Below are 246,356 nucleotides of genomic sequence, written 5' to 3'. Positions count from 1 at the left end.
CTGATTGTGATTTTGCCCATTTTCCCAAAAATATTTGTGAAAGATTTGTACCTCAAATGTCTTGTTTATCGCTGTGTTGAATGACTACAGAATTTGCCCCTATATATATATATATATATATATATATATACCTAGACCTAGCCAGGCTAAGTACAGCCTCCACACGGCGGGGTTAGTTTTCCCACACTGGCTGATTCTCAGTCTGCGATCTTGTCTGTACTTGAAACGTCATCAGTTGCATCCAAAGTTCATCAGGACGTGACTTGAGTGGACTTGGCACAGCCAAATATCCCAGAATGCATTATGCACCACGCTGCTGTTCCAAATAATATTAGACTATAATAATATAATAATAATAATAAAAAATAATTATAATATAATATATTTTGTCATGTATTTCTAACATTAAACACATAATTAAACTGTCATTTAAAAAGCCATCTTTCAAAATGGCTTAAACAAAATATACATATATATATATGTATGTATATATACATATACATTGCACTTTAAAAGTGATTTACCTCAATACTAATTGGCAGCGGCTAAACCTTACCTAAATTAATGGGACTCTTTCACAAATTTCTAGCACAAAGGTCAAATCAGAAGGCACAAAAAATATTTATTTACTGTGGAGTTTTGTTTTCCCAAGGATAACGCTGTGTAATTTGGCTCAAGAAGGGGTGGATCAAATTCACAGCATTTCAAGTTTCTAAACTGACCCAGGCTTGTAATCCACATGTGAATACAGCTACTTCAGTGAGTGAAGTGAAATAAGAGATGAGGAAGTCATTCATTCAGAAATAGTCCTTTCATCTCCTTATACGTCGCCTGTAATCATATCCCTCTTGAGCTATCCAGTGATGGGTTATGGCTTGTTTATCTGAACATAAGTAATGAAATCCCTGGTAAAAGTCCCATTTCATAGAGTTATTCTCAACCATTAGGTAAAATCAAATTAAGTGCGTTCATTTCTGCCAGGTAGTTCCAGGTAGCGCTGCTGTGAGGACATTAGTATTCACATTGTTTGTGAATTGCTATCTGGAGCATGTTGTATTTTTTACTTGCAGAATGGTCTGACTACTGTCGTCCCAGTGTGCAGCTTCCTATATTTGTTGGCTCACACTTTGCAGTTTTAATAAGGCACTAAGGTCTTCAGTGAATGTCACAGAGTTGCTGCAGGCTGATGGTTAAAACCAAATGTGTGTCTGCCTGTGTGCTCAGGGCTTTTTAAGGGACTGCTTAGGGTGTGTGTGTGTGTGATCATGCATAATACATTCAGAGTGCCTAGGCAAGGGGTACTAACAACCACTCACTGAATTGCCAGGCCTTCGTTCATGTTTTAACCATGTTCCTATGCCCAAATCAAATGAAATTATTTAACGTTCCCAAATGTTCACAGACCCTTTTCTATTAAAGTTACATTGCCACTGATTCCAGAGAAAGCTGTGATAAATGTGTAACCAGGAGAAGAAGACAGATCTTTTAGGCTCTAATCTAAAGTCTAAGGCTGTATTTTGTGTGGTCCAAAATAAGAGGACTACCTGTCTGTCTTTATGTCTGTCTATCTATCTATCTATCTATCTATATCTATATATATATGTCTGTCTGTATGTCTGTCTATCAATCTATTTATCTATCTATTTATATATATATATATGTCTATCTATATCTATCTATCTATCTATCTATCTATCTGTATATCTGTCTGTCTGTATGTCTGTCTATCTATCTATCTATGTATATATCTATGTCTATCTATATCTGTCTATCTGTCTGTCTATCTATAGCTATATATCTGTCTGTCTGTCTGTCTGTATGTCTGTCTATCTATCTATCTATGTATATATCTATGTCTATCTATATCTGTCTATCTGTCTGTCTATCTATATCTGTCTGTCTGTCTGTCTATCTATCTATCTATCTATGTATATATCTATGTCTATCTATATCTGTCTATCTGTCTGTCTATCTATCTATCTATCTGCTTATAGGTCTATCTATATCTGTCTATCTGTCTATCTATAGCTATATATCTGTCTGTATGTCTATCTGTCTGTCTGTCTATATCTTTATATCTGTCTATATCTATATATCTGTCTATCTATCTATCTATGTATATATCTATGTCTATCTATATCTGTCTATCTGTCTGTCTATCTATATCTGTCTGTCTGTCTGTCTGTCTGTCTATCTATCTATCTATCTATCTATATCTGTATATCTGTCTGTCTGTATGTCTGTCTATCTATCTATCTATCTATGTATATATCTATGTCTATCTATATCTGTCTATCTGTCTGTCTATCTATCTATCTATCTGTTTATAGGTCTATCTATATCTGTCTATCTGTCTATCTATAGCTATATATCTGTCTGTATGTCTATCTGTCTGTCTGTCTATATCTATATATCTGTCTATATCTATCTATCTATCTATCTATCTATCTATCTATCTATCTATCTATCGGTCGGTCTGTCTGTCTGTATCTGTATATCTATCTGTCTGTCTGTCCATATGTCTATGAGTATATTCATCTATCTATTTATCTATCGATCTACTTACCTACCTATCTATCTATAGTTGTTATATACTATATATATAGAGAGAGATATGTGTGTGTGTGTGTCTATCTGTCTATGTATATCTATATATCTGTCTCTCTGTCTGTATCTATTTATCAGTCTTTCTGTCTATCTATCTATCTATCTATCTATCTATCTATCTATCTATCTATTTATAATGTATGTATGTGTGTATGTATGTTTAATCATGAGGCACAGTCTACCTTTTGATATAGCAGATCAATCTACAATACATATACTAGTATGCATATACTAGTGCATCCTAAAAAAAATATAATTTTGTAATATTTTGTATTCATTTAAAAACATATTCCAAGCCTTTTTCAGATCAGTAGGAATTACTGATACTCAGAATCAGAAATGTAGTCAGTGGTTGTGGATAAGAAGAGCTGAGGTGGAGTGAGGAAGGGTAGTAGTATGGTGGGAGATACATGCTGTGTGCATAATCTGATGGTGTAGCGTTATCAAAGTTGTAAGAAATCTGGCAAAATCCTGCGAAGTGAGTTTTGGAGAGGAGTGTTTCAGGGATGCCAGACTTCACTGTTGAGCATTCCGGAAGTGTCAATGGCTTAATTTAGCAAAACCCTGACAAAGGGAGGTGCCTACCTGAAAACCCCTGTGAGGAGCTTGCAGCACAGTGGGTGGTGAGCATACGGATGAAGGGGATGGGTTGTATTTGGTGTATTTGGTGTGTTTTTTTTGTTTTTTTTGTTCTGTTCTGGTAATGTTTCATTACAGTAGTGTTTCATTTATTCATAGGTCTGATGGAGGCAGTCAGTGTTTGGCACTGTTCAGATGTTACTGAAGCCCAGGTTGCTTTAATAGTAGCCTTCAGCTTGTCTGTATTGCTGGGTCAGGTGTTTCTCATCTTCCTCTCGACAATACTCCATAGATTCTCTATGGGGTTCAGGTGTGAAGAGTTGGCTGGTCAATCAAGCACAGAAATATCATGGTCAGCAAACTGTTTGGTAGTAGTTTTGGCACTGTGGGCAGGTGCCAGGTTCTGATGGAAAATGAAATCGGCCTCTCCATTAAGCTTGTCAGAAGATGGAAGAATGAAGTGCTCTAAAACCTCCTGGTTTTCTTTGCCTCTACACTCTTCCAAATTAAATTCAACAAGTAGTTCCTCTGAAAGGAGGCCTTTTTGAACCACTGAGCAACAACCCAGTTCTTGCTCTCCTTAGCCAAGGTCGGATACTTCTGAAGCTGTCTCTGGTTCAGGAGTGGCTTGATATTAGGAATGCAGCAGTTGTAGCTCCTTTTCTTGGAGATTGTGGCTATTGATGTGCTGACACTAGCCTCAGTCCAAGTTCTTAAATCAACTCTTCTTGCCAATCCTTTTAGAGCCGTGGTCATCCCAGTTACTTGTGCCACTTTTCCTACCACATTTTATCTCCCAGGCAACTCTCCATTAATATACCCTCAACAAAAAAAAAACACTCTGCGAACAGCAATGACCTTCAGTGGCTTGGTCATGGACAACTGTCAAGTCAGCAGTTTTTCCCGAATGATTGTGGCTGTATGTGATAAACTAGACTAAAGGGATTTGCGGTTTAATTCCAAATGAAATATTCTAATAATCAGACATACTGGATTTCTAATTTATACTGGTCAAGGTTTACAAAGGTCACGTTTACCTTTTTGTATTTTACATCCATTTTTGTCCGTTTTTAGTTTTCTCCATCTTTTGAACCTTCTAGCTGCCCCATACCTTGTGTAAATGCTCCAAACGGACTTGGAATAAAATCTTTCTACATTGACTTCCATTAAAAGTTGAAAAGCTTTTTTCCTCCTCCTCTAAAGTTGTTGTTTTGGAAATGCATGTTTTTCATTGGACAGTGACAATTCAGCTTAAAACAGCTTAACCCCACCAACTTATGCTGAATTCATAAGTAGTGTTTCAGCTCGGACAGAGATCATTTATACAAATCGGTCTTAAAGGCACAGTCAAAAACACAGACCAGACTTTAATCCCAATAAATAAACAGGTATTGGAAATCCATTGAAGTCTATGAGGCCTTTAACAGGTGGCAAGAGTGTTCCCGCCTTTTCTATAAAGTTATACTTTCAAAGATGTACGACTTTCTTACAGTGGAGCCAGGATGCTTGAGAGGGAGACATATGGGGATCTTTTTTGATGACAAGTGGTTGCTTTTGAATGCAGTTCGTCGTTCACGCAAGCACCTTATCATCAGCGTCAAGGGCCTCCTCTGTGGACAGTGACCTTTCAGGATCCCATCACACAATGGCACATGCTCTCCATGAGGGCGGAGATGGTGTGATGGCATAATCTGCCTCATGGGTTATAGCTTTAGGGATTACCCTTTCATTCTCAGCTTTCTAATAAATAGCACAGACCCATGTGGAATTTGCTCTGCCGCCGCCGCTTTGCTATTTTGGTTCAGGGCTCGGAAGATGCTTGCCAGTGCCCTGAACTCACTGCTGATATGGAAATGTGCACGCACTGCAACTGCTGGCAAATGTGGCCAAATGACCACCATTAGTGTTACACAGACGTGTGCTGAGGAAATAAATAAATAAATAAACATCAATCCGATATGTAGCTTTTGAGGAACGCACGCTGAGCTGAATGCTCCTTGGATTATGTGTCATTGTCCAAATTGGTTCTTTAAGTGCACCTGAGCCATTTTTGCTATTGTGCTACGTTCGGTAGTGGCAGCCAAGGCGTCTTTGTGCGATACAACCAGTGCCAGTTTCTCTGGTTGCCAAGCAGCCGATAAAGAGAAGTCTCCAAGGTAAGGCATTAAACTGAGGCGAAACACTATGTAGCACATGTCACGCAGCAAACTGCAGCGCAGTGTATTTTGCATTACAGAGATCTAGCCTGTTCAAGGCTGGATGGGGTTTGGATGGCATATTGTCTCTACGTTCAGCAAATACCGCTGGCAGACAACCGATAAAGCGCCATTTAAACCTCATCAAAGGCTCTCCTTCGGTTTATTCAAAGCAAATTCAATTTCAATTCAATTTTTCAACATGGCAGCAAGGCCACTACAGCCTCCCACAAAGGCAACAAACAGAGTCCACTGTTTCCTCAAGGCCAATTCAATGAATGATGCAACATTACAGCTCCAGGTAATGCATCTCAAGTCCCGCTGAGGTGGAGAGGTCCGGCTGCCAGTTGGAATGGTCCCAGTGCTCGGTGGTCTCAATAAGACTTGACTAGTAGAGGCATGGGCTTCATTTGTGGTGAGGGGACAGTAAGCATCATTTTGGAGACATTTGACCTTCTAAAACATGTTTACTGTCTGACCTTTGATTTATCCATTTTGCACTGGAGTTACAAGGCTAATGTAGCTAACAAGCTTATAGGCTAGGATGACCATATTTTGTTTTTTTGTTTTTTTTAAATGAGAACACTGGGGACACACAGGCGTCCAATGTGGTTAGGCCGCTGTGGCTGTGGTCTACAAGTAATCATAAGTTTGGTAGGATCATGGCAATGTGTGTCTAAGGGTGGGATACAAGTTAAATACATCTAAATACATCTAAATCCATGCGACTGTCATGGCGTGCTAGGCCAGAGACAGAGGGATGAACACTCACAGAGATGGAATCAAAGCAAGCTGTTTATTAACAAAAACCAAGGTAACAACGGGGCCAATGAGGCAAAAGAAGCAGCAACTACTACAAATGTAAACACAAAACAAACATGACAAACTAGAGGGGACTGAATCGCCCCGGGGGAGGGCGCGATACTGCGGGGTTGACAGCAACCGCGTAAATGAATATTTAATATACACTTTAAATAATCTACTTTAAAGGTACAAATGATGTTTTCGATGATGATTATGTTAAATGGCTGGTGTGTGAAAAGTTATAGCTTTCAGAATAATTGGTCCACTTGATTCCACCGAGATGAAACCACAACATTGTTTCACAGCACTGAATTTTTTAAGGCTGTGGTCAATTGGCTGTGGTGGGAAAGAGTTTCACACATGGTTGATGTAGATGCAGGGGGACTTTCCCTACTAGCAGGTTGACCCTCCTCCGCTCACAGCATGTAGAGCAGTAGTGGTGACGAGAAGGCGAGCGCAAAATCCCAGGTGTTTTACATCATTTTGAAATTTCGCCAGACACATTTTTTCCATCCCAAAACGAAGAAAGATCCAAGAAAAAGACAATGCTTGGTCAGCATCATATAGCCACAAGTTTAACATCTTGCATACTGCATGCCTTATTCATCACAGGTCCAAGCTATAGTGAGTACACCCTAACGTCATGTAAATGCTCCACTGACTGTAATAGAGAGAATGGCGTCTCTGTCATTGCCACTCTGGGCTGGAATGCTACTAACTGCACTATGGAACTTTGGTGGAACTGCACTAGACTTATGACCCAAGTCATATTTGTGTGAAATCCTGTAAAACGACTCTCTTATGTCACTCCACATGCTTCTTTCACTTTCACTTTGTATTCACAGCGGTAGTGTAAAAGTGCAATACACTCCACACCTGTAAAGGGAGCCCAGCAGCAAAAAATACCAATTCTCTCTTTAGTTGGTCTCATATAAGCTCACTTATGTGGTTTCTGACACTGTATGAAACACTTATTTATACAATTGGACAAAAGTACAGACAAAATTCAGGAGTGGGTGGTGAGGCCTAAATAACTCAATGCCAGGGATGCAAATGCCTATTCTGGAGGGATTAGGATGTGAGTTCTCAGTGCTGTTGTCAGTTTTTTTGTGTCACAAACAACAATATTGAGCAGGAAAACACAATGACAGATACATACTGCACCCTCCAGTAACCTTTATTTAAAAAATAAATGATATAAATCACATGTATTCATTTGTGCTCTCACAACGATCTGAAGTACAATCTGAATGTGTGCTTTCTCGATTTGAACCTACCACAGTGCATCCAACTGTAAAGGAGGCTTCTGTCCTACAGTGAATGACTACAGTAGTGGCTCGTGAAATGCTACATTTACTCTGTAGTGTCCAGTCTTACTCAGAACTGCCCGGTGTGGCTGCAGGGTTTCATTCCTCAATCAAGCCAGTGCACATCTGATTCCACTTGTTTAATCAGTTGTTCTTAGTCTTAGCTAGTAAACAGCTGTCAAGTGTGCTTCTGCAGCCACACGGGGGCTATTCCCCCCAGGATTTTTAAAACTGGGTGGCACTGAGGCAATCAGTCAGGGTGGGCCAAGGGGATGTTTTCCCCATCACAACCCAGAATGACATTGTCTTGCAACACAAACGTAACAACGTACACAGATTCTACAGCTTTAAATAATTGTTCCAGATGTGTTCCAGTGCGTTGTGGGATAATGGTTTTAAAACTACATGTGTGTCTTTGTATCTGAGCATCCTCACTGTTGACACTTTTCTCAATACTACATCCTTCACAATTAAAACTAGCTAGTATTACAAGTAGGACACATTTAGGACGCAGCCCAGTCTTAAGTCTTGGGGTGTGAGTCAGAGTCTTTAGTAGAGAATTCAGGTTTAGTCCCAGCTTCAGTCTGAAGAACTGCACCACATGTTAGCACTAGCATTGTAGCACATCTAGCTGACGTAGCATGCCTCCACTACTTGGAGGGCAGCTATAACAGCCACAAAGCCAAAGGTAAGAAGGGGTTGTAAAAGGGTAGGAGAGAGAAGGGGCTTGGATACACAAGGACGCAGAGAGAAAGGCAGTGGGAGAAATAGGGGATGCGTACAGCAGTTCAAAGTACAGCTTCACCTCCACATTCACCTATCTTACTTTCTACCTGCATGGAGAGACAGCGTAGTGCCTCAGCGAGGGCTGGCTGGGGGACTGTCAGGAGACTAGCCCTGCAGAGACAGGTGTGCCACAGCTTTTCATGTGCAGGTGGCCTGCTGCTCCACCGGCTGCCGCTCTCTAATTACACACACACACACGTGAAACACTCAACATATTAAGCTTGATCACAAGCAGAAAGGCTGGAACGAATCTCTGGATTATCAAATGTTGTGGTTCAGAGAAGCCACAGTTGGCGGAATATTCAGGATGGATGGCACCATCATATCACGCCGCTTTCTGCGATTTCAATAACGCCGCTTTGAGACAGAGTCCCATGTCGTGCCCTGAAGATGTTCCATATGGTTTCACAGTGGTGGGCTGCTGGGTACGAGGGTTTCATGGCACGGCAGAGCGACTTTCTGCTGGGAAATCTCTTCAGGGAGGAGAGGAGGAGGGGGACGAAGAGGGAGATAAAACAAAAGAGGCTTTGAGGGATTTTTTTTTGTGTGTGTGTGTGTGTGTTTTGTTTTGATGCATGAGGCTGCGGTCATGCAAGTGCACATACTGGTACAAGCTAGTCAAGTGCGAGATTAGAGATATAAACCCAGCCATTGCTCTCTCTATCACTCGCTCCCTGCTGAGATGCTTAAAGCGAGGGTTCAGACAACAAGCCATTTTCCTCTTACCCCAAATGTAGCTGATCAGATAAGACATGTTTGGCTATGAAAGTAAATGAAGCCAAGGAATTATAGACCCCTGAAGTTGTGTTGGCATTCTGTAGTGGGTGTCAGACTCTTATTAGGGACTATGAATGACACATATCAGTGGGATTTATAAAAATTATCATAAATGAATAGAAATATGAAGGTTTCTACGTAGAAGCTAAGAGAGCTTCTACATTAATCTGACATTACTAGACTAAACAAACTCGGGGTAAACCAGCAAGCTTTGTACAATGAGGTCAGTAATAATTGGGTGGTCAGTAGGGGTGAAATGGAGAATTCATGCTATTAAGGTAAATATGGTCATTTCCCAGGCGTGCACTGCAAACCATAAGATTTGCATGGTGTTGTTGGGGCTGTAGTGGTTTAGGGGAATTGCTATGATAACTGTAGTCTTGTTTGCCCCCCCTCGCCCCTCCCTCCTGCTTCTCTCAGGCCGATTCTCAGTCTGCAATCTTGTCTGTACTTGTGTTCCTGTGTTCTTGTGGAACTTCATCAGTTGCAGCCCAAGTTCTGCTCCATTCAGAAGTTCACATTTAGCCTAGTACGGTCCGAACGCCCGGATGTGGTCTTGTTCCACCCATGTTATCGAGGATGCATCAGGGCTTGACTTGAGTGGACTCAGCACAGCCAAATATACCAGAATTCAGTACGCACCCACGCTGCTTGCCAAGTCAAAACTACTAAGTATGCCAGTCCCAACTTGATGTACTTTGTATGAAGAATCCCTTTAACAGGATGAACTCAATGTTGAGTGGATGAGGACGATGTGTCTGTGTTTCTTGGGTATGTGTGAGGGGAAACACATTGAACATGTTTGAAACAATGTTTACACTTTACTGCTAATTAACATTCTACAGGCTGTACTGACTACATCAGGGGGGGCTACATGGCACTAGATGGAACAGACTGGAACTTACACTTGATCGTCTGATCAGACTAATTAAAAAGAAACTTGGGTTAGTCTTATGCTGTTTTGTTTTGTACCATACTCTGTAATGAATGGTGAGGTTTAAACTTACATTCAGGCAATGTCAATTCAATGTGCAGGAGTGTTAGTCTGCTTATAAAAACGGCTTTTATAGTCACTGTAACCTTGTATTCTGAGAATTCAAGGAATTGGGTTGCATAATTACTACTCGCCTCAGTCCGCGTCGAGATGGTAATCCATTTAAAGTATGTTTTAAAAAAAAACAATTCTGTATTGCATACAGTTATCTATAAACATGGGCAAAAGTACCCCAGAACTATCCCAGATGGTTGCTATGGTGTTGCTAGGCGGTTGCTAAGTGGTTGCTGTGGTATCCTACGTGGTTGTTATGGTATCGTAGGTGGTAGCAACGGTGTAAGTAGGTGGTTACCAGGTTGTTGTTATGGTGTTGCTAAGTGCTTGTTATGGTTTCCCTGGTGGTTGCTATGGTGTTGCTAGGCAGTTGCTAAGTGGTTGCTATGGTATCCTAGGTGGTAGCGATGGTGTTGCTAGGCAGTTGCTAAGTGGTTGTTGTGGTATCCTAGGTGGTTGCTATGGTGTTGCTAGGTGGCTGCTATGGTATCCTAGGTGGTAGCGACGGTGTAAGTAGGTGGCTACCATGTTGTTGCTATGGTGTTGCTAAGACCTTGTTATGGTTTCCCTGGTGGTTGCTACGGTGTTGCTAGGCAGTTGCTAAGTGGTTGCTATGGTAACCTAGGTGGTAGCGACGGTGTTAGTAAGTAGTTTCTATGGTATACCCGGTGGTTGCTATGGTTTTGCTAGGCGGGTTCTAAGTGGTTGCTATGGTATCCTAGGTGGTAGCGATGGTGTTTAGTAAGTAAGTGGTTACCAGGTTGTTGCTACAGTGTTGCTAAGTGCTTGTTATGGTTTCCCTGGTGGTTACTATGGTGTTGCTATGCAGTTGCTAAGAGGTTACTGTGGTATCCTAGGTGGTAGCGACAGTGTTAGTAAGTGGTTACTATGTGGTTGCTTTGGTGGTACTAAGTGGACGCTGGATGGGTGTTACGATGTTGCAAGGTGATTCAGGCATTTGCCATTACGTTGCTTTGTGGTTGCCAGAGTGTTTCTAGCAGTTGCTATGGTATCCCAGGTGTGGCTGCTCAGATGTTGCCAGTGGGTTGCTGTGGTACTCAATGTTCATGATTATGTGTATTACGTGTATTTGTGTCATTGTTACATTTGAAGGGTGCCAAAACTGCAGTGAGCAACCATAATGCTGGCTAGTGGGCAGTTGCTGCTACTGGCAACACACTTTTGTCCATTTCTATAGACGACACTATCGTCCAGCATCAGAAACCACACAAGTACATGAGCCCGTCTAAGATACCGAAACTCATATCTGAAGACGATGCTACCTGACATTAGCCTTGTAGCTTCTGTGCAGAAGTCTCGATGGCAGCGTAGGCCACAGCGAGAGACTGTTAGAAAAGAAAAGAATGAACTGTCGAAAAAGAAATAGGCAATTTATTCAACCAAACATGTCTTGATCAGTGTTTGCCTTGAGGGGAAACTTGTGTAAATGTGAGACTCGGTCAAACAGTAGCTTTAACAGTGCTAACAGCCCAGGCCCTGGCTCATTCTTCTCTCCCTTCCAGACAGATTTCCAAAGCAGCTGTGCTACGTGCCAAAGTGGCGTTCAATCAGGGTCATAAAGCAGCGAGTCCCTGAGAAACGAGGCCGCACTGCAGCGCTTTCTGATTTATCCTTCCAGCAGCCAACAGAGCGAGGGCCAGCCCATTAGTAAATGAGCCCTAACTCACACTGACATTCCTCTTCCCCTCTCGCTCTCTCTCTCTCTCTCTCACACACACACACATTCTCAGCTCTATGTTTTTATTTTTTGTTTTTTTCTCCCCCAAACAGCTTGTCCCCGGATGGGCCAATGCAGATGGGCGGCTCGCTCAAAAATGAGTGGGCACAGCGCTCTTTCATGGCCGAGTCTATTTCTGGGTTACTCTTGCTGGCTGTTTCAGGGGGCAGGTGGCTGAAGAGGCTGCAGCGTGTTGTCTTTGTGTGGGTGCTGAAGTGAGGTAATTGAAGTTTAGTGGGCGCCATGGCAGATGCTGATTCACTCCCTCTTTGGCCTTTTTATCTCCGAGCCTTTATTTGCCAGAGCCAATCTTCACCATTTCTTCTCGTTTTCCTTTTAGGAAACAAATGGTTCCGGTTCTGAGATCTGAAATCAGCTGAGCCATGCCTAAAGCCAGCGTGAAACTAATTTCTAAATGCGGTGTCATTGTGGGAATTTTTATACACAGAGTATAATAATATTAATAATAATAATGCAACGATTTCTGGCTTTCAGTTCTGGCTCAATGCCGATATCCAGTATTTTTTCATGCACAAATCTGCAGATGCTGATATACAGTACAAACATAGAATAATAAGTACAAGAAATGGAATCTATCAGGATTATAGAAACAAATCATTTAAAGGCTAACAATGCAAGGAAATACAGATCTGACCATTTTTTGTCATCAGCAGCCAGAGCCAGAGTAAGCACAATTGGCCATGCCCTCTGCAGGTGGGTAGATGGCGCTTTCTCCCCTCATCATTCTTAAGCAATGTTGGCAATGCATTGCTAGTGCTAGGGGGAGCTACAAGTGGGTGGGATAATTGGCAGTACCAAATTGGAAGGAAAAAAGGGAAAATGTATATAGAAATCTAAAAAAATCTAAACATCTGACCTCAATTTAATAGCACTGGCTTCCCACAATGAGACTGTTAGACATTCTTTTAAGGTGAGTCTTCATTCTTAGTAAGAAACTACAAGGCTTAAACTACTAGGAGAAACATTGCAAGGGTCATCGCATTGCAGAAGAACAACATAATGTAAAGGTGTAAATTAACGTGTAGGTTTAGGTGTAGATTAACGTGTAGGTTCAGGGTAGCTTTAGGTGCAAATTCACGTGTAGGTTTATATGTAGATTAACGTTTAGGTTTAGGTGTAGATTAACGTGTAGGTTAAGGTGTAGATTAACGTGTAGGTTTAGGTGTAGATTAACGTGTAGGTTAAGGTGTAGATTAACGTGTAGGTTTAGGTGTAGATTAACGTGTAGGTTTAGGTTAGGTTTAGGTGTAGATTAACGTATAGGTTAAGGTGTAGATTAACGTGTAGGTTTAGATATAGATTAATGTGTAGGTTTAGGTGTAGATTAACATGTAGGTTTAGGTTAGGTTTAGGTGTAGATTAAAGTGTAGGTTTAGGTTAGGTTTAGGTGTAGATTAAAGTGTAGGTTTAGTTTAGGTTTAGGTGTAGATTAAAGTGTAGGTTTAGGTGTAGATTAAAGTGTAGATTTAGGTGTAGATTAAAGTGTAGGTTTAGGTTAGGTTTAGGTGTAGATTACTGTGTAGGTTTAGGTGTTGATTAAAGTGTAGTTGTAGATGTAGATTAATGTGTAGGTTTAGGTTAGGTTTAGGTTTAGATTAACATGTAGGTTTAGGTATAGATTAACATATAGGTTTAGGTGTAGATCAACGTGTAGGTTTAGATGTAGATTAACATATAGGTTAAGGTGTAGATTAATGTGTAGGTTTAGGTTTAGATTAACATATAGGTTTAGGTTAGGTTTAGGTGTAAATTAAAGTGTAGGTTTAGGTGTAGATTAACGTGTAGGTTTACCCATGGTTTACGCAGTACCTTCCCTATGGCCTACATCACACATACCCAGTACCTTCCCTATGGCCTACATCACACATACCCAGTACCTTCCCTATGGCCTAGACCACGCATACCCAGTACCTTCCCTATGGCCTACATCACACATGCCCAGGTATGAGGTTGGTAGAGATGGGTGTGAGGGAATAGGAAGGAGAGGGAGAGGATGTGCCAGAAAAATGGAAAACAGCATTAATATTAATGTAGCCAAAAAAAACTGTACTCCAAACCTCACAGTAAAATAAACATGCACGTTGCAGCTCACATCTGCACTGCATCTCATTTTACTTTAATAATTCAGAGGCTCCAGATCCTCCTCATGCGCAACACTGCCTTCACCATATTAATGAATAATATCACGGGCATGCGAGCAGGAGGTATTCAGGCATTTCTAGTAGATGTACAGTACAGAGGTGGTGACTGAGATCCCATCATTCAAATAATAAAATCACTGTCCGAGTGTTACTTTCTTTGCCCCACAGGAAGATATGGAAAAATATTTTTCTAGCCCAAGTTACACATTAGTGGGTCATGCATATTCAGTATTAAATGATGTGTCAAGGCTTGTTGGAGTGGGGTGTTTTCTTATATTTTGTGTCTCTTTAAATAGTCATATCATAATGATCATTATTCACCCACACCACAAAACTACAGATCAGTATATAAACAGTATATCACTGGTGCCAACTGTAACCGTGACAGCTAACGTGGCAGCAAGTGGCAGCCTCTGTCTGAACCTCAAAGCATTTGTTCATGGCATGCGTGATGGCCGAGTTCATAAAATATGGCTTTACTGTCAGACAAGGCTGTGATGTGATGTTGAGCATTTCGTCACTTTCCACAACAGACGGTCATCACAAGTTCATTCTTTACCCGGAGTAACATTAAGATATTCAAAAGCACAGCTGCTGCTCCTAACACCAGCACTGCTGCAGTGCAATGAGCTGCAGTGATCCTAATAGGTGGATAAAAATCTTTCTTCATTCTGGCTTAATATATCGTCCTTTCTTCATGTCCTTCCCTGGTTTGACTGGTATAATGACATGAACCCATTGCAAAAAGCAACACTTTGCTGGTACAATGTATATACCATAGACAGTTTTCATATTTCTGGACACAAGAACCATTGGTTGGTGGCCTGGGTGGCCTGTGCAAATTTTTCATTTTTCTACCTCTGGGGGAAAAAAACATTATTTTGTTCAGGCAGTGTCAAAGCCTTCATTTTCCCAAATGGTCAGTCGAATATTTGCAGAAGTGACAAAAATTATAAATTACAAAAATTATAAGAACTGTAGGTCCAACTCAGATAAGGTGAGCCTTCATTATTCCACCATTAGAAGACACCGGACAAAACTGGTATCCATTAGAGAACAAGCAGTGGGGCAACACTACTGTTAAACAAGAGAAACATAAAGGCATGTCTCACATTTGCCAAAAACATTAAGGTGACCCCCAGTCCTCTTTTGATTAGTCAAAGTAGAACTATGAGAGCACTGCATATCAAGAGCCTCATATCAACTGTCAAACATGATGGTGGTAGTGTAATGGTGTGGGGATGCTTTGCTGCTTCAGGGCCTGGGCAACTTGCCATAACTGATGGGCGTAATTCTTTAAATTGGTGGATGAATTTCACTTTGTTAATCAAGCTATCCAATTATTAACTTACATATGTGCTATTATCAGAAATTTCAGAATGTTTAGCACTATTCATTTGCTATTTGTTTTACTACAGTGTGAAGTGTATAACAATTTGTCTGGTGTTGGATTAAGTCTGATTTAGTTTGGCTGAGATTAGATTTAGGTTGTGAAAGTCTTAAGATAAAGACCGGCTACCACTGGAGTTCCAGCAAACTGACTCAATAATCCCTTAAATAAAACTTCACCAAATATACAGAGTCTTGGCGGGTCAGTCTGAGTGAGAGCATTAGTGAAAGCGCTGATGGCCATCATAGATATCAAATTCCACTCTCTACTACATGCCATTCCAGACAGACTGGACGCCACAACAGCTGCTCTAGAGACAACACTGTCGGGAAATAGGATGACCTCAGATGACATCATCTCACTGTGAGCAATCATCAGGATATTACACCATGTAGTTGTGATCAAACACTGCAGTTCATTCATCAGTTCTCAGTGATGAGGTTACTAGCTGGGAGAAAATGTCACTCAAAGCACCTAATAATGAATAAAATATTATATATCAGTTGATACATGGAATGATCTTCATAAGTTCCTCAATATAGAACAATGACAAGTTTGAGCATTTGAGCCTGTTCTTTAATGAACCTGGGGAAATATTTATATATAGGACCAAAAAGGCTTCCATTATTGTTTTAGTTTTATTTTATTTTAATTTAATTTTTAATAACTTTCTTTCTTTATTTATTATTATTATTATTATTATTATTATTATTATTATTATTATTTAGTACTGTTATTTAGTGTGTGCAGTGTAAACATGTACTCATTATAGCTCATTTGTTGGCAGATTTAATTCTTCACCAATTCATTTCCCATCTACTGACAGAATGGCCACTAGGGGGCCTATAGAAAAAGCCCTTTTTTCTATAGTCCCCCTAGTGGTCATTCTGTCATATTCTATCATATTATATTGCTTTCAAAAATGCTAACCAGGTTAGATTTTATTTACAATTTGCCGACCACATTTCTGATTAGTCCTGGCTCGTTTCTGAAGGAAATGCCATTAACGTTTAAAATAACGTTAATTTAACGTTCCTCTATGCTAGCTCAGTAAACAACGCTATACCTTTTCTATTGTCCTAAACAAAACTGCCTAATGTAATGTAATGCTACAAGGCTAACATAATGCAAGTTTATATGTGCTAATGGTTAGCTGCATTAGCCTCGTAGCTTCAGCTTTTTCCTACATCTGGAGAAAGGTGGGGGGGGTTTAGTAAACCACTCCTTTTGGCCTGACCTTAAAGTTGAAGCCTGACCTGACAGTTTTAAACAGCTGGGGAAACAGGGGAAACTCAGGCCAGCCTGCTCAGGTTTGGGGTAATTACACGGCTGTTATTTGGAAGCATGATCAGCCGTGGCTGGGAGAGCCTTTGCAGAGTGGATACTTCTGCTCATCATCACGATTAGGCGCTGCTTGCCCAGCCAGCGCAGACATGCCGTGTTAGTGGATTAGTTTTGGAATATCTGGGTTCACAGCAGCATTCACGAGGCCACGCATCATTGTTCCACACATTATCTTTCAGAACTGAACCATCCTGACTTTTAGACTTTGAAATGTAATGTTTTTTTTACATGGAATTAGGGCTGATGTACTTAAAACGGTACTTGGATTTGACCTCACCAGAGCGTGGTTTGCCTTTAGAGCTCTGACTGTATGATTAAGGCTAGTCTCCCACAGAAGCCATTCTCACAGCCGCTTATTTCCTGAGGCGAAAGTGAGAGAGAGAGAGAGAGTGCCAGTATCACGTCAATCACTCTCCAACAGAGACCCCATCAATCATTAAAAATCACCACACCAGCACATTCTCAGAGGGACACAGACAGCCTGGAATGGCCTAAAAGCAGGGCATGCTGGAGAGAGGGGGTGGGACTTTCCTGGTTTCAGTTCAGCGTGATTTCAAAAGAAAGATGACAAATTGATAACTTGCGCATCACCCACAAGAGACATTTCAGAGCACATTTAAGAGAAAATACTTAAAATTTACATAACATAATCATGATAGAAAAAGGAGAACCACATGGGCTTGTTCCCTTTGGCCAAATACCAACACCATGGATTAGGCTAAGGCTATGTGGACAAAGTCCATATTGGGACACCTGCTCATTCCTGGTTTTCTTCTAACCATGTCTCCACTAACCAGGGAAGACTTACTACTAGATTTTTTTTCAAGCACTGCTGTGAGGATTTGATTGCATTCAGTGACAAGAGCATTAGGGAGGTCAGGAAGTTAAATGATCGTCCCCCCACCTCATGCCCAACTCTCCAACCATCGGTCCAGAGAACCCACTTCCACGGCTCCACAGCTCAATGCTGGGGGGCTTCATACCCCTCTAGCCTACGGCGGGCATCAATCCTGGTGCCAATAGGTTCATGTTTGTCTGCTCCGGAGAGATCTATTCTGTTAGCACTACTTCTTTACAAAGGCTAGACAAGCTGTCTGTGAACGTGTCAGCAGTGGTAGCACAGACATTAGAAGGGGTGTCCGCAAACATTTGGACATATAGTGTATGTTCATCAATGCCTGCAGAATCTATAGATGGCTAGATAGATATAATTCTATCATATAATGTGGATGGAAGCATATATTCATCTTTTTCATTCATATCTGGTGACAAAGTCTAGCTCAAGACCAGCTTTTGCTGGTAGCTGGTTTCAGACAGTCTAAGCTGGTATTTCATGGTCAAGGTTGTTGGGAAAAGCTGGTCATCCAAGGGAAAACATATCCTATGCTGGTCATCTGGCTGGTCGACCAGCTTGGTCTTACCAGTGGTCTAGCCTGCGTCAGGTGAGATCTCTCCAGCACCAAACAGGAGGCACCTTACTGTCCCAGTTCATTTTAATGGGGTCATGTCCAGAGCAAACTACTGCACACAAGGGCAGCTGTGCCCAAAAGAAGCTTCTTCAAGATTGGAAGTAATCTCAGATATTGACCCTGCAAGATTCTCAGTCTCAGTAATGACAAATTGTCAGTAGATGTGAGAGAGCCTTTTCAGAAAGTCTTCTTGTGGATAGTTAGCATAAGCTTTTTAAACAGACCTTTGCCTTTTTGTGTATCAGATAATGTTTAATTATGGCTTTGCCGGCACAAAGAGACACCTGGAAAGTTTCAAAACTCTCAAGCCCAGACTTTTGATGCTTCCGTGACATTCCTCAACACTGGATTAAAATTTGCTGATTTGCTGTTTCCTTCATTCCCTTTCAAAATAAACGAAGCATTAAACAAACAACTCATTAAAACTTATAACAACTTTCATTAAAATGTAAGAATTTAAGACCTGTTACCCAGCACTCTGCAGCCAAACAAGCACTACTGTACCGTGCATCCATTTTTTCCTACTTGAGGTTACATAAATGCTATAATGTATCAAACAGAAGATTCCGAGAGGTAAAATTTCCAGCTTCCACTTGTCATGAATGCAGCATTCCTCTAGTATGGCAGGCCAACATGGAGTTTACGATTTACGTTTATGACTCCAGTGTCCTCATGGTAAACCTAGAAAATTCACAACTTCAAAAGCACCATCCAAATGTGTTATAGAATTATAGAGCTGTGAAAATGTATTTAATTAACCTCTAAAAAGCAGATTATAACTTAATAACTTAATAACCAAAATGTGCTATTACAGACTTCTATTATCAACAAATAGCTCCCACCAGTCCCTGTAGTTACTGAATAATATGCCTTATATATTCCGGCGCATTAAGCTAGTTCTAACACCGGCTCAGAGCACCATTCAGCCCAGTCAGTAAAACACGAATGCTGCCGAGCTCAAGGAAGAACGTTCCTTTGCTGACTTTTCCTCGACTCCTTAGAAAAGCGATGTTACTTTTAGCGGTCAGTTTAATGGTCAGAAATGCATCCTCTCCTTCTCTCTACAGTTAGCTACTGTAGGGGGACAAAATAGTCATGTAGTGATTATACACAGAGTTTGGCCAAGACTGGCTAAGAAACACGTGAAACCTTATGTACCTTTTTTCGTCAGCCATTTGACTTTTGCAGAGGGTTACTTACACCGTGCACTTCACGGGATGTTTCATATTTATGATTTACCACTTACCCCAGATCAGCCAATATATGTTAAGTGTCTGATGGGATTCTTTAATTGCTAACTAACTTAGACTTGGACCTCATTCACATTAGCAGGCTGAAGTGAATCTGATTTTTTGGCCTTGATCTGGACTGTGTGGACATGTCAAATCTAATCTTTTCTAATCAGATTCGAGTCAATTTAATATGTGGTACTAGATACTAGATCTGATCTGTCAGGTTTAATGCGTCTTTTTGCCTGTACGCATGTGTTTAGTGCACCAGCGCGGCAAAACAACAGAGGAGACATGCATAAACATATCAATGAGCGCCATTTCGGGGACGAAAATTCGTTCACATTACAGGCAGATTCGTCAAGATGGCCAAATCCAACCTGAGCAAAAAATCTGAATTGATTAATGAGGCTTGTAATGTGAACGTAGCCTTGGACGGTCACTGATCTCATCTCTATAAACACATGCCCAAATTGTTTCTTAACCCATTTAAGGTGCATCCAGTTCTTCATTTTCTTGGTGCAGGCACATCAGTGTGGTTGAGAACTAGGGTTGGGCAGTAGCAGTAATATTATATACCACAGTATGTTAAAATTACGATGTGTCTGATGTGTCGAATTTCTGTTCCGTGTCCATGTCGTAATACATGACTAAATGCCAGCATTCCCCCATGTGCGTTGAAGAGAGCCACAGGGTGGGGGTCCTGTGAGAGCTCACTGATTAATGATGTCATGCTCTGAAAGCAGGGTGGAAAAAAACAAGCCCACCATATTTGCGAGTTAAACAACATGCTCAGGCCGATTAAATCTTTACGCTCCCAGCTATGCGGCTTTATCCTCCAAACGTATGTGATCTGGAATGCAGACTCTGCTGTGGTGTTTAGCATGCTAGCTAACATATCTAGCTAACTTAGCTAGCGCTAGATCTCCTTTTTGACGGTCCTAACACAAGTGGCTTGATTTCGCTTTTTCGTTTTTATTGGCAATGCCTGTGTCGGGAGCTCAGCAGCACAGCAGTCGCTCGATTCATTCTTGTCTAATCAAGTGGGTTTTCTATCAGCCAGACTTGACTTTGTTCTGTGGTGAGCGGACTGTTATCCTGCTAACTAAGCTAATGCTAACCAGCTTCTCTTTCCGGATTCAGAGCAGTTTTTAACACCTAACACTTTTTAAATGATTAATTCAGTAAACTGAACTTTGCAATGGATCTTTGTTCAGTTTTAAAGGCAATTTTAATGCAGGATGAGATTGTAAGGAAGCAACATAAATATAGAACCATCACCGCTGCTTGTGCGGCTTACGCTACTCCACACTGTATACTGTATATATCATATAGTGGCTGGTATAAAAAAGTGGATACCACCCAACCATGTTTTTTTATTTAGGGGTGCACCAATACCACATTTTCCTTCCCGATACAGATACCAGATTGTCAAGTATGTGCTGATACCGAGTACCGATACCAATCTGACTTAGGTAGCTATAAATCCTGATATTTATAGTCTTCCACTTTTAAGAGGTGGTACTTTTTAATATCTCATCCCAAATAAAATTATATAATAAGCTTGAATAAACAGTATTTACTGGTTGAGCAACTGCACATTAAAAAAATGTCAGAGCTATGAAAAAAAGCCAGTTTAGAAACAGAAAGTGCTTATTCAGCAATTTCACATTCAGGTTCACGCCTCTGTGTGAAAAGCTACTAAACTTCAGTGTGTGGACTTTAAACAAGCTGCTAAAACTACAAAAATGTCTGTTTAATGGTAAGAACTATTTATGACTGGCTTTTATTAACTGTTTAAACAACGTAAGCAAAAAAAATGTTCTATGTAAAAAGAAAAAGCTTCATGGTATCGGTTTCTTTCTATTGCCGATACCGATATTGTGTGTAAGTGCCAGTATTGGCGCAGACATCGATACGGTACAGGTACAACACTAGTTTTATTAGATTACAGAGCTTTGAACAGATTTCTAAGCAAATAATATAACATTTTTCGGCATATTTACAGAGGCGAAATTGGTCGTTAATAAAAAAAAAGCTAGTACCAGTACAAAATCTCATTAGTTTCTATCAGCTAATATTTAAAAAACAGCCTTTTTTCTTCCAGACCATGCAGAGGTTGAAGTTGTGCCTGGTGTAAAAGTGCTGTACGCATCACTCCATCACTCTGCCTGCCCTGTATCTAATCCATCTTTGCTGTTCACTTTAACGCAGGGAGATTTGTTTCTGCTGCTGGTGCCGCTAATGCAGCTCACGTTCCTTCACGACCATCCCGGCCTCCCTCCTCCTCCTCCCTCCCTCCCTCCTCCGCCACACACGGCATGTAAAGATTAAAGAGCAATTAAGAGCCACTCTACAAATTACAGATTAGGAGGAGGGAAAGTCGATGTGGCGCTGACCTACTTCTGCCCCATCAGTGCGCTGGAGCAGCGGGATGAGATCTGATATACAGAAAGAGGCCCGATTTCTAGGACGAGATAGTGCCGGCTGCCTGACGCTCATTTCAGCAACTTTCCAAAAAGTGAGCCACTGACAGGAATAGGGTATTAGCACAACATGCACATTTGTACAGTGCACAGAACTGTTACCAGGAGTGTAAACTGGGAGTGTCCAGCAGTTTGATGTCATTGTGATTCTTTTAAGAAATTAATCAGTGAATCATGAAATCTCAAAATTTGACCATGATTCAGTTTGATGGAATTTTTAAAGCTTTTAATCTGATTATTTACACACGTGGACAAAATTGTTGGTGCCTCTCAGTTAATGAAAGTAAAACCCACAGTGGTCCTTCGCTTCCTCTGGTCCATGTTGAGTGTGGTACACACCATGTCACCAAACAGCACAGTGACTACCTGTAGCCCTAAATATAGGCCCACTGACTGATTACAAGATTGTAGACACCTGTGATGCTAATTAGTGGACACACCTTGATTTAACATGTCCCTTTGGTCCCATTATTTTCAGGGGTACCATCATTTTTGTCCAGGCCTGTTTAATGAGTTTACTTTTTAAAATAATTCTGTTGAATCATGGTCGATGAATTGATGAATCAATGTCGGATTTTCATTTGTTGATTTTCATTGAATTTCTATTTATTATTACCTTTGTCAGATTCAAGTTATTTCTGTGACCATTGTGAGTTTTTCTTTCATTAACCGAGGGGTACCAACAATTTTTTGAGATCACTGAGAAACTATTACCGAACTCTATAAAACAATAGATTTTGATTTTCCACATATTATTATAGAATAATATTTTGACCACAAAAATGGGTACATGCTGTGTTGAGTGTTGTTAAAAGTGGGATGCACAATAATTATAATCAGATACATATTGGGAAATAAAAAAAAATCTGGATCGGATAGATGCTTAGATTGGACTAATGTATCAAACTGATATTTACTGATATATTTATTGAGCCCCAGAAGAGCAGAACATTTGGATTTCTACTTGAAAATTTCAATCAAATCAAATAAACATGAATTTTAACTAAACCCAAATGCAGTGAATCGACCAAGACATGTATGGTATCTGGCATGTGCTTCTTCTTTAACTGTCACCAATCTGGTGAATACACACTTAAAAATGTCAATCGGTTCACACACCCAGATTCCAATTTTAGCTTAATTAAATGGTTAAAATAATGATTTATTTTTACTTAATTACAAAGCAGGAGATGCTAGGCTAACTATGCTAACAATTACTGAATATGGACTGTCACCAATTTCATTAGTCAATGCATGCCAGAATCTGAATTTATTTTCTTAAAAATCTGTCAAATACACAGATTTTTAAGAAAATAAATTCAGATTCTGGCATGACTCACCTACTCATTTGGTAGATCCACCCCCTTCTCCCAGACTCAGAAGTGTGTCTCAGGCCACCTTGATTGCACTTACAGCGCAGAAGCGAAGTGGATTTTCCCCTGGATTCCCAGTTTGTCCGGTAAGTGTAAAGTTTCATCAGTAAACAGAAACAGAAAGAACACGATGAAGGTCCTGCAGACGATCTCTCTTACTGTCAACTTGGTGTTGCTGTGCCCAAAAAGAAGCTGTATTTTATTCTGCATTTTAAAAAATGTAATCCTGAAAAAACACTTCTCCAAAAATTCTAATGGATCAGGTGGATTTGAGGTTTATTCGGATTGGATTCAGTTTATCAGTGGGGCATCTTCCTTTTAATCAGTTTGCAAGATTTGGCTTTTCTAATTGACTTGATTTTCCTTCTCCTACTGATGATGCTCCCCCAGTATGAAGAGGACAGAGAGTTCTAGCACCCACACCAAATCAGTGTTTGAGGGACCCATCGCACCAGTGGTTTTTGCAATTTGTGAAGTGTTTAATGTAGAAGATAGGAGGAGGGACAAAAACATGTGGTGGATCCAGACGAAAATAAAATAATGCCCATAACTTACCACAGGACCCCATGTGCATCAGTCCCCCCCAGTGTGGGGCTGTGTTTCAATTTCTACATGTTCTAAATGTTTATCAGCTACAGCATGATAAAATATAAGATATCAGAATTGGCACTGCACTGTAAAACGTTACAGCATAAAATGTAATCCAGTGTCTTGACCATTTTGGGGGGGGTTTCATAGTTCATTTAATTAGTGTAAATAAGTTATGAGTGGACACAAAGGGAAAAGGTGGAAGAGGAGGGGTGATGTGAGGATATACCAGGAAATACAGTGAGGTCGGCACCATTTCAACTGTGATACCATTTAAGCATGGCGCTAACCAATTGTCCACAAAGGAAAACTTAATATTCCAGCTAAAATATTGACACTTAGCAGACTGCTTCCAGTGGCGGAGGGACATGCCTAACCACAGACTATGTTTTTTTTAATTACATTTAAATATTTACCATATTTACTATTTAATTAAATCATACCGTGCCCTACATAATGTTTGGACAAAGGCTTTATTCTATTTGCCTTCTCTGATTTTAATAAGGAGTAAATAGTAATGAAAATAAGTGTGTGTATTTCATTTAGCTACTGCTATCGGTGGTAACATCATTAGTGAAGCTATTAGTGGAGCTGTTACTTGTGGAGGCCATACATACCCAGGCCCTAACACCCCCTCCACCATGTTTAACAGATGAAGTAGCATGCTTTGGATCAGGGTAATTCCTATTTTCATCCATGTTTTGCTCTTGCTATTACTTTGATTAATCTTGGTTTGGATTTGGATTAATCTCTTTTATATCATGCACCCAAAGCTAGTGCTAGGAGAAAATTGGGAGAAAAAGGCCAAATATTCGCCAAACTAAAGGAAAATAAAATGTTTGTAGACCACTAATTGCTGCTTCTTTTTTGGTAGCCTGTTGTGTTAAAATCATATAATGTGGACTATGAGGGTTACAGATAAGACACTTTACAAATCTTGATAGACCATTACGATATTATGGTGTTAGTATCTCCATAATAAATAAATAAAATCCATATCTTGTATATGCCCCATATATGCTGCTTAAAATGTCCGCACCACAGCTTAACACGCCTTCACACATCTATGTTTAATAATACCCAAAGCTCTACCTGAGAGAGCCCAGTATTTACAGTTCCCATCTAGGGCTGGGTGATATGGTAAAAAATATTATAACCCAAACAAAATGCATCAGAAGCGGCAGAATCTTAAAAATTACTGTTCCAATACTCTTCCATACTTAATACAGTGATTTTTATTCAAATGTGCTGCACTTCATCCAGATAACCAGCACTAATTACACTCTCTGTAATGAAATGTGCAGTGAAATGTGGATCTGTGTTCTTTAAGCACGGAGGTATCGTCAGTATGCTGTAGTATATTGTGTATAACAATAACAAAATGTATCACAATGCAAAAAATATCATGTTGCCCTGCCATATTCCCTTGTAACAACGTTTTAGTAGCTTTACTGACAAACCCCTGCTGCATTGTGTTTTTGAGGCCTAAACTCTACTAACTGCATAGAGAAATGGTTTTAAGCCATTTCTATGGCCACCTACTGCTCAGTAATGTATGGTTTTCATAACTTGGCACATTAATACAGAATTCAGTTCTTTTGTGAGATGATGTAGGTGTTTATATTGAGTTTTACAACTGCTTCAAACATGGCCTAGCCAATCAGAGTGAAGAATCAGACGTATATATGATGTATATATGACATACTGCAGTCTTTTACTCAGTTATAGTTAATACAGAGTTATTTTTGTTATTGGACTGTTAATAGGCCTCAGGTTTAGGGTAAATATGTGAGATGTTTGGTTTGGCGCCCCTTGTAGCCTCCACACACACACATACACACACACACACACACACACACACTGAGAACTAAGGTAGGCCTGTAGTTTGTATTGTTTATCCTGTATACCCTGTCCCTCTACTGCCTCTTCCAGGCCTGCCACATGTTTTTCATGGGTCGTTATACCCATATAACACTGTGATCAGCTCTGTTTCTCGGTGGAATTTGCAGAAGACAAGCTGTGATCTGTGTTGACAACACACACACACACACACACTCGCAGCTCCACTGGCCTCCATCATGAATCACTCTGCACACAACACCTACAGCAAACACAGTCATCAATAATACATTCTGGACTGAAGGAAAGTGCATCGTCAGCGACTAGTAAATAAAAGTCAGCAAAGTCTGGGCAGTCGGAAGAGGACTTTACACTCAGGGTCAGTTCTATTACCCTCCAAACGGTCCAATTAGGATTCTGACACATCTGTCATGCCATGATATACGTCTTTAAACTGCCAATGATGAGGACATATGAGACAGCTTTGAGGTCATCTGCACAATAGGTCGTAGAGCCTTCAATGTAGACAGTCATGCAGAGTTATGCAGGAAATTCGTGTAGGACTGGTAAATGAGCTCTGCTGTTCTGTATTGAACCTCATTCAGAAAGCACTGAGAGGTGGAACGTTCCTGAGAACTGCAGTATGAATGGGTGGGGCTAACCTGCTGTAGGCTGATTAGGTGGAGATATGTTAATGAGTTGGATGTTGTGACATCAGAGAAAGAGTGATTTTTGAATGGGCTGTTTTTGTAGTTTTCTTATCTTTTCTTATGTTCACCATTAGTGTTGGACTTTGAAATTTGGCCTCCACCTTTAACCCTGCACCCATTTGCGCAGTGAACACACACACACTAGTGGACAAACACACACAGTGACCATGAGCACACGTGCCCGGAGCTCTGGGCAACTATCACTGCAGTGCCCAAGATGGGTAAAGGGCCTTGCTCAAGGACCAAACAAGGGCAGCTTGCTGAGCCAGGCTATTGAACCCACAGCCCTGTCATCAATAGCCTGGTGCTCTAACCACTGAGCCACCACTAGGGAGTCAATGGAAACTCAATGGAAAAGGTTTTCCATGATCGAGGCGTGAAAGAAGTGAAAAGCCAATAAAAATATAAGTAATATGTATTGAGATATTGAGAAATCTTTAAAGCCTGTTCACTTTCCCCACATAAAGTTTAAAACTGACACTTAATTTACTTTGTATGTTGCAGCTGTCAATCTTTCAGTAAAGCCTAATGTTAACTGAATATAACTGTATATAAGTAGCCTGTTAGCCGACTGCTTTGCATCGGAAACCGTGTATACATATTCAAACAATTTGTAAGAGCTAGCATTTAATTTGACATAAAATTGTTATTATACTATACTATAAACATGCAGGTTTAATACACTGATGGTGTGGGTTTCCTCTTTTTCAGTGATGATCACAGAAGTGAGTTGAGTGCTAGTAGCTCCCCCTTGTAGAGGAGGTTTAGACTGCTGAACACATTTATATGATGACCTGCAGACCTGCTATGTAGCACATGGGATATTGACAGGCATTGCTCACGAAGCTGGCATACGAGCCACAAACTCAACCCACCCTTCAAAATAGTTTTCTGTAATCCCCACTTCATCATCCATCACAAAAACAGCTTCAGCTCTTCCTTCTGTTATTCAGCATACAGATCTGGAGCGGCACGGCTTTGGCCCGCATCCACCACACTGCTATTATAAATTACAGAGGTTACGCAGCATGAAATGGAATCCCCACTGCTTTTTAATGTTGCAGGGCATCAATGCTTACCCGCCTGTATAATGTAGTTTTAAAGCTGACTGCAGTTTAAGGCACATCTCTGTTGAGTGGCTTTAAAAGAAAAAGGTTCTTCGAGGGTTGTTTGGTAAAGATATGGGTTCTGTATAGGAGCCATTTGGATGCTTATGTTGATCTCTGCCATGTTAAAGCGTTCTTTGCATTGGTGGGAAAAACATTAGATGGTGGTTCTCAGTTCTCAATAGCATCCAAAAGGTTCCACGATCATTACAATTCAAATAACCCTTTACAGGACTATCTAGAACCCTTTTTAAATTGTAGCTAAAATGATACTACAGCAGTATTAGAAAGGGGTTAAAAACATGTCATTGTCATGCTGCTAGCCATCGGCAGCTGGAGCCCGAGAGAGCAGAACTGGCCCTGCTCTTTTCAGGGGGGGTAGATGGCACTTTCTCTCCACATCACTTCAGTGCTGTGCTGGTTCGTAGCTTTCCTTGGTTGCATGGTGACATTGCATCTGCGGCAGTTTGGAAAAAGTGTGTCTATCTTTACCATCCCAGTGTCTGAAACATTGCATGTGATAGGGGATATGTATGGGTTCGGTTATTGGAGAGAAAATGGGTAAAAAAAGAACCTCAGAACAATAATTCAATAATAATAATTTAACGTGAGCAACCAGTTCATCTGTCCTAGACATAAAAATGGAAACTCTGTTTCTGGCACCCACAGTTTATGACTTATTTAGCTAAAGCTTGATTAAAAAGGGTAAATGTGTGGCCTAAAAGAGGTGTTATAATATCCTTTGTCAGTAATTGCAGACACAAGCCTTAAACGCCTGCTGAAATAATGTAATATTTACCATTACCATATTTCAGTAAGTGCGCTTCCTGTCCTTGTTGTAGTTTCAGAGAGTCTATTGGTTTTAGCCAGAGTAGAATTAACCCCCATGGTAGGAAAGTATTTATTAACACTGGTATTCCTTCACAGCAATTTTACTGCATCTTTAAACCCTGTGCCCCATAAACTAGCGCAGTACAGACTGCCCTGTGTGCAGTGACTAGCTAATAGAATGCTAATTTTCAATGCAATGTGAACACATTTTGCACTGCCTTGCACTCGTACAGACATCTGGCCCTGTGTCTCCGTGGCAGTTCATCTCTAAAGAGAAAAAAAAGCTTAACCAAACGTATGATCTAAATTATATGCATAATTATAAATTTTTTATCATTATAATGCATATAATATATGATTATATGCATAATTGCCAGTTAATACATGCCTTAATATTAATCTTCCAGTTGCATTGCAGTTACTTAAAGCAATAACCGCTAATTCATTTACTGATGTTTATAGTTCATCTGTAAGTGTGTATGTGTGCCTCATCACTGGTCATTCCATGCTTACTGTGTAACTGTGAAAAATCCCAAAAGGAGGGGCGGGGGCTGGGGTCAAAGGTGTGTTAGTGACCTCCCTCACTAGTCTCCTTCTTGCACGGTCGCTCAGTTTGTGAGGATGATCTGCTCAACAAAGACTGGCCCTTCCAGACAGGTGCCTTTATACTACAATTACTGGAGACACATACACTGCACTCAGGTGATCTCCATATCCCTAATTGTGAGACTACTAGCACACAATTGTCTAGACTTGTTGAATTAGGCCAGCCACTTTAATGGGAGTGTATGTTTATGCAATCACTTATTTTTTTAATGACCATATTTCTGTTTAATTGACATTACTTTGTAGAAATCTGTTTTCACTTTGTCATTAAAGAGTTTCTTTGTAAATTCTTATACAAAAGAAGCCAAATTATATTAATTCAATAAAGCAATAAAATGGAAAAACGTCCAAGGGGGTGAATACTGTTTATGGGACATTTTTAAAGGCACATTTCCAGTAAACACATTTTTCTTTTCTTTCCGGTCGGACGAAACCACCACATTGCACCAAAGTCCTTGGGCAATAGTCCTAATGCTACATTCTCCTACCTGTGCATCCTGATTTTAATGGACGTTGCTGTGGATAAAAGCCTCAGACAAATGCTGTCAATGTACTGAGAAGTTCCATTGCAGTTCTGTAGGTTAGAATTTTTGTTTTTTCTACAGAAGCTTCTCTTTGCCAGGCTCCATTCACTTCTACTTATACAGTCCTTATTACACTGAATAGGGTATAGGCTACTCTGCCCTCATCTGGTTGCAGCCCACTGGGATCAATATGAGCCCATCTCTCCTTTTACTTTGAGCAACTGATATTCATGAGCCAGAACACATCTGCAAAATCTATCAGATTAATAATTCCCAAAGTATTTATACCCAAAAGCACCAAGTCAATGGGTAACTAAGCACCGCATCCTGGTGTGTAAATCAGGGTAATTGAAGTCTGACTGCTCGTAGCCTGAGGCTGTGTCTGCATGTCTAGCCTCTTCGGCCTCCATCTCCCTCTCATAAAGGTTCTTAATCGGAGTCTGCTGCTCATGTCTGACTCCCAGCAGACTCTTTCAGAATAAAGAGCACGCAGACAAGGCCTACAATGTTTCAAGCTGTCTGTCCTTACAGTAATGCTCCTTCCTTTCATGTTTGATACCCTGTCTAAGACAGAAATGGTGGCACTGTCGTGATGAGAACTGATTTTTTGAACTGTACATTTTAATGAATCAAGCGTCCAACTCAACAATTCATTTTATTCAAAGGCTACAAAGATACAATCCATGAACTCTCTTGTATTGATGATGATGTTTGCTTGAGTTTATGTACCAAAAAAACAGACATCATTCATTTTTACACAGTCATTATCTATTTATTCTATGCATTTCTTTGAATTAACGGGCTTTGTGTTACTGTGTCTTTAAGACTGATACAGGTAAATGATTTCTGTTCTGACTGGATGTCTCAATAAAAAAAAATAGCCAAAGCTGGAACGCTCCTTTGAAATGGGCAAAAATTCTGCTTATGTTTAAAGTTGAATTATTAACATTATTAAAGTTTATACAATTGGATTTTTTTCATTGTATGATCTGATTATCTGTGTGAATGGTTTATAAGTTTATAACTTTATTAAATGGTAATAATTCAACTTTAAACATAAAAAATACCACATATTAAAGGAATACTTACAAAATAAATATTTTGTATGTTTAAAGTGGAATTATTAACATTATTAAAGTTCATAAATTCACCATCCATTCAGATCATCAGACATATAAATAAATCCAATTCTATAAACTTTAATAATGTTAATAATTCAACTTCCAACATACAAAATACCACATTAGGGTTTTATATTATTTTTTTATTTAATTTATTTATATATTTGTATATATTTATATATTTTTTTTATTTTTTATTTTTATTTTTTATGATAAATATGTGGTATTTTGTACAGGGATTTTAAGAGGTCAAATTGTGTAATATTATTTGAATTCATTGGTGAACCATACCCTTCACTATAATAAATAAATATAACTATATTAGGAAAAAAACTCCCCTTTGGGACTGTGGCGGTATGTGAGCGCTAAGGTAACAGCAATGGAAAATTGGAACTGCAACATTTTTGGCCATTCTAGATTAAAGGTTGACATCTGAAGCTTGTACATTAACATTCTGTATATTTTACCTTCTTATGTGTTGCAGTTTAAGAGAGACTCTTTCAGTAACGGGTTCTAGCACAGAGCAGCTGCTGCTGTTTTCCATTTCAAACAACCGACTGAATCCTGGTGGGGCTTCCAAAAGGCCAAGTTGATTTTTCTCTCATGAAACTCACCCCTCCACAACTGGTTGATTCCAAATAATGTTTGTGGCTAATCTAACACCTTAGGACACTTCCAGATTTCAAGCATCAAACCTCCTTTGTGCTGGCGATGCCTCTTGCACAGTATACAATCTACGTGGAACATGTACTAGTGATGCCGCTTAACTAGTACCACTCAACGTGGCGATATGTGCACACATGTTCATTTCAACTGTGATTCCTCAGGTTAAATCAGGTGGTCTCTGATACTTCATATATATTGACAATGAGCTGCTCCTGGTTGGTAGGAACACATACAGCCACTGCCATCAAGGCAGCATACATGCTTCTTTCTCATAGTTTTATAAAATGTGTTGATCGAGAGGTAGATGTTTGTAAGTGTCTTGTCCAATCAGGTAAAAAACGTTTCCACCCTCCTAATTGTCTTGTAGATTCTTGTTACTTGTCCAAAGTCTTTTTGTTCAGAATATTCTATATTGAATGAGACACTGATTGTAATGCAGTGGGTATATAATATGATTATCAACAGGCCTCAAAACGCTTGGACAGCTACATTTGAACAGCTGTGGAGACGAGTCATGGTGACCATATTTTGTTTTTTTTAAGGATGACTGTGGCAGTGTGTGTGTGTGAGGGTGGGAGGTGTTAAGGCAGCATTTTTTGACAATTAGTATTTCTTACTCCTGGCCTCCCCCTACAGTTAGAAGGTGTCACTGTTGTGCATATGAGCCACCACTAAAGCAGGGCACATTTACATGCATTTCTGGACAGGCTGAAAGATGCCAGTCACTGAAAGGGACATAAGCATATATACTGATAAGGAGATGCAAATGTGTTACACAGCATTACGCTGTTGTTAAATATGGACACCATTTTCCTTTAAAAAAGCTACATTATGTTGCTTTTAATAATTCTTGAACCATGCATGATGTGACAATAAACATTAATACATAAACATTTACTAAGAGTTATAAATAGCCCTAATCGCCTATATTGTATAATAGGTCAAATAATCTACTTTCATGTGTCTCACAAGTAAATAAAAAAAAAATGAAAAAGGAAAAACCTTTTTACATTCAATTTTTGCTTTAAATATTTTTGTAGCAAATTGTAGCCATAAAAATACAAAATAAAAGTTTGAGTGCTTTAAGATATTTCAGATCCCCTTGTTAATAAGCATTAATAAGCAAATTCTGACCTGAAATCAGGGGAAATCCAAATTTAGAAATTCTAGACACATTTTACATCCCAAAAAAGAGGCCATGTCCAGGATAAACAAGACTAGGGTCACCCTAAATTAATTAATTTGTGGTTAATTAATGAAGTATGGGAACTCACCAGGCCCTGAGGTAGAGCGCCGTCCTGACCGTGTGCTCTCAGCTCCCCCTGCTGACCAATCAGCGCAGCGCAGCGCAGCGCAGCGCAGCGGAGCAGCGCGCATGAGCATCACGTGCACAAACATTGTGTCACTTCCTCCTGGCTAAGATTTTTGTTTGACTGTGTGTGGGCTCTCTGTGTGTGTTTGGGGTCCTAAACGTGTGAACGTTTGTCTCTCGAAAGTAAAAGTGTGTCTCACGTTTGCACAATTCTTGCAAAATGCAGCTGTTAGCCTCACTTGCGGTCAGCTAGTAGCTCGTGTGATTGGGCCGCTGCTGACTGTGTGCGCACCGCTGCCGCTGCGGTCATGGGGGAAAACGACGACGACGGCGAAATCATCGAGCATCACGACGACGAAGAGATGGAGAAGAGAAACACGCCGAGAAACGACTCGAATTCCTTTCTGGAGAGTCTGACACCTTCAGAAAGAGACGGGCAGAGGAGCACCCAGCCTTCCCACCGCCTGCTGGCGTACAGCGATGCCCTCATCTCCATCATAGCCACCGTCATGGTAGGACCGACAGCGGCGGAGCGCTGGCCTACAGCGGGTCTGAGCTCTGTAGCACATCATTATTCATAAACGTGTAAAAACTTCAGTACATAAGAATTAAGCACATATGCATTGACAAGAATTTCTCACTTTGAAGAAAGTAGTTGGTAATTAACCATTCATTTGTTGAATGAGATCTATAATTAATACTAGACTCCTATGAGGAGAGGTTTTTAATGAACAGTGAAGTAAAACCACTATTTTTATTATTAGGAGTGTTTTTTTCTTTAACACTTGTTGTCCGGCATTTTTAAGTAATGTCTTTGGGTGTCTAGACCCTTACACTGTCCTGGAAATGCTCCATTTAAAGGAGGAACAGGTTGGGTAATTAACCATAACATGAAAGCTTTTTTTTTTTGTGAATATATGTTCATATTTTATATAAAATAAGAGCGAGAATAAACCCATTGATGCCCCACAATGAGTTTGAGAAAATAAAAAATAAAATAAATAAATAAAATAAAGAAAGAAAAAATGGGGGCAAGGCGAGGGGCTAACTACAAATGCAATGGCACATTAAGAGTAAGCTATATAGAGGTTGCCTAAGTATATAATATATATACATATAAAAGGGGCATTAATTGCAATACAGCTTTGCACTACACAGAGCTTTTTGATTTGATTAGACAAATCTCTAACAAAGTTAGAACAGTAATTTACCACGTCATCACTCTGATAAAAAAAACTCCTAGTCCTAATCAGTGACTGCTAAAATCTCAAACTGTGAAAAGATGACCATAGTCAAAGTTTAAAAAGTGCAATCAGGAAGATTTCTGTCAGCTTTTGAGTTTAAATAGTTTTTAATAATGAAAATAGGAAAATGAGTAGAATTAGTGTAATATTATAACCACTAAACTCATCAGCTTCAACATTCCTCCTTAACAGGCCTTTAAACGTCAGGTCTACCCTTTTGCATAGTTGCAGTCCAGGCCCACCATGCAGCAACAAGCAAGTCAAGTGAATAAAAATGAATTAATAAAATTACACAATTAACATAACCGTACATAATAAGACATAACCGTGTTACGTATTGTACCTCTAAATTTAAAAGATTAAAATTGACTTCTTTTATTATTACGGAGATATAAAAATAACATACAGTACATTTCTATAAGCAGGTCAACACATTCACCACCCAGAGAAACGCCAGAGCCGCTATACCTCTATGTAAATTATATGTAAATCAAAAGCATTGAATACATGACACGAGGGTATCTACGATTGATCATTAAACTTATCAAAACTCATACTAATGATGATTGGATTGGGTCTATCAGTAAAACTGTGTCTGCTCTGTAGCCCTGAATAACCAGTCCTCATCCCCAGAATCCTTGAGCGCCTTGATATCGGCTCTCATCAGAATATCTCAGAACGTCTCCGGAAAAACGTAATCAGCTCCAAACAACCCCCAAAGACCTTGTGCCCGTGTCATTGCGACAGAGCTAAAGAGAGTTCATAATGATTCAATTCAATTCTATTCAAATTAATCTTTATGCTGCTTTTCACAGCAAATGTCACAAAGCAGCTGTGCAGACATCCGGGTCCGAGCCTCTTTCGAACGAGCTAGTGGCAACAGTGGCAAGGAAAAACTCCCTCAGATTGAGGGAACCTAGACCCCAAAGGGGAGCCCATCCTCCTCTGGTCGACACCAGATAATTACAATAAAAAGCAGTAAAACAAAACTGAATTCTGAAAATATGGCAATATGGTAAAGTCCATGCAGTGAGGTGAGGATGAATCAATAAAGACCATGTGTCCTTATTAATTATAATGAAGTATATAATATGCTAATTCACTTGTTTTACAGCAGTTATTACCGGGGTTTCGGTTTTACTGGGAGGAGTTTTGGTTGTAGGATGCATCTTGGAGATCTGCTAAGATGGGAGTGATGAGTGATGGGATTTTTATCTGGTATAAATGAGTCTTGGCCTTCAGGCACTGTCTGGTTAATGTTTGAGGGTATGTCTAACTTACATATGTCAGAAAAATCACAATGGCTGTCCTTATATTTGTGTCTAAGCCACTAATGAATGTCTTTGTTCACAGATATTACCTGTTGCTCACACGAAATTCCAAAACAACGAGGTAAGACATTGCTTCTACAGCCATCTTCTTCTGGTTATAATCAGTTTGGGAAATGTGCTGCGTATTCTTAGGCCTCCACATTTAGCCAACATTTAGAAGCATTTTCAGTGAGAAACAGATTTAATCTAATTGATTTCATTTTGAGAATTAAAGGATTTCTCCCAGGCAGAGAAAGAGGCCTGCAGCATGACTCAGTCATTCCACATGCATTGCATTGGTTTCAATTTGTAAACCATTGCTGCTTCTGCTGTGAACATGCCTAATGATATCTGACTGCTGTATTTCGGTACAGCTAGAGCAGTGATCCCCAGCTGTCCTCCTGAAGAGCTAGCTTCCTGCAGGGTCCAACCCAGAACAGACCTCACTCAGCCAGTCAAGGACTTCTGAAGGCAATACGAATTAGTAATTAGTTTGGATTAGGGGGGTGAGTTAGGGTTGGATCCAAATATGGTAACAGGGTTGAAGACCACTGCCCTAGGGCAAGATTTTACTGGTTTAAAGACAGGGAAACCTCTGATGAAGTCTTGGAAGATGGGGGGCGGGGGCTTTTTATTCACTTACTGGTTAACGCAGACAGAAGCCAAACTGGTAACATTGATGAATACTAGGTCTGTGTTTATTAGCCTCTACAACTACAATACATTTTTAAGGCACGAAATCTATTCCTTTATCTGTCCACTTCTTGGCCACATCATCTTGGTCAGGGTGGTTTTCCTCTGGGTTTTCTCCCACCTTCCAAAAACATGCATGAATTAGCCATGCTTAATTGACCCTAGGTGTAAGTTAATGGGTGTATGTATTCTGTAACGGCTCACCCAGAGAGGGAATCGAACTTTGGAAGTGTTGTGATCAACACGACCTCCTAACTAGGGGAGCTTACTACTTAATAGGACCCAAAATCAGAGCTGAAAGGGCCAAACGGGGGGGGGGGGGTAAATAAATAAATTAATGAATTAAAAAACTAACTTAACTTGGGCCACCGCGTTGCTAGACAAGCGCTCTACCAAGTAAGACCTGAAAACAAGTGGGAAAAAATGTAAATAAAATAAAATAAAATAGCCACAGTCTACCGAGTAGGGAAAAAATTATGGGAAAAGAACAAATGCTTAAAGAACCAAAAAACGCTTGCCAGCTCAAGATATAGGGAAAAATAGAACAAAGAGAGAATGAAAAGTAGGGAGGATGCTGGTCCAGGGAAAACTAAAAGAGGGAAAAAGGGGTAGGAGACTGATTTCTGCCCCACATGAGAAAATACACTGGAGAACTTTTAGGGGGGAAAGACTTTAGTCTCGAGAGGAGTAAAAGCTGTAATCTTATAGCCCGAACTAGAGTCAAGGACAAAGTCATATGTGTCCGTGTCTTTCCCCTTTTACAACCCTTCGCCCAGGTGTTGGGCATTGGGCTTGATTGGGACAAGAAGCCACCCGTCACCTCCCTCTGGTGGCCAGAGATGGCCTAGTCCCAGAGCCAGCCCTTACACCTTTTAATATACAGACACCTTTACGTCCAATGATTCTGGGTAGGATCTGGATGTTTAACATTAATTGTTAATTACTTTTAAGCAAGTGTGTGCTAAAAGAAAGAAGGGTATTATGCTAGTGAATCTGTTTCTGATACAAATCTTAATTGAAATGTCTGTTGTTGTTTTGTGTATAGGAGCTGAAGGACAGCATTCAGTTACTCCTCACCACTAAGATTGCTGTGTACTTGATGACCTTTTTAATAGTCACTGTTGCTTGGGCAGCCCATATAAGGTGAGCGTGGATGAACTTTGTGTGGACTATTAACAGACCACACACTGTGACACTGAGCTTAATGTTTCATTTATTTAGCTTCTTCATGTTTACAGGTTGTTTCAGGTCATTGAGAGCATCGACGACACCCTTGCACTTCTTAATCTGGTGAGTTCACAAAGACACACGTGGTAATGACCTGGAACAAGTTACTTCTTGTTTTCTTAGGGTTATGTTGGTAGCAAGAGCCATGATAGGAAATAAAAACAGTGATCTGCTAGAGAAGCTTTGTTTATCTGGCCAAAATGAAAGCTCTGTATAATCATTTTTAACATTTGTAACAGATGAAATATTGAAACTCTCATTGAATCATGATGTCAGAAATTAAAAGTATGCCCACTGTACACATTGGGGCAGTGTATAGAGTGTATGCACTGACGTCCCCTTTTTTAGACTGACTGACTAAGTGGCAAAACATTCTGCGCGGCTACGTTTATTAGGGAAAAACACACTTGCGTACTGTTGGCTTGTGTTTTCTCCACCTGTCTCCACCAGTTTCACCAAACAGTGAGCATACCATTAGTTTCTCTTCTCTTCTGTAAAAGGGATAGCTTTGCATTTCTGCTGAATCTGTGTGTACAGTCAAGCTGTCCATGTATCTGTCTATCTATCTGTCTGTATATCTATCTACATGTCTGTTTGTATATCTGTCTATCTGTGTATATTTCTGCATCTGTCTATCTAAAATCTGAGTACAAGAAGAGTTTACCGTTTATGCAGTCAGAACAGTGGGATCTAAAGACCGAGTACAGCTGCTATTCTGCTGTCAGACCAACACAAAATCAACCAGTCCACCTATATCTGTATGTAAACTGTTCATTAGAAATATATACAGTGTTTTTGAGAATAGTTGCAGTATCGCAAAACACAATATCCTCAATATATCAGTACGCATGCATGTAAGCTGTGCTCCTGGTGCAAACCACAGGGCACATCTTCTGGGACTCCCTATTGCCGCTACCTGTTGTATTGAAAACGAACAGCATCGAGACGCCACTGTATCATGTTGAATTGTGTTTTTCCTGTCTCGGGTTCTTTATGCAGACCTTTCACTTCCATTTTTTTTAAACTTATTGCAGGCCTGCATGATGCTGATAACGTTTCTGCCTTACACAGTGAGTAATGCTTTTTTGAGGAAATGGATACTAAAAAGCACAAGCACTACTTGTGTTACTATGCCACAGTGTGTCATGTGTCCTTTCACCATACAGCCACAGTCATGCAATATTTCTCTCACACACTGACCTACAGATTCAGGTTAAAATGTGCATTAGTCAATATTTAACACAATCTCTAGTGGTTAAATAGGTCAACACAACAACACTGGAATATTTGTTCTCACTCTTTAGATCCACCTTCCATTCCTGGCCATGAACACAAAGCACTCCTCTTTTTTTAGAGAGAGACTTGAATCATGCTACCCAATAACTCTACAAGCTCTTCTTGGTAGAGCAGTGAGTGGGTTTTATCCAGACTGGGCTCCATGTCTGAGGGGTGTGATGGTGCTTGTGTTTTACTCTATAATGTGGTAATCTATAATGTGCCCACTACAAAATTGAGCTTCTTGATTTTAGCTTGAAATTATAAATCTATAAACACTCAGAATTTGACTTGTAAGTATTTTCTGTAAGTGTATTTCTTTGTAATGAACTACCACGAGTTTATCAGTCACTACCTGTGTTAGCTGGGTTTGTATTAGCTGCTGCAGACCAGTATTATATATATTTCTCAGAAGGAGAAAGCTCACTCAAAGCTTTACTCTACTCCGCTCTCTAAGTTCTCTAAAGATTTATCTACTGTAAAGTCAGTTACTCAATCAGTTCAACACATTATACAAATTTACAGTGTCTACATACCATAACGTCATTCCCTTCACGTATAACTCTGCATATACGAGGGCATGTTTTTAGCATGCAGTGTATGTACCTAGCAATGTCACTTTCCTGATTCCTCCATGTTTTTGTAGTGAGAAAGACAAAGTTGGGGGTTAAGCATTGAGGAGATGGGGGGTGAAGTAACGTGGTATTGAGGAGATGGAAGTGGAGCAATGGGGTGTTAAGGAGGAGATAAGGGGTGGAGTAATGGACCGTTGAGGAGATAAGGGGGTGGAGTGTTGGAGCGTTGCAGAGATGGGGTGGAGAATCTGGTCCAGAGACCATTTTTTAAAACAGGTTTTCTTCTAAAACAGATGCTCTGTTCTACAGGGAGGGAGGGATGGGAAGAAAACATTGACTAATGAACGTTAATGCAAAATCTCTGGAGTCACTTATGATTTTATTTATTGATCTATTTTCAACCTTTTTCCAGTTTTCACTGATGGCAACATTCCCAAATAACATTCTTGGTATTCTACTCTTCTGTGCCTGTGTCATTGTGATAGGCCTCATTCAGGTAAGAAAGCAAAACTGCATGAATTGAACAGTCCCCCTCCCTATTTTATTTTCCTATATTCTTTATATTTTACCCCTTAATATAGTTCAGATATGTATATGAATTATTTTGAAGTGGTTAATGAGGGCACAGTGTGTACTATTCCAGAATGAAAACGAATTCTTTAATCCAAAACTCTCAGTATTAAATAAAAATGATCATTATTACATATTTTCAACAACATAAGTTCACCCACCTTGAAGGCCTTTTTTGTTTATTAGAGTCTACTGGAACTAAGACAAGCAGCAAGAGATTACTGCTCCTCTTCTCTCCATAGCGGCCTCGTTTATTCTCACTGAAATTCTGAAATTCACGTTCTTATCAACAGGCGGTAATTGTGGTTTATGGATTCAGCCGTCCTTTCCTTCTTAATAAGCACATTCAGACATCGGGGAATCAAGCCTACTACAGACGCCACATCCTTGAAGTTATTATGAGGGTTCCTATAATGTGCTTCTTCGCTGCCATCCTTTCATTCATCTTTTTCCAGCTGGTTAGTATTGTCTGCTTATAAGGTAGTATTACATAATTATACACCTTTACTTCTCTATTAGAGCAACCTCGTAGCTGTTTACTTAACAAGAGTTGATCCTGCCTTGCTTGGAGTAAGTGTCTCTACTCTCCAGGGATGACCTTCTACTAGATTTTGAAGCATTGCTGTAAGGATTTGATTGCGTTCAGTGAAAAAACTTACTTAGTGAGGTCAGGGTGTTGAATGATCACCACCCCAATTCATTCATCATTCCAGAGAACACAGTTCCACTGCTCCACAGGTCAATGCTGGGGGGCTTTATACCCCTCTAGCCCACGTCTGAAATTAGGCATGGTGCCAATAGGTTCATGTTTTTTTGGCCCTAGAGAGTCCTAATCTATTAGCAGTAATTCCCTTCAGGGACTAGACTGTGGGTATATGTGCATTTGCATATCTGTGTCAGCTGAATGCACTTATTAGAAGGCGTGTCCACAAACATAGTGTACATGTGATATATATCTATAAATCTGAATGTTCCTGAAGTGTTGTTCTGAATCTCGTTGTTTTACAGTCTTATGTCCTGTTGGCCGTTATCATCTTCATGCCCTATATTTCTCAGTCTTTAAAATGGATTCGGGATCGAGCCATCGGTGGTAAGTCCTGATGCCCTTAGTCTGTTTCGGAGGTAGCAAAGTAAATATGCATTGTTTTCGTGTTTGTAACTCAGCTTTATGTGAATTTAGTCTTTGGTGGACTTTCCTCAGGTCAGTTGGATGACACTCCAGACTCGATGCTGTTCTACTCGTACCACCCGAGCGAACCCCTGAGCAAAGAGCGAGTAGAGGCTTTCAGCGATGGCGTGTATGCCATCGTAGCCACCCTTCTCATCTTAGACATTTGGTTTGTATCTAAGTTATGATGCTGTGATTAATGAAATGTGCTGTGACGTGAAACGCAGCCTGTAGCAGAAAACGACGCCCTGTATATCAGAAATGAGCATAGCTGTGCTAACCTGTGCCATATGTGTGTGAATATGGTTTGTCCATTTTGCAGAGAGAATAAGAGTTAAGCTATGACTTGACAGGGGTGTCCAAACCATTTTCAACCCGCTCTGTGAATTCTGAGAGGATTTTGTGAGCTGGTATATTCAGTTTTCAGTATCTAAGTGGCTGTAAACAATACAGTCTACAACGTGCAGCTAATAAATCGGCTGATGAGACTGCTCAGACTGCGAGACAACCAACCAAAATTTCAGACCTGTCAGAAATCCATTCGGTCGGTTGACTGCTCACTCTGACTGCTCTTATGCTGCGCTCACCTGCTATTGAAATTTCTGTAAATACGAGTTTCTGACTCCAAACGTAGAGTTTCCCACTACAAATTACAACTTGAGGGGGTGTTCATGTGCAACCTCTGAGATAACTTTGATAGTTGATGTTACCTTTAACCTTTTAAGATGGCGAAAGTAGCCAAATGTATTGGATGCTACATAAAAATGATTTATTTTTAACAGTGCAGCTGCTGATAATGGTTGTATTTGCCCATTATTTTAATCTGATATCAGTAATCTTAAACACAATGTGTTGGTATTTTCTGTTTTACAAGTGCAAAGTAGGATCTTCCGACTAGCATGTGAATGCAGCATTAATCGGGCACCGCTCCCACTGCACATCAACATCTTGATGCTAAAATTCAGGCTGATCCCAAAATTTAGACGGCTACAACCAAATTGGGCAAAAAAGGGGCTGAAATCACACAGCGAGTGCCTGGCTTAACCCAACACTCCATTGTCATCACATAGAGCTGAATCTGTGCCTTCTGTAGTAACATTTGAAGGTTCTGGAAGTGGGTCTTAGTATTATGTTTAAACCTAATCATTTTAATTTACATAATTCTCATTCATACACATTTTTCCTTTACTATTATATTTTAAAATACTCATTTTAGGTCTGTCTTTAGCTCTCGGTACTCCTCCACATCACTGGATCTGTTAAATATGTGATTTCTGGTGCAATGAACAGTAGAGGCTCCTGTAGTGAATTGCCGTCTAGCAGTATGTAAACATTGTAGAGCATGTTTGCTCTGTAAGTGTACGATGCATCAGGTTTCTTTCATAATCAGTGAGGTTGAAGGGTAAACATCTGAGCAGTAGTTGTTGATCGTTGCACTGATGCTGACTGTAACAATATCCGATTACTATCGCTTTCAGTGAGGACAACGTTCCAGACCCTTCCCTGGTGGAGAAGGAGTTTGATGGCAGCCTCATCATGGCTCTTCAGGCGTACGGCCCAGAGTACCTGGCCTACTTCGGCTCCTTTGCCACCGTGGGCCTGCTGTGGTTTGTCCACCACTCGCTCTTCCTGCACGTGACCCGGGCCACCCGCCTGATGGGCCTCTTCAACACCTTCTCCTTAGCCTTCATAGGTGGTCTGCCGTTGGCCTACCAGCTAACCCACGAGTTCCCCCCCGGGTCCCGCAACGAGCTGGAGGCCATCCAGATCAGCTGCGTCATCATTTTCTTTGCGGGGCTTTTCCAGCTGGCCATGTGGGTCACTGCGCTCTTCTCAGAGCGTGAGACGCTGCACCCGTACGTGCGCTACGGAGGCCGGGAGCACGCCTTCATGTTCGCCAAACTCTCGCTCTACCCCTGTGTAGCTTTAGGAACCTTCTTCTTCACCTGCATCCTCAGCCGCTTCAGTGCGTTTATCTTCCACCTGATGCAGATTGCCGTCCCCTTCGCTTTCCTGCTGCTCAGGCTGCTGGTGCGGGTGACACTGGCTGTGCTCAGATGGCTCTTCTGTCCCGCTAGACCCGATGTGGGAAACACCCCTGCGGAAGAGGACGACTCACGTCTGCCCTTTAATGATATAGTCACCTAGCAGGTGGTGGTCAGCGCTGGGTTAAGTCCAGCAGGTACTGGGCCTGTATTCACAAAGAATTACACAATTCCTCTACAAGTGCTTGAAAGTGAAGTGCTGTTTCAGAAGTCTTATAGGCTTATGGATATTTATTTGTCCTTAGTTGTCCTTGTGGTGTAAGATGTTACTTAGAAGAGTTATTTGTTTACTTTATATCTCAGGTTATTTAAGTCATTGTCACACATTCTGAGAAAACCAAACTTTTTTTTAGGCACCGACATAATTTCAAAATGGAGAAATAGCATTTGTTGAGATGTGAGGTCATCATACTTAAACATATGGTTGCCCTACTCTTAGGTTACTAGCATGGCACTTGTGACTTGCCTTTGTTGTGGTCTGAGGCAACATTTGTTTGATAGCAGTCATCTCAGCCCCACAAATACAACTGACCACTACAGCCCTTTCAGATTAAAGCCCTCGGACAGAGCTTATACTGTGAAGCATGTGAACACTGTAGACGCTCTATATCTCAGAGTCGTAGGTATGTTACATTATACTTAAGAGCTGACACACACAGATTCCTGCCCATCTTGATATTCTACTATTTATTATAATATTATTTCTTATTTTTTCTATTTATTATGAAGGTTGTTCTAAGGTTGTTCTTACTTTGTTATCTTGGGGAAACCATTTGTTATGTTGTGACAATGACAGATAACTTGAGATTTTGAGAAAACAGAGTGTACTCATTACTATATCAATGAAATATTCACATCCATGGCAGTTTAGGGCTTCTGTGTTCAGCCAGTTTGGAGGTGTTTAGCTAATGTTAGTCTAATGCTCTGTAGCTGGGATAAGGAAGTGAGTGAGTGTTCTAGTCTTGTTCAAGTTTTAAGACAAATTATGGCCAAAAAGGGAAAGAATTACTTTTATTTAACTCTCAACAGGTGGCGAGTCCTAGACGGTCTTGTGAGTAACTGCACTGAAAATAAAAATGTTCTGAAATACTACTGCTGTAACTAGAACACTAGCTAACAAACTACATCGTCCAACCAACAGCAGTAATTACTATACTGATTCAATTCAGCCTAACTGAGTAAACTCTAATCCGATTAAGGCTGCAGTCATCATATGTGGACTGTGGGCAAGCTATTCTCAATCTGGAGGGTCTCTGCAGTATGGCAGCTTGTGAATACAGGCCCTGATGTTGGATAACCCAATCTCTAGAGTGAGAACTTTGAAAATGATGTCTGCTAAAGCCACCTTTAATCATTCCTAACTTTTCATACAGAATAATTGACATAAATCTGCGTCATGAGATCCAGTCTTGATCCCTTTCCATCAAACACTACTGTATTGAGGTTGTTCTATGACAGCACTTCAGATGAATGTAAGCAAAGTGAAAGGTAGCAAAACTTCACACTAATTTATCATTTGAGTCCATGATATCTCTCCCATTCAGACCATTCAGTATGATCTTATTGGAAAAAAATAAATCGTAGGTCAGAACCTCATATGATCAGGAGTAATTAGCAAACCAGGAATTTGTCTGGATTTAATTCATACAAAATTATCTGAATATTTTTATGTTAAATGTGTTCTGAAATCTTAAATCGTGTAGTGGTTTATTTTAAAAAGCTATTATCTTTGGGATCTTTTCTGTTTGTATGTTTTTTTCTTCTTCTACTCAAAGATGTCAGTTTTGTAGAACTGTAATGGGTATTTTTTTAGGACTCCGATTCAACCAAACATATCCAAAAATGAAGACTGTGCTGAGATTCACAATGTGTTTGATTTCCAGCAACTTACACTTTTCTCTGACCGCTCAGCTGACACTGAGGTTCTAAAATGAACTCCGGTACCCTTAAAACACACCTGTCTCTTTAACAAAATAGTTTTTTGCACTTCAGTTGATGAGGATGATGAAAGCACCTTGAATGATCTAGAGATGATCTCCTTGCACTTTACCTAAGATCCTGAATTCAGGGTTGATTTCTGTTCATTCTAAAAAAAAAAAGAAAAAATGTGGATGTCCGATCTAAGCCACTCTCATACGCATGTTCTTGTATCGTCTTAAATGTTGTTTCAATTTTCGTCTCCATGTTGATGGTGGAGTTTCTTTTTGACTGCCGTGTGTGATTACTGTACCTGCCACAAGGAGCTGCTGTTGCATATCTGTTCAACATTCAATAACTGTTGTTAAAAATGTTGCTGTCTTGTTTTAACCATTGATTCACACTATTTTGCACTTCAGCATGCTTTCCTCCTCAGTCTGAAAAATAAATGTCACAGGGGACGTAAATATATCACTCAGAACTAAAACCTACACATCAGTGCTGGAATATGTTTGAGTTGTTTTGTGTGTCATGTGATCTTGGAAGAAAAAGAAGCGAGATTTAAAGAAAAAAAAATACAAGATTTTATTCACCTCAATAATAATAATAATAATAATAATAATATCAGGTTCATACATAATCAGATTTCTTTGAATTGCCCCTTACACAACATATTTTTGTTTGTGTATTCATGGTAAAACCGTTAAATATTTCCCCACAAACATTAGATTTTATGTTAGAAAAAAAATCTGTAAATCATGGTCATAAATAATTATTAAAACACCCCCCCCTCCCCCCAAAAAATAAAATAAATAAAAAATAAACAAAAAAAAAAGAGAGAAAGAAGAAGAGAGATCCCAAACTGTTTGAAACAATGCATAACATCTGACACTGGTGAGTAAATAAGCTGAACCGCATTTGCTGTTAAGCTACTGAACGGTATATTCTTGTACAATATTATATCTTGGATAGCATCAGAACATAAACCGTGCAACAACTCAGAAGTTGAAAACGTTACAATTGTGGTAGCCTCGTAACAAACTACAGACACCTGGTGTTTTCTCTTTTTGGTCTGACAGGGTTTCGTCTACTAGACATGCAACATTCATACGTGGCTACAAGAGCAAGTTGAGCCATGACTTAAACAAAGCCTAGGAAACAGCAGAGCAGACGAGAAGGAAAAAGAAAGACAGACAGACAGATGAATGGGGTAAGGTGGTGGGCCACAGGATAAGGTAGGGGGATGCACAAATCACCACATAGTCACTGGTTTAAAAAGAATTACAGTACAAACATCTGGTCCCAAACATCTCTACTAGATCTACAGAGTAACGGTCGCTGGACAGGGGAAGTCTATCAAGTCCATTTAGGGGAAGATTATTTCCCTAGGGACTTGGAAAAGTGCTAAAATGCTAAGAGTGAAACTGTCAACAGTCTACCAGGTCTATAGGTGCACGTTTATCTGTTACAAGTGTTTCAGTATGTCATTTTGTTAAATGTAGGATATCCAAGCAAAAATGCCAATTGATTAATTCCTTCAACTATCTGGGACAGTTTCAGGATTGGCGCTTTTGGTATGAACTAGTTAGTGTGGGGTTTTATACAGCAAAAAAGACAGTGCTTTGGTAAATAATGAGGAAGGACTTCTGCTAATTGGATCAACTAGAAAATCCAATCCCACATTTCTTGTATCTGTATATTTTGAACAGTTCTTGCAACACAATATTGCTAACAGATGATTTAGCTCAAGCACATATTGGATCCACTTCACTCCAGATTTCAGACAATCTTATCGAAAGATAGTCCAACCTGTGAATATCCTGAATACGAGACTTCAGTGTTAGATATTAAAACCTGCAGAGTATTATAATTTTTTTTACACAGCTACAGCGAGTCCTTCACCTCACCCATCTAGCTAACTAAGCCTGGTCGATGGGGTAGTGGAAGCATAGCCACGTGTTTTTGTTTTTGTTTTTTTTTCTGTTCAAGTCTTATTCTTTCCCCAAACTTTCCTCCCTGGAGAGGTTTGATCATGCTAAAGTTCGGGGAATGTCTAGTTAATTTGCATATATTTTCCTCATACCTCCAAAATGTCTAGAATTTAGTCACACAAGTATACTTTATATATTATACTGTAAATCTTTTAATATAATCTCTATCTATTTACATTAATACATAAGAGATATGTACATGAGTCTGCCCTACAGCGTTAATGCTAAGGAAGTCCTGCGCTACTACAGTTCTATATTGAGAAGAGGCAAAGCGAGAAAGAGAAAAATGGCTATTATCGCAGTAGAAGTAATGGTTAGAAACATGCCTTTTTTGTTTTTTTACTTGTGTGCTGCCAGTAAGATCATAATGATCAATTAATGATGCACTTCTTAACATGCTAATCATGACTATTAGCATCTCAAAACTCACTGTAAGTCTAGAATTATTGCTGCCACAAAGTGAGCGATTTCTGCTCTGAGAAAAAAATAAAAATAAAATCACACTAATAAAATACACTAGAATCAGGTTCAGAATCAGTGCATCGCTCTCACTCCACATAAAAACTATTATCAAACGTTTCAGCCCTCTACATTCACTTACCATGTGCTTCCGTTTCTCTTCTGTTAGTTGGAAGACAGTTCGCTATAGTGCGCCCCTGCTCCCACCCTCCCCTCCCCTGGTGGGCAAGTCTGCTGCCGCCACCTTTATTTTGTTGTAGTGCAGTGAGCTGCTCGTGCAGTGGAAGCGTGAGGTAAAGACAGCTGCAGTGTGTTCACCTTGTTGTAAGGAATCTCCAGAGTTGTTGGAGAGCGTGTTGAGTGGTGTGTTTTTGTGCATCCACAGTCATGTGTGAATATCTATCGAGATCAACTGTTACTGTTTGTTTTTTTAACTGCAGTACTGATGGGCTGACCGTTCCCTCATTGCTCCAGCACAGCAGGGGGCAGCATGCCTTTCTCTCTCAGGTGGTTGCGCAGGGTGTTGAAAATGTTGAGCTGCTGCTCAGGCTGCAGGACCAGCAGCTGCTGTAACACCTTGCTGGGGTTCGGACCCCTAAAAGACAAAAAGGAAAGTCAGGTTTACTTGTTGGAAATGTTTAGGATGTTGTTTTAAGCCCGTCAGAGCAGGGGAAGTACTATTTCAAATATACACTACTGAACAGAATAGGCAATTTGAAGGTGCTACAGGAGGAGCTATATTGGGGAAATGTCATTCAGTGTTTTTTTGAGCTGTATAGGTGCATTTAAGGCAAGACTGTAGAAGCACGAGTGAGCACTAGGATTACTGCACAGGATGATTATTTATTTATTTATTTATTTATTTATTTCTGTATGCCAACCAAGAAAAACAGAAATAAAGACACTGAGACACTGGTGGCATGCAAAAGCTTGGGCATCCTTGTCTCATCCAAGAAGCAGGCTATGAATTATGGTAAATAAAATAATTGATGCCCACAAAGACCCCAAGATAGCTATATGCTTTCAGGTAGCAGCTTCCTCAGTCTGTGACGTAATTAAGGAAGACCAACAAAACCTTCAGGGACAATCGCTTGTTGGATTGCTATAAAGGCAAAGAACTTCATGAAGATTTATCACATGCTGGAGGGGTGGAGCACTGTTCTACTGTTCAGCAACACCTGCACAAATACGGCCTTCACACAACTAAATCCAGTGGCAGACGTTTTCAGAGGAACATCTAAACAAAGTTGCTCTTGTGCCTCCATGCTTTCAAAAACTGCAAGAGCATCTATCAAACAGGATATGACTGTACTAACCAACATGTCAGTCTACACTGACCTGACATAACCGGAGGTCACTTCTGCAGTTCGTTTTATATTAGAGACACACACAATAGGAGACTAGTTAAGAAGCGTGACTAATTCGGATGGGACTGAAATTACAGGGGTACTCTGGTAACAAGCGCATTACTGATCCACGCCATGCAACGCTAATGCTATGCAAATAGTGCCCAAGATACAATTCATGAACTTAGGGTAGGGTGGAGCATGTGTTGCTGAAGAGGCTTATCTTTTTGGTGTGAAAGTGAAAGTGGAAGCTGCAGACAACAAGCGCTTGTTCCACATCCCTTCTGGTAGTCTAATTGATGAGGTCTGCTGTAAATGTGGCAGAAACGCATCCTTACCTGATAAAGCTGGCTATGTAAACATGAACAAATGTTGCCATCAGGTACTGACAGTCGAAACGATCCATGATGCCACCATGTCCAGGGATGGTGTCTGCAAAGTCCTAGGGAATTACAGTTTATTTAGCATTTTCTCAGTGGAACTGATGGGACAAAACAGAGGAGCAGTACTGCTTTTACTGGAGACAGTAAGTGACCGGAAGTAAGGCTTACTTTGATTTTGAAAGCTCGCTTGAATCCACTGGCAAAGAATCCACCGAAAGGTCCAATCAGTGAAGCGAATGAGGAGAGAGCAATGCTGTGAATCTGAAAAGGGTACAGGTTCACCGTTTTCTGTAGATAAAGAGCAGGTGGGGAACAGAGTTGAGCTCATGATGCCGGTCAACCAAGCCAGGTCATCAGATAATCCAGTGACCACTAACCAGTTGTGCAAGTTTAAGAGGTAATCTGCTCCAACACAGCTAGCTCAGCTCATTCTGGGGTCATAAGTGAAGCTCATAGGCTGCATGACCACTGATGTATTGTTATAAGCCCTTTCTATGTTAAACTAGGTATGTCAGAGCAGGGGGAGGTACTATATCAAATAGATACTACTAAACAGAATAGGGAATATGAAAGAAATACAGGAGGGGCTTTATTGAGGATTTTTTTTATTTGGACACTGAAGCTCATAGGCTGCATGACCATGATGAGTATGCATTAGAACCATTTATATGAACAGAAAGGCTAACGCATGGATTTCGACTGTTACCACTATGCCTCAGTAGGTCAATTACATTTGAATAACTTGCTTTCCGTTCCGAATAAAGAATGATGAAGATTTGGGTTTTGAAATAGCTTAGTCCTAAACATAATCCTTGCACTCTGGCTTTCCAGAAATATTGATTAACTGAAACACATTTGTGGGGAGAATCAGTCCGAATTCCTCCTCAACATTATGCAAATCCGATGTGCAACTGCAGGAAATGTTTTATAGATGTGCTAAAGGTGGATCTGCAGGTTATAAAATTTGATGGCTCACTTACTTTTTCTAGCCTGCACTGTGGATGTTTAAAGACATGAACTGAGCAACTGTGCACAATGTTAGTTCAGATCTATAATGGTGATATAGGTAACTATCAGACCACATGTTATTCATAATCAATGCAGTTGGTATCATCAAGTTCCCCCACAAAACTGCTTCTCCATTTCTGTGCACAAGTACTGGCTCAATGTATGCAGCACTTCCTTACCCATCTGAGAATATTCTGTGCCATTGCAGGCAGAGTGTATTCCTGCATCACGAACAGGTCTGAAGGCTCACATTCCACTGCAAATCGGTTAGTCTCGCTGTTGTACTCTACTGGACACACAAAGTACTGGTACTGGGACAGCAGGTAGGCAAACTGGAAAGTAAACAAAATAATATTAGTAAAGACGTGGAGGAACATGGCATCATTCTCTTGGTTGGTAAAAAAAATTGAGCTTTTGAGTTTGAGACTGTGAGCTTACAATGAAACCGAAAACAACCGTGGAGAAGAAGCCTCCAATGAAGCCTTCCCAGGTCTTCTTCGGCGAGAGCTGAGGGGAAACTTAACAGTTTTATTATACAAGTCTCTTAAGAAATGTTGCTGGGTTTTGTTTATGAGCAAGATCTTAACCATGCAGAGCGGTTTACCTTGATCAGAGGTGTTCTTCCAAAGAAGAAGCCAAACAGGTAAGCCATTATGTCATTACAGATGACGATTGATATTGGGACAATGAACCTGTAGGATGGCAGGTTTCGTTATTTGTGAAAAATACAGAGAAAAGAAACAATACAGAACACCCCGTGCTTAAATGTTGGGAGATTCAATGACTTGACCAGTGGTCAAAACTATTCCATTTGATGAAAACCCCTCACTTATCGCCATCCTAACAAAACCTCGGTTCTATAAAATGATATTCCAATTTTAAACCATTTCTATTGATCTGTTTTTTTAGACATTTTTAGGGTCTAGTGACATTTTCAAATAATGTACAAAACAAATTGAACTAAAACAGGAGTTAGGAGGTTTTGATATGACAGCAGCTCCACACATTGGGAGCTGTAGATGCTGGCAATGTCCGCTCTCCCAGCAGACAGCTAACAACATTAGTTTATGGAAAATCAGCAAAGAAAACGCATGCAGTGAAGGAGTGGGTTAACCACGAGGAAGAAGCCCCCCAAGGTAGGATGCACCTCCCCCAGATCTAGTATAGTAGGTCATAAACATTTATCAATGCCATGGGAAATTCCATTGCAGCTCCTTTAAAAGGTTACTATTATAAACCGTTATAATTTGGGCTGTGCTAAATGGACTCAAGACAGAAATTACTAATATACACTGATCAGCCATAACATTAGTACCACTGACAGGTGAAGTGAAAAACAATGAGTATCTTCATGTACAGTGGCACCTGTTAAGTGGTCATGAAGGGGAGTCCTGTTTAAAGCAGGACAAATGGGCAAGCTTAAGAATCTGAGACACTTTAACAAGAGCCACATTGTGATGACTAGACGACTGGGTCAGAACATCTTCAATATACAAAGCAGGTCCTGTGGGTGTCTCTGGTATGCAGTGATCAGTACCCACCAAAAGTGCTCCAACCCACATCAGGGCACTAAGGTCCCGCCCAGTCCCATTGCTGTCGTGTGGACGGGGGACAAACGAAACTTTATGAAAATGCTGACTTGACATAGTGAACTACATAAGTCATAAAACTACACCATGCACACACATAGCACTAGATTCCAGATTTCCACACATGAATAAATGTAAATACTGATCTAATATAGATATATTTCGCTCTATTTCATCACTTGCATAGTACCCTACTTAGGGAGTAGTGTGTAATTTGGGGTTTAGCCTCTGTGTTTTCTGCCAATGCAAGCATCTTTGTCTCTTGTGTGGACAGAAATCTTTTCAAAAGCGGGGAGGAAAAAATAAAAACAACAACAATATATCGGACTACATGTGGACAGGGCCTAAAGCTCATCGATTGCTCATGGAGGTTCCATGTCACAACTTACAGGACTTAAAGGATCTGCTGCTTGAGGTCAGAGGTGTTGTGTCCATAACTGTTTTTAATAGGGGGAAATACTGTACAGATTCTGTAAGAGCTAGAAGTTAAATTGATGCATGATTCACCAGGGGGCTTCCTACCTCATGTATGAGTCCTAGCAGAGCAAGATGCCCCCTTTAACTTAGATGTCCCATCTAACTATGTGAGTCTTTATGTTTCATCACCATGCACATGCTATCTTCGTGCATGGATATGGCTTAGCTTTACAGTAAAATGGACAGTGTTCTTGTTTTTCTATTAGTTTGACGTTTTGAGGCAGTGCTGCAGTCAGAGTGGCAGAAGCTGGAGACAGGTCTGTCAGGTTTGAGTGAAGTTCCTGCTTACCAGATCATTCCTTCAAACAGGTTCTGAATGACCAGGTGAGATTGAGTTACCACAATCAACAGGGTCACATGGGTCCAAGCAAACTGGAATGGCAAACACACACACACACACACACACACACACACACACACACACACACACACACACACACACACACAGAGAGAGAGAGAGAGAGAGAGAGAGAGAGAGACAAACGTACACACAAACACACCATCAACGGAACAGTGAGGATGACTTTTGGCCACTGAGGAGGAGAGTGATGATGCAGAGCACAGCACGGTTACAGCACAGTTACAGCACAGCTCAGTCAAAATATCAAAGCAAACTTTTACTCTCTCCACCACAAACACCCAGTGATGTGTCTATACAGCGTACGCTAGTGTGGGGTTGTGAAGTCGGAGCAGTGTTAACTGGTAGGCGGCAACAAGCATAGTATAGATAGATGTGGAGATGAATGATCAACAGATAGAACTGCACAGTAACTGGGACTTCAAGTTTGAGGGAACAAACCCAGATCAGTTGTGTTTACTTTTGCTAGTTTACAACTTATTATTGTGCAAACTGTCACACAAACCAATGCTAATGCCTTCAGGAAACCTACAGATGAACAGAGACATACTGTAGGATACATTACCTACACTATGAACATGCTAATGAGCAATTTCCACTAATCTGACTGTGCTCACTGGCTGGTTCAACTGTGTAAACTGTGTATAAATAATGCTCATTAACTTATTTCAACAGAATTCAACAGAACAGTCGCGGTCTAGCAAAAACCTGGAGTCTTCAGAACTGTAACTTTGCAGGAGAAGGAAAACACCTTCTTGGAAAGTAAAATGGAGAAGTCATTTTGCAGCATTTCTATCGGTCCGTTCATTATGAAATTATGGCCCAACTACCAGATTTGCATTATGAGAGCAGTGTCGGGGTGGAGTTTAACACTCCTGGTTATGGTGGCGGAGAGGAGGACATTGAACAAAATGCTCTTCATCATGAATGACGTGGGCCATTCACTGTTCAGTGGCAGGTTACGGTCACAGAGCTGCTCAACAGACAGGCTGAGGAGATCTTTTGTCCCTCAAGCTATTAGGCTCTTCAGTTTTCAGAGTGGGGACATTTGGTATCAGTTACAGTTATCAGTGACTAGAAGTTCATTTTAATGCTGTACTGAATGGCATGTTATCTGTCTTATGACAAAAAAAAGAAAAAGGAAAAATGTAGATACAAGGTTTTTGCTAGACCGCGAAGAGGCACTAATTATAATGATGTAATGTTGCACTGTAAATACACCATGCACATGCTAATGTGTCATTTCAACTATTTCAAATTGCCCGCACTAACAACAGGGATTAAGCCATCACACTGCCGCTGAACTCAGCAGAGTGTGCAGTCATTTTCAGCTTACGCCAGCTGTTAATGATACTGTCCTGCTGCACAATCCTGGGCCTACATGTGCGCTGTCCAAAACACAGTCAGAGCTGAACTAGGATCAGCTACCCCCCCAGTTCTATTATTAGTGTGTATTATTGCCTGGTTTATTTGTGATTATCTTAAACATGTCTTAACAATTGGTGTCAATGTAAATGAAACTTATGCTGGTGAGTGACACATACACAGCACACAGACTTTACATTTCCACAGACTGTTCTTCATGCATAGGATAGTTTCATGGATGTACACCTTACAGTATAGCCTCTAAAATGTCCCAGTTCTACAGCCATGATGTGAACGTGAAGAGCCATGTTGAGTTAGTGCTTGCACACTAATCCCTGGTACACACCATATAAAACTGCAGGCGGTAATGTTTCTTCACTAAGCTCAGAACAAACATGCAGAAACCTGTGAAAAGCAAATAACATGCGGTCAGTTTTACCCAGACAACCGGGAAAATGTTTAATACACAGTAAAGAAATGCCTTATATAATATACAATATAATTTTATAGTGAAACAATCTACAGGTAGATATTGAGATGAGTTTGGTTAATATGAGAATCAAAGTTTATGGATTTTCATCTGAATGTAAGAAAAAAAAAAAAATCAACTATACCTATATCAATGTGAAGGAATCATAGGGTTGACTATACTTATATTTACAATATTAACTGGGAATGCATCTATGAGAGATTTCTGGGCCACAATTACTGTGTATTTACTTGTGTCCATGTGCAAATGCCCTTATTTAGAGTGGATGAATTGTCAGGATCTCAACTATGATACTAACTTCCAATTAGTAAGCATTGATCTTTTTGCTTGGATAGGGAATGGAATTAACCATCCTCTGTGTGCAGTGACTGTGGGGTTGTCCACTTCGCCACCCGTCTAAGCCCTGTTAATTATGGTCCGCCCACAAATGCATTGTTTAAAGACATTACAGAATTTTTGTATCCAAGCTTTTTACTCCCAATTTGGTGGCTCCTCCTAGCACTAGCAATGTCCAGACACCAGGAGGGTAAGGAGTTAATACATGTCTCCACCGATACACGCAAAGCTCGCAGACACCTGCAGCTGACAGCCAACCAGCTAACAGAAGCCTGTGCTGGCCAACGTCGCTTCAATAGCGAGTGGCATGGCTTGGGATTCAAACTTGCGACCCTCATTTTCCTCATTGGCATACCAGTAGACTGCTGAGCCACTCTGAGCAGGTTACAAGGTGAAATAAACACAAGGTACACTATATGTCCAAATGTTTGTGGACACCCCTTCTAATGTATGCAGCCAGCTATTTTTAAGTTGTGTGCATTTCTGAAACAGGTGTGCAAATGAACACACACAGCTGGTTTAGTCTCTGTGACTATACGATGGGCAATAGAATAGGACTTTCTGGAGCAGATAAATATGACCATGCCATCGTCACCATGCCTAAAGCCAGGTGTGGGCTAGAGGAATATAAAGCCCCCCTTACATTGAGCTGTGGAGCAGTGTTTCTCTGGAATGATGGACAGTGTTTTATCCAGTTCTTTTGAGAAGAGTAGAAAGCCTTTCATGGACAGTTGAGACTGTTACTCCAACCAAAATAAGATAAACTCTTTGTTACAGAACAGTCAGGGAGCAGACCCAAGACCAGAGACCTGAGGACTGGTCTTAAATGATGATGATGATGATGATCTGGCAGAGGAGATCCAACACCCAACCACTGAAAGCACAGGTAAGGAGTGGAATTGCATCCCTTAAATAATAAAATGAAAAAAGGCGGGAAAACCAAACAAAGGAGACACCAAGATGGCGTAGCTCAGACTAAGGACAGTTAGCAGTAAGAGAAAGGGGAACTGATTGATGCAGCTCTTTAAACAAAAGCTTCCTTTACCATAACTGTAGCTACTGTTCATTCAGCTTATTGACTCCTTCTACTGTGGAGCTATTTGAGTGTTGAGCTGAGATCTCTTCAGCTCTTTTCTTTCACAGCTCTGTTCCTTCTCAACCCCCCCTCTCTTCTTCTTTCAAACTTCTCACTTTCTTTCACTTCTGTGTACCATACCGGTCACCCCTCTACAAAGGTGTGACAGAGAAGGGCCTTTTGTCACAGTCTTAAATGCTGTGACCACCAGGTGTGTCTGGTTAGCACTGATTACCCCAAAGGGGTTTTGGGAACTGGAGTTCCCTTGGGTAACAGTGCCTCTGTTCTTCAGAAAGAAATAAATAAATAAGCAGGTGTCCCAATACTTTTGTATTGTACTATGTCGTGTAGACTGAGCTTATTTATTTTGTTTTATAATGAAGCGATCATTAGCATAGTAACAAGATGTACAATACAAAAAAATCTAAAGCCCCAATTTGTTTTGCCAATGCTTGTCCAGACTCTATAAAAGAATAAAAGATATAAAAGAATGCATTTGTGGGTAGATCATTCCGGTGAGTGATTCATTTGTCTAAGAATCTATTTGACATAAATAAATTATTCTTTAATAGTATAAATTCTAATATTTATTCGTGAGCAGCATCCTATGGTATATTGTGCACTCTCTGATTGATCTAGTTGGATATTACAGTCAGTTCTGAGAAAACTGAGAGTGCTGTAAGCATGCGTTCATATTTTGTTGAGGAATGCTGGTCCTAATTCAACAAATCTGTCACGCTTAAAGTTAAAAAAGGCCCCACTGTCATTTCTATACAGAAAGAATAATTCATTACCATGGATCCGAATTCTTCATGAGCACAAGCCTTTCACTGTGTGTGATCAGCCAGTAAAAGAGCCCTTATTTTTGTATATTTGTGAAAGAATGGTGTTGAAAAACAGCCCACAATCTGATCCTTGCTATGCTAAGCTACAGCACATAGCCCTCTCTCCTGCTCACAGATCTTAGGGCTTACAGGTCTTCTGCCTGACCTGTTAAACTCACCTGCCAAGTACAATGCGAAGGAAATGAAGCGATGATAGCGCACAAGGAATTGCAAGGGCTCCTCCCTTTGGACGAGTGCACCAAAATAGTCAGCTACTGTCTCGCCATAAAAGAAGTAGTTCACACAAATCAAGAAGTACCTGAAATGCAGGAAACATGTTTTTATTAGAATCCATTCAGAAACTGATTGTGTTTTCAAGCAGCAGTCACCCAGGTGTGTTAGCACGTTCTGTTTGGATAAAGTCGCTCAGGTGCGTGTACTTTATGCACGGCTCCAACTTGGAAGTGCACTTTGCTCAAGTCCGGTTAATGACTAGTTTATCTATGAGCAGAGGTGAGTTGTGGAGGGAGGAAAGGCATGTTTGTGGTTCACAGACACTGAACGAGAGAGAAATGTGATGCCAAAAACGTCACACTGCACTTACCAGCTGAGTGTTCTGAACCACGGCAGGTGATAGGAATGGTAAACTCTGTAGCCAATAGTTATGATTTCTTGGAAACATTTAATCTGAACACCCATAACCTGCAGAAAAACATAATGCATGCATTTGAATACAGTTACTCATCAATTTAAGCCAGTGTTTATATGCCAGTGCCTATTCAGCTTTTATTTGGAGCTTTCAGGCTTAACGCAAGGCAAAATTCAAGTGTGGTGTCCAAAATGAGCTTCATTTTTGCACTGGGGCTATGAGGCTAATGTAGCTAATGTAAAGTAAACAGACCTGCTTATGTCTATAATCCTGTTATCTATGGATCTAGATTTTGTTTTTATGAAGCCTGAATTTTATCAGCACTTTATCGGCAACTTTCATAGAAAACAGGATGTCATACACTGTCAGAATCCATTTAAACAAGACAAGTCTATTTGACATGGTCTAATTCCTTAATGCAGTTTGAGGCAAGTGTTTTCATTTGTAATAGGTTTCCATTCTGTGTTAGCTACGTTAGCCATGTAGCTCCAGACGTGTTTTAAGACTTAAGGCTAGACTCGGCCTCAAGACCATAAATGAGTGGCCTCGGTCTCAACCTTATTTGGACTTGGTCACTTGGTAAAGTGTCTGTCTGGTTATTAGAAACTGAACTTTGTTTATTGAAAAATAGTCACATTTAAGAGTGTACAAATCCACAGTTTACTGTCTCCGTTAAAGCCAGCGTACACAGGGTAGGGCACACACTGCACAGTGCCGCTTAGCATCATGTAGCATAGCATAACTGATATAGAACAAGGCAGGCCTATACTGCACAGAGAAGGTTGCAGGTTCAAGCGGACACTCATTTCTTACTACCCTTCTGAAGCTCTCTGTGTTCAAGGTGTAAAAAGACCAGGCTACTAAATTTTACTACAGAACTTCAGCACTTGCTTGTTTAACACTGAGCTCTATTTCTGCCATCTTTAGACGAGCCGTCAAATTAGGTTTTAGGTTGATGTTAAGTTGAGTTAAGCAGTTAAGATAAGCATCTGCTAAGCATCTACAGTGGCCTATCCAAATAAAGTGTTAAGAATTATTTCGCTGACTCATGCTGATCCTCTGAGAAAACGTCCCCCTGAGAAATTCTATATTAAGTGCCTGCAAGTCATCCAAGAGACTCCCCTGCCTGACTCGTGACCTTCAATGACCCGATGAAAGACCACTTTAAAAATACATCGACCAGCATGATATCAGACACTTCAAAGCCAGGGTTTAGAGGAGACAAAAGTGCTGCTTTAGAGGTGTTTGGTTTGGGAGTCAGCTATAACTGACCATGTGTTACTGTGATACAGACTGACTGCATACTTACAACAAATATAAGCATAATGGGTCCCAAATAGATGATGAGGAAGAAGCCTACGATCATCGTCAGTGACAAAATCCCCCGTATCCACCAGTTCTTCCATCTGTAAGAATAACAAAACAACAAATATTCCTTTACACTGCCAATAGTTTGGTGAAATATCTCATTTACACGTTGTCCTTGTCCCAAAAGAGGTCACTGAGCCTGGACATGTTTGATGTCTGACGTTTGCTTCTTTAGTTTTACAGAAGAACTATAAAGCTAACATAGCTAACAGGTAAAGAAGGCTTAAACGCCACCAATTAGCACAGTACAGCATGCTAAATTCTCAACTGCCTTGAAACTAAGGTATGTTAGCATCATAGCAAACAAATTCGTCCTGTTAACAGTTTGATCAGGCATATTATGGCATGTTGGGTCATACATTAGAGTTGACAGCATTCTCTAGCTAGCATTCAGCTTAAATGTTGCCTTATCAGGTCTGACACATTTGCCATGTTCCCTGGTAGCTACTTTGGGCAGTTGCTATTAGAATTAAGGGAAACAGCAGGTGGGTGTCGTCATTCTGTGGATTCATGGACTATAATAATAAACTATTATTAATAACGGGTCTAAGCGTGATTTCTGAATGGCAGAATCTTTCATCTTCAGTACATTTTTCTCCAGAACGTCACTGGATTCTCAGAGAGTAGGGAGTTCCTCATTACCCTACCGCCCTGAACACCATTCTTCGTTCAGTGTTTGCCCATAAAATTGGGACTAGTAGGACCAACTTTGGAACATTTGCTCAATGCAAGAGTGGCCTGTAGGTCCTCAGATGTTCCCCTGGGGTTCTTTGTAATATTTGTCCCATTATATTATGGTGCTGAATTTCTTCGACATGCCTAATCATCTGCCTCAGTAGATTGGTGCAGGCCAAACTCTTACCTTGTCCAACCTGATCAGACTTTGATCGTGAAGACCCAAGTTTATGTTCTTGAAAGGAGTTCCTACTTAACGTACACCTGATTGTCATCATCTCGATTAAACACAACTTCTATTACCTTCACCAACAAATATATTTTATTATTTTGCTCAATAAAGCAAAATCTTAACTAAAACGGGGTTCACTTTATGAAGTTTCAGGTATTAGATTAATATCTGATCATTTTTAGTCAAATTGATTACAAATCATCTAAAAGGGGTGTGGTTTGGGTACCACTTTAAAATAAGACAACCCCTTTAAAGATTTTTTTTAAAGGTTTAATATTTGGTCATTTTTATTTGGTCATAGTTTAGTTATAGTTTATAGTTATAGTAATTAGGTTAGGTTAGAAACTACAAATTATTAATAAATACAAATAAAGAGCAACGAAGTGAACTGTCAAATAGTGATCCCAAATTAAAACTTATCGCCTGTTAAAACTCAGATCTCGCTGGTTCCTTTCCTCACTGTCTTTTCTTCAGCAGTGTTAAAGTTAAAAGTGTTAAAGCTCTCAGCTTTGGCAGATATCGGTCAATAGCTTACCACTGTTTAACCCTAACCAGGATGTCTGTTTAGTCAGAAATGATTATGCATCTTAGATGCATCTCGATGCGGACATGGACGAATCTCAGCGGTGCTGAAAACAAAAGGTGGAAGTGCAGCTCCGAACAATCTGTAGCGTACACATAACAGAGACACAAGATGAATGAGCGAGAAATCTGATGGAAGCACATGGAAGAAGCTTATGGAAGCACAACAACTGCCATTGCTGCCAATTAAAGAACCAGGCGAGAGCAGGTGATGTCAAAGCTTCCACCCAACTGGGAAAGAGCGAAGCGAATTACAAACTCTAGCACAACTTCTATTGCCAAGGACCTGCATTGATATACAGTCGAGAACCAGGGCTTTCGTGCTATGTAGTGCACTCTGGAGCTGAGATGCAGCAGCAGCAGCGCCCCGCCTCGAAGCTATTTTACTGACACAGTGATCCCCAAACTCCGAAGTCATGGAATTACTGAAGAAAATAGGTAGGATAACTGTTACTCCCACTGCCACAGAATTTTATGTCACAATACCTTTGCAGTTTATTACCGATGAGTGGCAGCTAGCGCCTCATGTGCTTTATACAAGAGCAGTGAAGGAGTGCCAGACGGGTGCAGATACGGCTGAGCTGTTAAAGAAGGTAGAAGAGGAACAGCAGATCACTGAGACAGGTTTAGTTGTAGTGAGCGGTAGCGCTCCAACATGGCTGCTGCTGCTGCTGGACTGGGTAGATTCCTACATGTGAAATGCTACGCCCACAAGCTAAACCTGGCCTCTCAGTGAGCGCTCAGGTTTTGCCCACTGTGTCAAGGCTACTAGAGAGGGCAAGTTTTAATACTGTGTTGTTCCACCGCAGTCAGTTTTATTAATAAACGAGTCACACTGTGAGAAAACGAGAGGTAATCAGTTTAGAATCGCGTCACAGCCTGGAGATTCCCACCCCTAGTTTTGACAAATATTTGCTGAATCTGATACTGATGGAGAAGTCACAGTATGATCAATAACCAGCAACTTTACAGTATGGATGACCTTTGGCTCACTATTTGGAAAGCAACAGGCCAGCCTTAATTTACTGAATTAAAATTTATTCAACTTTTCATACAGGAAATCTTGTTATAAAGCAGTACAGAATGAGGAAATCTAAGGCCAAGCTGAAATCAGAGCACTTCTGAACGAGGAGTGTTTAACGAACTGTCTGAAATCACATCCCTTTTGTAGTTCCAGCACTGCTACTCACTAGCTGCATGACTGCCAACCCCTGAAGAAACTCCTGACCTTTAAAACACGCCTTGTGCTCCTCCTCAACCTCTTACCCACTATGTGACACTCTCCTTTCAATCACGCCACCAGAGCTATGACAACAGTGTACCACCTTAGAGACATCTAAACCTTCAGCCTGAATATTATGGGTCTACAGGGCATCTGGATTATGTCTAACCAGTCCTACCCTAATGAAACGGCTTGAGTATAAGAATGAGACTGCAAAAATGCTGTCTGTGTGGAGGTTGACTAGACTCGAAGGCACTCTAGACCATTATGAATTCAGTGTAAGCAGGCATTCCAACTCCATAACAAACTGCTCTTATAACGGTCTGTGATACGGCCTGCAAATCAGTTTGCAGCTAACAGGAAGGTCAGTACAATATACTGCTCTGTTGATTTCCTGGAATATGTGTGTGTGTGTGTGTGTCTGCATGGAGTCACACATCTTACATCACTGCAAGCACCCATTCATTCACAGTGTAGTGATAGTGTTCATAAAGGGAACAAAGGCAGTTCCATAAAAAGGTATGAGTTATTGGACAGCGCCATAAAGCATTCGACCGCTCGGAACAGGACAGAGGACAGGTGCCACAACTCATACAGAAAATCAGCGAGAGGAGGAGGAGGGTGTGTGTGTGTGTGTGTGTGTGTGAGAGAGAGACAGAGAGACAGAGAGATAGTGCTGAGTCATCAGAACTGTTGAGGGAAGCAGCTGCCTCCATTCAGGCGTTTCACACTGTGGCTCTGCTGTGTGTTTGTTTTTAGACATTGTCAGGACAAAAAATATGAGAAACCAAAGTGTGTTTTTTAACAAAAGCTCAATATTTCAATAAGTCATTTTGGAGCATTTCTATTGGTCCATTCATCAAGCCTGTGTGTATTTGTGAGGTGGAGGCTGCAGAAAATTCCCTGCAGGAAAAAGCCAAGCAGGATCAGCTCGACCACCCCCCCCCCTCCCCCCCAGTGGAGATCCCACCATTAATCCTCTTTGGGTCCTGCTGCCCAATTGAATCCCTCAATTATTTCACCCTCATTAGCATATCAAATGCCAGTTCTGTTGTCCTGGTGATTTAAATTAAAAAAAAAGGTGGACACACCTGCTCCAAACTGTCCAGGATATGGTCAGGAGACTATGGTTGTTAAAAATACAGTAATTAAATGTGATCAACCCGTACTGAGAAGACCATAAACAGTGTACAGTACATGTCAAAGCCATTAGGACGCCTGTGTGCGACACGCTGAGCCCACTGGTTTCAGCTTTTCCGGTCATCAGTAGATTGAACAGATGAAACCTGTCCACAAAGAATCTCATTTCAGTTCAGGTGAATCCAAGCTGGCTGTGTATTTTAGCATCCACGGCATATCTGATGCTTGATTTCCTGTCGTTTCTCAAGGTAGCCATAGTGGTTTATGTAGCTGTACTATTTTTCAGCTATAATTCTAAGTAAGTGCAGGTTCGAGATGCGAGTTCTCACTGTTCCACCACCTCCACCAGCCTGGACCGTTGGCACAAAGTGGATTCATGCTGTTGGTGCCAAATTCTGACCCTTCCATCAGTGTGAAATCAATATTCATCAGACCTGGCTTCGTTTCTCCAGTCTTCAGCTTTCCAGTTTTGGTGCGTCTGTGTCCACTGCAGCCTCAGCTTCTCGTTCTTGGCTGACAAATGTGCAACCTGATGTACTTTTCTGCTGTTGTAGCACATCCGCATCAAGGTTGGATGAGTTGTGCATTCTGAGATGCTTCTCCGCTGCTCTCCGCAGTTGTACAGAGCTGTTATCTGAGTTACTGTAGCCTTTCTTTCAGCTCAACCAGTCTGACCATTATCTGCTGAACTCTCGCATCAACGTGGATTTTACATCTGCAGAGCCTCCACTCACTTTTGAGACTGCTGGGCTGAAAATTCCAGCAGATCAGCAGTTCTGAAAATACTCAAACCAGCCCATCTGACACCAACAGTCATGCCACACATGCACTGCTGTCACACAATTGGCTGATTAGATAATTGCATGAATGAGAAGCTGTACAGATCTTCCTAATAAAGTGCTCAGTGAGTGTGAAGACATAATTATTTACAAAAATGGAGCCTTATTGATCAAAGTAATTCATACATACTGCAAGCTTCTAAAGTACTGAACATGGTAAATACACCATGTCCACCAAAGAGGCTGTTTACCTTATATATTAACACACATTTCCTGTCCGGAACATATCTGGAAATACTTGCTCCATCAGCAAGTTTCTCAAAAATGCGGCCCCCAGAATGACCAGATGAGATCTGACTGTACATCCTGTGTGTGCAAATCCAAAAGTGATCTGATCACTTGATGCATACCGTAAACAGCCTCCAAAGAATTGCTCAGATGTGTAGATACCACACATTTCGTAACTGTTTGGAATGTGTTTGATGGAATCAAAAAAGGAGGTTCTGAGTTCAATTCATGGTCAGGAGGCTAAAAGCATAACTGGCCCCGCTCTCGATGGGTGGGTACAACGGGCCACCCCTCCCCTCTTCAGTTAGCATGATGCTAGCCTTAGCATATGGTCAAATTTCAGAAAAAGTCATTGCATAAAAAACGCCATCATGAACAGCTAGTAATGCTATCTAGCTACTGCTATCTAGCGGTCAGGGTGTAAACGGAACATTGTCTACAACCAATCCTAACATCTAAATTAGGGCTACAGCAAATGTATCGATTACTGAAACAAATAACTGATTATTTGGATTATAAATAGTTCAATTATCAATTAACTTATGTAGCTATCAGCTTTTAAATGTAGCTTGAGGTTGTGTTACCGATTTGTTTGTATTAGTGACTTTTATTATACCACAATATGATCAACACTCTTCCGTTCATAACCAGGAAGCTGATTGGCTCTTTTTGTTGAAGGGTGGGACTTTGTCTGTAAACAGACGCCATGTTGAGCGTTACGAGAACTCCTATTCATATGTCAACCAGTGACCGGTCTCCTCATTTAGAACGTCTTTGGGTGACTTAGTTGAAGAGTTCTCCTTTTTTACACTTAGTCCATGTCCATATGAGACTCCCACGCCTCACACTTATAGAACTCTGCTCTCCTCTCACACCTCCCACACCAGAGTGACGTCATTGTCGATGTGAGGTCGTGTTGCCTTTTGGTTTTTGTAACCACACGCTCTGTTCATGTGACAGACAGCTGCTCAGTCTGTATGTTTTCATTGCAGCTCTGCGTCCTGCTCGTCCTTCATGTTATTTCTTCTTTCTTCTCTGTCCTTAATTAAGTACTAATTATGTAAAGCTGCTTTGTGACGAAAACAGTTGTAAAAAGCGCTATACAAATAAATTGGACTTGACTTGACTTGACCAGCAATGTAAAATATTAATTAAAAATGTATGCTGTGTTTTTGAGGATCGGTTCAGCATTGCAAAATATAATATCATAATATATCAATATTTTCTTACACCCTTATTAGCAAATAACAGTCTAATGGGTGGACCGTGTAAACTGCATGCCCAAATTATTTAAACATGTCCTGACTGATCGACTTCAGTTAAGACAAAGACAAAATGGTGTAAATGAGTTGGTTGGATAAGGGGGGCTTTCTAGGAAACGTGTCCTTTAGTGGAGTGTGTGAGGATCACCTGGATGACAGGCCCTCCAGGGCTTTGTTGAGACACTGTGGAGTGTTGTCAGTGGACGGCGGTGCGTCTGGAGTGTCTGCTTTAGAGTCGCCCTCCAAGTCTCCTTCCCCTTCACTGGGAAGCCCCAGCCTGTCCTCTCCATCTGCTTCCTATAGACACGCACACAAACGAGAAAGACAGTGACACACATACGGGTCAGCCGTATTCGTTTTTAGCTGTATAGGCAAGCTGCCAAATGGCAGTATCAGCGCAGGACTTAACCTAGGTCACTGTGCCACTACGCAGCAACAGTACTACGTAGAAGAAATGTGATGGGTGTGGAAAGACTTTCCTGTCTTATTGTTCGGTAACTGTTGTGGCATGAGCCTTTGCAGGAGCCTGTAACCAATCACTAAATGCTACATAGATGTATACTGGGTATATGGATGAATGCAGGCCTTAACCATGCCACATCCTAGCTTAACTAATGTGTTTTCCTCCCCATAGCTGGAGGTAGACACCTTGGGAGGAACCAGGAGTCACAGGGGGACCCATCCTCCTCTTGTCAGGACTATTTATAAATTATTGATAAAAGTCACTGAACCACCACATAATAATCATAATTATCATAATATATTATAACTAATCTAATCATAGTAGTGAGGGTAAGAGCAATGAGAGTAATGATGGTTAATGGTGCTAATAATAATAATAATAATAGTAATAATAGTAGGAAAATTAACATGGGCATTGGCACTGGAAGTGGAATGAGGGTGGGCAGCTAGTCTGACACAGGTGGCATGGGAGCCTGGTGGTGAGATTAAACCATAGCATGTACAGTCAGCCCTACCCAGAATACTAACTATTGCCTTAATTACTCAAAATAATCTAATCACACCTTTCCATTATGAGTGTATCAATGCATAACATTCAGAATCCCGTTAGATATGTTGCAGTTGTGCCTCAATTCAGTACATTACAGTTCAGCAAGATAAGGACTGCTAGGAAATCTGCCCCATTCTAACATGTTAACATTCAGTATAAGTTTCCATTTCCATTTAGTATTTATCAGGCGTTCTTCTCCAGAGCAGCTTACTACAGTGCTAATCTCTTGCTAGTGTGAAGGTTTTCATTACCTCCATCAAACAGGAAGGCAGCTACAGGAAGCAAGTGAAATAAAAGCTAGGAGGACACTATATGGACAAAGGTACTGGGACACCAGTTTATCCTACTGTAAGTGTCTCTACTGTCCTGGGACAGTACTGTCAGGCTGTCTACTAGATTCTGGAACATTGTTGTGAGGATTAGATTCAGCATTCACTCAGCGACAAGAGTCATGAGGTCAGAATTTTGGATCACCAGCACCCCATCTCACCCTCAACTACCCAACTCATCCCAAAAGTATTGGATGCAGCACCAGCCATCATCCTAGAGAACACAGTTCTTCCACGGCTCCACAGCTCAATGCTGTTGGACTTTATACCCCTCTAGTCCATGGCTGGCGTTAGGCATGCTGTCAATAGGCTCATGTTTATCTGCTCCAGAGTTTCCTGTTCTATTGGCAGGACTTCTCTACAGGAACTAGACAAGCATGTGTTTGTCTGTACATCTGTGTCAGCAATGGGTGCATTCATATTAGGGGTGTCTGGTTAATGGTATATGGTTAAACTTAAATTTAACATCATAAAAGTCATCATAAATGTTTTAATAGAATAATGGACAGCACTTTACATAACGCTCACACAAGCATGTCTGTCATGCCTGTCATGGGCTATTACAACAGGCGTGGCCAGATTCATAAAGCTCAGCAGTAATGGCGCTACACTATGCAAAATTAAAATCCTGTATTAAAATCCTATTTATAGTCTACAGAATTTTTTATACGTAATCATAATTCATGTGTGGCAAAACATGCCTGGAAACATCACTGAAAAGATAATTAAATGTATTCAGGCTTCCTACTGAGAAATGTTCTACCAGGTTCATTGAGGCGGGACTTTTTTGCACAACAGTATTCAGTTCTGAATTCCCAGCGAAAAAGGAGCCAACATGCTTCTGCAACACTATTTGCTTTTAGCATTACAGCACATTTGACGGCATGTTTTATAAATCTGTATCAATGTGTAATGTGCAACAGTACAGTGTAAAATAACAGTGTCATGTTACCACTATTAAGTAATTGCCATGAAAAATACTGTAATGTTTGATGTGACAACTTTAAATTAGCATGTGACATAAACTGCCATGACGTCACACGTTTTAGTATAGGGATGTCATGGCAGATCCAGGCATATGGTAATGGATCAAGCATCTGTTATTTCAATCCAGATCCAGTTCAGAGTCTTTGTTTTAACCACAGTGATCTGGTATTCTTAAGGTGCCATTAATGGACATTATTGTCCAGCCGGCAGCAGTGCGGACGTTCTCAAAAGGTATATAAGCGACTTTAGAGTCTGCAGTGTAGAGCTATTTTACAGTGGAACATGAAAACAGACCATAATATCTGAACCTTTATAAAACTATCACTGAAACGCTCTGTTTTACCAGCGGGAGAACCGCTCACCCTTATTTGTTTACCAGCACTGAAGAGCCCATTCAGAACCATGTGGAGGCTAATGTTAATGCTAACACACACACCCGATGACAGCACATTCACCCACTATAAACCAGCTATTTCCGTCAGTAAAGCAACAACAACAGATATCAGTCCAGAGTGTGTACCACATTCACACACTTGTGAAGTGACTTGACAGCAGTGTTATAAAGGAACTAGGAGCCGATTGGTGTTATTATAATACAAATATAATATTAATTAAGATGACCAGCTTTCTACTACAGCCTTTATTACTTCTACCACAGCAGTACAGGGCCTGTATGGAAATCCCAATTGGCAATGAATTTACCTGTCAATGAGTCACAGCCAAAGCAATAGAGCTGGACATTAGAGTGAAACTGGCTTGCAAATAGCAGGCAAATTCAGGCCAGACCGAAAAATCACTCCCATCTGAAAGTGCAATACATAAGCTGGCGCAGTACAGTAGGGCGAAGTTCAGGCCCAGATTTGGGCTGGATTGAGGAGTGGTCCTCTACTCCTGTTTCAAAAGAGCCAACGAACAGAACAGAATGTGGTGAAACACCAGTGTGGATGGGGCGGTAAGTGACTAGCCAGAACCACGCTGGAGGTGCTTTTAATGAGGGGTGGAGTTGAGGAATTGAATAGACTGTAGAGACGTCCTGGCCTAATCAATAGATCTGTATTGGTGCTGGTCCAGGCATATTTGAATGGATCAGTATTGGCTTTATTAGGCCCGATTAAACTCCAGTAACCTCAGTAAATGTCCCTCTCTGCTGCAGACTGTGAATAATGGCAGTTTCTAATGCTTCTAAAGCAGAAGCATAGCAGTAAAACGCAGCGTAACCAGCAAGCTAATTGGCTCTTTTTGGCTGAAGGGTGCAAAGTTATGCAGAAACTCCCATTTATATTACAACCAGTGACCAGTCTCCTTTGTTTGAATGGTTATTTCCCAATATGACACAGACAGTTGTTCGAGTTGCACATGCACACCTTGTTCAATCGCCATAGAAAAGCACTGCCAATATAACAGGACAAAGTCACCATGCCCAACGCCATCTGATAGATAGAGCCCCGCAGCACTGTGCTCTTGATTGCTGGAGCTTCAGCCCAGCCATTTTTGATCTCTGACTAAATCATCTATTATCAGTACCTGACCTCACTAATGCTCTTGTGGCCAAATGCGATCAAATCCTCACAGCAATATTGCGCAATCCATTGTAAGGCCTTTGCAAAGGTGTAGAGGTTGTTACTGCAGCAAAGGGAACTAAAACCCCCTGTTAGCATCCCTGATTTCAAAAGCAACAGTGGGGCCAGTGTCTACAAACTTCTGGACATAGTGTATTCATGTGTTCATACTGACTGATTGATTGATTTGATTATGTTCAAATTATTTATGATTGAGTGTAAAGAACAGTATACTGAGTGAAAAAGGACACAGGTGGGTCTTGGCATGGACAGGTTTGAAACTGTAATCTGTTAGAAAGTTAGCAACATGCCATGCTAAGCTTAGCTCAAGCTGATTGGTGTCTGAAATAAAAGCCTTGTGCATTTGGGGATGATATGGGTACCATATCATACCTACATTATATGTCTCTTTAACCCCTGAACCCACAAAGACTGGATCAGTATCAGCCGATACGTTTAGCATTAAGCTACTCTGATTGGACATTCTAAGATCAATAGAAAATAGAACAGAGACAGGACTGGGCCAAAAACCCCTGGCCACTGTGAAATAGCCCTATAGTTACATTTCACTTGCTTGCCAAGAACATGGAGACCAGACATGGAAAGAAAAATATTACAAAACAAAAGCAATCCCAGTGTTTTCATCACAGAATCATCTGCACGGCTGATTGTTTACCGACATCGTCACCATGGGTATGGCTGGTGGGATGTCTGCGCACTGTGGCAATGCTAAAATGCGGCTAATTTGTAATCCCTCACCATGAAACTGGAGGTCGTGGATCACGTCATATGAAGTTAAGACTGTAACTGTCCCATTAATCTGCAATAAATCTGTAATCTGGATTTAGACCTCTGGCAGACATTCTACCACTGTGGCCTGTCCAGTCGACGCCGCCCCAAGAGCCCCAAGCTGTTCACACTAAATGAAGAAGCAAGACATTAGGCTTGAGAGCACATGTGCAAGCTATTAAAGTTTGTAGTTTAAATGCTTTGGAAAACCTTCTCCATCTTGCTCAATACAGGATTACACATATCATAAAACCTGGCAGTCACAGCAAACAAACCAGACTACACCCTGATAAGTGCAAAGTCACTTGTCTTGAGGGTGGCGTTTCACTAGTATACTTGGTTTGGCAATCCCCAAGACGAGAGAAATGTCTTATAAAGAACTGAAGAAGCTGACTTGCTGAATTTTCCATCTGCAGTATGTTACGTCGCACGGCCTGTCAGGTCAAGTGAGAAAGAGGCAGATTAAAACAACCAGTTCAGCAGATTTTACACACATGTTTCAGTCAGCTTACAATTGAATCATGCCTCCTCCCAGAATGCACTCAATGTCAAACTACGTCAAAATATGATGATCAGTACAGTCGAAAACACTCAACAACTACATGCATCATAAAAACTGTTATTTATATAAAGACTGTAAATAACAGCAACCAGTACACAGTAACTCCTTAAACAGCATACGTTTCTGCTAATAGTGAGTCACCAGTTCTTTCAGGCATCAATGGATCGTGGGGCATCACTCAATGTGCGAGAAGTACACCTTCACGACGACGGCTCTAGAACATCCCACAAAGTTAGTGGTTTCCGAGATGCTACAGCCATTGGGCTGTCCAATATGTTATTATGCTATTCTTTTCTTAAATGGGAAATCTAGTATATCTGATACTGTTTATATACTAATATACAAACAACTAAAGTGTGGTTCAATATCACGTACCAAGTTGCACCCTGACCAGACACTTTTAGTTGCCGTCTTCAAGTTTCTGAGAGAATTCCAATTGGATATTTGACCACTCATCTTGGCAGAACTGGTTCAGTTAAACTGAATTTGTTAGTTTCCTGGCACAGACTCAACTTTGAAGCACAATCCACAGATTTTCATAAGTTTGACACTTGAGAAGGCCATTCCAAAAGCTTCACGTTAGCCTGTTTACACATTCAGCAAACATCTTTGATGTGTGTTTGGGGTCACTGTCCTGTTGCAACACCCAACTCAAACTCCCTGATATTTCACCTTCGTTATTCCATTCAGTCTTTGCATTGTACCAGTTTCACAGACAACGAAACAGCCCAGAGCCATATTCACCATGTGTTCATTGTGGCCAAAACAACATCAATTCAAGAAGTGCTGTCAAACAAACACTTTCTTTGTGGGCAGAGATAAGCTACAGAGATAAGCTACCAGCTGTAGTCAACCATGATCACTAACAGGAAGGTAAGAGGCTTTGGAGTCTTTCAGCAGTACTGGGTTAATAATCCAAGGGAGTGTATGTATATTTCTGACACTGTGTGTACTTTGTTCCTGGGTGTTTAATTCCAATGGCCGCTGGGAGGCACTCAATGTGTGGCACTCTAAGTCCATTCTCGATATACCTTCACCACGACAGCTCTAAAACATCCCACACAATTAGCGGTTTCAGAGATGCTGCCATCTTTTGCCTATGAAAATCGTTTCACACTCTGCTACAACTGACTGGTGTGCTCGCTTATTTATAAATGCAGCAAACTCTGTCATATGACTGTAATAGGACTGTATATCAAATTAAGGTTTTCAAGTATTGTGATACTTTTTACTATATCACCCACCCTTGCCTTGTCATTTCCACCAGAATCATACATACGCCTTCCCTCTTTGGCCCTGAATTTTGGCTATTAAATGAAGGAATAGTTACCACCATCCAAAACAACATCAAGCAGTCAAGGCTTTTTTGTGTGGACTGTTTTTGAAACCCCTGCCATTGTTCTGAGCCAAGCACTGGTTTGGTTTTTCTCCACTTTACGCCTGGAAACACTCATACAGTTTTCTGGGATCATTACTGTCCTTTCTTTGAACCGCTCAAAGAAATGTATGCTAAATATGGGCATAAGCGAACAAGACCTAAATGATTTAAAATTAGCAACTGAGACGAAGCCTTCCATCTATGACTCTAATGAGTGGACTGTGAAGAGATAATTGGGAGCAAGTTCAGTTGAGAAGAGGGGTCACCAAGGTCTGAAACATCAGATTAATGCTGGTAAGAGAAGCCCTTTCTGCTGACTTTTTAATGAGGGGACGCTAATGCCTACAGACAGCTTTAGTGGAAACCAGTACTGAACCTGGGTACAGTGTCCTTTAAACACACTGACTATAAGGTCACTTCAGCAGGCCATTTATAACTGTAAGAAGGGAGGGACATGTCTGAAGGAACTGAATCAGTAACTTCTCCTCTTTCATAATATAGAGGGCAGGAGATGAAGCAGCTAATAGCTAATTCAGCAGAAGTTCTATTCCTACTGCAGATACAAGTCAGCAGCCTCAGGTGAGGTGATCCCAGTGATTTTAAATGTGCCAGGATTGTTGGTGCCAAACAAGCTGGTTTGAGGATGGTTAACAGAGAATGGCCAAAGTGATTTGAGCTAACAGAAAGGCTACAGTAACTCAGATGACCACTCTGTACAGTTGTGCTGAGCAGAAAAGCATGGGCTACAACAACAGAAGACCACGCTCGGTTCCACTTCAGTCAGCCAAGAACAGAAAGCTGAGGCTGCAGTCGGTACAGGCTCACCAAAACCGAACAGTTGAAGTCTACAAAAATGAAGTCTGGTCTGGTGAAGTTGGATTTCAGCATGATTCAGCATGAATCCATGGACCCAACCTGCCTTGTGTCGACACTCCAGGTTGGTGGATGCGGTAGGCCTCAGACTGCTTAAGTACCAAGGCAACAATTTACCCATCTTCTAATTCCAGCATGATGATGCACCACCAAGTCCTCTCAAACTGGTTTCATGAACATGACAATGAGCTCTGTTCTTCAGCGGTCTTCCCAGTCACTGGATATAAATCCAATAAAACGGAAGTAAAGCTGGGCAATATGACAATATTTTATCATATTGTGATATTTTGACATTTTTTTATCATGACACACAATATGCTTTTCTAAGCATATTGAGGATATGTTTCATTACAAACAGTGTTACTAGACTGGTTTAACTGGATAAAGTGTAGCACATTTCCATTAAAATGACTACTAAATATGGGTGAGTGTTTGGATGGTAGTTTTTTTTTTTTTTTTAAATCATCACTACTGATGCATTTTGTCTGCGCTCATGTCTATCCTTTTACCATATCACCCACTGAACTGTATTGAGAGCTAAAGGAAGCCCTACCCAGTGTCTAGAAAACATTTTGTAGTTAGTTCTGTACAGAATCTCTTATAAATGGCTTTATCAGTACAATATACAACCTGTGTGTAGTGATCATGATGAAAAAAAAGAATTGTCCAGTACCTGAGTGGACGGTTATCAAGTCTTGTTTCACTGAGGAATATCTGACTGAATTCTGATGCTTAAAAAAACGATCTGCTGTGGACTGATTCATATCCCAGTCTCAGCTCAGGGCCTTAATTGGAACATATAAAGCTGCTACTGTTGGAGTAACAGTAATCAGTATGCGGTATGTCCATTGAAACAGCATTAAGCATGGCTCCTGAGCAAAGGCGTGTAAAACCTCACTGAACTGGACTACTGTTGCAAAAGGAGGCACTTAATAAACATCACACTAGTGTTACAATGACTTCATGCCCTGTTCAATCTGCCTCGTTGGCGTGTTTCCACTGGCTAATAATTGCTACTCTATAAATATCTGTGCGAATGTCAGGATTTAGCATCTCCAGGATAAAATGTGTCAAAGTGCAAAGAACTTCGCTGCTCAGACCTCGCCCTCATTGCCCGCAAGTCTGCACCAGTCTTATCATCTGCCACCCTGTGAATGAGGCCAATAAGCAGGCTAGGCCTCTGATCAGCTGCTCCAGAAATGAGACTACACTAATCCCCAGGCAGAAGGGGAATAACCCCGGCCAAGCCTGACCCCTTGGCCTTGCGCTGCGCAAACAAACTTAACCCAGAGACAACACGCCCACTCGCTCACTCGATACAGTCTCCTGCTCGTTCTGTTTGTCCACCTAAGCCGCTGCAGGTTGATGCTGACGTTGTGGGCTGGAGAAGAGGCAGTAAAAAAAAAAACAGACCAGCGCGTCTGAAGAGAAAATGTGGGCTCAGGGTTACAGCGTGGTTCAATATGATACTCACTTGGTGAGCTACAGCTTGGCCCTTTAAATACTTAGAAAAAATAATCGGAGGCTGATTAGGAATTCGTACATGTGCTCTAAATACCAAAACAGACTCGCTCGCTGCTGGCAAGGGCGGAAGTTAATGCGGCAGAATCTACCACACAATATTAGCCTACATTACAGTGAAACACAGAGTAAAAATTATATACTGCACTTGTATTTACCAGAGAAACCAGAGATTCTTTTCCAATCTGATTTTTTCTTAAAATTTAAAAGCTTTTAAACTACACACTTTCAATATTAGCGTGCTAACAGCTTTACTATGAAAAGTAGACTCTTTATTCTACTGTAAATTCAATAAAAAAAGGGCTCTGGAAGCATAGATCTTAAAAATGAGTTACTTATGCTCAGTCATGGGACTGTCCAGTACATCTATATCAAGCAGTTTTACTGTCAGGTCAGACTTTTTCAGATTTTCTCCTCAAAATACTTCTAAAAGACTGGTGCTGGTTCAAATTTTTAAAAGTAATTACATCCTCAAGACAGTTTTTTTTTATTTTTATGAAGAGCTTAAAACTGCATTAGTCTCATTCAAATCTGATACCGTCTGTTTAAAATGGTCAGCACCACGGTTGAGGCCACATTATGCAAATCAGTCAATCATACCACCACCTGATGACGACGCTCACCTTCAGCTGCACAGAACTAGTATGAGAGAACACTGCTGTAATTAACTCTCCTACCTCTTTCAGTACAGATTAGCTGTGTGAGAAACCGCTAGAGCAAAGATCTAAAAAATAAGGCACCAGAACTGGCCTGGCCTGTGGGGCTTTAAGAGTTTGGTTGGCCTCAAGCTAACAATGGTAGACAGTACCTTTCCCACACTGGGTTTTAATAATACTTAGCTTAGACATAGCATGACTTTGGAGATCTGTACGCTCGCAGTTCTGCTCACCCGTCCACAAGTTCTGCCTCAGCACGCTAATGGTACAATTTGGCTGCCTGTCCTCTGGCAGTCAAATCACTGCGTCCACAAATCTCTGATGTAGCGATACAGCATTAACTGTATATGCGATGTATATACGAACTGAACCATTCTAAATGCAGCTCCAGATGGCACATGTCATCCACCTTAACCCACCCTTATCTCCTGAGACAATCACAACAGCCCATGCAGTAAGTCCAGGCAGCTGGACAGCTGAACAGACCCCAAACCAAACAGTTTGTCGGCCCATTATGCCATTATGTCTTCTTTTCACAGCCTTTTACAGTCTTCAGATGGCTGAGCTGTTTCCACTACACTACACAACCTGTTGTCGTGTCATCAGGAATCATTAAATGGTAATGGTTTGCACACTACAGGACTACAGGATCTTTCACCAGAAGGAATTCCCAGCAAGTCTGTCTGGACTCCAGTTAACATCGTGACCTGAAACCACACACAACAATTGACACATACTTTGTACATGAAGCCATATCTGTACAGCCTGTACAACTCCTCCAGACCAGGCCACAACATTTTTCACACTACTGGATTTAGACTCCCCGACAGGTCCAGATATTTAGCCTGCACTTGCAAGCGCTCAGATTGCATCTTTAAACAGTCCTCACATAGTGATCGAGCCAGCGCAGAGTGAACGCTGATTTACCTGATCTGGGGCTTTTGTCTGCAATCTCCCACATCTGTCAGGGCTACAATCATGTAGTGTGAACTTAGCATTAGAAAATACTTTCTTACTCCTAAATCAGTCACGACATCTTAACAATCAAAACCAGCCACATGTGTAGAGTAATCAATGAAGTGGGGGGCTGTGTCTGTGTGCAGGAGAGATGAGACCCCTCACTAGGTAAAAGAAAAGGAGCTAATACCACTTTCTTAGTTTGCTTTCTTCATGGTGCCGCCGCCTTTCCCTCCCAAACTGTTCAAAGTGCCCATCCCATTTCTGAGCATTTTTTAAAGTAGGACTAGGGGTGGAGTTCTCCAACTGCGAGGTGTCATTACTCTTTAACAAGGTAATGCCAATCATACAGCAGTCTCCAACAGAGGCAGGTAGTAATTCTTAGAGACAGCACAAGATCACCTCTTCTTCAATACCAAGTCAAGTCAAGTCAATGCTGAAATGCTGCGTATCGGCCAATACAGACTGATTTTTCAATAAATGTTAAGCTAAAGGAATTCACTTAAGATGAGCCTCTAAAGGTAGCCACAGAACAGGCTACATTTCTCTGCAGAAAAATCCAGCTCAAGACCAGCTTTTCATTGTACTTTGTTTCAGATGGTGGAGAGGGTTGAAGCATGCAGCATGTCCTACTTCACCAAGCTGGTTGACAAGCTGATCATACTGGTCAACCAACCGGTCAACCAGCATGACCATACTAATCATGCTGGTCAACCAGCAACAAGCTTGGTCATACTGGTCATGTTGATCATGCTAATCAACCAGCAAAGTCAGGCTGGTCATGCTAGTCAATCAGCTTGGCCATACTAATCATGCTGGTCAACCAGCAACAAGCTTGGTCATACTGGTCATGCTGATCATGCTAATCAACCAGCAAAGTCAGGCTGGTCATGCTAGTCAACCAGCCTGGCCATACTAATCATGCTGGTCAACCAGCAACAAGCTTGGTCATACTGACCAACCAGCATGGTCATGGTGGTCATGCTAGCCAACCAGTAAAGTCAGGCTGGTCATGCTAGTCAATCAGCTTGGCCATACTAATCATGCTGGTCAACCAGCAACAAGCTTGGTCATACTGGTCATGCTGATCAACCAGATCAAAAACATTTGCTGTGCTGGTCAACCAGCTTAACCAGCTTGACCCGAATAAACTAACCAGATTTGATTCATTTTTCCCCTCTGATATCCGATCCAGCACTTTCTCCTGATGGGTTCTGCACTGAAAAGCCATACTTTATTGTGCTAATACAAAAACAGTGCCGTGCAGTGTATTATAGTACAGTACTGTACTACTCTGAGTCACTAAATAACGCAAAAGCATTAACAACACACACATCATGATGATAACTGAGTCATCACCTCTCGCTGAGCTTGCCTTTCCAGTTTAATGCTCACTCTCTCCTTTGTGAATGAGCGTTTGATGGCATGAGGCCCCGCAAAACCTGTTTTCTGAAGAACACTGAAAAAGCAGGATAAGCCATGAGGGGAGAGTCAGAGTAGGCTGTGAAGTTGCAGTCTGTTGGTCACAGAGGGCACGACATAGGGTGTAAGCTGCACTTTCCCATGAATTCTGTTCAGTGCTGAAATCACTTTTGTTCATCACCAGTAAATAGTATTACTGCCCTTAATATTGTAAATCAACTCACATTATGAACCTACAGTGGTATGCATACGTTTGGGCAACCCAGGGTCAAAATATGGGTTTATGTCAATAGCTGTGAAAGCGAGGAAATCTGGACCTGATTTATGGTAAAGATGAAACATCTCATATGCAAACGTTTGGGCATCCTGTATGGTCAGTACTCAGTAAGACCCTGTTTCTTCCCATTCCTATTTGGGGTATTTTTACCCATTCTTCCTTGCAGAGGGCTTCTATTCTGTGTGATTCTTCATGCACTCCTCTATTGAGTCTATTGTCGATTTTCCACAATGTTTAGGTCAGGGGACTGTGAGGGCCATTGCCAAAACTTCAGCTTACACCTTCTAAGGCAGTCCCTTGTGGATTTTGAGGTGTGTTTAGGATCATTATCCTGCTGTAGAAGCAGTCCTCTTTTCATCTTCAGCGTTTTCTTTTGTTCCAGATGGTATGATGTGCACTACCACTCCAGTTCTGTATCTCTCAGCTTGTCCAGAAATGCATGTGTAAAGCGTGTCTTTTCATGGTGGCTTAAACCTTGGATTACACTTTCCTTAACCATAGCATGCTAAGCATATGGTGTGACATATTTCCAAGTACGACACACTATCAGGAAGGGCCTTCAAGAGTTACAGGAGTACAAGATCTGAATTTTGTCCTTTAGATGATATGATATAGATGGGTAATCTCACAATTAGTTATTGTTAATGTGATCTATCATCACAGAATGCTTCTACATATACACTGCCAAACACTCTAACAGCACTTGCTGCTTTGCGGGCGTCAGTTATTTAAATTTTCAGTTTCAGAGTGCTCGGCAGTTGCTTAGAGGAGTGCATGGCTGCTGATTGTTTGGCAAGGTTTGAGGAGTCTTAATGGTGACTTAATGGTGACTGGGGTCAAGCTATAGTTATAACAAGCTTATTAAGGCTTGAGATTTTGGTCAATTGTTTCTGACCCTAAATCTCTACAATTGCACAAAACAGACTAATCTTACTCCTAATGTTTACAAAAAATATTTAATTTTATGCCTTTCGGACACTTAGTAACAAAGATTTTGACCAAACAAAGACCGTACACTCCAAGTGAATTAGGAAAAGACTGGTCCTCAGTGGCCAAAAAAATGCATGGTCACTGTATTACAGAACGAGGAGCCATTTCAAAATCTGTCAGAGACATCCAACACTGGGCCTGTCTGGCGTTTGTGTGTGGCCGACACGAGCAGGTCATCATCCTGCACTGGGCTCAGAGGGGCAGTAAACTGAGCAGACCGCCGTGTGCTAATGCTCTGCTGCCTCAACGGCTCACCAGAGACAGGCTACTGTCTCAAAAGGACAGCGTCGGGCTACAGCCATCAGCGTGTCTCCATTTGAGGTCATGACACCGGGCGCAAGCTACCATCATGTCCTATCTCAGTGTAAAAAAAAAAGAGAGAGAATGGACTCTGCTAACAGAAGGATGAGGCTGACCTTGGGAAGCTGCATCTCGCTGCAAAGACCTGGAAGTAGTTGAGTAGTAGAGCATTATAGCCTATAACAGCCTCACAATCATGCTGCTACTCAAATGACCTGTAATAGAGCTGCACTTTTGACTGTTCTGTATCTCTCAGCTTGTCCAGAAAAGCATGTGTAAAGCATGTCCTTTCAGGGTGGCTTAAGCCTTGGATTACACTTTCCTTAACCTTAGCATGCTAAGCATATTCTGCAACGTATTTCCAAGTACGACACAGTATCAGGAAGGGCCTCTGAGCTGGCTGTGTGTTTCAAGAGTTACAGGAGTACAAGATCTGAATTTTGTCCTTTAAATTATATGATATGGATGGGTAATCTCACAATATTTTATTGTTAATGCTTCTACATATACACTGCCCACCTAGAGCTGGGCAATATGACGATCGCATCGTGATAAATTTTGTTATTGTGATAACAGTATGCTTTTCTACGGATATCGAGGATACTGTTAGTGCTTAATAAACACTGATCAGCTGCAGTTGTCATTACTAACAGTGTAATTAGACTGGTTTCAGTAGATGTTTAATAAAAATCACTGTGTTCAGTACGGGAGAGCCTCTGAGTAGTGGTTTATAAGAATCTGTTGCCACTGATGTTTTTAGTCTGTGATTACATGTATCATGGAAAACGTTGTGATATAGTATTTTTACCATATCGCCCAGCCATATGCCCAACCCTTATGGTACATGATATGATCATCTGTGCTTAATCTGAATATGATGTAAAGGACATGAACCAACAACATAAACAATCATTTCTCATGTAAACTTTTCAAATGAAATTAAATGGTGGCTACTACTGAGCTACATTTTCAATATTAGCCCATAGCCAATGGCCAATATTAGCATGTCAACTCTACTGCTAATGAAATGGGAAACAGCTCTAAAGACTTGAACTTGTCTTAACTGTCAGACATGTGACTGTCAGGTTCATATGTGTTAAACGGTTCAGCTGAGCTCTCTGCTTAACATACCCATTTCAGAAAGCTTATTGACAGGCTTTAGGCCATCATGCCAAAACCAAAAACAGGTTTTCAGGCTTAAAATCAGAGCCTGAAAATCATAAAGAAACATTTTCTTCTAGCCCATCCTGGAATCCAGAAGTGACTTACTCTCATTTGTTTGCGGTTTGTTATTCCATTGTTATTACATTACAGTGCGTACAGTCTCAGACCTTCTCTCCAAGACGAAGGCCTGTGCAGTAATGGGTCAGATTTGAACAAGTTAATGGGTAGCTGTCCCCTACACATGGGAGTTTTTGTACGTTAATCTCAGTATAACTGTATTCATTAGTAACCTACCCTGAGTCTAATGTTAATCAAGCTGTTGGTGTGGATCAGTACTTTTTTTAATGTCTGCACCCTTACTGTCATTTCTAGTTGTACAATGCAAGACAATTCCCATTTCCCCATCCTAGACAGGCAGGGTCTGTGTGTCAGCCATGCTACCCCTGGAACAGAGAAGGCTTAGTGCAATAGTGGCAGATGGGGCAGCAAAACCTGGGTATTGAACCCACAAGCATGTTATCTATAACCCAGAGCTCTAACCACACTCAGAGTCTCCACTGCTGTGTTGTTTCCCAACTGCACAGACCTCATTTCCTGTGTTGGTCAATTCTGGATGTAGTAAGAGGTTCCACTGCACTGTTTTCTTCCCTTACTCAATTACTCAGGTTGTTTATGTATGTATATATCCCTGCTTGAGTCTTACATATGCTTTCAGGACAACCACTCTCACTATACCTAAACAGAGATTAAGGCCCATTAAGGTCCATAGATTTCAATATAAATTAAAGGGAAATCTTGATCATTTTCCAAAATTACTGCATAATTACATGGTTACGATGTAAACAAAAGCTCAGGAGTGGTTCGGTGTGAAACCCGGTGACAGATTTCTTCATAGAGGTGGTGAAACGTTCAAGACTACTAAAAATCGATATGTCAGACCCCACGTAGACCTTATTTACCACCACCAATATTACATATACACAGTATACAGTGGACCATTCATTCAGAGATCATGGGTAGCAACCATGGGCTGATCTCATAAACTACCCTAGGTGGTAGCTAGATGAGCTGCAGCTGATTCTAGACACGTGTTGGTTCTCCAACACGGTCCTACTGCTCCACTGCTCTAATGGATCTGTTTCCAGCAGAGAACAAGCCAGATATGAAGGCCATGGAGCTCCAGATCTGCGTCAGCTTACCCTGAATGAACTAGCTATAGCTAGCACTAGCACTAACTGACAGCCCCTGTAGGCTGCTCTGGATCCCCACCCCCTTGCGTCTGACTGCACCTGCATTAGCAAGCAAATCTGGGGCTAGCCGGTCTACTGACACCTGCCTCAGTATGACCGCACAGGCATGTAGGTTAGTCCTGCCCTGGCATGTAAGGTCAGACGGTGTTTGTAAAGAGGCACGACTAACTAAGCTAGCTAACTCTAGCTAGCTAGCTACCAACTCCAGTGTCCACAGCGCTAGTGGAGTTGCGGCTGGGTGCTGAGACTCAGCGGTGAAGTTGATAGCTAGGACAATACGATACTAAACGTCTGTAAAACGTTTAAAAAAGTGAAGTATTTAGCTGCAGATACGCTGAAGCATCTGCTCGCCCGAAATAAACAGTGCGCCATAAAACAAGCCTGCGACAAGGGTCGTTTTATGAGCTAACATTAGCTAGCAGTTTACCTAATAAGCCAGTGGTGGCGAATCCAGGTCCCGGAAAGTACAAATCCGCTCCAGGATTTTGTTCGAACTGCGCTGCGCGGAGCCATCCAGCCAGTTCGAACAAAATCCTGGAGCGGATTTGTACTTTCCGGGACCTGGATTCGCCGCTTTTCAGAATAGCTGACCAACGCGGATATTAGGTCGCACCAGTAGGTCAGCTAGTTAGCTCTCTTAGTCGGACTGCAAAAAAAGGACAACCTGACAAATCCGGCTGCCTTCAGTGAGCGTTATAGTCAGCTAGCTCGCTACCTTATCGCTGATGTTTTCGGCGCTGTCCGGGTCTCCGCCTCCAGCTCCTCGCCTTCTCAGCTCCGTCATTATGTCCTCCCGTCGTTAGCGTCTTGCGTGTCGCTCACAGGTGCATAGACGGTGTCGACGGAGCAGAAACGGGGTATTAAAAAGGGTGTAATCCGTTTTAACTGCACCTACAGCCGACCATCAGAGTCGGAGACAGACAGGCTTTACGGGACCGTGGAAATGTCGGAGACCCTCTCGGCGCCAGGCACGGCGATCAGATGCCTGCATTTGTTTTCTGTCCGCAGGTGTGCAGCTTGTTTGTGTTGTCGGTGCGCTGTGGTGGCTTACCAGACCAGCCTGTCCCCTTGTTACCCCCCTCTCTCTCTCTCTCTCTCTCTCTCTCTCTCTCTCTCTCTCTCTCTCTCTTTAACACACACACACACACACACACACACCCCTCACTGACTCAACACGAGTGAACACTGCTCCACTCTGCGGCTGGAGCCGGGCACTGACAGCCGACACACACACACACACACACACACACACACACTCACTCTCTCTCTCTCTCTCTAAAACTGTGTGAACGTCCCAGTCCCAGTTCCTCCAGTTTGACCAGTGCAGGTGTGTCTGTACGGCCCACTTCCGCCAGTTTGACGGACAGTGTGCTCGCGCAGCCAAGCAGCGCTTCTGCAGGTCGGCGCTGCAGGGCTGTCGGGTCACCATGGCAACGCTCACGACGCTTCGGAGCGTCACCAGGAGACGATTCCGAGATTTCGATAGTTCGATATCTCGCGATACTTTGTGCTTCAGGTTAAGTATAGCTTCGTTTAGATGACTTATGAAATAACATCTAATTAAATAATTTAAATATTTAAATCTCTTACAATGTGTCAAATTACTCAGAAATGGCCTGGAATAAAGTCTTTGTATATTATCCTTCATTGAAAGCAAAATGTAAATGCTGTATAATGAAGATATGCTATAATTTAGAAATGCTATAATATATTAGATATGCCATGATCTACTAGATATGCTGTAAATTAGATATACTGTGCTATAAATTAGACTCTAATTTACATATGCTGTAAATATGATGCTATACATGATTTAGATGTGCTACAATTTAGATATGCTATCATTGAAATGTGCTGTATTTTAGATGTGCTATAATATAAATGTGCACATTTTGATATTCTGTCATGTAAATGCACTATAATTCAGATATACTATAATTTAGAAATGCCATAATGAAGATGTGCTATGATTTAGATGTGCATTCATTTGGCTGTATCATTTAGAAATGCTGTTTTAAATGTATGGTGGATAGAAGGTTTTTGAGTGACAGCAATGGTATGCTGTGATGGAGGTATGCTAGAATTTAGAAATGCTATAATTCAGATGTGCTATAAATTAGATATGCTATACTTTAGAGATTCTATTATTCAAATATGATTGTGTAAATATGCTATAATTAAGACATGCTAGTTTTGCTATAGTATATCTGCATTTGCAATAATGTAACTAGTATAATGTAAAATTAGAAATAATGTCAAATGTAGATATACTTTAAAGTAAATGTGCGGTAATTGAAATATTCTGTAATGTAGGCATGCTATAACCGAGATAGATTATTTTATGTCACTGTAGTAACATATCGCTAACTGGTCAACTGGTGCTTTATAAATAGAAGTCAGGTCTTTAGGTTTATAAGGTGTGCAATTGTAAGTATTTAGTTGAAATGTATAAAGTTTTCAAAACTAACTGCAAAACGTATTATTTGACGATACTAGTAAAGCCCTTTTCTACTCTATAGAACCATCTATAAAAAGTTTTCCACCATCTTTCAACTTTAGAAGTCTTTAAATAGGCAAAAGACAGTGGATGGTTCTTAAAAGTGCAGCCTTAGTTCCATTAAAACTGTCAAACTGTACATTTATGACATTTACTTGCATTTGAATCACGTTGCACAGGTAACTGTTCTATGGTTTTGTTATGTGTTGGAGTTACATTAGGGTCAAAAGTCACTTCAGTTCTTACAGTCTTATAATGTGTTAATACTTCAGTATTTGGGAAGATTTGAAATGTTGCTAAAAAATTCTTTGCTGTTTACAGATATTTTAGATTTAGCTTTTGTATGATATCAGTAATATCAGTATTTCAGATATTACTACCCAACTTTACGTTTTAATGTTTTGTTTTTGATATTTTGAATGTTGCTATATTATTACTAATAAAATATTAGCTAATAAAGTTAGTAATTTTCAAAGTAAAATGATTGTTCCCTATCATTTTGGAGCATTTCTATTGATCCATTCATCATGAAATTATAACACAATACAAACAGCTGCCAGAGTCACATTATTTCAAATGTTTTTTGGTACTTGAAACAGTTAGATCTAGTTGTAGGATCATTTTAGAGTGTTTAGGTGGACTGAAATGATTCTGATAATTTCAGAAATGTTTAATATTGGGAATAGGAATAGGAAATGCAATGTGTCAGATCTGTAGCATTTCACCACGGTCACCCAAAACCCCTGTATGTCTTCATTACTACAGTTTTCCCCTTTTTGACATAATTTGAAATTGGCAGTTGTTCTAACACAAAATATTTTACACTGGCTTCCATTGAAAGTTGAGAAGGTCATTTCCTTTTTCTGTAAAGTTCCCATTTGAGATACAAGGTTATTGCATGACAGCAACAATATGCAAGTACTGCTACTGTTAAAGACAGAAAACCCAGAGTCTAAAGCTCTAAAGTCTGCGGTTAAGGAATCTAATAAATATTCCACCAGACAGAAACGTACATTTCTCAAAAGCATATTTCATCATGTAAAGCCAATTATAGTTTTATAGGACTTGACCAAACTATGCAGACATTTGGGTTTCTCATCTTTCTTTACTGATTGTGGGAATCATGTCATTATCATCATCACGCTTAAGTTACATAATCTTTGTGCGTAATTCATTGTACATTCATTTCTCATCCTTGGCTGCATGGGATAGCGTATAAATCCTGAAATGAGATCTGAAAAATAACAACAGACAAGGAGAATTGGACACTGCTGGTGGTAAACAGCAAAGATTTAATTGAAATTAAATTAAAAATGAGTACCAGATCTATTGCATTATAGTAACAGTACAGTTCAGGGTTACTCTACGAGGAAGGAGGAGGGCATGTAGTTGTACTTGAACACAAATGCACAATGAACATTCAGCTACCACAGATTGCACACCAGATACCGTAGCAATGCAGTCTAACACAAGACCACCAAAAAAAGAGAATCCTTTTGTTTGTGTTTTTTATATATAGTTTTTTTTTCTGTGTGTGAGAGAGATCAGTCCTTAATTTTCATACATAGAGTACAAAAAAAAAGAAAAGAGAGAGAGAGAAAAAAAAAAAAAAAAAAAAAGTCAACCCGACCCGGAGATTTTGGGGGCACACCTTTAAGCGTAGCTGGCTGCTCTGTACACAACTCTCTGGGCTTTGGAACTCATTCAATAATGCCATAGAAATGAAGAAACCCTAAACAAACAAAAACGAAGAAGAAACAAGGATGATAATAATAATAATAATGCCAAACATGTACAATGCACTGACACAGAAAGTCAGCTGTGTTAGACATGCAACAAGTTAACCAAACTTGCTGGAGGAAAAAAAAAAAAAAAAAAGTACAATAATCAATCATAAAAAAAGGAAACATTATAATTGCATAAATACTTTGTACATTTCGTCTCGCTGTAAAGGAACGCACCCCTTTAAAATGATATCCCACAACATAAAAACCTTGTGATCCTTTAACGTCTTTTTCCTGAAGGTGCGTAAATAAAGTGGGATTGATAAAACCGCCCGGCCTTTAAGCTGATTGCACGCTAAATTACAGTACATGAATGCATTCTAATAACCACGGCCGTGATCGGAGCGGGTGCATATCAGGCTGTGTGGCGAACGATGGGGAAATGTATGAAGACGGTGAAGAGACTTCACTACTGCACGTGTGGAGCATTCTGTCCTTTAAAAGTGATTTATGTGTTTAATGTTTTAATAATAATAATAATAAAAAAATAAAAAATAAAAGTCGTTTCTTACTAATGACCAAAGCAGCACTTTTTAAAATGCAGTGTTGCCCACAGTACCAACAGATAAAATAAAATAAAATAAAAAAAAAATAAATAATAAAAAAAAAAGTCTCATTTCGTCTCTGCCTTAAACCGTGATTCCAGTTGTTCAACAGCACTCACGACACGAGATCCCATACCACGACGGTGACACACTTAAATAGAAGAAAAGCTGACGCTGATATTTGATGCCGGAGGTTCTACAGAGAGATGGATTAGCATTGTTTATTTAGTCCGTTTTACTGTGACAAGATCACAAGCTATTTATCTCAATATCACACCATTGTAGCGGTCTGCCCTTAGTGGCTGGAGTCAGAATTACAACTTGATGTGCCTGTAACTGGAGGGACAATGGTTATAAGGCATGAATATAACTTTCTCAAGATAAGGGGATATATATATTTCCCATATCGGATGGGAAAACTTTAAAAGAAATGAACCTGTTATCTCGAGAAACCTTTCTAAAGTTGGGATACTGAAACATACAAAATAAAAATAATTTTTAAAAAATATTGCGATACATAACTCGAGATCTTGAGGGAAAAACAAAGAAACAAATAATATGACTGTAAAAAAAAAAAAAAAAAAGGGCTTTAAATCTTCTGCATTTGACCACATATTGGCCTTGGCCTTATTCCCCCCCACGAGAAAACAGCAGTTAGTATTAGAGGAAAAACTACGTAAGATCACTTTTTTTTACTAGGATTGGGGTTTGGGGGGTTGGGAGTCCCTTGTTAGCCTAAATGTACAAACTACACTAGTGACCACTTGCTATATTCAGTCAGTTAGGCCGTCAGCTTAATGGATACATTATATATTATTTTTCAGAACCAATGGTTTCTATAGGAAGAGCCCTGATATGCTGTGTAAAGACATTACGTTAAATAGCAGTAAACATTGAAAACATTAAGCTTTATAAGGGCTGTTCTGTTGTTTATAAATATGCTTTAAAAAACAAAAACAAAAAATGTACATCAAGGCAGTTTGGCCACGGAGCGTAAAACCATCCCAGCCATTTCCATCAGCTACTGGCGAAACTGTTCTGATACTGTGGGCAACACGCCGAAGTTAACACACTGTAAACAAAACAATGGAGTATTTGCATAACTAGAAATGGTGATGACCCATCAACCCACAAACATTTATTATTAACATTCATAGTCCACGATTTCATACCCGCTGGGATGCTGTGACTAGTGACATCGACTACACACAACCGTTTTAGTTTCTCTGCTTTTTACGTCAGGAGTGGTACGTTATAATGCTATGTTACAGGCAATGCTCCTTGTCTTTCTCTCGTAATCATGACTCGTTTTTCCTTGTTCTAGTTAAAAAGGCCATCAGAACTATTTACAATATAAACACATGTCGCCAGATTTCATGAAGGAGGGTTTTTTTTGTTGTTTTTATGCGCAGGTTTCTAAAATCTAACAGTTCATGGAGAAATGCTTACGTGGGCACGATCGAGTGTAACATGAAGGAAAGCAAAAGTGAAAAATGCTCCGCCTCCATCCGTGAAACAACGGACATTTTAGTTTACGTCACGGCTTTACAAACAATGGCTCTCTGGCGCAGGGGTGGTGGTAGTGGCGAGGACCTTTCTAAAGGGAGGTGGGGGAGTCAGGGGGCAGAAGAGCGTGTGTTGCGATAAGGGAGGACAGGGAGTGAACGGAGGTCTAGTTTCTGGGGCCTTCTTCTGAGGCCCGCTCATGCTGCAGGTTGTAGTAACAGTTCTGACACACGCGGACGGGGGAGGAGATCTTCAGCCGCTTGATCTCTGACTGGAAGCGACTGCACCTACGAGAGAAGAAGAAAAAGAAGGAGGAGGAGGAGGAGTTACCAATCATTCCCAGTCTATATATGGAAATTCATTTTGGGGTGTCCAAATGTTTGCGGACACCCCTACTAACGAATGCATTCAGCTACCTTAAGTCGGCCTTGCTGACATAGATGTGTAAATGCGCACAGGCTTGTCTAGAACGTGTAGAGAAGTACTGCCAATAGAATAGGACTCCCTGAAGCAGGTAAACATGGAAGCTTTTGGTACCATATCTAATGCCAGGAGTGAGCTAGAGAGGGTATAAAGCCCCCAGCACTAAGCTGTGAAGCAATGTGACTGGGTTCTCTGGAATGATGGATGGTGCTCCATCCAGTACTTGGGGATTTGGGGATGAGGTGGGCTGGTGGTGATCCAAAATTCTGACCTCACTAACGCTCCTGTCACTAAATACAATCAAATTTCTAAAGCCATGCTCCAGAATCTAGCAGAAAGCCTTCTCTAGTAGAGACTCAGGATATATTAAACTTTAATATATATATAAAAAAATGTGTGCCAATACTTTGTGCCCACCTAAACCCACCTAAATCTGCATTACACAGAAATGCAAGGTTAACTGCTGTAGGGTTACAAATGCCAGAAAATTTTAACACTGTGTGTTTGGAGCTGCACTGGAGCAAAAGAGTTCTCTTCGGTTCTTACTTTTGGCAGAAGAGCTGTCCGCAGTTCCTGCAGTGGTGGCGTCTCTCAGTGAGGGAGAATCTCACAGCGCAGCCTGAACAGCTGTCCACCTGTTCGTCCTTCACCCAGTGGTCAGCTGCCGAGCGGCCCGGCTGCTCGCTAACTGACCAGCTGAAGACACGGCCGCGACCGTCGCCCACCAGGATCTTACTGTGGTCCCTGAACAGAGAAGTGACAGTTTAGGATGCATCTGTTAAAGGATGTCCAGTTCCATGCCAGGTCAGACTCAGCCAGGTCAGACTCAGCCAGGTCAGACTCAGCCAGGTCAGACTCAGCCAGGTCAGACTCAGCCAGGTCAGACTCGGTTTTATACCAGCAAGACACTTTTGGCAGGACCCCTAAGGGGAAATTCACAGATCCCTGTAAAGCTACATTCAAATGATGGAGAGTCTTCTACTCAGCATTGCACCCTATGGACCAGCATTGCACCCTTTGGAAAGATGTGGTATCAAGCCGCCTCAGATTTCAGAGAAAAATGTTCAACTTCGGTGGATATTAGTCACTCATGTGTCACTTTCTTTTTCATGGCTAAATCTTATATAGGGGTGTGTTTGGAGCTATGGTAGGACATGCCTGATCTAAGAAAAACGTCACAAAGTGGAAACTAAAGATTTCTGAGCACAATGCTGCTCACAATGCTACTGATAACAATACGGATCATACATTTCTTCTACTACTAACCTTTAAACCAAGTGTTTTTTAATCAAAGCATTTCCCTTAAGATGACCATCTAAACGCAGACTCTAGTACTCCTACTGATAGGGCATCTCTTCTGGAAACATTTGGACCATACTATGTTGCCAAAGTGTTAAGAGCAAGAAATGGAAACCCCCTTTTGGAGCTCGGGGGTCAGGAAAAGTTTTTAAACAGTGATCAGTTGTGGCATATGATCATGTGATGACCACTCTTTTCAGTATTTCAGTGGGAGTTTCTTCCGCTGTGGTTCCCTCTCCCTCACTTTTTTTGGCATCTGGCATCAGAAACAATCAAGGCATTTGTTGAAGCAAATTCCAATTCTTCCTTAAAGCTATTTTATCTCATTGCTGTTCACACCAGTTGACGGAAAGGTAACCTACACTAATCAGCCGTAACATTCAAACAATGTGCCTACTATCATGTAGGTCCCCCTCATGCCATGTGAGGCATAAACTCCACATGATCTCTGAAGGCGCCCCGTGGTATCTGCCAAAGAGACGTTAGCAGTCCTTTAAGCTGTAAGGTGAGGCCTCCATGATGCCTTGAGTGCCCACAAGTGACCCTGTCGCCAGTTCACCGGTTGTCCGTTCCTAGACCCTTTTAGGTACTGACCACTGCATATCGCGGACACACAAGCCCACAAGACTTGCTGATGACCCAGTCGTCAAGCCATCAGCTTGCAGCCTAATACAGTGGGGAAAAAAGTATTTAGTCAGTCACCAATTGTGCAAGTTCTCCCACTTAAAAAGATGAGAGAGGCCTGTAATTGACATCATAGGTAGACTCAACTATGAGAGACAAAATAAGAAAAAAAGAAATTCAGAAAATCACATTGTCTGATTTTTAAAGAATTTATTTGCAAATAATGGTGGAAAATAAGTATTTGGTCAATAACAAAAGTTCATCTCAATACTTTGTTATATATCCTTTGTTGGCAATGACAGAGGTCAAACGTTTTCTGTAAGTCTTCACAAGGTTGGCACACACCGTTGCTGGTATGTTGGCCCATTCCTCCATGCAGATCTCCTCTAGAACAGTGACGTTTTGGGGCTGTCGGCGGGCAACACAGACTTTCGACTCCCTCCAAAGGTTTTCTATGGGGTTGAGATCTGGAGACTGGCCAGGCCACTCCAGGACCTTGAAATGCTTCTTACGTTACAGGTCTGTGACAGCCAGAAATCTTGCTTGTTTGTAGGTGACCACATACTTATTTTCCACCATTATTTGCAAGTAAATTCTTTAAAAATCAGACAATGTGATTTTCAGAATTTTTTTTCTCATTTTGTCTCTCATAGTTGAGGTCTACCTATGATGTCAATTACATCATCTTTTTAAGTGGGAGAACTTGCACAATTGGTGACTGACTAAATACTTTTTTCCCCACTGTATGTAGATCCCACCTCCTTGATAGGTGCCACTTTACCGGTCAGTCAATGTTATAGCTGTTGCCTGAAGTAAATGGACATTACCCCCAGCATGTGGCAAAAGCAATTCCAGAACAGGTAACTTATGTATGTGCACTGCACATATCTGATTGTTCAACATTAATGTGAAACCTACGAAGTGTGCAATACTCGATATAAAAAAAAAATTTAAAAAAAGGATCAGGGCATCCCTAGTTTTTTCCACTTTCAACTACAGCCTTAGCTCTCCATTCAAACACGCTTACAGAGACACACAAAACCACAAAGAGTGCTTACTTTGAGATGGCCAGCGCTGTGATTTCTGCCGGCTGAGCGTTGTCCTTGCGGTCGAAGGCGGTGTGCATGGTGAGTTTGCTCCGGAACACCAGCTGTCTCTCCCATCTGTAGCCTGTTTCGGGGAGACAGCAACAGCAACACAGAGCTCAGAACTGCCAGCCGCTCACGCCCACAACTCTGTGAGGTGACTTGCTTGCAATATGTGCTGACCTCCGTGGAGAAGGATGAATGCCAGCTTGGAGCGAACAACAAATGAAGGCACCTGATGGTGCAGAGGCTCTGAATCTGCTAAGTATTGTGTAATTAAATTTAATGAGCCACCTTGTAGCGGTTATTACATAGCTATAAGGGGTTTGTACTGTTGAGCTGCACGATTCAGATCATAGAACAGGTCAGGTTTGCTATTTGGGGTATGCTGCAAGTGTAGCGGAAATTTGATTAGATGAATCCGGGGTGTGACACTTAATAAAGTAATAATTGTTCAATAATGTAATCTCACTTAATACTTAACTCGGTCAAAAAATGAATAAATCCAAAGTTAACAACCTGAAAATCTCAAATTCCCCATGATGCTACCCAGTATTACATTATTGGTATTGTACAACAGTAAAAGTCAGGAACCTGTATTACATTATTCAGTTTTATATTTATGACATATATGACCAAGTTCAGTGCAAAATGATCAATGAATCACATTTCTGGCTATTATTAGATTACTGGAAACTGATTACAGTATCAAGTGAGGAGTTCAGAAAGAATTAAGCCCAGCTTATTGTGGGGAACTGTTCTCAACAATGTGTGTGAACACTCTGTTTGCATAAAAGAAGCTACAGCACTTTAAAACTGTAAAGAGTTTTAAAAAATTAGGTGTTAATAAATGTGTTTTAATGACCTTGTGTTGTTTCGGATACTTTATTTACTAGTTGCTTCTATATTGGTAGTATAAACCAAGTTCTTAGCAGTAGTTTCATAGTAATTAATAGCGTGATGATACTGTTGGCTTTAAATGACTGATACCTGTCAGGAGTATGAAATTACACTACAACAGTGCTGTATTTAAACAGTACATTACTGCAAAACCATAGAGTTAATTTCAGGCTTGACTGCAAAAATAAACACTAACTGTCAGCTCTTTCTCCACTATATTGTAATTACTGTATTTTTAGAGGGGGGAAAAAAATCACTTACATTAAATCAATTAATTTCTCCCTTTGTTTTGTCAGTAGTCCAATGAGAGAATGTGACACTAACTATACTATGATAAATCATAACAATCTATGCTCAAGTAAGTTCAGAAAACATCTTTAGAATATACATTTTAGACTGCAGATGTATGTACCATGCTATTAACTATGCTGTTAACTACCTGCTCTTAGCCTGTTGTAGGGTCTGGCCTCCATGGTGCTGGGCTGCAGTGGCTGTGGGACGGCTCCATGTGGGGGTGCAGAATGCGGTGGGTGCGGGTTGGCGTGTTGGGGTGGCCCGGGCCTACCCTGACCCTGACCCTCCGAGTAATTCACAAACACGAAGCCATCCTTCTCATCGATGCTGAGCGTGTCAGACCAGCGGCGCGAGTCATCCGAGCTGCTGTCCACTGACCACGAAGCCCCAGTACGGGGCTTTGGCCTGTGGACGGCGCTGCCAGGCTGGCTGCTGGGGCCGCGGGGTTTGGGCTCCTGACTTAGGCTGGTCTCCTCACCTTCCGACTCGCTGCTGTCATCGTCTGGAGCTTCACGCCCATCTGCGAGATAGGATATTGAGTAAACTGGTATTTTGAGAAAGAAACCGTAGTAGCAACCTATCCTGACGCCGGAATCTGCCCTGTACTTTTGATCATTTATCAGATAAGCACCACGTAAAGAAGTCTATGATGATCTAGAGCTTGCTAAATGGTGTCCATACAGTTTCTGCTGCTAGGATTAGCTACACTAGCCTTGTAGCTCCAGCTCACAGTGCAAGAAAACTACAGAAACCGGGAACTTCATCGCTCTAGTGTTTTCTTTTGTATGGTAAGGGTACTGTATGGAGCTTTTGCTGAATTCTCACTTATACAAGGCACTGAAAAAGCACAGCGTGTGGCAGAATAAGGAGGACAAATTATAGATGCATTACCTATTTTTTCCTCTCCACAGCAGTCTGGTACATCTGGAGGCTCCACTGGCTCTGGTGCAGGGGTTTCTGGGACTTGTAGGAACTCCATTCTCCAGAACTACAGTAAAAAACTCACTCAGTTAGTGTATCTTTAACCCGGATTCTCTATTATAATCTATTATATGACATTACATTCTGATACAGCCTATTTAAAGCAGCATTATGCAAAAATGTGTATTTCTTGTTCCAGGGCTCCCCCAACAGCCATTAGCCAGCATTAAGGATTAAGGTTTTTCACAAGCTTTTCTGAACAAGCTGAAGTAGTAGATATCACATGAATTTGACTTGGGTCATGCAGCGCTACGCAGTCGTACGTGCCTGCCATTGTCCCACTGCAGTTTCTGTAGTGCAGAGCCCAAAGTAGCACTGATAGAGGCTGATATATCATGGTAAAAATGCTACATAACGATACATAACAGATACAATGAACAAGCTGAATTCTGATTACCCTGACAACGCCGTCCGAGTGTCCGGTCACAATGACGTTCTGGGTGTCCCACTCGTTCATCTCGGACACGCAGCAGCACAGGATCTGCTGGCTGCGGCCGGTGAATGTGTTGGCGCTGGCGATGGGGTTGCCGTTAATGCTCCACACATGGATGTACGTGCCAGCGCTGGACACAACGTCTCCCTGTGTAACAAAGAAAACAACATCTGACCGACAGTTCTTAATGGAAAGTTTTGGGATCTGGCACTGATTCACTGACACTGAGACCAGAGCCTACTGTACTTAAGAGAATGGAAGACTCACAGTGAGCTCATTGATGCAGAGAGCTGAGACCGGAGCACGGTGGCCTCTTAACTGCGTGACAAAGGACAGCTTATTCAGGTCCCAGATGATACAGGTACGGTCCCGAGAGCCGCTCACAATGATATGGTAAGCCGAGGACGCAGTCAAGCATGTCACAGCGTCCGTGTGTCCAAGCAGAGCCTATAAACAGGGAACAAGACGACGACATTTCACTGCACAGAAACAGAATTTCGACTGCAGAATGGCTGAACATGACAAATCACCAATAAAATGGCATCATCATGTCTAAGATCTAGTGGATATACACTTAACGAGCCCTTTGGGATGTGGTGGTGGGGGGGGGGGGGGGGGGTGTTAAATGTGGCGCAGAAAAATCTGTGGGAACTGTGAGTCATGTCCATGTCAACGTGAGCCAGTGATTATATTTAGAAAAGCCCTTAACCTTCTCTGCTCCCCAGGTGCCACAGTGATGGCTGCCCACTGCTCTGGGCATGTGTGCTCACCATATCACAGAGTGTGTTTTGCGCGTCTGTGTGTGTGTGTGTGTCCGCTGCACAGATGGGTTAAAGGCAGAGGCCAATTTCTATCAGTGTCTAACACTAATAGTGAATATGGTTGTCTTTGTCTTTAATGTCTTTAATTAGTAAAGCATAAAATTATATTATTTAATATGACTTATTTGACCTTTTCCCCATGTATAAAGTAACTGCATCTAGTGAAATTTTCAATTTGATTGAAAATCTAAATCATCTAACAAGCCAAACTACCTGCTAATAGAGCTAGTTGTCTAGATACAGTGACCTAAAACCAATGTCTATAAATAATCCAAGTTGAACAAGCCTATATTATACTTACAACAATCTCATTATGAGAAATATTACATAAATAGACTGCATTTATGCCATTTTCACTTTCATCATTTTTTCCATGGTGATGGCTATGAACCGCTTAAATTTGACCACTACAATGGAATTCTTACCTTTACTTCACCTTTAGTGTCATTTAACACTAGTCACATTTACTAGCCACTAACAGGCTACTGTTTTACCTGTTTAAGTGTGAGAGTCTTGGCCTTCTCTTTGGATGTACTCGTTTCCCACACACAGATAGCTGTGCTGGTGCCCCCAGTAATCACCAGTTTCGGGTTAGGACAGATGGCACACAGGATCTGACCCCATTCGGACAAACATTCATACACAATCACAGCCTGCAGAAAGAGAAAAGTAGTCAGTTAGACAAAATCAACAGCAGCATAAACTATTTAGAACATGAGTCATCCACCACAAACTAAACCCCACCTATACATTAACACTAGGGGGCACTGTTACCCCTTCAGTGAAATGCACAGTGTCTAGGACAAGGATTTTATTTATTTAAAGAAAAAAAAATAGCCGGAGGACAGAAGGTGGAAACTGCTCACGTGTTTGGGGAAACCTTGAGAAGTGCTGAAGTGCTGTGGATGTTTCTACGTATTTATTCGGTCTTATTTTATATTTCTGTGTAGTTACACATTAACAATCCTACACATTACTCATTTATCTAAAATTCTGTTACAGCTGCATTACAGTAACACAGCATATAGTCAGTCAAAACCTTGCATCTCTATTTTCACCATTTTCTATTTTTTTAAAATTTTTTATATATAATGGAAATCTGTCAGTTGATCGTTTCATTGTGTCATGATGAATGGAGCAATAGAAATACTCCAAAATGACTTAAAATCTTTTAGATCTTTTTAAAAACGTTTAGTACTTGCATATGCATCCATACTGTATTGTACTCTTTAACTTTCTTTTCTTTAGAGTTTTTCTATTACTAAGCATTAATTAGTGTACTTAGTGTGTATATATATATATCTATATCTTTTTTTTAATCTGTTTCTCTTTTTATATTAATATATATACAATTATGTTGGTAAATGGAGGGACTGCAAAGTAAGAATTTCATTGTACAGTGTAACTACTTGTTTCTGCTGTGCACATGACAATAATCTCTTGAATCTTGAACATTTTTTTTGTATTATTTTCCCCAGTAAAGTTTGAAGATATGAGGTTTTTGCCTGACAGCGACAACACGTAAATACACTAATAAATCAACAATGAGTTTTAAGTTTCTCTAATACACAGCTGTAACAGAATAGTCTCTCTAATGCAATTAGAAATGTGTAACCAGTAGAGGGTCATTGTTTTTATATGAACTGTTTTTCCGATTACAACTATTTAGATACGCTGAGCGAAAACTCCAACCAGTCTATTTAAAGTCCAACCAGGCGTCGTTTAAATGCCAGTCTATCTGAGTACTGTTGCTGATTATTTGCATCTCTTCATGGCCACAATCTACCAATCTTCCAATCTACAACCATTTTCAGAATCAGAGTCGCTCGCTGTCTTCAAACGCAGACTGAAGACCCAGCTCTTTCGAGAGTAGTGTTGAGTATTGTGGTCTCCATACTGACTTATGTGTTTAGTAGTATCTAAGCATAGAGGTATCTTTTATATCCTAATCTGTACAAAACAGCTAAGGCAATGTTCTGTTAATTTGAATAACTTTATGATAAATTATTTACTGAAGATTGAAGTATTTTTTGTTCTTGTTTTGTGTTCTGTTGCTCTTGTATGAGAGCAAGAAGCCATAAGTGACTGTGTTAGTAATTTCACAGTTAGGATGGTTTAAAACCCACCGTGGGTAACACCACTGTGTACTGTGGTAGACAAGCATGACCTCCTGTGGCTTATTACTACTTTCTCTGTACTTATTGCTTTCTGTACACCAAGGTGTTTGCGGTTGCACAGCGCAGCGCAGTCGTGTAGATGCTGACCTTGTCGGACTCGTAGTTGGCCAGCCTGCAGCTGAGGTCCGCATAGCCCCAGGCAAAGGTCTTATTCCATGCAGGAGGCACCAGCACTTTGTTCTGCTCCACGGCCAGAATGCCCTTATCAGTGCACACTATCTGACCCACAGGCTCCTTCAGCTCTGCAACACACGAACACACACATGGACAGCTGATTGAAATGCTCTTCCAGAATCATGCTGGCTGTACTCATTTTAAGGTCAGGGCCACACACACACACACACACACACACACACACACACACACACACACACACACACACACACACACACACACACACACACACACACACACACCCTTGAATAAACCTTTCTGACTAACTAGACTGACAAGTCTCAATCCAGGAAAGCTTAAGACGGCTGTCTGGGGTCTGACAGAGGAACTCTCTGACAAAGTACTAACACTGCAAACAAGGAATGAATGACAACACGGGTCAGTTGGCAATATGCAAATGAGCTTATCCTTACAGGTTAGCTCCCCCACTAGCTTTTATGCTAAGTTCCAGAGAAACTATTCATACAACACCACATGCAATTAGAATGAGCATCAGTGAGTTCTCAGCCGATACCTCTTACAGAAGCGGCACCGTACCTTTAACAGGAGCGAGGGAAGGCCGCAGGTTGTCCAGATGGTGGAAGAAGATCTTGTCAGCATTGGAGCTGATGGAGGCAGGCATGCCAGGGATTTCTCCATTCAGCTTGCTGCGCACTCGCTTAGGAGGATGGGGCTTTTTAAACAGCTGCAATGAAAAAAAAATGAAATAAAAAACACAGACATGCAGAGCTGATGACTTTAGTTACTGACATCTCACATCTGCTCAAAGCATGTTTGGTGTAACCTGAAAGTCATATAGTAGGGCTGAACGATATTAGGATTAGGATTGTGGCACATTGGAGAAAGTGTGGAAATAGTGTGTTTAAATGGGGGAATTCTTTTTTTTTATTATTAAATTAATTAATAAATGTTGGTTTCCTGTGGTAAATGTTTAAACTAGGGGCAGCCACAGCTTAAATATTAGAAGAGCTGAACCGGAAGGTCACTAGTTCAAACCCCTGTACCGGAAGGGTTTGGTGTTTCAGGCCAACCCTGAGTGTAATGTAGTAGTGCATACTGGTCATCGACCAGCTGATGACTTTGAATTCTTCCCCCTATGCCTTAAATGATGCAGCAGCTACATTCTGGTGCTAGTACATGTCAGATTCTGAAGCACCATTGAAGGTGGAACAGAAATTCGTATAAGAAGCCAACATCTGCCTCGTACGTGGAGTAGTCTCCAATCCCCATGCTAACTCCCTCTTTCCACCCACAGCCTCACCCAGCGCAAATGGTGGGCCGAATCTGCGTGTCTTAGGTGTTTTGGGACATGTTTTGGGTTCGGTTCAGCAACAGGTTGAATTTGTGGAATGTACGATCCCTAGCCGTTTAGTGTGTGATGGCCATTTTTCCCCCTAATTACCAAAAAAAAATATATATATATCAGGAAAGCTCAAGACAAGAAGTGTGAGATACCCAGTCTTTTATAATCTGCTACAACTTTAAAAATTGTGTAGTGTATCCAAATAGGGCACAGTCATAATTGAAGTAACTAAAGCCCAAGTTAAGGGTGACGCCTTAGTGACAGTGTTTGTAAGGTCGTTTTTCCATTACATAATAATAAAAAGACTGAACAGATCTGATGTACTGAGGCTTCTCCTTAGACCAAAACCTGTTCGCTCAATCACCTGTTTGGGGATCTGGCCGAAGTTGTTGATGAAGCCGATGGTGGCGGTTTCTTTCAGAGGGTCGTTGATGTTGTAGATGTCCACCTGGCCCTCGTAGAAGAGGTGGTGAAACACGTTGACGGCCTCTACCGCCGGAGGGCCTTGCTGTTTGAAGCCGAAGATGAGGTCGATCCATTCGTGCAGGTGGGCGCTGACATAGTCACACTCCAGCGCCTGGCGATACACAGAGGAACAGAGTATTAAGACGCAGCACTGACTTCATCCTGTGCTATTCAACTCTGTGCTACTTTCCTCTTTAACAGATCGGTGGGAGTTTGGAAGGGAGGGGGGGGGGGGGGGTGAGGACTGGATAAGGATCAGCACTTTGAAGTAACCTCAGTCTGAATTCTGACACGGTAATGGTGGGGGGTAAAAGGCAACTGTAATTTAAACAGTGACGGAAATCACATCCGCAAGTCTATTTTAAATCACATCAAATCGCAACAGGGTTTGAAAAACAAGTGTGTGATTGTGTTTGACGTGTGTTAACCCTCTGGAGTCTGCGAACACGCTGGCGTGTCAAATTTGATGTTTCTAGATGTTTCTATTAATATCTTTGCTATAATAACACACAAAAATCTGGCTCAAACCTTTCCTGAATTAGTGTAAATCTGAATAGAACAAAAAACTATATAAAATTTATATACTATTTTATTCATACACTGCACAGCTTTGGTGAAGCCAAGATTCTGGTAAACCAATTTCAAGCACCAAAACTAATTCACAGCAAATATAAAGGAAAAATATAAAGAATGTCCTCAATTGTTCAGGTTTAGGGCCAGAGTCTCTCTTCATACAGTGCTCTAGGTCACATGGGATCTCATTATAGAGAGAGCTGAGATTGTTCTGAACATCTGGATATAAAACATGTGAAACATCTTATATTCAAGTGCCTCCAGAGGGTTAATTAATGCTACTATTAGCTTCCCTTATGGTTTAAATAACAGTATTAATTAAAATAAAAAGGAGATATTTGATAATAAATTGTAAACATAACTATTACTGCACTTCCATCATCACTGAACATTAAACAAGGTCTTTTTCTGAGGTGTTTAAAGCAGGTCTGCTGCTTTAGGCAACAGTTCTCATATTTTGCCCTGTGTGATTGACGATGCATGCTAGATTCAGTACAAGGCAACTGTAGTGAGCTCACTAACTCACAGCTGGTCAGCATGTTACCCTGATATCAGTATATCTCTGGCCGTTCACTGGGTAAAGACAACTAAGTGAGGTCCTCTCAGTTAGTTACTTTGCGTGCTTGCTTAACTGATCCCACCGCCATCGTTGCACTTATCAAGCAATACGAATTTAAACAGTACTCTGCATAATCTTTCTCTGTGGTATTACAATAAGTGGAACAGGTGGGATGGTCCTCACCTGTCTGTGGACCCTGATAAACTCTCTTGGATCTCCTTTGGCCCAGGGAGGCAGGATCACATCTCCGAGCCGGGTGCCGTTCTGTTTACTCCCTAAATAGCCACAAGAAGAAGCCATCAAGACCAGACAATAGCCCGGAGCTCTTACCGCTGAGCCACCACTGCCCATCACAGGCCACATTAACCTTCTGCTGGAAGGGGAACTTTAATAGCAAGTGGACAGATTTTCCTCACCCAAGTCAAAGTTATTGGAGTTCAGCAGGAACTCTGGGAGGTAGAAGAACTCCGGGATAAGCTCCTTGACGTCGGCCATGTTGTGCTTGGAGGCAGAGAGCCAGGCTTCGCGCACGCTGTGGAACATCCGGTCGGCCAGATCAAAGTGGCCCCCCTGCAGACACAAAGACGACAGACTTCATAAACAAAGCAAAAGCGCTGTTCGCTAACTGAGCAGAGCTGCTGATGATAAGCCCCTCATGCAGGCTTCCCTCTCCACAAAAAATCTGCCTAAAAGCCTGAAGACATCCTGATTTATGGGTGTTTACGTTTCAGAAATAGCAAGACTGGGAGAAAAACAATGCCGAATGCAAATATTTCCAGAGAGCAAAGAAAGATGCTATTATTGCTCAGACAGCTGGTCTCAAACCTGTTCCTGGTATTGTGGAGGAGAAGCAGAGTTTGGATAACGAGAGCAGTTTATAGAAACTTTGCTTAGACTATTTTTATTTATTTATTTTTTTTACAGTCCTGGAGGCTAACGCAACTTCAGATTTCAGTTTAACTCCTCAACTGGGTCAATTCTGCGGCTTATTACAGTTCAGACTATGCCCAAGAGTATCCAGACACAGCTGCTTTATGGTGGACTGACACCAGCATTTAACTGTGCTCGCTCAGCTGGTAAAATCTCCCATGGAAAAGCAAACCCAATGGAATGGGATGTTTTGCAAAAGATACACATGGCCTACAGGGTCCCCGTGCTCAATGCAAAGTGTCGGCTACAGGGGGTATAAAGCCTCAGCGTTGGGCCGTGGAGCTGCGGAACCGTGTTCTCTGAAGTGACAGAGCTCCAACCAACAACTCTGGGATGAGTTGTAGTGGCACATTAAGTGGTGTAGAGCTACATTATATGGACAAAAGTGTTGGGACACCAGGTCATTCATGGTTTCTCTCAAAATTAACAAAAAAAAACCTGTCTCTACTGTCCAGGGAAGGCTTACTACTAAATACTGGAGCATTGCTTTGAGGATTTGATTGCATTCAGCATTATATATGGAGGTCAGAATGAACACCACTCCACCTCTTCCCCCAACTCCTTGCATAAGGCACCATCATTCCTGATGACACAGTAGTTCCACTGTTCCACAGCTCAATGCTAGGGGACTTTATAGCCCTCTAACCAACAACTGGTTTTAGGCATGGTGCCACAATGGCCTATTGGTGGTACATATGGGTCAGCAACAGGTGCAACTTACAGTAGCTGAACGCATTCAGTACAAAGGGGTGTCCACAAACGTTTGGACATAGTGTGATCGTCCAACATCAGTAATCAATCTTGCCAATGCTCTTGTGGCTTACCACAATCCCATCCTCACAGCAATTTCAGCATCTACTATAAAGCCCCCTCCCCCCTCTCCCCAAATACGGTAAAGGCTGTTACTGCAGCAAAGGTAAAAGCCTTGATCTCAGAAGAAATATCAGCCAGGAAATGTTTGACAGGACTTGGACATTTTCACAATAGATGTCACAATATTTCATTCTAAGCTGTGACGAGAGCGAGCGAGCATGCATAATGCAGCAGAAGTACCACATTTTATTAACACAATGACTTTTCATCTGATGAAACCCTATTTAACGATACAGCAGTTGTTCAGTGTACTATGATGTGCTCCACAAAGCTTACGGTGACATAATTCATCATGATGATGCCACCCATCTCTAACGTGTACATGAGGACACTGAATCATGCAGATGGGCAACATGCAGACATTAAAACTCATGAAAAAGGTGTCAAGTTCAGAAACCAAACTCCTGAAGAGGGCTCAGGGCGCACTGATCCAATGAAACAACTTGGTTAAGATTCTGATGCATTTCGGAGCACTCTGACATTAGGAACTGGAGTGATTGCTGTAAGTATGCTGTACGTTATTGGAGCATCTGAGTAAAAATCCATTAAAAAAATATATCAAAATAGATTAGTTTAATTTGTAATTAATTTGTCATTTGAAAATTGCATGATCAACTCAAATAAGTGTGTCCTACAGCATTTTCAGGTTAGAAACTAATTATTAGCTGCTTGGTTTGGTGGCTAGCAATCAGAATTTTCAAAAATAAACCTTTTTTTACACACCCTTATACAGCTATTGAAAATCAGAAAAGAAAAACCTCAATTCTAATGAATTTCATATTTCTGATTAATTTCTGAATTTAAAATGAAATACTATATCTATAGGTTGGCTAAAAGTGTGCCGTTTCTATACCATCTTTGCAGGAGATAAGAGATCTCTACCGTCAGAATTTTCTGCTTGTAGCAGACTCCACCCTTCTTGTCTTACCAATTTAAACAATGATTTAAAATCACGTGAAGTTTAAGATGAATTTTATAAGAAACATGAAATGGAATTTGCAGGTAGTTTGAATGCATGATAATAACAATATGATAAAAAATGAGCATAATTCTGAAGAACCTTTATGAACCATGTAATAAAGATTACTCCGTCATCTGGTCTCACTCACCTGTAGCCTAAGGAAGATCTGGGTGAAAGGCTCCATTCTCACCAAGTAGGACGCCACAATCATGGCAGAGGAGTAATGAGTTCCATAATGATATGCTGGGGTCTCACCTAACAAAGAACACACACCACCCCAAAGAATAACTCAGACTGAGCGCAGTTAATCTGTTAAAGCCTTTAAATTCACACTGAAAGCATTTGTGTGTCTTTCTCATGCGCCTGAGGAAATGGATAGCGGCTCCCCCAAAGCTTCCCAATCCGGTCGAGACTCACCATTGGGATCCTCCCAGTCTTTGAATCTCTTTTTGTACTGGATCAGTCGGTCATCGGTCTGAGCGCCCATTGGCTTGGAGAGGTTCCGGAAAGTCTTGGGATTATTCAGGTCCAGTTCCTGAGGACACAATTCCACACACCACCTCTGATTAAATTCCTGCCACAGGGTTTTTCTTGCTCTCACACAACGTGCACAGGCATGCAGATTTTTACACATTGCTTATTTCTTGTAGTACATTCCATCACCCAACATCTGCATGGCTCAGGCTGCGCTGTACTGCTGCAGTAATTAGTCTCCGTGGACGGCTAGAACAGAAGCGTACCTCACAGTCGTAGTCTGCGAGGATCCAGGGGAAGACTGGATACTGCATTAAGTCGTTGTAGGACCTGCCGGCCAGCGTGTTCAGGTGCATCAGATACTGAAAGTTGCTGATCTCTCCTCTCTGGCAACACAGAAACGCACATGTTAGAAAACCTGTCCAAGTCAAGAAGGCCAAGCCAAATGCAGTTAATCAGCTAAATCTACCTTTGTTCCTGTAAATTTGCACAGTAGGAATACTGGAAGCGATCAGACACCAAACCGTGGTGGTGATCTGTTCTCAAACTGACTTGTCTGAGTGATGTCGGACGCTGTATAGCTGCCTGCCTTAGGAACTGTAATATATCTGTTACATCAGGTTACAGATACAACCATAAAATAGGGTGACTAGAAGGACAGCCCACATCTTTGTGAAATGTTGTGGGAGCAGTCAAACCATTTACCAACCTCTCTTTATACGTTAGAATTAAACAAGTTGTTTTTATTACTGTGCTGTTAAGACTGGTAATTAGTAAATGACCTCAGTTCTGATTGGCTGATTGCCCCGCATTGACAAAAACTGAAAATTCAATATGGCCTCTTTTTGCAGGTTAGCCTTAATGGAGTTTCACCCCTTTTACAGTCTGGTTCGGAGTTTTAGGCCTTTTGGGTGTAATGTTACAATATTTAAAAAATATAATTTTTTTCAAGACAAAATTGAGATTTAATCAAATGTCTAAAATTAGTGCATGTAAATGATGAAAAACACCAAAAGCCTGGATTTTACATATATTTTGGTGTACGGGTTTGTAGTTTGTAGACGGTTTTACATATTTTACATAAACTGGGTAGTGTTGCATTAACAGAAAGGTGAGTTCTCAGGTGTTTGGATTTTCAGATGCCAGTCCTTGCAGGCTAAACCACTGCAGACTTCAGCAACCCCCTCTTTTAATGCACATTTCCTAAATAGCCACGCCTTTTCTCTGTACCTTTGAAAAATAAATACATGGCATGGTTCACATCCTTTGCCTGCTGAACCACAGATGTTGATGTTTGTCAGAATTATTACAGTACTACATATCATAGACCCTTCATACCCAGTATTGGCACCCATGGTAATGATCGTGTTCATCCCAACAAACTAAACCTTCATTTTGCAAGTAGCCCTAAGCCTGGTCACACATCCTGACTGGTAAAATGTGTAGATGGTAGTAAAAGTCTAGCCTGCTGTTCATTAAAGCAAACTTATTTCTGTACAGCAATTATTTACCTCCCATCGTTGTGTTACAGATTTCTCTCCAACCAAAGTGCTGAGAAGCCCAGACCTAGATAAAAAAACAAATGGAGCAAGTCAGTGAGTCATGCTAAGCTCTGGTGTTGGATTATTTAGCACAGCTGTGCTTGAGGGACGTACCCTTGCTCTACGCTGGTGTTGGGCCGCTGTCCTGAGACGGATTCTGAGCTGTCTGCAAGGGAGGGGACAACTGCCAGGAACCTAGAAATAGAAAAGTCAAGCTCCATCAGTCCAGAGATCTCATCACCAGCAAATGTAAGGGATATCCCCCCACCCCCCTAGTAGCCACAGCTTCTCTACACATTTTACCTCTGATAGACTTTGTTTCGTACACCCTTCTGGAAAGCCAGGAGGTAATTTCGCCCGTCGCCTGAAAACACCTCCACTGCCATTGGCTATAATTTGGGAAACAGTGCAAAGAGAATCAGTGAACACCATGGTTAACCATTGACACAGCTTGGATTATCATTAAACAGCAGCGAACTGTGTGTTTTGGAGTGGGTGGCACTGAAACAGCAGTTCCTGTCCTCACCTGCAGCAGATAGCGGCGCTTGTGCACCTCTTTGATGTCCTCGTAGGCGAAGATGCTGCAGGTTCTCTTCAGCTGACTCTGGCTTTGTCGGGCCCCTCTGGGAATGATCGGCTCGTGCATGCTGGGGCAGTCAGAAATATTGTTTAGCACACGCTTCCCCAGTGAGGGAATGTATCTTCCAAAAAACCTTGCCTCATGAACTCCCACCGTTATGTGAACTTAAATTATAACCGAATATTCCTAACCTTGTCATGGCCTCACGCTAGTCCTAGGCTTCGTCTACACTTCGTCTAGGTCTATTTTTGAAATATAGCTTTTTTTGGACTCCACATGAACAAGGTGACTAAAAATGTTGGGATTTGAAATCGCAATATTTTAGAGATTTTCATGCAGATGGGTAAAGCTTTTTGAAAACACTGACCTCCAAATGCTAACCTGTGCATGGTTTACTTTATTACACTGTGATGGAACATACTGTGCGTACAAAGTTATCTCTGCCTAATTAGGAGTGTATGGGTGATTCAGACAAGTTTTTTAGAAAATTTTTCTCTAACCTAGTCTTTAACCTGCAGAACTGTTCACAGCTTTTCTCTTATAATGATGGATCCCATTGTCCTTGTGAATTGAACAAATCCCAAATAAGAAAACACTGGAGAACGCCAGAGTCTTCATGAAAACTGCACGTCAGCTTTAAGAAGAAAATCCTTCTTAAGAACTGTGACTTTCAGCTTTTCTGAATTCGACCGCCAAAACTTTTATTTTTGGAGTAGTTTTACCATATCGCCCATTCCTTCTAAGTGTGACTCACAAAGACTTTCTGACTCACTTTGCAGGCAGCGTCTCAATGTCCCTGATCTCTCTGGTGACCGTCATGGTGAAGCCGTCGATCACGTAGAAGTGTTCTTTCCCGAAAAGCAGCAGCCCCTCACTGGTGTCCAGCCCTTGGACTCGAGCACAGCGGTACATGTGCTGAATCTATATGCAAGAAGATCATAGATGTATGTCCATTAATCAGGAAAACAACAGCATTATGAATAATTAACGTCTAAATTATGAGCCTTTTTTCCCCCTTGTCATCTCTATTCAAATTAAGTAAAACAGGGGAGTAAGGCAGGTTTGTTTTTCCAGGGATTTCTGCAATATCCGGACTTTTATCTGAGTAAGCATGCGTGTAGGTTGCTGATCACAGACCTTCTCTCCCTCCTCCAGCAGACGGAGCAGGGTGGTGTTGTCAGTTTTCTGCTCTTCATCCATGGCTCCAGACTCCAGGAGTTCCTGCAGCTGCTCCTGGCTATCTTCATCACCACCGTCTGCTGTGGAGCGGGAGCGCTTCAGGGGAGCTTTGACTAAACCTGCATATGGAAACACACGCACACACGCACACACGCACCATTGTCAAACCACCACACACGTCACATTTAAAACTAACCTCTCACATTAAAAGTGCAGACTAAGCATGAAATCATGGTTATTTTAAACTTTACCGCTGGCATCCACAGCCACTATGAATTTAGCACTTTTCTTTAGCTACAGTTTATAAGATGCTTGACTCATATAGAGCACCAACAGCAACTTTCCTTGAATTAATAACAAAAGATAAAAGGTTAAAAGCAATGCTAAATGAAATTAGTGCAGTTATTATGAAGTTCTAATTAACTTCATTTACAGTAACTTCAAAGTTTAGCATTATCCACTGTTTAAACAGACTATTAGTGGACAACACAGTGTCACTGAGGCAAAGCACCACTCCAAGTGCTAAAGTCACCCATCTCTATATCTCTCTCTCTCTCTCTCTCTCAAAGTCAAATCGAATGCCCCCCCCCCCTTACCTTTAACCCTTGCGATGGTGTCCTCCCCATGCTCAGGCTCCTGCTGAGTGGTCTCTCCCTCAGTGCTCTGCTGGATGGAGTGCTGGTACATGCCTGGATTTCCAGACAGCAAGCGCATGTAGTACTCCTTGCTGTCGTAACTGATGGCTCTCCGATAACGCACAGGCTTCTAAGCAGCAGAGCAGGACAGAGGTAAGCTGATTATTATTTTATTATTTTTTGTAACAAATATTTTACTCAAAATGCCAGCGAGTCAAGTCGCTAAAGATACCTAGCCTAGACAATTTAGCAATTTAGTAATTTTCCTTACATAATAGCAACCAGTCTTTACCAGCTTGGATTCATTATTAGTCTTACAGTTGCAAGATAAGGTAAAATAATCCTTTGGATTCGCACGGCTTTCTGAATTGATCAAAAACAAAATGCGGTGTTTCGACGGTTGTCGAAGTCACAGTTCTAGACAAACACAATCGATCTAAACTAGCAAAACATACATCTTTACTTACATCAGTCTTTTACGGGGCACAACACGTAAAACATCCGCAGTGCAGGCTAGAAAAAGTAAGTGAACCTCCGCAGTAATTACTTTAAGAAGCTAATGATGACATTGAAAGTGTGAGTTTCACAGAAAAGACACAAAAAGCCAAAAGGTTACTGACTACCCTGTTTTTGTCAAAAAAGACTGATTAGTTTGAACCATGCTTTGATGCAAACTTTTGGAAGGCGTTACAGATACTCATAAATGTCAGAAAAGACCCAGGGTTAAACATTTAGTCTACAAAACATTCAGGGCTGTTGCTGTATTCCATACACACACATTCAAATATATATATATATATATAAGGAAGTCAGTGTAAAAGATTTATGCAAAGAGTTTATTCCAAGTAATTCAGATCAATTCTATTGGTCTATTTCTCCAGAATTCTTTACAAAGTGTACAGAGCAGCTTCCCACAATGCATCTGATAAAAACAATCACAGCTGTAAAGTACGATGGAGAAAGCATCATGGTTTGGGGCTACTTTGCTGCCTGGACATCTTGAATGTGATGATCAGCTATGCATGCAAGGCATCCCAGAAATTTTAATGAACTGAAACATTTGCAGAGGAAAAATGGTCCAAAATTCCTCCTGCTTCAAGTACATAGAGGTGACTGCTGCTAAAGGTGAGGTCTACAGGTCATTAAAATCAAGTGTTCGCCTGCACTGTGGAGAGTTCTTTATTGTGCTCAACATTTTGTTATTAGTTTAGTTAAGATTGTGTTTGCCTATAATTGTGACTTAGACAACACTCCAAAGGGTTCACATTTTTTTTCTTTTTCTTTTTTTTTTTTTGATAAACACAAATAACAATTAAAAGCACTTGCAGGTAAGTGACAAGCACAGGAAACCAGTTGTGGAAATGCATGTCAGCCTCCTTGGCTCAGGACAGTGAATCAGCCTTGTGCAACAATACATCATGTAAGTTCATACTGGGCTCAAAGAAGAGAACACATAACTGATGTGCAGGCAAAAGCCAGTGAAAAGGCACCTGGATATACCTGGCTTAGGCTTGAGGTGTTTGAGATAGGCCCAGGCAACATTTAAAGGCTTCAGAGCTATAAGCCATTCGTTAGCATCATGCAACTGTTTGTGTGAAGAGGATAAAGTCATTGCTGAGTCACTCTTAAGCCAGCTTGTACCTGGATTGGGACGCAGCCCGCTGCCCCCAGCAAGGGCACTGGAGGAGGATTCTGACAGGAGGGAAAGTGAGTAAGGTACAATTGGAATATATAAAGAAGGCACTCCAAAAGACTGCTCTTCACCTTTCGGTTCCTCTGTGCTAACATCACCCACATCATGTGCCTAACATTGCTGATTTGAGCAAGAGAGGCCACAAAAGAGCCATTCACCGCAGATTAACAGCCTGTTAGCACTGAACTCTCACCGGCTTTCGCAATCGGCAGGCATGGCTTTCCAGCATAAATCATGGGTTGCTAACTCTTAACATGGAACAAAATAGTTGAGAAATGCAGCTGCTGGCTTTTTCCAGATTAGAGTAGTGAGTGAGCAAAAAAGAGGGACGGGAACACTGTAAACAAGGGAAAATCCCTTAACTCAAACGAGCCTAACTGAAAAATACAAACTGGATTAAGAAAACATGGCTAGAAAAAAGACCATGCAAGTACAATACCTGAGAGCTGTTGTTGGGCTCGAAGTCAGGCACGTAGGGGTAGTGGATATAAAACATGTCGTTGCGAACCATCTTCTTTCTCATTCGACAGGGTCCCTCCGTCATGTCCAGCTGGAACTTATCCAGGTGCGAGCCAATAGGAGGGCCCCAGAGGCCTCTCTCGCGCAGTAACTCGTACTCGATGCCCGCCCATTCATCAGTAACATACTTCAGTGCGTTCTGCTGCCTCTGTAACAAAGAAGAAGAATGCATTAAGAAGTATTAAGACTGCTCAGAATTGATTACATGAATGTAAACAACTAAAAATGACTTTAGTTAAAGCAGCAGTATGTAAAAATTTGTATATCTTGCTCTTGGGCTCCACCTAAAGACGAGAAGTGGAATTCACACTTTGAGCACATGCACATGCATTTCTGGACAGCCTGAGAGATACAGAATCATCAATAAAAGTTGTAGGAACATGTGAACTGAGGCAGTAGAATAATATTACAGGATTTTACACCTGCCTTCTGATTTTACAGAGTGCTGAGCCCAGGGTGGGAACGATGCACACGGCAATTTCTATATTACAACCCTGTGGAGCATCAACATGATTTTGAAGCGGTTGCTTCAAAATGCTGCTTCATAATGCTGCTTTAACGTTCCTCAGTGTTGTAAAAAAGGGAATGAGGACCATGTGTTTTGCACAGTGGTCACTGTGTTGACTAATCAAAAACAGACTGATCAAAAAGTGTGATGTCAACCATCCCGACTGTTTATGAGGTCCAGAAAGGGCACGGGTGGAATCCGAACTGCAAATGCGGTAAGCCTCGAACAAAAGCCTGCTATTTTGGCTATATTGGAAATGCGAGCTGAATCGGTGTCCATCAAATCGATATCGCTTCACTCAAATTTCAGGGGTCAGCCTTCGTTGCTGCTATCGGTGACAGTTAGGTTAAATGTGAAATACACAGAACTAAAAAGTGTGTGTGTGTGTGTGTGTGTATTAGTTGTACTGTTTGGCGGTGTGAGCTGACCTCCTGATATTCTTTGTACTGCATGGCCACCAGGTCCCGCACCACTGCAATATGAGTGAACATCCACTGGAAGGTCTCCTGGACAAAACAATAAAGAAGTCCACGTTAGACTGGATTCTGCACAACAACACAATAGATATGAATATAGGAATACCAGACACTGCTCATTAAAAGTTTGGTGACCCTTTTAAGCTTAACCATGTTTAAATATCTTTGACAAATGTATTTGTCAATAGAGCTGAATTGGAAGCTGTAAAGGAGGGTGTAGGATTTCCTACATTTTATGCATCCACATAAATGAATCAAATATTGCCACTTAATTAAATTGGATACATTCACATGAAATGCTTTTCGGCTGGTGCTCCTGTCAGGTAGCTGCAAGAAAGTTGAACAGTCTTGCCCAAGTACTCTTACTGGTGTAGCAGTAGGCAGTGCTACCCACTATACTACAACCAACCAACACTACATGAAACGCTTTAAATCTGTACTGTAATCACTGTCCACAGTAACACACAGGAACGTTTGTGAATATGGCAAGGATGATGTACTGCCATATTGCCAGAATTGTCTTTTTTCCAGATTTTTTTTAAATGTTGATTACTCTTCAGAACATTTGACGCCAGAAGAACGCCAGCTGTCCCAAACCTAAAGGAGCAGTGTGACAACAGGAGAAGCAGACGTGACGGCACCACTTTGAGCACCTGTGCAGACAGGTTGTTTTTGTTCATGCCGCTCTCCCTCTTGCTGCGTCTGGCTCCCGTGAGCTTGGACAGGCCAAAGCCACTGCTGACCCGCGAGAGCTTGGACTGGGTCGCTGGGACAATGGTCTCACCCCTGCTGATACACTTCTTCTCATGAGCTGAATGGGACACCAAAAAGCAAATTGAGGCTTTTGTAACATACAAAACATACAAGACACAGATTTACAACATTCAGAAAGTGATAATCGTGCTCTGCTGCTGTAATACACACTTCCATTACAGTTCCGCTGCTCAGGATAGAGCAGCTAAGAAAGAGAACTGCAGTGTTTTAGTGAGTGTGTACACACTCGGTCAACTTAGCATACCGCATACAAGAGTGAGCAAGAGACGGTCCATTTCCCTCACCAAGATGGTTCTGCCAGCTCTTGGCGGCCGGCTCCTCCAGCCCAGGCCGGGCGGTGGCGATGTCCACATGTCCTCGGTCATTAACTGGCAAAGAGACTTTAAAGATGTCCTCCAGCATCTGTCTCTTGCTGTGCATCAGCTCCGTCCACACCCGGTTCACTGCTTTCAGGAGCAGCTGGCGGCCTACATGCATTTAACACAGGTTAGTTCACGCGGGTTCTTTCATTATGTTAGTAATGTTAGTATATCTACTGCTGAGTTTTACTGCTGCTCTGATCAGATCAACCTGATTCTCTCATTCAGAGGCCCATGATGGCTTAAAGAACAAAAGCAGGTGTGATAAATTGGAAGTTTGTAAAGAATTTAAGGAATAAGGCGCTGTCACTATGACCAGAGGATGCCGGTCTGGTCTTAACAGGCCTGTGTCCAGCACGGTTTGGTGATTTCCCTGTTCAAACACACCTGGTTTTGACTCGTCAGTGAAATATCAGCTTTAGTAGGTGTGTCCAAGCAGAGAAACCAACAAATTGTTGTTGGCATCGGCAGGTCAGCGCTGGAATTGATGATTCTAGGACAACTCTGAGACAAAGCTAGAGTAACAGTACAGCAAACTCAGGAAATATGTATTTAAACTTCTGTGCTAGTTGCTGGCAAATTGACTTGGTAGTAAAATAAAGGACTTTTAATGATCTGAGATGACACTGGCTGTATTTAAGCAGCTCTGGAACAGCAGCAGTAGAGAAAGTAAACATCTCACAGCCATGACGTTCTTGTGTGTTCAACGTTCAGGCTGTGGCTTCATTTAAGGTTACACGTACTGAAGTGATACTACATTTAAAAGGAACATGAAAAACTCTAAGAGCCTGGCTGTGAGATGTGTTGGGGGGCCGAGATGTACCCTCGCTGACGTCCTGGCTGTGAGGAGTGTCAGCCTCGTTCTCTGACGGGATCATCACGTGCCAGGTGGTCATGCGGGCCTCCGCCTCGAGTCCAAACCCCTCCACGTTACTGCAACACATACAAAAAAGTGAGGTCACTGGCCTGTAACACAGCCAGCAATTCAAAAACCTAAAAAACCTGACTACTAAAGCTTGTACATTTCTGACGAGGCTTTTTAAAGCTCTTCAATTACTTGAATTAGACATGCAGTCGTTTAGTCGGCGGACTGTTCGCTTCATCGCTGTTCAATCATTTCATTATTCACGTTTGATCATTCCAACTGTTCTTTACATCGTGTCAATATTTCATTTCAGAACTACTCCAAAACTACTTCTACAGAAGTGCTTGTCTTGTAAAGTGACAATTTCTGAGAAAAGGTTTTGTTCCGACAATGATGGCTCATAATTATTATTAACTAAACTAAAGAAGCAAACTTTGGACATAAACATGTCTGGTCTGGGCTGACCGTGGTTGTGATTAGGGGAGAATTGTGTAAGAGATGAAATACAAGCAAACAATACTAGGCAAAGTGACGTGAAAGGTTGTGAAAGCCTATTTTCTGGCTAATGACACGTAATGGTCTTTATTAAATAAATACATCGGGACAAGCCGAAACACTCATCCATACAGTATTTACTAGCATCACTGATGGCAATAAGTATTTAGTGTAGCTGCTAACAGATAACGATTCACTAAAAATCAAATCACAGTAATTGATTTTTCTGTGTCAGCAATCGAAGCCCAGACGGATTGTATAGCACCCTAATGCAATTTTACTGTCCTCACAGAGTTTGTGATCAGGATTGCGAGTGTTTTCGCTCCACTAAGAGCTCATTTCCCAGTCTATCTGAAGGCAGAGTTCTGAGTCAGCCTAGTTACAGAGTCTTTGACAACACAAGCCTCTGCGACGGGCCCTTCTGGGCCAGTGTGAGTCACACACACACACACACACACTTGCATACTCGCAGAAAAACAAGAGATATGAGACAAAAGGCACACAGCAGCGAAAGACCAGAGCCAACTCGTCACTACTGCTTAAGTATAACCTCAGACGGCCCACGTTTTTCTCCACCAATTGAGACTGAAAACACCCAATCCGCGGTCAGCACCAGACTAGTACAGCCCGACCTATACAGACATTTTATGGCCAATACCAATTTTAAGCGATCACGTCAGACAATGTTATTTTATGTGGTCCAAAAGTTCAGATAGATGGTATATTATTTGTTGTTATCAACTGTGAACGGTCTGCTATGAGTGTCCTAATTATGTCCAGATTAAGCAGACAGTACAGCACTGCCGTGCAATGAGAAAGGCCATGCTCTAAATTTGAATCCCCTTGTTTGGTGTGAAAAAAACAAAACACACACTTTCACCAATGTTTACAATAAAAAAAAAAAGACCAGATCAAGACAATTTCAGATGGTCATGAACATCCCACCAACCACCAAGACCTGCCATGACCTGCTACCCCAGTGCTACAGTGAGTTTCCCACCTGCATGGACTGAAAGGCTGCCATCCAAGAAAGAAGCCTCAGCTTCAAAATCAACATCTTCAGCCTTAGGTTAAGGGGCTTGGTCAAGGTGTAATTTTCTAAGGCTGTGACATGTAACCAAATATTAGATGTTCTGTATGTGTAGTTTTTGACCATATGAATACATGACAGATTATTAATTATTAAAGATCATGAACTAAGCCCAGTATTGCCATGACATTCCTGCCCATAATGCATGCATCACCTTAAGCAATTGTATTGCAATAGTGTTGATTTTTTATATTGTGATCTAAACTCAGCATTTAGGAGGATAACTGCTATAATGCAAAAAATTATAATAATATTGATTATAATTAGCTATAATAATAAAAAGAAACTGTCAGGCTATTCCAGCAATATTGTAGTAGATAAACCCAGTGTTATCTAAACAAGCATTCAACATTCATCCTACATCTACTTGATCCTTATTTCCTCTCTCTACAAACTCATGACATGTACACATTCACATATCCACCTTCACCCCTCATCCCTGCTGCTAAACACGTATTTCAGCCCTAAACCACACACGCAACACACACACACACACACACCCCACGCTCACCTCCCGGTGTGCAAGTTGATGAAGCAGTGGGCCAGGCAGGCCACAAACTCCTGGTCGTGATTTCCGGGGCCCAGTACCAGGTTCCGGTTCACGGTCAGAACACGGAGAGAGTCCAGCAGGGCCACCTGCTGCGGGACGGTCTTGTGCGGTCGGGAGAGCTGGTAAAGGATGGTGCGGTTCAGGCAGTGGTAGATGGAGTCTAAAGACAGACCTTGAGAGCGGCGCTTGGACTGAGGGAAAGAAACGAAGAAAAGACTGAGTTAAGAGATTTTCCTCACTTGGTGGTAAATCCCTTGCAAACGTAACTGCTGGGATAGAGTTATGCAAGAGATGGGGTTGGGCTTTTGCTGGCTTACGTCATCATTATTTTCTAATGATCCACCAAGCACTAATCAGAAAAAAATCCTAACTCAATCCACTGACATGACTTGTTAGAGTGTTAGAGAAGCATGTTTAATTATCTATATTATCTATGAAGTTGCAGGAGTAAGGAAAGCAACATGCTCTCTTGTGGGGGAACCCTCAGCATCCCATCATGGGAGTGTGACAGTTGTAAGTTGTAAGCAAAGTCAATGAAGTGCTCTAAAAAGTAGAAAATGGAAATGGGGGGGGATTGCAACTCTGTGGCAAGTACCAATTGCATAGTACTTGCCATAGAGTTGCCACAGATTTTGCTTTATCCAGTCTGTCAGAATTACCAAGCATATTGTGTATATATATATTTTTTATTTTAATTATTTATTTTTGCTATTAGTATTTTGGCATAGCCGTGCAGTAGCAGCTTGTTGGGAGTAATCTGTCTGTAGGAGTTACAGAGGTTATTTGGCAAATGTTTTCATGTGGAAAATATAGACAATTTCACTAAGCTGTGGAACCTTTTGTGGTTGGTGACCTGGTGCCATTTTTTCGGCTTGACTGATGGTTCTTCATGAGTCATCTTAGATGAGGCAGTGCACTTTTGCTTCAGTAAAACAGCTGTTACCTACCACTGAAAAAAGGCTGTCTTCTACTCCGATGCGACAGTATCATAATACGTAAACCAACTACAGACAGAACCGTGGAATTTTGTCAAATTTTGTTTCAAATGACTGAAGATCAGTAAGTATATAAAGGTAAGTGAGTAAGGCTGCAATAACACACACATTTAGCCCAGGATTTGACCTGGACACTGGTCTGGTTTGATCTTTACACAATATTTTGAATACAACTTAAATGAAGGAAAATGACTGTATCCAGTTGTTGCATGATCTACTAATGGGATAATCTAGTAGGTGAGGGTTGGAGAGAATCTAGAGTTGAATTAGTTGGGCACAGCAACAGAAGACATGTTTTGGTGCAAACCAAACACAGAATTTGAGCACAGAGGTGAAAATGTGAAAATGGTTTTGGTATGTTCACGATCATAGGATTCACGACAAATTCACTAGGTAAATGTAAGATCTCTCCAAAAACTAAAGCTGAAACATCTGACAGCTGAAAGAATTCTGCATGGAGGAGTGGGAACAATATCAGAGACTGGTGGACTGGAAATGTCTAATTGGGGTTATTTCAGTCAAAGGGGAAATATCAGCTATTGGGGAACATGGTATTCTAACTTTCTCCTCGCAATAGAAAAAAATGCATTTCTATTCACTCAATTTTAAAGACATTTCACGTCTATCTTTCAATATTATTATAGGGTATTGTGGGGTGTCCTATTTTTTTCATAATATGACTGTAATATGACTCAATATTTTATTGGCGCTGGAAATAATAAAACAGCACAACAATGATTTACTTTCTTCTGGACCCCTATTAGTACTTCAAGATCAATGCATTTCAGCTTCAACTAAATAGGTTTAGCTTAGACTTGGGTTTGTTTATTCATCACATAAACAAAAGCTCAGCCCAAACAAGTTAACAGGGCTTTCTCGCAAATCTGGAGTGCGTGCCATATTCAATTAAGCTTTGAAGAACAAATTGAATGAGATGCTTTTGGCGGCCGCTTCAAGAGTAGGTGACTAATTCAATCAGCGTTCTCAAAGAATGTGCTCGTCTGCTCATTAGTGCAAAGTACACTCGGTTATGGAACATTCCCTCCTACTGCTTCGGCTAACAGATGTCTTCTGTCTCTCTTTCTGTCACTCTGTGGAAAGTGCTTTCATTAGCATCTACAAACATCAGCTTGAACCTGGTGGGGGCCCTCGTCCGTGTTACAAGCGATGCCCCTCCAGAGGCTAAAAAAGGGATACGCATGCCTTAAATGGCTTATCCTGGCTTCATAGCAGCTTCTCTACTGTGACCTCTCCGCAGATGTCCACTAGGGGCAACACAGACCCTCTGATCAGACTCCTACATCTCTGCGTTAATCAGATTTTAGACTCTAAACAGACACACACACACAAGATTTGTGAGGCCGATCACTGAATCAGCGGGGTGCATTTCAGGCCAATGTTTTATTGAACCTAATGTTAGCATCATCTGTCTGTGATTATTACTAATATCAATATATAAATCCCTGTGTTCATACCTGGCTAATCAGTTGCACTATAAACTCCACCACCAGTTTGGACTCCTTATTGAACATGCCCTGCCAGAGCTTGTCCACCACCCGCTGTGTGAAGTAAAAGACATTGTTGACCAGGACCTGGTAGCTCCCCCCGGTTGTGATAGGCATAGATCCATCTTCTCCTGTGGGGGGGGGGGGGGGGGGGGGGCAGACAGACACATGTAAGAGGGTGCAGTCATGTGCAGTCCTCTCAAAGCTAAGCTGACTGTCTTAAGGAGAGACTGACCAAGCATGACATCTGCTGCAAGGAGATGCTCCATCACGCTGTCCAGTATGTAGGACTGGAACTCTTTCTGCTGGGTTCTGGTGGAGCGCTCTGGAGAGGCCTGGAAATACACACCAAGTTAGCAGTCGTGTCACACAGATGCACATTATATACCACAAACACACACACATTTTAAATTCACAGCCTGTGGCTGATACACATGCCTACTGTTGCCAGGGCTTCACTGCATTGTTAAGGGCCTGTATTCTATAGTGTACACTTAACGTCTGTGTGCTTTTATGCCATTCATTATAAGCCAGGGTGATTTTAGCCTGATGACAGTTTGGCTGGTCTACCAGCATGACCTGCTTGACGATGACAACCAGCATGACCTGCTTGACAAAACTGGTCACCCAACTTCACCAACCTAGTCAACTAGTATGACCATCTTGCCTTGTCAGTCATGCTGACAAACCAGCTAGACTTTAAAACTCAAATGACAACATACTCTACGCTGGTCAAGAGCTAAGCTGCGTAAGAGATGACCATCAAAGACCGGCCTAGACTATCTGAAACCAGCCACCAGCAAAAGTCTTGGTCCTGGCCTTGAGCTGGATTTTTCAGCAGAGTAATGTATGCAGAATGGGCGGTCATATATAAATGTGTCCAAAAGGGTTGTGGCACCATATGGACTGTTTGGACTGGGGAGTGAATCATATGCAGTGAGTATCATGTGCTGTGAGCTCACCTCCAGCAGAAGGTCTATGATGGGTGTCTGCTTGCTTGCAGGAGTCAAGCACAGGTTGTCCATGATCAACACCCTCATGAAATCGAATACATACTTCTTGGCCGGGTGATTGGTCAGGTAGGTTTTGGAGCCCACGTTGCAGTACTCTGACTGACTGCGGTTCATGCCAGTGTCTGCCACGAAAGCTTTGAATTCTTCTGTGGGCGAGCCGGCTTCGTCATCCAAATCAGTGACCTGAGGTAAGGGATAAATAATCCATATCAAGCATATTGTATAACAAGCCTTCCGACAGTCACCGCTAGGTAATCGGGAAGATTTACAAACTGAAAACAGAACAAAGTTTAGCAATAAATGGTTGGCAAAGGCGACACATCTGGAAAAATCCCTCTCTAAGGTGTAAAATAGCATTTTATAATTTGTTGGCTCAAGCTTAAAGGTTTCTAAACAATCTGATTTAGAATGAATCGGATTATTTAGCAACAAAACACCCAGTCTTAAGCGGTCAGAACACAGGGAGGATACGCGGCTTCACTACACCAGGATACGTAACATGCAGACACAACACTGCACCATAAATCTACTAACATAAGCGGAAAGTGCGGAAGAGACAAGGAGCTTTGATCCTTAAATAGCTTTTCTTCTGAGGCACCCATGTCCTGCATATCTTGGTGTTGAAATGCCTGATGACCTCAAGGCGACTCTGTTGCAATACGACGAATTACACAATGGGATAACGCTGCAGAAGTGAAATCACAGGAGCGTACCATTTCAGAGTAGGGACGGATGTTGAAGGGGAAGACGGCAGCAGCGAGCGCACACAGGAAGTCTGGGCTGTGCCACATGGGAGCCAGGTCGGGGACATTGTGGTAGAGGTAACGGAAAAACTGCATCAGAGTGACGGGATACTCCCTCAGCCAGGATCCCTCCTCTTCAGACTGCCAGGGCTACGGAGACGAGAGACACAGGAACAAATGAAGTCAGTGTTATTGTCACTGATGATTAGGTCATCTGGATTCTCAAGAGCATACCACTTTATTCAGTCTTTGTATGATGTGTTTACCCTGTCATTTATTGCTCTGTGCATTGATGAGGTGCTGACTTTTGCTGAGTATGTTAATGACCACTGCTCTGACTGGCTGAATGACATGGAGAGGGGGTGGGATGGGGTGGAACTTGTTCAAAATACCAAATAGTCACTAAATCATGATCATGTGACAGCCAGACATGTCATTTCACAGCAATGTTTATCATTCTATGTATAAATTCTGTAATCCACTTCAAGAGACAATGCTAATTTCTGCTGACCTCGTAACTGGGGTGTGCCTTATGTTAAGATCAAGCTGACAGTAATGAAAGTTTGTCTTCAACAGACATTTTAGTAACTTTTACTACTTTGGATGTTTGGATTTTGACTCCTGCAGTAAAGGTTTAAACCCAGGGCCTGTCTCTGCTTTGTTTCTGGAGGCTGGTAGATTAGTTAAATGCCCGATTACTCTAGCAAAGATCGACCAGTTCACCCACAGAGAGCCTCGTAACGTCAACAGAAGGTCAACGGACTGAACAAATCAATACAGAATGTAAATCAAAGCTAATGTCATTTATCCAAGTAATTATGCAAATACATTTAAAAAGAATGTCAATTACATGTACAGCAAAATCACAAATCCTAACCAACAATCACAGGAGTACAGAGACTTAAAGCATAAACCAGCATGTTCGTGACCAAAATCCACTGCACCCAACAGGCGAACTTCAGAAACTTCGGACGCAAAGCTGAAAGTCAAAATGGTTGGATACTTGACGTCCACCTAATCTACACCAGGCCATGAATGCAATTGGGGCTCACCAGGTTGAGCATGCTGCGCAGCATGGCCAGCAAGAGAAAGGCTGCCTCTGTGCAGACATTGTGGATGGAGTTCACCACCGTAGCGCTAGAGGCCGGCACACCAAAGATGAACGACCAGATGGAGTCCAGGTCAAACTGCGGAGACAAAGAGAACGAATCACTCGAGGCAACGGTTCAGTGTAGTTGGTAAAGTTCAGGTCACTGGTTATAAAATATACATTTTACATATTTTATATTTGTATTGTTATTTTTACACCATATTCCAACCTCTTTCGACCTTTTAGAACAGGCTGCTTGTGTTACTCCGCCTTTAAGATGGACATGAGATAAATAAGCTCTGTTTTGATTGGCTGACCTTGTTTAACAAGCACTCAGAGCTGAAACACTGCTGCATAAGTGGACGGTGCTAAACTGTGAAAGGCTGAGTAGGCCGAGATATGTAAACGAGCTGGTTCTTGTGATATCAGGGAAACAGGTACATTTCAAAACAAGCTGTCTCAACTGGGGACACTATTACTGCACTTTTTCAATAAAATGGGAAATTCAGAGAAAAAAAAAAAGCATTCAGAACAACTCAGGATCATTTGAATTGAACAGTAAACTAAAGCCACTAATCCTGTATTTTAGCCATCCAAACAACATACCATTGCAGACACAAATAATAATCTGATTACTAAATAATAAAACATATTAGTTCATGAAATTGTATTAATAAGTATACGTGCACATGCAGCATTTAGGGAAGTTGGAAGGTTTCACTAGACCAGGACAAGTCACATGCACCTAAAGCTCAGAAAGCTACAAAGCAAATATTACAAGCAAACGTATCTCTTGGAAGTTTTAGGGCCCAGACACACCAAGACCCACTGATTATTATCGCACCTCATGTGACAGGGTGTGTGAGGGGGCTGCAGTCTGTGAACCTGTACAGCTTATATACTGTCTGGACCTTTTTTCAAATATCCAGTGAAGGTCTTTCCAGGTTTCTTTTTGTTCTCATGGGGTTACTGTTAATATTCACTAGACGGAAAGTAACAATATCTGGCCTGCAAAAGTTTGGGCACCCTTGCTCAGAATCTGTTACTGTGGGTGTTTTTTATCCTTTTTCTCGAAAGCAGTTCATCTTTAACTATGTCGCTGTTCAAAGCATTAGTTTGAGCACCCTGCATAGTTAGTACTTAAATAATTGTAAATGATTTCTGTAGCCATCTTCTTTCAGTTCAATTTTGGGGAATTATAAATTATAAATAAAAGGGCTGGGCCTGAGCCTTCTTGCACACACTGCTATTTTGAGGTCCATCTACACACAAAAACCGTCAGCTTACTCCTCTTCAGTGTTTAGGATCATTATCTTGCTATAGAAGCCATCCTCCTTTTATCATCAGCTTATTTATTTATTTTTTATTTTCTTTTATTTCTTTTTACAGATGATGATACAGTGATGTTTGCTGGTATGTAATTAAAGCCATTCTTCCTTCTACTCGTGAATTATTCCCTGTGCCACTGGCTACAGCACAAGCCCAAAGCATGATCAATCCACTCCTGCGCTTGGAGAGGTGATCTTTTCATTAAATTCTACATTTTTTTTTTTGTCTTTAAAACATACAAACATTGCTCATTGCTGTAACGGCCAACTGATCCTGTTTCCAAAATGCATCAGGCTTGTTTAGAAGTTTCATTGGAAACATCGGACACTGAACTTTGTGGTAAGGAGGTTTTCTTTTGATGACTTTTCCATGCAGGTCATATTCGTGCCGAAATCCTACAAGAGCTAGGCAGATGTGTAGAGGAGTCTATGGCTGCTGACTGCTGGGACAAGGTTTGAAATTTGCACCACCTGACTTTTCCTAACCAGGATTGCCATAGTCCTACAAACTATGTAAAGTCTTCTGAGAACTCAAATCTCTTAGGGCGACTAAAAGACAATAATTTCACTTAAAAATGTTTAATCTTTACCTGTATACCTTCTAGGGGTCAGTTCCACTTCTACTCACTTAACGATTCATGGTAACAGAAATCTAGACCAGGAGTGCCTAAATGTTTGAATGCCGGGTCCGTATGACCGCGTGGCTGGTACAGCAACCAGACTGCACAGTAAAAGGTTTGTACGCATGCAAGGAAGCGTTTTAAATGAGAGAGGAGATCAAGATTAAATCAAGAAGAGAGAAAGCATGGCAGCACGGGTCTCAGACAGTACCCAGGTACATAAAGTATAAGAAGAACACAGAAGAAAAGATGCTCACGAGGACGCACGGTTAGTACGATTAGTAGGGAAAAAGGGTTTCATACTGACATGTACCTGCAGGCTGTCTGGCAGCTCGGTGACCGGCTGCTGCAGGAAGAGAGCCATGAGCAGGAAATAGAGCTCGGGCACGTTGGTGTGCTTGGGCAGCAATGTCTGCAGCACAGGGAATCCTGGGAAATGGCAGGCGTCGCGGTTTATCTCGCGCAGGGTGGACCTGCCACCTGCACTGCGGCCCACGTTGAAGCCTGAGATGAAGGGGAAAACATCCACAAGATCAGAAATTTAATACAAATTATTAGTTAAGAATTTATATGATATCTAACTTAACAAATCTTATTTTCACTTGATAATGTATGTGATAGATATGCTTTAGTTTTGCATTAGAGCTATGAAGTTAAATGTTGCTAACCCCCAATGAGAAGCACTGTGCAATCTGAGTAATCTGGGAAGTTGTGCAAATCACAAACTAAAGCATTAATATTAAAAAAAAATCTTTCCAGGTGCACAGATAGAGATCTATTCTGTTCATTTTGCCCTAAAGATCCTGAAAATTTGATAATTTTTTAAATAATACGAGTGGTAAGGTTTGTTTTATTTATAGTAATATTTTTCTACTAAATCTGGATACAGTGTAGAGACACTACATAGACAAAAGTACTGTGAAACCTGGTCACTGGTCAATTGTTCATTTTCTTCCAAAATCATGGATTTTAAATTAAAATAGAGCTTATCCTATCTCAAGAAGGCTTTCTAATAGATTCTGGAGCATTGCTGTTAGTTAGTTCATCCCAAAGTATTGGCTGAAACACCATAATTTCAGAGAACACAGTTCCTCCACTGCTCCACAGCTCAATGCTGAGGGGCTTCACACCCCACTAGCCCACAACTTGCATAAGGCATGGTGCCAATAGGTCCATGTATATCTGCTCCAGAGAGTTCTACTCTATTGACAATATTTTTCTATATTTTTCAAGCTCTTGTGTGTGCATTTGTATATCTGTGCCAGCAATGGGTGCCACTTAAAATAGATGAATGTGTCCTTTAGAATAACTGTCCACAAACATTTGGACATATACTGTATAAGGCTTAAATGTGATCATTTGTTGATTTTACAACCATGTGACTCCATGGGTCGTCAGTTAACCTGGAACATTAGGAAGTGGGGGGGTGGGAGGAGTGAAGGAATAGTGTCTTATCCTCCCTGACTGAGGCTCCTTGAGGCAGGCACCAAATCCCAACTGCTCACTGTTCCTAGTCACTAGCATGAGTGTGTGTGTGTGTGTGTGTGTGTGTGTGTGTGTGTGTGTTCGTGTTCACAGCCAATGGATGGGTTCAGTATGAAGGCTAAATTCGGTTATACTGCTAAGCTTTTAAGGCTTCTAAGGCTTTAATAGACGATCTTAATCTTTCACCAAGACTTTTCTTTCCCTTTTTTCATATTTGATCATGACATTCGAGAAAAACAAAAATATGGTAGATAGAGTTTTATGGGGTGAATTACACACCTTTTTGAGTCTATTAATAACTTTGCAATAAAAACCATTCATTCATCCACCCCTTATTGATAAATCTGTACATTCAAACCAACATGACATCAGATGCAACCAGAATGGATCCTTACGCAGATTCAGCCTTCCAAACCCTCCGGTCGGCCTTCTCTTACTTACCGAGCACCGTGCCGATTTTATTGGTGAGCACAGAGTCCGTGTGGTCGAGCCAGCCTCCTCCAGACAGTCCCTCTTTGAAGCGCCCCAGGATGGACTGGTTACTGAGCAGCACCACCAGGATCCAGAGCGCTGCAGTCACGGTGCTTGAGTGAATGTGCTCCTCCATAAACATCAGCAGCCAATCAAAGCCCAGAGTGCGCACCAGCTCCTCACATGCCCTGCAGAGGGTTCGAGAAAAAGAGATGTTAGGAACCAGAGCCTAAAAGTCAGTAATACAGACCCCTTGCTCCCATCTCATCCCAAACGCACAGCATAGAACACTGGCTTTATACCCCTCTAGCCCACGCCCGGCATTAGCCATGGTGCCAATAGGTTCATTTTAATCTGCTCCAGAGAGTCTTATGCTATTGGCTATACCTGGGTGCAACTTACAGTAGCTGGATGCATCCATGCTATAGAAAATTCTATTGCATGGATGCAAATTAAAAACATAAAAATAGAAAATTGGGTAGAAAATTAAAAACAACATGACAAAAATATTGGAGCATAAGTCTGAAGGGTTTCCAATATTAATTATTATATATTTTATTATATACATGTCCAAAAGTATCCAGACACTTCATTAAATCCAGCTGCTTTGCTGACATAGGTGTTCAGTTGCACACACAGCTCTTATAATCTCCACAAAAAAGCTCTAGGGTGACTTGAAGTGGAGTCTGTGATCCAGAACTAATGACTAATGACCCCAGTGTCTGACCTTACCAATGCTTTCGTGGCTCATGATAAGAAGAAGCATAATAGTAAGGTCACTTACTGGGCATTGACAGTAGATTTTTCCTTGGAGCTGAAAAGAAGCTTGAGCAGAATGTCCAGCAGGCGGTTGCGCAGCAGGATAACATTGGAGGAGAGTAAACCTCCAAAGTCGTCATCATTTCCTAAGCAGAAAGGAAGACCGTCAGACCACTGGAAGCTACAAAATAAGCCCCCTTAAAAACACAGTTCCTCTAAAACGGGCACAGCGTGTATACAACTGCTACGTACTGCAATGCAAATGAGGTACTTTTCAGTTTCAGTCTTACCTCCATCAATCTTCTCCTCATTGCTAACCTCCATAACCACAAACTTCTCACAGACTGCAAACGTGGGTAAGGTGGAGGAAAGGAACTGACCAAACCTACAAGAAAACAAACAAAAAAGAGACATGGATAAAGGAAACTCTAGCAAAACGGATATTTTAAGCTATTTAATAATAAAATTAATGGAATGGAATGATCAAAATTACTGAGTAAAATTCAAGTTTGGACACTACATTCTGCCTTGTTTCTTACAAAGCAAAACTAAGGACAATTATTACATATTATATGATAACATACAGCAGTTAACTATTTAACTAGTGTGTTGAGATTATTCTGGACACAAAAGTGCCTTTTTTAAAGCAAATTTCTTTAGACAGTATAAATGTATATGCATAGTCACAGGACCACATTACTACCAGTTATTTAGTTTTATTTTATAAGTCACTTCCTAATAATAAATAACTAATTTTAGGTTATATAGCACTGTCCGTGTTATTTAACCAAGGTATCCAGGTAGGTAGACCAATTTTGTGCATCTCTAAATAGCTTAAGGTCAATTTTAGACAAGGCAAAATGACCATATTCATAATTTGTGTCGGACACAGAGGGAATCTGGCCTCAGTCTTTAACCCATTCATGCAGTAAACACACACATTCACTCTAGTGATCAAACACACATAGTGACTATGAGCCCCTGCTGCGTCGCGCGGGGAGCAGAGAGGGCAAACAGTGGCAGTGGCAAACAGTGGCAGCTTGCCTAGCCCGGGTATCGAACCCACAAACCTATCATCAATAACCTGAAGCGCTAACCGCTGAGCAAACCAATGTGCTGCTAAAGCTGTGATTATGGTCCAATTTGGCTTTTAAAGTATGTTCAAAACATACTTACACTTAAGCTCACACTTAAAAAGTGTATTAGCATCAGCACTAACTTACTACATACTTAAGAGGATTTAACTGATTGTTGTAGCAGTTTGGATGACTGTATTGCCAGTGTTCGGCTTTATTGAGTCCCATTCACTTTTACCATCATTTAAAACCATCAACGTCCACCACTGGACGCACCCCTAACCTGAATGCTTGCAAAAGTTCTGAGATGGTCGACCAAAAACAGTGATTTCAGCCTTCTGAACAGGCTATGGGTATGTTGGTATATCTGGTATTGTAGATATTTAACGTACCGGAGCAGGTCGTAGGAGTTGGGGAAGCCCTGCAGCAGCAGGCTGAGGACATTGCTGATGGCAGCAATGGTGGGCTGGGACAGTGACTGGTCCCTCAGGGTCAGCAGCAGCTTAGGGATCAACTGGAACTCCCGCAGGAGCTTAGCGTTCTTAGCAGCCTCGCTGGGATCAGAACAGAACATTGGTGAGAACAGGATTTCATTGGTTATAGTGGCACCAAGAAGCCATTATTTTGTCAAAATATACAGATCAGCCACAACATTGTTGCAGTATTAGCTTTAGCATTAGATGTAGTAATGGCTAGGTGACCGGGTCAGAGCAACTTCAGAACACTTCAGGCAGGTCTTGTGGGGTGTACCTGGGTTATGTAATGGTCAGTAACTACCAAATTTGCTCCAAGAAAGCACAACCTGTCAACCGACAACAGGCTCATGAGGGGCCCAAGGCTCACTAAAGCCCATGAAGGCCCCACCTTACAACTTACAGGATAGCTGTAAAGGCTAAAATGCTGCTGCTAACATCTTGGTGACAGCTGTTTTGGTGGCACATAGGGGAACCTACACAATATCCGGCACAATAAGGTGTGTGTATTATGTGTAGTACTGAAAATTCTCACCTGGATTCAGTCAAAAGCTCAATGAAATGCTCAAAGAGAGACAGGTGCAGTTCATATGGTGCATGCAGCCAAACCTGTGGCAAAAGATCAGAGAACATCTCAAATCTGTCTTAATAAAACACAACCAAGATGTATCCTGTCTCCAAATACAATCTTTCTCCTTGACGAGTGCGGAGTAAAAATACCTCATACCTCAAAGTCACAGAGCAGGTCCTGGAAGGCGGTGGAGTTGGGAATGATTGAGGTTTCGTGGCCGCTGTCCACTGTGCCCACCAAGGAGAAGGTCAAATGCAGTATGTGGCTGTTCAGCAGCGAGCGCTTCTTCTTCAGCAGCATGGCCAGCAGCTGCGGCACACAGAAGCCAATTAGTACAGACAGCACTCTAAGCAAAATGGGGTTCTAAAAATAGTGCTGAAAACAGGTTCTTTCAGTCGTAACGACAGAGGACCCTTTTTGGTGCTACATAGAACCATTTCTAAGGGGTTTCTACCAATGCAACCAACCCTTTAAGCAGGCAAAGAAACATTAAAGCATACAAATGTTTCTTCAAGTTGTCAAGGTACTTCACAAGACCACCGGATTTCCTAAGGAACCCTTCCTAAAGAAACTATTCATATTAGGGCTTCATGTATTCCCAGTTTAAATCTAAAAAAAAAGACAAACTTCCATTAAACAGACATTTAAAGGGCCCATATCCCATAGCGTTTATCTCACAGCATTAAAATGTGTTACTACGCCTTTAAGAAGCATATAAGATAAACTGGCCGTGTTCTGATTGTAGGTTCTGTATTGGAATTCATTCACAAAAGCACCACTGGGAACTATAACATAGGCGGGGCTAAACGGTGGTAGGCTGAATAGGTGGCGATAGGTGCACTTAGAACAGGCTGTTTTTAAGGCTTGGTTTCCATATATAGGCTATAAGGACTGGATGGACTGTAGAATTTAGAAAATGTAACAGTATTTATTACTGCAAACTCCCTAAGGTGAGGGAAATTTTATTTTCTATGCTATGAGGCATGCTTTTAATACTGCTTTCCTGGAATATATGACTGAACTGCTGAAATTTTAAATTATATATACAGTATGTTTCATATTTTTAGGGACAGAGCTCCCCTTAAGATGATCCTTAACTTTAACAAAATCACTCCTACTCATGCAAAAGTTTCACCCTGCACTTCTCACCCCAAAAGATGTCCACACCATGATGATCACACCTTCGAATTATTGACCATTCCCACCAATATTAAACCCTATATGCGTATATTTAAGCATCAGAGGCTCATGGCAAATAAGGGTGAGGTTATCTGTTCCACATTCCATATTTAAGGTAAAACTGATAATGGTAGAAGCTTCCCAGTCACTGTAACAAAGACCATGCATGTATCTACAGGCCTGCGGCCCACCTGGTAGCCTTTGATCCGCTCCATCTCTTTGCAGGCCAGGGGGTTGCTCTTGACGACACACACCAGTGCCTTTACAGCTGCATACAGCCCCTCCACATCGGACGCCATGGCCACCAGGCCTAGGATAGCGGCGGCTCCTCCAACGTACTGCAGGTTAGTGGCCACCGGTTTGGGAACAAATGCTCTAACACCTGGGTGGAGAGAGAGAGAGAGAGAGAGAAAGAGAAAGAGAGAGAGAGAGAGAGAGAGAGAGAGAGAGAGAGAGATATGGGGGTTATGTATATATGAATACTAAGAGATGGGGGTTATGAATATATGAATACTAAGAGATGCTTTAAACTAAGAGAAGCCCAATAGTGCCACATAGCAAAGACAACACTAAAGGGTTGTTTGTCCTGCTGGATGGACATATACAGTATATGTATGTGTGTGTGAACGTCTTTTCCTAAAAGTTCCTAGAGCTTATCTACCTACTGGTGATCGTCACTGACTACAGCTGGTAGCTTCTCTGTATCCACATAAAAGGGGGTTTATTTGAAAGCACTTGAAAGCATTTGAAAGGACTGACCAACTCACAGTGGGAAGGTCCCAGATCTGAAAATGGTGATCGTCGACCTATACAAGCCAGGAACATCTCTAGGATCTGCACATTCCAATATAATCAGTTCAAACAACTGTACGTATGTTATTGGGAGGTTTAGCCACTTTGACACGGTCTGGACGGACTGAAACTGTGACCCTTCGCTAAGAAGTCTTAAAAAAAATTAAGAACCAGCTGCTCTAAACTTGACAGCCTGAGGCTGGACCTAAGCCTTCTTGAGTAAAGTTTATGGTCAGATAAGATAAAAGATGATGGAGTAGTAAAGATGAGATTCAATCCCAGATTCATCCCAAGAACAATGTGCCAGCTGTTAAGCATGGTGGTGGTAGCACCAGGCTGTTGTGCTGTTTTGCTGCCATTGGAACTGGTACACTGCATAATAAAAGAAGAGGGACTACCTCAGAACTCTACAGCATGATCTCAGGCCATCAGCTAGACGGCTGGAAATTTAACACAGTGGTCCAACAGGACAATGACCCTAAACACACATTAGAGGTGGCTGTGAAATGGATAGAGCAGGTCAACATTAAACTTTTGCAATGGCCTTCCCAGAGTCTGGACCTCAAACCCATCAAAAACTTGTGGTCTGTGCTTAAAGGTTGGGTTCATGCCAGAAAAACCAAACCAAGAAGAGTGGTCAAACATCTAACCATAAACAAACAAGCTCTTACCCAGGTAGCCGATTACCGCGGCTCCGATGGTTCTGGCTGGACCGTTCAGATGTCCTGCGGCGTTGTGAAGGAGCTTGACTGGAGTGGCATTCTCATGTGATGATACTGCCAACTGTATAAAGGACTTCGCATTTTAGTTTGGACAAACTATGATCTGTTTTTCCATGAACAAATTATGTAACAAAAGAACATTTAACATACAAAAGACTGAAACTCTGGCCATGTGTCACGTAGGCTGCTCACCTGTTTGGCGATGGCCTTGCTGTCGAGTTTGTTGTAGACCTTGCGGATCTTGGCCACGGTCAGCGCAGAGACGGAGAGCGCATAGAGGCTGAAGGAGACTTTCTCCTCTGGAACCAGCGCCACTGGACAAGGTGGCACACCCTCAGTCTTTGAGTCTTTACCTGAGGAGCAGAGCAGATTCTACCTAAGTACCAAGCATACATGGAGTGCAGCATCATCATCACAGGAGATCCACTGTCATGATGGCCATTCAATGTCTCACATGCACGAGACTGAGAGTGACTAGTCGACCTAGTCAACAAATAGCAGGTCCTGTGAAAGTGTTTAATTCCACACAGTGTGATGCTGGGAATGTAATTAACAGGAGTTTGAAGGCTTTGCTTAAATGTTACCATGACAACACTTTCTCAGTCTTACTGTAATACTGTAACGGCTGGTTGCAACTGCAACGAGTGCCGAGCAGGCTATGAAAAGTCTCTTCGGGAAAACAAGACATGGAGAGATCTGTTCAAGATAGCAATCCTGAGCTCCACCGCACTGCACAGGGCAACTAACTCACCAATTAGGACAGAATTAGTTCCAGGCCCAATAAACGGCTCTAATATTTAAAACATGGAAACATGGATGAGATGTGCCTGAGTCTGGCTGGAGCTCAACTCTACAGAGCTGCAGGAATAAGTAACACTGTAAATTACAGCAGAGAACTCCTATTCCTAGCATATCCACTATATGTGGACGTTTGTGGAGACCCCTTCTAATAACTGCATTCAGATGTGCAAATGCACACACACACAAAAACTCTCTGGAGCAGATCAACATGAACCTTTACGCCAGGAGTGGGCTAGAGGGCCATAAAGCCCCACCAGCTGTGAGCTGTGGAGCAGTGAAGCAGTGGAGCTGTGTTCTCTGGAATGATGGTGGTGCTCCATCCAATACTTTTGGTATGTTGAGGGATTTCTGACCTCCTTAATGCTCTTGTTCCTGCTCAATGCCTTCAAAACCTCACAGCAGTGCTCCAAAATCAAGTAAAAATCCTTCCCGGGAATTTGATGGCATTTAGCTGATGCTCTTATCCAGAGGGACTTACAAGGGTACTCGTATTACATAGAAGAGCCAATGTAGCGTTAAAGAGTCTTGTCCAAGTGTGGTCACCCAGAATTGAAGCCCAGTCTCCCACTGGGTGTGGCAGCTTACTGGCAGGTAGTGGTGTTACAATAATACACTTGATTTTTAGGAAAGACATAATGAATGAGCAGGAGTCCCAATACATTTGTCACAAATTGCATACTCGTATGGAGTATTAAGGGAGCTTTTTATTTGCATTTCTATAATTTTATATAATGAGCAATATTAAATTTGTGATTTGAGCATTTTTAACACGTGCTTTTAACAACAGGAATAATAAGGACGATACTTCAATGGGGAAGTCGTGGCCTAAAGGTTAGAGAACTAGGCTTTGAACCAAAGCACCACCAAAGCAATCCCCTGGACTAGCAGAAATTAAAAAGCGAGGTGAGTAAAAGGAACAGTGCTTTCTCCTCCTTCAACGTTCAGGGCTTGAGGAAGGCACCTAACCCTTAATTGTATCCTGGTCAATGAGGTGATTGCCCACCATTCTGGATGTGTTTACTGCCATGGTTGAGTTAAAGGAAGAGGCTGTATTTCATTCCACACAGCTGTAGTGTGTGATCGTAATCCTAATCACTGATTATGAAGATGAGTGTTGCCAAACATACCTTAATAGCTCTATATACTAAAGGTTGTGTGGGGTTAACTGCGGCGCAGCATCAAACTTGGGTTGATGTTAAGTTGTCCAAAGCTCAGACCTCGCAACTCGAAGCTAGCTCGCCCAATTCACTGCACTACAGTCGTTACTCACATGGCAGGTAGACAGCCTGGAAGCTGCCCACGTAGTTGGGCCCCAATTCATAGATGGCAGCCACGCTGGTGGCGGGCAGCACCTCCTCCAGAAAGTGCGTGGGCCCCAAACGCCATACCAACGAAGAGAGCTGGCGCTGGGCCGGGGGCGTCCCGATGTAGCTGTACACTGTGCTGACAACTGGTGGGTTAGCAGCGCCCGAACCACCTGGAGCACTGTGCACGTAGTGGAGCTACAGAATAAAAACACAGCAAGAGAAAGAGTGAGAAAAGGAAAGTAAGGGACACATTATCTAGGCAAGAAGGAAGGAAGTGGCTTGCACTGTCAGTGCGGTCTCTGTGCGAGTTTGCTGTGGCATCCGTTGTCGCTTCATCTAGCATCAAACGGAAGCTGTGGTGGAATCAAAGGTAGACCACAAAGGAGCCCTTGATGAAAGCTCTGCACAAGTGTTTGTGTGTGAAGAGCCAGATGGTGTGTTGCATGATGGCTGCATTGTCTGACAGGCCTGTCTGATGCTTCTACAGAGGGAGATGTCTACTAGTGTGCCTCAATGCTGGGTTTCTCTAAGGTGCTGCAAGGTGACCTCTTAAAGTGAGGTTGGGGTTGTCTGGTCATGCTTAGGGCCTTAACTGGGTCTGATATACTGGTGAACCCAAACACAGCACTAGTTCAGAACAACAGCCCCAAGTTAAGAATTTGAACCAGACTGTATGATTTCCAGGTTCCATATTTTCTGAGCCCTCTTGGTAATAAGAACAGCCATCACTCAGATCACTGCACATCATTCACCAGTATAAAGAAATTCCCTACAACAGATGTATGACGTTTTTTAGTTTTTTTTAAACTGCAGGATTTTCACAGATATGCTCTTATAACAACACATTTCACCGTCATGGTAAACTGAACCTCATAAAAAACTAGTGCTGTCAAATTTAACGCGTGGCTTACCATGCTTTTTTAATGCAAATTAATCATCATCTATGGCCATAACGTCCTCCCGTAGGTCTCTCTCTCTTTACAGAGCCTTGTGACCTATAAGCAGCTAAGAGTGTCGCTACTGTTGAGCTCAGAGGGTAGATTACACTCAATTTATGCTGAAATATGGATTCATATTCTTTTTTTTTTTAAGTTATTGAAGCATTTTCTCTATTAAAGCCTTGTCGTGTTCGAGGCTAAAGTTCTCAAAACTACACTGAGATATTCTAAAAAACAAAAAAAAAAAAAAAAAAAAACGTATTCTTCTAGCCACACATTTATTTGTTCCCCCGCCCAAAAATTGCTAGCTAGCAATTTAATCAAATATTATATTATAATAATCAAATATTGTTTTGATTAACAAAGAAAACACTGGTTAATGTCTGAATCTTAAAATAGACAAAAACTGCATTGGTGGGTTCAATACCCGGGCTTGGGCAAGCAAGCACAGATCATACCCGGGCTTGTATGTAAGGCCCTTCACCTGCTTCCCACGAACCTGCTCCAGGCATGTGTGCTCATGGTCACTACGTGTGTTTGATCACTAGTGTGTGTGTGTTCACTGCACGGATTGGTTAAAGGCAAAGTCCAACACTAATGGTGAATATCTCAATTAATAAATCAGTAAATCAGTGTTAACTGTATCAAAAGTAACCACTCTTACTGTACTGTATCTGTATATGTAAATCAATCTATTCTGATGGGCCGTATAATGCCTCACTCAACAAGCAGTTCTTTACAAATTCAGCACAAATAGGTGGGCATATGCACATGTGTTAAGGGCATTACAGAAATAATGAATTAATGTGCCAAGCCAAGTTCTGACCAAGTCCAATGAGGTCTAATGACGACTGAATGCAGCATTATGGATTTGGTCTTCTTTGGTTTGGTTCTTGTTTGGTTAGTCCAGGCTAATAGCTCCCTTCCCCTCCTATTCCACTGCAAGATAGCCATATGCATGCGGTCTGATCCAAGATTCATGAGCCTCTCCAGATATAAATCATTTGTGCTCCTGTCTTCATTAAATTCATTCAGTGACAGATTTAAGGTGTCCATGTCACAGCCCTGCCCTCACCTTGACCGTGTTGACCAGCTGGCCGTCAACGTAGAGCGTGGCCATACTGTTCTTCAACATCCCTTTGCTCATGACCAACACCAGGTGGTGCCACTGTCCCTCGGTGATGAGGTCAGCGCAGCGGAAGCGGGCGCAGCAGGGTAGGATCTCGTAGAAGGAGGACTCCTCGCTGAAGTCATCCGCTGTGGAGGGAGCCAGACAGGAAATGACAGCGCGCACACACACACACAATCCACAGACAAAGGGAACTTCGCAGAGCGAGAGCCGTGATGAACGAGCTCTGCTCCGAAACCCTTTCAGTTGTTTAAAAGAACCTCGTCTGCCGTACATCTGAGAAATTCAAATGACTAACCGCTCTTAACTTTCTGCAGAGGTCTGCAAACGCATGCAATTAGAAAACCTGAGATCCTGACGAAACTCAAACGGGCATATTTGCAAGCCAAATGTTTTACAGCCCCAAAAATGCTCATTCCTTTCCTGTCAAAGAGGGAAAAACAACCTGGCATGCTTTAACAAAGCCACTTGCTGGAGTTGGAAGACAGAAAGAGCTGTATGCCATGTAATACTCCCAAAAGTGGGGAAGAGCGGATAAGTAAGCTTCTAAACAAATCTAGTGTAAAGGGAATATGCAAGAAGGAGACCTGGATTTAAGCTGTGTTTCATGTCATAAAATCTTGCAATTATTATCATAATGTAATTTTCGTTCTGTATAGTAAACATAACCCACAAGGCTTAACAAAGAACATCAGCCAAGCATGTCAAACCATACCACTCTCTGGTTAGACCCATTTTAGCAAGATTGGATAAGACTGGTTACTAAACAACACTGCAAGCCTTCCACCAGTGCCTGCACTATACACTCACCGGGCACTTTATTAGGAACACTATAATAATACCGGGAAGGGCCTGTTTTTTGCTCTCAAAGGCATTGATTTAGCAAGATGTTGAAAACATTCTTTTGAGAGGTTGACGTAGCCTGATTTTTTCACACAACAGTCTCCAGTGTTTACTGCAGAATGAAAGAACATCCAGTCAGTGGCAGTTCAGCAGACCGAAAGGTCAATGGAGAACGGCCAGACTGGTGTGAGCTGACGGAAAGGCCTCCATAGAATTATGGTGAGAAGAAAAGCATCCCGGGATGCACAACACGTCCAACCTGGAGGGGGACAGGCTACAACGGCAGAAGGTCACGTGTATGGTTCCACTTCTGTCAGTCAGGAACAGAAAGCTGAGGCTGCAGACAGATAAATGGATCCGAATTCGGCGTCAATAGCATGACCCAGGGACCCAACCTGCCTTGTGTCAACAGCCCAGGCTGGAGGAGGCGGTGTACTGGTGTGGGGAAGGTTTTCTTGGCACACATGAAACGGTTCATGTACTGTACTATTGCTGACCATGTGCATCCATTCATGGCCACAATTTAGACATCTTCTAATGGCTACTTCCAGCTGGTCTTCCAAACTGGCTTTATGAACAGGACAATGAGATGAGATCAGTGCTCCTCAGTGGCCTTTCCAGTCCCCAGATCTGACTCTAGTAGGACATCTTTGGGTCAAATGTAAAGAACTCAAGAACTTGTGGAACTTTCGTGAAGAACTGGGCCCGTCGCAGTATTAACATAGTGTTCCTAATAAAGTGCTCGGTAAGTATATACAGTGAGTCCAAGAAGTATTTGATCCCTTGCTGATTTTCTTTGTTTGCCCACTAATAAAGACACTATCCTTCTGCACTTTTAATGGTAGATATATTCTAACATGGAGAGACAGAATATCAAGACAAAAATCCAGAATATAATTTTAAAGAATATATTTTAATTAATTTGTATTTCAATGAGGAAAATAAGTATTTGATCCCTCTTGCCAAACACACTCAATACTTAGTGGCAAAGCCTTTGTTTGCAAGCACAGCGGTGAGACGTTTGTTGTAGTTAACCACAAGTTTAGCACACACACCAGGGGGAATTTTGGCCCACTCTTCTTTGCAGATCCTCTCTAAATCATGAAGGTTGGTGGGCTGTCGCTTGGCAACTCTGACCTTCAGCTCCCTCCATAGATTTTCGATCGGATTGAGGTCTGGCGACTGGCTGGGCCACTCCATGACCTTAATGTGATTTTTCTTGAGCCAATCCTTTGTTGCCTTTGCTGTATGTTTAGGGTCGTTATCATGTTGGAAGACCCAACCACGGCCCATTTTCAGATCCCTGGCAGAGGGGAGGAGGTTGTCCCTCAGGATTGTGCGGTACATGGCTCCATCCATCTTCCCAGTGATGCGGTGAAGTAGCCCTGTACCCTTGGCAGAGAAACACCCCCAAAACATTATGCTTCCACCTCCATGCTTGACGGTGGGCACAGTGTTCTTGGGGTCATAGGCAGCATTTTTCTTCCTCCACACATGGCGGGTGGAGTTGAGGCCAAAAAGTTCAATTTTGGTCTCGTCTGACCACAAAACCTTCTCCCAATAACTTGGTTCATCTTTCAAATGATCATTGGCATACTTGAGGCGCGCCTCCACATGTGCTCTCTTCAGCAGGGGTACCTTTCGGGCACTGCAGGATGTGAATCCATTGTTGCGCAAAGTGTTGCCAATTGTTTCCTTGCAAACTGTGGTCCCAGCTGCCTTCAGGTCATTTGCTAACTCCTGCCGAGTGGTTGCAGGACGATTTCTGACTGTTCTCAGCATCATTGCCACCCCACGAGGCGAAATCTTCTTTGGAGCACCGGGCCGAGGTCTGTTGATTGTCATGTTATACTCTTTAAACTTTCTGATAATTGCACCAATAGTTGTTACTTTCACATCCAACACCTTACTAATCTTTTTGTAGCCCATTCCAGCTTTGTGAAGGTCAACAATTCTGACTCTGAGGTCCTGTGACAGCTCTTTGGTTTTACCCATGTTGGAGACTTGAAATCTGTGTGATCTGTCTGATTCTGTGGACAGGTGTTTTTCACACAAGTGATTAGTGAGAACAGGTGGCTTCAGGTCAGGTAACAAGTTGATTGGGAGTGTCTAACTGGTCTGTAAAAGCCAGAACTGCTAATGAATACTAAGGGATCAAATACTTATTTCACTCCATGAAATACAAATCAATTAATATATATTCCTTAGATTTATTTTCTGGATTTTCTTTTTAATATTCTGTCTCTCCATGTAAGAATACATCTACCATTAAAAGTATAGAATGATCATGTCTTTATTAGTGGGCCAACGAAGAAAATCAGCAAGGGATCAAATACTTCTTGGACTCACTGTATGAATAGATTCTGTACTATGACCGCACACCCTTTAAAAATAATAAAAGCACAGTAAGCAGGGCGTCGGTGACTGTGGTAAAGTGGCCGAGGCTGAACAGAAGTGCAAGTGCTGTGCGAGTGCTGCTGTACTGTACCATAGCTCTGCAGCAGCTCCTCTTTGGTAGACACCACCAGTGAGCGGTCTTTAGCTGACAGCACGATGGCCAGGCACACGTAGTGCTGCTCTGATGCAGTGGCCCTCCGGACCACCGTCAGCAGCCGCACTGGGTGGCTGTGGGGAGCGGTGCTGAAGCGCTCCACGCAGAACCAGCAGGAGTAACTCAGGCCCGATGGAGGAGGAAACAGGCGCTCGCCTGCGGAGAGAAGGGTGTCAAAATATAGCAAACAATTCCAGCTAAAGCTACACCAGCATTTCAAACCTTTACACGTTTCTCCACCCTGAAATGATAGGGTGAGCATTCAGATATTACTGGGGCTACATATGTTTTAAGTATATTTTTAAATATATACGGGACTAAAATACATGAAATTAAGGAGTAAAAAGTTCAGGTATCCATATATAATAAAATGTCACATTATTAAGACTTGTGATTAATGAATGAAATTATTAAAAGGCTAAATATGCAGACACATCCCCCCCCCATCCCCATCAAAACAATACATAAGGATGTGACAAAATAATACAAACAAAGCAAAAGAAAAGCTGCATCCAAATAACTGAAACAATAAAGCTTCTTTCCCAATCTGCTTGCCATGATTAGACAGCCTGATCTAGTGTCCATTTGCATGCACTTGTTAGTCCTATGCGAATGTTTGAGAACCCCTGATGAAATGTGTTTTTTGTTTTTTTGGGGGTTATTTCTTTGGTGAACAAGTAAATAAATCCTCAACAGGAAACAAACTCAAATCTGAAATTTATAAAGCACAGTACAGAACAAATACATAAACCTTAACTGGAAAGTCAGAAAACGAGCTACGAGCTCTTTGGAGCTATGTTGAAACTTCACCTCGTCACTAAACTATCCTTTTGATGTTTATTAAAAAGTTGTAGTTGCTGGGACACAACTGATTCATCAGCTTGGTTGTGCTTATGTAAACAGCAGAAGCAGCAGTGACCGGTCGAGTGAAATCATATTAATCACATTTTACTGACGTCTATAAAAAAATAAAACACACACACACACACACACACACACACACACACACACACACATATATACACATATACACACACACACACACACACAGAGCAATCTAATTGTCTTTTTTTGATTGTTTTAAGAACATCCCAAAAATGTTTCCAAAAACATTTATTCCATTTACAAATACTTTTTAATTATTATTAAATTATTAAATAAAATTAGAAGAAACAAGCATATACAGTGCATCCGGAAAGTATTCACAGCGCTTCACTTTTTCCACATTTTGTTAGGTTACAGCCTTATTCCAAATTGTATTAAATTAATCTCTTTCCTCAAAATTCTACACAAAATACCCCATTATGACCATGTGAAAAAAGCTTTCTTGAGAGTTCTGAAAATTTATTAAAATTAAAAAACAAAGAAATCATATTTACATAAGTATTCACAGCCTTTGCTTAATACTTTGTAGAACCACCCTTGGCAGCAACTACAGCCTCAAGTCTTTTTGAATATGATGCCACAAGCTTGGCACACCTCTCTTTAGGCAGTTTTGCCCATTCTTCTTTGCAGTACCTCTGAAGCTCCATCAGGTTGGATGGGAGACGTCTGTGCACAGCCATTTTCAGATCTCTCCAGAGATGTTCAATCGGATTCAAGTCTGGGCTCTGGCTGGGCCACTCCAGGACATTCACAGAGTGGTCCTGAAGCCACTCCTTTGAGATCTTGGCTGTGTGCTTTGGATCGTTGTCCTGCTGAAAAATGAACCGTCGCCCCAGTCTGAGGTCAAGAGCGCTATGGAGTAGGTTTTCATCCAGGATGTCTCTGTACATTGCTGCATTCATCTTTCCCTCTATCCTGACTAGTCTGGCAGTTCCTGCTGCTGAAAAACATCCCCATAGCATGATGCTGCCACCACCATGCTTGACTGTAGGGATGGTATTGGCCTCGTGATGAGCAGTGCCTGGTTTCCTCCAAACATGACGCCTGGCATTCACACCAAAGAGTTCAATCTTTGTCTCATCAGACCAGAGAATTTTGCTTCTCATGGTCTGAGAGTCCTTCAGGTGCCTTTTGGCAAATTCCAGACGGGCTGCCTTGTGCCTTTTACTAAGGAGTGGCTTTTGCCTGGCCACTCTGCCATACAGGCCTGATTGGTGGATTGCTGCAGAGATGGTTGTCCTTCTGCAAGGTTCTCCTCTCTCCACGGAGGAACGCTGGAGCTCTGACAGAGTGACCATCGGGTTCTTGGTCACCTCCCTGACCAAGGCCCTTCTCCCCCGATCGCTCAATTTAGATGGCCGGCCAGCTCTAGGAAGAGTCCTGGTGGTTCCAAACTTCTTCCATTTACGGATGATGGAGGCCACTGTGCTCATTGGGACCTTCAAAGCAGCAGAAATTTTTCTGTATCCTTCCCCAGATTTGTGCCTCGAGACTATTTTGTCTCGGAGGTCTACAGACAATTCCTTTGACTTCATGCTTGGTGTTTGCACTCTGACATGCAGTCAACTGTGGGACCTTATATAGACAGGTGTGTGCCTTTCCAAATCATGTCCAATCAACTGGATTTACCACAGGGGGACTCCATTTAAGCTGTAGAAACATCTCAAGGATGATCAGTGGAAACAGGATGCACCTGAGCTCAATTTTGAGCTTCATGGCGAAGGCTGTGAATACTTACGTAAATGTGATTTCTTAGTTTTTTATTTTTAATAAATTTTCAGAACTCTCAAGAAAACTTTTTTCACATGGTCATAATGGGGTATTTTGTGTAGAATTTTGAGGAAAGAGATTAATTTAATACAATTTGGAATAAGGCTGTAACCTAACAAAATGTGGAAAAAGTGAAGCGCTGTGAATACTTTCCGGATGCACTGTATATATATATATATATATATATATATATATATATATATATATATATATATATATATATATATATATAAGCAGAATGACATATATTAACTTGCTTTCAGATGGGTTCATATGTTGGTTTTGAACGCCTGCATGACGGCTATGAACTTAAACCATAAACTTGCTTCTAGGTTAACTATACTTGAGCTACTTACTGCACTGACAGTTTAAGTAACACACATACACACAACAGTTAGTTACAGGTGGTGTGTGTGTTACATTTCTGCAGTCCACATCGTAATACAATTCCATGAAAAACACGAATAAGTAGCAAAGCTGCTGATCAGCATCTCAAAGGCCTAATTACATCACTGGTCACGATTGTTGACATCACAAGGACGTCGGTGGCGGAGCGCCTGTGCCTTCCACAGACAGACGGCAGCGATCTGAATGAAAATCTCTCCGTGAAAGGTAAGGATGATGTCATGCACAAAAATGGGTCAGAGAACATGGTGCAGGAGCCTATCTATAAATACTGAAAACTCCATTTACATTCAGGAGAGAGAAAGAGAGAGAAAGGAGGAGGAAGGGTGAGGGTGAGAGAGAAAGAGAGAGAGAGAGAGAGCGTGGGAGAGCTAGCGTTGGAGAGAGCGAGCATCAGTGTGAGAAAGAACGAAGGAGCAAGAGATAGACAGAGAACGTAAGAATGCACGAGAGAGATGAAAAGGAAGGAAGACACGGAGAGCGCGAGAGGAAGAAAGAGAGAGCAAAAGAGTGAGACAGAGCGCGAGAGACAGCTCGAGAGAAGTACAAAGCAGTATACTGTAGGCAACCAGCCCTGTATCATCTCATTAATACTACATAGCACTGCCACTCAGGGCTGCTGTGCCAGGAGCTGCTTAAAGCCTGTAGCGCCTGAAGAGACACACACACACACACACACACACACACACACACACCCTCTTTTCCATCCTCAAAACACTCTTCTCATTTTAGCTCTCGGCCGTCCACCTCAAATCTTTACGGCTTCTGTCCCAAATATTAGTCAATCACTTGTTCCCTTACTTTCAGCCCCTAACACACATACACACACACACACATCATCTCCCTTTATCACCCTACAACTCCATTCCCCTAACATGTCTTCAACTAAATCCCTGTCTGAAGCTGCATAATGCCATAAAACCAGAGTGTATCGGAAATCCAAGCTTCGCAGTACAAATGTAACACTGTAGTTTTTTTAACATCACATACAGCGAGTTGGACACTATATGGCTACTTACAGACTGAGACTGAGACAGACATTCTCAAGACTAAGCCAGACTGATTGATCCATCAATCTACCCACCTACCTATCTATCTATCTATCTATGCCCAAATGCTTGGGGACCCCTTCTAATGAATGCATTCAGGTACTTTCTACTTTAAGTCGCACCTATTGCTGACACAGATGTGCAAATGCACACTCACGCAAACAGAGCTTGTCTAGTCCATGTAGAGAAGTACTGCCAACAGAATGGGAGGCTCTGGAGCACATAAAGATCCACCTAGAGGGGTATAAAAGACCCCCAGCATTGAGTTGTGGAGCAGTGGAACTGTATTCACTGGAATGATGATGATGATGATACTCCATCCAATACTTTCGAGAGTTTAGTTGGGGGGCTGCTACAAAATCTAATAGAAAGCCTTCCACCCTAAAGAGTAAATAGGAAAAACGTAGTAAATGAGTATGTGTCCCAAGACTTTTGTCCATATCTATCTACCTATTCATCAATCTATCTATGTATTTAACAAAACTCAATTATTAAAAAAAATAAAGTGTCAGTGCACAGAGTTGAACAGGTCTGAAACTCAATAGCCAAACAAATAAAGCCCCTCCCTTAAGTATTCCCTCCAAAACCCCATCCATAAAACACATGCAGACGTGCTGCACAGGCTAAAACGTTAGAACGCTGAAGCAGCGGCAGGGTGTTTAGCTGCTGTTTGCTCAGCCAGGGCTCGTGTATTCGGGTTTGTGTGTTTCTATGTAGGAACATAAGAGAGAGGCAGAGGATACTGACCATTTCCCATTCCACTGACCACGGCCCCATCACTCACTCCAGATGTGTTGGCGTTGTTGGACGATGCGTTGTGAGGGGCCAGACTGGGCAAAAACAAGCAGCTGGAGGGCGAGAGACAAACAACGACACAGAGTGAGAGAGAGACAGGGCTAGAGAAAGGGAGAAGAGGGATGGGGGGGGGGGGGTGTTCAGTGAACTCACTCGGCACACTTTAACATTCATTTTGAACATTGTGTTCCTGCAAGACAAATCCTAGTGAATTCTCCACATATTTCAAATGGTTCAAGTGGCTTACTGAATAGTATGTCCAGCTGCGCGTGTAATAACTTGCATAATACTCTAAATAAATAAATAATTATTAAAGAACACTTCAATCTGCAGCAAACGGCCCAGTTTTGGCACAGACAATCTCTTCCCTGTGCTTAGAAACGGGCCGAACACAGTTAAGTACCTGCCCAACGGCTTCTATTATGAGCCTATTTTTGTTATTAACTGCAAGGAAAAGAGCTGGACTTATCATCTTTTCTAATCAACCATTCGCTACAGATGCAGCAGACAGACATCAGGTTAAAAAAACACAGTTCCCTGCAGCGAGGTCTGGCAGCACTGTTCCTGAAAGAAAAGTTACAGAATAATTAGAGAATTACATTTCTGCTACACTTCAATGCCAATAAAAACTTGGAGGCAACTGCTGTAACTATGCAAAATTCTGGTCATGTCCAAACATCACCTTCAGAGACATGTAATATAAATAAAGCCAGCTTAAAAATATTTGTGCTGTACTGCCTCCATAAAAGTGCTTGGTCCCCGATAATTGCCACTTGCAATGCAATGTAAAGCAGTTCACAGTCTGAAAGAAATCTGAATATGCTCTCAAAAATAGCCTTTACACATTTCAGTAAAATTATCTTCGATCTGAGTGGCCCTTATAAATGAAATACTACATCTACTGGGCAAATACTGACGTGAGCATCTGCAGATACCCCCCCCCCCCAGTGCCTCATCAATCAAATGTGCGTTTGCATATATGCAAATGTATTTTTACAGTAAGTCCATCTTTTTGTTGCTGCTCATCTGAGCTGTGTGTCAGTCGGTCCAGCGTTTTGCATGTTAATGTATGAAAAGCACCTTTATGTAAATAAAGGTGTGATTTTCATTTACAGCTGTCAACGTCGTCTCCACGGAGTCCAATTTACTTCAGCAGCAGAAGCTTCAGTTACCGCTGTTCTGTGCTGACAGATGCGTCCTCAAAGTCACAAAAAAAAAAAACACGTACAACAACTACACATTACCCCACCACTGGCCTGGGTGCGGGGGTGTGTGTGGGTGTGCTTGGGGTACAAATATGTTAATGCATCTCCCCCTCACCCAGAAAGCCGTCCACTAGCCCTCAGAAGCTTCAGCCCAGCTGTGACTCCATTAAAGCTGCTCTGCCTGGCCCAATGAGGAATGAGTTAATATGAATATTTCATACAGGCAGATGGGGGAGCTGTGTATGTATGTGTGTGTGTGTGTGTGTGTGTGTGTGTGTGTCAGAGGAAATGGGGACAGTGCAGCCAGTGCTACACCTTTTAATATGAACAGCATGCTATTCTGCTAACCAGCAGCTGAACGAGATGCTGAACGTTGAAGAGGACGTGTTTTTGTTTGTGTGCTTGAGACAGCATAACCAATCACTCGGACAATACAATAATTCTGATTATTTTTCATCTTATTTTCAGTATTATTGCCTATATTTTTATATAAATTCATAATTTTTTTATGTTTTTTTTTTTCATAGTGTTTTTTCTATTGATCATACACTATATGTTTGTGGACATGCCGACACAAGCATGGCCACTTTTAGGACAGCCCATTCTATATCAAGAGGACAGCAGACATACATTGTACATTTACATTGGGGGCTCTGAGGAGCCAGGTTAACTTGATTAGAAAGAAAATTCAGATTTAGCTTCCCAGGGGCATTGACCACAAGAACACTGCACCAACTGTTAAGCATGGTGGTGGTAGCATCAAAGAAGGAACTATTTTGTTATATTTTGGTAAAAATGATTTACCGCATTATTATATTCTGCAACCTTACAGAATATTAAACACCTGTCACTGATAATGATCTCAGACATGGTCGCACACATTATACATGCATACCAGTAGTTCCAATACTGTTACCATGCCCGGCATTGTGAATTTCAAGAATTTGCTGGCTTTTCATTTGAACAGTAAGTCTGAAAGCTGCACTTACATTCCAGTGAAAGAGTACACTGTGGCCAGAAGCATCTTATTAACAACTCAGGACTCCCAGAATAGTCTGAGATTCTCCTGGTGGCCCAATATCTTATTAAGACTCTATAAATCATGCACATGCATGCTCCTACCCTCCCCCACAGCAGAAGCCAATTCCTCATTTTAGCTCAAATCTCTGCTCTTTCTGATGTAGTAGCACGGTTTCCCGAATCAGCCATGGAGAAACCCAGCAAGGAATCAAGATTCAAAAGGGAAACCCATTCTCCTTTGAGCCACACCACATGAAGGAGTTTCGGATCAAGCACCGGCAGCATGGCCCAAAACTGCTTTTCGTGTTTGGTGCTAAGATAGAGGAGTCGAACAGAGCCTGATCTGGTCTTTGAAACATACATGTCACAAGAGCGTAACATTCAAAATCTGCATTAATACCAAAGAACAATAATGAGGCGTAGCGTGTTTCAATGCGCCTCCATAATTCATGCAATGTATCAAATATAAAAGACACACAGGGTTATTTTGAGCCTGTGCACAGTGTTCTGACTCATTTTCAATGAAATCAGGTGGGATCGTGGCGTTCATGCGCTGTGCTTTCAACTCTGACAGGTTGAGAGACTGAAGTGACTCTTCAAGCCTTCCAAGACTTCTGTAAGCTTACATGTAGGGCAAGACCCTTCAGAGTGTCGGCACCTTGGTCGTGAATCCCATTCATTCGGGGGGATATAAGTAAACACCCGGAAATCCTGAAGGTACTGTTGACGAGACGCTCTAGGGCTTTTACGTAGCAGATGAGCTCGACTCAAATATATATATATATATATATATATATATATATATATATATATATATATATATATATATATACAGTGCATCCGGAAAGTATTCACAGCGCTTCACTTTTTCCACATTTTGTTAGGTTACAGCCTTATTCCAAATTGTATTAAATTAATCTCTTTCCTCAAAATTCTACACAAAATACCCCATTATGACCATGTGAAAAAAGTTTTCTTGAGAGTTCTGAAAATTTATTAAAAATAAAAAACTAAGAAATCACATTTACGTAAGTATTCACAGCCTTCGCCATGAAGCTCAAAATTGAGCTCAGGTGCATCCTGTTTCCACTGATCATCCTTGAGATGTTTCTACAGCTTAAATGGAGTCCCCCTGTGGTAAATCCAGTTGATTGGACATGATTTGGAAAGGCACACACCTGTCTATATAAGGTCCCACAGTTGACTGCATGTCAGAGCGCAAACACCAAGCATGAAGTCAAAGGAATTGTCTGTAGACCTCCGAGACAAAATAGTCTCGAGGCACAAATCTGGGGAAGGATACAGAAAAATTTCTGCTGCTTTGAAGGTCCCAATGAGCACAGTGGCCTCCATCATCCGTAAATGGAAGAAGTTTGGAACCACCAGGACTCTTCCTAGAGCTGGCCGGCCATCTAAATTGAGCGATCGGGGGAGAAGGGCCTTGGTCAGGGAGGTGACCAAGAACCCGATGGTCACTCTGTTAGAGCTCCAGCGTTCCTCCGTGGAGAGAGGAGAACCTTGCAGAAGGACAACCATCTCTGCAGCAATCCACCAATCAGGCCTGTATGGCAGAGTGGCCAGGCGAAAGCCACTCCTTAGTAAAAGGCACAAGGCAGCCCATCTGGAATTTGCCAAAAGGCACCTGAAGGACTCTCAGACCATGAGAAACAAAATTCTCTGGTCTGATGAGACAAAGATTGAACTCTTTGGTGTGAATGCCAGGCGTCATGCTTGGAGGAAACCAGGCACTGCTCATCACGAGGCCAATACCATCCCTACAGTCAAGCATGGTGGTGGCAGCATCATGCTATGGGGATGTTTTTCAGCAGCAGGAACTGCCAGACTAGTCAGGATAGAGGGAAAGATGAATGCAGCAATGTACAGAGACATCCTGGATGAAAACCTACTCCATAGCGCTCTTGACCTCAGACTGGGGCGACGGTTCATTTTTCAGCAGGACAACGATCCGAAGCACACAGCCAAGATCTCAAAGGAGTGGCTTCAGGACCACTCTGTGAATGTCCTGGAGTGGCCCAGCCAGAGCCCAGACTTGAATCCGATTGAACATCTCTGGAGAGATCTGAAAATGGCTGTGCACATACGTCTCCCATCCAACCTGATGGAGCTTCAGAGGTACTGCAAAGAAGAATGGGCAAAACTGCCTAAAGAGAGGTGTGCCAAGCTTGTGGCATCATATTCAAAAAGACTTGAGGCTGTAGTTGCTGCCAAGGGTGGTTCTACAAAGTATTAAGCAAAGGCTGTGAATACTTATGTAAATATGATTTCTTTGTTTTTTATTTTTAATAAATTTTCAGAACTCTCAAGAAAACTTTTTTCACATGGTCATAATGGGGTATTTTGTGTAGAATTTTGAGGAAAGAGATTAATTTAATACAATTTGGAATAAGGCTGTAACCTAACAAAATGTGGAAAAAGTGAAGCGCTGTGAATACTTTCCGGATGCACTGTATATATATATATATATATATATTTTCCATACGAGGAAGAAACGAGTTTTGACAGCAAACTAAGCAGAAAAAGCCTATGTTTTATCAGCGTGTGGCAAACGAGTAAACAAGCCCTGTAAAGTCTTTGGAGACTGACGTAGTCTTCGTTAGTTCTGCACCGCAGCTACAAGGATAACGCAGCGAACCATCATTCTGCACTGTGCATACATGCAGAAATCACCAGATACTTTCATCAAACCAGACTGACATGCATCACTTTAATAAGGCCCATTCCATGGACAACTGAATTTACCCTCATTTGATTGAAATAAAGAAGTAAACAGTCATACTGCCCAGCACTAGTATAGACTGGGTGTGAATAATTTACATTCAGTACACCATTAAAATCACGTTCTGCATTTGTTAAATACCATAATATAGTTCTGCAATAGAAAAAAACAAAATCTCCCATAGGTGAGACTCAACTGGGTTGAGTTCTAGATAACTGTGCATTGGAGCTGTTCTCCTGGTGGCGAAGACTCTTTAAAACTCTTCACTGGCTTCCTGTAGCTGCTGCCCGCATTAGATTCAAAACCCTGATGCTGGCCTACAAAGCCAAAAAATGATGGCAATGGTCAAAAGCCGATCTGCACCAAGAGCCATTCAAGCTTCAAGTACGGCTCGGCTCGGCTCGACCCGCCATCCCTCAAAATTCACGGAAGACAAGCGTCCAGACTTTTTTCTGTCCTGGCACCAAAGTGGTGGAATGAACAGCAGAGCCTTCCAAGAGAGTGTCAATTATTATGGGCTCCATACTGACTTTTGTGTTTAGTGGTATCTAAGCTCAGAGGTCCTGAACCTGGATCCTAGTATCTATACAAACTAGCTAAGGGTATTTTCTGATTAAACAGTGAAGCAATTTTGTAAGTTAAATGCTAAATGCCTTACTTGGAATTATTATATGCTGTGGAGTTCACTATGCCAATTCAGGTCCTGTCCAAAGACCCCACACCTATTATAAATAAAGCCAGTCTAAAAACACTGCCCATCATTTGTGCTCTGCTGGCTCCAAGCGCCTAGTGCTTGGACCCCGATAATCGCCGTTGTAATTTAAATTCACACAATTTAACCTTTTCTTGCCCACCAAAAAATTCGGAAGGAAAAAATTTGAATACGATGAGAACGAAACCAAACCTCAATGCACATGAAACACTGCTTCTTCTCACGTTTTTGTAACATTATATTAGTTCTAATGTTATCTTCACTGGCTGGGCAACTGGAGACATGAGGTGTTGCTGCTGTGGTGTGTTTGCAGGAGTGGGGAATTCTCTACCGGATGCAGACCCCATTTCCAGCAAGAGAACGCATTCGAACTCACCCGAAGCCCTCCAGAGACGTGTCGAACTCCACGAAGGCGGGCGTGACCGCGGAACCGTGCAGGCGGATGTCGTGCGGAGTGGTCATAGAAACCAGGCACTTGACGCGGGTGAGGGGGACGGTGCTGCCCTCGGCTGAGCGCACCAGGCTGCGGCTGATCCGGTACTGGCTGTTGTCTTCGTTCACTGCAAACACGCTGTCCGGCCCGAAGCCCTCCATAGATGTGGTCATGCTGTCTGTAACGAGGAAGAGAGACCGTGTGGCTGGCTGGCTGGCTATCAAACACTGTGATTAGGAGAAGTCGATGCATTGTGGAAAATGGGCAGTGCATTAATTAAGCATTAAGGCCATAAAAATATGGCCTTGTTTATGAAGTTTCTTTCTATTAAGTTTCTTTCTAATTTATTTAGCATTTTTATTCACAGCTGTGTGATCAGCGGTCCTTCAAATAAGATACTGCTTATCCAGGAAATGTGAACTTTTGTCATGGTTTACAGAGAGTCAACTGCCTCGTTTTGGCGAGATCTTTTTTTCTGTGCAAACCTTGAACTTTCACAGCACAGGGACGCAATAGGGAAGTGATGCAAACAGCACTTTTCAGTTCGGAAATTCAATAAATACTCTCTAACGTCAAACCAGCATCACTTTCAGTTCTATTATTATTATTTATTTATTTATTTATTTATTTTCTGATCTAGCCGAATCTGAGCAGTTTTCAGGGCGGTGTTGAACACACTTTCCCAAGACACTGAAATTTATCGTATTTTCATTTAACATGCACACGTCTGTAGCAAAAAACAGTCCGGTATTGCCTGTTGCAACAAGTCCCCCACATCCACTTCCAGAATGAAGGATTCTTTATCACTCAGTGCCACTGACCCTCCTCCAGTCGCAGGTTTGTTATTGGTATCGCTAAAGATCACTGAGTGATAACCGTGCTCGAGCTGAAAGCTACAGCCATGCTTGGCTTTCAATAAAGTTTTCTTAATGAGCGCCTCCTGGTAAAGAATTAACCTGTAGTAACTCATTCTGCCTATTGTGGAAACCCAGGAAAACATTTAGGAAAACATTTTCCAGGGCTTTTCCAGGACATTTCCCTTAACTTTAATACAAAACAACACACAAACAATAAGCGTATTTAAGGCCTCTCAGTACAGTCTGGTTTTAAACCTAGTCCTACATGCAATTATTTACCGTAAGTATTAAATCCAAAATGTTAGCAAAATTAACAGTTAAAACAGCTGACAGATGCAAACTAGAAAAAAAAGCATGTGTCTGACAGATAAACAACTAACTATTTGTTAAGAGTTAACTATTTTTTGAATAACAACTGATTAAAAAAGAAAGCTTGCGAATGCTTGTGGGACAAGTGTGTTCACAAGTGTGAAATATGGGCATGAGCAGTGACCTACACATCCATTTCTCACATTAAACACTGCAAAACATGGGGCTGGTGTAATGTATCTGTCAACATGACAGTGCAGCACTGCAAACTTAAAAAAATATGCTAAAATATGTTATCTTAGCGAATCAATAGCTCAACTTATCCAGGAGCCCACTAAAGTTGGGCGATATGACAATATTTTATCATATTGTGGTCAATCTTGTTATTGTGGGACACAATATGCTCTTATGAGGGTATTGTGGATATGGTCCTAGCTTAAAGAGCACTGATTAACTGCATGTTTCATTCCAAAGAGTGCAATCAGTCTTATTTAATTCAATGGAGTGAAGCAAGTAGAAATCAAGGTACTCAGTGTGGGGGAGTATTGACATCTACATGACAAAATAGTAAAAAATATAAATATTTAAAATATTTAAATATCGTGATATAAAATATTTTTATTTCGCCCACTACTGGGAAAACAGTCATGTAAATGTCCAGGTTTTCCAGATGAGTGGGAACACTGAAACTGACGACACGCTCTGCAGAACATCACATCTGTCTAAAACTCATACTCCACAACCAGACAAATTCTTTCTTTTAAGCTTTATTTATTGCTCACAATTGCTTTATTTAGTGCTCACAATCCATATCTGTTTCAATGTGAACAGCTCCCTTTCTAATCCAACTCTCACAGCAGGCCATGATGAAACGTTGTCACTTTCTGTCTCATTAGTGGATGCAATGGTGGCGTTGACGTTACAGTTCGAGAATTTCCACAAAACCAAAGGATTTGCGGGAATTAGCTCCACGTCCAAACAAAGAGGCTCTGGATCTCAGACTTTGTCTGAGTCGGGGTAAAAAAAACTGTAGTACCACTATTAATGGTGGACATAATGGTGTTTAGAAATAGAGGAAGAAAACGCTAAAGAAATCTCCAGAGCAAGTGTTGGGAGTGTTGGGCCACCTATTATAAATTCAGGGGCACCGGACCAGGTCTTCATCTATTGGACTGAATTTATATTATGCAGTGTTTAAAGAACCTCCATAAACACAGGGTAAAAGGTCAGAAGTGGAATGCACAGGTCAAAACCACAGCCTATGAATCAAAAGCTCAGAAAGCAGAACAAAGTCTCCTCTCTGGTGAAACTCCTTCACACGTTCCTCTTCACTTTGACAGGCCCGGGTCTCGGCAGGAGAACAGTCGTAAAAGAAAATATTTCACATTAATCCAAGATCAGCTCAAAGGTATTTCCCAAAGGTACACCAGGTAAGGATGACTTTGGCTTCTAGTAATGGTAATGATTAGGACTGGCCAGATCGCTCAATTAAAGAGAGCCCTTCCAATGTGCAACTGTAAAACCTCTGCATTCACCAGTTTCTGTAGGATTGCTAAACCCTAAAGAAAGGTTACTTCCACAGTAATTACGGCTGTGGAGATCTCATCTGCAGTAAAGCCCATTCAATTTAACTGCTGGCTGAGGCTACGACCCGAAAGGCTGGCGAGAGAAAACTGTGCTACAGTTGATGCTGCGAGTAAGCGCTGGCCTTTCAGAGAAGGCTGCACTCAAACCAGAGCAAATGCTTTTGCTTTCACAGCAAAGTGGCATGAGACACCAGCAAAATAAGGAACAAGATTTCAAGCTACTGAAAAGAGCTAAATTACAGGTCAGAGAGAGAAATGAGCAATCAGCTCGTTTTTCCTACTCACTTCTTGCCTCGGCCTCATAACTCAAAGAGCTCGGCTTGTGAACCCGATACTGTTTCAGCAGCTTTTTGTCCCAGGCGCCGCAGTTCAGAGGATTCCCCAGCCGCAAAAACTCCCTGTGGAACAAAATACAAATTACCAACCAGATAAAACAAACAATGAAAGAATGCAGAAGAAAAAAAAAAATACTTAACTGCTTTACCTCTAACTTTTGAACATAAGTGGAAAAATTACAACTCAAGGACACTAATACTTCAGATCCATCATATCCTGCGATTTCTAGCTGTGCTGGAGTGCTTCGGCCTGCTGCAGGCTCTCTGTAGCTGAAGTAGAAGTAATTACTCACCCGATTTTGAAATATGAAGTTAATATAAACCTTATATTCTTTCTGAAAAAGGTCTGACTATGATATTAAATAAAGCTGGGGGGGGGGGGGGAGAATCCAGATACTAGCAAATGAAACTTCTTCTAAGGTGTAATTTTTTCCCCGTCACATTCCTCCTTTATACCAAGGCAAAGGCAAAATTCACCTCTTCATCCAAACACTGCGAAATCAAAGGGTGCTTGATATCAAATTTGAGAGATAATCAATAATTTGCTGATTTTAAATTTAGACAGCAGATTCTAAAATGTTATACTCCTGCAGTTTTAGTTAAACTGCACTTTACCAACAGATTTGGCGCTTTGGTCAAATTACCACGAGGATCCAGCACCAATAGCTCCCTTTTCACCCTGTTCAGAACGTCCGGTTTGAGCGTCTGTCCCTTTAAATTATAATGACCGTTTCGAATTATTTTTTTTTATTTTACTACAGGTTTTATTCTAATTTGTCCCCTTTTGCACTAGCTAGCTAACATTTACTTCACCTTAGGTTCATACACCTCTCCCTCTCACCACATACACTCTTTCTCGGCCTGCTGTACCAGCCTTCCTGTCCTTCTGGCCTGCAGTCTTACGTTTTGGTGGCCATGGTGCATTTTTCAGAGTACAGGACTTAAACAGGAGGTGCCTAATATTGGATCCACCAGGATTTTAAAATTTTAAAGTCTGTCTCTCTCTTTAGGTAATCGTCTGAATCCCTGATGACACTATGACCAAAGATTATAAGCGCATTATCAGCATAATCTTTACCAATACCATTACAGCCCATTAAAAATTTTGCCCAATATTATGAAATCAACTGATTTGCCTTAAAAGCCCTCAAAAGAAAGTTTCAATAACAGCACTGAAGCTGTTCATGGACAGGTGTGGAATATCTATTCTCTTAAAGGAGTTGAAGGTAAGTAGGCCAATAGTTTATTTAGTTTGTGTAATCAAATTTGCCTGAACTGCTACTGGATGGTGGTACTGGAGTGTGCATGAACTCATGTTGTCATATTGCTGCCCTACAGATGTACGATGGGGTCTTTAAAAAAACAGAAAAAAGCTTCTATTCAGTTTTCTTTTTGAATTGGAAATATTTTTATTTACAAATTATATTAGAATAATTATTAAAAAAATGAAAAGTATGACCTCAATTTCATAATTTCGCTTTGCTTTAATGGCAGTAGATCAGAATAACTCATTTGAACATAGCACAGAAAACCACAAAGAGCCTTGGTACTCTGCGCTGCTGTGAATCAACTCAAGAGAGCAAACACTAAAGTGCAAAACACAGCCAATGCGTCTGATCTCCAGCACACAAGACGCCACAGATATGCACAATTACGGCCATTTGCTAGCGGGGTGAGTCCACATCTTCCATCGCAGCTGACCAGCCATGCGGGAAATTGAAAACGCTAATCTGGCAGTGTACTACTTACCGACGCCCCACTGAGAACTTTGAATAATATTGAGACCTGTCAAATTTGATCATTTTCCTTTCATACAAAGCGCTGACATTTTATTGTGAAGGTTCTGTCTGGATAATCAGGCAATCGTGCACATGGTGGGGGGGGATTCTGTTTACAAGCTAAATCAAATATGGGCAAAATCTAAATAAGGCAGCAGAACTGATGTTTAAGGACCCGTCTCCTCTGGTCTTAGGTGAAAGAAATAAAAATCACTCCTACTGTTGATGCGTTTTGCAATTAACAGCAGAAGTAGTTAATTGTTGTTGACCGTACATGTTGGCATGGTGAATGGCTTCCTGTCCTTTGGTGGTTTTTAGCTACCCAAATCATAATGGATGTACGGTCATGATGAAGTCCGTTTTCAGCCATGATGCATTTTCAAAGTAGCCTCCATTGATAAGATATACAGGAGGTGCCTAACACTGAATTCACCTGTGGCCTTCAACTTCTGGCCTATCTGGCCTGCCCCATCTACCATAGCCATGGAGATCCGTCAAAGCTGGGGACGGCCACTTTGGGAGAATATGGTGATTTTGACCATGTTCGGTTTTAGTCAGTATAGTATAAGATTTAGAGACAAGCAGCACGTAAAGGAAAAAAACAGGCCACAGGACAGAGAATTGCCACTGGTGCTGGTGATACTGTTCACAGAAGGGTGACACTCACTCGGCAAGAGACGAAACTAACAAGAACGAAGAAAGCAAATGGGTATTTGTGCTGGCTCAAAGATAACCCAGCTAATTGCACACTGTCCTAAGAGGACAGCAACACTATGCACTATGCAAAACAAAGCTATGCTATGCTCTGAGGCTCCTGTCAGTCATCCTTTAATACTTTAACACCTAAAATACTTAATAAATGCATTCTAAGTCAAGAATAGCTACAAATTTGGGACAGCTAAAATTGTGCATTTGTGTGTAGAGCCAGCATACTGGTATCAGGCCGAAATCATCAGAAAATGCTGGGTGAGATAACCTAATAATAATAATAATAATATATATATATATATATTTATTTTTAATCATGATAGTGCGTTTATCAAGTACTTATTGGATCCACCCATGTTCGGAGGCAACAGTTTCCCCCTGATGCTAACAAGAACACACTGTAGGGAGTGCTCACTGTATGCAGGTAAACCAAAGCAATCAGTCCCTACATAAGTGTGTGTGTACACAGCACAGACTCACCGGAGCACCATGGGCTGCAGGGCTTGCGAGGCCAGTCGCTCAAACATCCTCTGCAGCGGCGGGTGAAGAGGGTTGTCCTCGTCCCCCATGGCACAGCTGCAGCGCTGTAGCAGCCGTGCATGCAGGCCAGCTTCACAGAGGATCTGCTGGTTCCGCTCCGAGTGCACCAGCACCTGCAGGATGTTTGCCACCGCTAGCTGCAGGTCCAGTGCGTGCTGAGGGAAGAAGGGTAGGAAGCAGGTGAACTGAGGATGATGTTTAATAAAGGAAATTAAGATTTTAGCCTTATAGTCTTAAAGCCTCAATGAATATTAGAAAAAGGCAAAGACTGCACAGTCAGCTTTTAAATATTAATGGTTAAAAGACTAGGTGTTCTGCGTAGTCTTCATTGGCCATGGTTGAAAAACAGTGCTACCACAGCTACTGCCCCATGCATGGGAACAGCAGAAGGACACCTACAGGTCAGGTCAGAGTCAGGGCATCTCCAAATTCTTGGTCTTGTGGGGTGTTCCCGGTGCGCAGTGGCCACCACCTACCAAAAGTGGTCCAAGGAAGGACAACCGATGAACAGGCCACAGAGTCATGGGCGCCCACGGCTCACAACTTACAGGAGTTAAAAGATCTGCTCTAATAACTTAGTAACAGATACCACAGGATACCCTCAGAGGTCTAGCGGAGCCCGTGCTGCAAAAGCTCAGAGCAATTTTGGCAGCATGAGCAGTACCTACACAAAATTAGACAGGTGGTTCTAATGTTATTAATGCTGATTGGTGTATGCATGTGTGAGTGACATTTTGTCGTTTTTTGCCACCGTAACCAGAGCATCCTGCACATTTCATTAAAGCTGGCTTTATATCAAAGCTTCTTTGATGCCCTTCAGGGATGAATGTGGCTCAAGCTGTACATCTGAACCTGCCAGTACAGCTCAGTGGTAAAATTAGCTTGGAATTTACAGTGTGATTCATCCTGGCAGTAAGCCTGACATGGGAAGTCATGCAGCTTTTGTTCCCTACAAAGGGTTTAAAATGACTGGGAGGTTCTTCTTTTTTTTTCTTTTTTTTTTTTTGGTCTCGCAAAGAAATGATGTGGCGTTTGAAAGTTTAAAGTGAAGGCATTGTGGAAGTTTCTTGATATTTTTAGACAGATGGATTTGACAGACAAGAGAGGAACCCTCTACAGATCATCTGAAATTCCTGTCCGCTCTCCAGCGTACAATCACAAAACACCGTACAAAGGCATCTACCAAGACATGTCATGGTTGTGCCGCTTAATCTTAATCTTGACGCCACGGATCGTGCAATCCCGCTTGGAAATCCTGTAGGAATTTAAATGCTTTGCCCTCACTCGAATGACCACTAGCAATGCGTAACCGTCCTCTCACACAAAAGTAAATTGTGGTGTTCCACAAGGGTCAATCCTGGGTTCGTTAGTATTTACTCTTCATATGCTCTTCATATGACTTTGATTGCTATGCTGATGACACCCAGTTTTATTTATCTGCTAAACCGAATGAGGACCTTTGCCTCAACGAAATAACGGACTGTCTGGATGACTCAACGTTCTCTCACTCAGTCCAGATTAAACTGAGGCCTTACTTTTATGTCCTAATACTGAAAAATGCAAAAGTGCTAACATTGCTGGTTCTCTGTTGTTTTCTATCCTCTCATTTCCTGCACACATCTGCTACATAGTTAAAACCTTTTTCCATCTACGTAATATTGCGAAATGTACTCGCTTCAAATGATGCCGAGAAGCTGGTGCATGCATTTCTAACCTCAAGATTTGATTACTGTAATGCCCTTCTGGTTGGAAGTTCATGCAAATCGTTAAATGAGCTCCAACTACTTCAGAATGCACTTCTACTTATACTTTTTTACAGGCCGTACATTAGTCTGTTCATGCTCAAACATCCATAAAACCCTCTCTGGTCCGAAAAAGCGCAGAAACTCCAGAAACCTGGCATCGATTCCACAAGTGGACGGAAGACGTCTGAAGGAATGCTGAACCATGCCGTCTGGACAGCCACCCACAGCTCAGTGGTTTTTGTATGTGCAGGATTTTAGGTGCGATCGGACCTCTCCGCCACATACCGTAAACATTGATTGGGCTACACTGGAACATCCAATCATTGTGGGGTTACATGAAGCCCACGAAGGGCTGCAAATGGGCGCCAAGCATGTGGCGGGTGGGCAGCGGGTGAGAAGCACGCCATGATAATACCCCTCCTCAAATCAGTAGGGAACCACCGCACAGCCTGAGGCACACGCGAACCCCATCATCAGCCTGAAACAATTGGTACTGTGAATCTTTAGAGCTGGTTGAGTGTTGCCAACCTCTCAAGCCCAGGTGAGGTACTGTGTCCAATGTTGTGGAGTTAATAGAGGCACTCTGGTGGGTTTTCTGCTCCCATCATGGGATCATGGAAGCTAAAGAATGCATGTGTGTGGGGCCTCCTACATCGAATGTGGATGTGATTGCTGCCAGAGTCGCTTGTCTGTCTGCCTGGACAATTCCAGCCAGACGGATCACGTGAGAGACCAAATAAGTTTGCAATAAGTCAATTAATTTTATATTATTAAAATAGTCTCAAAAAGAGACATATCAGATATTTAGACTACATTTAACAGATATCATTTTTACCTTTTAAAGCTACTTAGAAGGCAATTACTAGAAACTGGTCTGAATCCTACCACATAAGGGCAGTGGCTAAATATTGTGTATGAGATATTCCACATAAATAAATAAATACAATTAAAAAAGTTGGTGAACATGTATGTCTTATAAAGACAATGTAGTCCATTGTAATCCGTTTTAAGATCAAGCACTGTTTGTTTTTGTGCATTTCCCATTTCAGCCTTCTTGGAAAGTACAAATAAAGAGCGAAGTATGTGAAACTCTGAACTTTGTGAAATTTGCACACTAACAACCTAAGACTAAAACAAAGGTAAGACAATAGATTATATCACATTTTGCAAAGCAAACACTGTATAAAGCAGAACAAATTTAGGACAGGCTTGTACCTCGGGTTGAGTGGCTGAGCTGACTGAGGCTAGCAGGTCCAGCATGGCCAGAACAGCTCCTGGGTGAATGACGACAGGGTCTGAGGAGTGCTGAGAGGGGTTTCCCAGGTAGAGCTTTAAGTCGGTGATGGCTTTGACTGGAGCCGAGGAGGAGGAGGAAGAGGAGGAGGAACCGTGGTAGCCGTGTCTGTTCATTAGGAGACAGAGGGTCAGCATAAAAGACCATTTACAAGCTCTGCGCCATTCAAATATACAGACAATGTCAGAAATCCTACACACCATTCTCTTCCCACTGTGTCACGCTAGTGTAAAACTGTTTCTGAAAATCAAATATACTGCAAAAGTTTCTATATCCGACAATAGCAAAACACAATGCAACCGCAGAAAAAAAAAAAACACGTATGGAAATAAACTGCCTTTTATCTTAAGGAGTGTTCTGTAGGCAGCGGTGGTCCACTCCAAATTCATGCTTAAACTCCCACTCTCAAGACTCCACAGGACCAGAGATCCTCCGGTCAGTTAAGGGCCGGCCTTGATGCAACATTAATTACTGTTCAAAACTCCCCAAAGAGATATGGGAAAAAAGCAGGGGCTTAAAAAGCCTGTCAGCAGAACTGCTTAAAAAAAGCACCCCCCCCTTCCCATTTATTTTGCAACTGCAAGCTTAGGGGCCAGCAGAACAGCTTGACAAGGCAGCTGAGGTGGGTGAACAGACACAGGGAGAGATGAAAAGATCAAGGAAAGGCACAGAATTGTATGTTCCTTGTGTGTAAGGAAACGAGCAATAAGAAGGAGAGGGAGGAAGACATGGGAAACAGTGGGAATGAGGTTAAGGCTGTCCCTCGGAGTTGGATAATCAGTCTATAAGTTTTTTTTTTTTGTTCATACTTCCATGTGCGGATTAACGGATTTCTTTACTGGTTGAAGTGAATTATGGTTCAAACTACAGATATTTCTGTAAATAGATTTTTGGTCCTGGTAGCTGGCGAGACTGTGTTTGTATATAGAAGGCCCATATCACGGAAAAGTTGATCTTAATACCCAGACGCTTTTGGGAGTCCCACTAGCCCATGAGTGGCCCAACTGGATCCTTTGAGATACCACATTCATCTGTGGCCTACGGCCGGCAGTTTTAGCCTAAGAGGCCTTAAGTGCTACAAACTGTACCTTGTTTTTTTTGTTTGTTTTTTTTACTACTAAAAACACAATTTTCCCTATTTTTATTTAATTTATAACTACTTAAATGTGAGTTTTTAGTAGAAATCTTTAAGATCTCCAGTAGAAGTTTTGATTTCAGGTCTCAACTATGGAATTATTACTAGTAACAATATCAGCTATACATCTCTACAGCTATTCTGACCAGTCATGCTACTGGGAAGACATATCCTCATGGTCACTTTCTGTATACGACATAAACCCAAATACACACAGGCCGGATTCAACATTCAGCACTAAGGTTCTCGGCTTGGATGACAAGGAAACTGCATCTTGGCATCCCTTTGGGGGGGGCTGGATGATTCTTAAGTTGGCTTTTAGTCAAGCCATTGGTTGACCAAAATAACGAGGGACAGTCCTAAACAAGAGAGATCTGGGGAGATGAGAGCAAGAGAAAGAGAAGAGAGAGAGAGAGAGAGAGAGAGAGAGAGAGAGAGAGAGAGAGAGAGAGAGAGAGAGAGAGAGAGAGAGAGAGAGAGAGAGAGAGAGACAGACACAAAGTGGGCAGAGCGAAAGGAGGACAGAAAACTGCAGAGCGCAGTACCTCTTCCTGGCGAGTGCTGGCGTGCCCCAAGGAGAGGGGAGTGAGGTCTCGTGAGTCAGGCAGGGGGGCACCTGCTCCGCACGACTATACACACACACACACACACACACACACACACACACACACACAATTCACACAGACCCCCACCATACAAACCAAACACCATCCAAAACCCCACACAGCCAGGTAAAATCATACACACACACACAACCCGCATGTGCAGCCAGGCGATGCCATGGGTTTCAGGAGAGGGTGAGGGAGAGAGAAGAATAAAAGAAGGGAGGCAGTTAGTTCAAGCTGAAGAGAAAGCTTAGCAAAGCACATTGGCCTACCAATACTGAGAGACGAGCAGCTACAGCACATGCAAGACATACATCCAAACACACTCTCAGGAAATAGCCAAAGCCCAAAGCACTACGACAGCAAGTGGCTCTTCACATTACATCAGAAACTTCTACTTTACTGAATGGTATCTACTAACTGGACAAAAAAAAACAAAAAAAAAAAAACACACAATCCCAAAGCAGTAGAAAAACATAAGAGGACAATAAATACTATTTATAAAAGAGATCAAATGAAAAGTGTGTTAAAACACTCAGATTTAAATAGTTTCCCCCACTGCCTAAAATCTGGAACATTAAATTTGACTTCATCTGTATAGTGTCTGAACTTTGTTTCGCTCTAGGTTTACACTACAACTACTAGGCTGGTGTTGCTAACAAGCAGAGTTTGTGGTCACAAGTAATCCCAGTACAAGTAGAGTTTCAAATCTCTAAAGGTGCAAGTCAGAGTCAAGTCTTATGTTTCTGAAGCACAAATCTGAGTTCAGCAATGAGCCTTTGTGCAAGTCTGAATCATGACTTGAGTCTCTGAGGCGCAGGTCTGAGCAGAGCGGCGAGCGTCTGAGGCGCGGGTCCGAGCAGAGCGGCGAGCGTCTGAGGCGCGGGTCCGAGCAGAGCGGCGAGCGTCTGAGGCGCGGGTCCGAGCAGAGTCTCGAGTGCCTGAGGCGCGGGTCCGAGCAGAGCGGCGAGCGTCTGAGGCGCGGGTCCGAGCAGAGCGGCGAGCGTCTGAGGCGCGGGTCCGAGCAGAGCGGCGAGCGTCTGAGGCGCGGGTCCGAGCAGAGCGGCGAGCGTCTGAGGCGCGGGTCCGAGCAGAGTCTCGAGTGCCTGAGGCGCGGGCCCGAGCAGAGCGTCGAGCGTATGAGGCGCGGGTCCGAGCAGAGTGTCAAGCGCCTACAGGTACGGGTCCCATTAGAGCGTTGAGCGTCTGAGGTGCAGTCCTAGCGAGGCCTATCAGGTTTCAAATCTCTAAGGCGCAAGTCTAAATCAAGTCTGTGTTGTGAGTCAAGTCGCATGTCTCTAGGGTGCGGGTCCAGGTTGTGTTTTGAGTCTCAAAAGGTGCAAATTCAAGTCGACTCATCAGAGTCGAGAGCCTTTTAGAGTGCAAGTCCGAGTCGTGGACTGAGAGTCAGAGTAAAAGAACCTGCTGCATTGCTGTGCCAATAATGATAAATGCACTGCAGTACCCACAAGACAATGCAGTTTCCTCAACATTGGTGTATGACCACTATTTTTATTTTTTTATCCATAATGAAATTTTTCAAGTCTGAGTGAAGTCACAAGTCATAAGAGTGAAGTGAGTCAGAGTTGAGTCACGAGTCAGTAGAGTTGCTGACTTAAGAACCCCATCTCTGCTAAAAAGTAAACGAAAGCTTGTATCTGCATGTCTCAACGCACACTTGCCTCAAACTGATTGTCTGATTATCTTCTAATAATTTAAACTAAAATGTGGTAACTGATCAAATTTACAACCCTTGCTGCAAAGTGTCAGACACTCCAACCCCTTCATTCCTTCAAACACCTTAAAAAAATAATAAAAACAGCAAGTCCTGACCTGTCGAAGGAGTCTGTGGCCATCTTGTACAGATAGATGAAGAGTTTGCTGCAGTGCTTGAGCGTGGGGCAGACGCTTTCCGCGGGCACCACCTCGTCCTCCAGCAGCCTCTGGAAGGGCTGGGCGTTCGAGGGGAAAGCGGTGGCCGGCACCAGTTTCTTGGCATCGCAGAAGCAGCCCAGCAGACGCACTGCGTCCGCCAGCTTCTCGTACTGGATCTCGCTGCGAAAGAAGTGCGAGTTGGCAGGTTCGTAGCGCATGGCGGCCGTCAGCGTGCAGAAGACCGTGTGGAGGAGCTCGAAGACCTGGTTCTGGTTGACCTTCTCCCAGCCGCCGGCCGGCTGAGAGCCAAGCGAGCGCTCCATGGCCACCAGCAGCGAGGTCACGTACACAAAGCCGCCCACTTTGCGGAAGACGGTACGGGTGCGGTGACTCTCTCGGAGGACGGCGAGCAGGGCCTACAAAAAAAACAAAAAAAGGAAGGAATATCCAGTGAATTTGTCAGTTTCCGGTCCCACCTACTAGTCACAGTGTCCTGATGCCATGACGCCACCAGTGCTAGCAGAATGAAGGCTGGAACGACCTTGAGACACAGCAAGCCATCCGACCACCTCCTTTCAGACTGCTGTTAATGGGGAGAGTGGGTGCCATTCTACCCACCCAGAGTAAGCAAGGCCATATACACCCTATTGAACACCAGCTGTGGCATCCCAGTGTATGGGCATAGGAATAATAATCATTAAGGCATATTGATTATCTAGTTAAACCTGAGTGTATTTGGGCATGTCCGCCACATGTCAGAGTGCTCATATCAGCCATTACATTAAAATCACAAGGCAACAAGGACAAGCGTAAGAATCTAACTAGGGCTAATTTTTCTCAGCTAGATCTCCAAAACTGCAGCTCTTCATGGCAACAGTAATCCCTAATGGCACTACCTAACACTGTTCATGGTGCGTGGAATGCTTTGAGGAACATTACAGAGTTCCAAAATGTTGAACTGACACAGAAAAGTGCACTGAAATTCCACAGATCTCAATCTGATCAGGGAACTGTGGGATGTGTTGGACAAGTAAGGTCAATGCAGATGCCCTACCTTACACTGTACAGGAGTTAAAGGCTCTGCTGCTAACGTCTTGCTGCCAGATACCTCAGTACACGTATTCAGAGGTCTTATGGAGTCCATGCCCCAAAGGGTACCCACACAATGTTAGGCAGAAGGTTTCAATCTATGACCACCTCACAACATCTGAATTTCATATTAATACGCCACGGTTTTAAAAACCCAGTCATTTCTCTGCACGTGTTTGAGTTCACACCGGCTGGTGGAGGAATTATTATTGCGAATATTACTATTGAAACATGGAATTTACTAGCTGAATACTAAGTTGCTGAATAATTGAAATTGTTGATTGTAATTTATTGTCGTTTAATTAAACTCTCCCTAAACAGCGTGATATCGGGAGAGAAATACAGTGCTATAGACTGCTCGGTTAAGCTAATACTATTCCGTCAACTTCTTTGGCTAAAGGCTGAAAACACAGCCCCAGGCTAACCCTATGACTTTACTTGCAGTGACTTCTCCTTTGGAGTAAGGGTCCTTACAGAAAGAGCAATGTATTTCTACTTAATAAGAGAAAATAAGAGACAATAAAATAAAATAAAGGTATAAATAAAAAAATAATGGTTAAGAAAAAAGGTAGGGTTTAACTACAAATGCGACATTAAAAGCAAGCCAAACAGGGCTCACCTTTAATGGGCTACACTGTGTAGTGCAGAACGCAAGTCATTGTGGATCATTTCTATCAGTATAAAAGAACAACTGTCAGATACTCATTGTGTAATAAAAAGTGAAAAACAGGTAAAAATGTAGATACAGGGTTTTTGTGTGATATCGACAATATACAACAAGTGTCTCTGGGACCCTGCCCTCATCCCCTAATAATCAAAAGTGGATGAGACTCTGGAGAAAACGAGCTATAAAACAAGCACAGGGTCAGAATACTCAAAGAATGTACTGTGCAGATTTGACTTATTCATAGTAGATATAAGGAGTGTATTTGATTTGGATCCTTTTGCTGCTTTATTCAGAGTTTTCATTAAAAAAAGATAATGTCAAGCAGAGCTGGAAAAAAGAACAGAAAATCCTCAGCCCACCATTACAAGGGTGTACACTGTAATCAGACAATGACACAAAGGGCTTGTGGGTTTGTGAGCGTAGTTTAAATCTTCCTTGAGTTCAGTGTACGTGTCTAGGCCAAAACGTACTCAATTTTTGATGATTAAGCCTGGTGTTCTCCAAGGTCTTTATTTACAGGTAATAAGGTCATATTTCCTGCTATTGGACTGTGCTCCCTATTACTTACACTACTAAAGTTGAATGAAACATCGCTCTGTGTGTGTGTGTGTGTGTGTATATATATATATATATATATATATATATATATATATATATATATATATATATATATATATATAGTGTGTGGGCACATGAATGTCCCTTACCCGCAGTATGTCAGTTTTGAGCTGCAGCTCTGTGGAGGGGGCAGAGTGCATGAGGCCCAGCAGCGTACCCATGTCGTCGTCTCCAGAGGGCGAGAGCACCAGCTGCTGGATGATCATCAGGGCGTGCTCTCGACACTGCCGGTACTTGACAATGTTGTGCACACAACGGGCCCCGCCGAACTCCCGAAACAAACCTGAGAGGGAGAGAGGAACAGAAGACCTCGGCTTAGCAACATATTACTACTCACTACCTACCAGCTATATCTACTTCCCGACTACTCATGAAGTTTAGAACGCAGCAAAGCCAGCAGATATTGGGACATCACTTGTGTCTAAATGAGCGGGCCTAGCAGCCAGTAATACATCGACATGCTCAACAGATCTTAAAGCTTAGCAATCTTAACAAGTCTAAAAAAAAAAAGTCTAAAAATCTATGGACAACACATTTTCTGACATTTGTCATCCAGCTTGACCGACATAGATCCAGATCCAATTATTTGTAAAACTATATGTTTACATCTATCATAACTCTAAATTGTGTGCGGTTTCCTCCATTAGGCTGAAGCAAAAACACATTTACTGAGACACTATGAGGCTTACAAAACCAGCAAAGCAAAAGTTTTAGACTCTGACTCGGTCAACAGTGGGGACCTATTAAGTACTGACCACAAAGGACGCAACGACTAATCGACTAAAAGGCAACTAATTTGGTGGTCGATTTTAATTGGCTAATTACATAGTCGGTGAGTTGGTGAAATCATGCATGCTTTGCTCACCAACTACGAACGCACAGCGTGAACCACGCATTACTCAGCAAAGAGCCAATCATCTTGCTGGTAATGAATAAAATCCCACCCTTCAACAAAAGGAGCCAATCAGCTTGCTGTCAAAATAAAAATCACTAATACAAACGAAGCAGTAAGTCAAAATACTTTCCAAATTATTTGCCAGCTAATTAAATAGTCGGCGAGCTGGTGAAATCATGCATGCTTCGCGCATCAACTACGAACGCACAGCATGAACCACGCCTTAATCAGCAAAGAGCCAATCAGCTTGCTGGTACTGAATATAATAACCCACCCTTCAACAAAATGAGCCAATCAGCTTGTTGTCAAAATAGAAGTCACTAATACAAACGAAGCAGTAACTCTTTTTGGCTGATCCAAAAAATAACAAAAAAAACTTAATTAACTTTGATTTACTTCAGTTATAAATTATTTCTGCTACTTTGCACAGGAAAAAAATTAGTTTTATTTAGCGTTTATTTTAGCAGGAAAGTTCATTAAAACAGAGAATTCTCTTCATTGTTAGTTAGCAAATATAACAACAACCTCATGCTAAATTTAAAAGCTCCAGGAGGTGAAAACTCCACCTCCGTGACTGATAATACAAAGGCTTATCCCTAATGACACATAGCGGTGGGTGGCATTCTTCTGACAGCCCCATTTGTGATAGCAGAGATGTAGAAAGTGGAAAACTCTCTAACTGGCTCTTTTCTACCCCTCCCCACTCCTCACTAAGCCCTGCCTCCCCCGCTTGTTACCTGCATCCGCTAACCTGGCTTTTTCAGGTAGGTGGGTGGGTGGGGGGATCTACTCTTCAACAGTTTGCATACAGTGAACCAGATAAGGACACACAGTGATCACTACTAAGTACAACGCTACATGGGCTGACATACACTACTGTGAATGTGAGCAAGTATGTGTGCGCAGGGTCCACAGCAATCTGACAGCACACAATCTGACGGGGAGTCTTCATGGGATTTGCTTGAAACAGAGGCAACAGCTATAAAGCAAGATGGCCATAATAATAATGACGCCTTATGACACTACTGTACATATTCTCTCCATTATTGATATATCTAGCAGACGTCATTAGAATGTCTTAATCAAGAACAAACTTGACAGGGGAGAGCATGGCAAACCAAACCCAACAGGCATGTTCTGATACTGGAGAAGAGAAGCAGTGATTAAGAACATCTGAATAACGTGAGGTTTGGAGGAAGTTGCCCTTTTATGCAGATGTGAGCCTGTTTTTTTTCCTCCTTTATAATGTCAAAGAGGGGCTTTTAGCAGAGAGAGTGGTCTTACATCAAAGTAAAGAGGCTATTTCTTTTTAGGAGCCTGACTCAGCACCTGCACCTCCAGAGCCAGACCCCAGGGCTTTTACGAGAGATGCTTCACTTGCGGAGAGAGAGAGAGAGAGAGAGAGATACAGAGACTCACACTGATGGACAGAGAGAGAGAGAAAAAAAAAAAAAAGTAAAATCAGACGGCAGGGAGGTGGAGAGGAACGGCAGAAGCAATAACAGTAGGAGACAGTGTTTTTCCAGGCAACTTGACATCGTATTCCATATGCAGACAGCAAGTCAGCTGAAGGGAAGTGGCAGCGAGAGCAAAACCAGAAAGTCGGCCTGCATCCCAGCCCACCTCCCCATTTCCTCTTTCACTCACCACGAGGAACGGCGAGAGGAGGAAGGCGGGAAGACGTGCGGGGTTTGGACAGTTTGTCAGCAGCAGTGGTGCACTGCTATTTACATAACCTCAATGCAAAGAGGCAAATAGGCAGCGCTGATGTTGGAGACGTTTGTCAGCGCTAGAATATTTGTTGCATGAATCCAACCCGAGTTGGCAAAGGGTGACATCAGACGTCATATCAGGATTGCGCAAGAGAGACGGCTAAGGTAAATCAGTTCACCAACCCCACCCCTCCACCATCGCTGATCAAAATAAATAAATAAATAAACAAAAATACAAAAGTTTGGGCACCTGCTGGTATACAATAATAGCAAAGAGGGTTACACATGTTTTTTGGAGAATGAACACACCTGCATTGGTGTTAGAGCCTTGAAGAAGAACCGTGAGAGTCTCCATGACAAGCCAAGCCAACTGTTTCTGCTCTTCTGCCACGTTGTTCTTGGAATCGCCTGAAAGCAAAGAAGGAACATTTGAAGCGGGCATTGTTCTACAAGCATGTAACTAATATATCCCATACATAAATACATACTAGTCACTACACACACACACACACACACACACACACACACACACACACACACACACACGAGACTTTGGGCGGTGACACAAAGCTCGGAACTTATTTTCTGTCAAATTAATGGTATCTGGAATTAAGCAAGTAAGATGTGACTGATGTCTAGACTTTCAGCTTTAATTTTAAGGAGTTTTAACAACAATGCTGCATTAACTACAAGCTAGAAAGCAAAATCCCACAGTTGGCCATGAACGTGCTTATTGGTCCTTTGTCCAATTACTTTTGAACGTGTGAATGGAAGGCTTGTGTAAATGGCTGTAATTCCTAAACAGTTTTTAGAGGCAAAAATCCAAAAACCTCTCCAAATACATATGGACCACAGTGTACCATTACTGCTAATAGTAACTGTTTATATTTACACACACACAAATATATATATATATATATATATATATATATATATATATATTTATTTATATATATATATATTTATTTATATATATATATTTATATATTTATGATATTAGGCTCATTAAGCTGTGTACAAATAGCTGTGCACGGGATATACATGTACAGTATACACATTCACACATATAAATCACTCCGAGGTATTCCATTACATTTGCTCACATGACAAAACAGCAGGAATATTTACATATTTACAGTGCTGCAGAAATGTATGTCTACACTCCACCACTTTTCAGTCTTAACACTCACTCAATGACTCAATAAATTATGGATTATGGATGCTGGGGTTCCATTGTCTTTCATTCTAAAGAAATAAAGCCAGAACTGTCTGCCACGTTGTCAAATGTGCAACCAGAATCTGTGTAGTGGAGACCAGAGACGGAGCCAGACTGCTTTACTCATTTGGTAGACCCGCCCCCTTCTCTCACACCGAGCATGTCTCAGACCGCCTTCATTGAGCTCGGAGCGCAGAAGCCGAGCGGATGTTTCCCCAGGATACCGGATATGCCTAGTTTGTCAGGTAAGTGTAAAGTTTCAGCAGTAAAGGTGCAGTTCATGCAAGTTCCATTACAACTCAGCTCCTCCATGTAATGAAGAGAAAGGGTACGATGCAGGTGCTGCAGATGGTCTGCAGTCGGTCAATTATTCTTATGTGTAACACCTTCTTACAATATAGGATTTAAAAATGTGCCACTATTAGCACTTTCAAGGAAATTAAAAGTGAATGTTTTAGATATTTAGATCAATGCGAGGTAAGCCGATCTAAAATGTCCTATCTAACAACCAACAAACATTCTCCTGCAAGAAGGCCATTACCCAGCATATGCTACGTTTAATCAGCTGATTGAGGGTTACAATACAAAGTAATCCAAACATGCTGTTTTTCAGGGGGGGAGGGGATTGATTTTCGGGCTTTTTCGAAATGTGTAGTAAGCTACATTTAATCTTTCAGGATATCAGCTGCATCTCTGACTTGACCATTTTTGGACTCTATATGATCGTCAAATTTCAAAGCAGTGTGATCGCAACGGTTGCTAAGAAGAAATTAGAGGATGAAAATAAACATACAAAATTAATTTACCTTAATTTAATTTAACAGCAGCAAATACCATGAAGTCACCGCAGGGAAAAAATATATAAATAAAAAATAAACATATAAATATATATATATGTATTTTTTTATTTTATTTTAATTTATTTATTTGTATTTGTTTTTGCAAAGGTACAATTTTTTGGGGGTTTTTGGGTGCAAAATTTCAGTTTTAATTTGATTAATTTTACATACTAGAAAAAAAAAATCATACCATAGATAAAGGTATAAAGGTCATGGCACATTTAACATGAAAGAAATTAACCAAACAAAAATTGTATATTTTGGACTGTATACCAAACTCAACCAGTTTATTTTTTTTACTAACAAAATAAATGAAACATTTTATATTTTAAATCAGTTTTAATATTTAATTTAAATATTTTAAACATTTTAATTTCAGTTAATAAATATAACCTAAAACTAGATGAAAGCAGGTTTAGACTTACCCTGTTCTCCATGGGCTTGCGTGGGGTCCTTCAGCAGCGCTGCATATTTGTGGAGCAGGTTGACTAGCACCTCCAGAAGCCCAACTTCGCGGAAAACGTCGCTGAACACCAGGTGGTGGCGGCTGAGCTTGAGCAGGGTGCGCGTAGCTGTGATGCTGCACCCGTATGAGGTGCTGGACTTCAGCAAAACGCTAACACTAAACAGCTCCTTGCAGGGCACGTAATTAAGGCCGAAGACCACAAACTCCAGCAGCTCAAAGTATTTCGCCTGGACCTCTGGCAGCCGCGGCACTCGCTCAGCGAACTGCGAGAGCGTGTGCTGCGCCTCCAAGATAAAATAGTTGGCGTAGTCGGCAGCGTAGATGTTGGCGATCGCTTCCAGCACCATGCGGGCTAGCCGGCCGGTCTTCGCCTTCAGAAAGGCATTCTGAAGCACGGAAAAGGCCTGGATGTTCCTAACGGTGTGACCTGCGAAAAAAAACAAGGAAAGGGGTCAGATAAAATAAAACAATGGTAGTGTAAACTTTAAAGAAGCCATTCTAAAGCTACTGGTGTCCACAAGGAACAGTAACAACCTGTTTATGTCGGTACACGTTCAGCCTTGAATAAAATATTCGGAGTGATTTTAATTGGAAATGCTTATCTTTTATAACAGCCAGGAGTGGGAAGAGCTGATTTGCATCATGTTACATGGGTGGTTATTCAATACAATGATAATCAGAGGTGGAAAACTGTACTTCAACACAGTGGAAGTACTTTTATTCATTACTTTTCCTAAGTACTCACTACAAATCACCTATTTCTGGTCTTTAATTTAAAAAACATTTCTTAAACACAACATACAACAAAATTCATGAGTGTAAAATCTAATCAATTACAATGCCAGACTAGGATCATCGATTAGTCGTCAAAAAAAACAGCTTTTATTTTTACACGCTTGATTGCACTTAAAATGCTTATAGGCTTTAAACTTCCACTCAAGTACATTTTTTATCTCCATATTTTCACTATAAAGTAGAATTTTGACAAAGAACTTCATTTACCTTAATTAACATACATTTTCTCTGAACTTCTTGCCCTTCTCCAGACAACATAGTCAGATTAAAAAAACAATTAGTTTGGGTAACAGCAGACAACAGCTTTAAAAGCTGTTTTTAAACTCTCTAATTTCTATATTTTATAAATTGATTGATATTTGTATTGGCACCCGCAGATATAATACTATAAAAAAAAATAAACAGTTTTATGGCAAATACTTTTATAATATTTTTTTAATGCAAGTTCAGGGAAAATACTGTAATTTTGGTAATAGGCCACATTTCCCTGTGCAAAAATGCTCTCTGTCACACACTGACTTTGCCTTTGCATTTTTTTTGCAGAGTAATTTCTTTTCTATCTTATTTTATTAATTTTTTTCTTTAAATAACTGGTCAGAAGTGGTCAAATACACATTCCAGTTAAGTTACATAATAAATGAATACATAATTTAATTAAATATGGATATATTTTATTAATTCATATATATATATATATATATACACTATAATATATATAATATTTTTATGTATTTATTTATTTATTGATTTATTAAACTGTTTGTGAAATGAAATGTTTGTGACCTGACCAATTACTTCAAATACATTATTTGTATTATTTACTGTTATTGTCATTAGTAGTTAGTATGTAGTGTAGTATGTAAGGCAATTTAATTTGCAATAATCACACTGATATCTCAAAAATTATCTGCTTTAAAAGGTTAACTCTGCACCTTTAAGAGCATGTTCTTGTGCATGGCACATTTACCAACATAAGTGACAGCACTGTTATATGTTACATGAAAACATCTCTATAAATACAAGGGAAATCCGGGGCAAAGACCTCCAAAAAAAAAAAAAAAAAAAAAAAAAAAAAGGGGGGGGGGGGGGGGGGGGCAAGTCGTCATGTGACAGAGAGCATAAACAATGCTATCTGGTGCTATTGTGTCCTAATTATACCACTTAACGCATCACGACGAGGCATACGACAGGCCAAACAAATAGCTTAACCAAATTACACAGTAGGTGTCTGATGCTCGCCTCCTTCCGTCCAATTAATGCCATTTGCAGCTGGTGAGCCTTAATGTTTTAATTCCTTCTAAGAATCCGTAAGCCCTCCATTTCCTCGAGTGTGATTAAAAGTTTTATCTACACTGTGAGCAAAGGAGACGGAGACCCTGAGGAAGAGCTTAACGAGGGAAATAATGAGGGAGAGCTGAAGAAATGCTGCTAATCTCACGTGGCGGAAGAGATGGACAGACAGCTATTGATTAGAGTAGACTTCATTTCACCCGGTCAAGTTCTTAAACAGCGGCCTTGTTTGGTGGCATTCTTGCTTTTAATGAGCGGTTCATTTCGCCCTGACCTTAATTTTTAAACAAACAGATCTTTTTTTCTGCCGGTTTCAATAAAAACAGAAGTACAAAGTGGCCACCTTGACCAAACCAACCACACCTTGGTTTCTTTGTTTACAAAAGCACTGAATATTTGCAGTGTATGTTTGAGGACCACCCCATGAGTGAGACCACAGAAAAAGCAATGAAAGGTGGGTGTAATTTTACTGTTTATCTTCTGAAACCTTACTTAACATCTATCGATGACTAATGATGAAAGCCAAGACTTCCTAAATAGTTCTGATGCACCGATGCCGATTACATCAAGTATCTGCCGATATTGAGTACCGATACCAACTCTGACTTAAATACTCGATAGGTGGCTATAAACCCTGATATTTTATAGGTTGTACTTTTTTATCTTATCCAAAAAAAAGATATAATAAGCTTGAAAGAACAGCATTTACTGTTTGGGTAACTGCACATTTCAAAAGTTTCAGAGCTATGAAAAAATAAGTGCAGGTAGGGAAGCGAACAGCTGGTGTTTGAAATTCACTTTCAGAGCAGTGAAAAAATGCCAGTTTAGAAACAGAACGTGCTTATGCAGCAATTTCACATTCAGGTTCACTTCTCAGTGCTACTAATCTTCAGTGTGTGGCCTTTAAACAAACTGCTGAAACTCAACTTTTGGTCTCAGAATCAGACAGTAAGTCCAGACAGTAAGCTTATCAGTCAGCGTATCGGTGCAGATACCGATACTGTACCGATACATCAGTGCCCTAACTAGAAGCCATTCAATATCCAGAAACCTAAACTCTGACCTGGTGCTTCCACCAGGCCTACAGTGGTTTGACATTGCAGTGCAGTGGTCAACGGTTTTAAAGTATGGCACTTTCTAGAGGACTGACCTTTCCCAGAAGGTTGTGGGACCACAAAGCCAGGCAGAAGGAAGGGTGCCCCAGTTGTAAGACCAGCTGGTTTCAGCTCACTCACACCATATGTGGTCAAGGAGGTCACCAGGTTCACTAGGTCCTTTAGAGCATCTTTGGATTCATCCTCTTTGGCCTGCTCCAACCTGGAAGTACAGAAGAAATGGTTGTAACTCCAGGATAGTTGGGAACACTATAAACTGAGAGAAAAAAGGGTAAAATTGGGTGATTCAAATTGGGGTGAAAATATATTTTTAATAATAATAATAATAATAATAATAACAGTAGTGTTAACATTAACAAAGTAGCTTTAGTATCACTTGTAAAAACATATATTTTAATAAAATATAAAAAAAAAATCTAGCCAACACCAAAATTCAGACCGTCTTAAAGCTGTAATGGTAAACACACAGAACACCACAGCTTCTGCTGATTCAGTGTTTAGATATAAACTAAAGATCTGAACCAGGACCAAAAGAATGAAGTGTCCCTTTGAAGAGACCTTCAATGAGTGACAAAGTCATCGATCATTTGTAGAAACACAGCAGAGCTAGTATTACATGAACTATAAGACATACCTGAGCATGAGGTCAGTCAGGAAGGTGTAGCCCTGGCACATGCGGAAATCATCTAGCAATGTCTGAGACACATCGCTGGAGTCTTTCAGAAAGCAGGACAGCCCGGCAAACATCTCTACTATCTCCAGTGGAGACAGATCATCCGACTGCTGCATGTTCTGGATACATGTTGACAGACACTCCTTCTCTGTAATAATTAAAAAGAAAAAGCTGGAGTTAATTAACAGTGCCCAGTTCATGTGGAAAATGTCAGCAGAAGTTAAAGTAAACCGTCAGAGGAAAAAGACAGGAGAAACTCTGCAGAGAAAATGCTACTAAGGTTCAGAAGACGTTCAGGAACGGCATACTGTCAGCAGTACGTGTCCGTGCATAAGCTTAACTGGACACCACACAAAAAAGGAAGCAATTAGAAGAGAACAGCTCGACCAGCCATGGAAATTCAGCGACTCTTCCGAAGACAAAACTCTATCTTCCAAAACATAAACAGGCCATACTTGGCATTTTATGTGAACATGCATGCCATTTTAAATGCAAATAGTGGAACGAGCAGCATAACTCCATGCAATAGCAGATAAAAAACAATGACATTAAATAAAGGAAAATGCAGTGCCAACATGAACATTGATGCTTGATGCTAATTGGTCAGGGTTCAATTCATGCCTCGGAAGTCAGGTGGCCAAAAAAATTACCGTGGATGTATTTGACTACGTTGACACTGAGGCCATGTCTGGAGATGGTCATGAGCACCTCGCCGGCACTCTTCCTCCAGGGCAGGTTGTGAGGAGGACACCAGGAGGTGATGGCACTGAAGAGCAGCTGCAGGTCGTCCTTCTGGGCCAGCTCCTCGGCTGGAGACACAAAACTGCACAGCTTCACCAGGATCTGAAAGAAAAAATAGGCACAAAAGTGTTGTCCTGTGTGGCAGCAGGTGTATGAAACGCTGTAGAGAATGTATTGTTGCCATTAACTAGAACTCTATTCATTTTGGATTGGATTGTGATACAATGTCTAGAGTTGCCAGAGTTTTGTGTGACAGTGAAATTACGCTCTTCTGCATTATAGACCAGTTTTTATTGTTAAAATTGTCTGTCTTTTTAGTTCCAGTACCGATACAAATATACATAAACTTTGCACATCGTTGATACCTGATACCAATCCAAAACCAATGCTGAATTGATAAACCTTAGACCTAAGGCATCCGGATTGACTTAAACATTACTTTACTAACTTTGTAAAACAAAACATAACAAATTAACATAAATATAAATTGCTATAAAATACTAAATTGCTTTTTATTTGTCACTAAAATAATAAACAATTGTGCAAGACCTTGAGTCAAAATTCTTAATTTTTTTTTAAATGAATAAAAGATATCAGACAAAACTGAAAATAAGTAGCTTTACTTTGCCAAACTCACAAATAAAATCTAGCAGCTGAACCTGAGAATAAATAGGTAACTTGACTAAACATCCAAGCAGTAATCAAACATTGCAAACATGTAAACATTTAGTGCAGTCTCACACCAACAAATTCAAGTGAAAGGATTTCACTTTATTTTAAAAATGGCTACAAATACAGACTCTTAGAATTAAACACTTCTAATAAAGTGACAGAAAAAGAGCTCTGTTTTTAACAACTCTGCTTCATATCTACAAAGAAATTAGCTGGCGTTCTAAGCTCTATTTTATTTCTATATTTAGAATAACAAGCATGATTGCTTGTTGATGATTGCCCTCCCCCCCCCCCCCCCCCGGAAATAAGACAAATAAGAGCCCCCGAAATACGAGGTCATCCTAAAAGCCAACTCACTTGAACAAAAACCTTCTGCAGCAGGGCTCGGCGATCGGCCAGTGGCAGTTCAGTCTGTGTAGCGGCGGGAACCTCGGGCATGTGAGGCAGGTCAAAGAACAGGTACAGGCATTTCACCAGCGTGGAGGGCACAGACATGGTGGTCATGCAGTCCACCGTTTTCTGGAGAAACCAAAGAAACAAGAGAGCTTAGACAGAGTGCATTCTTTTCTCTAACCCAAGAACTTCAACCCATATATATATATATAAAATATATAAAATAAATATATATATATATATATATATATATATATATATATATATATATATATATATATACATATATATATACATATATATATACATATATATATACATATATATACATACACACACACACACACACACACACGAACATGAACATGAACACACACCTTAGTACAGAACAAATAAATGTAGAGGTTCATCTTTGTTCGAGCTTGGCCAGAGGCACGTTCTGGCCTTTCGAGTGTAAACCCTTGTTGTCAGAGCACTGCATCTCTAATGTTCTACATCAGCTGACAGTTGGAAAGTGCAAGAGGGCTGAGGGGGGCTGGGTTCCAATTTTGTTCCTCTCAGTTCAGTAGAGTTTGTAAGCAGTCTGCCTTTCACCCAGTCACCCAGGGGTCACAAACACCAAAACACTCTTTTATGGATGCATGGCGAAATTGAAATCACATCAACAGATAATCCCTTTCTATTTGACAGATATTTGATATATTAACTGAACTCTGAAGGAGCTGAATGTTAAGGGCATGCTGGACTATTGCACAATATGCATTTTATTCATTTTACTGCACTTAATATCTTATAGAAATCTTATTAAAATCTTACAGAATCTTATCTTATTAAGAGTACAAAATCTTATAGAACATTATCTTATTAAAATCTAATAGAATGTTATTAAAACCTTATAAAATCTTACAGAATCATATCTTATTGAAATGATCAATATAGAAAATATTGATTTCTTATTAAAATCTTATAGAATCTTATCTTACTAAAATCTTACAGAATCTTATTGAAATGATCAAATCTTATATTATAAATGCGGGCTTTGTTAGCATGGGCTACTAGCATCTGATGTTGAAGCAGTGGCCGTGGTTCGAGTTGGGAGGTATGCACTGCAGGTTTTGTTTTATATTGCAGCACAGTCAGCCTCGGGAACTCCTCAGAACTGTTCTCTCTTCCTGCCCAAACACTGCCCTCAACTAACCAACTAAAAAGTACAGGCATCAGCCTACAATTCTCATATCAGTGAATCCCTGATCCCCCCCCACCCCCTATCAAAGTGGCCAATTGTGGCAACTCCACAACCGTAAATCATCACTGCAAAAGAAGAAGCTTCACTGTCAGGACTGATCAAAACATTACCGTTCAGGTATTAGCATTATAAATATTAGCTAGGCACGGCAATGTCAAAATGAGCTGTGGGCGAAGGTGGCCATATTTGAATAAAAATAATGACATCACCGCAGACCCCAGGTGGGTGTATGAGAAAATCAAAAAAAAAAAAAGGCAGCAGCAGGCGGGATGCATGTGTTAACACCTGCATTACTCACTGATCTGACACTAATTGCAGGTAGTGCAGGCCACCAGTGTGTACAACTGCGGCTAGAGAGGAAAAAATGTTTTTTGATTTTGAAGAATCTGAGCGAGGGATGGTATCCCACTCATTTGAGCAGATGATTCATTCAGACACTCAAATACACACAAACACACACACACACACACCTCAGACAGAACACGGCGGCTGGGAGATGGACGAGCTGTGAGTCAGTGTAGGTTTGCCACGCAAAACACTTGTGTAATCGCAGTGCCTCTAAAGATGAAGTGACTATTAAAGACTGCAAATATAGCCACACAGTGACCACAGCAACCAGGAGTGGAATCATACTACTCTTCCTTCACTACTACTGTAACCCAGGGTATTGACATACAGACACTGAGCTGGGTTTTTGTGGTTTTTGGAATAATTAATTGATAAAATTCATAATTTGATCAAATTTGACAGTGCCACAGCAGTATATTTTTTCATACAGTAGTGTGTAAAGGTTTTAGTTCCCTGTTAAAACGAGAACCAACAAACTATGGGCAGGAATTCTTTATTTACTCAGTAAAACGCTGATATTAAAATAAATACTATAATACATTTATATAAAAAGTTGTGACTCTAACCCTAACCCTAACCTCTACCCAAACCCAATACCAAACTCCAACCCTAACCTAAACCTCAACCCAAAACTAATTCTAACTTAAACCTCAACCCAAAACCCAATACCCAACTCCAACCTTAACCTCAACCCAAAACTAATTCTAACTTAAACCTCAACCCAAAACCCAACTCTAACCTCAACCCAAAACCCAACTCTAACCTCAACCCAAAACCCAACTCCAACCCTAATCTTAACCCAAAACCCAACTCCAACCCAAACCTCAACCAAACTCTAACCCTAAATCTTAACCTTAACCAAAAACCAAACTCTAACCCCAACTCTAATCTTAACCCCAACCTCAACCCAAAACTTAATCTTAATCCTAACCCTCACCCAGGCTCTTATCCTAACCCTAATCCTGCCCCCCTAATCCCAGATCTGTAATATGCTCTGTAATAGATCTGTTAGACGATCAGTGATCTCTCAGGTGAGCATCTACAGATCTGAACTTGAACTCTCGAAATAAACTGATGTTACTGATCTGTTACTGAGAGTCTGAGGAGTATGTGGAGTGGTCACCAAAGAGCTGTATAGTGTCCCAATCTAAAACACACTAAAAGCTAATATGATAAGCCTAACTAACTAGACAGACGCAAACAACCTAATAATACACTGTACTGTTTCATCTCCAACTGAGATCTAAAAAAAAAAAACCTACAGCTAAAACTACTAGGTGCTGAATCAACGCCATCTCCAACTGTTACAGTGGCCTGCCTGCCTTGCAGAACACATACAAATAATACAGGGCAGATCCACAACTTCTATTAACAACATAGCAATGAAAAGAGATGGCATATAAACTGGGGCTCTACACTGTGATTCCAGGACAAGAAGCCCATTACATCCACAAGGTAAATCATGCCATGTCAAAATCTGCAGCGGACTGAAAATTCAGCCTGGCATTCACGGCGTTTGACGTACTGGATAAAAGGGGCTACATTAATTAAGCCTGCTAGGCTGATGGAAATAAAAGGTCCATGTGTGCGAGAATAAGAATCACAGTTGGGTTTCCTTCGGCAGGGAAAGGCTTTCTAGTGGCAGACGGTCAAGGCTGGGAATAGCTCTCTCAGTGTGAAGTCCATCTGAATGCTAATGCTACACCGCTCTAAGGTCAAGGTTACGCAAATGGTGCCTCTCGCTTTCAGATGACAGTGTCAGGCACCGGGGAAATTGCACCTGACCAGTGGTCAGCAGAGAGAGAGAGGAGGGGTGTGGGTCTCCTCATTATCTACTAATACAAGGTGTCATGATGGAAAAGGAGGGAGGAAGTCGGGGAAAGGAAGCTGGGCTGAGTGCACAGGGAATGTGGAGCATGAAGGGTATCTTTCTGCTGTAAAATGAAAGCCCTCTGTTAATTTCACACGTTCGAAAGCTTATTTGAGTGATGCCATAGAGGAACCACGTTTGGCGTCCTAAAAAAGAAAAAAAATTGTCAAAGAGATGAGAGTGTGATGAACCTTTAAATTGGCAAAGGAGCATTACATCAAACCAAACCTTTAAAAGAGTGGTTCCTCCATGGCATCGCTCAAAGAACCTTTTGTAGTAGAGTGTAGGCTTAAATGTGGGTTCTATTGAGTGGTGGCATTCAATTTCACCACTTTTGACAGCTTATGACATTTTATACCACTGAGACAGCTTGGACATCTATTACTATTAATAACGTTTATATAATACAGGTGACTACTAGTTCAATTTACAGAGATTTGGTCCAGTGTTTAAATATTATTGATTTTCTATTATGGAATGGCTTAATATGGAGAAACCGAAAGTTAGAAATGAGTTAGAGATGCAAGGGAAGGCAAGGCAAGTTTATTTGTATAGCACCTTTCATACCCAGTGTGGAATTCAAAGTGCCTTATTAAAAAAAAAAGGAAAAAAATAATAAAAGCATTAAAAAATAAATGAACAAATAAATAATTAATAGAATCCATAAGTGAACAAACTTGTCCTTCAAAAGGTAAGACCAACCTCTATGCCTTTTCATCAATCTACAGGAGTTGATAAAGCCTAGGGTAACATTTACATGTACTCCAGTCATTTCCAGAGGAAGAGCAACCCCCCACTCCCAAGCTGTTAATCAATTTTTGGGATAAACAGTCTTAACAGAAATAAATAAATATAAGCAAGTTCAGAATCGAGGATTAAAAGAATCTAATGATCTACCACTCAAACGCAGAGTCAAAACACTTATTTAAAAACGAATAAATAGAAAAAAGAAAAAAAGAATTGCATCCAGAAGTTAACAATAAAGAGCGAATGCCTCATCAGCGTCATCATAAGGACTCCAGAGGGGGCGGGGGATATAATGTGGTTCTCTCATTTCAGCAGTTTTACACATCAAAGAAGGCAAATGCAAAGTGTGCAGTTATGAAATGCAAAGAAAGCACTAGCAGCAAAGCTACCGTTCAAATTACACTGCTTTAACATTACCCGGTATCTCTCAATGCAACAGTGCCAACACATGCCACATGCCTAACTATGGCATAATTAGAAACCTATTAACTAAAAAGTTCACGGAAGGAAAAATGGAACAACTGCAGACAGCAATCCTTCATATAGTGCTCAGCCAAAGGTTTAGTCACTCAGAAGAACTGTTCTATTTAAAGCTATTTATTTACAGCAGAAACGACGTGCATATAGACATGTGCGCACATAAAGATAAAAACATGAAGAACATGCTATTGTAACGAGCACATTTTAGCCAAAGGTTTGTGGACACGCAGCTCTATTAGCCAAACATATTGAACATGCTTTTGGACCAACACCTTACAAACTACCTAGCAACCAACAGCTACACCTATCCCGCAGCAACACTGCAGAGCTGCAATCACACTCGCAGTTTCAGCAGGAACTGCATTCTCTAGTTACATTAATGGCTGATGATCTAATTCAGAGCATTGTGCATCTGAATCATGTTACACATGTAAGGCAGGATTATGCGAGGATAATGTTGGATAATGCAAAGGTAGGATTAGGAGTCTTGCCCAAGGACATTCGTGACATAAAGGACATTACTATTACTAATAGTGCATCATGGTGGGTTTGCCCAGCTGGGGAACTGAGACCTAGTCAGTAATGGACGAGGCAGTGGCTGCTTAAAGAAACAATCAGCATTGGATTAAATGTGGCGTAAATTTGAAACGAATATTTCCCGTTAGTATGTATTGCAGTCCAGAAGAACAGAATGTTTAGGTGACGCTGGACTCAATTTCCATCATCATCTATTGGTCAGTAATATTATGTGGCTACAAGAATAATATTTTAATGTCGGTTGGAAGAGCACAGGTTTGGTCACTGACTTCTCTGTGAACGCCATAAATTGTATGGATCTGTGCGCTTTCCCTAGCAGCTCACCTCATTTGCTTTGCTGTGGGACTGATCAGATAAACTAGGCGTTGGATGGGAACTGTAAAGACTGTCCAGATAAATAGCTTTACAGATGAATTCACAGGTCTCATAATGCAGTGTAAAGTCCTGCTATGCCAGTTATCCTGGTATGTCAGTGTATTAAGATTATAACATTCACAGTGTAGTAATCTGATCTTTTTGGACCTGTTATGTACTCTGGTCCCACAGTTAACTGGCCGTGATGCCGTTTAACCCAGTGTTTAACTTCCAAGATTGGAAGAACACAAACCTGTCCAGAAGAGGCCAGCAAGTTGATGGTGGTCAGGAGCATCCAGCCACGACTCGCCTCCTCGCTCTGATTCACCTCCAAAAACTGCACAATGGCTCTGCTTGCTGCCTCTGTGGAAACACACACATGCGCACACACACACACACACACACACACACACACACACACACACACACAGAGTTATCATTGTGTGAAACAGTCTGTTCATGTGGATCGAATTGATTTTTCACACACTGCTCCGAGTGTAAGCGGGCTCATCTGGGGGAGGCTAGTGAGTCAATTAGAGAAAATGACATGCACAAGCCTTCACTCTTCCATCCATCACTGACTCTAGCTGTGGAACATTATCCGTCCCAGCAGAAGACACGCAATACGGACGAAAAGCACGAATGCAGCGAGGACAAGCAATATTTTTAAAAATATCTGGGCTAAAAACAAAACGCCTGCTCATTTGCTTTGCTTGGTCCCCGAACGCAAAAATGCACAAAAATGAAAGCTGCTGAAGGGTTCCTGACCGGAGGTGTTTAAATACTTAAATCTGTGGGATTCTGGGGATATTTGACATGCCATCACCAGCAACTATGGCACAGAGCAGTCTTTTTTCTTTTCTTTTTTCCCCCAGCATTTGATCACTACACCAACGTTCCACACAACGGTTCTATCAAGCTGCTTGAAATATTTCAGTGCATGTAAATCCTTCAGAGACAAGAGCTTGAAGCCAATGGAGTGTGTGTGACTCCCCGAAGTTCCTTTGAGGTTGCAAAGCAGCTGGACCAGTGTGCCACTTGGGAGACAAAAAGATCACATTTGTAACTTAACGAGACAACCAAAAATGGAACAAAATTGTTGGGAACTCTAACGGCTTTGGAAATCTGAATTCCACTTGCGTTGACGTCTGGATCAGCTTTATTTGCTGGATCAGCTTTATCTATGTACAAACTAACCTAACCAGGCTGCACTGCGTATTACAGTGGAACATGGTCAGGATAGCAGGTGCGAGGGGAATATGTAAGATTACAGTGCGAGGATCGACTGTGAGTACATCAGGTTCTTTATTCGGTCGATTGCAGTATGAGTTACCGCACTAAGCAGGATGCAGTATGAACGAGCACATTTTAGCCAAAGGTTTGTGGACACGCAGCTCTATTAGCCAAACATATTGAACATGCTTTTGGACCAACACCTTACAAACTACCTAGCAATAGCTCAGCAACCAACAGCTACACCTATCCCGCAGCAACACTGCAGAGCTGCAATCACACTCGCAGTTTCAGCAGGAACTGCATTCTCTAGTTACATTAATGGCTGATGATCTAATTCAGAGCATTGTGCATCTGAATCATGTTACACATGTAAGGCAGGATTATGCGAGGATAATGTTGGATAATGCAAAGGTAGGATTAGGAGTCTTGCCCAAGGACATTCGTGACATAAAGGACATTACTATTACTAATAGTGCATCATGGTGGGTTTGCCCAGCTGGGGAACTGAGACCTAGTCCGTCATGGACAAGGCAGTGGCTGCTTAAAGAAACAATCAGCATTGGATTAAATGTGGCGTAAATTTGAAACGAATATTTCCCGTTAGTATGTATCGCAGTCCAGAAGAACAGAATGTTTAGGTGACGCTGGACTCAATTTCCATCATTTCCAATTACCATCTATTTACAACAACTCCCGTCACATGCTGGGAGGTTGAAAGCTGGCATGTACTTTCGCCAAGGCTCCAAATCTTTTTATTTGACCTGCTGCTAATCCAAGATCACTGGACAGCTGAACACGCTTGGAGGAGAACACTACTAACTGCCTGTTCTGTTACATCAGGCGGCAGACGGCTGAACTGGGCTAGCATTATGCCGAGCAATAGGAGGAGTGGGAGGGTCATCCAACCCACCCCCAAAGAGCTAGGTCAATTGTGCTTGCTGGAAATCTGGGCTGTGGCTTATGCGTAGACAACTTGATACACATTGATAACCCAACAGAAATGAATGTTTGCTTTCTCTTATATATCGGCATCAAGGAATATGTACATGCAAAATACCAGCACTGGTCTACGGTTTTCTTATTAGTGCATCCCTACAGATTTTGTCAGGACAGTTACACTGACCAAACTGTAAATAAATAAATAAAAAACCTGTCTGAAATCCTTTCTGTCAAATTGGGAATATACCCTGCTTGTGTAAAGACCACTACTTCATCAAAAAAGCCAGACCATTTGAGGTACGCAACTACAGCGAGCTAATATTTAATAACACATTGCTAGCTAGACATAAAGCTAAACATTCTGTAACCTGATGGACATAAACAAACAAATAAATAAATAAACAGCCTTTGCTATTTAAAGGCTGCATCCCTGAATGCCAAAAGGTGCAATCCTAACAAACTGCAGCAAGAAAAGAAAAATAACAAAAAAACGCAGAGATCAGTTTGAGTGGGATGTTACCTGTAGATTTATTGGATGCTCTTCGCCTGATCTCGGTCACCATGAGTCTGGACACCTGAGTGGTGAATTGCAGCAGGTCTGAAAACTTTTCATTCATTGTGCTCGGAGGAGCGTTTCCAAACACCTGTTGAAAAGACACAGGGAGGCAAGACATTCATACATGCTGCAGTGATATGAACAAACTGCCACATATTTACATAAAATAAATACAAAAAAAATACAAAATACAAAAATAAATAAATAACAAACCATTGATTTGTTAGGGTTACAGACTGGCTTGCAATAATCTGACTTTTGCTGTATTGAGAAAAAAAAACTGATCAAAAAGTCTGAATCTGTGAATGGGGAAGATGCTCAAAACTCTAAGGTCTATCACACACGCTGGCGCACACACTCTCAAAGGAACAGGCCTAACTCGGTTTGTGCATGCCTATCTAACCAAAAAGACTTTCTGTAAACTCTTGAAATCACTTCAAATTAAATTTAATTTAATCTGCCGTCAAATTGCCCGGTTTGTAAGCCGGCTGCTGGGCCGTGTGTCATAAGCACACAAATGAGCCATTCACAGCTGCTTAGCTGCACACTACCATGAGGCTGGCTCCTCACGGACATACGGAACCTACAAGGACAGAACTGTGGAAAGAGGGAAGAAGACAAAATGACATTCAAATGAACCATCCTGCCTTTGTTTTGTTGCATTGTAATAACAGACCATGTGATAGTACCTCAAATGTTGAGCATCATTAGATACCAAACAAATCTCTGTGTTTTCATACATAATGCAACCATATCAGATGTGCCAGTCTGCTGCCTAATACTGTAAAATACTCTGGCCTGTCACGCTTTGTTTGCTGCCTACTTTATTGTATATTACGTATACATGTCTGATATTTGCTGGTGTCCCGACAATTTGGCTTCCACGTACTGTAAAAAGAGATGTGAACAAGAGTAAATACTCACTTAAACACTCCAGTCTATTGTGGAATATTTATGTGAAATAATCATTACATGTACTGCATACACTATGGCGGACTCCCTATTCCCCATATAGTGCAGGACGCACATTAAACAAAACAAAGGCGCATCCAAGAACCAGGATTCCTAGAACCATGGAGCGATTATGCGATTGGAACCAAGGACGCATCGGCACACAAAACCCGACGGAAGTAAACTGTAGCAATGAGGCGGCGGAGCGCAGAGAGGACCTGTGAGCAATTGTGCATTGTGCTGTTATTACAGATGGATTAACTACTGGCGCTGCGTTTCTTCAGCAGACACTCACCTAGGGTGTCGCTTTCCCATTCCTCTACACTTCTTGTTTGTGCTGAAATACCTATTATCCTTTAGTTACAGCAGAGAACAAACTCCAGGTTTGGAGTTTAATTTTGGGTGAAAATGCACTGACTGGTTGAAAATAAGGGCCATAAGTGATCCCTAGGCCTATTTTTGAGTTTTGGAATTTAGACATATTAACACCTATTATTCAGGAACTACTACAAATGAATAACTCACTGTAATGTGTCAAACACTGGATATATAGAATCAGACTAGATCTTTAGAGTTTAAGGATACGAGAAGAAAGCTGTCAGGTTTGAAAGACTTGAGTAGCGGCACTGTGGTGTTCGATACCCTTAGAAATGCAAACTATGATATCAACTGATACGGCGATGGAAATTATCATGGAAAGTTACAGAGATGCAGTTAGTAGCATCCAGAGCCTGAAGCTGCTGTTTTAAGGGGAAAATGCTACACATAATGTTGCTTTAATGCAGCCTACATCCAAGCCATCGAAACGTTGAATACAAATGGCGGCTTCTGTCATTATTGTGCCTGTTCCATTATTCTTCAACAAGTGCTCTTCAAACCCTCACGGAGGGAAAGAGAACGGTCCTCACTCATGCAATTATGAACGGTTACGGAAGACATTAGCAGCTTTTCTGTATAATCTGTGCGTGCTGATTAAAACCACAGCACACTCAGCCACGCTAAGAGACTCTTGATTTCGTAATGACTGATTAACCTCTCTGGATCAAGTATGAGGCATACGTGGCGGTCTGGTAAGTCTGCAAGTCTTTAAATGTCTTGCATTATGGAACCGTGCATGTATTAGTATTGACCATAAATGTTTTATTTGACCTGAATTCAACCATGAATTGAAAATAGTGATGCGCCGCAATGCAGAGTTCCTTTGTGTCAAAATGCTGACCAGTCTCACGTGGTCCCAGTAAGAAAAAAAATCACAGCCATTTGCGTGATCTGACGAATCACTTTTTGGCTTCCCTGTTTTAACCATGACACGGAAACACCGGCGTTCACTGGTGTATTACCCCACATCTCAAGTCATACCACAAAGACAGCATGCAAAAAAGTACATGAGAACAATACAGGCGAATTTGACTTGAAGATAACATAGATATGGAGATTATTGATAATATGGAAATAATTCCAGGTCGGTTTCCTGGGCCCAAATGAAGCCTAAAACTAAACCACATGGCAGTAAAAATAGCAGTTAACAACTTAAAGCAACTTTATGTAGCATTTTACCTTTAAGTGGCAGTTTCAGAATCATGTAGATGCTTTGCTAATTGCACTGGGGAGAATGACATCTTGGTCACTGTCATTGTATATTTATAAAATCCTGTACTTTTACTTTTTTTACCATCAGGGGTGTACAACTCCAGCCCTGGAGGGCCGGTCTTGCCGGTCTCAAGCAAGATTTAGTAGCAGCCCTGCTTGAAAACACACCCAATTCAAGGCACAGTGGGTGTCAACAAATTCACGTGTTCAGCTGTCTATTTGGGGGGGGGGGAGGCAAAACGCAATTTGTATTCACAACAGTGGTGTAAAAGTGAACTACGCTCCCCAACCACAGAGGGAGTCCACGAGCACACAATTCAAATTCTCACATAATGCTGCTGTGTTTAAGGCTGTTAGCATAATCTTCTGAAGCGTTAAAGCAGCATTATGTGAGAATTTGCATTTCTTGCTCTTGGCCTCCCCCTACAGCCAGGAAGTGTAAGAAGCATGTGGACTGAGGCGGTATTATAATAGACAGAGTAATATTACAGGTTACATAGTGCAGTAGTAGAGATGCAATTCTCTCTATTACAGTTCATAACTGCTGTTACACAGAGTTGCTTTAAAACCAAAACCATATACTCAAAATACACGAGCGCGAACGGATCGAGGCTGCTCTTCCTTCTGCAGCGTTGCATTTATAAGCACTGTTGACCGTTTACTACCATCCCTGATCCGCTGAGAGGAAGAAAGTGCCCCGAGTCCGATGCAGGTAAATTGCCACCTCGATTTTACAGGGATCACACATAACCCCTTCTAGTTTAATTACCATTAGCATGTATAAAAGGATGCTGGTGGTAAACGGACACAGCAGTTAGCTACTAGTAGGCCCAGTGAAAGTAATACACTCTGAAGTGTTGCTTAAAACAGGAACCAGAACAGAGGCAGACATGAGCGTTTATGAACACATGTTTCATTTAACGTGTGTCGCACCGCATCATCGTCACTGTCAACGCCAAAACGACAGCGCCAGATCGACACGTCGGCATGTCGCGATGACTACAGCGAAGGCTTTCTGCTCACCCGGTTGAAAACAGGGAGCATCATGTAGAGCTTCTCCTCCTGCTCTTTCTGGGTCATGTGGCGCGGCGGGTGGCAGAGCTCGGAGAAGAGGCGGCGCAGGTGCATGAGGCCCAGCGCATTGTCCTGCGGGCTGCACTCCTCCTGCCGTGGCCGCCCCATGATCCGCTTCACCATATTCATCTTCAGAGGCTTCTTCAGGCCGAAGCCAGCCCTGGCAGAGAAGGAAAACAGGCAGGGGTGAATAAGGGAAGGGGGAGAGATGTGGGGCGCACTTCTGTACAATCTTTTTCTGTGTTTTTTTAAACCGAAAAACAATCAAATCTAATGTGCAGTTTACTCACAGGATCACAGAATAAGCAAATCAATCACACAATATATGTTAAACCATCTGTACGACAGCAATTACGATTGTTAAACTGCTGTGAATCAGGAGAGAGACGCTGGTTAGCATTAGTTTACTACGCAGGCTAACGGTCCGCTCACCACAGAACATGCTCACGTCTGGCTGACTCCTACTATATAGCTACATTTAGACGATAATGATGATGATGATGATAATTACTTTTTTTTTTTTGGGTGGTTTTTGGTTCGGTAGCCTACCTGCTAAGCTAGCCTTTCCTTAGATAACTTTGCTACAGATCCACTTCATATCAGACAGCCCAGTGCAGCTGTAGACTAACTGCTGAGCCACCAACGACACAAGTGTGGCCGTGAAATGAGAAACCCGGTTCTGCTGTGTCTGGACTCTTAGCCGGCTATCTAGGCTTAGAGGAGTTAGCTAGCAGGCTAATCGTCAAATCGAATCGAACCAAAAATTTGACTCGTTAATTATTTTTAAACACTGCTCATTCTGAGATACCGTCAACAAATTTGAATACCACGGTATATGCTACATTGACGGAAATACATCATGACCTTAGATATCAGGTCATGGTCTCACACATTCAAAAATCATCCAACCCAATGTAGAAGAATCAGTGAAGGAAATAAAGAAAGAGATGCTGATTAAAATTAATTTTCGATTCTGAAAGTCTGCTTTGTAATGTGAGGCGATACGCTAGCATCCAGTTGCAGCGGACAGGTCGAAGATCAGATTCAGCCAGTTTATTTTTTGCCCCGGCCAGCCTTTGGTCAGGAACACTTTCTTGTAGACACAGACACACACACACACACCAAAAAAACAAATAAATAAACATGCAGAACTAAAGCTAAGCCTTTGTTCGGGGTCGTTTCAAGGAGGCAGTCGTAAAGATGACGTTACATGGCAACGTTCTATAATAAAGTCCCATCTGTGGGTCGTGTTTATCTGCCCTTATGTCAAATTACGATTCAACCAAGAGGCAACATTCTGCTGACGCAAAAGAAAAGTAAATCCAAGGTCAAGACAGCTTTGATTCGCTGGCATTACTACCCGGAGAAAGAGATCCAGATATATACGTCCAAGCCAGTTGTTTTCTTCCAAAGGAAACACAGGGCAATCGCAGGGCATTAAAATCAACCTGCAATATGCTCTTCCCAGTTCCACGGGGAAGTAGTTCCAGATTGTAGATAGATCGATAGAGATAAGTTGACTTTTTATACTGGGAGAAGCTTGTGGGGAAATTGCAATGACTCATTAACTAGAACCCACTGAACATTAGCTAGTTAGTCAGTAAATTCAGTGGCCTGCATAGCGAGATACAAGCAGCGTCCTCCTATAGAAAGTAACGTCTGCCAAATGTCTGACTGGCTAAGAGCGAAATCTGACACTGATCAAATATGTCCATGAAATATGAACTACATCCATCCTCGAACTGCTGAAATACTCCTCCAGTCTATTATTCACGTTTGATGACAATAACTAGCACAGACTGCACAGAGCAATAACAATGACAAGGCATGTGCAAATAAGACTGCCTGGTTAAGATGAGCACACTTTACACACTTCACATGATGTGCTACTGAACTGGCTGTGTGTGTGTGTGTGTGTGTATATATATATATATATATTGTATAATATACACACACACACACACACACACATACACACACACACATATATATGATGAAGAGCGAGAGAGAGAGAGCGCTGGACAATATGACTATATTTTATTGTATTGTGATGAATTTTGTTATTGTGATCCACACGATAAGCATATCGGGGATATGGGTCAAATGCAGGTTTCATTACAAACAGTGTAATTAGCTTGATTTAATTAGATGAAGAGCAGCAGCTGATGTATTTAGTCTATGATCGCATATATTGTGATAAATATTGTGTATTGAGAACAAGGTCTTTAAATATCACAATATAGTATTTTTACTATATCGCCCAGCCCCTGATACCAATGAGTGGGTGGATTTCAATTGAGATTTCATGAGTTCTTTTTCTGTCTGTGAAATCACACAGCTTCACAGTGAAAATTTAGGGCATTAACATAAATAACAACTGATGCGTGTGCTTTATGAAAGGTGTTGGATGTACCCGAGTCTTGTTTTATACATTTTTATTTAGAAATGAATCAAGAGAAGACCAAACGTCACTGTACCAGTGCAACACAAATGTTACAATTCATCTTAAAAGACACGCATCCCCAAACACCATCAGCCAGACCACAGCTACTTCACCAATTCCACCGCAGAACATTTTACTTTCCGACCCCACAGGAAGAACTACAGAACATGTCGTGTTTGGCTCTGACTCTCAATATCTAATCCAGCATTTTCCATTGAGGTCATCCAGATAACGACACCTGCTACCAGATCAGTGCCATTTCTACAGATAACATTTCGGCCGCAATTATAGGCACCATACATTTAGCACTTTGTGCTACTTTGTGCTGCTTCCCTCTACCAACATGACACTCAGTCTTCTCCTTTCTTGAGGTTTAAAATGCCGGTCACCAATTCAAAACAACAGTATTCATTTAGGAAGCCTATATCTATAAATATAAGAACGTCTGGGTGGGATGACCCTCCAAAATCACACACACTATTATAAACACTGTTGTGAAGACTCAATTTGAGAGCTTCACAGACCTCTCCCTCACACCAGTTAGCCTGGTTTATTCCTGATCCAGCTGTAGCAAAGCTGTAACAAGTGTGTCTGGATTTCCTGACAGTTAAAAAACCTGACAGGCCGGCATGCAGCTCGGAATGCTTTCTTCCCTGGAGGAAGCCCGTTCCTCACAGCGCATTACTCCCTTTCCGCAACATCCGAAAACATCCAGCCTGCCAGACCTGCAAGCCCGGGCAGCTTTCTTCCCATAACGAGGACCAACGTTCCAATTAGACAGAAATTCTTTACCTGACTGCATGTGACGCGCTTCTGGATGACCAAGCTTGATAAGAGAGACAGATAAGGTTAGGCAAGGTTAGGCAAGGTTAGGTCGATTGAAAATGAGGATTGTGCAGGGCTGCATAGCACAGCTAACTAACTAGCAGAAAACACCCCACACATCAGAGCTAGACTAAAGTTTTTCAGAGAATACCTAGACCAAGACCAGGATCAGGACCAAGACATCTGGAGCAATGAGCTCTGGACAACTGAATCCAAAGTGAAATAATCTGAACACAGTAACAGAGCAGATCAACTGTAAAACATGGAGGCGGAAGTGTCATGGTTTGGGGCTGCTGTTCTGCAGTACGGCCTGAAGAGCTCTCCTATGTTGTATCTACTAGGAATTATTTATTTTATCAGAGGACGCTTGAGGAACATCCGAGGAGATGCGTCAAAAACTAAAGCTGAAAGAATTCTGCCTGGAGGAGTGGGGAAAGACTTTCTCCCAGTCGATGTCAGAGAGTGGTAGATAGGAAAAAGCAGGGGGGGGGGGGTTCACCTATTAGGGCATAGGGTGTCCTAACAAAATTTCCATTAATTACATTTATCATACAAATGATTTTTTAAAACACATTTCTTCAGTTTTAGATGTTTAGTTATGTTTGATTAATCGTTTACATGATGATCACATGTCCATATGTTTAAAATGTAAAAGACATTTTACTGCCACAGCGATCTCAGGGGTCTAATTTGACAGAAAATTAATCTTTGATAAATTTGATTCCAATTTTTGGCACGGGTTAGCGTTCCCTGCTGGGCTGGCATGCTAACTCTAGTGTTTTAGGGTCGTTTTGTGCAGTCATGTAGATGCAAAGACTTTCAGAAAGGCTGTAAACTAACTTCAGCGAACTAAGAGTACATTGTGCCAACAGCACACTGAGAGGACACAGGGGGGACAGCAACACTACCCAGTAAGACAAAGAATGATTATAATGGTTTCGCCACAGTGCTGAACACCTGCCCTGGTGACATAAAACCAGCAAACACAACCATACTTACTAATTTTATGTCTAAGATTACTTAAATAGGGATTAAATAAAATATTTCCTTGAGACTTGGGAAAAGTGTGAAGCGGTTGCCACATCGGCATGACATGAATGAGTAATGAGACTCACAAGTGGTAAAAGGCTGGGCTGAGGCATTTTTCTATATTTTTGGACAAAAGCCTAACAGAACAGAGTCTGCAAAACACAGTCTGCATTCTGCTTTGGGACCAAAACATGCAATGGCCAACCTACTAATCCAGACGACCAAAAGTAGTCCAACTTCTCTTTCCAAAAAAAAAAAAAATAAAAAAATAAAAAAAAAAAAACACATGACAATGCGGTAATCGTTAACTTAAGAAAAGTATACGCTGCCTAGTTCATTCACTTCATTTTCGCCACACTCATAACTTCTAATCATAATTTCTCAAACTCATTATTTCTATCTAAATAGAGCCGTTAGATTGAAAATCATTTGGATGATAAATGCAACTCATCTCAACTTTTTACAAAACTGCCCCATTACACAAGTGGTAGGATATAACTAAAGGTGGGTAGACTCAAGTTAGTGTTGTTACCTTGATGAAACAGCGAGTCAAGCCACACTATTCTGAAAACCTATGTACAGAGTACTGACTGTAGTCATGTTTAGACATACAGTAGAACCTCTTGGTACATGCAGCATCTATAAACACAGAACTGAAATGTGTGAATGTTGAAAGATATGGCAACAAGTTCAAGCTCAACCGTTTCATGATTAGGAACTGACTTTTTTTTTTTTATCACAATCCACTTTAAGACTTCTACTGAGTGAATATTGTTTACCTGACTGCATGTGCCGAGCTTCATAAAACTAAAACTATTTTTCTTCATAAAATGAAAACTAATGAAGCGAATAAGGTTGATTATCTCATAAAAACAAGTCAAGATTTGAGTCAGGGATGCATCCAATATCACGTTTTCCCTTTCTGATACCAGATTTTCGAGTATCTGCTGCTGATACTACCGACATCGATACCAACTCTGACTTACATACTCGACAGATGGCTATAAATCCTGATACCTATAGTCTTCCACTTTGTATAGGTTGTACTAAGCTTGAAATAACAGCTTTTAGTGGTTGAGAAACATTCAATTGATTTTAAAATTTGAAAAGTTTCAGAGCTGTGAAAATAATCTAATGACCACAGTGCAGAAACACATGCAGATTCTATAAAAAATAAATAAATAATTAATTCAATATAAAAGTAAACGTATAAAGTAGGGCGTCAGTAAGCTTTCTTGGTATCTGTGCTCTCTAATGCTGATACCATGCTGCATGTAAGTGCCAGTATCTGCGTCTATACGGATACCATACCGGATTGGACCGGATATATTTCAATGGTAAGCAAACAATCAGTTCTCGAAGTCGACATTGTTGGATGCAAAGGAACCAGAGGAAAGAAGGAAGCATGTGGAACCAACCATTTTTAATCATGCAGCCAGAAAACAGCCAGTCAGTTTTGGCGCCAAGACTTTGCGAGGCATACGTGCAACAAAGGCTATCCCATCTTGACCAAACCAACAAAAGTGCTAGTGTGACTCAAGTCTCAGGTAACATTTTCCATGAAAAATGGCTTTAATGGGCACACAAGCCTGGACCATGGACCAACCGAAGATGTTCACCTGGTCAGATTAGCCCATACACAAACAAGCCTGTTGAGATATCTCACTAGAATTAGTGCTACACTAAACATGTTCACAAAAGACTGATGGGTTTCCTGTAGTCACCAACTTTTGCTGTGCACCATCGTGAACTGTCAGGCTACACCCTTCAGGAAGCCAGCAAAATAACAGTAAGACAGCTTACATGACTTCTGACAACTTCAAAACTGACGCTACACAGATTGTACATTTTCTCTGATTTACAGGCAACTGTAGGACAACACTGTGATCAAACAGCTACTCAGGACAAGTGCCAGGGCCAGAACACAACCTTGAAAGTATCTCCAAATACTGTTCATACAGCAAACATGCAGAAGGCGTTGAAGGACAACACAAATGCTTTCAATGATGGATGTAAAAAAAAAAATTAAAAATTAAAAAGTGGCAAGAGCAGAATACATAACAGTATCAATAATATTAGATCAATATCCAACTGACTAATTCTTAATCAAAAGACCTTTGGTGTTTTATGTTTTTTAATGATCAGACCCTCTTGAATGGCTTTGATGACAAAGTGTTTGGAATTTGTGCAAAACATTTTTACATTTTTCTTTCAAAATACAGGATACAACACAAATTAGGTGCAATCTATCAGTATTTTGTAAGTAACAAATATTGTAGGAATTTTTTAAGGTATCATAAATGGTCTTAAAAACATTATGGTTTATGGTATCACAGGATACCTTGTTGTTGTTCTTCTTACTACTACTACTAATAATAATAATAAGATAAGATAAGATAGTCCTTTATTAGTCCCGCAGTGGGGAAATTCCCAGTGTAACAGCAGAAAGGGATAGCAAGACACTCAGCTACAAAAAATTGGATAAATAATTTACACTATATACACAATATAAATAAGAATTAAAAGAGCAATAACAATACTATTTACAGCAAAAGACTCTTAATTGCACATTGTTAATAATAACAATAACAATAACAACAATAATAATATTGACCCTTACATGGATGAGAAGTCCATTCTTTGGTTGAACAAAAGCTTTACTATAGTTAAAACTTGAAACAAGTTATTAATGGAAATTAAATGTTTTTTAAATATAATTTAGAAATGAATAAAAATAAATAAGACAGCTGAACATGAGGGGGATCTCTTTTGAACCATTTTATTTCTAGTAAATTATTATTCGCATTATAGATTAATCAGCTGGATATTTTCTCCAATAATCGATTGACTCTAAAAATAGTAAGAAATTGGTGGGATTCTTTGTTCGGTTACATTTTTTTCCAATAACGATATTAAGCAAATGTTCACGGTAGGATAACCATCCATTTTCATACCACACCTACTATATAAAATAAATAAAAAGGTTATAGGGTATACCGCTGCAACCGCAGTTATGCAATTTTAATAAAAAATATACATACTAATGTACATACTAATGATCGACTTCCCGGGCCTATTCAAAGCTGTAACACAGTAAAAACACAGCTGCTTCGGGAGAACATGGGTGCCCATGCTAGACTAAAAGCTAACCTTGCAAGTTAACCCTTCGGAGAAGAGCTGCTGTGGGTATCCGTGCCAGGCTTAGCCCCAGTCAAACGACAACAACCTCTTGAGCTCACCAACTGCACACCACCACTAATGTTCTTGTTACGGTGCTATGCAAAAAATGCTATGCTGTGCTGTGCTACAAAGCTCCTGTAAGCAGTCACAGTGACATAAACCAACCAATCAGAGCTCATTCAATTATTTTCATTCTAAGGCAGAAAGGCACATTTATACTATTTATACACACTTCTTACACATATCTTATCTTATCTTATCTTTCTTCAGGCCTAGCCATGGACTAAACAGTGTGCTAACAGTGTGGTCATAGCTAAATTTGCACAGCATGCAGGGTAGCAGGGAAAGGGGCACGGCTGGGACAGCGAGAGGGCATGCGGGTGTTCTGAACTGAAATAATTACGAATATTCACTGGATTTTGCACATGCTTCCTGAATATAAAGGCCCAGAGATGCTACAATGCTGTTTGGTAGGCTCTTGGGGATAGAAGATTATTCAACAGTGACTGGTTTTAGAGTTAAATTCAGTTAAACTCTGGCAATCCTTTAAGCAAACCATTCCTTGGCTGAAAGGGTCAATAACAAGTCGGTAGCCAGAGGACTGTGCGCCATATCCCTGCAGATCCACTATTACGCTGGAATCCTGAGAGAAACATTTCTGAGCTGCCTGTTTAGTCTAGGCCAAATGTGGAGTTGCTGAGTCACAGAGCTGCCAAGTTTCGAACCGAGAGAAGAAAACAGAAAACTTCTTGCTATATTGGCACGTCTACCAAACGTCTCCGGCCACATCAGCTGATCCCTGCACACAACTATCACTTTGCTCCTCTGGCTGAGCGAGACAAGCACTTTGCACTGTTCCAAACAACAATGAGGTCATCAATCAAACCCAAAGCCCGGCAAGACAAACGACGGCTCTCTTTGGGATGGAACAATAAGGCTCTTACAACACTGGGCTTTTACATCATCTGGTAAAGCTGCTCGGTGCACATGGCTAAAGTAGGCCACACATCTGACATACATTCGCTGAGCCTGGTGGACCAGGGCTATAAATTGCACGCGCTGCAGCCTTATCTTCAGTCAAAAACATCTGGAGGCCGAAACAGACAGACAACAGAGACAACGTGATGGTGAGCAACGCTTGAAAGCTGAAGACATGAGGTCAGCAAAACCAACAATGGCTAAATCCAGCTGACACCAAAATACCCTTTATCCTGTCCAGGCTCCTGAGGTCTTGGGTATTGTTCCAACTGTTATTAAGTAATGCGTCAGTCAAGATAACTGCAAACCTTTTAAGAGCGCCTGCAGGCTGTTCTCTTAGGTAGGCAATCGATAGAGCACCAAACATTAGCACAATTCCAGCAGATCTTCTGAGGGCAAACAAAAATTGCCCTGAACTGACAAAGCCAGTTAAAACCAAACTAAAAGAAAAGGTATTCAAGCAGGAGTCACTACACGTAGGAAACTCCGACAGCTCCGACAGCTCCGACAGCTTTTTTCACAGCATGTGCATTCAAATCTAATTGTTATTTGAGTTATTGTGGCCCCCCTTTTTGAAAAACACTTGCTTGTCATCAAAATACACTGCCGTTTTTATTTCAGTCTGTACAACTTACTCAGGATTCTGCTTGCGGTCTTAATCTCGCCATTCTACAGACCACACAATCCAGTTTTAACACTTTTAGATGTACAAATTTAAAAATAACCAGGCATATTCTAGCGTATCGTTCGCTCTGTGAAATGAAGTCTGATGATGTCTGACAAGTAGGTCTCAGCATCCCACAACAGTAAACAGCAATCCTAAAACTATGGACGTTCGGGCCGATCCAGTGGATCAGGATCGAGGCCGATCTCAGCATATTTGAATGGATCGGATATGGGCTATTTTAATCCTAATCCAGTTCCAAAGTCTTTGTTCTAACCACGGCGTTCAGAGTGCCATCTGGAGGCCTCAAGAGGCCATTAAGGGACATTACTGCCCAGCCGGCAGCAGTGTAGATGTTCTCAGAAGGTCAATAAGAGAGCTGGGAGTGTGCAGTGTGGAGCTATTTCACAGTGGAACATGAAAACAGACCAGAACATCTGAATCTTAATAGAACTATCACTAAAACGCTTCGTTTTAGTGTCTCTACTAAACTAAATAAATCCTAAAAATGCTGCTAAACATGAAGGATTTTACTCCAGTATTAATCAGCAACTCATCTTATCTAAACTATGCGGACATATTATTTATACAAACACAAAGATCGGATCAGTACTGACAGATACTCAGCATTAAGAGATCAGATTGAGGGCATGATAACCTGATGGGGACATCCATAATACAAACCCATGCTAAAGACCAAAGACAGTAATGATCACATTTTGTGCACGCTGCTGAAGAAGGATCAGTAAACTGCAGTCAATAAGCTTCATTCCCCCAGAAACAAAAATAACAAAAAAAACAACAGGCTCTAGCACCACCCTCCCTGTTCAGCCAAAGGCCAGAGCTACACACTCCGAAACTTTAGTCATAATTGAAACAGCCCTTGTAACTGCTGTTCACCAACTTTTCCACAGCCAATGTCTCATAAAGAGTAAACGCAATAAAAAGTACAATGTGCAAACCACTCTCTCATCACTGAGGCGGTATTAAGTTGTGTGTGGTGGGGGGGGGGATAAAAAGGAGGCCTGCCTGGGTTAGAAAAGGATGGAAACATTTAGTAAAAAGCATTCTTCAGCAGACAATGGCCCGTCACTTCCCATCCAAAGCAGCACAATGATTAGCGCTAAAAAGAAACTGCCAGAAAAGAGAGGAACTTGTTTATGATTTCTCAATGCCGAGGTTTCAATTGGCCACATTCAGTGCGAGCCTTGCAAGAGAGCGAGGCTTCTGAATGTTAACTCCAGTAAATTGTGGCTAAGCTTTTCACCCTTCAGTCTTTCCCCTTGGTATTCTCTTAGAGCGCTGCCAGCTCCAATGACTGTCTGAGAACGCAGAGTGGGCTGCAAGTGCTTTATTAAGGAGGGCGGGGAGGAAAAAAAAAAAAAAAAAAAAAGAACCGCCGTCCTCAGAGGCCTCACAAAGGCCCGTGAGTTGAGCGTGATGTAATCGTAGAAACATCACCTCACCGTCATGGTAGTCTCTGACAGGGGGGAGAAAAACGAAGATTTGGAGTCTGTAAACGGCCGGAAGCCAAGCGCTACTGAAAGGGGCGCAACAAAAGGAAGCCTGTGTTAGGCTCTGCTTACCTGAAACGTCCTGAATATCGTTCAAAATAAATAAATAAATAAATAAATAAATAAATAAATTGTTAACAAATCATTAACAAAAATAAAACATACAGGCTAATAAAAACAAAAAGCAAAGCAAAACAGCAAAAAAAAAAAATAATAAAAGCTAGAACTACAGAGATGGATCCAAAAGTCTGAAAGCACATTGAAACTAGAAAATAAACAAGCTTTAGAAATCAAATAAAGGAAGTTAAGACAAAAGCCCCAAAAATGACTGCATCAGAGGAATGTCTGTAATCAACATCCAGAAATTAACAAAGCATAAGTTTAGTCCTGAATGTCCCATTTCAGTTCCAACAACAATTTCACTCACATTTAATTTCGCAATTTGGAAAGTTTTCATTTCAGAAAATTATCCTCTCACAATTTGGAAATCGTTTAATATGCACTTGGATACAGCTGCTCAGAGATTAACAGAGAGGTGAAATGAGAGAGCGGTTCTGCCGTGGTCGGACTTGTAGTAGGCTATCTAGGCTTAGATAAGTGACCACCACACCACACCACAGCACAGTCTGTGTTCCAGCTTACTGAGACTCAAATCACACAGGTTTAGTGCATGAAGCAGTGTGGCTGAGAGCACAGTGTTGAGGGATGGTCTTAGGAGTGTTTATTATTCAGGTTTGCTTGCACTCCCTTTCCCATTTGAACTCATCATGTCGCTAAATTCACATTCACGGTGGGCTTGTTTCTTTTCCCTTACCGGTCTTCATACTGTGACTTCATCTATCCGCAAGATCCCATGGCTGTCTTAAATGCACATGAATGAATCAGAACAGAAACTTCACACATGAGAAGATACAGCGGTATACCGTGTTACCTTCATACAGCCCAACCGTACACGGGGCAAAAAATTACAACTACAGTAATGAGCTCAACACCACGGTAGCAATCACATTACCGTGGTGCTGCAGGAATACAGTTATCATCACAGCCCAATCGAGACGGGACTTAAATGATGAGATCAGTGGATAAACAGCAGGTAATTCAGCCTGTAATTTTCTCAGTGGAGGAGATCCGGATGGACAGCATGTAAATTTGATGTAGCTGAAATAAGGCTACGGTCAGGGGGTGGGAGGGAGGGGCAGGGGGTGGGAGGGAGGGGCAGGGGGTGGGAGGGAGGGTAGATGGAGATGGAGAAGGAGAACCTCCATCAAGGCTCAGTGGGTGATGCTTAGAGGTGATTACATTTTAAACTCGGCAGTTAGAGCTGTACAAACGCATGGCTTGTTAATGACCGGCTCAACGCTGAATTTCACAATGTTGATAAACAAATTTGTATGATTTTGTTTGTTTGGTTGGTTGGTTTTACTGTTTTCTGTGAGCAGCTTGTTGAGCACCAATCCCAGTTGTAGAGCTGCAACAAACAGTAGTCTAATAATCTATCAATTATTAAAGCAAATACTCGATTATTCTGATTACGAATCAACTCTGTTACCAAATAACTCAAATTACGCAGGCATCAGCTTTTAAAATTCAGCTTCATATTAAGTTTCCCGCATTTGCAGCATCGCTCGGAGGAAACCCAAACATTTAAGGTTTACCACTAATCCTAGGTAAATATTCAGCTTTAAGCAGATGTACGACATCCCCTACGTTAAGGCCTTGTTGTTCAAAAAGGTCTGACTGTGATTCGACGACTCTCAGGCTGCTGATGAGAGAATCTGTAATGAACGATTCTGTACTGAATTAGAAAAACACTTTCACAAGTGGTCTACGCTGTGTTCACACCTGTATTGGTATTAAAAGGTTAAAGGAATTACAACCCATCAAGCAGGCAGCACCCCATGCGCGTGGCAGCGACGATAACCACAATCAGCATCTGCAGGCTCAACCTCAAAAATAAATACATAAACCTCCCGCCATTCAATGCAGCCTAATCTGACTCAGACAGACGTGATGGGAGAAACAGGGAGGCACCGGGCGCTCCAGAACAGAATAAATCACATCAGGCGCTTTTCTCCGAGAAGCTTACATACGCCAGATACATCTTGTAAGAACAACCTTTGAGCCATCTTAAGGAGGAGTCCACAGAAACCCGTGGAACCCAACAAACGAACGAACCCAAGTCAACGACCAGCCAAAAAGAAGAGACAACCACTGATCATCCTGCTGTACTTCAAACAGGCAACTCAAAGTCCGACTGTGGCACCCAGCTACGCGATGCCAGCCACACAAGCTATTTCCAGACCCAGCATCGCAGCACAAAAAAAGCTACGGAGGTGTAAACAAAGCACCATGTCACCATGGAGACAAGCTGGTTAAATCTGCTTTTCCATACCTACTGCTCTCCCTGTGCTCGGCGAGCATCCCTTGGTGGTGTCGACGCGGACGGCAATCCAGAAGCAGAGGGGAAATAACGGTCCTTGATTTGCGCGATAGAGCTCCGGGGAAGCGACAGGGCTCAGCACTCGCGAGTCATGATGCAAACGAGTGGAGAATCGAGCCTTCACTGGCGCCGTCAGGAGAGCCGCGTGCCAAAGAGCGGAGCAGCCTGCCGGGACTGGCACAGCTGATCCCCCCCTGACACCAGCTGTACCACGCGGGTGGATCATGGGAGGGGTGGCCTCGGTCACACCAGGACGTACCATCTGGGTGCGACCGCAGGGGGTGGGAGGGAGGGTAGATGGAGATGGAGAACCTCCATCAAGGCTCAGTGGGTGATGCTTAGAGGTGATTACATTTTAAACTCGGCAGTTAGAGCTGTACAAACGCATGGCTTGTTAATGACCGGCTCAATGCTGAATTTCACAACGTTGATAAACAAATTTGTATGATTTTGTTTGTTTGGTTGGTTTTACTGTTTTCTGTGAGAGGCTTTTTGAGCACCAATCCCAGTTGTAGAGCTGCAACAAACAGTAGTCTAATAATCTATCAATTATTAAAGCAAATACTCGATTATTCTGATTACGAATCAACTCTGTTACCAAATAACTCAAATTACGCAGGCATCAGCTTTTAAAATTCAGCTTCATATTAAGTTTTCCGCATTTGCAGCATCGCTCGGAGGAAGATTTAAAATAATATATAAATAAAACATTTTTTTATTCAATTTAATTAAAGAAAACAAATACTTTTAATCTCTAACCACTGTCTGCCAACCAACAAATAATTTTTTTTAATTCATTTTATTACATTTTTAAATGTATTTAAATTTTCTTAATTTCATTTGGTCTCAGATTTTATGTTATTTTTTATTATCTGTTGTGCTAGCCAGTGTTGGGCAGGGGAGGATTTGTTCCTCTCAAGGTTTCATTCTTTTGCTCTGAGCGAGTTTTTACTTGCTACCATCACCACTGGTTTCCTCAGTAGAGGCTCAGATCCGGATCTCTGCGTTGAATTCAACTTAAAGACGAAGCATTTCTTTAATATTTTAAGCAAGATCTTTTACAGTTTTACAAAAAAAAAAAATCACAAAAAAAGGAAACATTTGGGCAACCCGCATGATCAGAACTTCTGTGAGATTCTTGGCCCACCTTGCACGAACCGCTTATTTGAGGTCTGTCCACAGATTTGTAATGATGTTTAGGTCAGGGGACTGTGAGGGCCATGGGTAAACCTTCAACTTGCTCCTCCTCTTGCTCCTTCTTGGTAGTCCATTGTGGATCATTAGCCTGCTGTAGAGGCCATCCTTGGTTCACCTTCAGCGTATTTACAGATGGTGTGACATTTGCTTCCAGAATTTGTTGGTTTTTAAATGAAGCCATTCGTTCTTCTGCCAGTGAACTGCCTAAAGCATGGTCGCTCCTTCCCGAAGTTTAACAGCTGGAGAGGGTTTCATTTCCCAAAATATTCCTCTAAAAACTGACACTAAATTTAGCTGTGAGGATGGAGGATGACTACTAGAGCAGTAGCATCATCACTCTATGGCCTAATACATCTTCATAAAAGGTCTTTTGCAGTTCAACAAGGGTTTCGTTGTGCATTTCTAATAATTACACAAACAGTTGTCTCTAAAGGTTTTGTGGGTCTTCTGGACCTCAGCTTGACCTCCACCCATTCCTTTTAACTGCCATTACTTAATTACAGTATAAACTGAGGAAATGGCTACCTGGACATGCCTTGCTGTCTTCTCATAGGCTTCTCCTGCTTTGTGGGTATCAATTATTTAATTTTCCAGAGTATTATGCAGCTGCTTAGAGGAGCCCAAGGCTGTGGAACAAGGTTTGAGGAGTAAGAGACAATACACAGCTTTGACATTTGCATCACCTGTCATTTCCTAACACTGTTTACTTCCAAGCCATAACCAAGCTAACTGAGACCTGGGGCCTCGCTCTCAGTTGTCTGTTTGAATCTTGTTTGATGCCAACGCGGCATCACCGGGCAGCCGACGCGCTCAGAGGAGGGCCTCCAGCTCCACAACACCAGCTAACAGACGCCTGTGCCAGCAAACATCAGTTTAAGAGTGATGAATGATGAGCAGTGGCAGTGCATTAGACCGCTGAGCCACTCAGGGCACAAGTAGCGTTTTTTGGTGTTTGTTTGTTACCTTATTATATATATATATATATATATATATAGATATCTGTCAGGGTCCCATGAAAATATATTAGATAAATTAATCTGAACCCCACAAGTCCTAACAATTATGCCAAAATACTCTATTAATACATCTTTGAGGGCCCCGGTCAGTCACGGGCCCCCAGAATCGTCATAAACCGTGTCCCCGATTGTAATCACAACTGTTCCCCACAACTGCACCCTAGTTTCCGTCTTCATAAGCAATGCCAAAGGTGGGTGGCATATCTGATAAATGTTGAAAGTTCCTGCCATCATCAATATCAGACAGTATCAGACAATATCAGATAGAGTTACCCCAAACATCACCTTGACTCAAAGTTCTCAGAACATCCTGAAAGAACAGCATTTCAATCTTTTCTACCAAAACCACAGCTTCCACATAAAATCTCAATCCACCACAAATCCCTCCAATTTACGCAAGGCTGTTCTCAAGAACAACGAAGCGGTACGGAAACAAGCCAGCAGGACACAGAAGCGAGAAGTGAACTTCCCTTTCGGAACTGGAAGAACAGATCAGCCCTCAAAGTATTGTTCATGCAAGAGCTAGAGCTTAGTTAACCCATCTGAGCCTAAAGTGGAAGTCCGTCTGCATTTGACAGGTTCGAGAAACGTCCAATCACCTTCAAGAAGATTTCTGAGTGTGTCAAATAACAGATCAGGCAGTTCTTAGGGTCACTCTGGGCCAAGACGCCATGCGCATCAGGGGCTCAAAGACGGAATCCGTGCAGTTACGCCACGGTCACGTGCATGCCGTTGTTGCAAGAACATTTAGGAAGACAACCTGCAGAAAAGCCAAAGAACTGACAAACTGACAACAGACTCAGACAGGAGCCACTGAAAATCACAGAGAACGAGAAAAGGAAGTGTCTCTTCAGTCTGGTTTCATAGTTCGCATTTCAAAGCTCCAGTGAGAACCTGCTGGGATTTACGAGCCAGAGTTTTGGGCTGCAACAGCAAAAGATTTGGAATAATAAAAACACTAATATGGAAATGAATAATATGTGTATTTATGATGTTAGTGAAGACCTAGGAACTGAGGCATAGACTGAAAGCCAGCATAATAGTCTAGGTGACAAGTGCTTATCTTAAGGAAGGTGCTGTAATAAAAACAGCGAACGTTCCAGCATGGCAGTTCTTAAAACCTTGTTCTCCTTTTTTTGGGAGGTTCCTTACAGGTGAATCAAAATATGATGAACGGACCAACAATAATGATCCGAAATGACTAAAACACAAACAAAAACTGTGTTACATTGATTGTGTCTTACATTCCAGCTATTTTGGAGATCCAAGGACCACAAAAACAGCAGTCTCCAGGCATCTCTGCTGCCGGCAGCAAGACACAAAAGCCTATGAATGGTCTTCCAGGCTCTTTTAAAAGTCTTTGAAGCATATATCTTATATATATATATATATATTTTTTTTTTTTCGGATGCATCTGCATTAGCAACACTGTGCCTACAAGGGACGTTTGTAGGCAACACCCCTCCCCAGAGGTACAGACACTAATATTAATCTGATCAATACTACAACATGGTGAAAAAATGATGGACTTCAAATGATGGACTTGAATGTGTGTCGAGCACAATGTTGACACAGATAGAGAGGGTTTACAGCCTTTTGTTGAGCAGCAGATTGGCTCATGGCACAGCAGCACTGGAACACCTCCAATGTTATGACTGAGATATGGAGGGGTACTGATGCAGTGACTTAGCGCATAGATGAAGGTGCTCAGGGTCTGGCAGTGCTAGCTGGCTGGGGCTCGGCTAGGTGTTGTTTTCAGACACACACACACACACACACAGCTGTTTGACCTCTCACCTGCCTGAGGAGGACAACTGGCAGAAAAATGGCAGTTCAATCTGTGGCTTTAATGAAGTAACACTCACACTGGCTCTTACCTGTGAAGACAGTCTCGCCACCAGTGCAGTGTTTATCCTCCTAATAGCAGGGTACCACCAGCCTCTCCAGCACTGGGCCCAGACAGTGCCGGAGCTGGACAGCCGGACAGCTGCCAAACACAGCTAGCTAGCTGCTACACCTTTATACAATAATTGCAGACTAAACAAAACAAAAAAAGCAGACATTTAACAAGCAGTAAAGCTGGCAGGGTTATCTAGCTATATCGCTAAATCCTGGCTATAGTCTGAACTCCCAAACACGGACACCCTTCAGGCTTTACAGTAGGTGGTGGCTACAGCCCAGTTAGCAGGCAGGCTAGCCAGCTAACTGCCGTTTAAAAGGGCATGTCACTGCTCCAGACAGCAAGTAAACAAATAGGAACACACGCTCCGCCGCATATTTAGCCATATCTGCGGGGAAACGTGGCAGTCTGCGAGCAAATAAGCCGCAAAAGCTTCCCTCCCGAGCCTGCTGCGGGTCTGTTTTCCGTCGGCTCAGCTGCGCAGGGAGATGCTAGTAGCCGCCTGGGAAGCGAGCTAGCGGGCTAACCGAGCGGTTTCCATCCCGGACTGTTCCCCTCTAAGGCGAAGCTCGTTCACCAAAAACAAGCGGGCCCCCCGTTTAACAGCGCCTTAATGATTTATGAGGAGTTTCTGCCTCTAGAAGAAGCGGCGCATGGACGGTTTTCGCCTGAACCCCCAGCTGCCCGCATATCAATGGGTGATAGATAACTTACCAGCAAAGCTGCTCAGGTCGGTGAAAACCGGGCGTTTAACGACAGCGGGTCTAAATGTACGGCGTTAACGGCGGCCTTCGTGTCCGCTTTCCATCCATATTTGACACATGACGCCAGACAGTCTGCCAAAGTGCTTCGCGTTTCTGTGAAAATCAGCTAGAAGCCATATTTAATCCTCGCCATCCCAACAACACTACCTCCTCATCCCAGCTCCACTAGCCACTTCGGCTCGGAGCTTCTGGCGAACGTTTCCCAACACTTAGCCTATCTACAGTAAACACACGGAAACACTGCCACCTGCCGGCCGCACGGAGCTGCCGTTTTAGACATGGAGGGCCTTAGACTGCCACTGTCAGAGGACTGTGATAGAAATGCTGTACTTTTGCTCTCAAAACGGGGGCCTTAGAGATTCTGGCCCATGGTTGACATGAGCTGCTGACCACCCCGGAGGTGTTGTGCTGTATTTCTACCACTGAGCTCACGGTCATGTTCTCGAACCTGCGGCCATGAATGGATGCACATGGTCAGCAACAATACTCACGCAGGCCGTGGCGATCAAGCGACGATTGATTGGTATTAACAGGCCCAAAGTAACAGGCCCACACCATTACACCACCACCTCCTCCAGCCTGGACGGTTGTCCCCCAGTTCTTCAGCTCTGTTGACCCCGTGCTGACGGCAGCCTCAGCTTTCTGTTCTTGGCTGACAGAAGTGGACCTATCTAGTAACCTGAGTATCTGCCTGAGGGTTGGACGTGTTCAGTACTCTGAGATGCATTTGTACAGAGCGGTCGTCTGGATCAGGTTGCCTAACACACCGGATCCAGTTAATGAAGGCCTTCAAGGGCAGCTAAATATTAGAGCCTGCTGTGTTGGATATGTTATAACTCTCCGGGGTGGAATGGACACCTTTGCCATAGGGCATGGAGAGCTTAATACCTACATTGTTGCTTCTGTAGAGTGTGTATGCAGATATTCTGCTGTTTCTCATAATCGGTCTCAAAAAGCCTCAAAAGCAGCTTCCACCCGCAGTCCTAAAACACTGACTGCCTGCTGGTTTTTCTCTCAGCCTCGCTCACTGGACATCTTGCTGCTTTTTCAGTGTCTTATAACACACACCACTGCTATATATTACACGATATATTAGTAAATTGTAAAACAGTAGTGTATATCATCCTGCCACTCAAAAACCTTGTATCTCCATTTTTGCCTTTGTTGAATTTTTTGGACATACAGTGAATCTGGCAGTTGTCTTTCATGTTGTGTCACAGTTTCACGGTAAATGGACAATAGGAATTCTTCAAAATGACGTAAACACAGTATTTTAAACACTGACTTCCATTTAAAGATAAGAGGGTCCCCCTCCCCCTGTAATGTCACCCCACATTTTGGGGACGATATGCTATATGCTAGTAAACTGTCCAATAAGCTGCTACAAGAAAATCAGACAGTCATTTGTTTCATTTGCAGGTAAAAGGAAATCCTTCTGAGGACATTAGCTAGATATTAAATAATCCACTTGAACCAGGATGAAGAAAGGAAAAAATGGGACCCTTGAAGATCTTGTAGACTCTCAAAACCGCCCCCTCAGCATTTGTGTTTGGGAGAGAGGAGAAAATCAGGCTCTGCTCATCCTTCCACTGTGAGAAGACCACTAAAAACTGTGGGCCGGATGTGGAGCTGCACAAGAAGCTCTTACTGGCAAGAGGAAACATCTGGAAACCAAACTGCTGAAGCAGCTGATGTTCTCAGAACAATGGACTGACCAGCCCAGAGTCTAGACCTCAACCTCTTTGAATTAGTTTGAGGCTACTGGAGTTATGCGAACCTCTAGAAAAAAGTGTTGCTGCAGAACAACACTGAACGTAAGTCTCCCTTTCTGTTAAATAAAGAAACAATATTTGAATTAGAAATGATTGAAAAATGATCAACTAATACGTATCGGTATTCTCTGCACATATACAGCCCCACAACTTGTACAAATGCACCAGAATGTCTAGGAGACACTTATCCACTACACCAGATTTACAGCTTTTTTATTATTTTGACATTTTACTTTGCAAATAAATACGTTTTGTAGATACGTGTTATATCTCTGTATTGCTGACATCTCAGTATGTTCAAAATCTGTCAATACGAATGCACAAACCTGATATGTAGAAATGGTGCAATTATCCAAACTAGTGGTTTCCAATCAGTGAATCATGGTGGTTCTGCTGGTCACTGTTATTATCTTGTGTGATTATACAGTAAAGCAAAATTCGACAGGCTACACTGATAGTTGTTCTAATTGTGGGTTATTGCATTATATACACAAGGTTGCAAAACACAGGGAACCAAAATCAATTTCTGGACTATTAAAGAAGGTTTGAAAAGCACAAAGGCCAGAATCGGAACAAAAGCTGTCAATTTTTACTTATTTATACCTTCTTATTATTGTTTATCAATTACTTTATTATCAGTGCATATGAAATACATTTCTCAATATTAGTGCAAATATGAATTCTGGACATGGAGTGGAGTTTTTCCGAAACTCTTTACATATTATAAATTATTCAGAGTCTAAATTAGAATGTCTATTATGATATAAAAACCCTTGATATAAAAATCTTGACTTAGATAGCTATACTAATGGTCACTGCAGCATTTCTATTGAAAAATGCTCGGCAAATACTGTGCAATGCTAACAAACATGGAAAACAAGCGAGCGGATTCACAGTTATGTATGCTACACACACATTAGCACGGCCTAATAAACTTGCTGAATTCCTGTTTGATGCAGTCAAATACGGTGTGATAAAAGTGCCTCTCCGGAGTCATGAGATCAGTAACTATTTTGGTGTGATCCATTCTGGGCAGGAGGTACAGGGACGCCCTGGCAGAGAGCGAAGTGAGGATCTCATAGAACTTCACTGATGACTCCACTGGAACGATGATGTCGTTGGTGCCATGGAGTAAACCTACTGGAGGAACTCTGTGGGAATCAACAGAACGGGTTTTAATGACACAACATGTACATGCAGAAGGTCCCCGGCCCCGTTCCCCCTAGCAGTTAGACTTCTTGACAATCAGGGACTGAACAGACCCCCACATGCTCACAGGTACCTCACCTGACCACCCCTCTACCTCCTTGCTGACCTTCTCATGCAATGTTTGCTGGTAAATCCTGTCACAGTATGTTAATAACAGTATCTCTGCACCGTTGTCCTCATCACACACATTCAAAATTCACATTTGAAGGGTATTAATACCCTTGAATGGTATTAAAAAGAGTTTATCCTGCTCTCTTAGCATTGGGGTAACTGTCTCTACTATCCAGAAAAGGCTTTCTACTAGATTCTGAAGAATTGCGACACCACCCTACCTCATCCCCAACTTCCCAACTCATCCTAAAAGTATTGAATGGGGCACCAACTTTCATTCCAGAGAACAAAGTTCCACTGCTTCACAGCTCAATACTGAGAGTTTTTATACCCCTCTAGCCCACACCTGGCATTAGGCAAGGTGTGATGTTAATAGGTCTGTGTTTATCTGCTCCAGATTAGTCCTATTCAATTGGCAGTTCTTCTCTACAGGGACTAAACAAGCTGTGTGTGTGTGCGTATATGCATTTGCACATCTGTGTCAGCAACGGGTGTAACCTAAAGTATCGAATGCATTCCTTGGTGTGGGGTGTCCACAAACTTTTTTTTTTTACAAATGTGTGCAGCTCGCAAGCACTGTTGTTTGGAATGTGGTGGTTTAGACTCAACAATGGTTGGCCAAGATGGATAACGTCATCCATCACAGTGTGGGTTTGGTTGCTTTGATCTTCCTGGAAAATTACTGTTTTCTTCACACTCACACGAGTAGGCCTAGCGTTCGCTCTGCTGGCGTGCTCTAACTACTTGCTGTGTTTCGCGGTAAAATGCATGCCTCTGACTCATCAGCAGTGCTCGCCTGAAGTTTCAAGCACTAACCACAATACCATCACCCACCGCAAATGTGAATGATCGTAATCTGACTGCGACACCTACACGTCCTGGAGTGATGTTTGGAGTCGGCTCTAAGATCGTACCTTTTCAACTGCTTCTTGTTCAGTTTCTGGACGAGAGCCATGGGTGAATAGTAATCAAAGTTCTCCTTGCCGTCCATGGCTTTGTGCATGGGAGAGACGTATTCGATACCTCGCGTTTTCTCGTGGTGATAATGGTCCATTATATTGTAAACGCCGCTCAAACCTGCAGTGGAAGAAAACAAGCATGAGTGAGTACAGCAGGGTGATTTGTTCAAATGCTTATTCTAGGCCCTTTGGTTATGAAAGGCAGCACTGTTGTGAAATATCAGTCGTTTGTTAAATTACAGCTCTTAGGCAAGAATAGTACAATAATAATGTGCTTACCTATGATGCCTTTAATAGAATTTGCAATTTGCCTCTGTTGGAAATGCTCAATGCCCAACTCGTCCACACCTTCTACCAGAAACAGTGCAGTCAGGGCACACAGATGAGCGCCTGCTGAATGGCCCATCAACACAACGTTGTCCTACAATCCCAAAGCAGACGACAATTACAGTTAAACCTAACTTAGAACAAATAGATAATCAGTATCTGTATCCGTTACTGTATCTGTCTCTATTGAACGGAGAGTGGGCATGGTCTAATTTGTGTTTTCAGGTAACAAAAACATGCACAATGAACATTCAAGTTAATACCTATACAGTCTTATGCAAAGGTTTGGACACCCTTGGCCTATGACACCTTTAGTAAATCAGGACTGAGAAATGTCAGCAGTCGTAGACCTTGTACTAACACTCATCAGCCATGGGCTCCTCTAAACTGTCTAAAGATTCCAAAGTTAAAGTACAGTGGATGCTCACAAGGCAGGTTAGGGCATCTACGGGAAAATAGCCATAGTTTTGCAGCCTGTGGTTTTTACAATGTGGCGTGGTTTTAAGATATGGCAGTTCAGTGGCTTAATTTATTTATTGACCTATTGATTGATTTATAGGCGCCCCCAGCAGAGATCCGCTGCCCTGTCTGAAGTGTGTGGCTGCCGTGGGCTGTACGAAGTGTTCAGTAAATATGTAAATGAGATATGTAAATATGTAAATTCTTTTGTGGATTCTGGCCATTGTGTATAGAAATATGACGCGTTGTAAAGCAGTGTACAGGTCAGACTACCTATTTTAATGAGGAAGGGGACTGGTCAGGTCTGCTGTGGAATACATACTGGCCTGAATTCACATCCACATGTTCTTTACCTGTATATTACTAATTTATTACAAAAACTGCATGAATACTTGGTTATATCCCTATTAAATACTGATGAGCAGTATTCAGTCATCATTAACATATATATTAACTTACAATATAGTACTGTGAGAAAGTCAGAAACTACCCCTCATGTATATAATGTCTAGCTAGAATGACTATTAGGTACGAGTTACACATATTTCCGCTCCAAGAACAGCAGTTGATTAAATATAGAAGCCACAAAAAATTAATATAATATAAAAAATGTTCAGTGGCTTTATTACAGCCTTTCCTTTAATACAGCTTCCATTTTCTTTTCCATTCTTTTCAAAGACGTCTGGAGGGAGATGTTTCACTTTGACTGGAAATTAGCTACATGACATGTGGTCTCAGGCCTTTTTCACAGTGCTGTATATAACTTGCATAATATGCTGTGTCATGTATAATAATACGATGCATTTTTTATATAAAAAATGACAGCAACAGACGCATTTTAGTAAACAGAAATAATCTACTTACTTTGTCCAGATTGAATGAATGCCCATTCTCTGTCACCCATATCAGACTGTCACTTATGTCTTGGACCATATTCAAAACATTCCCCTAAACAGAGTTTAAAATACATGAATAAATTGAGCAAAATAAAATACATCTTATTCACCCGTTTCTCATTATTTATTGTTGTATTAATATTGAAACTATTTTACTGGCATAAACTGAGTAGACTTTGAGAGGTATACGTTCTGTCCTCTGAACAGTAAACATTGCTCATAAAATCCACCAAGAAACATGTGAGAAAAGGGAAAATGAGGCCTTGACTAGATTAACCTGAACATGAGGCACCAGTTCCACATATACATACTCTGGATGGAGTGTTGCCAATGAACTGGAGTGCCCAATCCTGGTCCTGCTGATCTACTACCCTACAGAGTTTAACTCCTACCTTAATCTAATCTACACCTGGTCCAGTTAATGAAGGCCTTCAGGAGCATATATATATTAAAGCCAGGTGTTGTGGATCTGGACTCTACATGGTGGTAGAACACTAAGATCAGGGTTGCTGTAGAAGAATGACCTTTGCTGCCTTACCTTTATAAAGAACCACATTTAAAAGAGATATCTGTGAGCATGAATAGTTTATGGGCTGCATCTACTAAATGGGCCAAATTTTGCATTTTTCCTAAATGTCTGCCTGACTTTATGTAACACTTTCTGCTATTCTTTTCAGCTATTCTTTACATTGACTCATCATTACATGATGAAGGCACCAATAGAAATGCTAAGAAATTACTTTTTACACTGACTTCCACTGAACTTTAAGAAAGTGTATTCCTCTACCTGTAAAGCTGCTGTTTTGGACATACAGGGCTTTTGCCTGAACAGTGAAAATAACTAAATGGCCCCTGTTCTGCTTTGTGCTCCGTTCAGTCTGGGACTGAATTGTCAACTGTGAACCACTATTTCCACTGCAGTTGAACTCAAAACTGTACTTAATCCACATCCAGGAAACCTGCCCATTAAAACATACCAACATTATGAGCAATGAAGAGTGACAGGCATTAAAACCCGTAGCTTACCTTCGGATATATGGAATAATCAGGGCAAATGACAGAAGCACAAAGCTCCTTAGCCATTTGCAGAGCTAGCAGACAGTATGTTGATCTCTCTCCTGAGCCCCAGGCACCTCCGTACACAAACACTACCACTGGAATGAGCTGAGCATCTGACTGGCCCAAGCTTGGGGAATGATACAAGTCTAGCTTGTTGCCTCGGCGGCCAAAAGTGATGCCCTACGGAAAGAGAGAAAGCGGTCTATATGTAAAACTACTGAAAGAGACAGTGTCCCGGTTAATCTGCTTTAATGTAAGCAGAGGCGGGACACACTTTCTGCTGATGTTCATACATTAAGGCTCTGTCATCTCGAATAACACCACCCATCCTTATGAGCGCTGTAAAGTCTCCACTTTACATGTCTATAACACGTTCGTTACTGAGGATCACAGAGAATGAAAGGCCGATTGGTACAGGCTTCTACTTGAATGAATAACAGGAAAGAGGGAGAAGACTCACCTTCACACAGTACTTATTACTGTCGACATTCTTGTACCATGACTTCCACTGGAAATACAGTTTGCCGTACTGCAAATACTTCAGCATTTCCAGCACAGCTCTTGTCAAGCAGTATATACGCCTAAGGAATAGAGTGGTTTAAGTGGTTAAAGTCCATAAACTTTAATAAAAACTAAATCACAACTGTATCTTTTAATGTCAAACCTTCTTTAAGGCTAGAGCTGCAAAATAGTATCATTTGCTAATCATAATGGAAATACTGGTCTTTGCAGTACTGATATTGAAAAAGAGCAACATTCCCTTGTTTGGGTTTTAAAATGATGTGTTCATGTCATTTGAGCAAACTGAAATCTTCTGACTTCTTTAGGTACTTTGAAATTAGGCACAAATTATAGAATAGATGACCTATATATAGAATTATAGAATAGATGCCACAGGTATTTCTATCATTAAAAGAGCATGGGAGGATGATCTGGGTATGTGGAACGTTATACTTACTAGGATACACTCTTCTTCAGTCTGTGCTACACATTTTCGGCTCCAATTTAAAGTGGTGCACCATATGCACCCATCAAAATTCAAGCTAGCCGAAATTTTCCTCCGATGTTAACCCCACCAGTGATCGTTGTAAAACAAGCACCTGCTACACTGTTCCATATGTTTTGGCTTTGTCACTCCATTTTGGGTTTATTGGACTTATCATTTTTTTCTATTTGCTTTTTTTGATATGACAGGGGTTCATATAGATCCTCCATATAGTTCATATAGATTCTGCTTCTCTTATTGGACTATTTGGTGTTACTACAGAATACCTGTCTTTGTGTAGTAGCTAGTCTGATATAATAGCATATAAATATATGATTTTATAAATATGATATATAAAGCATCTCTTATAGCAAGATGCTTAATTCTATTAAACTGGATGAGGAATACTTCTCCTCTTTCTGGGCACTGACTAAGAGATATGATGCAATTTCTTACACCAGAGAATATCAGGTATACATTGCAAGGTTCGAATGAAGGTTCGAATGAAGGTTCAAAAGACTGAAATAGCTGAAATATTCCTTATAACTTCTGGCTGAAGCTAAACTTCTGTCGGCTAAATTATACAAAGCCGTTTCTGCAAGGGACTGAATAGCATGTCAAACTGAGTTTATGTGCCACATCAAGCTCTCATTTTAAAATAGAGAGGATTGTTTTTTCATTACATTATTTATTATACATGGATTATTTAATACAATATGGTGATAATACTGTAATTTGTGGTAAAAGGACGGTATTTTGTTCATATTGCTATGTACAGCATATCTTACCTTGGTTTCAGTGCCTCTATATACTTTTTGTAGCCTGGCTTGTTGGGCCAACCGTACAACCACTGGGCAAAAAGTGAGATGCTGTATGGAATGGCCACAAACAGAGCGCCTGCGGCTACAGGAAGGGTCACATCATACTTAATCCCGATCCTGTCAACAAATGACCAAAATGTATGAATCCTCTAGTGATTTCCTCTAGTGAATTACCAACTCAATTACAGAAAGCATTCAGGCACTCCTTTAAATGACTGAATTCATCCCTTTTTTAAGGTGCATACACTGCTGACAACTGAGCTAATCCAGACTGTACAACCTTCATTGAAAGCAGTGACAAATAAAATAGCATACTCTGGAGCAGCAGCACTTGAGCCTACGGTCACAATATCCAATTCCAAGCATCTGCCAAAGACGTCTGAAGCCCACAGGCATTAGGATCTGGATCAGTGGGATTGGGTTCTCCAGAGCTCCATCCAATAACCTTAGGATTAGTTAGACTGGTATTTATGATCCAGAATCAAATGATCCAACTTCAGAGCCTGACCTCACTAATGACCTTTTGGCTGAATGCAGTCAAATCTTCACAGCAGTGTTTCAACATCTAGTGTCAAGTTCTTTTCAGATGACTAGAAGGGATGAATGTCATTTTAATCTGGGGGATATATATATATATATATATATATATATATATATATATATATATATACAGTATTGTCCCCCCCAGTTTCCCCAAATCTATCAGGGTGGTCATCTCCAAGGCTTATTATTCAGTAACTACAGGGACTTCTGTACAAACTGGTGGGGATATTCTCTGGTAACACAAGTTTATAATAACATTTTCAGCCTGTCAGCAGCCTATAGGCTTTTTAGGGGGTTGCACCGTATAGGTATCAGTGCCTTGTTTAAAGGCCACACACTGACGTTTGTCATCTTTTTACGTAGAGATGTGCTGCAACTCAGAACATTGGATGTTTCTATTTCTCATATTAAATCATCAGATTACTCACATTTTTATGTGCAACGTGCTGGTTGTGATGGACGGGCTACCTAGACAAGGCAACAAAATAAGCAAATCAGTGAAGATCAACATGAATACTGTAGAATATAAAACCCTGGTATATGTATATCAACTGACAATCCTCTGTCTGAACTTCAGTATGAGAAGCGTAAGAATGCAACTCTATGCTGGCTCGATTTCAAATATACTGAACCATCAGGGAGGCTGATAATCCTTGATACCAATGGTACCAAAACCTTGACTTCCACTTGGGACAGGAACTCATGCCCTACAGCACCTGCCTCTACCCTAGAATTTCACTTTCTTCATCTGTTAGGTGCTGAAGCTGAGGTGCTTCACACAGAACACTACAGATTACTCATGTCCAGTCCTGTAATAGTGAAAGCAGGATGGACACCACAGCTAACGATGTTAAATTCCTCTGTATGGTGTTTACAACTCACCACAAAACGTCACGTGAGAATAAGGTCAGAAACGACAGCACCAGGCCAACGTCAAAGTGCATGAGATAAACATTTCGCAGCCCTTAGTCTGATCAAACTCCAATTAAATTAGACATTTGAATGTTTTTGTGTATGTCTAGTCTTCAGAAATGCACCTCGTCCCCTCCGAGAGAGAACACACATCCGCAGTGCTGCTGATCATGATATAGGAAGCGGTGCGAGCTGCGCCGACACACATTGGTGTACTGAGGCGCTGCATCGTTCTCCTATTGGTTCATATTTAATTAGAGGCGGGACAATGTGTAGATGCAGCGTTTCTATTGGTTTACGACATGCTCGTCAATTTGCTCTCGGCGAACAAACCGAAAGGGTCATAAATAAATAAATAAATAAATAAATAAATAAATAAATAAATAAATAAATAAATAAATCATATTTATTTAGTCACAAATTCTTAAGTATTTTTAATATATTTTCCATTGGAAATGATCAGATAATATGGTATTTACCCATATAAAATATTTAACAAACTTACGCTGATGGGACTTCCTGTCCTGTCTGCTCAGTTTGATTTTGCCTGATTTGTAGCTATTAGATAAACATGGCTCCACATGGCTTTCAGATCAGGCAAAATCAAGAATGTATAAATGATCAGAATGATCAGATGTAGTTTGCTCAGATGTCTGGTAAAAAAAACTGTTCGTTGCCTTAAGATGAAACACTGATTTTCCTTTTATAAAAAAAAAAAAAAAAAAACACATTATGATGGATCATAGCACAGCATAGCTTAGCCTAGCATAGCTTTTAACATTATGACAGTGTCCTCTCAGTCTCCAGTCAGCACAGTGTGCAGTTAGGTCGCTAAAGAGATTGTAGTAGGGTCTGGTAGAGTTAGCTTTTAGTGAGGGTGAGGCCCTCTCGGCTCTCCCCCACTGATCACTGGGGGTATGTAAAAATGGGGGGGTCACAAATAAATGCAGTCAAGACTGCTGTGGAACAGTTTGATGTTCATGCTATATCACATCCATGTACCAAGCTCCTTCATGAGGCCTTTGAGTAGCCTTGCCCAAACAGGGGAGGCATACTTCAAGACAGGACAGATGAAGGTCAAGTATACATGAAGCAGCTCATTAAGTGGGAGGCCTGCACACTTGGCCACTCTTAGATAATGAATCCGGGGTTTGAACTCTCTTGGTAATATATCAACTGTAGTTACACCCAAGAGCTTGAAAGATCCCACTTACTCAACACTATTACCATGCAAAGGATCAGGTCTCAGATCAGGTTGAGTTGAGTAACTGTTCCAGTTGTTGGTTAAATGTGTCAATAAGCTCTATCTATAGCATTGTACAAAATAATTTTTAAAGCTTGATTATGTAGCTTTTTGATAGATTTTTATAACAAAGAAATGTAGATATTGGGGTTATGTGTTTGTGTTAGCAATGTTACCCTCCTGTTTTAAACTAAGGAAGAAAATGCCAGATATCCAGCATGTCTTGGATGATCATCTGCATCTGGGGTAAGTGATCCAGGTTGCTTATGAATTAGTTGATCGAGGTAAGTTAGAGCAGGGAAGACATTAAATACTGCTAATCAGAGAGCAAGACACATCTCTACCTCCACACAATATACAGTACGAGCTAATAGGTGGGCGTATGGGGTGTATTCTGTAGTAGGCTTATTGTACAGTCATTGACTAGTCTCTCTAGTGGTCTTGCCTATTGCCTAGTGCCTACACTGGGCTGTGGAGAAGTGCTTTCTCTGGCTGGAGCTCCATTTAGAACCCTATGTCACTAATGTTGTTGTAGCTGAATGCAATCAAATCCTCACAGCAATGCTCCAACCTCTAGTATAGTGCATTATTATAGTTAGGCGGGGTGGGAAACGTCTCATCTACTGTGCAGGGGCTTCCTGTACGCGCGCAGGCGCACTTTGGCCGAGGGGCGGTGCCAGGCGAAATGGGCGGAGCTAGCCCACAAACGTCCTCAGCACGGGAGAGAAGCTGGGGTTGTAAATGGAGCTGAAAACGGAGAGTTCAGGGCTTCGGTAGCCAGCGGAGAAAATGGCCCACACCCGTGTGGAATATCGTGTCGAGACGAAATAGGAAACAACTTTTAAAGAGTGTTAAAATGGACGTAGGTGTGTTTTTCTACGAGCTGCTGGCGCTCTTTGTCGGGGCGGTGCATGGAGGTGAGTTCAAGCCCCTCAAACTTTCCTCAAATCTCACAAAGAGGCGAGCGGTGAATGTCCCCGCTATTTACACGACTGGCTTCCTAATGCGTTTTAAAAACCTACGTTTGAATATTTCTTTTAATGTCTTCTTTTAAAGAATTCTTCATTAGTCTGGTGCGAATGATGAAGTCTTTGGTACAGTGGATTTGCTGGTCTCCAATGTTTACACCGGCGCACGTGAATAGCAGATTTAGCATAGATGCATATCTATAACATAAAGTCTGTTAATAATTGTTCCAATAATTATGTTTAGGTGTACTAGATAATGTTATGTTATTTATCTGGAACCGGTGCACACATATGTGCATTCAGTCCCCCCCCCCCCCCCCCCCCCTTCATGTTCATGTTTACCTATAGGTTCTAATGGGCCTTTCTGGGTCCCAGTTGCAGTGTTTAGGGGTACAGCTTCTGTAGGACACTCATATCAGAGAGTTCAATGTAATAAAGAAGAGTCTGCACATTAAATCTATGTAATAATTCATAAATTAGTGCAGCATGTTGTTCCCTGTATATCACTGCATTATAGGTAACTGTTATCTAGATCTATATATATAAACTTCTATGTACGTACGTCTCATTTATTGCACTGTGGAGTTGGGCTGGAGTCTTGGGACTTATTCCAAAAGATCTAGTCTGTTCCCAAACATCCAGATGACTCAGTAATACATGCAGTCAGTAATAGGTACCCAGTCTCTAAGCTCCTACTGCTGTTGCGTCAAATGTATATGGTTATAAACATGTTACAGCTCATGATTATCGTGCATTTGCCAGTACAATATCACATTCTGTCACGTGCAAGGTTTCATCCACATACTTCAGATGTTTTCATACAGCTGGACAAGGCTGCGTGCACATGCAGTCACCACATTGTCAGACCGACTCTCTCTAATCTCTTGTGTGATGGCATGACAAGCCCTGTATTCCTGATGACTGACCCTGCCTCCCCGTCTCTGCTGTCTCTCTGAGCTTTTCATTCTCCCAGAAAACACAGAAACAGCTTATTTGCCGCGGTGGTTAGCACTTGGGCTGCGTGCTATGAACAAGGCATTGGAATTCGGATGAAATTGCAGTGTATTAAGATTCATTGGTGAAGCAGTAATGTGACACGAGATGAAATGGGGAGAACTTAGATTCACTCAGAGCACACAGTATTCAAAGGAATTTGGAAATCTCTCAATATTTGCCACTTCTCACTCTTTGACATGTTTAATTAGGCAATTATTGATAAATAGATCAATATAAGTGATTCAGAATTTGGGGATATGAGGTTTTTGTATGTGACAGTAAAGATACATAGCACATACGTATAATTACATGTAACTACACATGAAGGGTGTAGTTACAAAGCACATTGAAAGCCATCATACATTTCATTTAGTCAGTTTATTTATTTTCCAATATAGTAAGGTCTCAGGGACTTCACAGACTAGGTGTTTCAGTACTATATGATCATTTATTTTGCTGTTAATTCATAATCAAATTGGTCGCAAATGGTTTGGCTGTAATAGGTTGGGCAATATGGCAAAAAATTATACGTACAGACATTTTTACAATACACAGTATTGGGCATTACAGTATTTTGACATGCAAAATGGACTAAAAGTTTAAAAACCTCTTAGTACAGTGCATTTTATTCTATATATATATATATATATATATATATATATATATATATATATATATATATATATATACGTAATGTACACAAATATAACTATATATCTATATGAATAGATATATAACAATTGAATTCATTAATAATCTAAATTAATCTAAGAATCTTTTTTAAAGTGCCATGCCGTTTGTATGCTTTACTCAGAAAAGTGCATTATTTATCATGATACCGATAAAATATTTTCAGATTTTCCACCTCTGGGCTGAACAGGATTTCGTAACTCTTCAGATATTCTATCAGCTTGTCATGTGTTGTTCACGAAAAGACAGTAGCAGTGTTGATTGCATTCGTACAATGTCAATGATGCGTTTAACAACATTCAAGAGCGCGTAACAGTATAGTTTCCTGAAATGCCAGTGGCGTCTACCTGAAGGATCTGGACGACTATACTTGACTATGCATAAAGTTTTCTTTGTTGGTGGTAAATGAAACGGTTCAGGTAACCAACCCATTAATCAGTAGGTTCCTGGAGTGTTTAAACCCTGAGGTTTAAGCACATTTGCAGAACGGTAAATGAGAGTGCAGAACACATTATGGAGATTACAGGGCTATGAGTAGTAGCAGAGAAGAAAACAGCTGCGACCAAGGCTCCCTCTTTATGAACAACAGGGCCACGACCATGTGGCCAGGTCAGGCTTTTGTGCTGGGAACAGAGTGCTGTCGGGGCAAAGCATGCCAGTGCATGCACAAGCATATAGCGTATGCCTTTATGGTGCTGCCAGGTCCATGTCATTAGGTTCGGAGTTTGAAACCAATACAGTTCACTTTCATGTGACTTCCAAATATAAAAGCGTCAAGATTTTCTTCAGTTTAAAAGTGTGCCTGTTTCAGATATACAGTGTTTTCATACTTGAATGAATTATATATTTAGGTATTGCATTCAACACATTTCTCCATTCCTGAAGCTCTAAATAAAGCATTCAGTGATAGCAGACGCAGACAGTACGTGTATAACACAATAAAAAGTATGTATCTGTACATATATATCAAATGTACACAAATATATCTATATTTATCATGTATATTAATCTACTAATCTATATTTAACTATATAAGGTTTGAATGTCCAGTCATTAGTTACAGTTAACAGTAATAGATTGCTAAAGCCCCCCAAAACAATATATTACAAATTATTATTTATATTATTTAAAAAAAAATAAAAATAAAATATATATATATATATATATATTGTATAATATTTTAATGTATTAATATTATTTATATTATTATTTATATATATATGTTATTTCAGTTAGATTTCAACTGATTATTTCCTCCTCTATTCTCCTCAATCTCATAACTGCATTACTTGCACAGTAGTTAAATAATAAGCCTTTACGAGTTTAGGGATCAATATTGTCTTTCCTATTTACTGTTGTCCGTTTTCATAAAGTAAAAATCTCACATTTTCCTCTTCTTCAGCCTCCTTCTACGGTGATGGATTCGTGCAGTTAAAAGCAATGGAGTCATCCAGACATAACACGCTTCATGTCCGCTTCCGCACCTCCAGCCAGAGAGGTGTACTCTTCCTGGCTGCGGGGCAGAGCGATTACCTGCTGCTGGAGTTGACCTCTGGCCGACTACAGGCAAGTCTTGTGTATCTCTAACCTCACAGACAGCACCTTTGGCAGTGAGGCCAACTGCATTACAGCTGCTGGAGGGCATGAGTCAGTTTCCTTCACTTCATTAGATCTGTTCAGCTCAGGAAATTGGATTTGCGCAGTTTGATGTAGCTTTGAATCAGTCTTCTGCTGCAGCGTGAATCAAATCAAGAATTACGACGAACTAATCAGCTCAGTACTAAGAAATAGGTACATTTTCCCGGAAATCCGTAGCTGTATATTTAATGCTCAATTTAAAACATTGCTATTCTGCTTAATGCACTTAGCACAGGGCTCTTTTTTCTCTCCTCATCTCCCATGACGTTATGAGGTTTATATTAGCAGCATGGTGGTTGTACTATTTCCGGAGCTGAAGAATGTGAGCTATGGTGACATTGTAAGAGAATAAGAGACATTTAGTGCTGGAAGACTTGCTTCTGAGGCCCATAAAGGTTGCCTACTGTAGCAGTGTCAGATGAAATCAGCAGAACAAACTTTCAGAACGCAGAAGTGTACAGAAAGGATTTTAGTTCTGTTTACTCTTAGTGTCATTCAAGTGAAGGTCTCTTCACTGGATGTCCTAGGGCAGAGTAGTCCAAAGGACTGCTGATTTGAGCTCTGCGTGTATCTGGCGGAGTAAGAAGCTAAGCGCTTTTGTCGGTTCCTCGCACGGACCATCTCCGGATGCAAAATAGAACGTACTCCTAACTTTAACTTAGCTGCATCTCCATGTCTCTGAGTGTGTCACAGTTTGGCATTGCCTGCTCTTTACAGAAGCTTACAGATATTCAACAAGCCTCGGCATGCCTGCTCCAGCTGAACAGTGTGGTGACATACATATTTAAATCTTTAGGAAAGTTCCTTGTTATGCTGATGCTGGTACTCCATTTAAAACACATGAACGTTTAAGAATGTGGGACTGAATCCGATTCATATTGTTTTGGCGGCGAAGTAGTGGGCTTGGGTTCAGAGCACCAATAAAAACAAGAAGATATAATCTGTATAGGGTTTCTTGAAGCACTTATATGGGAATTCTGAATCGGCCCAAAAAATATTCAGCTACTTTACGGTGCATCCATTACTGATGCAGGCATTCGAGTTGCATATGCACACCTTTTTTAATCGGCATAGTAATTGGCATTGCCAATATAACAGAATGCTCTGGAGCAGCCACGCACGAGTCTGAAGTCACCATGCCCACTGCTTTTGACATACAGTGTATGTATTGATGGAACTATAACCATACGTAACCTCGTATTTACAGAGAAAACTAATGAAATGGAGACATTTTACCATAGTAGCCCAGCATCGCCTCTATGTTCCGGCCCATTTTGACCAACACTAATTATGAAATATCAAATAATCTCCTGATCTGGACATCATTTACTCAGCTAAGGCATTAGTTCTAACAGTGGTTTGATTTTCACCCATAGGCAAGGTTGGATCTTGGCTCTGGAGAGCGGATTCTGCACTCTGACAGAGGGAACCCACTGAATGATTTGGCTTGGCACACAGTAGATCTTCTCCATGACCGGTTCAACGTCAGCCTAACTGTGGACAAACATTTCCATACCAGCCAGAGACTACCAGGACCACAGCAAGAGCTCAATATTAAGGATGGTCTATATGTTGGCGGAACAGGAGGACTGGATAAAGTCTATCTCCCTGTAGATCTTACTGGCTTCCGTGGTTGCCTCGATGAAGTCTTTTTTAATGAACACAACCTCCTGTCATCACTTAGGCCCTATTCTGGTTTGAAGAACGTCTATGAGGTTTCCCTTGGATGCAGTCCGCAGTTCTTTGCTAATGAGGAGGATCCTATCAGCTTTTTCAGCTCCAGGGCATACATCTCCCTTCCTCCTTGGACTGCACAGCAGGAATGGACTCTTGAATGCTCTGTACATACCTCAGCTCAAGAGGGAATCATTATGTACAATTCTGCTCGACAGGGGGACTTTGTTTCCATGGAGATTCATGAAGGCTTGCTGGTTGCGGCGGTGGGCAGAGATGGGCTAAAAACAGAGCTGCGCTCCCTGACTTTCATCAATGACAAGAAGTGGCACTATGTCAAACTTTACTTCACCTCCAAAAGTTTACAGCTTACCGTAGATGGAGAGAATGTGAAGTCCATTATCAGCTCCAGATCAAAAGCCCTGCAGCTGAAAGGTTTTCTTTTCCTTGGGGGAGTTGATGACAGTACTCGCTCTGAAGTGAGAAAGGTGGGCTTGACTTCAGTCGCTGGGAAGCGCATTAAAGGTGGCTCCTTCAAAGGATGCTTTAGAGATATCAAGGTCAATGGTGTTCCAACAGGGCTTCCAAATGCTGTGGTAACCAAAGACATTTCTGTTGGCTGTGAGCCAGAGAAAGAACCAGAGATTTTCACCACACTGAGTCCAACAACTGTACCGCAGACCCTTGCTGGCTCTGTTACCCAGTTGCCACCTGTAGATATGTCCACCCTCGCAAAGGGTCTGGTCAAGAAGTATGGGCAAAATTTTCTACAGCTGAAGAATCTTGTCGTCCCAGAAGGTGGTCGTGCGTCCTTGGATTCGAAACACATAAAAGTCAACTTGGACTTCAAGAAGCTTGGCATCCGCCAGTCTCAGATCATGTTTAGAATAGAGGAGCAGCCGGTGCATGGTCAGGTCAGGTTTGACGTGGACCCGGAGCAAGAGGAGAATACTTTCAGTATGCTGGATCTGTGGCACAGCAGAGTGATGTACATCCACGGAGGATCCGAAGACCCACGTGACTACTTCATGTTCTCTGTCTTCTCCAACAGCAGAAAGGAGACACCAAGCTATCTGAAGGGACACAAGTTGTACAGATTCAATGTCACAGTGACCCCAACCAACGATGCTCCTGAACTGAGCCTACCTGAAGGGAATCTCTTGATTTTACTTGAAAACTCCAAGAAGAGGCTCACCACGGATGTTCTGAAAGCCACAGATGTTGACAGCAACTTCACTGACCTGGTCTACTCTGTATTAGGGAATCTCAATGCTGACGCTGGCTTTTTGGAAACTGAGGATAACCCTGGACAGGCTATTACTTCCTTTCCTCACTCAGCCCTGGAGGATGGAAAGATAAACTATGTCCATACCGGCGTGAGGAACTCGAGGATAGTGTTGCGAGTTAGTGATGGAGAGAAGGTTAGCAACACTGTGGTGCTTCGAATTATGGCCATTGGATTGGAATACAGCATCGTGAACAACACAGGACTGGAGGTCACTCAAGGAGAAGTGGCTCAAATAGGCACCACGCAATTAGCTGTACGGACTAACGCCGTTAAACAAGTCGTGGACATTCGTTACGACGTCATTGAGCCACCAAGGTTTGGTGAACTGCAGAGGCTTCACTCAAGCGGAGAATGGAAGTTCACAAATTCTTTCTCTCAGAGAGTTTTAGAGAAGGACCGCCTGAGGTATTTCAGCAGCTTTAAGGGAGTTCAGCCAGGGAATGTCGCTGATCACTTCAAGTGTAAAGTCACGATTGCGGCGACAGCAACTGAGCTGCTGGTATTTACCGTCAAAATCAGATGGGTAAACTACACTGTAGAGAGGAATGAAATAATTGAGATGGACAAGGTGAGAAGAGTGGCAATAGACTCTCAGCATCTCTATGCAACAGCACAAGGCTTGACCCTAACTGAGGACGAGCTTCATTTCAGGATTCTCTCTTTAACAGAGAAAGGAATGATTTTACTAAATAATGAGAAGTTGGGGGAAAATTCCACATTTACTCAGATGGAGATCACAAATATGAAAGTAGAGTATCAGCTCGTGGATAGACCACACGAGGACACAAGTGACCAGTTTGAATTCCAAGTGTTCACCAAACATGCTTATTCGGCCAGTCACGTATTCAAGATCAACATCAAGGCAGACATCAACAGCATTTACATGAGAAACCATGGACTTTCGGTGTTCGAAGGTGAGAGCAAACTCATCACAAAAGATGACTTGTTTACTGAGACTCTGAGCACCAAGGAAATGTACTACACTGTCACAAAGAGCCCTAGACATGGCAAACTTGCACGGATCAACCTCTCAAACTCCACCAAGGATTATGACCGTCTAGTTTCTTTCACCTACCGGGATATCTTAGAGGAGCGCCTTATGTATGTTCATGACGACAGTGAAACGACACATGATCAGTTCACGTTTATAGCTTCTACAAGTCCAGCAGCAAAGACCTCAGTGAGTGAAGAGGAGGTTGGGTCCAAAGAAGGCGTGTTCAACATCTCAATACAGCTGGTAAACGACGAAAAGCCTGTTCGCGTAGCGGATAGGGTTTTCCATGTCGTCAGAGATGGCCAGCGATTGTTGACCCTAGATGACTTGAGCTACCATGACGCAGACTCAGATTTCAGTGATGGGCAGCTTGTCTACACCCGCCGTGGCATCCCTATGGGGGATCTGGTGCTTGTGAATGACACTTCTCACAAGCTGTACCAGTTCACCCAAGAGGATCTGGAACAGAAACGAGTGTTGTTCATCCATCGGGGCGTGAGCTCTGGCCGCTTCGTGCTGTTTATTTCAGACGGTAAGCACTACGTCTCTTCTCTGTTGGATATCAGTGCCCAGGACCCGTACCTAAGGGTTGCCAACAACACAGGCTTGTTGGTCCAGAAAGGGCAGGCCAAGGCTTTCAGCAGTGCCAACTTCAGTGTGGTTACAAACCTGGATATTAGAGAAGACAGCGAAGTTATATACAAGATTCATGATGCGCCAAAGCACGGTGGACTATTTTTGAAAGGCAAGAAAGTCGAATCGTTCACCCAGCTTGAGCTGAAGAACGGCTCGCTGTCCTATCGCCATGACAACAGCAGGAATTTGGCTGACTTTTTCTCTGTCACAGTGAAAGCAAAAGGCTTGCGCCTGGATGCCAGAGTCAGTGTGAAAGTGTACTTGGAAAGCCATCAAAGGCCACCTGTAATTCTTCAAAACAAAACTTTGTTGGTGGAGGAGGGCAAGCCTGTGAAGATTCAACGTAGTAAACTTGAGGTAAATGACTGTTAGCCTACTAAACAGTAATTTTGTGTTATTTCCACTCAACCAGTTATCCTCGAGTCGATAACAATGGGTTGTGTGCCATTTTAACACTCTTTCATGTCTAAGACCTTTTGTATCTTGACATCCAACGTTTCATTATTTTCCAGGTCACTCATGAAGCTAATATACCTTCAGAAATCATCTTCACCGTTAAAGTTGCTCCTGCCTACGGATACCTGCGTGCTATTATTGACGACCAGTACCAGGGAACTGAGGAGAAACCTTTGCAGAACTTTACCCAACAAGACATCAATGATGGAAGCATCCAGTACGTACAAAAAAACCCGTACCAGGTGAATGACTCTTTCATTTTGGAAGCCAGCAATGGGGTGGCAGAAGTCAGTGAGATCATCCTGTCCGTGGATATCATCCCTCGCTTCATTCCCATTGAGGTCGCCAACATTACCCTGAAAGAAGGAGCATCCAAGGCTCTCACGGAAAAGACCATCAGAGTCAGTAATCAACATTTTGCAGGGCTCCATTTTGTGTACTACGTGTCGGAGGGACCCATGCATGGCCGCATTGAGAATTCCCGTTTCCCAGGGATACCCACAACATACTTTACCAGGAAGCAGGTAAGCCTTGAAGTGGACTAGTTTAGACGTGAAAGGAAAAGGAGGAGCAGGGCTCCTACATCAGTATAAAATGTAGGCTTAAATATTCCAGCAGTAAAATATCAGTGTTGCACGGTTGTCACTTCTAGATTACCACATGTATTTATTGCCAGACTGTAGCAGCTTCAAGATTTAAGATCACATGGCTACATAGCATGTAATGGGCCAGCCATCTTTGAAAAAAGTAGTTGTACATTGCCAGTATTGTCTAACCCATACAGAGTTAAATATTGCCAGATTTGATTAGCATTCAATACATTCCAATGTTTGTGTGAAATAAATACATAAAGGAATAAAACAAACGTAACATGAATTGCAGTTTCAAACATTGTATCACATTTATCTCTGGCTTATTTGCTTCATTTGTTTCTGGCACAGGTGGAGCAGGAGTTCATCTACTATGTCCATGACAACTCTGAGACAACAGAAGACCACTTCACCGTTATAGCGAATGACACAGATCTGCAAAAATACAGTACACCCAGAACAGTGTATGTCCAAGTCTTACCCACCAACGACGAACCTCCAGTTATTACAGCCAACAAGGTCCTCAGGGTGGGTGCACTATATTTATAAATGTACTTCTTTTTATACTGGTCCATGAACATCACCCCAGGCCATATAAGTAATGCAGCAGGCAGGGCTTGATAGGGTAGTTATAGTTTTTTTTTGGCTTATTACCAATACTCTGGTTATGGTAGGGTCTGATTTGAGGTTTCTGATGCTTATGGTATTTTTCCTCAACACTTCACATCCAGATTACAAGTCAGAAGACCAGTAATGAAAGAACAGATGTGTTGGTCAGTAATTTGAGCATGCTTGTATGTCTGTAAAGCAAAATAATTACTTCAGTTGTGGAAAATGGCCCTAATTTGAGGAGCACCCAGAAGGGATGCACAGCTGACAGTCCCACATGCTTTGGATTTCTCAGAGTGCTTCATTGACAAGTCAAAGGATTAGTCTGCAAGAAAAGGATTAGTCTGCAAGAAAGAGCCATTAAGTTTGAAAAAAAAGACATTGAAAATACACGTTAACCATATGACCGCAGACTGAAATGCTGCAAGGTTCTCAGAAAATCAGCTCCTTGCAAATGGTGTCCACAAGGGGGCTCAATGCAATTACTTTTGAAGATTGGACAGAGTAACAGCAACCTCTCTCCATGAGGATGCAGACTTGGTTTAACTTGAAGACACATGGAGATTATGTACTTCTCTTTCTTTTTACTACAACAATCAGACATAACATTAAAATCACTGAGATGCCTGTGAAGGGGTGGGAAATGCATGTTAGGTGGTAAGTGAATGGTCAGTTCTTGAACGTGACAACGCGTGTAAAGATCTGAGCCCCAAGGGTCAAATTGTGATGTCTAGACGACTGGTTCAATGCATTTCCAAGACATCAGGCAGGTCATGTGGGGTGTTCCCGGTATGCAGTGGTCAGTACCCATCAAACAGGGTTCATGGAAGGACAACTGGTGAACAGGAAGATAGAAGCTGCATCCCAGTTGTGTTCTACACACTGATACTATAAGGTATATACTATAGACTAATCTTAATAGAGTGGCTTTGACACTTTATTACATCCATACTCAAAAATGTGCTAGTATTAGTAATTAGCATGCATTTGGGTATGCACTCATTTGGGATCATTGATAGGGTAGGGAAGGCTAGCCTGTTTGGTCTGAACACAGTGGTATTATAGCACAAACTGCTAAACAGGTTAATGCTGGGCTATATCTTGGGATGTCCATGGCTCGCTGGGTCAGAGGTGTTTGCGTTGCTTTGTAATTTGCTAAATGTAAATATCAGTCCCAAACAGAGATCTATCAGTTTTCTCAAGTCAGTTTTTCAACCACAAACATCACCTTCAGATGGGTAGTAAATCAACCTCTCCTCCGAAAAGGATTCTATGAGGCATTAAAAGAACCACCAAGAACTTTTGCTTCCCAACAAGCCTTTCAAAGAAGTCATTTCAGTTGAGTTTTCCTGTCAATGAAAATATTTTTTGGGGAACCAAAAGTAGACGTTCCAAGACATCTCTCATGGGCCCTTTTTGTGACCCTTATTATTAAGCATGCATCATTAAGCTACAGGCTAGCTGAATCAGTTCGTGTACGTTCAATGAGGTTTCCATTTTACTCTATGGAAATACCATTCTGAGTAACAATGGCTTTATTCTTGTCTCTTGACTTCATGAGCTAGAGTAGATAATACTCTGTGCGCAGACCACTGAAATGTGCCTGAGCCTTTGTATGCTGAGTCAGATTAACAGGATGTGGTGGCTTCCTTATAGCAGAGGACCTCAGACCACCTCACGAGTGCTGTGCTACATGAAAATTTAAGAAACATAAGAATTTTGTATGTATTGAATAGTTATGTAACACAAAGTATTGACACAAGAGAAGTCACCTGAACTGAGGTCTTGACCACAAACCAAGACCTTTTTGTTCCCGAAGTTCTGGTTTCCCCAGCTTATTCACGGTGTACTAGTTCTCTCTCCATCGTGCAACAGCAGCCTCAGTCTAGAAGGATGAATGGTGAACATCTTAGACGCATATACACAACTACCAGTCTTCTGATCATGCAGCCGTGCATTGTCTAATAATAAAAGTAGGGTTTATCACATTTAACACCACTGAGCTGTCAAACTGTGCTTCGTCTGGGTGTGCCTTTAAGAGCTTTCTTTATGAACTTTATGATTCCTTTATCATCATTTTCCATGGTGACCCGTTCCCTAATTAGCTGAGTTGATGATTCCTGAAATAGGAGAAGAGGGACGTAAAACCACAGACAGCCTCTAAACGTGGTCTGTTCCAGCAGCAGGGTGTGACTTATACCAGCACATGAACTCGTCATTGCTTTTGTTCAGACTTCAATGCCAGTTTCTTCCACTGAACCTTTGCAACCATCTAAACACAGATAGTTTGATTTTGATTGGCTACCAGAAAAAAAACACACACTTTCTAAGTGTGTAGCACTTCAATGTCTAGCTCACTGGATCATCCTTGTGATTGGCCGAAGCTGTGTTGCTGTGAATGTGGTACAATGTGGTACAAGTTTACAAACTTTGTAATCCTGCACATTGAGGTTAATAGCATTGCTATGAGGATTTGATTGCATTCAGGCCAGGATGTTGGAATGTAAGTGTTCCTAATAAATTGCTCAATTTGTCCAGGTTTGGGTTGGCTCAATCACAGAAATCACCCCCGAAGATATGAATGCAGAGGATGACGACACACCCCCGGATCAGCTGAACTACATTACCACTCAGCCCAGTAATGGTCACCTGGCTCTGAAGAGTGCTCCCACAAAACCAATCATGAACTTCACTCAGGTTCACATTGACCAGGGCCAGCTCATATTCGTACACAGTGGTAAGACAACCCACCATTTATTTTAACTTCTCAGAATGCAAAGACTCCAATGTGGACTCCCTTGAAGTCCTCACTTCCATTACTACTATCTTATATAGACAAAAGTATTGGGACACCCCTTTTAATCAATGAATTCAGGTGTTTTGTTCAGTCTGATTGCCACAGGTGTGTACAACAAAGCACCTAGCCATGCAGTCTGCCTTTACACAAGAATAGGTGGTTCTGTAGAGCTCACTGAATGCCACCATGGTACTGTAATAAGATGGCATGCCTGCAAGTCAGTGGCTGAAATTTCTTCCCTCCTAAATATTCCACCATCAACTGTGAGTGGTATTATTGAAAAAGGAAAGCATTTAGGAGCCACTGCACAAAGTGCTGAGGCATGTAGTGCATAAAAGTGCTGACCCAGTAACTACAGAGTTCCAAACGAAGAGCTGCAAAGGGAAGCGAGGGGCAACTCCATATTAATGCCCATGGATTTTGAATGAGGTCTCTTAAAAGTGTAATATGCAGGTGTCCCAATACTTTTGTCCATGTAGTCTATTAGGTTCATTGTAGTTACGCCAAATAACACATCTGCAGATTAAGGGGGTGTTGCTTAAGAACGCATACATCATCCATTTTTGATCTTGGGATCATCAGCAAAAATGTGATAGTCACCCTGCATTCATGACATCACCATACCTCAAGTGCTTTTGTGGCATGGTGATATCATGCATCACCTGATTGTAACCCTGATAAAGCCTTACAGTTAAGAAAGAAATTCCCAGCTACAACCTACTCTTTACACACCTTTTTAGATTTTTACTTGTAACTTTTACTTCAATTTTATTCTCAACAATAAAATGTCAGATTTTATAATGATAACACACACATTATTCTTTATTGCGTTGTCCAGGAGCCATGGCTGGAGGCTTTAACTTCCAGGTGAATGATGGTGTGAACTTTGCTCCACGGCAGATATTCAGTGTCACAGCTCGTGCCCTGGTACTCCGCCTGGAGAGGAATGGCCCTCTCAAAGTGTTTCCAGGTAACACAATGTAAACCTGTTGTAATCCTCTTAATCTGCCCTAATACATTAGGATATAGAATTTAGTGTTGTACAAATTACTATGGAAATTAATCTTGGTAGGGTGTGTGTCGTCTTTGCTGTCTTGCACAATGCAGTACTCTTTCAGAGCTTGTTTGTTATGCATTGTTTACTTTTACATGGTAACTAAACACAAGCCTTAGTTTTGTATTTTAGAAATCCTCAAAGCAAAAGCACATATTTTTGTTCATTAAGGCTACTCATAATTTTCATAGATTTCTATTTTGTGGCCCAGGATACAATTTTGAGCAAGAAAATCAATGCATGACCTTTATATATATATATATATATATATAAATATGCAGTGCATCCAATGAAAAAGAAAGCATCATGCTACTTTTACATTGTTAAAAAAAACACTGCATATGGCTCACCTATTCTGGGAACAGATTGTAATAAATATAGTTACTGTTGAGTTTATATGATATTCTCATAAGTTGCATTTGGAGTAGAATTCTTTATTTGTACTACTTCATAGCTTAAGTTATTCTATAGATATGCTTCCTTTCCTCACTGCTAGCTCATCCATTAGTTGTTATTCATACATCTCACTGCAGTGTTTTCCTTTCATAACATTCTGTGTAGTAATTTAATAGCCTGTAATCCATATAACAGGGCCCATTTAGGGACTGTCTGTTGAGCAAACAAGCCAAGCTAAAAAGACTACAGTGATTTCTCAATTTAGAAACTCTTAGTCATATGCCAGATTTAATACCCAGTGCTAAAAACAGCTGCCCACGCACTGTTTTGTCTGAGGTAATATGCATCACAGCGGTAAGGCCTGCTTTCCGTACTGTTGGCACACGTTGGCAGTGGCTTGTTGGCCCAATCGACAGGTTTTTGGGCAGCCTATGGTGCTAGGAACTGTTGGGCTAAGTTACAGACCAGGCCTGCTGTTATTGCCTGTGTAGTGTCGTTTGATGACTTTTTGCTTAAGCGGCAGTTTACTCAGACACGTCCCCCTCTCCTCCATTGTGCCCTAGGACAGAATGCTATGTCACTATGGCAACCGCTTTCCCACAGTAACCTGTGTTTGTGGGCCAGTGTTTGTACAGACCAATGAAATTAACAAAAGTCCAAAAAAAAAGTATGTACTAACTTAAACACTGTAATGCTCAGTAGTGCACATTACTTTGGGAATGAGCATATTCTTGTTTGTTCATTACTTATGACGAATACTGAAGTCATTTTATGAAACCCTGACCAAGCAGAATAAATGCATGATGTTCATGAGAATGGCTGAGGAAGTCACAAGGTCACAGGGTGTTAAAATATCTTGTTTCTCTCCGTTTACATTAATCTAAGTATTTATTATATTAAATTAAAGTATTCTGTACTGTTATATTTTATAAAAAAAAAACATGTATATTAATTTAAATAATTCATTTATAGAGATATTTTGTGGCAAACAATACTAACAGTTTGGTACTGGCATTAGTATTTAATCCTCTGTTATTCTATATGTGAATCATTAAAAAATTTACCATAGATCAGACTATGAGATTTAAAATAGAGCTTTGAACATGAAGACAAAAGAGCATCCTGAAGCATTAATATATACTTGTGTAGACATGCAGAAAGTAGAAAATGTCTACCCAAGGTTCTGAATATCTCAATGAGCTCTGCTAATTGTGGGACAATTATAACGGCATCATACCACCCAAGCACCCATACCACCCAAGGTTATTCCTCACCATCAGAGCAAAAAGGAAACTTGTGAGGGAAACCACAATGAGGCCAACAATCACTTTAAAGGAGCCACAGAGTTCAGTGGCTGAAACTAGTGTAGGTCAGCAGTATCGAGAGCTCTTCATACAAATGGTTTGTAATGGAGGGAAGCTAGAAAGTAGCCATCACTGAAGAACAAACACATCAAAGCACATATAGAGAGACAGAAATTGAGCTTCACAACAGTAAAGCATGCAAGTGGCAGCAATGATCATGTTGGGTGGATGGTTTAAAAGGATGGTGTAAAATACAGGGAGATACTACAAGACAGCTCAAGGCAGACTCAGTCTGCTAAGAAACTAAAGCTTGGGAGAAACTTTACTTTTTAGCAGTGATTTAATTACTGGCTAAAACAACCTTTCTGTCATTTGTAAGAGACAAATCTGTCCAGGGGAATCTGATTACTTGAATGCTTTTGTAAAGCACTGTATATGAGGGTATACACTGTATATACTAGCCTATATCAGTCATGACATTAAAACCACTTACCTTTCCCAAAACAGCCTGTGAAGACATGGCCATAGCCAGAATTAGATGGGCTTAGTCTTGGTCACCCATTTACATTAATGAGCCTTGGCACCCGTGGTCCTGTCACTGATATACACTGCTCAAAAAAATAAAGGGAACACTTAAACAACACAATATAACTGCAAGTAAATCAAACTTCTGTGAAATCAAACTGTCCACTTAGGAAGCAACACTGATTGACAATCAATTTCACATGCTGTTGTGCAAATGGAATAGACAACAGGTGGAAATTATTGGCAATTAGCAAGACACACTCAATAAAGGAGTGGTTCTGCAGGTGGGGACCACAGACCACTTCTCAGTACCTATGCTTTTTGGCTGATGTTTTGATCACTTTTGAATGTTGGTGGTGCTTTCACACTCATGGTAGCATGAGACGGACTCTACAACACACAAGTGGCTCAGGTAGTGCAGCTCATCCAGGATGGCACATCAATGCAGAGGCTTGCCCAGACGTTGTAGGCACGTGGAGGCCACACACACAATACTAAGCCTCATTTTGACTTGTTTTAAGGACATTACATCAAAGTTGGATCAGCCTGTAGTGTGTTTTTCCACTTTAATTTTGTGTGACTTCAAATCCAGGCCTCCATTGGTTAATAAATTTGATTTTCATTGATGATTTTTGTGTGATTGTGTTGTCAGCACATTTAACTTAGTATAGAACAAAGTATTTAATGAGAATATTTCATTCATTCAGATCTAGGATGTGTTATTTGAGTGTTCCCTTTATTTTTTGAGCAGTGAATATATACTATACTATATACTAACAGGAAGGTCTTCTCAGTTCTGATTAAAACCTTTTTATTGTAGCAGAGTACTTGTCCTTGGGTGGTCAGACAGTCTTTAGAAGATTTCAAATAGATTCATGGATTCAAACTCTGATTTGTTCCATTTTCTAAAACTATTTGTATTTAGGGAGCTGCAAATGCCATGTAGAGAGCAAAGCCTTAATTAACTTTGAGCTTTGACTGTAGCTCGTATACAAAGGTGCTGCCGCAGAGAGCCAAAGCATTCAAACATCAAAGCATCTACGCTCACAATAAATGTGGTCATGTTTATAGCGTGTGCCAGACTGTTTTTGCTGTTGTTTTGACTGCATGTTTAACAGCTGTAGGGTCATCCAGGGTAATGTTTACTCTTGTTTCCAATTCAGGCTCTTTATCCACCATTTCAAAGGAGGTCCTCAAAGCAGTAACCAATGACGATAAAGGTGACGCAAACCGCACTATTCGTTTCACTGTAGTTAATCCACCAATTTTTGGAAAGCTGGTTAGTGTACAGGCCGACAAGTCCATGACAGAGATTTCATCCTTCACGCAAGAAATGGTGAGTGCCGTGAAACCTCATGCTCTATTTGCCTGGAGAAGTGCAGGGTCATAAATAATGAATTTGTCTCCATTCTCTGAGCCTCTCTTGCCGAAAGGCTATGCTGTACATCCTGTGATTAGCTGGTGGGGGGATGGGTGACCAAATTGCTTGTAATGTCACGTTCAGCACTCCAAGGGTGAATTTCTATTATACTGGTTTGGAGGAGGGCAGTATTGCAGTAATGTTATTAATGCGATAAATCATGGATGGAAATTTATTTCATATTGCACAGTCGGAATATGTGTTCTGTCTCATACATTCCTGCCAGTTTGGAGCATAATTTGTCATTATTATGCTAAATTATGCTAGATTTTTATGGTTTGAATTGTGGAATATTATTGGTTCCAGCTAGATGAGGGTGAAGTGGCATATGAACAAAAAGTGGACTCTGTGGAATGGGCGTCATTAGACAAGTTCACCTTCACTGTGTCATCACCTCCTGCCAGCCTTGATGCTCAAACATTTGATATTGACATCTCCTATGAGAATGCTGGACCTGGACGAAGCTCCCTCCTTCTTAAAAACACAGGTAAGATTGCCGGCTTACCCCTCAAATACAGTTTTCAATGTGAAAATTCACTGCATTGAGACATCATAGGTGACTGCTTTAGGCATAATGAGACTAGTGTATAATATGGTACAGGTGCTGTCTATAAACTATATAACCTATAAGGAACTGTTTCATGTTCCAGGTGCTGTGGTAACAGAAGGAGACAAAGTTGCCATTGACAAAACAATGCTTGATGCCTCCAATCTCCTTACCAAGCAGCCTGAGCCCCGTCGCCACTCCTATGACGTGTGGTACCAAGTCAAGTCTCTACCTCAACATGGTGTCATTATTGTGGGCGAACGCAATCTCACAAAGGAGAAGCCCTACTTCTCTCAGTTCATCCTGAACAAGTACGGAATCACTTACCATCACGATGACTCTGAGACGACACATGACCACTTTGTCTTTGATGCTTTCCTCAACCTGAAGAGCAAGCCTGCACAGCGCCCTGTAGAGGACAGTGAAGTGGTAGAGGAGGCGTTTAACATCACGGTCACTCCAGTAAATGATCAACCACCGGTTCTCAAAACCAAAGCCCCAAGTCTCAAAGTGGTCCAAGGCGATACTGTTGCTCTTGCACCCAGCAACTTGAACGTGGTGGACTTGGACAGCCCTCCAGAAGAAATCCTGTACTCGGTCATCAGTAGACCCAGCAATGGTTTCCTTGCTCTTGCAGAAAGCTTGAATGTGTCAGTGGATGCCTTTTCTCAATCCCAAATCAACAATGGCGAGGTATTTTTTGTCCAAGATGGCAGTCCTGCATCTGGGGTTTTCTATTTCAGTGTCACTGATGGTCATCACCGACCAGTGTACAAGCTCTTCAACTTGGAGGTAATGGAGATATCCATTTCTCTTATCAATCATACAGAGGTAGTTTTGGAGCAAGGGAAAACAGCAGTGGATCTCACTCAGGCACATCTGGCTGCGGTGACCAATGGAAAAAACACTACTGTCCACTATAAAATAACTGTACCTCCAAGATACGGGAAACTTTTGTTAGGCAATGAGGAAGTTATGGCTTTTAACCAGGAGGATCTGCAAGCACATAGGCTGAGTTACCACATGATTGATCTCATGTCCTCTAATGATAGCTTCGAGTTTACAGTCTTCACATCAGAGACAAACCTAACTGATCAAATAGTTAATGTCACAGTCAAGCCTTTCATTAGGTATGCAGAAAATATAAGGATCCCAAACGGAATTCGTGTTAAGCTCAAGGCAGCGTTTCTGAATGCATTAGAACTCGCCTTGATAAGTGATAGCGATCCACAGTTTGAAATCCTATCACCTCCGAAGTACGGCAAAATTTTACGTCAAGGAAACAAAGCAGAACCTGCAAGGACATTTTCCTTTAGTGACCTGCAGCAGGGAAAATTGGCCATTGAGGTCAAGGCAAACCTTACTGAAGTCCAGGAGGTGAATGATTCGTTCAGATTTGTTTTAAAAGCAGACAATCTTCAGCCTGCAATTGGGGAGTTCCCTTTTAGAATTGTCCCGTATGATCCTTCCCTCATGACAACAACAGTTATCCCAGCATACACTTCAACTAGTACTGCTTCCCCCAGCCAAACCACCGCAATAAGTTCTGCTCTGCTCTCCATGTCTCCTACAATTCAGCCTACGCAGCGGACAACCAAAGCGGTCACCAAGTTCAAAGGCCGCAATCGTTGGGGCAACTCGAACCGCACTGACTCACATGGTACTACTATCGTTAAACCGGACCATGGACAGGAGCTCACCTCGGTCAGGAACACTCCGTTAAGGGTTGAGTCAGCGCCCCAGGGCGGCTCCTCCAACCCCATGCTCATCATTCTCCCACTGCTTGCTCTAGTACTTCTCGTAATTGTGGTGGTGCTAGTGCTTCTCTTGAAGAGAAAACAACAGAAGAAGCAGAAACCTTGTATCAAAAGTGCCTCAGTTCCTCTGGCCTGCTCAGACAGCAGAAACTATCAAGGGCATCCAGAAAAGAGCGCCACAGTTCCCTTAGTGACAGTCACCCCTCTCAGCCCAAGCAACCCTGGAAGTCCAGCACTAGTGAGACTCCAGACAGGCAGTGGAAATTCTACATATGGGCAGTCTATGGCTCTCTGCTCCATTGGGAACCTGGATTTTGAATCCTCCCAGTTCTGCAGGACCACTAACCCAACCTTACAGCACAATCAGTACTGGGTGTGACATGGTCCTGTGCTCTTTCCAAAGCTTCCTTTCCACTGGAGGGCTCAATGGTTACTACGACCACACTGAGTCAGTCTGCACCAGCATGGACTTGTGTGAACATTTTGCTTTCTGTTTCCATCTGTTGTGCCACTAAGTCAGGACTAGGAAGTATAGAAAATGAACATAAATTAATTCTCAGTGAACATCTGACGACCTGCGTCATCAAGCCATCCCACACTCACAGCACTGCTGCACTGATTTGCAACTGTGTTTAGGTAGGAATGCGCTTGGAACAGTTACTTTCCATATTTAGAACCTTTTGGCCCTGAAGTGAAAAAAGTATCAAGTATTTTAGAGCAATACTTGTCAAAATACTGTATTTTCAGAGCAAAATATTATGCAAAGCAACCTTTTCTTTTGGCTGTGTCATGGTATTCAGCTAGGATCAGGTATTAGTTAAGGTTATTCTCCATTTTTAAGTAAGAAAGCCTTTGTGTGACAAACTATTCACTGTTCAGAGTTTAAAACTTCCCTTTACGATATATAGTTTGACATTTCTGATATTCTATACTCTTTTGCACTCAAAATGACTTCTTTATAATGTCATTTACGTTTTATTTGGTACTAGGGATGTCCCGATCTGATCCAGTGCATCAGGACCAGGCCTGATCCAGGTTTATGGATATGAGTCTTTGTTTAAACCACAGTGTTCAGAGCATCATCTTATGTCCTCAAGGTGCCATTAACGGACATTAGTCCCAGCCAGCCGCAGTGCAGGTGTTCTCAGAAGGTAAAAAAAAAAGAAAAAAGTTGAGAGTCTGTTTTACCAGCGGGAGAACCGCACACCTTTCTTTGTTTTTAAACCAACTGATTGGTCAGGGAGGAGAGCCAGGATTATTATTAATATTATGATATAAAACACACTATAAAACAATTTTAAGAAAAGTCTCTACTAAACTAAATCAGTCAGTCCAGAATATCTTATTATAGAAACTGGGATTTTACTGAACAAATTAATTAGCAGCTCATATTATCTAAACTGTGTGGCTGTATTACTTATACAAACACAAAGCTCTGATTGGATTGGTTTTGGCTGATTCTCAGCATTAAGAGACTCGGATCGGAGCAGGGAGCAAATTAGCCTAATTGGGACATTCCTATGTGGTACAGACACAGAGTAGGGTTGGTCAATATGACAATATTATATTGAATCGTGATGTTATTGTGATACGCAATATGCTTTTTCGAGAATATCGTCGATATCATCAGTACTTAAAGAACACTGATCAACTGCACTCTTTATTACAGAGAGTGTAATTGAGTACACTCTAGAATAGAGTGTAATGTCTTTGAATTAATTGTTGAATTGGATGGAGTAGGAAAAAGAAAAAATTGTGTATCGTGAAATCAATATTGTTTCATATCGCCCAGCCCTATGATTATAGGGTAAATATGTCTCCGGAGTACATTTCTTGCTAGTCTGCATGCTAAAGCATAGGGGGTGAGATCATTTGGATCACCAGAAGAGCTCATTTGTAATATTTACGAGCATGCTTGTTCTTGGAAACGGGTTCTTTGTCCAAGAGATGTCAAAAGACCATTATTGGGCATTGACAGTATTGTAGCAGATAATAACACAAACACAGGTACAAACAAACTGTCGTAACTTTTTGTAAGCAAACCACAGCAACCTCTTAACTTCACTGTGACTAAGGTACTAGACGTGGGGGTGGCATCCTACCTGCCTGGGCGTGTCCGGCACACTGTGCTCGAAGCCGTATGGCTTAAGTCTGTTACGTCATTGCTCTGATTGGGTTTCTGTGAATACCCTTAATTAACCCTTAATTACAATGGATTTCTTGCCTCCCGTTCCCACCGCCTCAGACAGCTCAAACAGCTTGTTCCCTGGTTGTGTCTACCTCAGGTATCCCCCTGCTGCCCAGGAGTGTGGTCAGTCATGCAAATCACCTGGACACTCCCTTTTTTTAATTATTTTGTGGTACACTGGAATTATGAATCACACAATTTATATATAGTTTTTATGCTGATATATTTAACAGCCTCAATATATTTATTCACAGATCTAAAAGTCATCACTGTTACTTCAGCCATAACATTAGCACCACAACAGATCTTAGCACAAGCCCTCTGAAGGAGTCCTGTGGTATCTGGCACCAAGACGTTAGCAGCAGGTCCTTTAAGTCCTGTACGCTGTGAGGCTGTGGGGCCTCCATGGATTCCATCAGTGAGCCTCGGGCGAACATTACCCCGCCGCTGGTTCAGTGGTCACTATCGTAAAGCACATTTGGTAAGTACTGACCACTGCATACCAGGAACACCAGAATCACAATATCTGCCTGATGTTGTGAAGGTCCAGCCATCACAATGTGGCTCAGCATTTGTCCTGCTTCTAACACATGGCCTTCAGGAGCTGACTTTTCACTACCTGCAGAATATATCCCACCCCTTGACAGATGCCACAGTAGATGAAGATGATCAGTGTTGTTGTTTTTTTACTTCACCTGTCACTGGTGCTAATGTTACGGCTGATCAGTGTAAATATAATACTGAAGGTCATTGTTCCTAAGGCTTCATGACACAGACCTACTTAAACATTTACTGGGGCTAATTCCATGCTTTTGATGCATTTGGTGTAATTTCTTTAGGAATAAGCCTAGTGTTTTATGGAGGGTTTATGTACTGCAGCCTTATGAATACTGCCCTTCAGTCACGTGTTACTGAAAATGCATTCAAAACTTATGATTCTGTTACTGTTACACTAATGTTCATTCAGTTTATGTTAGATATTTTTGTAACCTCAGGAATCTCAAGGTTACGCCACACATACGTTTTTGTATATTTGCATAACGTCATGTAACTGTTACTGGCACTGATTTGGGCAAAACCACACAAAAAACTACTTGAACTGTACATGATTTTATTGTATTGAGCTACTGAAGGTATTTACAGAGCATGACCTCTGCACTACATTACCTTGTGTTTTGCTGGTTCTTTAGGTTACTTTTTCCTGGAGACGCGTAAGGCATGATGCATAATAAGGCATGTAAAGTGAAGCATCATATTCTTCATCTTCCATACTACTGTATGATAAACAGGACAACTTAATGAAAGTTAATGGTTAACAAATAACAAACAAGAAACAGTGTGGTCTGTCACAGGACGGCGTGCCGCATATAATCCCATGTTCAGTATATTATTGTATTCGTCAATAAATCAATCAATCAGTATCTGCCTCATTATTCATTGTAAACATCACCTTTTACATTCTTTTTATGAAGAGGCTTGGACTGTATTAGGAGTAAGATCAGTGCAGCCCAATAGTAATTTGAGATATTCTATGAACATTTCTCTAGAATTTGTTTGCAACCTCATGCAATCAATTTGAAAAAGATTGTATTAATAGTTTTCCGCATCTACTTTGGGTTGAGTTGGGTTGGATTGAGCTCAACAGGCCATGTCTAACATGACAAAGCAACAGATAAACAGTGTAAAAGAATGGCAGAACTTGCCACTTGTGGCCCTGGCTGCTCCAAAGGCTCAAAGGATGACAATTCCTCTGGGATGGGATGCCATTAAAGGAACCGTACGTTATATGTTGTCAAAATAAGTTAGTGTGACGGGGTGGTAGGTCACACAAGTCCTACATATTTTGCAAAAATAAATTAAAAAATCAAATCTCATCAAACATTGCAGACGTACTTGAACGGTATGCACTGCAGTCTACTTTCGGGAAACCACTGCATAAAGCACCCACAGTTCTTCCCTATCTAACTAGAACCAGATATTGGACACACAGTATCACTCCTGGTGACGCGCCATCTGACCTGTAATACAGCCGTTTTCGGTTCCTGCTTGTTTCAGGGGCTTTGGCCTTCAGTCTTCGGTGGGATCGAGCGTCAGAGTGCACTTCTGTACACTTTTGTCCTCGTGTACGCTCAAGATTTGATCCAGCTGCTGAGTCGACGCATCTAATGGGGGGGGGGGGGGGGGGGGTGTCCTGGTATGCATAAGTCAGTACCTCCCAGGATGTCAGTTTGACCCATGGAGGACCCACCTTGCATCTTACAGGACTGCAACAGTACCAGATAGATACCACAGGATGCCTTTAGAGGTCTTGTGGAGTCCATGCCTAGACGGGCCGGCGTTGTTTTGGCAGCGTTAGGGGGGCCTACACAATACTTAGCAGGTTTTAATGTTATGGCTGGTTGGTATAGATTTTTCACTCCTAAAATGTATTGTTTCACCATCTGGAAGTCTTCTCTTCATTCGGCTGATCTGGTCCTGCAAAGGAACACGGAGACTAAAGGAAATGACTACCCTTTCAGGATGTAATTGCTATGATACGGCTCTTCTTGTGCTTAATTACTGTGATTTTAGGAGCTGCAAGGTGCTAAATGTGCTATTTGAACGCTTCTGGATTGGATCTGCTGAATTAAATATAGTTTGCACGAGACACTGATTGTGAGCGAGCGTGTAAGCTTGGCAGTGTGTTGTAGAAAGAAGGAAACTGTTTCAATGAGGGTGTGATGGCAAGCAGGAGATGGCTTACAGTTACCCAATCCTGAGACTAATCTGAACATCTCATTTTAATGCCTCTGTGTGTAAATGGCTTAAAGTTGCGACTCATTCCAATGACATCAGCAGGTAAGTAAATGAAAAGAGCTCTAGATCCTTTTTGCCGGGGCCATTACACTTAATGAATAGTTAATGATCTTTCTTCTCAATTAAAAGGCACTCATGTTCAATATAGCCTTCAGTAGTTAGGCATCTGGATCTGCTCTCTAGCGTTCTATCTTTAGTATGTACAAAAGTGTGTGGAGACCCCTTCTAACGACTCTCTGGAGCAGATAACCATGTGGTTATCTGGTGGGCTCGAGGGGTATAAACCCCCCAGCGTTGAGCTGTGGAGCAGTGGAACTGTGTGCACTCTGGAATGATAGACTTTGGTGCTTTGTCCAATATTTCGGATGAGTTGGGGATGAGGTGGAATGATGATCATCCAACATCCTGACCTCACTAATGCTACTGACACTGAATGCAATCAAACCCTCACAGCAATCTAGCAGAAAACCTTCTTTCCTGCACAGTAGAGACAGTTACTCCAACAATGCCGTTGATTTCAGAAGAAACAATGAATGAGCAGGGGTCCCAATACTTTTGTCCACATAGTACATATGACTGTAGCTTTACATTCTTGTATTTTGGCTGACTCTCATCCAAGATGAGCTATATTTAAATCAAGTAACACAGGTAGATCACAGGGAGTCTTGCCCAAGAACTAGATCTTACCAAGTAGACAACACCAACCTCCATTAGGATGGAGCACTCTGCCCACAATGAAAACCTGAATCCTTGCTTCACCAGCTGTACACATGCCTACTTCTCTGCCTGCTGCAGCCATGCCACAACTGTAAAGACCATGAAAGACCATCTCCCTCTGACGATGAACGCGGAAGGTTGGAGAAACTTTCGAAAAGACTAAAAGCACTTTGGGACTTTGGCTTGAATAAAGAGAGAAACGCTCCCTTGTCCCCGTCAACGTGTTAGCTCTCTTGGCTCAGGTGGTTAAATGGCTCATCTTGAGGTATGATTCACTGAAGAGAATCACATGAGGGACCGATGGGTACATAATCAGCTTAGGCTGATCTGACTGAAAGCTGCAACACAGGGAATCACTCTCCTGGGCCCTAGAGACTTAATTAGATTCCATGCCATGCCATGTGGTGGGATATTCTGGGGGAAAAACAACAGATATTCCTGGGCTGACTCACAGCGTGTTAAACAGGCCAGTTTTCCGGTAGCATGCAAGAATCAACACTGTAAACAATGTGTTTGTGGCAGCTAGCTGGAAAAGCATTGCACAAAGATTTGTTCACAGGCACAGCATAGTTGATCAACTGTCTGATCCATTCCAGTCCAGTCCAATCCAAAGAATGCATAAACCGTCAGGATTTAAGGGGAAAGTGGGGGGTGGAGATGAGGGTACTTGGGCTCAACAAAGGGGGGGGGGGGTTAATCACCTTAGGGGGTGATTGTCTTAACATATAGTTGGCAGGCAAAGGGTCATACAAACAAAGAAGGGAAGTGACCACTTTAGGTCGGCAGACGAAGAGTAATCTCCATAGAGACAAAGGAATAAGATGACCATTTGCTAAGATTCTATATGCTAAGGCCATGACAAAGCAATGTTAGAAAGGGGCATATTTGCTCCATATTTAGGACTGTTTCTATTCTCCCTAAGAGTGGACTTCCTGTTAAGATCATCCCAGAGCACCACAGGCAATCCCAAAAGAACTGAGAAAGAACCCAAGGTTACCACCTGGATGTTTCACAGTAGTTCTGGGTAAAATGTTCTATGGAAAGATGAGCATGCCAGTAGTCCATGACCTGTAAGCTGAAAAGACAATGCAACAAGACAATGTAATGCAACAAGACAATGACCCAAAGTACAAAGTGAATCTAGATACTAGAAAATGGCTGAAAAAGAAGTTATGTTATGAGTTATGTTTTGAATGGCCAGGTCAGAGTCCTGACCTTAACCCTACTGACCTGAAGAGGCATCCCAGAAATCCCTGATGAACGGTCCTCCTCAACGTTGTGCAAACCTTATTTCCGAGAAACATTTGGTGGAGGCGGCTGCTGCTAATGGGGATTCTACAGGTTATTAAATTTAAGGGCTCACTTACTTTTTCTAGCCTGCACTGTGGGTGTTCTAAGTAAAAGACATGAACAGTACTGAACTCTGTTTCACTGTTTGTGTGTTATACATCTAGTAAGATGGTGTTTCAGACTGGCCACATTTCAAAACTTTCATTTTTTAAAAGAAGTGTAAACAGAAACACGTTCCAGGTGACCCAGTCTTCTCATATGTTTCTCTGAATGCAGACTGAAGCAGCAGCAGGTCTACTAGATTTGGTGATGTGTTATATTTTCAGTCTATGGTGAGCCATCTTATGTTCGTTGCCTAAAACATATTGCGAGCCTCTGCAGACGAACTTGAGCAATAAACAGCACTTGCAGAAAGTAGCACGCCAACCTCTCACTTAACCTCAAGAGTCTCTGGGTGACGGCACCTTGGCAACTCAGCAAGTGTCAGAAGCCTTATTAGCTGTGCCCTGAGGTTGCTTTACCACCCTCCTTTTAAATGGTGTGAGAGAGAGAGCTGCGTGTGTATTCAGTGTGCTCCATGTGGGAGACTTAAAGGAATATATGTGAAGCTACGCAGGACTATATCTAACCTATAGGTTTTAGTGGAGTCTCAGGAAAACCCTTACTAACTAATTTAATGAAACTGGAGCAATGAGCATATCTGAGTGGGCAGTTCTGTCTCACATGCTAGCTCTAAAAGAACCTGCACACGTCAGAGAGGCATTGATGGTTACTTTCAATTTCAGAGTGGTTTCTCAAGGCCTGGTCGTGCCACTTTCATTTTCTGAATAAGAGGGTTCAGTGACATTAACTGACAGTGAGTGATTATCCTCAGTCCCATCTCCCATCTAGTCATGAGAAACGCTCTGTTGACATGTTGTGTTATATGATTTACAAAGAGTATGATCACTAAGGTCATGTGCCTCATCTTTGAGTCACCATGACACGCCAAAGTTTACGAAAGTATTTGGACGCCAAAAAATCAATTGTATTAAAAAGGCTTCTCCTGCTTTTGTTGGAGTAACTATCTCTACTGTTCAGAGAAGAAGGCTTTCTACTAGATTCTGAAGCACTGCTGTGAGGATTTGATTGCACCCAAAAGTTTTGGATGGAGCACCAACCATCATTCCAGAAGACACAGTTCTTCCACTGCTACACAGCGCAATGCTGGGGGCCTTAAACCCCTCTAGCCCAAGCCAGGCATAAGGAACAGTGCTGCTCCAAAGAGTCCTATTCTATTGGCCGTACTTCTCTTCATAAGCCAAATGGGGCAAGACATTCCTTTCCATTAGAATTCTATGTGGGATTGTAGCCCAGAAATTGTAAGATGAGAGCAGCAGTGCAGCTTGAAAGGCTACCCAGTCATCCTTGGAATGCTTTGAACCCTGTGACATTCCCAATTTACTGCTTATTTTTTTTATTATATCTATTTTTTATTATTAGAGATATAAATCATTCTTCTCTCTGTGGAGTCACAAACTACAACAACAGAGGAGCAAATGTAAGCAGTGGGCGGTTGTGTGTGTGTGTGTGTGTGTCTGGGTGTATGTTTGTTTTTATGCCTTTCCAGGACCTGAGTGTCCTGACCTTGTAGGAAAACCAGAGGAAACAGTGTTGACCCACAAGTTTCAGGTCTAACAATAGGCCCCAACTCTGTCAAATGGTTTAGACGAAATACATATGGAGACATAATGCATACGTCCTGACACTGTCTAAAAACAAACGCGTGTGTGAGTGTGTGTGTGTGTGTGTGTGTGTGTGTGTGTGTGTGTGTGTGAAAAAAGCAGACCCCTTGGAGAGCAGCCAGAGGGAGGAGGAAGCAGTCAGCGTTTTTCAGACAACATGAATGAGGCCCTGCTGGAGAGGGGCTTCCTGTGCCGGGCTATAAAAACAAAGAGCTAGTGAAGAATGCCTAGCGCTCCCGCATTCCACAGCTTTCTGCCAGGTACAGGCAACACGCTCGACCCAACCTCTGTCACCTCACACCAGGCTGAAACAATAGGGCAGGTTAATAACGTGAGATAGACCGTCTTTGGGCCTTTGTGTGGTCCAGAGCGGTGGCTTTAGCAGTGCCGGCTCAACAGCCAACCTCGAAATTGCCTAAAACTAAGGCAATGAAGGGGACTGGAGGAAATGGGAACCTACTGCACTGTAACAGGAGGTGCTGTTCGGACCCAGTGATCCATGATCTCTGAGGCTTGTAGGCTGGGTGGAACAGGCTTGTAATTCGCCTGAGAGTGGGCGGGTCGGGCTAATGGCCTGTAGAGCAGTTTGCAGTGATTACCTCATGCAATATCAGTGTTTGCTTAGGCACTGCATCGTTGGTTGCACCCTGATAGGAAGCCTGAAACATCAACACTGCCAAGTATGCTGCCCATTAAACGGGTCATTCTAGGATCGGGGGTACATTTCGCATCTCTACAAAATCAACCACTATTAATAATGCTTGATGTATATTTTAGACTCAGTTCATACACTAAATATAAATTTGATAAATATAAATTATATATTTGTCACTGTACAGTGTACAGCGAAATGTGTCCTCCGCATTTAACCCATCTGGTAGTGAACACACACTCACACACACACGTGTATTAGGGGCAGTGAGTACACACACACACCCAGAGCGGTGGGCAGCCAACTCCAGCGCCCAGGGAGCAGAGAGGGTAAAGGGCCTTGCTCAAGGGCCCAACAGTGGCAGCTTGCAGAGCCCGGGAATCGAACCCACAACCCTGTTATCGATAATAATAATAATAATAATAGCTCTAACCGCTGAGCTACCACTGCCCCACCACTGCACCACTGTTAGCACATGTTGAGTGGGACAAAATGGTGGGATATGTCGACTCGGTTATCGGCTTATATGGTTTAAACAGTATAATGATAATAGAGTTGACTGAGGAAGGCCGAGTGTCTGGACACAACCAGCTACATGTAACCAGCAGATATTTGAATTCCAAAACCCAGTAAAACCTGTAAATTAGCAACAATTTTGAATACTTTATTGATCCCGAAAGAAGAAGAAGAATCACTTTGACTGACTATACAGTTAAACCGAATACAAACCAAGCCTTTTCAGTTTGTAAAAACTTCAGATACAGTTGAGGTCAAAACTTTACATACAGGCATCATGGAGATTAATGTCATGGAAACTGTTTGGGGGCATTTTGGGGTCAAAAATAGACATGCAGCATATCCGTTAGCAAGTTGCATCAACAAGCTTCTGGCAGAACTCTGGTCTGGACTCTTTTTGTCAGAATTTGCAAAAGAAAGTTCTGTTCAATTTGTTGGCTTTCCCGGCACAGAACTTTTAAGCACAACATATTTTCGATACGGTCAGTGTGGTCAGCAGTAAACTTGAGTCGACTTGAAGGTGATGATTTCGGAGCCTGAACAGCAGCCTCTAAGTCCATGGCCATGTAAAGCTTGCTTGGATATAGGCAGTCACACTGGTGTTCCAGCAGGTCCCGGTTCATTGCAGGCCTGTGCCTTGGTGGTTCTTGGGTTGTTCCTGACCATCTGAACCAATTTCCTCTCAGCCAAGGGTGAGGCTTTGGGTCTTCTTCCAGCCCAGAGCAAAATGTCTATTCCTCTAAGCAGCTTGTTCTTTCACACAGTTGTTTGAACTGCTGGTTCCAAGAGTCATAGAAAAGCTACCAGCTGTAGTCAATCATGATCACTAACAGGAAGTTAAGAGTCACTGGCAAGTTAAAAGACATTTGGGGATTTTTTTTTCTATTAAAGATGCGTGTTGTCACTCATTCTGTTCCAGAAAAAGAACAGGTCAAAGCAATCGTTAAAATCCCAATATATTGCCATAGCATTCATGGCCATGACGAGTGTATGTAAACTTCCAACCACATCTGTATTAAGTAAGTATTTGCAAAACTGAAGGAACTTATTACAAAAACTAGTTCCTAGGGTGACTAGGATGATACCATACCCCACACATTTTATCTCACATGATCTCAGCACTCATCAGCACTCATAAATTTCAGCTGTTAAAACCACAGTTGGTCCAAAAAAGATGAATCTGTGCTTTTTACAACAATTTGGATGGGAAAAAGTATGTATATAGATAAAACATCCTTAATACCTAGGAAGACTCTTCCAAGATCATGATTCACAAGTAGTTGTTAAAAAAATCTGACAGGCTCCAAACACTGTGGTTAATGTGGTTAATATTAGTGGTTAATATGTTGGTTGTTATGTTGGTTATTAAACACTTATTGGTTAATATGTTGCATTATGAAACCCCTAATTCTATGTTGTTTTCTTACCTCATTAAGGCATTTGTCCTAAAATTACTTCACACTGTTCCTACAGACTGGGTCTCAGGCCCTGCCGTTAGTTTAGGTCAGGCCAGAGGAGTCATATGATCCTCCAGACACTTCAGGCAACAGGAAATGTTTGTAGCATGCCTGAAGACAGAAGCGGAACCAGATGATTCAGCGCCAGCGTGATGAGCTCATACTTTGTCAGAGCCTTGTGACACGCTTCCGAGGTTTTATAGAAACCCTATGTAGCCTTAACGATATGAGGCCTCTTGAAAATCAAGTCTCCAGGTGAGGTAAACTTCACCCAAAACCAACATTAGATGACTTATTGCTTGGTTGTCATTAGTTGAGACGGAGGAAGCTGGTACCTTCATACCTTTCAGGAAGTCCCGAGTGATTTCAAACAGCAGCATTTGTTTCCTGAGGTGATTCTGCCCTGTGGGTTGTGTCACGCTCTCTCAGTGAAGTTCCTATATGGAGTCATATCACAACATGTAAATACAATGCAAAAGAGGAATTATTCTTATGATAGAGTGTACAGTAGTTCTTCTAAATCGAACACCCAGAAACCAAGCACCACACTATACCGGTGAAGCTGGGTGTTCTGGCCTGACCTGCTCCTGCTCCTGAATCAAAAATCAGGCATGTAGTGAAGCTTGCTAAGTCTGTATCAATGTGATATGAGGTAAGCTGGCT

The 246,356-nt window shown here is 41.6% G+C and overlaps 5 protein-coding genes across 9 annotated transcripts; 2 read left to right on the top strand and 3 right to left on the bottom strand.

Annotated features, from left to right (window-relative positions):
- The first annotated feature begins 32,708 nt into the window (after positions 1-32,708).
- Positions 32,709-45,108, top strand: tmem175 (transmembrane protein 175). Its single transcript, XM_072664362.1, has 10 exons — positions 32,709-33,109; positions 35,195-35,233; positions 36,890-36,987; positions 37,083-37,134; positions 38,106-38,141; positions 39,334-39,417; positions 39,785-39,949; positions 40,500-40,581; positions 40,693-40,828; positions 42,138-45,108. The coding sequence occupies exons 1-10, from the start codon at positions 32,906-32,908 to the stop codon at positions 42,805-42,807; spliced, it is 1,566 nt and encodes a 521-aa protein (XP_072520463.1). The 5' UTR covers positions 32,709-32,905; the 3' UTR covers positions 42,808-45,108.
- A 73-nt stretch (positions 45,109-45,181) lies between these two features.
- cds1 (CDP-diacylglycerol synthase (phosphatidate cytidylyltransferase) 1) lies at positions 45,182-81,911 on the bottom strand. Its single transcript, XM_072664363.1, has 13 exons — positions 81,261-81,911; positions 64,668-64,816; positions 58,281-58,377; positions 56,927-57,024; positions 56,502-56,641; positions 53,944-54,002; positions 52,164-52,246; positions 50,413-50,500; positions 50,247-50,315; positions 49,988-50,140; positions 48,969-49,088; positions 48,756-48,859; positions 45,182-47,666 (listed from the first exon to the last, which is right to left on the bottom strand). Exons 1-13 carry the CDS (start codon positions 81,327-81,329, stop codon positions 47,534-47,536), a joined length of 1,362 nt encoding a protein of 453 aa, XP_072520464.1. The 5' UTR covers positions 81,330-81,911; the 3' UTR covers positions 45,182-47,533.
- A 2,392-nt stretch (positions 81,912-84,303) lies between these two features.
- On the bottom strand, positions 84,304-202,872 carry wdfy3 (WD repeat and FYVE domain containing 3). Of its 4 annotated transcripts, XM_072665263.1 has the most exons (66): positions 202,669-202,872; positions 201,932-202,091; positions 184,718-184,928; positions 181,118-181,241; positions 178,676-178,785; positions 172,805-172,966; positions 171,685-171,877; positions 170,996-171,182; positions 170,397-170,563; positions 167,121-167,588; positions 164,950-165,048; positions 162,123-162,316; positions 159,618-160,075; positions 157,725-157,808; positions 155,966-156,152; positions 152,946-153,160; positions 149,930-150,042; positions 146,836-147,070; positions 140,738-140,838; positions 135,819-136,037; positions 132,434-132,615; positions 130,384-130,615; positions 128,505-128,665; positions 128,262-128,373; positions 126,990-127,180; positions 125,776-125,928; positions 125,584-125,657; positions 124,968-125,129; positions 123,790-123,884; positions 123,525-123,645; positions 122,711-122,928; positions 121,092-121,288; positions 118,799-118,933; positions 117,717-117,896; positions 116,953-117,186; positions 116,226-116,325; positions 115,961-116,121; positions 113,452-113,681; positions 111,314-111,423; positions 110,416-110,598; positions 110,011-110,168; positions 109,310-109,387; positions 108,294-108,521; positions 106,123-106,291; positions 105,485-105,645; positions 105,120-105,268; positions 104,294-104,414; positions 104,071-104,156; positions 103,882-103,962; positions 103,738-103,792; positions 102,493-102,612; positions 102,170-102,287; positions 101,901-102,007; positions 99,405-99,558; positions 99,172-99,263; positions 97,756-97,968; positions 96,626-96,773; positions 96,002-96,156; positions 94,232-94,390; positions 93,184-93,363; positions 92,881-93,063; positions 92,394-92,490; positions 91,648-92,022; positions 90,282-90,393; positions 87,847-88,044; positions 84,304-87,164 (listed from the first exon to the last, which is right to left on the bottom strand). In XM_072665263.1, the coding sequence occupies exons 3-66, from the start codon at positions 184,895-184,897 to the stop codon at positions 87,044-87,046; spliced, it is 10,545 nt and encodes a 3,514-aa protein (XP_072521364.1). In that variant the 5' UTR covers positions 184,898-184,928; positions 201,932-202,091; positions 202,669-202,872; the 3' UTR covers positions 84,304-87,043. The 4 variants fall into 4 exon arrangements, with proteins under 4 accessions (XP_072521364.1, XP_072521363.1, XP_072521365.1 ...); XM_072665262.1 differs by lacking the exon at positions 201,932-202,091; XM_072665264.1 differs by lacking the exon at positions 201,932-202,091 and having other exon boundaries at positions 121,098-121,288.
- A 1,832-nt stretch (positions 202,873-204,704) lies between these two features.
- On the bottom strand, positions 204,705-212,933 carry LOC140541961 (uncharacterized). Of its 2 annotated transcripts, none has more exons than XM_072664775.1 (9): positions 212,742-212,933; positions 212,288-212,327; positions 211,284-211,433; positions 209,971-210,091; positions 209,478-209,690; positions 208,420-208,503; positions 207,049-207,190; positions 206,725-206,887; positions 204,705-205,641 (listed from the first exon to the last, which is right to left on the bottom strand). In XM_072664775.1, coding segments are annotated over exons 2-9 (1,110 nt in total). In that variant the 5' UTR covers positions 212,290-212,327; positions 212,742-212,933; the 3' UTR covers positions 204,705-205,406. The 2 variants fall into 2 exon arrangements, with proteins under 2 accessions (XP_072520876.1, XP_072520875.1); XM_072664774.1 differs by having other exon boundaries at positions 212,288-212,323.
- Positions 212,934-214,774: 1,841 nt separating this feature from the next.
- On the top strand, positions 214,775-237,962 carry cspg4ba (chondroitin sulfate proteoglycan 4ba). The gene is made up of 10 exons (XM_072664804.1): positions 214,775-214,931; positions 218,071-218,234; positions 219,683-223,255; positions 223,411-223,878; positions 224,296-224,472; positions 227,092-227,290; positions 228,189-228,320; positions 231,793-231,965; positions 232,356-232,536; positions 232,700-237,962. The coding sequence occupies exons 1-10, from the start codon at positions 214,871-214,873 to the stop codon at positions 234,730-234,732; spliced, it is 7,161 nt and encodes a 2,386-aa protein (XP_072520905.1). The 5' UTR covers positions 214,775-214,870; the 3' UTR covers positions 234,733-237,962.
- Positions 237,963-246,356: the final 8,394 nt, after the last annotated feature.

The sequence above is a fragment of the Salminus brasiliensis genome, chromosome 20 (genome assembly GCF_030463535.1).
Source record: "Salminus brasiliensis chromosome 20, fSalBra1.hap2, whole genome shotgun sequence".
NCBI classification, from domain to species: Eukaryota; Metazoa; Chordata; class Actinopteri; order Characiformes; family Bryconidae; genus Salminus; species Salminus brasiliensis.
This window is presented reverse-complemented; position numbering and strand designations above follow the sequence as displayed.

Coding starts and splice junctions, on each gene's coding strand:
- tmem175 (XM_072664362.1), top strand. CDS start 32,906: ATGGGGGAAAACGACGACGACGGCGAAATCATCGAGCATCACGACGAC. Junction 35,234..36,889: donor CGAAATTCCAAAACAACGAG/GTAAGACATTGC, acceptor TTTTGTGTATAG/GAGCTGAAGGACAGCATTCA. Junction 39,950..40,499: donor CATTCATCTTTTTCCAGCTG/GTTAGTATTGTC, acceptor GTTGTTTTACAG/TCTTATGTCCTGTTGGCCGT.
- cds1 (XM_072664363.1), bottom strand. CDS start 81,329: ATGACGGAGCTGAGAAGGCGAGGAGCTGGAGGCGGAGACCCGGACAGC. Junction 52,247..53,943: donor ACCGCCTGCAGTTTTATATG/GTGTGTACCAGG, acceptor TTGCCATTCCAG/TTTGCTTGGACCCATGTGAC. Junction 48,860..48,968: donor AGCGAGCTTTCAAAATCAAA/GTAAGCCTTACT, acceptor GTAATTCCCTAG/GACTTTGCAGACACCATCCC.
- wdfy3 (XM_072665263.1), bottom strand. CDS start 184,897: ATGAATATGGTGAAGCGGATCATGGGGCGGCCACGGCAGGAGGAGTGC. Junction 167,589..170,396: donor CCCACAACCTTCTGGGAAAG/GTCAGTCCTCTA, acceptor TTTTTTTCGCAG/GTCACACCGTTAGGAACATC. Junction 102,288..102,492: donor TCGCAGACTACGACTGTGAG/GTACGCTTCTGT, acceptor TTGTGTCCTCAG/GAACTGGACCTGAATAATCC.
- LOC140541961 (XM_072664774.1), bottom strand. CDS start 212,803: ATGCACTTTGACGTTGGCCTGGTGCTGTCGTTTCTGACCTTATTCTCA. Junction 212,324..212,741: donor TTCTCACGTGACGTTTTGTG/GTGAGTTGTAAA, acceptor TTGTCTAGGTAG/CCCGTCCATCACAACCAGCA. Junction 208,504..209,477: donor ATTATTCCATATATCCGAAG/GTAAGCTACGGG, acceptor AACTCTGTTTAG/GGGAATGTTTTGAATATGGT.
- cspg4ba (XM_072664804.1), top strand. CDS start 214,871: ATGGACGTAGGTGTGTTTTTCTACGAGCTGCTGGCGCTCTTTGTCGGG. Junction 224,473..227,091: donor CAGCCAACAAGGTCCTCAGG/GTGGGTGCACTA, acceptor CAATTTGTCCAG/GTTTGGGTTGGCTCAATCAC. Junction 232,537..232,699: donor CCTCCTTCTTAAAAACACAG/GTAAGATTGCCG, acceptor TTCATGTTCCAG/GTGCTGTGGTAACAGAAGGA.